Genomic DNA, 271,180 nt, shown 5'->3' on the forward strand with positions numbered 1-271,180 from the left:
AGTCCCTATCTTCACCATAGAATTGGTTCACCAAGAGCTGGAGAAAGCTCTGGGAGTCACACCTGGGTCCAGGTGTGGGAAGAGCCTTCTCTCCTGGGTCTGCTGCCCTGGAAGGAGCTGGTGCCCCGAGGCTGAGCTGAAATCCAGTGATTCTGGCAGGAGAATCACAGACCCAGAGAAGCAGAGGACCCCAAGCACACTCACCATAACTCCTGGGGAAATGTTGAAAAAACTTAGCCAATACTCTGGTGGATCCCATGTAACAGCACCCATACCCCTAAATGAACTGCATTGGCCTTGTGGACTCTGGATCGGTGCTCCCAACCCTGACTGCACACACATTAGGATAACCTGGGTTGGGGAAAATGACTTAGACAAAAAACCAACGGTCTGGGAGTGGTGGTTTACACCTATAATCCTAACACTCTGGGAGACCGAGGCAGGTGGATTGCTTGAGCTCACAAGTTCAAGACCAGCCTGAGCAAGAACAAGACCCCCATCTCTAAGAATAGCTGGGCGTTGTGGTGGGTGCTTATAGTCCCAGCTACTTGGGAGGCTGAGGAAAGAGGATGTTCTCCTGAGCCCAAGAGATTAAGGTTTCTATGAGCTATGATGCCTGGGTACTCTACCAAGCGTGACAAAGTGAGACTGTCTCAAAAAAAACCTACAGTGGGTTCTACCCCCAGTAATTTTGATTTAACAGGTTTGAGTGGAAGCTCAGCACCAGAATATTATTATTCTTTTTTGAGATCGAGTCTCACTTTGTCACCCTTGGTAGAGTGCTCTGGTGTCATAGCTCACAGCAACCTCAAACTCTTGGGTTCAAGCGATTCTCTCGCCTCAGCCTCTCAAGTAGCTGGGACTACAGCCACAACACTTGGCTACTTTTTTAGAGATGGGGTCTCGTTCTTGCTCAGGCTGATCTAGAACTCGTGTGCTCAAGCAATCCACCCACCTTGGTCTTGCAGAGGGTTAGGACTACAGATGTGAGCTACTGCACCCAGTCCTGCATTTTTTTTTTTTTAATCTGTCCAGACAAATTCAATGTTTAGCCAGAGTTGCAGATGGAATGTCTAGAGTAGATGCAGCAGCCTGCTGCCTGGGAGCTTGTTAGAAAAGAGAGTTTTCAGGCCCCTCCAGGTCCAGGTCTATTGACTCAGAAGCTTTAGGGCTAAGGCCAAGGCAGCTACATTTTTTTTTTTGAGACAGAGTCACACTTCGTCACCCTCAAAAGACTGCCATGGCATCACAGAGCTCATAGCAACCTCAAAATCTTGGGCTTAAGCTATTTTCTTGCTTCAGCCTCCCAAGTAGCTGGGACTATAGGCACTGGCCATAGCGCTTGGCTATTTTTAGAAATGAGGTCTCCACTCAGCGCCTATAGCACAGTAGTTACAGTGCCAGCCACGTACACCAAGGGTGGATGGTTCGAACCCAACATGGGCCAGCTAAACAATAATGACAACTGCAACAACAACAAAAAATAGCCGGTCATTGTGATGGGCACCTGTAGTCCCAGCTACTTGGGAGGCTGAGGCAAAAGAATCGCTTGAGCCCAAGAGTTTGAGGTTGCTGTGAGCTGTGACGTCATAGCACTCTACTAAGGGCGACATAGTGAGTGAGACTCTGTCTCAAAAAAAAAAAAAGAAAGAAAAGAAAAAAAAGAAACTAAGTCAAAAAAAAAAAAAGAAAGAAAGAAAAGAAAAGAAAAGAAACTAGGTCTTGCTCTGGTCCAGGCTGGTCTGGAACTTCTGAACTCAGGCAATTCACCCACCTCAGCCTCCCAGTATGCTGGGATTAAAAGCATGAAGCTGTCTGCTTTTCAAGAAGTCCTCTGGGTGATTCTGATACACATTGAAGTTTGAGAACCACAGAGCTAGAGTAACTTTAAGGCCCCTTCTAGCTCTAAGAGTCTAGGAACCTCTGGGAAACAAAAGTCCATAAACGCCTACTCTCTTAATCAAGGTTATGTTTATGGCTCAACCTGAGTACAGGACAAACCAGTCAAACCTGAGATCAGAGAATGGTTTCACTTCTTTATGATAGTGTCATATATCATTAAAAAGCCAAAAAAAAAAAAAAAAAAAAGACAAAGCTACCTGTCTTCAGACTTTTTCACTAAGGGTTCAGTCTGGCAGATCTTTGCATCAGGCTTACCCCTGCCCGTCTCAGAACATCTGCCACCTGGGCTTTGGGTTCTACTGTCTGGTTAAGGAGGTCCTCATCTGTGATGCCTTGATATCCCCTTGGTTTTCATCTCATCACCAAGAGCTGGGCTTCAACGCAAAGAAGGAAGGACCTGCCCAGAGGAGAATTGGCTTGGCTTAGCAAGGAAGAAAATAATGAGCAGTAAACTCCATCCTTGGGCTACTGTTTCATGCAGTGGCAAAAAGCCGATGTGTCAGCCATAATGGGATAGGAAAACCAAACCCCCATGTCACACAAAGCCCAAAGAGGGCTTATTTGGGAGGGAGGTAGTTTAGAATCTGGCCCTGGAGGCTCTGGCTGAGACTAGTAGGCTGTAAGGATCCCAGAGTTTCCAACCATGGATTCCAGCAAGAGACACAGGAGAGGAGTGACCGGGCTTCTCTTGAAGCTTTTCCTAGGCCTTTCTCTCAGCTTCAAAGCAATTAAAAAGCCCACGGAACTGGAAAAGAAACAGGATGTAGAGAGGAAGAGTGGAAAAACCTGAAATTTCTAAGGTAATACATTAAGATAAGAAGGAAGAGGAGGCTCAGCGCCTGTAGCTTAGTGGCTAGGGCACCAGCCACATACACCGAAGATGACGGGTTCGAACCCATCCTGGGCCTGCCAAACAACAGTGATAATCACAACAGAAAAATAGCCGGGTGTTGTAGCAGGCACCTATAGTCCCTGCTACTTGGGAGGCTGAGGCAAGAGAATCACTTAAGCCCAAGAGTTGGAGGTTGCTGTGAGCTGTGACACCATGGCACTCTACCAAGGGTGACATAGTGAGACTCTGTCTCAAAAACAAAGAAGGAAGAACAGCAGTCATTATGAAATCTCAACCTCATTGAGGGGAACAGCAGGAGGAGAAGGACACTGCCCAAGGACCCTGTCTAGGCACACTAGCCATCTTCTCTCTTCCATAACCCTCTTTGTAATTCCTTCCTAGACATTGTCATGAACATGTCCCAAAGACACTACTACCTATTATAACAGACACCTATTCTAAATTCTCTGAACCTTACTTTTTCCTCTAGCCAGTGCTGTAGTGATAGTTTCATACAGACTTGAACCAGCTTAGCACAGGTGTAACCTGACAGCGTCTCACCTTGGAATATACCCTAGGTACTCACCATGTGCTTTTTTCTTTTAGACAGGGTCTTGCTCTGTCTCCCAGACTAGAGTGCAATGGTGTCATCATAGCTCACTGCAGCTTGAGCAAACTCCTGGGCTTGAGCAATCTTCCTTCCTCAGCCCCCTAAGTAGCTGGGACTATAGGTATGTATCACCATGCCCCGCTAATTTTTCCTTTTTTTTTTTTTTTTAAATAGAGACAGTCTTGTTCTTACTCATGCTGGTCTCAAACTTCTGGCCTTAAGCAATCCTCCCAACTCAGCCTCCCAATGTGCTAGGATCACAGGCGTGAGCCACTGTGCCTGGCCTGCACTACGTACTTTCTTTTTTTTTTTGTAGAGACAGAGTCTCACTGTACCGCCCTCCGGTAGAGTGCCGTGACGTCACCTGGCTCACAGCAACCTCTAACTCTTGGGCTTACGCGATTCTCTTGCCTCAGCCTCCCGAGCAGCTGGGACTACAGGCGCCCGCCACAACGCCCGGCTATTTTTTTGTTGCAGTTTGGCTGGGGCTGGGTTTGAACCCGCCACCCTCGGTATATGGGGCCGGCACCCTACTCACTGAGCCACAGGCGCCGCCCCTGTCTTTTTTTCTTTTGAGACAGAGTCTCACTATGTCGCCCTGGGTGGAGTGCTGTAGTGTCACAGCTCACAGCAACCTCCAACTCTTGGGCTAAGCGATTCTCTTGCCTCAGCCTCCCAAGTAGGTGGGACTACAGGTGCCCGCCACAACGCCCGGCTATTTTTTGGTTGTTGTCATTGTTGTTTGGCAGGCCGGGGCTGGATTCGAATCCGAAAGCTCTGGTGGATGTGGCTGGTGCCCTAGCCACTGAGCTACAGGTGCTGAGCCTACACTATGTACTTTCTATCTCCTGCCTTGGGGCTTCTTTGCAAGAACCCACGAGGACTCACATGTACAACCTGGAAGCATGGAGGAGTTAATGATAGTGGGACCACTCTTACCCAGTGGGGGTCAGGAGCCAATGGATAAAATTTCCCCTGCTCGTTCCCTTTGCTTGGTGCTCCTAAGATGCATTTCATAAAGCTCCTGTGAAGGCCCTGTATGATGGTGTACCCAGTTACCGATGGTGGTGGCCAATTAAATGACACATCTTTATAGCATCTTTCCCTTATTTCCTATGCCTCGTCCCTTGTCTTTCTTGATCACATTCCCAAATAAACTAATGCATGCAAGTCTTTGACTCAGGCTTTGCTTTGGGGAGAATCTGAATAAAACTATTGCTTCCAGGGCGGCGACTGTGGCTCAGTGGGTAGGAAGCTGGCCCCATATACCGAGGGTGGTGGGTTCAAGCCCAGCCCCGGCCAAACTACAACAAAAAAATAGCCGGGTGTTGTGGCAGACGCCTGTAGTCCCAGCTACTCAGGAGGCTGAGGCAAGAGAATCGCCTAGGCCCAGGAGTTGGAGGTTGCTGTGAGCTGTGTGACGCCACAGCACTCTACCGAGGGCGATAAAGTAAGACTCTGCCTCTACAAAAAAACAAAACAAAACTATTGCTTCCAGACCTTCAGGATGGGATTTGGGTGCTGGATCACTATTTAGTCAGATGACAAAAAAGTATTCCATTGTTGATAATTCCTGGTATATCATAGCATCAAACAACTAAGATTCTTACCTGTAGTGGATTCGGATGAGGTAGAAGGTCATGTGTTGGGAATTATCATAGATATGACTCTTAAATGGCATGGGGGCAGTAGTAATTATAAGAATCTGCTGACTTTTGTTAATTGCTTTGGAAGCCTTGACAAAAAGAAAATTATGGTTCAGGTCAGCCAACTATCAACTCAAGGCATGCTGTGAAAACCAGAGAATCTCTATGGCAATGCTTAAAGAGATTCTTTAAGCAAGGCAGACTGCTCTGAATTTCAGATTGGTATCAGTTTGGTATCTAATTGATAGGTGGCAGAATTGCAAAGGAGACTGAAAGCACATTAACAGGTCTCCTATGTCAAGGTCAGGACCCTAACAGGAAGAGTGAGACCCAAAGACCTGTGGGGAGACATCTTGGGTCTCACACATCTGAGAATCTTCAGCCTCCAGGTTCATTTTAACCTTCCAAGTCAATAGAAGGGACTAGAGGAAAGTAGCATCCCCTTGCATGAAGACCCTGCAAAGACCTTCACATGAGAAAGATATCTCAAATATGTTACTGGTTTTTAATCAAGTACCACCCCTGCCATTCCAGGAAGATAACTAAAATCAGACCTCAACACAGCTCAAACAGATATACACAGTTGCAGGAGGAAATAGTTACATATCAAAAGAATTGCAAGGCCTGGCTAATATGAACCAGTTACAGCATGGAGTGAATCTGAAATGAGGGGGAAGCTGTAGAGATCATAATGATGGATGGAGGAGAATTTATTGACATGAAGAAGCACTAATGTGTATTTTGGGTTTCAGTGTGCTGGTGAGGATACCTGGAGCCATTACCAATCAGGGAGATGGTTCCTCGGAGCTTGGACTCAATGATAGACTCAGAGTAGGTGAAGTGGACATACCAGAACTATCTTGACATGGTGATGACAGGTTGAGAAAGCTCAAAAGGGTGGGAGTTTAATGATGGATTTATTATGTAAGACTCAGAGGACCCACCATCTGACTTTACTCCCCTAGAGGGCCCAGCATGCCCTTTACTAAGGCAATAAGAAATATGAAGGGCACCAGCGTCTCCGAGAAATTTCATGGTTACTGTCATATGTGTGCCAGTAGAAGATACTTAAATGGAACTGGAATTTCTAGTATTAGTTAGGATAATGGAATTCCAGAAGTCAGAGCCTAGATAAAGCCCTTAACCTTCAGAGACAAAATAAACAAGTGTCATAATGTACAGAAAAGCTAGGATAATGTACAGGGATCTCTGGTGATGGCTAAGAGGTAAATAAATTTAAAGGGGTTGGCCAGGAATAATGGCTCACACCTGTAATTCCAGCATTCTGTGAGGCTCGAGCTTAGGAGTTTGAGACCACCTGAGCAAGAGTGAGACCCCCATGTCTACCAAAAATAGAAAAATTAGACAGGTGTTGTGGCAGGCTTATAGTCCCAGCTACTCAAGAGGCTAAGGCAAGAGGATCGCTTGAGCCCAAGACTTTGAAGGTGCTCTGAGCTATGATGCCATGGCATTCTATCAAGGATGACAAAGTGAGATTTTGTCTCAAAAAAAAAAAAAAAAATCTGCCAGGGACATAAACTGGTATGAGAGAGATAAACCTAACAAAGGCTGAGGCAAGAGGATAGTAATACAGGTATTACTTGTAGAACCGAGGAAGAAAATGATAAGATGTAAACAAAAATCACCACAACGTAAAATCATAGTCCCTCACTTTATTAAGTTGTTTCACAGATCCAGAATTCTAGAGTTCATCAACTGAAGGGGAGACAAAGTTCCTCTGAGGAAAGACCTCCCCCCCAATCATCACAAGTATGACACAGTGACAAATTTTCCTTGATCCTTCTCCAAAGGAGCCTGAATCCATTTACAAGGATAACTGTGCACTAGAAAAAAGGGAATGCTCATTTTGAGCATTTTATTATATATGAGACTTGAGGTAGCACCAATACCCAAGAACCTGAAATTTTCTTCTCTGGTTGTCTGCTTACAATGAGAACTTATGGATTCCTAGTGGTAAGTGGAATTCTGGCCCAAGTCTGCCTTACAGCATGTCAAATGCATTCATGGATCCATCCTAGAGTAGCTGGAGTAAGACCCATTAAGGTAGGAAGAGCCAAGAAGAATTTCCAGAAATTGGCTTCGCCCATTCCTGGACAACATAATAAATCAAAAGCACTCGGTGCCCATAGCACAGTGGTTATGGCGTCAGCCACGTACACTGAGGGTGGCGAGTTCAAACCCAGCCCGGGCCAGCTAAACAATAACATCTGCAACAAAATATAGCTGGGCGTTGTGGCGGGCGCCTGTAGTCCCAGTTACTTTGGAGCCTGAGGCAAAGGAATCGCTTAAGCCCAAGAGTTTGAGGTTGCTGTGAGCTGTGACACCACAGCACTCTACGGAGGGCGACATAGTGAGACCCTGTCTCAAAAAAAAAACAACAAAAAAAACTCTAACAATTAAAAAAAGGCTTGGCACACGTAGCTCAGTGGTTAGTGCGCTGGCCACATACTCGGGAGCTGATGGGTTCGAGCCCAGCCAGGGCTTGCCAAACAACAATGACAACTACAACCAAAAAAATAGCTGAGCATTGTGGCAGGCACCTGTAGTCCCAGCTACTTGGGAGGCTGAGGCAAGACAATCACTTAAGCCCAAGAGTTGGAGGTTGCTGTGAGCTGTGATGCCACAGCACTCTACTAAGGGTGACATAGTGAGACTCTGTCTCAAAATAAATAAATAAATAAACTTACATCTAAAAGAAAAAGATCTATATATATAAAAACAAATTGGGGGTGGTGCCTGTGGCTCTATGAGTAGGGTGCCAGCCCCATATACCAAGGGTGGCAGGTTCACACCCAGCCCCAGCCAAACTGCAACAAAAAATAGCCAGGCATTGTGGCAGGCACCTGTGGTCCTAGCTATGCGGGAGGCTGAGGCAAGAGAATTGCCTAAGCCCAAGAGCTGGAGGTTGCTGTGAGCTGTGATGGCACAGCACTCTACAAAAGAAAAAAAGATTTGAAGAATCTCACTGGGAGCAGCAGCTCATACCTGTAATCCCAGCATGACCAGCCTGAACAAGAGCAAGACTCCATCTCTACTAAAAATGGAAAAACTAAGGGCGGCACCTGTGGCTCAGTCGGTAAGGTGCCGGCCCCATATACCAAGGGTGGTGGGTTCAAACCTGGCCCCAGCCAAACTGCAACAACAACAACAACAAAAAAAAAAAAAATAGCTGGGCGTTGTGGTGGGCGCCTATAGTCCCAGCTACTTGGGAGGCAAAAAAAAAAATGGAAAAACTAGCTGGGCAATGTGGCAGGTGCCTATAGTTCAGCCCTTCAGGAAGCTGAGGCAAGAGGACAGCTTAAGCCCAGGAGTTTGAGGTTGCTGTGAGCTATGATGACACCATGGCACTGTATCCAGGGTGACAGAGACCGTGTCAAAAAAGAAAGAAAGGAAGGAAGGGAGGGAGGAAGGGAGGGGAGGGAGGGAAACCAGGCTGCTGAAACACTTGAAGAAGTTTTTAGGGCTAATCTGTGGCATGCTCAAACACCCCCTCAAAGTAAAGGACAAATAGTTGCATTTTGTATACCCTATCACTAGAAAATGGATAGTGATTGGCAGACCTTTAAATTTTGGAGGCAGCATATCCCACATATGGGAATATAGCTCCAAACAATTTATTATGTGACCTGGAAGACTATCAGTTTTGGCTGGAGTTCAATGCAAGAAAAAGCTCTGCAGCAGGTCCAGGCTATGATTCAATGAATTTTGCAATGAAGTATTTGTCTTATCTGCCTCAGTAGACAGTAAATCCCCGAAAACTGTCCCTTCTATAATACTGTGTATGTAACCCTAAGTGCCTTGTACAATGCTTTGCACGCAATGAGCACTTATTATGAACTTGTAAACTAAATATGCAGAATATATATACCAAGATCCCAACAAAGGATCACTGGGAAGACAAGAGGGAAAAAACATACACCATAGGGTGGCGCCTATGGCTCAAGGAATAGGGCAACGGCCCCATATACGGGGGGTGGCAGGTTCAAGCCTGGCCCCGACCAAAACTGCAAAAAAAAAAAACCATACACCATAACTTTGTTCCACAATTCATTTACTGAATTGGGGCAGGTGATTTAACAACAGATCATGAGATAAGGCTGGGAGAGAAGAGTTCTTGCTTTCCCTCCCAGGAGCCAGTTGTGTCATGGATGCTTGCAAATTTTCCAAGATAGCCATCTGTTGTTGGGCGAGCTGAGTCTGAAGCTGGAGGTTGGCATACATACATTCTAGGAGTCCTAGGCATTCCTTGGGCTTCTGGGCAACTCCTGAAGGAAAAGCAAAGGCAATGCAAGGGGACAAATGAGAGAGACTTTATAGATGTACTGAGGGTGGGAGGGCTCTAATAAAATGACCTCTCTAATCTTTCCAGACACAACCAAATCCAGACCACCTTTGCTCACCTATCGCCTTCTCAGTAGGGCCTACCCAGCTATCTTATTTTAACTTGAAACCAATCATTGAAACTCATTATCTCTCTCCCTTGTTTTATTTTTCTCATAGTATTTATGATCACATGGCATATTTTGTCATTGCTTATTTTATTTTTGTCTTAGTCTTCCTTTTAGAATATAAGCTCCAGAAAGGCAAGGATTTTTGTTTGATTTGTTCACTGCTTGATCCTCTGCACCAAGAAGAGTGCCTGGTATATAAGTATTCAATAAATAGCTGGTGAAGGAATGAAATGGCCTGGGAGTGAGGCCTAACTTCCCTTTCAAGAGCTCAGGTGTTACCTTAGCCTCTTTCTCTTACCTGACATAGTGTCTCATTAGCAATGACTTGAAGTTCTTCCTGTTGTCTAACTTCAACCACTTCTGCTGGATTTTTTTTCTGATGTTCTCAACTACATTATACACAGCCATCTCTTAGTTAACCTTGGTGATTATATTATTTGCTGTACATACATTTATTGGTTTCACCTTCTTTGGTGGACTCTGAGGTCCTCAAAAACTGTCTAGTCTAGTGCCTAGCTGGGCTCCCTATAGGTAGTCTAAATACCCATCAACTTCCCCAAGGGAGGATGAATAATGGAAATTCAAAGAAACTGAGACTGAGCTAATAGTTATTCTTTCCTTCCTTGGCCACCTATTAGCTGACATTACTAGCAAACAGTAAGAGCTTCATTTCACTCCTACCTAGTCCAGCAAAGATACCAATAAACAAGGAAGCAACACAAACTAGTAGAACTGTGAAATCAACAGAACTGAACAATCAACAAGCTACCAATAGAAAATCTAGAGGTGGGGCGGTGCCTGTGGCTCAGTGAGTAGGGCGCCGGCCCCATATGCCGAGGGTGGCGGGTTCAAACCCAGCCCCGGCCAAACTGCAACAAAAAATAGCCGGGTTTTGTGGCGGATGCCTGTAGTCCCAGCTACTCGGGAGGCTGAGGCAGGAGAATCGCCTAAGCCCAAGAGTTAGAGGTTGCTGTGAGCCGTGTGACACCACGGCACTCTACCGAGGGCGGTACAGTGAGACTCTGTCTCTACAAAAAAAAAAAAAAAAAGAAAATCTAGAGGTGTTTTGACACAAACTTGGAGCTATGTCAACAGCAAAGAGCTCGTGCCACCTCCTCCATGCAACCCCTCCTTCTGTTGAGTCCCTCTGAGAAACACTCCCTATATCCTTACCTGAGGACAGCTTTGTTGTCTGGATATTCAGGAAAGAAGCTGGTAGGAAACTTGCTTGAAGATTAATATAGCTTGGGGAAGGTTTTGCTCTACAAAGAGGCACAGCATTACCTTCCTTTCTGGCTGGAACTAAATCAGAGGTAACTAAATCAGAGCTCATTCCAACAAGGATAGATCCTTGTACCTGGTCTATGAAAGCAGGTGCTGAGGCCCTGCCTTGAATATCTTATAAATCACGAAGATACGTAAGACACAAAGAAAGCATAGTGGGATTAAGAGAAAACAAACAGGAGTGCAATAAGTTAAAATCAAATTTGCTCATATTTGCAAATTCTTATTGGTATGCATTACATCTCACTGTTGGACTACATGCCAGACATGAGATGCTGAGACCTGCTTCTTAGTAGCTCATTATCCAGTGAGGGGGACAAGTCAGACACAAGTGAAACAGTGATGTAACAATACCAGGACATAAACAATGAGTCTAATAGTCTGGGGTAAAAATAAGGCCATTTATCTATTAGTTATACCAAGTATTTGATTAAGTGTAAATGAATGTTTTTGAAAAGGGAGAAGAGATCAATGAGTGCAATAGTCAGAGAAGGCCCTGTGCAAGTGGAGGATATTTATTGAATCTTGAAAACTTAGAATAAAGTTTTCATGAACTCAAAAGATATTTCACATGGAGTGGGGGAAAGGATAAAATAAGAAAAGGCAAAGAAGCAAGAATATGGGGCAGCGCCTGTGGCTCAGTGAGTAGGGCACCGGCCCCATATGCCGAGGGTGGCGGGTTCAAACCCAGTCCCGGCCAAACTGCAATAAAAAAAAATAGCCTGGTGTTGTGGCAGGCGCCTGTAGTCCCAGCTGCTCGGGAGGCTGAGGCAAGAGAATCGCGTAAGCCCAAGAGTTAGAGGTTGCTGTGAGCCGTGTGACGTCATGACACTCTACCCGAGGGCGGTACAGTGAGACTCTGTCTCTACAAAAAAAAAAAAAAAAAAAGAAGAAGCAAGAATATGGCTGGAATGGTGAGAAGCCCTGGAAAACTGGCCAGAATTAGGAGTGGGGAGCGGGGGAATGCAGGAAGACCTTTTACAATAGCAAATCAAAGATGTTTACGCTTTCTCTTGAAGAAAGTGAAGCCCCTAGAAAATATAAAGATGGTATTTTGATTAATCTGTAAATATTAAATACAATGGACTGGACATGGAAGAGATTCTTAAATGGATAAATAAATTGCTTCTGGCAAAAATTGTTAAGTGAGAAAGAAAAGTTAATCTGTAGGCAGCTCCTGTCATTTTTGTCTACTTAGCAACCCTTCCTCTGGGAAGCCATTATTTCCCTAGATTCTAGGACATACTGGTGAGATTGTAGCCAAGTTCCTCTCTCCAGCAAAGAACAGCCTGTGACTCAGTACAGGCCAATCACAGTGTCCTGTCCCTCTTGGCAACTGTGACTGATCCAAGGCGGTAAGCCCCTGAGGTAAGTTGGGCCAGAGTCATTCTTGAGATCAATATATGAATTCTGTGTCAAAGAAACTTTCTGTCTTTTGATTTTCTATGCTGGGAAAATGTGAAATTGGGCCCAATGAAAGCTACTGAATTTGGCCAGCATACCAGGAGAAGTGGATAAAAGCAAGGTATTAGACACAAGAAAGAGGGTAGGAGAGATAGATGGATAGACAGATACTAACAAGCACTTATGCCCCAATTCTGGTCTCTGAGATCCTGCTTTTTGCAACTCCTCTTCCTATTCTGTGAGCTCCCTCGGTGTCTCTCCCAACTGCACAGGCCCTTGAATTACTTGTACTCAACAGAATTTGAGTTGGGTTCTGTAATATTAACATAATCACATTTGAAGACACTGACTCTGAGTTAAGAGTAGGAAATCCAAATAGAAAGGCCTAGGAAAACAGGCAAAGAGATGGCCCTGAGCTCAGGTGAAAGTTCAGCTGCCAGGCCAGCCACAAAAGGGGACAAAGAAGCTACACAAATAAATTAGCTCGCCAAGGTAAAAAAAAAAAAAAAAAAAAAAGTGAGAGAAAATTGGACCTTTGAAGAACTCCTCCTCAGGAGTGTGGGAGATGAAAAGGAAGTGGCAAAGTAAATAGAAGAGCAGGGGCAGCACCTATGGCTCAAAGGAGTAAGGCGCCGGCTCCATATGCTAGAGGTGGCGGGTTCAAACCCAGCCCCAGCCAAAAACTGCAAAAAAAAAAGTAAATAGAAGAGCAATGGATGGAAAGTCTGACATCTGGGTTATGAAAGAATTAAAGGGCCTGAGACAGTAGGGAGGCAATAATTCAGTTATAATGAATGGATGTTTCATTCTTATACATAAGAGATAGCTAAAATAATAGATAGCCTATCATGTATTTTCACTGAGGATGCCACAGTGACATGTGATTGCTACTCTCCTGGAACTGACAGTCTTGCAGTGTTGGACAGTCATTAAGTGATCAGCATACATATTACTGCCCTCCTATAAGTGCTATGTAAGCACCTGACCTAGTCTGTGAAGCTGGGGAATGTGTCCTGAGGAAGTGATAGCTCAGCCGGGATCTCAAGGATAACGGTAAAGAGGAGGCCTCTTTATGACAAACAAGTCTGGGGGCAGAGATGTGACAAGTGGATTATATGAAAGAAGATGTGTTTTACTCAGAGTGCCATAGAAGGAATGGCCTGGAAAGAGGAAGAAGTGCTCATACGTGGGATCCAGAGTGAGGTGCTTTGGGTCTAGAAGGTTACTAAGCCTACAAAAATTGAAATCTGTTAAGGTCCCTTTGGTGAAGAAAATGGGATGGGTGTGTGGGGGGTGGTGGTGGTGTTTGTATTACTTTGTAGATTTTCCAAGCTCTGCTATAGGTCCTTCATCTTCTTCTCCCTTCTGCTCCAACAGTCATTTGATGGCTCACACAGAGTATGGTAAGGAGACAAAAGCTGAAACTCAGGTCTCAAGACTCTTTTGTCCTTTTTTTGAGTCAGAGTCTCACTTTTTTGTCCTCCGTAGAGTGCCCTGGTATCACAGCTCACACTAACCTCAAACTCTTGGACTTAAGCAACTCTCTTGCCTCAGCCTCCCAAGTAGCTAGGACTACAGGTGCCTGCCACAACGCCTGGCTATTTTTTAGAGTCTCGCTCTTGCTCCAGATCGGGTTGGTCTCATACCTGTGAGCTCAAGCATTCCACCCACCTCAGCCTCCCAGAGTGCCAGGATTACAGGCATGAGCCACTGGGCCCAGCTAAGATTCTTCTTACCATTTGAAAAATGTGTTAATTTCCATGCAAATGCACTTCTCGTTTCTAAATAATTTGAGCCCTTCCTGGACATATGAGGATGTATTTTCCACTGCATTATAAGGTTGTAAGAATACACACAATAGTGGGGTGGCGCCAGTGGCTCAAAGGAGTAGGTTGCCAGCCACATATGCCGGAGGCGGCAGGCTCAAACCAAGCCCCGGCCAAAAACTGCAAAAAAAAACCCACAAAAAACCATAATCTATACTAAAAGAACCACATTTCTGACTAAACAATGCGTAATAGAGCACAAGGTTGGGGAGCAGCAGAGGGAGGCAGAGAAAATAAAAGTTGCTTTAGATACATTCTCTTGGGCGGCGCCTGTGGCTCAAGGAGTAGGGCGCCGGTCCCATATGCCGGAGGTGGCGGGTTCAAACCCAGCCCTGGCCAAAAAACCAAAAAAAAAAAAAAAAAAAAGATACATTCTCTTACATATTTCTCGCAATGACCTTATGAAGTAGGTAGCTTTATCCACATTTTATGAGGAAACTTAAAACTAAGAAATTTGTTCAAGATTCCTCATTAGTATAGTGGTCAGTAAAAAAAAAAAAAGAAAAGAAAGAAATTTGTTCAAGATTCCACAATTACTTAACACGTGGCAATGCTGGAATTAAATTCAGACCCTCTAGACTCCAAAGTCATACTCTTTACCACTGTACCATGTACTCTATGAAAAACAGCTAATTAATTTATGTCCAAGCTATGATGTAGTAGATATCTCAGATAAAATAATCTACTCCATCTACAACTAAGTGTATAGGCTCTGGAGTTAGAAGGCCTCAGGCATTTCCCTGGCCACCAGTGGGACTGCCTCACTCAAACTGAGTATCTGTTCACTGTAGTTAACACCCTGTCTTCTTGTAAGTATTAAGAGGAGATACAAAGGAAGAATAAATTCATTCTACAAATATTATTGAGCATCTACTATTTAACATTTACATTTCTAGGCACTGGGAATACAGTAATGTTCCCATTTGTTAAGAATGTGCAACAATCGGGCGGCGCCTGTGGCTCAGTAGGTAGGGTGCCGGCCCCATATACCGAGGGTGCGGCCAAACTGCAACCAAAAAAATAGCCAGGCGTAGTGGCGGGCACCTGTAGTCCCAGCTACTCGGGAAGCTGAGGCAAGAGAATTGCCTAAGCCCAGGAGTTGGAGGTTGCTGTGAGTTGCGTGACGCCACAGCACTCTACCGAGGGCGATAAAGTGAGACTCTATCTCTAAAATAAATAAAGAAAGAAAAAATATGCAACAATCACAAATACTTCAAATTAACCAAGTAACCAAAAAACATATACGCACAATTAGAATAATTTTCCCAAGTGCTGAGCAATTATGGAGGTCTGGCTTTTAAGAAGAAAAAAGGGCCTCTGACACACACCTCTGTTAGTCGGATGGCTAGTGTCCTGCTCCATCTGAACACCAACAGGTGTGGTGCCTGGGGAAGAATCATAACATCACATGATCAACAATTTCCTAAGTTCTCCCCCGCAGATGTCAGGCTGTTCCAATGTGGGAAGAAAAAAAGAAAGGATATATTCTATTTCGTGGCCAAACATGAGTGACTATTCTTGAATTGTTTGTGCTCTCACGGACCCTTCATTAGTTTGGAAAAGTTCTGTTTATTATTATTGGTTCCTCATCTTCTGAACAAAACAGTAATTTAACCAAACCTAAACCTTTGCTTTGACAGGGAAATTACTGTTCGTGTTCCGTCTGTGCTTAATTTCTGTATCATCAGTCCTTTTCCGATCCTGTTTTGTAATTTTAAAACTGGCTTCCCGTCATCTCTAACGAACAGGCGAGAGAGGAGAGCGGGAGACGGATGGATGTGGGTAAAGACAATTTCAAAACACTACAGGTTATACTTTAAAAAATGCTTTAGGTAGGGATAACTTAGGGAAAAGCCCATCACCCTCTGGCACGGCTCACAGCTTCAGCAGAAAGTATTTGCCTAAGAAGGGAAAAGTCCACAGGCAGCAGCTGGTCCAGAGTAGATAAGCCGCAATCCCCAGCATGCCGCCGACCCGCGCGGCCAAGCAGGCCTACAGCTCCTCCTCCACCTTGCAGCTAGGCCTGCCCCCTACCGCCTGCTGAAGTCCCGCCCTTTATCCCTCCCCCTAGCTAAGGCACTGTCCCGCCTTCTTGACGCTCACAGTCCTATAGGAGCCGAGGAGCAACCATAGTTCGCCGTCCTCACCTACGGTGTTAATCAAAAGCCTCGACCCCCGCACCCACCCCTGTAGTTGGTACGCATGCGCGGTGGCGTCCCTGCCAACTGCCCGCGCCTCGGCGCTTGCGCTGACGTTCGCGTCGCACGAGGCCGGGCGCGGCCACCATATTGCCAAGCGCCTGTGCCTTCCCAAGGCCCCCATCGCGTTCTCTCTACCTAACTTGCCTTGCCTTTTTTTTGAAGGGGCGGGGCTAAAGTATCAATTGGTCTGTTTTCGTGCCGGTCAATGGCATGGGTGCTGTGATTGGCGGCAACTCGGCAAGTAGCGGGTTTAGTTGCAAGCCCTGAAGAGGTAGCGTTTCTTGGGCTTCTGTCTGGTTCTCTGTATCCAGAAGGTTCTGCCGGTTCTTCCAGCTTTCGGTACCCGGCTCTTCGTCGCGTCGCCATGATGGGCCATCGTCCCGTGCTCGTGCTTAGTGAGTTCTGGGGGAACCGGGGAAAAGACCCCCTTTTCGCCCTTCTTCCACACTTTCTAGTGCTGCTTGGCCCGGTCCCTCTCTGGTCTGGCTTCTGAGCCTTTCAGTCACTGTCCTCCTTTTGGAAGGCCCGCCTTCCGCCTTCCTCTTTTCCTTTGACCCAGTCATCTCCTTCACAAGCACAAACTGATTTTCGGCTCGTGAGCCTCGTCTCGCGTGCTGGTCCCGGCGGTGCTGCCCGTCTCGGGTTCCGTTTCTCGGCCCCGCCCTGCGCCCCGGCCGAGGTTACTTCCCGTGTGTCGCCGAGGGGTCGTACCGGTGCGGATTAGGCCTGGCCTTGTGTCCACGGCCCATCCATCAGTAGCAGTAATTGTTTCCTCGTGTGTTGCGAAGTTGATATTGTTTTCTCGTAGCCTGGTGAGGACTACATGAGATAAGTAGGTAAACTGCTCAAGTAGAACGTTTGACGAATAGCAGGTGCTATCCTTGGTCATTTTACGTTTCTTTTTTGCGACCGTAATTGAACAGCTTCTATTTCCGAAGTGACCGCGCTGCGCTGGTCTCAGGCACCGGTAGTCCTCTCCCTTGGCAGACGTCCCCACGTTGTTCACCAGTTGAGTTTTCCCTGATGTCTCGACTGTTATCTCTTCCCTTTGGGAACATCCTTTCCTTTTTTCCAGTGAGCGCCACCTCCATTGTTTTCCATTGGTGTGTTTTTGCCCGCTGTGTGACTCTGGCTTTATCCAGCAGGACCGCCCAGGACACCTGACCAGCCACTTCCCCTCCTTTACCGTCTCGCCTGCACTGAATGTTACTCCAGTTGCTACTCATTCTCTCTGTATCTGGGAAATAACTTTCAAAAGAAAAAAGATAGGCTTAACCCTGAAAAAAACAACCTATTCTGATAAATTGTAGGTCTGTGCAGATTTTTGGTTCCCACTGCCTGAGATAGAATTGAAATCCTAAGGGTTGTGGATAATAGAATTGTATGGACTGGGTCAAGAATTTACAGATTTAAATTGGAAGGGAGTGAAGAGGGAAAGGGAGAAGCGTGGTGTAGTGTTGGCTGGAACCTGGCTTGACTCCACTGGGACAGCGCTGGGGTGAGTGGTGCATCTGTAAAGCTTTTTTTGGGTCTGCATTAGTCTCAGGCCTTAGTGGCTATAACCAATTTCCAATCCCTATTGAAATATGCGGTCAGCTCTTACTGATGATGAGTGGGTTAGGGAGACAGTCTTGTTATGTGCAAGTATGGAGTGACCATATAATTTGTCTTCTAAACTTGAACGCTTGTGAGAAGGTGCGTTGTAATTCCACAGTAGGCTGTGGAAGCAGTATCAGTGATTATGCTGGGACTGTCAGAATGATTCTAATATCCAGGCAGGAAAATGTGAACCCCTAAACTCTTTCCTTGTTTTATATAAAGCAGTAATTGGTACTTTTTAGGGTCACATGATGTGAGAATCTGATAATGACTATGGAGCATCTTCCCAGGAAAAAAATTATATTATCTCATTTTCTCACATAATCTCATAGAGTTCACTGTTCCTTTGAAGCCCATCTGTGGATTTTATGAATCCCTGGTGCAAATACATGAATGTTCTGTTAGAGGGATAATATGAAACAAGATTCCAAAGTTAAACAATTATAGGTCATTTCTTTCTTTTTTTTTTTTAATTTTGAGACAGTCTGACTGTGTCTCCCTCAATAGAGTGCTATGGCATCACAGCTCACAGCAACCTCAAACTCTTGGGCTCAAGCAATTCTCTTGCCTCAGCCTCCCAAATAATAAAGAAGTAGATAGCCTTGGTGGCTCCTGTGGCTCAGTGAGTAGGGCGCCAACCCCATATACCAAGAGCAGCGGGTTCGAACCCAGCCGTGGCCAAATTGCGACAACAAAAAAATAGCCAGGCGTTGTGGCGGCTACTTGGGAGGCTGAGGCAAGAGAATCGCCTAAGACCAAGAGCTGGAGGTTGCTGTAAGCTGTGACACCACAGGTGAGACTGTCTCTAAAAAAAAAAAAAAAAAAAAAGAAGTAGTAGTAGATAGCCTTAAGTACATACTTTTTTTGAGACAGAGTCTCACTGTGGCATCACAGCTCACAGCAATCTCAAACTCTTGGGCTTAAGTGATTCTCTTGCCTCAGCCTCCCAAGTACCTGGGACTACAGGCACTTGCTTCAGTGTATGTGGCCAGCACCCTACTCACTGAGCTATGGGTGCAGAGCCTTTTTTTTTTTTTTTTTTTATTGTTGCAGTTTGGCCAGGGTTGGGTTCGAACTCACCACCCTCATTATATGGGGCCAGCACCCTACTCACTGAGCCACAGGCACTACCCTTTTTCTTTTCTTTTTTCTTTTCTTTCTTTTTTTTTTTTTTTTAATTAAATCATGGCTGTGTACATTTATGCGATCATGGGGCACTGTTTTTATACACTGGTTTTATAGACTGACATATTTTCATCCTGGTTAACATAGCCTTCCTGGCATTTTTTTCTTAGTTATTGTGTTAAGACATTTATATTCTACATTTACTAAGTTTCACATGTACCCTTGTAAGATGCACCGTAGGTGTAATCCCACCAATCACCCTCCCCCCCCCTTTTTTTTTTAAGGCAGTCTCACTCGCCCTGGGGTTGAATGCTATGGCATTATAGCTCACAGCAACCTCAAACTCTTGAGCTCAAGCAGTCCTCTTGGCTCAGCTTCGTGAGTAGCTGGAACTACAGGCACCTGCCACAACTCCAGGCTATTATTTAGAGATGGAGTCTTGCACTTGCTCAGGCTGGTACATACATTTCATAAACATTTATTTTGAGTTATAGTTTATATATATATAAAATAAGTGGCAAGGGTGTCCATAAAGTTCATGTGCAATTTACTATGGTAAACTATTTAAAATTGCACAGGAACTTTGTATCCACCTTGTATTTAAAGTGTACATACAGGGCGGCGCCTGTGGCTCAGTTGGTAAGGCGTGGACCCCATATGCCGAGGGTGGCGGGTTCAAACCCGGCCCCGGCCGAACTGCAACAAAAAAATAGCTGAAAATAGCTGGGCGTTGTGGCCGGCGCCTGTAGTCTCAGCTGCTCGGGAGGCTGAGGCAAGAGAATCGCTTAAGCCTAGGAGTTGGAGGTTGCTGTGAGCTGTGTGATGCCACGGCACTCTACCGAGGGCCACAAAGTGAGACTCTATCTCTACAAAAATAAAAAAAATAAATAAAGTGTACATACAATTTGATAAACTTTAATCTTTGTATATACCATGAAACCTGTGCTTTTTTTTTAATTTTCAAAGGCCAGGAAATAAATCGCTTGTATACAACAGGGCAGTCCTGGGCTGTGTTAACTTTTTTTTTTTTTTTATCTGTTTTAGGCCAGAACACAAAGCGTGAATCTGGAAGAAAAGTTCAGTCTGGAAACATCAATGCTGCTAAGGTATATCTTCTAAGCATTTATGTGGTTTGCCTCCAATTGTCTTCCCTTCTATATCTCTATTTGGTCATAGCTGTTCTTCACATGCATGTAGAATATATGTAACGTGAAATTAGGCAGAGGAAAAGTTGACTTTTATGACATTTCTGTGATGATGGTGATAGGAGGGAAGGAAACTCTTCCCCTTGGAGGATTAATAATCTCATATTAGCCTACACATAACTATTGCTATGTATTGATTTATAATATTCTGTTTGTGTTTGTCTCCTGTATTAGACTGAGTTACTTGAGAGGAACAACTGTATTAATTCTCTTTTGTATTCCTGGGGCCCACCATAGGTCCTGGATGGTACTTAGTAAATGTCTTTGGAATGAAATAGTGAAATACCCTCATACCTGATTTACAGTGGTGTGGAGGCTACTGAGGCCACTGTCATGGAAAGACTAAGATAAAGAGTTCTAATAATTTGGACTGCTGGGTAAACTGAAGCTCTGAGAGGGATGTCCCCTTTTTTCTTTTGAAAAGTCATTTCTTCATGTAGATATCCTGCAGTCTTTCTCAAGCTGGGCCAGGGAGTGGAGGGGAACAAAAACAGGAGCTAGCCACATGGTGTGCTGTATCCAGCCCTACTTTAGAGGTGTCATTGTTAAAGCACTGGCTCTGCAACCTCTTCACCTAACTCTCCAGCATTTTACCTTTTCTTTCCATTAGACTATTGCAGATATCATCCGAACATGTTTGGGACCCAAGTCCATGATGAAGGTAGGTTTATCTCTTATTAAAACTCTTAGACTGGGCAACATAATTTTACAATATTACTTAGAAGAGAACAGAATTAAAACTCTTAACACCATTTAAAAAAAAAAAAAAAACAACAAACTCTTAGACTGACTTGGCGCCTGTGGTTTAAGCGGCTAAAGTACCAGCCACATACACTTGAGCTGGCAGGTTCGAATTCAGCCCGGGCCCGCCAAACAACAATGACGGCTGCAACCAAAAAATAGCCGGATGTTGTGGCAGGCGCTTGTAGTCCCAGCTATTTGGGAGGCGGAGTCAGGAGAATCGTGAGCCCAGGAATTGGAGGTTGCTGTGAGCTGTGATGCCTTGGCACTCTACCCAGGGTGACAGCTTGAGGCTCTGTCTCAAAAAAATAAAAAAACCTCTTAGACTACAAATTTTCCTTTCTGTCATCTAAGTCATTCTAAGTACAATTTTTGCTTTTGTCATAGATGCTTTTGGACCCAATGGGAGGCATTGTGATGACCAATGATGGCAATGCCATTCTTCGAGAGGTGTGATTTTTTTTTTTTTTTTCCATTTGCTTTCTAACAATTTTATACATAAAAGACCTATTAAGGTGCATGTAAATGGTGATTAGTTTCTAAGCGTTACTGTAACAAATTACCACGAACTGATAGCTTAGAACAATAGAAGATGGGTGGCACCTGTGGCTCAGTGAGTAGGGCACCGGCCTCTCATGCCAAGGGTGGTGGGTTCCAACCTAGTTCCGGCCAAACTGCAACCAAAAAATAGCCAGGCATTGCGGCAGGTGCCTGGTAGTCCTAGCTACTCTGGAGGCTGAGACAAGAGAAGCGCCTAAGCCCAAGAGCTGGAGGTTGCTGTGAGCTGTGATGGCACGGCACTCTACCAAGGGCGACGAAGTGAGACTCTGTCTCTATTTTTAAAGAACAATAGAAGTTTACTGTCTGGGCGGCGCCTGTGGCTCAGTCAGTAGGGTGCCGGCCCCATATACCGAGGGTGGCAGATTCAAACCCAGCCCCGGCCAAACTGCAACCAAAAAAATAGCCGGGTGTTGTGGCGCACGCCTGTAGTCCCAGCTACTCGGGAGGCTGAGGCAAGAGAATCGCTTAAGCCCAGGAGTTGGAGGTTGCTGTGAGCTGTGTGAGGCCACGGCACTCTACCGAGGGCCATAAAGTGAGACTCTGTCTCTACAAAAAAAAAAAAAAAAGTTTACTGTCTGTTTTTTGTTTGTTTTGTTTGTTTTGGGTTTTTTTGTGGTTTTTGGCTGGGGCTAGGTTTGAACCACCACCTCCGGCATATGGGACAAGCGCCCTACCCCTTTGAGCCACAGGCACCACCCAGAAGTTTACTATCTTATAGAATGAAACTAGAAGTCTGAAATCAACATGTCAGTAGGGCCATGCTCCTTCTAAAGGCTGAGGGAAGAATCCTGCTTTGCCTTTTCTGGTTTCTGGTGGTTGCTGCCCATCCTTGGCATAAACTCAGTCTCTGCATCAGTCTTCATATGGCATTCTCATGGTGTGTCTCATACTATGAATGATTGAACTTAGGGGCGTGGTAATCCATCACAGCCTATCTTGACTTAATTGCATCTACAGAGATCTTATTGCCAAATAAGGTCAAATTCACAGGTTTGGGGGATTGGGACTTCATATCTTTTGGGAATGACAGTACAACCACAGTGGTGCCTCTAGTAAATAAAAGATACTGTTCTGTCTTCAAGAAGTTTTAGGCCAGGCTCAGAGGCTCACATCTATAATTCTAGCACTCTAGGAGGCCGAGGCATGTTGATTATCTGAGTTCAGGAGTTGGAGACTAGCCTGAGCCCAGAGCAAGACCTTGTCTCTAAAAATTGGCGGGCCCTTATACTCCCAGCTACTCAGGAGGTTGAGGCAAGAGAATTGTTTGAACCCAAGAGTTTGAGGTTGTTGTGAGCTATGATGCCATAGCACTCTACTGAGAGTGACAAAGTAAAACTATCTCAAAAAAAAAAAAAAAAAAAAGAGAGAAGAGAGAAATTTTAATCTTGTTTTTTGAGACGGGGGTCTCACTTCGTTGCCCTAGGCTAAAGTACCATCGTGTCACCCTGGCTCATAGCAGCCTCAAACTTCTGAGCTCAAGTAATCTTCCTGTTTACAGCCTCTGAGGACTGTAGACAGAGGCCATAACACCTGGATAATTTTTCTGTTTTTCGTAGAGACCATGTCTCCCTCTTGGCTCAGGCTGGTCTCTGACTTTTTAGCTCAAATGATCCTCTTGCTTCAGCTTCCCAAAGTATGGTAAAACAATAAAGGAAATGAAATGAGTATGGAAGCAAGAAGCTTGTGAGTTAGGTCCAAGCAGAATAAGTTAAGAGATCTTTGAATAGTGTTTATTCAGTGGTGATCTGCTTCCCTCTCCCCTCCAAGATTCAAGTCCAGCATCCAGCAGCCAAGTCCATGATTGAAATTAGCCGGACGCAAGATGAAGAAGTTGGAGATGGGACCACATCAGTAATTATTCTTGGTAAGAGGATAAAGAGGGAGGAAAAAATTTATATACTTTTCTCGCTTATTTTGGTAGAATATGAAGTACAAATTGTTTTTTTCTTTTTTTGGAGACAAAGTCTTACTTTGTCACCCTTCATGGAGAGCCCTGGTATCATAGCTCACAGCAGCATCAAACTCTTGGGCTTAAGTGATCCTCTTGACTCAGCTTCCCAAGTAGCTGGGACAGCATAGCACTCGGCTATTTTTATAGATGTGATCTCACTCTTGCTCAGGCTGACTTGAACTCTCTCTCCTAAGGATTCTTCTCGTGTAAGCATAGGGGTCTCGTGATATATAAGGGAGCCTGTTGGGAAACTGGATTCTCTTTCATGTCCTTGCTTCAAAGATGATAAAAGAAGGAACGCCTGGGTGGCGCCTGTGGCTCAGTCGGTAAGGCGCCGGCCCCATATACCATCAAGGGTGGCGGGTTCGAACCCAGCCCCAGCTGAACTGCAACAAAAAAATAGCTGGGCGTTGTGGCGGGCTACTCCGGAGGCTGAGGCAAGAGAATCACTTAAGCCCAGGAGTTGGAGGTTGCCGTGAGCTGTGTGATGCCATGGCAGTCTACCGAGGGCCATAAAGTGAGATTCTGTCTCTACAAGAAAAAGAAGGAACAATAGTCATGCTAAAAAGGGCCATGGCCATGTGCAACCTATTCGCTGCCCAAACTGATGCATGCCCAGAGACGAAGCTATAAAGAAGTTTGTCATTCAGAACATAGTGGAGGCCACAGCTGTCAGGGTTATTTCTAAAGCAAGTGTCTTTCACACCTATGTGCTTCCCAAGTGCTATGTGAAGGTACATAACTGTGTGAGTTATGCTGTTAACAGCAAGATAGTCAGGAACTGTTCTCTAGAAGCCCGCCAAGACCAAATACCTTTGCCCCCATTTAGACCTGCAGGTGCTACCCCATGACCTCCACCAAAGCCCATGTAAGGAGTTGAGTCCTTGAGTCCTAAAGAAAAATTACCCTTTCGGGGCTCGGCGCCTGTGGCTCAAGCGGCTAAGGTGCCAGCCACTTATACATGAGCTGACATGTTCGAATCTAGCCCGGGCCTGCCAAACAACAATGACGGCTGCAACCAAAAAATAGCCGGGCATTGTGGTGGGCGCCTATAGTCCCAGGTACTTGGGAGGCAGAGGCAGGAGAATTGCTTGAGCCCAGGAGTTGGAGGTTGTTGTGAGCTGTGATGCCACAGTACTCTACCCAGGGTGATAGCCTGGGGCTCTGTCTCAAAAGAAAAACAAAAAGAAAAATTATCCTTTTGGAAAAAATAAAATGGAAATTATACTTAAAAAAATATATGGCTTGGCTCCTGTGGCTCAAGCGGCTAAGGCGCCAGCCACATACACCAGAGCTGTCAGGTTCGAATCCTGGAACCTGCCAGGCAACAATGACAACTATAACCAAAAAATAGCCAGGCATTGTGGCAGGCACCTGTAGTCCCAGCTACTTGGGAGGCTGAGGCAAGAGAATCACTTAAGCCCAGGAGTTGGAGGTTGCTGTGAGTGGTGACACAATAGCACTCTACCCAGGGCAGGAGGCTCTGTCTCAAAAAAAAAAAAAAAGCTCAGGCAATCCACCTGCCTTGACCTCCTAGAATGGTAGGATTACAGGTAAAAGCCACTGTATCCAACCAGTACAAATTGCTTTTGAGCTTCATTTTTAGAATGGTGGGTTGGATGGAAATTTGGTTAAGAGTAACAATCAACCAATCACATCTTTAGATTCTGTTCGTTGTTTTGTTTTGGTTTTCTTTTTTTTTTTTTTTTTGAGACAAGAGTCTCAAGCTGTTGCCCTGGGTAAAGTGCTGTGTGGCATCACAGTTCACAGCAACCTCAAACTCTTGGGCTTAAGCAATTCTCTTGCCTCAGCCTTCCAAGTAGCTGGGACTACAGGTGCCCCCCACAATGCCTGGCTATTTTTTGGCAGGCACAGGCTGGATTCGAGCCCACCAGCTCCGTGTATGTGGCTGGCACCCAAGCTGCTGAGCTACAGGCGCTGAGCCAATACAGTTCTTCCTTTTTTTTAGCAGGCCCCAGGCCGGGTTCAAACCCAGCAGCTCCCAAGTATGTGGCCGGTACCCTAACCACTGAACTAGGTCCCCATAAATTCATTTCCTTTAAAGATTAAGAATTACAAAGTTGAGTGCAGTGGCTCATGCCTATAATGTTAACACTCTCAGCTCGGTGCCTGTGGCTCAAGCGGCTAAGGCACCAGCTACATACACCTGAGCTGGCGGGTTCTAATCCAGCCTGGGCCCACCAAACAACAATGACAGCTGCAACTGAAAAATAGCTAGGCGTTGTGACAGGTGCCTGTAGTCCCAGCTACTTGGGAGGTGGAGGCAGGAGAATCGCTTGAGTCCAGGAGTTGGAGGTTGTTGTGAGCTATGATGTCACAGCACGCTATCCAGGGTGACAGCTTGAGGCTCTGTCTCCAAAAAAAAAAAAAAAGTTAACACTCTCAGAGGCTGAGGTGGATGGATGGCCTGAGCCAGATCAAGACCTCATCTCTAAAAACCTAGCTGGATGTTGTGATGGGCATCTGTAGTCCCAGCTACTTGGGAGGCTGAGGTAAGAAAATCACTTAAGCCAAGGAGTTTGAGGTTTCTAGGAGCTATGATGTTACAGCACTCTATAGAGGGCGACAAAGTGAGACTCTCTCTCAATAAAACTAAACCCAAAGGCTGGGCACAGTGACTCATACCTGTAACCCAGCACACTGCGAGGCCAAGGCTGGTGGATTGATTGAGCTCACAAGTTTGAGATCAGCTGAGCAAAAGTGAGATACCCTGTCTCTACTAAAACAGAAAAACTAAGGCAAGAGGATCACTTGAGCCCAAGAGTTGGAGGTTGCTGTGAGCTGACGCCATGGCACTCCACCTAGGGCAACAGCTTGAGACTCTTTGTTTCAAAAAAAAAGACTGGTGGCGCCTGTAGCTCAAGTTGGTAGGGCACCAGCCATATATACACCATGGCTGGCAGGTTTGAACCCAGCCTGGGCCAGCGCTAAACCATGACAACTGCAACCAAAAAAACTAGCCGGGAGTTATGGGTGCCTGTAGTCCCAGTACTCGGGAGGCTGTGACAAGATCGCTTAAGCTAGTGGTTCACAACCTTCCTAATGCAGTGGCCCTTTAAAACTGTGCGTGTGGGTCACAAGAACCCACAGGAACCACTGGCTTAAGCCCAAATGTTTGAGGTTGCTCTGAGCTGTGACACCACGGCACTCAGGGCGACAGCTTTTGAGACTCTGTCTCAAAAAAAAAAAGACTAATCTTGGGCGGCGCCTATGGCTCAAGGAATAGGGTGCCGGTCCCATATGCCAGAGGTGGCGGGTTCAAACCCAGCCTCGGCCAAAAACCAAAAAAAAAAAAAGACTAATCCTCTAGAGGATAATTTTGTACATTTGGGAGGATATTCTTTCAGGTATCAGGTTTTATGTGTTTTTGTTTCTATGAGTTAGCTCAAAATAAATGTAAAACCTGGAATAGATAAGACAAATGGTATATCTTTTGGGGAAATCTGTTTCAGGAAAATAGGATATTTTTTAGAAGTGTAATGAAGTTCCCTTGTTATCTAGGTGCTTTTGAAAACATTACTGTGGTGTTTATTATCTCTTTTCAGCCGGGGAAATGTTATCTGTGGCTGAGCATTTCCTAGAACAGCAGATGCACCCAACAGTGGTGATCAGTGCTTACCACAAGGCATTGGATGATATGATCAACACTCTAAAGAAAATCAGGTATTGAGTGGGATCCGAAATGTGTAATATCAAATGTGAGAGGCCCAGAAAATTGATCTCTTCTTAGGTAGTAAAGGAACACCAGGCACACCTCTCTAACACACATGTGCACACACAGTAGCTTATACCCTAGTGTCATTTTGTGAAAAGGAGAAAAAGAAGTAAAAGTTTAGAAAATTGGCCAGGGGCCCAGGTGTGGTGGGCTCATGCCTATAATCCTGACACTCTGGGAGGTGGATTACTTGAGCTCATGGGTTTGAGATCAGCCCAAGCAAGAGTGAGACCCCATCTCTAAAAAATAACCGGACCAGGTGGTGCCTATAGTTCAGTGGGTAAGGTGCCAGTCACATAAACTGAGGCAGGCAGGTTTGAACCACACCCAGGCCTACTAAACAATAAGGCCAACTGCAACAAAAAAACAGCTGGCGTTGCGGGGGGTGTCTATAGTCCCAGTTACTTGGGAGGCTGAGGCAAGAAAATCACTTAAGCTGAAGAGTTTGAGGTTGCTGTGAGCTGTGATGCTACAGCACTCTACCGAGGGTGACATAGTGAAATTCTGTCTCCCCCCAAAAAAAGGGGTGGTGCCTGGGCGGCGCCTGTGGCTCAACGGGTAGGGCGCCGGTCCCATATGCCGGAGGTGGCGGGTTCAAGCCCAGCCCCGGCCAAAAAAAAAATATTTAAAAAAAAAAAAAAAGGGGTGGTGCCTGTGGCTCAGTGGGTAGGGTGCCCGCCCCATTTACTGAGGGTGGCGGGTTTGAACCCGGCCCCACCCAAACCGCAACAAAACTAGCCTGGTGTTGTGGGGGCACCTATGGTACCAGGTGCTAGGGAAGCTGAGGCAAGAGAATCGCTTAAGTCCAAGAGTTTGTGGTTGCTGTGAGTTATGATGCCATGGCTCTCTACTGAGGGTGACAAAGTGAGACTCTGTCTCAATAAAAAAAAAAAAAAAACTGACCAGAGTTATAAAAGGTGAATTTGTTTAGTTGAAGGTGTAGAAGTGTGATTTATTACTCCTGTAAAGAGGTATTAGACATGGGAACAGATTGCTTAGAGAATTAAGGCACTTTTCAAGGGATAGATTTGTTGTAATCTTGCTGAAAGCAAAAGGATGGGAAAAGATTACGGTATGTATACCTTATACTAAAGGTATACCTTTTAGCTTCCCACAAAAGAACAGATCCCCGGGCGGCGCCTGTGGCTCAGTGAGTAGGGCGCCAGCCCCATATGCCGAGGGTGGCGGGTTCAAACCCAGCCCCGGCCAAACTGCAACCAAAAAATAGCTGGGTGTTGTGGCGGGCGCCTGTAGTCCCAGCTGCTCGGGAGGCTGAGGCAAGAGAATCGTGTAAGCCCAAGAGTTAAGAGGTTGCTGTGAGCCATGTGACGCCACGGCACTCTACCTGAGGGCGGTACAGTGAGACTCTGTCTCTACAACAAAAAAAAAAAAAAAAAAAGAACAGATCCCCACATTCTACCTCTTGGCCATGGCTATGATACCAAGACATAGTGAGGAACTTCTTTATTCAATGTGCCTGCTTAGCGTATTATCTCATTTTGTCTTCTCTAGTACCCCCGTTGACATCAATAACCGTGATGTCATGCTAAACATCATCAACAGCTCTATTACTACCAAAGCCATCAGCCGGTGGTCCTCTTTGGCTTGCAACATTGCCCTGGATGCTGTCAAGACCGTACAGTATGAAGAGAATGGTCGGAAGGAGATTGACATCAAAAAATATGCAAGAGTGGAAAAGGTAAATGTTTCTAGTGTGTGCTTTGGAGACAAACTATTTCCTAGTGTGAATCATTTCACTTGAGGGGGAAATATTAATAGTTTTAAATCAGGCTTAGCGCCTGTGGCTCAAGCGCTAAAGCGCCAGCCACATACACCTGAGCTGGTAGGTTCGAATCCAGCTCAGCCAAACAATAATGATGGCTGCAACCCAAAAAAATAGCCGGGCGTTGTGGGCGCCTGTAGTCCCAGCTACTTGGGAGGCAGAGACAGGAGAATCGCTTGAGCCTAGGAGTTGGAGGTTGATGTGAGCTGTGATGCCACAGCACTCTGCTGAGGGTGACATAATGAGACTGTCAAAAAAAATAAATAGGGGCTTGGCACCTGTGGCTCAATCGGCTAAGGCGCCAGCCACATACACCTGAGCTGGCAGGTTCGAATCCAGTCTGGGTCTGCCAAACAACGATGGCTGCAACCAAAAAATAGCCGGGCTTTGTGGCAGGTACCTGTAGTCCCAGCTACTTGGGAGGTGGAGGCAGGAGAATCGCTTGAGCCCAGGAGTTGGAGGTTGCTTTGAGCTGTGATGCCACAGCACTCTACCCAGGGTGGCAGGTTGAGGCTCTGTCTCAAAAAATAAATTAATTAATTAAGTAAATAAGGCAGCTCCTGTGGCTCAGTGAGTAGGGCGCCAGCCCCATATACCGAGGGTGGCAGGTTCAAACCCAGCCCCGGCCAAACTGCAACAACAAAGAAATAAAATACAAAAAAAAGATATCATGGCTTGGCGCCTGTGGCTCAAGCAGCTAAGGTGCCAGCCACATACACCTGAGCTGGTGGGGTCTAATCCAGCCCGGGCCTGCCAAACAACAATGACGGCTACAACCAAAAATAGCTGGGCGTTGTGGTAGGCACCTATAGTCCCAGCTACTAGAGAGGCAGAAGCAGGAGAATCGCTTGAGCCCAGGAGTTGGAGGTTGCTGTGAGCTGTGGTGCCATAGCACTCTACCCAGGGTGACAGCTTGAGGCTCTGTCTTAAAAAAAAAAAAGTTTTCTAGAACTATACTTGATACCTGGAAAATAAAAACCTATATAAGCTCCCAAAGAGGAATTTTTGAAAGAATTTTGTGACCTTCACTGCTATCCCTACACAAAATTTGATGGCAAGGGAAGACTTATTGTAAGGCTTCTATCTCCACTTACTTTTTTTTGAAGGGGGTAGTCTCACTATGTTGCCCAGGCTGGTCTTGAGCTTCTTCTGGCCTCAAGTGATCTTCCAGCGTTGTCCTTTCAGAGTGCTAAGATTATAGGCGTGAGCTACCATACCCAGGCTCTGCTTAATTTTTTTTTTTTTTTAAGAGACTAGAGTCTCACTTTATCGCCCTTGGTAGAGTGCTGTGGCCTCACAGCAACTACCAGCTCCTGGGCTTAGGTGATTCTCTTGCCTCAGCCTCAGGAGTAGCTGGGATTTAAGATGTTAAAAGTAAATAGAAAAATTAGCTAGGCATTGTGGTGGGCTCTTGTAGTCCCAGCTAGTTGGGAGGCTGAAGCAAGAGGATTGTTTGAGCCCAGGAATTTCAGGTTGCTGTGAGCTATGACATCACAGCACTCTACCCAGGGTGACAGAGTGGGACTCTTATCTCAAGAAAAAGAGAAGAAAAAGGTAAAAGTAAGAAAATTAGCTGGGCGCAGTGGCACACACCTATAGTCCCAAGTGCTCTGGAGTCTGAAGTAGGCGGATCACTTGAGCCCTGGAGTTAGAAATAGTTTTGAGCTTATGATAATGCCACTGTGCTCTAGCTGGAACCTAACCCTGGTTCAAAAAAAAGTTAAAGCTTATGGCCAGTAGGTGGAACCCCAAGTCTAAAATTTTCTGCTTGATTATCTTTGAGGAAGTAAGAAAAGACCTAAGCCCTTCTAAATCTTTTGTCAAGACACTAAATTTCTGTGGATCTTATCTAACCTTCAAATTGGGTATCTTGATCCAAGATTGGTATGCCTCCCAAAGGAGAAAAAAAAGCAACCATATTTTGTTTTTGAGCTGAAACTTGAATAGTGGTCATTTGGGAAAGATGAACATCCCGGAGGGGAGTTGAGAAATTGTCTCCTCTTAGTTGTGAAATAAAGTGGATTGTCTATTGCTCAGATACCTGGGGGTATCATTGAAGACTCGTGTGTCTTACGTGGAGTGATGATTAACAAGGATGTGACCCATCCACGAATGCGGCGCTACATCAAGAACCCTCGGATTGTGTTGCTGGATTCTTCTCTGGAGTACAAGAAAGGGGAAAGCCAGGTAAGGCTCCTGGCTCTGTATCTTAAGATGGATGCTAGAATCTGACTGCTAGTATGGACAGGGGATATAAAAGTTACGTGTTTTGCATGCCTACTCTGCTGTTTACTGTCCTTTGACTCTCAAAACATTGCTTTAAATTGACTCCCATTTTGTGGATGAGGGATCTGAAGCTCAGAAAAGTTAAATTGAAACTCATAATTTCCATGTACCCAGGCAGGACGGAAGTAAATGCTGAGCTGGATGGGCAGAGACCTCAGAAAGGCCAAACTCACCAGTAATTGCTATGTTACTTTGAGTTCTAATTATCATTTGGTAATGAAGGAATTAAACTAGATGATAGTAAGTGGTAAACTGGCTTATAGAAGTGGGAGGTCACAGCTTTATCATCATTCTGACTCTTTTGGGATACATGAGAGGATTGTGTAGGAGGAATATAATGTGAAACTGAAGAGCCTAAGCAGTCCAGGGATTTTTTAAAATCAGAATGAACGTTTCTTTGCCCTACAGACTGACATTGAGATTACACGAGAGGAAGACTTTACCCGAATCCTCCAGATGGAAGAAGAGTATATCCAGCAGCTCTGTGAGGACATTATCCAGCTAAAGCCTGATGTGGTCATCACGGAAAAGGGCATCTCAGGTAAGTTTTCATTAATTTTTCCAGCCTACCTTTGAGAGATAATGTGAAAGTGGGTAATTTTTTTCTACTCATGTTAGTGTAGACTAATAAACTGTGTGGTAGTAAGAGTACTTTGAGGATTAAATCAGTTCAGAACCTACGGTGACACTTCTACTCTTGGATTTACAGATTTAGCTCAGCACTACCTCATGCGGGCCAATATCACAGCCATTCGTAGAGTCCGGAAGACAGATAATAATCGCATTGCTAGGTGAGTAGGCCAGGTAAAAGTAAGATACTTTCCCCTACCTCCTACCTGTGTTTCCTTTTGTAGCTATGTAATGTAGTTACCATTACCTGGAAAGGTGTAATATAGGATATAGTAACAGGTGAAAATAACCTGGGCTTGGCTGTCTGCCCTGTTCAGAAGTCCTCTAGTCCAGCAGTTACCTACTGCTTAGGTTTCTTCTGCGCTACTCCTAATCATTAGTGAGCAACTTGTACTTAGATGTCTATAATTGTTAACATTGGTAAGTGTCCATTACATTTCTAAATAACTATCAAAGAGTTGTTTCTTGTTATTATAATGATTGTTTGTCTCACTTGTGGCATCATAGCTTACAGCAACCTCGAACTCTTGGACTCAAGAAATTCTCTTACCTTAGACTCCCAAGTAGCTGGGACTACAGGACCCAGCCACAATGCCTGGCTGTTTTTAGAGACGGGGTATCACTCTAGCTCAGGCTGGTTTCCTTAGGCAATCCACCCACCTTGGCCTTTCAGAGTTCTAGGATTACAGACATGAGCCACTGTGCCCAGGCGCGTGATGATTTTGAATGAACATTTCCACTTTAGTCTGGAGACAGTCTCAGGCTGTTGCCCTGGGTAGAGTGCCATGGCATAATACCTCACAGCAACCTCTAACTCCTGGGCTCAAGCAAGCTTCTTGCCTCAGTTTTTCTATTGTTAGTAGAGATGAGGTCTCACTTTTGCTCAGGCTGGTCTCAAACTCGTGGGCTCAAGCCCAGAGTGCTAGGATTACAGGCGTGAACCAGTACGCCAAGCCTCTTTTGAGACAGCATCTCACTTGGTCACCCTTCGTACAGTGCCATGGCATCCTAGTTCACAGCAACCTCAAACTTTTGGATTCAAGTGATCTTCTTCCCTCAGCTTCCCGAGTAGCTGGGACTGCAGGTGCCCGCCACAACACCCAGATACTTTTTAGAGATAGGATCTTGCTCTGGCTCAGGCTGATCTCAAAACTGTAAGTTCAGGCAGTCCACCTGCCTCAGCCTCCCACTTGCTGGGATTACAGGCATAAGCCACCATGCCTGGCCAGTTCTTGAATTTCTTTTCTTTTTCTTTTTCTTTTTTTTTTTTTTTTTTTTTTTTTTTGAGGCAGTCTCACTGTTTCACCTTGGGTATAGTGCCGCGGCGTCACAGCTCACAGCAACCTCAAACTTTGGGCTTAAGGAATCCTCTTGCCTCAGCCTCTCAAGCAGCTAGGACTACAGGTGCCTGCTACAACGCCAGGCTATTTTTTGGTTGTAGTTGTCATTGTTTGGCAGGCCTGGGCTGGATTTGAAACTGCCAGCTTCTTGGGTGGCGCCTGTGGCTCAGTCGGTAAGGCGCCGGCCCCATATACCAAGGGTGACGGGTTCAAACCCAGCCCCGGCCAAACTGCAACCGAAAAATAGCCGGGTGTTGTGGCAGGCACCTGTAGTCCCAGCTACTCGGGAGGCTGAGGCAAGAGAATTGCTTAAGTCTGGGAGTTGGAGGTTGCTGTGAGCTGTGTGAGGCCACGGCACTCTACCGAGGGCCATAAAGTGAGACTCTGTCTCTACAAAAAAAAAAAAAAAGAAACTGCCAGCTTCAGGGTATATGGCTGGTGCCCTAGCTGCCGAGCTAGCTCTTGAATTTCTTAAAGATCATGACTTAAGACTCAGTGCCTGTAGCTCAAGCAGCTAAGGCGCCAGCCACGTACCAGAGCTGGCAGGTTCAAATACAGCCTGGGACTGCCAAACAACAATGACAATTACAACCAAAAAATAGCTGGGCATTGTGGTGGGTGCCTGTAGTCCCAGCTACTTGGGAGGCTGAGGCAAGAGAATCGCTTAAGTCCAGGAGTTGGAGGTTGCTGTGAGCTGTGACGCCAAGGCACTCTACCCAGGGCAACAGCTCGAGGCTCTGTCTCAAAAAAATAAATAAATAAAGATCGTGACTTGAAACTGTTTACCTCACTCTCTCCACCCATTTCCCCATATCCATAATCTCTTCCATGATTCTCTTGATTGGTTCTGCTATAAACCCTGTGAAGTCATATACAATATCTTGACAGTTCTGCAGGCATTTGTTTTGGTGTTGGTGGCTTTCACAGGTTTTTTTACAATGATGGCATCTCTAGCAGTACAATTTTTTGGTACTCTTTTGATGTTGCATTAGGGTTCTCTTTCACATTGTTGAAAAGCCTTACAGGTCCTTCTGACCCCCTGATCTAGATGCTGAATTACAGGTACTATGTTTAGGGACAAATAGACCATTTTGACACTTAGAATGTTTAACTCCTGGGGCTTGGTTTGGCCAAGGGCATGGTCCAGTATCAAAAGAACTTAAAAGACAATCCCTTTTTGATGGGTACCTTTGTGACTTCAGTGACAAAGCATCAATGTGGAACCAATTCAGAAAAAGTGTTCTCATCCAGGGCTCCTTGTACAACCAGAAGACTGGCAGCTAGTACTTACCTTCCCCTTCAGGACTCCTTTCAACTGAGCAATTTTCTTTTTTTTTTTTTTTGAGAGAGAGCCTCAAGCTGTCACCCTGGATAGAGTGCTGTGGCGTCACAGCTCACAGCAACCTCCAACTCCTGGGCTCAAGCGAGTCTCCTGCCTCCACCTCCCAAGTAGCTGGGACTACAGGCGCCCGCCACAACGCCCAGCTATTTTTTGGTTGTACCAGTCGTTGTTTGGCGGGCCCAGGCTGGATTTGAACCTGCCAGCTCAGGTGTACGTGGCTGGCGCCTTAGCCGCTTGAGCCACAGGCGCCAAGCCACAACTGAGCAATTTTCTTTTTTTTTTTTTTTTTTTTTTGGCCAGGGCTGGGTTTGAACCCGCCACCTCCGGCATATGGGACCGGCGCCCTACTCCTTGAGCCACAGGCGCCGCCTGAGCAATTTTCTTAGTGGTGTCTGGGAACTCATCTGCTGCCTCTTGGTCAGAAAAGGACGTTTCTCTTGTTATGTTGACATTCTTTAAGGTAGATCTCTCTCTGGCTCGGTGCCGGTAGCTCAGCGGCTAGGGCGCTGGCCATATACACCAGACCTGGCAAGTTCAGACTGCCTGGGTCTGCCAAACAACAGTGACAACAACAAAAAAAATAGCGAGTGTTGTGGCGGGCACCTGTAGCCCCAGCTGCTTGGGAGGCTGAGGCAACAGAATCGCTTAAGCCCAAGCGTTGGAGGTTGCTGTGAGCTGTGATGCCATAGCACTCTATCAAGGGCGACATAATGAGACTCTGTCTCAAAAAAAAAAAAGACCACTATTTATAATTATCAAACCATCTTTTGCTGGCACTGAGTTTTCCAGCTTTATATCCTTCACCTTTTGCTTTACATGATGATTTCAGTTTTTCTTGACTCATATTCAAAGCATGCTTTTCTTACGGTGATCGTGTACTTACATAAAAGCTACAGTTTCAGTATAAGAAAAAGGCGCCTTGCAAAAAGTGCAAGGTTTTTGGATCTGCTGGGATAGCTACAATGACAGTTTCACATATTTCTTTTTAAAACAGTGGTCCTTATTCTAGATTCATTTATCTTAAATGGCAGGTACCTGTGGTTGCAAATCCCAATGTACAGTATATGTACAGCAATTCATTTTTTCTTCATAGTATCACCACTTTTGCTTCTTGGGAGCCCTTCCCATCATCACGAGTGGCACTTGGTATGAGTCTCAAGTTGTACAGTGTTGCACTAGGCACAATGAAAAATAGATGAGGACCACAAAAAATGACTTTTTGTTGCCATATTATGCAGTTCACTGGGAAAGGAACTACTTGGAGATGACTAACATCTCCTTTTAAACAGATTCTGGCAACACTTGAGCTCACCATAATAGCAGTAGGAAATAACTATGAAATTATAGTAGTACAGAACATGTAGTACAGTTATACAGTTTTGATTTAATACTGCATCATATTTTATGCATTCATGACAAATGATGTTTCTTCTTTTTTAGACAGTCTCATTTTGTCACCCTTAGTAGAGTGCTATGGTGTCAGCTCACAGAAACCTCCAGCTCTTGGGCTAAGGCGATTCTCTTGCCTCAGCCTCCTGAATAGCAGGGACTACAGGCTCCCGCCACAACACCTGGCTATTTTTCTTTGTTGCAGTTTGGCCAAGTCCAGGTTCGAACCTACCACCCTTGGTATATGGGGCCAGCGCTCTACTCACTGAGCCACAGGCTCCACCCTATAAATGATGTTTCTAGCAATCTGCTTTTGCCTTTATCCCTAGCTGTAGACCCTAGAAACTAGGGAGATGCATAAGTATCTGAAATTAACTGCTTCACCCCATCCCTTCCTCCCAACAGAGCCTGTGGTGCCCGGATAGTTAGCCGACCAGAGGAACTGAGAGAGGATGATGTTGGAACAGGAGCAGGCCTGTTGGAAATCAAGAAAATTGGAGATGAGTACTTTACATTCATCACCGAGTGCAAAGACCCCAAGGCCTGCACCATTCTCCTTCGGGGGGCCAGCAAAGAGATTCTTTCAGTGAGTCAGCCTTGGAAGTATGATCATATGGAAGTAGATCATTTCATGTTAGTGTTTCCCAGAGGGCCTAAAATCATCATGTTGCCAATTTAAACTGGGACTCTTGAGCTCAAGAGCTGGAGGTTGCTGTGAACTATGACACCAGGGTCAACAAAGTAAGACTGTGTCTGAAAAGTCCCCGCCCCACCTCCATTTTCACCTCCCTGGCAGTTACTATTTGTTATGTTGAAATTATAAATGTTACTTTTTTTTTTCCCCCTCATTGAGGCTAGGGAACTTTCCCAGAGGCACCTAGCTAGTAAGTAGGACAGAGTTTCCATGATACCATGCAGCCTCCTAAAGTAAACAGGGACAGAATAGGCTTATAGCTCTGTTCATCACAATAGACAAGACACCCCCCCATCCTTTTGCAGTTAAATAGCATCTGCCCTGTATAATGGGTTCCAAGGAAATTTCCTTTTTTTTTTTTTTTTTTTGAGACAGTCACCCTTGGTTGAATACAGCTCATAGCAACCTCAAACTCTTGGGCTTAAGCGATTCTCTTGCCTCAGCCTCCCATATAGCTGGGACTACAGGTGCCCGCACAACACCCAGCTATTTTTTTGTCGTCGTCATTGTTGTTTAGCAGTCCCGGGCTGGGTTAAAACCCACCAGCCCCAGTGCATGTGACCAGCACCTCAACCACTGAGCTATGGGCACCAAGCCCCAAAGACCTTTCCTAGTTGCCCTCCTTAGTGGTAACTAGTAAAGGTTGGCAGTCAGGAAGTCCTTTGATGCCTCATATTTTTCCATGGGTTATCGAGCTTCGGCTTCATAAAGTGTGTTTGATTCTCCAAGGAAGTAGAACGCAACCTCCAGGATGCCATGCAAGTGTGTCGCAACGTTCTCCTGGACCCTCAGCTGGTGCCAGGGGGTGGAGCCTCTGAGATGGCTGTGGCCCATGCCTTGACAGAGAAATCTAAGGCCATGACTGGTGTGGAACAGTGGCCATATAGAGCTGTTGCACAGGCGCTAGAGGTCATCCCCCGTACCCTGATCCAGAACTGTGGAGCTAGCACCATCCGTCTACTTACCTCCCTTCGGGTAAGTTCCTCCCAATCATTACCTTGATGGAGGTAGGGAAAGCTATATTGGATGGTTTGCATCTAAGTTCTCCCTATAGTTTGTTCCCTTAAAATCTTTTCCTTTTGATCTTTGACTTAAAGTCATTGCCATTTTCCCTTATCCCTTCCCTATCCTGTACTTTTGATGTAGTTTTGTACCTAATGTTCCTGTATTTTCCCCTTTCATTTACTTCTGCCTCTTGCAATTACAGGCCAAGCATACCCAGGAGAACTGTGAGACTTGGGGCGTAAATGGTGAGACTGGAACTTTGGTGGACATGAAAGAATTGGGCATATGGGAGCCATTGGCCGTGAAGCTGCAGACATATAAGACAGCAGTAGAGGTGAGGCACCTTAAGATGCTTGCATGCTATTTTCAGAATAACCAGAAAGTAGTGTGGGTGTAGAAGGCAGAGTATTCTACAAAGGTCTCCTAAGGAATTCTACCCCCGTGCTTATCTTTAACTCATACAGAAAGTGAGGTAACATAGCATAAGCCACATCTGTGCTTAGGGAGAACTGGGAATTGCATTTACATTCAAGGATGATGGCTTGGTGCCTGTAGAACAGTGGTTATGGCACCAGGCACATACACTGAGGCTGGCAGGTTCAAACCTGGCCCAGGCCAGCTAAACAACGACAACTGCAACAAAAAATAGCTAGGCATTTTGACAAGCACCTGTAGTCCCAGATACTCTGAAGGCTGAGGCAAAAGAATCACTTAAGCCCAAGAGTTGGAGGTTGCTGTGAGCTATGACCCTACGGCACTCAGGCGACATAATAAGACTATGTCTCAACAACAACAACAACAAAAGACTCTGAGGAGGTAGATTTAAGATAAAATAGTAATCCTATGGGAGGAGCTAGGTGATAAGTCTAAAAGAAAACACTATCTTTCCCTTCTCTGCTGACCTCTTTGATTGAGTCTGTTGTCTTTCTCCTAGACGGCAGTTCTGCTACTACGGATTGATGACATCGTCTCAGGCCACAAAAAGAAGGGTGATGACCAGAGCCGGCAAGGCGGGGCTCCTGATGCTGGCCAGGAGTGAGTGCTGGGCAAAGTGACTTCAACGCACAAAACCAGCAAAGTCTCCCCCTTTCCTGAGCCAGAGTGCCAGAAACACTGTGGACATCTTTGTTTGGAAGGGATCAAATTGAGGGGCAGTCCCCAGTCCCTTTCTGTCCCAGCTCAGTTTGCAAAAAGCACTGACATGTAATTCTTCTCTATTGTAAGGTTTCCATTTAGTTTGCTTCCGATGATTAAATCTTAAGTCATTTGAGAGAGTTGTGTGTTTTTTAACTTGGGGTCATATCTCTACCTCCTGACGAAGAGAAAACCATACTAGGGAAAAAGGGAGACAAGAATGAGCTCATTTAGTCTCTTTGGCCTTCTTGAAGAGTATTCATCTGACTTCTTGGTAGATCTTGGGTGGGAAGACCCTTTTGGAGTTCTCAGGATGATAACCGTGAAGTTTATGAAGTTCCCCATCTGTAGTGGGAGGTAGAACAACATTCAATATGTGCTAAGCTCTGGGGTTTGTCCTGAAGGACATAAAGCATCTTTGTTATATAATTTTCAGACTTTCCCTACTTTACCTGAAGTTCTTTTTCTTTGTCCTCTCCCAACGTTCTTTCTGATTCCAGGCTATATTTGGGCCTGCTGAAGTTCTCATGCCAGAATTGTGTCGCAGACCTCTGCCTTCCATGATGGCATAAAATATTCAGATCTCATTGTATGCTTTGTTTTTATGGGATGGGTCTGAGTTATTGGCCCTGGGTTGGTAGAACAAGGTGGGGCTGGCCTCTGACCTCTTGATTATCCTCCCTCTTGTCATGTGGCCTTCCACCTCCCCTTTGTGCTTGTGACTCATAAATTCCGCATTGTTTTTCTCTTCCCTGACCACAGGACCAAGGTCATAGTAAGTTGGGTATGTAGTACAGTGACAGTACCATCTAACAGATGTTCCCTAGTCATTTTGCATGTTAAGTGATTATCACAACTGCCTTGTAAAGTAGGTTGTGATATCCCCCCTTTTGTGATGAGGAATCTAAAGCATAAAGTAACTTGTTTGAGGGTCTCAAAGTTGGCAAGTGGCAGACCTAGAGTTCATACTGGGTAGTTTGGCTCTGGAAGCCACCCTGGCTGAACTCAATGGGAGGAGAGGGCCCCCGAGGGAGACCCCTTTGCTCTGTTCCATGGAACAAGGGTTCAAGCTTCCTGGTTACCTCAGTCTAACCCTAAACCCTCAGCTTTTACTCTTGTACAAGAAGGGGCTCAGGATTAAGCCTGCCTGCTTTTTGATGAAATCCCTGCAATGTGAATTGCTTCAGAGCTTTAACTCCTTATTGGTGAAGGGTTAATTCTCAAATTAGTGAACAAGATCTTGAGCAAAGTATTGCTTGTGAGACCTGAGGTCCAGAGGAAGCTAGTCACCTTTTTCTTTTTTGAGACAGAGTCTCAACTATGTCGCCCTCGGTAGGGTCAAGTGCTGTGGCATCACAGCTCACAGCAACCTCAAACTCTTGGGCTTAAGTGATTCTCTTGCCTCAGCCTCCCAAGTAGCTGGGACAACAGGCGCCTGCCACAACACCTGGCTATTGTTTTTGTTTAGCTGTCCCAGGATGGGTTGGAACCCGCCAACCTTGGTGCATGTGGCTGGCACTGTAACCACTGGGTAGGAGTGCCAAATCGTTTTTTTTTTTTTTTTTTGAGACAGTCTCAGTCACCCTGGGGTTGAGTGGCATGATGTCATAGCTCACAGCAACCTCAAACTCTTGGGCTCAAGCGATGCTCTTACTCAGCCTCCTGGATACCTATGACTACAGGTGCCCACTACAACACCCGGCTAGTTTTTCTATTTTTAGTAGAGAAGGGGTCTCTTGCCCAGGTTGGTCTCAAAACTGAATTTGAATCCATGCCTATAGCACAATGGTTACAGCGCCAGCCACATACACTGAGGCTGGTGGGTTTGAACCTGGCCTGGGCCAGCTAAACAACAATGACAACTGCAACAAAAAATACCTGGGCATTGTGGCGGGCGCCTGTAGTCCCAGCTACTTGGGAGGCTGAGGCAAGAGAATCCTTTTAAGCCAGAGAGTTTGACTTTGCTGTGAGCTGTGACACCAGGCACTCTACCCTACCAAAGGTGACATAGTGAGACTCTGTCTCACAAAAAAAACTGAGCTCAAGTTATCCACCTGCCTGAGCTTCCCAGGGTGCTAGATTACAGACCACTGCACCCAGCCCAAGAGATGATTTAAAGTATATGGGATGAGGCCAAGCGATGTGGCTCATGCCTGTAGTCCCAGCTACTCTGGAGGCTGGGGTAGGAGTATTGCTTGAGCCCAGGAGTCTGAGGTTGCAGTGATCTTTAATGCCATTGCACTGTACCCAGGGCAACAAAGTGGAACTCTTAAAAAAAAAGATGGGGGGTGGGGGGGGATCAGCACTTGTGGCTCAGTGAGTAGGGTGCCGGCCCCATATATTGAGGGTGGCAGGTTCAAAAACCCGGCCCCGGCCAAACTGCAACAAAAAAAAAAGTAGCCAGGCGTTGTGGTGGGTGCCTGTAGTCCCAGCTACTTGGGAAGCTGAGGCAAGAGAATCGCTTAAGCCCCAGGAGTTGGAGGTTGCTGTGAGCTGCGACTTCACAGCACTCTACCAAGAGTGACAAAACAAAGTGAAACTCAAAAAAAAGGGGGGGCGGGACCAGCCACTACAGGCAGTGGCTCATGCCTGTAATCCTAGCACTCTGGGAGGCCAAGTAGGGTGGATTGCCTAAGCTCACAGGTTTGAGACCAGCCTGAGCCAGAGCAAGATCTCGTCTCTAAAAATAGCCAGGTGGGTGGATTACCTGAGCTCAGGAGTTCAAGACCAACCTGAGCAATAACGACACCCTGTCTCTAAAAAAATAGCCGGGCAATGCAGTGGGTGCCTGTAGTCCCAGGTACTCAGGAGGCTAAGGCAAGAGTATCAACTTGAGCCCAAGAATTTGAGGTTGCTGTGAGCTATGATGCCATTGTGCTCTACTGAGGATGAGAAAGTAAGACTGTCTCAAAAAAAATAAATAAATAAAAGACCTTTTGGCTCAGTGCCTATAGCTCAGCGGCTAGGGCACCAGCCACATACACCAGAGCTGGCGAGTTCAAATTCAGTCCCGGCCTGCTAAACAACAATGAGAACTAGAACCAAAAAATAGCTGGCGTTATGGCAGGCGCCTGTAGTCCCTGCTCCTTGGAAGGCTGAAACGAGGAATCTCTTCAGCCTAATAGTTTGAGGTTGCTGTGAGCTGTGACACTATAGCACTCTACCCACTGCGACATAGTGAGGCCTAGTCTCAAAAAAAAAAAAAAAGAAAAGAAAAGGAAAAAAAATGACCTTTTGAGGAAGATTTTGAGAGTTAATTGCTAGAGTAGCCATTTGGGAGAAGAAGATGAAATTGGATCCCTATGTCTTTTTTTAAGAGACACAGTAAAGAGATACAGTCTCACTGAATTGCCCAGACTGATGTTGAACTCCAGGCCTTGAGTGATCCTCCTCAGCCTCCCAAAGTGCTGGCATTACAGGTGTGAGCCATCAGACGAGGCTAGATTCCTACTTGATTACAGCAAAATTCCAGGCAGCTGAAAAGTGTAAGAAAATGAAACCATGAGTACTCAAAAATAGGATTTAAATAGCTGGGCATTGTGGCGGGTGCCTGTACTCCTAGTGACTTGGAAGGCTGAGGCAAGATAATCGCTTAAGCTCAAGAGTTGGAAGTTGCTGTGACCTGTGACCCCACGGGACGCTACCCAGGGTGACATAGTGAGACTCTGTCTCCAAATATATATATATATGATTTAAAATATGTCGGGAGGGGGGATGAGAGCTACATAAAAAAATTAGTTGGCAAAAAATGGGAAGGAGGATGTTAGCAACAACACAAGAGTTAATTTTCTTAACTTTTAGACTAGAACTTAGCTAGAAGAGAAGGCCTATAGGAAAACAGGCAACGGGTATAAATAGTAATAGTAATAGTAATAGTAAATAGTTCTAGATAAATGACAATGACTAAAACATAAAGATACACTTAACCTTGCTCATAGGGAAATATAAGTGAAGTTTGGTAAATACTTGCAGTGGATCCTCAAGCATATTGTTTGGATGCCAATTGGTAAACCTCATATAAAGGGCAATTTGATCTGGTGATTCCACTCCTGGATACTTACCCTACAGAACTGGTTACAAATATATGAAGTGCTAGGATTTTTGCATTTCTCCTTGGTCACAACTGGCATTGTGGGCAGCACCTGTGGCTCAGTGAGTAAGGCACTGGCCCCATATACTGAAGGTGGCAGGTTCAACCCGGCCCCAGCCAAACTGCAACAACAAAAAAATAGCTGGGTGTTGTGGTGGGCGCCTGTAGTCCCAGCTACTCAGGAGGCTGAGGCAAGAGAATCACCTAAGCTCAAGAGCTGGAGGGTGCTCTGTACTGAAGCTGCAGGTGATGCCACAACACTCTACTGAGGGTGACAAAGTGAGACTCTGTCAAAAAAAAAAAAAAGACCATACCAGTACTGTTTGCTACAGCAAAATACATACTTTATGAACAGAATTCTGGTTAAAGAGCCATGAAAGCTGGGTGGCGCCTGTGGCTCAGTGAGTAGGGCACCAGCCCCATTTACTAAGGGTGGTGGATTCAAACCCAGCCCCCGCCAAACTGAAACAAAAAAATAGCCGGGCATTGTGGCGGGTGCCTGTAGGTCCCAGCTACTTGGGAGGCTGAGGCAAGAGAATCGCTTAAACCCAGGAGTTGCTGGGAGCTGTGATGCCACGGCACTCTACCAAGGGTGATAAAGTGAGACTCTGTCTCTAAAATAAATAAAAAAGCCATGAAAGCTCAAGGTAACCATGGCCTATGATGAAAAAGCAAGTGAGTCTCACTCTGTCACTACCTGGGCTTCATGGCAGTGGCACCAGAAGCCATTGTGTAGTATTACATACAGTATTTTTTTTTTTTTTGGAGACAGAGTCTCATTTTGTCACTCTTGGTAGAGTGCTATGATGTCATAGCTCACAGCAACCTCACACTCCTGGGTTCAAGGATCCTCCTGCCTCAGCCTCCAAGTAGCTGGCATCTGCCACCACTCCTGGCTAGTTGTTCTATTTCATTTTTAGTAGAGATAGGGGTCTCACTTTACCAAGGCTGGTCTTAAACTCCTGAGCTCAAGGGATCCTCCTATCTTGGCTAGCCAGAGTGCTAGGATTACAGGTGTGAGCCACCACACGTGGTCTTATGTACCATATTCCCGAATAGAATATCTCTAGAGCAGCAGTTCTCAACCTGTGGGTCGCGACCCCTTTGGACTGTATTAAAGGTTCGCGGCATTAGGAAGGTTGAGAACCACTGCTCTAGAGGGATACATAAGTGCTGGGTGTGGTGGCTTGTGGCTACAGTAATCTCAGTACTTTGGGAGGCTGAGGCTAGAGAATTGCCTGAGACCACAAGTTTGAAACCAGATTGGGCAACATAGTGAAGATCCCTGTCTCTACAGACTATTTTATTTTATTATTATTTTTTTTTTAGAGACAGTCTCACTTTGTCACCCTTGGTAGAGTGCCATGGTGTCACAGCTCACAGCAACCTCCAGCTCTTGGGCTTAGGCAATTCTCTTGCCTCAGGCTCCTGAGTAGCTGGGACTACAGGTGCCTGCCACAACACCTGGCTATTTTTTTGTTGCAGTTTGGCCAGGGTTGGGTTTGACCCTCGGTATATGGGGCCGGCGCCCTACTCACTGAGCCACAGGCGCCGCCCCCTATTTTATTTTATTATTTATTTATTATTTACTTATTTTTTGCAGTTTTTGGCCAGGGCTGGGTTTGAACCCGCCACCTCCAGCATATGGGGCCAGCACCCTACTCCTTTGAGCCATAGGCACCACCTCTTTATCATTATTATTATGTTATTATTATTTTGAGACAGAGTCTCAAGCTGTTGCCCTGGGTAGAGTGCCACGGCGTCATAACTCACAGCAACCTCCAACTCAGGCTCAAGCCATCCTCTTGCCCCAGTATTTTTAGTAGAGTTGGGGGTCTCGCTTTTTGCTCAGGCTGGTCTCAAACCCATGTGCTCAAGCTTTGACTGCCTTGACCTCACAGAGTGTTATGATTACAGGCGTGAGCCACCACGCTTGGACTCTATAGAGTATTTTAGATGCTGGGCAGGGCCAGGTGTGGTGGCTCATGCCTATAACCTCAGCACTCTGGGAAGCTGAGGCAGGCAGATTGAGTTCAGGAGTTCAAGACCAGCCTGAGCAAGAGTGATACCCCACTCTTTAAAAAAACTAGCCAGATGTTGTGGTGGGCGCCTGTAGTCCCGGCTACTTGGGAGGCCAAAGCCAGAGGATCTCTTGAGCCCAAGAGTTTTAAGTTGCTGTGAGCTGTGACGCCATAGCACTCTACCGAGGGCGATAAAGTAAGACTCTGTGTCAAAAAAAAAAAAAAAAAAAGAAAAGAAAAAAAAGGATACATAAGGAACTGGTAATGGTGTTTGTCTCAGGGAGGAACCAGTTTTCTAGGGACTATGGGTAATACCCTTTGGTACCTTTTGAATTTTGTACATATGCATTTATTACTAAAAACAATTTAAGCAAAAGTAAAATGTGCACTCAATCAGACTTGACTTCTTTTTCTTTTTTTTTTTTTTGAGATAGTCTCAAGCTGTCACTCTGGGTAGAGTAGTATGGTATCATAGCTCACAGTTACCTCAAACTCTTGGGCCTAAGCGATTCTCTTACCTCAGCCTCCTAAATAGCTGGGACTACAGGCACCCACCACAATGCCCAGCTATTTTGTTGTTGTTGTTTTTTGAGACAGAGCCTCAAGCTGCCATCCTGGGTAGAGTGCTATGGCATCACAGCTCACAGCAACCTCCAACTCCTAGACTCAAGCGAGTCCCTGCCTCTGCCTTCCAAGTAGCTGGGACTACAGGCGCCTGCCACAACGCCCGGCTATTTTTTGGTTGCAGCTATCATTGTTGTTTGGCGGGCCAGGCTGGATTCGAGCCCTACAGCTCAGGTGTATGTGGCCAGCGCCTTAGCCACTTGAGCCACAGGCGCTGAGCCTGTTGTTGTTGTTACAGTTGTCATTGTTGTTTCAGCCAGCCGGGTTCAAACCCACCAGCCTCACTGTAAGTGGCCAGTGCCCTACCCTCTGAGCTACAGGCACTGCCTTGACTTCCTTCTTTGACAAATATTTAAATTTTTCTCATACCCTATTTTCTGAGGTATCTTTTCTCCACAATGTGAAGTCTTCCGGGTCCAGAACATGCATACCTAGGTGTTCAATAAATATTAGATTGACAAAAAGAACTTTCAGGTGCACTATCAAGGAATTCCTTCAGATTCCCTGGACCTTCCCACTACAGTTGCATGATTGGGACCGCATTTGGATCTTGCTCACTGTAACTGCTCAGAGGCACCGGTGGGTATGAGAGGCTGAGCGTGTCCTCATTCGGTCTGTGTGTCTTGCCAGCTCAGTGAGGGACAGTACACTCCCAGCCTTTCTGACTCTGTCTTGACTCAGCTGGTATTTGGGTTAAGGGAGGCGGTCCCTTTAAAAACTGTCTTGGCCACCCCGCCCTTGACGGGAATCAGCTGAATCAGAGTCATGTGACTTTCTGAGTCCTTTCCGCCTGCTGAAGTTGGGGCCGCATGTGTGGCTGTGGCCAGCAATGCTGGAGCTGGGGACACAGCCCTATGTTCCTCTTGAGTCTGCTTCTGTCTACAGCCCCGTTTGCTCTGCGGGGGGAGGACACCCGCCAGGTGAGGGCAATAGAGGCTTCCGGAAATGACACTTGGCGGGGTGGTTAGAAAGTGGGCCTCCAAAGGGTGGCAGTGAAGGGTGACTGCCTAGAGGAGGGCCCTTGAACCTGGGAGAATGTGGGACAATCATGCATTATGGGATGGGGTTGTGGAGTAGGGCCGATGTGAGGGTAAATTGTGGACCTTGACACAGCCTTGGGTGACCCAGGTCTGGGCAAGTGTTGGACTTTTTCTTCTTCTCAGCCCTGTGCCCTGACCTCCTCCCTATCAGGGTCAGGGCTGTCTTGGCTCTACACCTGCCTCTGTGGGCCATCCTTCCCTCAATCCTCCACTGCTCTTCACATTCCAGGTGTCTCTACAGGTCATCCCTAGCTGGCCAGATGCCCCCCAGAACCTGCTTCATGTCCGGGCAGTGGGCACCAACTCCACACTGCACTATGTGTGGGGCACCTTAGGGCCCCCGGCTGTGGTGCTGGTGGCCACCAACACCCCCCACAGCACCCTGAGCGTCAACTGGAGCCACCTGCTATCCCCTGAGCCTGAAGGGGGCCTGATGGTGCTCCCCAAGGACAGCATCCAGTTTTCTTCTGCCCTTGTCTTTACCAGGGTGAGGAGGCTGGGGGAGGATCAAGGAGAGAGCACAGAGGAGGGCATTTATCCCAATCAGGGGAGGAATTGAAGACAGGGGTGGGGGAGTGAAACAGATATGAGAGCCTGGGGATGGGGGAGATGAGTGAGTGGGAGGGTGACCCAGGAGAAACCTAGATCAAGGTGAACCCAGTTCCACCCTCCCCCATCTTCTAGCTACTTGAGTTTGACAGCACCAATGTGTCCGACACGGCAGCAAAGGCCCCAGGAAAGCCATATTCTCCCTACTCCTTGGCCAAGTTTTCTTGGAACAACATCACTGACTCATTGGATCCTACCACCCTGACTGCCACATTTCAAGGCCACCCGATGAATGATGCCACCGGGGCTTTTGTTAATGGCAGCCTGTCCTTCAGGGTAAGGGGTGGGGAATTAGAAAGAACTTGAAGGGCTCATTTATAAGGATGGGATAGCCCTAAAACAGAGGCATCCAGCTGTTCCCCACATCCCCTGTGTTTCCTTCCTAGGTCCAGGCCTTTTCCAGATCCGGCCGACCAGCCCAATCCCCTCGCCTTCTGCACACGGCAGATACTTGCCAGCTAGAGGTGACCCTGGTTGGGGCATCTCCCCGGGGAAACCGCTCCTTGTTTGGGCTGGAAGTAGCCACCTTGGGTGGGGGCCCTGACTGCCCCTTGGTGCAGGAGCAGCATTCTATCGATGATGAATACGCACCTGCTGTCTTCCAGGTCAGGCTTCCAGGAGAGATGGGGAGCGGTGGGTGGGTGGGGAGCGTAGGTAGCACTTCATTAGGACCTCAGAGACTCATTCAGCCATTCACTCTCTACTAGTCCTTTAAGTATGTGCACTGTGCTGATGAACTTAACAGAGTCTCTGCCCTCAGTAGAGACAGGAAGCAGTTCAGTGTGACTCATGCTCTGGCAGGTGGGGATCTACAAGTTCTGGGGGCCCTGAAAAGGAGCTAAGCACAAACTTGCAGGTCTGGAGAAGCACCAACCGCCCATTCAGTCCTGCCTTGGACTCAGTACTCTGCCCTCAGAACACTGCCTATCACCAACACTGACTGATGGGGCTGGGAGTGGTAGGGAAGGGCAGCTGGGCACAGGTTGGTCCTCCTCAACCCGTCTTTGCCTTTCTCCCCAGCTGGACCAGCTGCTCTGGGGCTCCCTCCCAACAGGCTTCGTGCAGTGGCGGCCAGTGGCGTACTCCCAGCAGCTGGGGGGCCGAGAGTCAGCTCTTCCCTGCCATGCTTCCCCTCTCCACCCCACCTTGGCATATTCTCTCCCCCAGTCACCCATTGTCCGAGCCTTCTTTGGGCCCCAGAACAACTTCTGTGCCTTCAATATGACGTTTGGAACTTCAACAGGCCCTGGCTACTGGGACCAACGCTACCTCAGCTGGTAAGAGCCAGGGCCCCAGCAAGCACTTTGGGAGCTAAGATGGAGGCTGAGCCTCCATCTTCCCGCCCAAGCGTGCTCATTTCTCTCTCCCTCTGCTTGCTCTAGGTCAATGCTTGTTGGGGTGGGCTCCCCTCCAGCGGATGCCTTGTCTCCATTAGTCCTAGGCATCATGGCAGTGGCACTGGGTGCCCCAGGGCTCATACTGCTGGGGGGAGGCCTGGTTCTGCTACTGCGCCACAAGCGGTCCTCGGAGTACGAGTCCATCAACTAAGGCCACTCTGTGGACGGAAGGACATCACTGGACCTGCCAGATCTCTGAAGGTGGGAAGGACAGTGGTCAGCCTGCCCTTCCTGTCTCCCACATTGCTTTTCTGTGGAGCCTCGGAGACTGGCCACTTCCTGGGGACCTCCAGATGGGGCTTCCCTTATACTTTGGGGGGCCAGGGACAGGGTTATTGCTAAAGGATGGAAGGAAAGGCCCTTCTCGGTAGTGCTTCCCTGCATAGCGCACTGCCCTACTTCCCTTGGATAGGGTTTGCAGGCCTAATGGGAGGCCTTCCGGCTGGCTGGCTATCCTGGAGGGCATGAAATAGACACTTTTTCCACTCCAGTCTGTTAACATGTGGATGTTGTTGGGCTGGTTTGGAGCTGGTTCCATGGAATACATGAGCTAAGGGATGGGCTCAGAGGCAGGTTCTTTCTGTTGGAGGCCTCATTTCCTCACCAGGCCCTGTTGGCTCCCTTGTCACAGAGCCAAACCTCCTGCCAGCCCCCAGCACATGGAGCTGGGGGGCTTCTGTGGTTGCAACATGATCAAACAAGGAGGGGACACTCGATGTCAGAGGACAAAGTGGGAGAAAGAGCCAACAAAGTCTGTGGTACTGATTTATTGTCTCACACACTTATGCTGGGCTGACAGCCCTACTCACAGGCACCCACCCATCTTGGAAGTAGATTGCCCAATCTGCCCTCTCCCTGCAGGAGGGGCAGATTCTGGGAGTTATAGGGAGAGATTATAGGCAGGAGGCAGCGGGCCAGGACAGGAGGCCTTGGTAGTGCTGACTGATGCTAAAGGTACTTCACTGCCTATCATGAATGTCCTATACCCAGGCCCCCGAAGGAGGGAGAGGACCAAACATGAAAGTTTATCCTCTGGTCTAAACACTGGGCAGTGTTTCTAGTTTCCTTGAGGTCCTCTGGTTAGACAGCTGACAGAGAAATGTCAGAGCTTCAACTGTAGCCCTGCCCCGTAAAAAGCTGGGTTGGGCAGCATCCAGCTTTAGTGACCCCCATGGCAGCAATGGGAAGCAGCTCAGGAAGGAAACATGCCTCTGCCCTGGCCCTGGCCCCTTCCCTCAGCATCCTTAAGGGACATAGCTGTCCACCTCTTTCCCTACAAGAAAACTAAGCCCATTTGTCCTTTATGACTGTCCAGGGGCCCCAGAAGTGAAGGGCAGTGCCGGCTAAGGGACAGCCCTGTTGGGTCAGAAGCAGGGTACCCTGCACCGAGATCCTAGCATTGGGGGCAAAGTCCAGATCTGTAGGCAGGTTCAGAGAAGTGTTCTAAGCCCACCCAGGTGCTGGAAACCAAGAGGGCAAAGCAGCTCAGCCCCAGGGTCGCAGCCTGTGGTCTGCAGCTGAGCGAGCATGGTCAGGGTAGTCCAGGCGGCTCTCGGCAGTGAGCATGCGCTCAGGTTCCAGCACAAACATGTAGTAGAGGTTCCAGGCCAGCATGCACAGTAGCGGCAGGAATGTCAGGCCATAGCCAAAGCCTCGGAAGGAGCGGCCCACAGCGAAGGTCAGCCAGTAGATCAGCCTGCAGAGGCAAGAAAAGGGTCTGGCTACTCCAAAGGGCAGCAGTCAGCTGACTGGCAGTAGGCTGCCAGTGGGGACATGGAGGCAACTGGGAGCAGGTGGGCATGACTGCTTCCAAAAACAAAGTTTATGCATGTAATATGCACTGGTCACAGTGCTAATTTTTGACTTGCCCACATCTTCAGGAGATTGAGTATGCTATTCTCTCATTTATTTTCAAATTTTACTTAGAAAATCTTGAATGGGCACTATACATTCACATGGTTCAATGTGAGTAAAATATTCTCCCTTTACTGATTCCCACCCTGTTTTACCCCACCCTCCAGGCGTACTGTATAATGGCTTCTTGTGCATTGGGTGATTTTTTTTTGCATATATGAGCAAAAAGTTTTTTTTTTTTGGTTTTTTTGGCCGGGGCTGGGTTTGAACCCGCCACCTCCGGCATATGGGACCAGCGCCCTACTCCTTGAGCCACAGGCGCCGCCCGAGCAAAAAGTTTTTTTGTTGTTTTTTTTTTTAATGGCTTTAGTCCCTGTCCTTTCTGGTTTTTATTTATTATTATTATTTATTATTATTTTTTTTTTTTGTAGAGACAGAGTCTCACTTTATGGCCCTCGGTAGAGTGCCGTGGCCTCACACAGTTCACAGCAAGCTCCAACTCCTGGGCTTAAGCGATTCTCTTTCCTCAGCCTCCCGAGTAGCTGGGACTACAGGCGCCTGCCACAACGCCCGGCTATTTTTGGTTGCAGTTTGGCCGGGGCCAGGTTTGAACCCGCCACCCTCGGTATATGGGGCCGGCGCCTTACTGACTAAGCCACAGGCGCCGCCCTATTATTATTTTTTTTTTTTGCAGTTTTTGGCTGGGGCCGGGTTTAAATCCACCACCTCTGGTATATGGGGCTGGCGCCCCACTCCTTGAGCCACAGGCACCGCCCTGAGCAAAAAGTTTTGTTCTCTTTCCTTTTTATTGAGGTATGATAGTATACAATATAGAGCGTTCTGCATGTTGATTTTTTTTCTCCCATTTGCTATATCTTAGAGATCATTTTATATTGGTATATAAACAGTTTTCTCACTATTTTACAGTTGCATTGTCTTCCATTATATTTATTTGCTGTTTTGCAGATGAGAAACTAAGATTCCAAAGGGATTGAGTAAGACTAGCCCAAGGTCACATATTGAGAAATAGCAAAACTGATTTGAACCCAAGCCTGTTCATCACTCCCTCTTTGGAGAGAGAAGAGGAAAGAAGGCAGCTTTAAAAGGGCTTGAAGTCTAGAGGGATGGGTCAACCACAATCAAATTTCCCCACTTTGAAGATCCACTCAAGCCTGTAGTCCCAGCTACTTGGGAGGCTGAGGCAAGAGAATCACTCAAGCCCAAGAGTTTGAGGTTGCTGTGAGCTATAAGGCCATGGCACTCTACCAAGGGTGGCATAGTGAGAATCTGTCTCAAAAAAAAAAAAAAATGAAGATCCACTCAAAATACACACCCCTCAAACCAGATACAGTGGGTTGAGTCTGTAGTCCCACTGAGGCAGGGAGATCAGTTAAGTCAAGAGTTCTAGGCTCTTTAGCTATTATCAGGCTACTACACTCAAGCCTGGGCTTTAGGGTGAGATTATGTCTCTAAAAATAAAAAAAATACACATCCCACAATGAAAGGAGGGGGGAGCAACTTTCTCTTAAAAAACGAAAGACCGGACTCGGCCTGAGCTGGCAGGTTTGAATCTAGCCCAGGCCTGCCAAACAACAATCACGGCTGCAACCAAAAAATAGCCAGGCGTTGTGGCAGGCGCCTATAGTCCCAGCTACTTGGGAGGCAGAGGCAGGAGACTTGCTTGAGCCCAGGAGTTGAAGGTTGCTGTGAGCTGTGATGCCATGGCACTCTACCCAGGGAGACAGCTTGAGGCTCTGTCTCAAAAAAATAAATAAATAAATAAATAAAAAATGACCATGAAAGACCGGGCTTGGGGCCCATAGCTCAGTGAGTAGGGTGCTGGCCACATACACCAAGGCTGGTGGGTTCATACCTGGCCTGAGCCACCTAAACAATGACAACTGCAACAAAAAATAGCTGGGCACTGTGGCAGGCACCTATAGTTCCAGCTTCTTGGGAGGCTGAGGCAAGAGAATCAATTAAGCTCAGAAGCTTGAGGAAAAAAGAAGAAAGAAAGAAAGACTGTTTACTACATATTGCCATGCCGCTACTCTACCTGTGAAAGGGAAGAGGGAAGCTACATAGTGTAATAAGGGAGAACTCTTACCAAGGCCAGGTTGTTCTAAGCACTCTACATGAATTAACTCATTTAATCCTCACAACAGCTCCGTTTTACTGAGATGAAATTGATGGTGATCAAACTGAGGCACAAACTGCTTGAGAAACTTATTCTCAGTAGACTAGAAGGGACCATGGAAGAAGCAAGGCATGGATTTCATTCCTACCACTTGTTGCTGACTAACCTGAGTAGCTCTTCTTCCTCAATCTGTCTGATTTCCTCTCTCTAAAATGGGAAGTCTTGGCTCGGCGTCTGTAGCACAGTGGTTACAGCACCAGTCACATACACCAAGGCTGGCAGGTTCCAACCCAGCCCGGACCAGCTAAACAAAGACAAGTGCAACAAAAAAATAGCTGGGCATTGTGGCGGGCACCTGTAGTCCCAGCTACTTGGGAGGCTGAGGCAAGAGAATTGCTTAAACCCAAGAGTTTGAGGTTGCTGTAAGCTATAATGCCATGGTACTCTACCAAGGGTGACATGGTGAGAATCTGTCTCAAAAAATAAAATGAAATGAAATCAGAAATCTAGCACAGTAGGGCAGCTCCTGTGGCTCAAGGAGTAGGGTGCTGGCCCCATATACCGGAGATGTTCAAACCCAGCCCCGGCAAAAAAAAAAAAAAAGGAAATCTAGCACAGTAATTGTAGCATTTTGGGAGGCCAAGGTGGGAGGATCACTTGAAACCCGACTGGTGATAACGAGACCCCCATCTGTACTAAAAATTAAAAAATTAGCCAGGCATGGTGGTGTGCACCTGTAGTCCCAGCTAGTCCAGAGGCTTAGGCAGGAGGATCACTTGAGCCCAGGAGTTTGAGGTCACAGTGAGCTATGATGATGCCACTACACTCTAGCCTGGACAGACAAGTGAGACTTTTTCTCAAAAAATAAATAAGACCGGGTGCGGTGGCTCACGTCTGTAATCCTAGCACTTTGGGAGGCCGAGGCGGGTGGATCACCTGAGCTCACAGGTTTGAGACCAGCCTGAGCAAGTGTGAGACCCTGTCTCTAGAAATATCTGGGCACTGTGGCAGGTGCCTGTAGTCCCAGCTACTTGGGAGGCTGAGGCAAGAGAATCGCTTGAGCCCAGGAGTTTGAGGTTGCTGTGATCTGTGATGCTGTGGCACTCTACCAAGGGTGACAAAGTGAGACTATGTCTCAAAGTAAATAAATAGGCCAGGCATGGTGGCTGATGCCTGTAATCCTAGTACTCTGGGAGGCCGAGGCAGGTGGATTGCCTGAGCTCAGGAGTTTGAGACCATCCTGAGCAAGAATGAGACCTGGTCTCTAAAACTAGCTGAATGTTGTGGTGGGCACTTATAATCCCAGCTACTTGGGAGGCTGTGGCAAGAGGATCACTAAAGCCCAAGATTTTAAGGTTGCTGTGGGTTGTGATGCCACGGCACTCTACCCCAGGTGACAAAGTAAGACTCTGTCTCAAAAAATAAGTAAAATAAAAATAAATAAATAAATAAAATGGAAAGTCTGAGTTAATCACTGAGTCTTCCTTTAGCCCCCTGAGCCTTCTCTCTCTCTCTCTCTTTTCTTTTCTTTTTTTTTTTTGAGAAAATCTCACTATTCACCCTTGGTAGAATGCTGTGGCCTCACAGCTCACAGCAACCTCAAACTTTTGGGCTTAAGCTATTCTCTTGTGTCAGCCTCCCAAATAGCTGGGACTACAGGCACCTGCCACAACGCTCGGCTATTGTTTTTTTGGTTGCATTTGTCATTGTTGTTTAGGTGGCCTGGGCCGGGTTTGAACCTGCCAGACCCAGTGTATGTAGCTGGTGACCTACTCACTGAGCACAGGCGCCACCCATTTTTTTTTTGAGACAGTCTCACTGTGTCGCCCTCGGTAGAGTGCTGTGCTGTCACAGCTTGCAGCAACCTCAAACTCTTGGGCTTAAGTGATTCTCTTGCCTCAGCCTCCCAAGTAGCTGGGACTATAGATGCCCGCCACAAGGTCAGCTATTTTTTGTTGTAGTTATCATTGTTTGGAAGGCCTGGGCTGGGTTCGAACCCACCAGCTCCCGTGTATGTGGCTGGTGCCCCAACTGCTGAGCTACAGGCGCTGAGCCATTTTTTTTTGAGACCCAGAGTCTTGTTGTATTGCCCAGGCTAGAACACTGTGTGACCTCAGCCTAGTTCATAGCAACCTCAAACTCCTGAGCAAAAGCACCTCAGCTGCCCAGAGTGCTGGGATTAATGCTTGGCCTAGCTCCCTGATGCTTCTCACTGCTTAAGCTAACTTCTTTTTTTTTTTTTTTTGAGACAGAGCCTCAAGCTGTCGCCCTGGGTAGAGTGCTGTGGCCTCACAGCAACCTCCAACTCCTGGGCTTAAGTGATTTTCCTGCCTCCGGGGACCACAGGCGCCTGCTACAATGCCCGGCCATTTTTTGATTGCAGCCATCATTGTTGTTTGCTGGACCCGGGCTGGATTCGAACCCGCCAGCTCAGTTGTATGTGGCTGGCGCCTTAGCTGCTTGAGCCACAGGCGCCGAGCCTTAAGCTAACTTCTATTTGAGACCAGGATTCCCCAAGAGTCAGAGATGAGAGGCTGAGTTACCTGAGCAGGAACATATTTATCTTGGGAAAATCTACCAGAAGAAAATACAAGGCTGCCTGATGGTCAGGAGGTTGGTGGGATAGCTGGCTACTAGACTGCAATCAGAAGTGACAGGAACACTAAGTTTATCTCACTAGGAAGGATTTTTAGCAATTAAAGCAACATGGAATCATGTATAAAAAGTAAGAAGAGAAAATGTATTAGGGAAAAATGGAAGACCTACATTTGGGTTCAGAAATTCAAAGGTGCCTTCTGGGTTAATAGTGATTCACGGTCGGCGCCTGTGGCTCAAGCGGCTAAGGCGCCAGCCACATACACCTGAGCTGGCGGGTTCGAATCCAGCACGGGCCTGCCAAACAACAATTTCGGCTGCAACCAAAAAAAAAACATAGCTGGGTGTTGTGGCGAGCTCCTGTAGTCCCAGCTACTTGGGAGGTGGAGGCAGGACAATCGCTTGAGCCCAAGAGTTGGAGGTTGCTGTGAGCTGTGAAGCCATGGCACTCTACCCAGGGTGACAGCTTGAGACTCTGTCTCAAAAAAAATAGTGATTCACGTGTGAAAACACCCCTAAGGGCTGGGCAAGGTGGCTCAAGCCTGTAATCCTAGCACTCTGGGAGGCCAAGAGAGGTAGATTGCTTGAGCTCAGGAGTTTGAGACCAGCCTGAGCAAGATCCAGACTTCATCTCTACTAAAAGTAGAAAAACTAGCTGAGTGTTGTGGCAGACACTTGGGAGGCTGAGGCAGGAGGATCACTTGAGAATAAGAGTTTAAGATTATAGGTGGCGCCTGTGGCTCAGTGGGTAGGGTGCCAGACCCATATACTGAGAACGGTGGGTTCGAACCAGCCCTGGCCAAACTGCAACCAAAAAATAGCTGGGTGTTATGGCAGGCACCTGTAGTCCCAGCTACTCGGGAGGCTGAGGCCAGAGAATCACCTAAACCCAGGAGTTGGAGGTTGCTATGAGCTGTGACGCCAAAGCACTCTACCAAGGGTGATAAAGTCTGTCTCTTAAAAAAAAAAAAAAAAAAAAAAGAGTTTAAGGTTGCTGTGAGTTAGGCTGAGGCCACAGCACTCTAGCCCAGGGTAACAGAGTGAGACTCCATCTCAACAAACAACAGGCTCAGCGCCTGTGGCTCAAGTGGCTAGGGCGTCAGCCACATATACTTGAGCTGGCAGGTTCGAATCCAGCCCAGGCCTGCCAAACAACAATGACGGCTGCAACCAAGAAATAGCTGGGCGTTGTGGCAGGTGCCTGTAGTCCCAGCCACTTGGGAGGCAGAGACAGGAGAATCACTTGAGCCCAGGAGTTGGAGGTTGCTGTGAGCTGTGATGTCACGACACTCTATCCAGGGTGACAGCTTGAGGCTCTGTCTCAAAAAACAAAACAAAAAACCACAAACAAACAACAACAATAAAAAACACCCCTGTAGATTTTAGATGACAGCAAACTCTGAATGAAAGGCAAGCATGGAGACTGCCATGAGAGTTAATATGGCCTCAGTTTGTATGGAAAAAAAAGGACGGTACCCTTGGACTAGGGCCTTCCTATCAACAAGACGAAGAGAAATGCTGTACCCTCAACCAGCCCCTTTCCACTGTCCAGCAGAAAAATTTTCTGCCCAGAGGGAAGAAGCCAGGACTATTAAGGGAGCAAGTCCATTTACAAAGTAGAGACTAGGGGAGTGAGGTGTTATGGTGGGAGGAATTGAGAACTGTTGTCAAATATCTGAATTTGTTCTAGGGAATTCTGGAGTTCAGAGTCAGGGCAGAAGCATGCTATAAAGAACTTTCTAAAAAGTAAGACATTTAGAAACTGAAACAGGGGCTGGGCATCGTGGCTCATGTCTATAATCCTAGCACTCTGGGAGGTGGAGGTGAGTGGATTGCCTGAGCTCCCACGGTCGAGACCAGCCTGAGCAAGAATGAGACCCCATCTCTAAAAACAGCCATGCATTGTGGTAGAGGTGCCTGTAATCCCAGCTACTCAGGAGGCTGAGACAAAAGAATGGCTTGAGACCAAGAGTTTGAGGTTGCTGTGATCTGTGACACCACCATACTCTAACAAGGGCAACAAAGTGAGACTCTGTCTCAAGAAAAAAAAATAAAGAAAGAAACTGAAACAGACTGCTTCATATAAAGAACTGAGTGTTTGGTCACAGGAGGCATTCAGCTAGAGGCCAACAGAGCTACCTGAGGAAGAGTGCCACGGAGGAGTGGCCACAGTGGTGCACTGATCTACACAACACCTGCAGCCTTCCAGCTAGACGGTAGTGCATGTCTCTGAGATCAGCTTCCCGTGGGAAGACACAGAGCTGACCCCAATTACCACGTGAGGTTAAGTGCCAGAGAAAAAGTGGAACATCTCTCCAGGGTGCACATTTGGACCAGGGTGGGATCCAGAAAAGTCCTGGCCCTGGCTCTCCAGACATTCAGATGCCCAGGTGCTCTGGTGCTAACACCTCTCCTGTTCCCCACCCCTAGCCCCAACTCACCGGGAGATGGCAAAGAGACCAGTGAGCAGAGGGAGCAGCTTGAGGGTATCCTGGGGCAGGTAGGTGGAAAGCACGGCCAAGTTGAAGAAGTAGAGAATGAAGAGCTGGACTGACTGTGCCACGTACTGTCGGTGGATCTCCACCTCCCGCCGTGGCTCCCCAAAGGGCCGAAGGGCAGAGAAGCATAACAGGCTCAGCCCATACACCAGGAGCCCTGTGTGGGTTTGGGGAGGGGGATACATAGGGTCAGAACAGGTAGGAGGGTGCAAGAGGATGTAAGCAGGGGTTTGTGGTGAATGGTGCACAAGCATGGGCTGTCTACACTGGGCAGAGTGGTCCTGGGAGGAGATGGGTGTGTAGAGCAGTAGAGTGCAGGATACCCTGAAGGGAAGGAAAGCCCTCCTACCTCCCAAACCCACTTCCCAGATGCTCCCTTTCTTCTCACGGGACCCAGGCTCACCCAAGACGATGGGGAAAGTAGCAAAGACTCCACAGCGCAGCGTGTAGACCAGGCGGGAGCTCATGGTGGGCAACCGTGGGGCATCAAAGGGCAGGAAGGCATAGGCCCCGTACAGCAGGCAGGGGAAGAGGATGAGCGCAGCTCCCACAGAGGCCACGGCCCTCAGCCCCTCACGGCCTCCACAGCTCCCGCAGCCTCTGCAGGAATGGCCAGGTGGCCTCACCACTGCCTCAGCCCACTTGCACTCAGGAGGCTCAGGGTGGGTGGCCCGGGTGGGCAGGAAGGTCCGGCGCTCACCCTCGCTTGCCTCACAGTGCACGATGAGGTCTTCTTGGGGCCGCCGTTCAATGCACTGAAGGTCAATGGGCACAAAGGCGCGAGCCGCCTTTTCAGGCAGGAGGTTGGCATCATCATCAGGCAGCTCCTCTAGCTTTGCAGGGGGTTCTGATTCAAGGGGCTCTGGCTCAGTGTCCCGCCAGCCAGGGGGATCTGGGAACGGAGCACTGGGCTGGGGTCCAGTTCCCCAGGGCAAGGTGGCAGCTTCACTTACTGTGCTGTCTAGACCATGCTCAGCCCCCTCAGTGGCTGTGGGAGACCCAGCTGAAGATTCCATTCTGAGAGACTCAGCACCGGGGGATTCGCCCCCACCTTCCCCTTCTGGCTGCAGCCCATTAGGGACCAAGACCTGGGGTGGGCTCTTCTCCAGGGCCTCAGAACCCTTCACTTCCAGCAGGGCTAGGCTCTCAGGTTCTGTCATCCTGGGGCCTCAGTTTCGGAGTCTACCACAAGGTCATGTCATCCTGGAGAGAAGGGAGGAAGCTGCTAGAGACCCCTGTCTCCTGACCCTTAGGATGAGTTAACAGACCTGAAACTCTCTAGGGCAACTAATCTCATGGGTTTTAGTTCCTTCTGGAATCCTAGGGAGAACAAAGCAGACGAAGGTATTGAAACAGAGGGAGGTGGGAGGGAAGCGAGCAGTGAAATAGAGGCCCTTTCAACATCAAATGCCATCCAAAGGAGGTGAGTCAGGGGGCACAGGTCCTGGCAGCTGTGGCCTTAGTCAGTCTCCACCTACACATTTTACCCCCTCCACCAAAACCCCTGTGGTCATGGCCACTCTAATACAGGAATGGGAAGGACAGGAGGTATCTAGAACTTTGCCAAGAGTTTCTTTCCCACAAAAGATCTTCCTGTGGACGGAGAAGCTATGCCTCCACCACCCCATTTCCCCTTCTCTCTTCAGATCCCCAACTAGAACACTCCTGGCAACTAATACCAGTGATCTACCAGCAAATCTGTCCCATGGAGCTGGCAGTTGCAGTGTACCTTGTCCTTTGATCTGTACTTGGTCACTGTCCAAACTCCTCACTAGCCCACCTCATCTATCCCCGCAGGGCCCGGGGCTGTTCATTCTGACTTTTAGGTCTAATCATGTCTGTTTCCCATGCCTTCTCTCCTGTTTTTCTCCCCTCCCTGCTGCCCTCCATCTCATGGTTTCTGGATGGGGCTGATTTCCCCTTGTCTCCTCAAAGACCCTCCTACCCTTGCCATTTGGAACCAGGACACCCTCTTACTTTTCATCTGGAGAAAGATGAAGGGTCCCCAGTGTCCAGGAAGCAGCTACCCAGCTCCCTGCTAACTCTGCAAGTATTTCTATCTGTCCCCTCCCTTTACTTGTGTCTCCAAACCTGTCTGACCAGAGCAGGTGGGGCCCAGATTAAAGGGGCAGGTCCTGCCTTGCTGAATCTGCCGACAGAAAAAGCACTTAGAGAAGGACATCATCCTTACCCCCACTTTCTTTCTTTCTTTTTAGAGACAGAATCTCACTTTATCGCCCTCAGTAGAGTGCTATGGGGTCACAGCTCACAGCAACCTCCAACTCCTAGGCTTAGGCAATTCTCTTGCCTCAGCCTCCCGAGTAACTGGGACTACGCCACAATGCCTGGCTAATTTTTGTTGCAGTTTGGCCGGGGCCGGGTTCAAGCCCACCACCCTTGGTATATGGGGCCAGCTCCCTACCCACTAAGCCACAGGAACCGCCCACCCCCCTTTTTATTTTTCATATACCCTCTTGCTAAATGAATCTTTTTGAAAGTGGGGGTGCAGTTGGGCATAAATGTTAAGTTCATATTCTAGGCACCTGGAATTCATAAGAACTCCCAGCTAAGGAAAGCAGAGAGGGAACAGGTTGGGAGACCCAGAAAGGAGATAAACTTTTTTACTTATTCACTCACTAAATATTTATTGAACTCCGGTTATTAGTTAGGCACTATGCTAAACACAGACCCAGAAGGGAACAAGATGACAGCTAAAGTCTCTGTCTCAAGAAGTTTATACTCTGTGGGGGTAACATAATAAAGAAGCTGAGCAATTAAATCATTTAGTTTCAGCAGGGAAGTCCTCTTTGATAAGATATTTGAGCTGATATTTGAAGGGAAATCAGGATTATGAGTGTTTTAGGCAAAGAAACAGCAAGTGAAGGACCAACGGGTGGGAAAGATTTAAGCTGTTTCAGAGACAGAAAGAAGGTGGATGGCTGGAGCCTAGAGCACAGTGGTAGAAGGGGAATTTATGTTCCTATTACGATGTGTGCAAAGGCACAAAACCCCCTCGTTTTTTTAGCTTAGGTTTAAGGTTAAAAGAGCAATAGGAATCCAAGTTAAATAGGATGTGATCTTTCCGATGTTAGGATCAAGGGTCAGAAAGGCGAAGGAGTGGCTTCTCATTCCTGAGACCTTTTCCCTAAAGTCATTCGAGCTTTGTGAAGGCAGGGACGGTGTCTAGCTTTATCATTTCAGTGTCCCCAGAATCCAGCACTACGATTAGAAGACAGCAGGACTCCAATTAAGTGTTTGCTGGGCTGGCAAGAGATGGACATATCAGCTGGAAATTTTTGGGAGGAGGAGCTGAAGAGCAGAGGCGCTTCTACAAATGGTGTCTTCCAAGCCCTTAGTCCTACGTGATGCTCGAACCTTTCCAAGGGAACTTTCACATGCACTTTTCTGGTTTGTTTACATTACAGGGAAAAGGGAGAATTGTAGTCATTCTCCCAGTAATCTTTGAGATTAACCAGTAATCCCAAAGAGGCTTGCCTAAAAGGGGGAGGCGGTGAAGGAGCGGGCAGAATGGACCAGACCAACGTCATAGTCCTCGCTGTGCATCCACATGTCTGGGTACACTTAGCTTCCGCCGCCTCACTGGGTCCACTGTCAGTTTTTTGACAGTTTTGCCAATAAAGTTTTGCGGAAGGGTTTGGAGAAGCCGGAAAAGAGGCCAATCAGCCCAGAGTTAGTTCTGGCAACTTCCCGGGAGGGAAAACTAATTTCGCGAGATTTGGTAGCAGCAGGCCACTGGCCTGCAACTGTGCGGCCGCTATCGCGAGACTTCGCAGGCGGAGGAGGAGCTGTCGCGGACAGCCGCCTCACAGCGATGGCGGCCGAGCAGGGCCGGCGGCGGTGGCGGCTGCGGCACTGGCCGGGGACAGCAGTGGTGGCGGTAGTGGCGGGCGGCGGGGGCTTGTGACCGGGAGCCGCCCCCGGACCCGGGCATCATGAGCCAAGGCCCCCCCCCAGGGGAGAGCGGCGAGCCCGAAGCAAAGGTCCTCCACACCAAGCGGCTTTACCGGTGAGAGGGGCCGGGGCGTGAGTGCGGCTGCCGGGAGCAGCTGGGGGCCGGGAGGGGCGGGGCCTCCAGGCGGGCGGGTGAGGGAGGAGGGTGCAAGTTCGGAGTAGGGCGCAGTCTTCGGGATGCAGCTGAAAGGAGGGTTAGGTGGGTGGAGGTTTGGGGAGAAGCACGTGGGGAGTCTCCTCCGCGGTGAGCTCGGCCAGCGGAAGGCTTTGCGGAGTCGGGGTAATGATGTGGGGCTAGGGCCAGAAAGAATGGGAGGGTGAGGGTGGGGTCACAGATGAAGATACACCCGGAAAGGAACGGTGCTTAGAACTCTGTAGGACTCACTGGGAGTGTCCTGTATTGAAGTCCAGAAAACCGGGTTTTGGGTCCTTGCTTTGCCACTCTTTTACTGGATGACCTTGGGCCTCATTTTCCTTATCCTTAAAAGGAGAGATTCGGATTGAATGTTCTCTGATGTCCCATATGGCTCTAATTTGGGGGAGTCTGAATGAGAAGAAAGGAGCTAGAAGACTAGTTCTGTTGGCCTGCAAGGGCCATGCGGGATTTTGGGTCCAGAATGAACCCATTCGGGGTACCTGGGGACTCCTGAGTCCTGCCGTCCTCCCAGCCTCATGACTACGGTCTCTTGCCAGGCAACTTCCATTCCTGGTTTCTGCTTTCTGTAGTGCCGCCCACACTCCTTAAGTCACATCTTCAGTCCTTCAGCCCTCTGCTGGGAACAGGCCAGTAGGAGCTCCTCCTACCCTGGGAGGAGGTTGTTTGTATAGGTCAGCTAGAACATGGGCTCCAAAACTGGATCAAAATACAGTGAAACAGAGATTAAGTTGAATTTTCTGACTACAAGTAGGGAGCAGAGTTTGGGGTTTTCATTTCACTCAGTCTCTATGGAACAGGGGTGTTCACATGAGAAGACCACCCTCAGCCTTGGACACCATTTTGGCAGTGAAAGAGTCAGGAGCGTGTTGTCTTTTCCCCCATGAGTAGACGTCCTGCTTGCTCTGGCTTTGTAAGCTAGAAGGCAGAAGGGAATATAGACTTCTCCAGAAATAGAAAAGTGATCCAATCTGACAGTCCCAGAGTTCCCACAGTGGACTGCCCCAAGCAGTTGGCTGGGGGTGGCATGAGCACCTCCATCATGCTACCGGATGTCAGGGCTGCCTGTGAGAGCGCGTGGGCAGCATCTGCAATGTTCCTTACTTGTTTCCAGCTTTGGGGGGTGGCTTTGGTCATCTTTTTAATTGTCCTAATTGTCCTCAAATATGGTTCCTTCTCAAACCAGTACATTCACAGAACTGACTGAACCAAGCTGATGTGTTTACATGAGTGGTTCACCTGTGTGAACATGGGTGTCTGCCTGTAATTGTGTGTTGTTGGCTTTGAGCGGGGTAGAAATTTGAGGCAGTCAGTCTCTATTTTTATTATTTATTATTGTGGTGGTGATTGGTGGAAGGAACTGGAAGGAAGGTCTGATTTCTCTCACCAAGATAATTGCATTATTAGACTATAAACTTGTCACTGTGAGTTTCAAAAATTTGGGAAACTCCCACAGCTTGCTTTTTTCTCATACAAGATTCTGAAATCTTTTAAACCAGTCAGAGGAAAACACGGCAGGAGAAGGGATGCTGGAAGGGACACAAGCACCAATTAGTTAATTAGGCCAATTAATTAGTTATTTTTTTTGTTTTGTTTTTTGAGACAGAGCCTCAAGCTGTTGCCCTGGGTAGAGTGCTGTGGCATCACAGCTTACAGCAACCTCCAACTCCTGAGCTCAAGTGATTCTTCTGCCTCCGCCTCCCAAGTAGTTGGGACTACAGGCACCCACCACAATGCCCGGCTATTTTTTGGTTGCAGCCATCATTGTTGTTTGGTGGGCCTGGACTGGATTCGAACCTGCCAGCTCAGGTGTATGTGGCTGGCGCCTTAGCTGCTTGAGCCACAGGCGCTGAGCCTAGTTATTTTTTATTTTATTTTATTTTTTTTTGAGACAGAGCCTGGGTAGAGTGCCATGGTATCACAGCTCACAGCAACCTCCAACTCCTGGGCTTAAGTGATTCCCTTGCCTCAGCCTCCCAAGTAGCTGGGACTACAGGTACCCACCACAATGCCCAGCTATCTTTTTGTTGCAGTTCAGCTGGGGCCAGGTTTGAACCCACTACTCTCGGTATATGGGGTTTGAACCCACTACTCTCACTACTCAACTGAGCCACAGGCGCCGCCCAAGCCTAGTTATTTTTTATTTTATTTATTTATTTTTTTTGTAGAGACAGAGTCTCACTTTATCGCCCTCGGTAGAGTGCTGTGGCATCATACAGCTCACAGCAACCTCTAACTCCTGGGCTTAGGCGATTCTCTTGCCGCAGCCTCCTGAGTGGCTGGGACTACAGGCACCTGCCACAATACCCAGCTATTTTTTGTTGTAGTTTGGCCCTCAATATATGGGGCTGGCGCCCCTAGTTATTTGTTTTTAAAAACAGTTTTCTTTATTAACACTGTGCTAGGCCTAGAATTACAATAGTGAATGAAACACAAGACTAGTTTTTGGGGTGGTGCCTGTGGCTCAGTGGGTAGGGTGCCAGCCCCAGGTACTGAGGATGGGAGGTTCCAACCTGCCCCCAGCCAAACTGCAACAAAAAAAATAGCCGGGCTTTGTGGCGGGCACCAGTTGTTCCAGCTACTCGGGAGGCTGAGGCAAGAGAATCGCCTAAGCCCAGGAGTTGGAGGTTGCTGTGAGGGTGACTCCATGGCACTCGGCACTCTACTGAGGGCAATAAAATGAGACACTATCTCAAAAAAAAAAAAAAAAAAAAAAAAAGACATTTTTGTAGTTTTAGTGGAGGAACTTACAGTCTGATGGGAAATGGACAAAAAAGTACTGAGCCCTTTCAGATTTAAGCATTTGCAATTAGAACTTCCTAGAGTAGTGGTTGTTAACCTTTTTTTTTTTATTGAGAATATAAGGAGGACTTTGGAGCATGTCTAAAACACATATACATACTTCCATAGCACTAAAATAAAAAGCTCTGCTCTGGGGACTAAGCTGGCATAGAATAAATCACCGATGACCCCCTTGGCCTGGAGGGCCAGCCTGGTTAAAAGGGCTTGGCTCCCATTTCTGGGCTGCCCAGAAGGTATTTGAAAAAGTGCTGACCCCTCCCTAGATTGCCTACTCAGTTGGATGCTGGCAGTCACTTTGCCTTGTTCAGAACAGCTTTTAGTTATGAGCCTCTACCGGTGAAGGGTATCAACTAGCTGGGGCTCACAGTTCCCGGGAGCACATCTTGGTTTGTTCTGGAAATCATCACTCCCTGTCTTTTCTTGCTTTTGTGTCTACAGCTGTGCCTGATGCACTTGTTCTTATAGCTGCTGCCTAATATCCTCTGGGTTTTACCCTGTCAGATATGATTCTTGCTTCTGGGACTCCTTGGCCATTCATTGTAAAGTTCCTATGGTTTTGCTTGCTCTAAAGACAAGCTTACTTCTTAGTGTCTAGAGCAGCAGTTCTCAACCTGTGGGTTGTGGCCCACAGGAACTATATTAAAGGGCCGTGGCATTAGGAAGGTTTAGAACTATTAGTCTAGAGTCTCTCCTCAGCTCTTTTATTTATTTATTTATTTTTTTTTTTGTAGAGACAGAGTCTCACTTTATGGCCCTCGTGGCCTCACACAGCTCACAGCAACCTCCAACTTCTGGCTTAAGCGATTCTCTTGCCTCAGCCTCCTGAGTAGCTGGGACTACAGGCACCGGCCACAACACCCGGCTATTTTTTTTTTTTTTTTTTTTTTGTAGAGACAGAGTCTCACTTTATGGCCCTCGGTAGAGTGCCATGGCCTCACACAGCTCACAGCAACCTCCAACTCCTGGGCTTAAGCGATTCTCTTGCCTCAGCCTCCCAAGCAGCTGGGCTACAGGCGCCCGCCACAACGCCCGGCTATTTTTTGGTTGCAGTTTGGCCAGGGCCGTGTTTGAACCCGCCACCCTCGGTATATGGGGCCGGCGCCTTACCCATTGAGCCACAGGCGCCGCCCCCGGCTATTTTTTTTGGTTGCAGTTTGGCCGGGGCCGGATTTGAACCCGCCACTCTCGGTATATGGGGTCGGCGCCTTACCGACTGAGCCACAGGCGCCGCCCTCTCCTCAGCTCTTTAACAAGAAAGATGGTTTAACATTTGTGGAATGCCTACTGTGTACCACGTGTTGTCTTAGGTGCTTAATGTATTAGCTAATTTAGTCCTCATAAAGTAATGATAATATTCCCATTTTGGGTGAACTGATGCATAAGGGAGTGAAATATTTTGCCCAGGATCACATAGCTGGTAAGTAGAGCTAGGATCTGAACCCAAGCAGTGTAGTTCCAAATCTACATTCTTTTTTTTCTTTTGAGACAGAGTCTCAAGCTGTCACCCTGGTTTGAATGCTGTGACGTCATAGCTCACAACAACCTCCAACTTGCTCACAGCAACCTCCAACTCCTGGGCTTAGGCGATTCTCTTGTCTCAGCCTCCTGAGTAGCTGGGACTATAGGTGCCCGCCACAACGCCTGGCTAATTTATTTTTGGTTGTTGCAGTTTGGCTGGGGCTGGGTTTGAACCTGCCACCCTTGGTATATGGGGCCAGTGCCCTATTCACTGAGCCACAGGCGCTGCCCTAGTTTTTCTGTTCTACTTTTTTTTTTTTTTGTAGAGACAGAGTCTCACTGTACCGCCCTCGGTAGAGTGCCGTGGCGTCACACAGCTCACAGCAACCTCCAGCTCCTGGGCTTACGCGATTCTCTTGCCTCAGCCTCCCGAGCAGCGGGGACTACAGGCGCCCGCCACAAAGCCCGGCTATTTTTTGTTGCAGTTTGGCCGGGGCTGGGTTTGAACCCGCCACCCTCGGCATATGGGGCCGGCGCCCTACTCACTGAGCCACAGGCGCCGCCCTTTCTGTTCTACTTTTAGCCGAGATGGGGTCTCGCTTTTGCTTGGGCTGGTCTTGAACTAATGAGCTCAAGTAATCCACCCATGTCAGCCTCCCATAGTGCTAGGATTACAGGCATGAGCTACTGTGCCTGGCCTCAAATCTACATTTTTTTTTTTTTTTTTAGAGACAGATTCTCACTTTAATGCCCTTGGTAGAGTGCTGTGGCATCATAGCTCACAGCAACCTCCAACTCCTGGGCTTAGGTGATTCTCTTGCCTCAGCCTCCTGAGTAGCTGGGACTACAGGCGGCTGCCACACGCCTGGCTATTTTTTTGTTGTAGTTTGGCCGGATCTGGGTTTGAACCTGCCATCCTTGGCGCCCTACTCACTGAGCCACAGGTGCCTCCCCACCTCCTTTTTTTTTGTTGCAGTTGTCATTGTTGCTTCAGCTGGCCCGGGCCATGTTCGACCTCTCCAGCCCCAGTTTATATGGCCAGCGGCCTACCCACTGAGCTATGGGCGCTACCCTATTATCACCATTTTTATTATGTGGTAGCCAAGGCTTTAAAATGTTAGATATTTTGCCCAAAGTCACAGAGTTAATAAGACAGAGCCAGTGTTCAAACCCTAGATTTCTGCCTGGCATCATAGCTAGCACTCTTCCCATCAGGAGAGCCATCCTCCTATATTATAGAGTTTCTCTGCCTTGACTGTTAACATTTGGGGTAGGGACATTTCTTTGTTGTAGCAGGCCATTGTGTATTACAGGATGGTTAGCAGTGTCTACTAAATGCCAGTAGCAATCCACCTCCCCCCAACTTTGACAACCACAAGTGTGTCCATTATTGCCAGATGTCCCCTGGTAGAGGGAGGGTGCCGTATCAGGATGGAGACTGTGTTCATATTGCTTTGTGCAGAGCTCAGCTTGCAGCCTTTTCTTTATTTCCTCACCTCTAGTGCTTGAGCATTCTCTCTAGAATCAGTGTGCCAGCATCCTGGTGGATCTGCACATGGCTTAGGGATTGAGTTGTTTGCTTGTTTTTCCCTGCAGGGCTGTGGTGGAGGCTGTGCATCGACTTGACCTCATCCTTTGCAACAAAACCGCCTATCAAGAAGTGTTCAAACCAGAGAACATTAGCCTGAGAAACAAGTAAGCTGGAGACTCTAAATCACAGATCCTTACTGTTTACCCACTTGTGTACCCTGGAAACCTTGTCAGATACATAAATACATGCTCTCTCTCTATGCATGGTGCCCCAATGGACTATAATAAACTCTCTGGCCTTTGTAAGAGAGGAGATGGGGATCCCTCATTCCATCAGCAACTTCTACCTTACACAGACTGGTGGCATGAGAGTGTGTTTGACTTGAGAGAGGTGACCATACTGCAAAATGAAGGGAAAGAAGAAGGGAATAAAGGGTTCAGGAAAAAAAATTAAGATTCCACGTATTGAAAACATTGTTTTTTTTTGTTTTTAAGAGACAGAGTCTCACTTTATCACCGTCAGAGTACTGTGACATCACAGCTCACAGCAGCTTCCAACTCTTGGGCTTAGGTGATTCTCTTGCCTCAGCCTCCCAAGTAGCTGGGACTACAGGCACCTGCCCCATTGCTCAGCTATTTTTTTGTTGCAGTTTGGCTGGGGCCAAGTTTGAACCTGCCACCCTCAGTATATGGGGCTAGTGCCCTACCCGCTGAACCACAGGCGCCACTACGTATTAAAAACATTGTTACTGGATGCCAGCCACGTATACCGGAGCTGGTGCATTCGAACCCACCTGTGGCCTGTTAAACAACAATGACTACTACAACAACAACAAAAAATAGCTGGACGTTGTGCCGGGCGCCTGTAGTCCCACCTACTTGGGAGAATGAGGCAAGACAATTGCTTAAGCCCAAGAGTTTGAGGTGGCTGTGAGCTATGATGCCACAGCACCTCACTGAGGAAGACATAGTAGGACCGTGTCTCAAAAAAAAAAAAATAACAAAAAAACGAAACAAAACATTGTTACTGGGGCCAGGTGTGGTGGCTCACCGCTGTAATCTTAGCACTCTGGTAGGCTGAGTTGGTGGATTGCTTGAGCTCACAGGTTTGAAACCAGCCTGAAAAAGAGTGAGACCCCCATCCTTAAAAATAGCCGGAAAAAGGGTGGCGCCTGTGGCTCAATGAGTAGGGCCGGCCCCATATACCGAGGGTGGTGGGTTCAAACCCAGCCCTAGCTGAACTAACCAAAAAATAGCCAGGCATTGTGGCAGGCGCCTGTAGTCCTGGCTACTCGGGAGGCTGAGGCAGGAGAATCGCTGAAGCCCAAGAGCTAGAGGTTGCTGTGAGTCCTGTGACATCATGGCACTCTACTGAAGGCAGTAAAGTGAGACTCTGTCTCTACAAAAAATAAATAAATAAATAAATTAATAGATAAAGAAAAAAATAGCCGGAAATAGCCGGGAGTTGTGGTGGGCGCCTGTAGTCCCAGCTACTTCAGAGGCTGAGGCAAGAGAATCACTAAGCCCAAGAGCTTGAGGTTGCTGTGAGCTGTGATAGCATGGTACTCTACTGAAGGTAACATAGTGAGACTCTGTCTCAAAAAAGAAAAAATAAATAAGATAAAAAAAAATAAAAATAGCCGGGCATTGTGGCGGGCGCCTGTAATCCCAGTTACTTGGGAGGCTGAGGGAAGAGAATCGCTTGAGCCCAAGAGTTTAAGGTTGCTGTGAGCTAGGATGCCACTGCACTCTACCAAGGGTGACTAAGTGAGACTGTGTCTCAAGAAAGTAAAAAAAAAAATTGTTACTGCTTCTGTCTTTTTTTTGAGACAGAGCCTCAAGCTGTGGCCCTGGATAGAGTGCTGTGGCATCACAGCTCACAGCAGCCTCCAACTCCTGGGCTCAAGTGATTCTCCTACCTTCACCTCCCAAGTAGTTGGGACTACAGGCTCCTGCCACAAAGCCCGGCTATTTTTTTTTTTTTGTGGTTTTTGGCCAGGGCTGGGTTTGAACCCGCCACCTCCGGCATATGGGACCGGCGCCCTACTCACTGAGCCACAGGCGCCGCCCAAGCCCGGCTATTTTTGATTGCAACTGTCGTTGTTTGGCGGGCCCGGTCGGGATTCGAACCTGCCAGCTCAGGCGTATGTGACTGGTTCCTTAGCTGCTTGAGCAATAGGTGCCGAGCCTCTGCTTCTGTCTTTTGGGGCTCCCATTGCCTTTTTAGACTGCTTTTGTGGATGTCTGACCCAGGACGTCTCTTGGGAGGCACAGAGCTCTGTTGGTGGGCACATGAATCCTTGCCTCCTTGCCCTTAATTTTGTGTCCCTTAACCAAGGGATGGGTGGTTTGTCTCATGTTCCCCTACATCCTCCCAGGTTGCGTGAGCTCTGTGTCAAGCTTATGTTTCTGCACCCGGTGGACTATGGGAGGAAGGCTGAGGAGCTACTATGGAGAAAGGTATACTATGAAGTTATCCAGCTTATCAAGACGAACAAAAAGGTAAGGGAAGGTTCTAGAACTTGGGAAGAAACATGTCTAAGGGGAAGCCAGAGAAGTAAGAGATAGCTAGGAAAGTAGGCTCAGAGTGCATGTGGAGGTAGGGATCAAGGAAGACACAGCAGAAAGGAGGGAGGGAGGTGTAATTAGGGTTGGAGAAAGAGAGCAGCCTTGTCCCTGGTCCCAGACCCGAGAGGTGGGGCTGAGAGTGTCGGGTAACTTGTGAGTGAGAGGAGATGAAGAGGAAGTTCCAGAGCTAAGAACGTATGTGTGAGGGGAAAGGACCCTTGAGCTTTTGCTTAGTTCCCCTCTTTCCCTTCCTACTCTGCAGCACGTCCACAGCCGGAGCACTCTGGAGTGTGCCTACAGGACACACTTGGTTGCTGGCATTGGCTTCTACCAGCATCTCCTTCTGTACATCCAATCCCACTACCAGCTTGAACTGCAATGCTGCATTGACTGGACCCACGTCACCGACCCCCTCATAGGTCAGTGAGACCTGAGAGGAGGATGTGAGCAGGTTCTTACGTCTCCACTTCTGGCCTTTTTATCCCTCAGGGCTCATGTATCATGTGGCAGAGAGACTTCCAGCAAGACCTACAGATGGTTTGCGAAGTTGAGATTTATCCAAACAACCGTATGAGTTAGGATAAAGATTTTAAGGAAAGAGAAACGCCTGGGATTGTGGACTGATGCAGAGGCAGGGGGAAGACAGAAGGGTCTAGAGTAGGTCTGGCACTGGAAGAGGGTGTTCATAATATTTCTTTTCTTCTCCCAGTTGAATTTGGCCAGCACTGTTTCTTTTGACTTTAGGGATTGTTTTTCCGTATTTGATAAAAGTGTGGAAATCTTTAGAAACATTTGGAAAATTGTGGACAATCTTTCAAGATAGTGCACATCTCTTTTCAGTAAACCGAGGCACTCCCAGCTATGGTTTTACCTCCTTTTTTAGTTTTCTCTTCAGAGCAGCCACCCTTTAGAGCTCCTTCCCCAGCTCTCCTTGCTCTCTGTGTCTCCTTCATTCCCATATATTCACGTCCCTGTCCCTTACCAGGGCATGTGCACCACAAGGTAGCATTCTCCAGTCAGAGGCAGAGGATCTGTGTTTTATATATTTTATTTTTATTATTATTGTTGGGTTTTTTTAGAGGCAGAGTCTCACTCTGTCACCCTGGGGGTATACTGCTGCGGTGTCAACCTAGCTGACAGCAATCTCTAACTCTTGGATTCAGGCTATACGCCTGCTTTAGCCTCCCAAATAGCTGGGACTACAGGTACCTATCATACCCGGCTAGTTTTTATCTTATTAGTAGATACCGGGTCTTGCTCTTGCTCAGAGTGGTCTCGAACTCCTGTGCTAAAGGATCTTCCTACCTTGGTCTCAAAGAGTGCTAGGATGGCCAGGCATGGAGGCTGAGGCAGGTGGATTGCCTGGGCTCATGGGTTTGAGACCAGCCTGAGCAAGAGTGAGATCCCATCTCTAAAAAATAGCTGGGTGTTATGGCGAGTGCCTATAGTCCCAGCAACTCGCAAGGCTGAGGCAAGAGAATCGCTTAAGCCTAAGAGTTTGAGGTTGCTGTGAGCTGTGATGCTACAGTACTCTACCAAGGGTGACAAACTAAGACTCTGTCTCAAAAAAAAAAAAGTGCTAGGATTATAGGCATAAACCACTGCACCCAGCTGTTTTATTCATTTTAAAATACTTCCCAGGGCGGCGCCTGTGGCTCAGTGAGTAGGGCACTGGCCCCATATACCGAGGGTGGCGGGTTCAAACCCAGCCCCAGCCAAATTGCAACAAAAAAATAGCTGGGCGTTCTGGTGGGCGCCTGTAGTCCCAGCTGCTCGGGAGGCTGAGGCAAGAGAATCGCGTAAGCCCAAGAGCTGGAGGTTGCTGTGAGTCCTGTGACGAGGGCGTTAAAGTGAGACTCTGTCTCCGCAAAAAAAAAAAAAAAAAAAAAAAACACTTTCCAAAACAAAACAACCTTTATTCTTTTCTTTTTTTTTTTATTGTTGGGGATTCATTGAGGGTACAATAAGCCAGGTTACACTGATTGCAATTGTTAGGTAAAGTCCCTCTTGCAATCATGTCTTGCCCCCATAAAGTGTGACACACACCAAGGCCCCACCCCTCTCCCTCCGTCCCTCTTTCTGCTTCCCCCCCCATAACCTTAATTGTCATTAATTGTCCTCATATCAAAATTGAGTACATAGGATTCATGCTTCTCCATTCTTGAAAACAACCTTATTCTAAGACAGCGTCTACAGGCTTTACCAGATAGCCAAAGCTCAAAACAAACAAACAAAAAAGATTACTTCAGGCTCGGTGCCTGAAGCTCAGTGAGTAGGGCGCCAGCCACATACACCAAGGCTGGCGAGTTTGAGCTTGGCCTAGGCCTGCTAAACAATGACAACTGCAATGAAAAAGTAGTCAGACATTATGGCAGGTGTCTGTAGTCCCAGCTACTCAGGAGGCTGAGGCAAGAGAATGGCTTAAGCCCAAGAGTTAGGTTGCTGTGAGCTGTGACTTCACAGCACTGTACCGAGGGCGACATAGTGAGACTGTGTCTCAGAAGGAAAAAAAAAAAGATTACTTTGAAGGATTAATTCCCCAAACCATTTTAGTTTTCTCTTCATCGATGTTTTCTTCATTCAGTTAACTGTGAAGAATCTGTAGAAAAGAAACATCAGGGGCGGCGCCTGTGGCTCAAGGAGTAGGGCACTAGTCCCATATGCCGGAGGTGGCGGGTTCAAACCCAGCCCTGGCCAAAAACCACAAAAAAAAAAAAAAAGAAACATCAGGAAGAGTTTTTCAGAGTGGGAGGTACATACCTTGGAGGGAGGCTTAGGTGGCTGATCTGAAGCCTCCCGAATCTTGGCTCTGCCACTTACCAGCTGTGTGACTTTGATTTGCTCAACTGTAAAACAGGAGTAGTAAGAGTAACCTCAGAGGGTTGAGGATTTTTTTTTTTTTGTAGAGACAGCGTCTCACTTTATGGCCCTCGGTAGAGTGCCGTGGCATCACACAGCTCACAGCAACCTCCAACTCCTGGGCTTAAGCGATTCTCTTGCCTCAGCCTCCCGAGTAGCTGGGACTACAGGTGCCCGCCACAATGCCCAGCTATTTCTTGGTTGCAGTTCAGCCAGGGCTGGGTTTGAACCCGCCACCCTCAGTATACGGGGCCGGCGCCTTACCGACTGAGCCACAGGTGCTGCCCAAGGGTTGAGGATTAACTGAGTTAATACTGTAGAACTCTTTTTTTTTTTGCAGTTTTTGGCCAGGGTCGCGTTTGAACCTGCCACCTCTGGTATATGGAGCTAGCGCCCTACTCTTTGAGCCACAGGTGCCGCCCCAATACTGTAGAACTCTTAGACCAGTACCTGGTATGTGGGAAAACTGCCTCCCAAAGAGCTCACACTCTCTAACTGGAATTTATAAGCTGGCTTGAGTGAAGGGCCAGATGAGAGCTGAGATATCTCTGGCTTTGGCTGTCACTAGTCCTCAAACTTGGTTTTCTCCTTATGGGCAGACTCTCCAATAGGTCACCTTCTCTGTGGACCTCCTCCTCTAGGCAGAAGCAAAGCAGATGCCCTGGCATCATTCTTATTCTATTCTTCTTGGGCAAGCCAGTTTCCCATCCCACCTCAAGCCTTTTGCCTTTGTGTTAGTATCTTCTATACAAGGCACCTTCTTGACACTCGAGCTTCATCTCTTTGTACTTGTTTTTAGCTTTCTGATGATGGCCTCCTCCAGTGCCATCCTGTTTTGAGGGCCCTACTCTTCTTTCAGTTCTTGTTTTTTGTTTTTTTTTTTGAGACAGAGCCTCAAGCTGTTGTCCTGGGTAGAGTACCGTGGCATCACAGCTCACAGCAACCTCCAACTCCTGGGCTCAGGCGATTCTCCTGCCTCCACCTCCCGAGTAGCTGGGAGTACAGGCACCTGCCACAACGCCCAGCTATTTTTTGGTTGCAGCCGTCATTGTTGTTTGGTGGGCCCGGGCTGGATTCAAACCCGCCGGCTCAGGTGTATGTGGTTGGTGCCTTAGCCACTTGAGCCACAGGCGCTGAGCTGTCTTCTTTCAGTTCTTTCTTGTCCTGTGAGTGAATCCTACCTGTGAATCTCTGTGTCCCTATCTATGTCAACCTGTGGTCCTCTGTGTCTCTCCCTATGTCCTGGATGAATATTTTCTCTGCCTCAGAGAGGCAGAAAGAGAGAGTTCCAAAACTGACCCTGGATTCTTGATCTCCTTTCTATGCACAGAAAGGGTATTTCCCTGTAGGTTGGGGGCAGAGGAATGGTCTCATAAATCTTTCTTTTTTTCTCAGGTTGCAAGAAGCCTGTGTCTGCCTCAGGGAAGGAGATGGATTGGGCACAGATGGCATGCCACCGATGTCTAGTGTACCTGGGGGATTTGTGTAAGAATTTGCACTTTTGGTTTTCTGTTTGGGGCTATAGTACATGATCAGAGAGCAGGAAGAGTACTTTGGCATCTGGTAACTTTTTCCTCCAGTCTGCCTCAGTGGTCCCTTCTTTTCACTGTCCTGTGAGTCAGAGATGATCAGTGAAATCAGAAAAAGTTAAATCTCTCAGAGCTTTAAGAAAGTCAGGATGGGGCAGCGCCTGTGGCTCAGTCGGTAAGGCGCCAGCCCCATATACCGAGGGTGGAGGGTTCAAGCCCAGTCCCAGCCAAACTGCAACCACAAAATAGCCGGGCGTTGTGGCGGGCGCCTGTAGTCCCAGCTACTCGGGAGGCTGAGGCAAGAGAATCACTTAAGCCCAGGAGTTGGAGGTTGCTGTGAGCTGTGTGATGCCATGGCACTCTACCGAGGGCCATAAAGTGAGACTCTGTCTCTACAAAAAAAAAAAAAAATTCAGGATGATAATCTCTATTTAAGTAATGGGGTAGGAAGATTTTAATTTGATATTGCTCTTCTTTGAGGGTTTCTTTTAACTTTATGGACTCCTAGATGAATAGGAACTTCAACAGGATAGAAATTGAAGTAAGACCTCAGGAAGGATTTAGCTGCCTGACAAATGTTGCTAAGGATGAAAAAGTACTGCCTTGCTATGGCCCCTAATAGTCCTGATAGGCAGTGGTTCCTCATTAGACTGCTACTGTGTGGCTGCTGGGTACATTATCTTTTATTGTCTTAAGAATCCTATTTCTGCCCCCAGCCCACTCCTGGACCCTTCACAGGCAATTTTTGCAGAGAGTAAGCTGTTTCCTGTTAGACCAGTGCGTCATCAGTAATGTCTTCTCTCTAGAATTGAGCAGTTATATTCCAGAACCACTTACCAGCGGTCTCTTCAAACAGTTATATATGCTGCAGCTTCCCTTTTGTGGGGAGAGGTAATCAAGAGAGTGTTTACTTTACAAACAGTAAATATTCTTATATTCTTTACATTTTGAATCTACCAGCAAAGAAGAAAGTGTTGAACAATTTGCCCATAGTCATGCAGATTTGGGGCTATGCCAGAGACCCCATCAACCTGCTTCCTGGCTCACGTGCTTTCCTCTCAGGCTCCTGATTCAGCTACTCAGAGTGGACTCCCAGATGGCGGGATGAGGGTTTTCTGGAACATGGAATCATGGCATTTTTCTTCTTTCTCTCCTGCAGCACGATACCAGAATGAATTAGCTGGTGTAGACACTGAGCTGCTAGCTGAGAGATTTTACTACCAGGCCCTGTCAGTAGCTCCCCAGATTGGTGAGTTGACCCATTCTGGGGCCTCCTAACCCAGTAGGATTTTCTAAAAGGAAGACAAGGTTGTTTAGATGGTGGGTAGGTCATGTTCATGGCCCCAGCTCCTCCTTACCCTCGCTCTCTTATATACTTCACCTTGATTTCACATTCTTCCTGTGTAACACACTTAGAAGGGGGTAGAAGGGGAAGAGAAGTGGGAAAGTTTTGAACTAAGAGGGATGGAAGCAGAAGAGAAGGAAGAGAGAAAGTGGCTTCCTCTCCTTGAACCCTCTGTAGGAAGAGGAGCTTTCATACTTTAGTTGAAAGGAGGTGAATACAGAAAAAGTTGAGAAGGGGTAAGACTCCTTTACGGGGGCTCAATGCCTGTAGCTCAGCAGTTAGGGCGCCAGCCACATACACCAGAGCTGGTGGGTTCGAATCTAGCCTGGGCCTGCCAAACAACAGTGACAACTCCAGACAAAAAATAGTGGGGCATTGTGGCGGGTACCTGTAGTCCCAGCTACTTGGGAGGCTGAGGCAAGAGAATTGCTTAAGCTTAAGAGTTTAAGGTTGCTGTGAGCTGTGACACCACGGCATTGTACTGAGGGTGACAAAATGAGACTGTTGGCTCCGTGCCTGTAGCTCAAGCGGCTAAGGCACTAGCCACATACACCAGAGCTGGCCAGGCCTGCCAAACAACAATGACAACTACAACCAAAAAATAGCTGAGCGTTGTGGCAGGTGCCTGTAGTTCCAACTACTTGAGAGGGTGAGGCAAGAGAATCGCTTAAGCCCAGGAGTTGGAGGTTGCTGTGAGCTGTGATGTCACGGCACTCCACCCAGGGCAACAGCTTGAGACTCTATCGCAATAAAAAAAAAAAACAACCTCCTTGTTGTTTTGGGGGGAGTGGTAGTGGTGGGATTGGATGTTGAAGAAGGAACCCTCAGAGATAGGAGACTGAGTGGGATGGAAGAGAAGGCGCCACATAGTTCTTTGAACCTTGGAAGAGCCACAAGGGTGGCACCCCATCCATGTAGGAAACCCCTGGTAGACCAAGCAGGCACAAGCTGATGGGAAGTAAGAAGCATTTGCCAGCAAATGTTCTTAAATACTATAAAGACCTCTAAAGCAGTGGTTCTCAACCTTCCTAATGTCCTGGCCCTTTAATACAGTTCCTATGGGTTGTGACCCACAGGTTGAGAACTACTGTTCTAAAGGAACAAGACTAAACAGCTCATTGCCTGAGATGCCAGTGTCACCTGCAGACCCAGTGTTCTCCCCACAAGTTTCCTGATCTTAGCATTGATTATGCCTGGCAGCTTTCAATGAGTGTTGTGGCTTCAGACTGGGTTCTCTTTCTCTCTAGGAATGCCCTTCAACCAGCTGGGCACCCTGGCAGGCAGCAAGTACTATAATGTGGAAGCCATGTATTGCTATCTGCGCTGGTGAGTATTTGCCTGCTCTTTCCCCAGGCCTGGTTTTGTGCCCATATCATTCCTATTTTTCTTTTCTTGTCTTTTCTTTTGTCCTTCTCCAGCTCTTGGCTGAAATTGATAGGAGAATGCTAAGACTAAGGGTTCCCTCCATTCGGGTACCTTGGCACAGTTTGCTGCTTTTCAAAATAGCCACTTGGGTTTGTAAGCACTTGGGCAGCTAAAATAGCTACTCGGTATCTTATGCAATATATAGATTTCTGTCTTCCTGAAGAAGGAAATAAATATGATATAGTTGGTAAAATGTTACCAAACTGGCCCTCTGACAAGGACTTCAGAATTCTAAGCTAAGGACTTTAGAATTCTAAGCTTTGTTGTTGTTGTTGTTTTTGAGGCAGAGTCTCACTATGTCATCCTCAGTAGAGTTTCATGGCATCACAGCTCACAGCAACCTGAAACTCTTGGGCTTAAGTGATTCTCTTGCCTTACCCTCTCACGTAGCTGGGACTATAGGAACCCATCACAACACCCAGCTATTTTTGGAGACAGGGTTTCCCTCTGGCTCAGGCTGGTCTTTTTTTTTTTTTTTTGGAGAGTCTTGAGCTGTTGCCCTGGGTGGAGTACCGTGGTGTCACAGCTCACAGGAACTTTAAACTCTTGAGCTCAGGTGATTCTCTTGCCTCAGCTTCCCAAGTAGCTGGTACTACAGGCACCCACCACATCGCCCAGCTATTTTATTTATTTATTTATTTTTGGTTGTAGTTGTCATTGTTTGGTAGGCCTCGGCAGGATTTGAACCCACCAGCTCTGGTGTATGTGGCTGGCGCCCTAGCCGCTGAGCTACAGGCGCCAAGCCTCAGCAAATGTTCCTTTTTTTTTGAGATAGTCTCACTGTGTCAACCTGGGTAGAGTGCCATGGTGTCACAGCTCCCAGCAACCTCCAACTCTTGGGCTTAAGCGATTCTCTTTCCTCAGCCTCCCAAGTAGCTGGGACTACAGGTGCCCACCACAATGCCTGGCTATTTTTTTTGTTTTGTTTGTTTTTGCTTGTAGTTGTCACTGTTGTTTTGGCAGGCCCAGGCTGGATTTGAACCCGCTAGCTCCGGTGCATGTGGCTGGCACCCTAGCCACTGAGCTATAGGCTCTGAGCCAGCAAATGTTCTTTTTTTTTTTTTTTTTTTTGTAGAGACAGAGTCTCACCGTACCGCCCTCAGGTAGAGTGTCGTGGCATCACACGGCTCACAGCAACCTCTAACTGTTGGGCTTACGCGATTCTCTTGCCTCGGCCTCCCGAGCAGCTGGGACTACAGGCGCCTGCCACAACACCCGGCTATTTTTTTGTTGCAGTTTGGCAGGGGCTGGGTTTGAACACGCCACCCTCGGGATGTGGGGTACTCACTGAACCACAGGTGCCGCCCTAGCAAATGTTCTTAAATACTATTATATACTGCTCTGTGCTTAAAGAAAGATGGATAATGAAGTTAAGGTTCTAATATAAAGTGGAATTGATTATCTCCTTTTTAGATAGAGGAGAGAAGGTATCTTTACTCTGACTAATCTGAAAGTTGTGTGTGTATTTTATCAGGAAAGAATGCTCAGGAGTCTTTGACCCTGAATGTACATATGAAAGGTGAGGTGGGGGCGGCCTGTGGTTACTTCACTAGTAACATGTTCTTAAAGCCTCCACAGAGGGACATTTCCTGTCTCCCCCTCTCTCCTTGCCAAGACTCAATAGCTCACCTCTGTGTCTCCTTCAGCATCCAGTCAGAAGTGTCCTTTGAGGGGGCCTATGGGAACCTCAAGCGCCTGTATGACAAGGCAGCCAAAATGTACCATCAGCTAAAGAAGTGTGAGACTCGGAAACTCTCTCCCAGCAAAAAGCGGTGAGTGGGGCCTGTGGGTGGGAGGGGGCATCTTTCTCAGCTGGCACAGTAAGACCATAGGGCTCCTTTTATTTCAGATGTAAAGACATTAAAAGGTTGCTGGTGAATTTTATGTATCTGCAAAGCCTCCTGCAGCCCAAAAGCAGGTGAGTGGAAGCCTACAGGCATGGTCTCTGAACCCCAGCCATGATGGCCCCTTTGCTACCTTGAAGGGAGTGGACTACTGAGTTCTGTGTCATTTTGAAATTCTCCAGCCAGTTGCTGGAGAACTTCAGTGGCATCCCCTAGGTCTACCCATGGTTCTCGGCCCATCCGCCTCTAGCAGAACAAAGTGGGTGCTTAGGTGGCACCCATAGCTTGGTGGGTAGGGCACCAGTCACATACGCTGAGGTTGGCAGGTTTCAAACTGGCCCAGGCCAGCTAAAACAACAAGGACAACTGCAACAACAATAAAAAAAAATAGCCGGGCATTGTGGCAGGTGCCTGTAGTCCCAGCTACTTGGGAGGCTGAGGCAAGAGAATCGCTTAAGCCCAAGAGTTTGAGGTTGCTGTTAGCTGTGATGCTACGGCACTCTACTGAGGGTGACATAGTGAGACTCTGTCTCAAAAAAAAAAAAAAGAAAAAGTAGTTGCTTAAGAGATGTGGAAGAGGAGGTGCCTGGGCAACCTCCCCACATGTTTCCCTGTTTTATCTGCGGTGGGGTCAGTCCCACTCTGCCCTCCCTTGCTGCTCTCTGAGGATCCCTGCAGGATCCCATAGTTCTTTCTCCAATCCTGTGTCTCCACCCCCTCAAGCCCCCACCACTGACCTTCCCTGTACTCTTGCCCCTCCACAGCTCTGTGGACTCAGAGCTCACCGCTCTTTGCCAGTCAGTCCTGGAGGACTTCAACCTCTGTCTCTTCTACCTGCCCTCCTCACCCAGCCTCAGCCTGGCCAGTGAGGAGGAGGAGGAGTGTGAGAGTGGCTATGCTTTCCTCCCGGACCTTCTCATCTTCCAGATGGTCATCATCTGCCTTATGGGTGTGCACAGCTTGAAGAGAGCAGGTACCTCCCCCACACCCCTCTCTTTTTCACTGGTTCTGGGAACCTCACTGCCCTTCTCTAAGGCTCTGTATTGATAAACTTCCTCCTCCAGACAGTCCCTTCACTCCTTGTGTCATTGCTTGGCTCTGGGAGTAAGGGCCAGGGACCCTGCCTTAGAGTGCTCCTGGTGAAGGGGCACTAGCCACAGTGTATTCCACTCCCCTTCCTCCTTCACCTTGCCTACAAACTTGCATACCTCCAGCCAGGACCCAGGCAGAGAGCAGAGGCAGGATACTTAGCCACGATCCAGACAATTCAGACCTTGCTGTTGGGAGCACTTAGGCTGTTCTGGAAACGTTTCTGGCTTCAGGGTATGAGGAGCAAGACTGGAAGGGAGGGAGGTAGGAGCAGGGCTGGTGTGAAGACACAAGTGTGGGAAGGAGCCTCAAAGCAGGGAGACTCAGACGGGACAAAAGGATCTGCTCACAGGAGGGAGCACATGTGAGTTGGTATGTTTATTTTTGTTTTGTTTTTGAGACAGTCTCACTTGGTCACCCCTGGTAGAGTGCCGTGGCATCTTAGCTCACAGCAACTTCAAACTTTGGGAATTAAGTGATCCTCTTGCCTCAGCCTCCCAAGTAGCTGGGGCTACAGGTGCCTGCCACAACACCCGGCTATTTTTTAGAGATGGGGTTTTACTCTGGCTCAGGCTGGTCTCGAGCCCGTGAGCTCAGACAATCTACCCACCTCTGCCTCCCAAGTGCTGGGATTACAGGCCTGAACTACTGCACCCAGCCATGTTGTAGCTTACAGGAGGAATAACAGAGCAGAGACCTAGGACATTTACTAGTAATTTTTACTTTAGAAGAAGCTTTGAGGGGTAGTCTGATCCCTAGAAGAATTGCGAACAGGTGAGCTGGGTTGGACTTGATGGCACCCACTTATCTTCTGGCCCTGGGCCCTAATGTCTGGCTTCCCTGGCTTCAGGGTCCAAGCAGTACAGTGCAGCCATTGCTTTTACCCTGGCCCTCTTCTCTCACCTCGTCAATCATGTCAACATCCGGCTGCAGGCTGAACTGGAAGAGGGGGAGAATGCTGTCCCTGCATTCCAGAGTGATGGCACAGGTGGGAGAATGGGGAGGTTATGACTGGGAAGGTTGGTGTGGGGCACGGGAAACAATGAGGGGAACACAGATGTGGGGGAGATGGTGTTGGAGAGCTTGTTTCAGCCTTGAGGTCCCTAACCTTCTTTCCATAGATGAACCAGAGCCCAAAGAACCTCTGGAGAAAGAGGAGGAGCCAGACTCCGAGCCTCCTCCCGTAGCACCCCAGGCAAGCGAGGGCAGAAAGAGCCGCAAGTTCTCCCGTCTCTCCTGCCTCCGCCGCCGCCGACACCCACCCAAAGCTGGTGATGACAGTGACCTGAGTGAAGGTTTTGAGTCAGACTCTAGCCATGACTCAGCCCGGGCCAGTGAGGGCTCAGACAGTGGCTCTGATAAGAGTCTTGAAGGTGGGGGAACAGCCTTTGATGCTGAGACAGACTCAGAAATGAACAGCCAGGAGTCTCGATCAGATCTGGAAGATATGGAGGAAGAGGAGGGGACACGGTCCCCAGCTCTGGACCCCCCTCGGGCCAGAGCAGAGGCTCCCGATTCCCTCAATGGCCCACTGGGCTCTAGTGAGGCTAGCATTGCCAGCAACCTACAAGCCATGTCCACCCAGATGTTCCAGACCAAGCGCTGTTTTCGACTGGCCCCCACCTTCAGCAACCTGCTCCTCCAGCCCACCACTGAAGCTCACACCCTGGTTGGCCGGAGGCCCTGTGTCAATGGGGATATAGACAAGCCTTCAGAGCCAGGTATTTGGACCTTTTCGTCATCTTGCTCTGCCCACACCTCCATGCTGTGGACGCTTACCTGAGAGGTAGCCTTTCTCCCCATGTGAGTGGCCTCTCTTCACGGCCCTTGCTACCCTGCTGGACCCTCTGCTGTAGTGTAGCTCATGAGTTTTTTTCCTGGTGATCCTCTCTCCTCACTTCCTTATGCCCAGCTCCCAGTGCATTTCTTGATTTTATTCCTTTCCCACTCCACCCTGCCTTGTGGGTTTGAGGCTTTCCTCCCTACACAATTGCAGCTGTAGGTTTCTCCCCTGGTGCCACCCTAGATCCCTCCAGGGTTCCTAGAAGCTAGAACAACCATCACTTACCAAGGCTGGCGAGTGAGATTTCTCCCCTCCTCCCTGCAAAGGAAGGGCCTTCAGCATCAGTAACCATTTGTCCAGCCTACTCTTTGCTAAGTACAAGTCTATGTTATTCTAAGTATTATTTAACTTTTGTGGCAACCTTATGGTACAAGAGTTATTATATATTACTTTAAATGCTGATTTTTACCTCTAATTTTTTTTTGTTGTTGTTTGTTGTTTTTGGTGAGACAGAGTCTTGCTCTGTTGCCCGGGCTGGAGTGCAGTGGTACTGTTACAGATCAATGCAGCCTCCAATGCCCAGGCTCCAGCGGTCCTCCTGCTTCAGCCTCTTCACTTATTGAGACTACATGCATGTGCCACCATGCCTGGCTAATTTTTAATTTTTTTGTAGAGACTGGTCTTGCTGTGCTGCCCAGTTTGGTCTCAAACTCCTGGGTTCAAGTGATCTACCACCTCAGTTTCCTGGAATGCTGGGATTGCAGGCATGAGCCGTGTACCCAGCCCCTCCAGACTTGTGCGTGGTCAGCCTGTCTGGAACATAGTTTTCCTCCCTCACCCCAAGCCTGTCACTCAGCTAATTCTTACTTGCTCCCTAGACTTTACCTTAAATACTAACTTGGTCTAGGACCCCTTCAAAGCGAGGTTAGGCTTGGTTCCTGTGGGCTCTTGTGGCCCTCTGCAGCCTCTAGCCTTTCCCAATAAACTCTCAAGAGGTTTATTGCTTGATCTGTCTCTCCAGCTAGCCTGGGATCTTCCTGAGGGCAGGATAGAATGTGCTGTATCCCCAGTACCTGACCGAGTGCCTGGATTAGAAAGTAGAAGAGGTGGTTTTCTCCCTTTCCTTATAGCTCCTTCAGCCCTGCCTTCCATGCAGAGTAGGCATTTCAGGAATATTAGACTCACTTAGCTTGAGTCTGAAAACCGTATTTAGCAAGGCACTGGGCTCTTGGTTTAAAGGAAACCAGTTTGTGGGCCTGGAAAAGCTGAAAAAGGGTCTGTAAGTGATTTCCACCTCTTGCATATCAGAATTCCCCCCAGAATCCAAGTGAGGCAGGGGCACGATCCTCCCGCAGAGTGGAGGCCTATTGCACATGCCTGCCTGTGGTTTACCCCAGTAATTTCCTCTGCTCCCCTACCCAGCATCTGAGGAGGGCTCTGAGTCGGAAGGGAGCGAGTGCAGCACGCGCTCCTGTCGGAATGAGCGCAGTGTCCAGGAGAAGCTGCAGGTCCTGGCCGCCGAAGGCCTGCTTCCTGCTGTGAAAGTCTTCCTGGACTGGCTGCGGACCAACCCCGACCTCATCATTGTGTGTGCACAGGTGTGTTAGTCCCCTGTGGCCCTGTCAGGCCCCTGGGTGTTGGAGGAGGGGGTGCACTGGGGTGGGCCTGGGAGCCCCCTCAGGTGGTCTAATCAAGGCAAGAACTGTTGCCAGGCACCTGTCTGTGCTGGGTCCTTAAGGATTTCTCAGGAAGGGTTAGGCATGATCTTTGTCGTCAGAGAACCTGTGGCTAGGGACAGTGAGATAGCTGTTTATTCTGTTGTGTAGTCTCAGCGCAAGGCACAATACCTGCTATTATGAGTATTGCCAATGAAAGTGTGTGGTCAGGGCTCAACCTGGTAGGTAAATGCCAAGAAATTCAGAGAAGGGAGAGAGGATTGAGTAGAGGATGGTAACAGAGAGATGGGAACTTCTGACAAGGGGTAGGAAGGTGCTTTGGGCAGGGAGAGTCCTCCAACAGGACTGAGAGGTGTCAAGGCTGCCATGGAGGCTGGGAGGGGCCATGGAGCTTCCTCTCCACCCTCATGTCCAGAGTCGCAATCTTTAGCTTCTCGCTTCGGAAGTGTCTGTTCAGAGTTTTGGTGTCCAGTGCACACCTGCCCTGCTGCAGAAGACCCTCTTGCCTCTAGGTTGCCCTGTCCCTGGAGGCTGGGTGTGTGTTCTTTCTGATGATAGTAGCTCCCCAGGCCTCAGTCCCTGAGGTGTGGTCCAGGTGGACGTGCTGGGACAGGTCCCCAGAGAGGAGCGCAGTATGGGGATGGGGTGGGGCTGAAAGGAGAGGTTTCTGCTAGACACAGAGAAGCCACCTCCACCAGCACTCCAGCTTCCCCACTGCACGTCCCAGAAACCTTCCCTGTGGTCTCACTGCCCTCTCCTTCTGTGAAGCATTCAGTGTGCAGTTCAGCCGGCCTCTTTGGTCCCCATGTTCTTCCTCATGGGACCAGCCTTCCATTTTCTAGGTTTTCCATGACTTCTTTGTCCTCTTCTGTTAATTTTTTTTGTGAAATCCCTCCAGGACTCTGAATATAGCCCCAGCCCTCCTAGAGTGGTGCTTCTTTGCCCACTGACATCCTCTCACTGTCTGTGGCTAAAGACCTCTCCCCTCTCTCCCCAGAGCTCTCAAAGTCTGTGGAACCGCCTGTCTGTGTTGCTGAATCTGTTGCCAGCTGCGGGTGAACTCCAGGAGTCTGGTGAGTGGCCCTTGGCACTGCCCTCCCATTCTTGTCCCCAGCGGCCCCACTAAGCCCCACTAAGCTCACCTCCTTCCTGGTAACCTGGCCCTTGGGGTAAGGAGGTTAATGGGACTTGCTGCTCACCTTCCCAGCACACACAGGCATTGTGTGGGGTAGGCAGCCTGGTCTGCGAAGGAGTAGGTTCCCTGGGGAAAGTAGCATGAGAGGTGTCCAGGCCTGCACTACTGTTGCACTGATGCTTATGGTCACTGAGAATTGACTTTGATTTCCTGACCGCCTCCATCTGGCTCCTCCTTTCTGACCACCTTCCAGATAGAACCTGTTCTTGCCTCTTGAGACTCATGAAGGACTGTTTGCCCCCCCACCCCCTTGTTTCTAGCCCAGTGTTATTGTTCCTGTTAGGGAGCCCTGCCATTCTGAGCTACCTGTGTTCTTCCACCTGCTGCCCCATCCTAGAGCTCCTCCTCACTGGCTGTTCTTTTTTTTCTTTGAGACAGTGTCTAAGCTGTCACCCTCGGTAGAGTGCTGTGGCGTCACAGCTCACGTAACCTCAAACTCTTGGGCTTAAGCGATTCTTTTGCCTCAGCCTTCCAAGTAGCTGGGCCTATAGGCGCCCGGCTATTTGTTGTTGTTGTTGTCGTCGTTTTAGCTGGCCCAGGTTGGGTTCGAACCCGCCAGCCTTGGTATATGTGGCTGGCGCCCTACCTACTGAGCTACAAGAGCCCTCACTGGCTCTTCTGTATCTGTCTCTCGCTTCTTCCTTCCCTCTATCTATCCCTTATTTCTGTCTCCTTAGCCTGGTAATTTCCAGAGAGAAGGGCTGTGTGCCTTTGACTGGGACCTCCCACAGGGTAGATGATCTGATGTGTCCTTTTTCTGCCTAGGCCTGACACTGTGTCCTGAAGTCCAGGGTCTTCTTGAAGGCTGTGAACTGCCTGATCCCCCCTCGAGCCTGCTGCTCCCAGAGGACACTGCGCTTCGTAACCTGCCCCCACTCCGAGCTGCTCACCAACAGTTCAACTTTGATGTGGATCGGCCTCTGCTCAGTGCGCTGGAGGAGGTGAGGTGTCATTTCTCATGCCATGGCTCTGTTGGTTAGAAAAGCAGGGGCCCTGGGCTCGGGAGGGAGGAGTGAGGTGCCCCCTTCACCAGACAGTAATGTGTCCTTGGGGCTGCAGGCCTGCATCCCTCTTTATTCAAGGAGCCATTTTAGCTTGCCTTCCTTGCCTTGGCAGAATGTCCTTCCAAAGGTCTGTTTGGGTAGTTTCTGCTCAGTAGAGGACAGAGCAAGTTAGCTATTAAGGTTTTGGGGCCTCTACCAGTCTCTTTCCTAACTCTGGGTCCAGCCTCATCTGAGGTGAATATCAAACAGTCAGGAAGTTTGTGGGAGTGCTGCCTGCTTGGTCCAGCAGCTTTACCCTTGAATCCATGTCACCACGTTGGGTCCCTTGGGGCAGCAGGAAGACACCAAGTTGGCTGCCCAGTCCCTTCCCCAGACACATGCCCTGCTGTTCCCTCTCCTGCCAGAATAGCTTAGCTAGAGTCTGTCTTATAATTTAGGGTTCTAGATAATATTTTTATTTGAGGGGAAAGAATGGTTTTGCTGACCGCAAAAAATACATTGGGAAGTGTCAGTCTAGTTTAGTCTCCTTTTTTACACAAGAGGAGTTGAGACTTAGAGGAGAGAGCTAGTAGTTAGAGCCTTGGTCCCTGCACTTCTAGCCTGATGCCCTTTCCCCTTCTTCTTAGTTGGACACCTGATTCTGGGGCTCAGGGGTCCTCTTTCCCACCCACAGACACTTCTCAAGGAGCTTTTATTGCCAAGGTGGCTGGGCCAGCATGGAGAAGGGAGGAGGGAGTCCATCCTGGGGGCAGTCTGGGCCAAGAGGTCCCTGCTCAGCCAGGCGGGCTCCTGTCTCCCGCAGTCAGTGGTGCGCGTCTGCTGCATTCGCAGCTCTGGTCACTTTGTCGCCCGCCTACAAGGCAGCATCCTGCAGTTCAACGCAGAAGTCGGCATCTTCGTCAGCATTGCCCAGGCTGAGCAGGAGGGCCTGCTGCAGCAGGCCCAGGCACAGTTCCGCATGGTGAGTCCAGCCGTCCTCGCTGTCATGTCTGCTCCCACTAAGGACCCAGGGGAACAGGCTCGGCACATTGGTGGTCATTACCTGAAGAATGCAGTGACGGGTTAAGGAAACTGAGGCAGGGCTTCCTGAAAGGGGGCTGAGGGATAGAGCTGACAGCCAGGGAGTGAGAGATTCTGGAGTGCCTGTGTGACCTGTATCCAGACTGACTTGGGGTTGATGGCCCTCTATGTCACCTCCTCCTCTGTGAACTGAGTAGGTCACTTACTTAACCTTACTCAGCCAGTTTCCTTATTGGTTATATGGGGGAAAAATAGAATCAGCCTCATAGGGTTTTGTGAAGGTGAAAAGGCAGTGCACATAAAGTACCTGCATGTTGTCTAGGGAGCGTGTGTGTATATACGTGTGGCAGACTCCCTCTCCCTCCCTTTGGATACAGGCTGGAGCCTGGGAGGGAGAGGGGGGCCCTGGGCATCAGGCACTGTGTGGGAACCACCCAACCCAGACATGACCCCTTCCTACAGGGACCCAAATAGTAGGAAGTGCCCTGTGTCACCTCTTCCACTCAGTTCTTTCCACATGTTACCGAGAACCTGCTTTGTGCCAGACACATCAGTATTCTCCAGGCTGCAGCAGTGAACAAGGTGTCCTCTCCTGTGGGGCTAGTACATTGTGAGCAGCAGTCTGGTTTCCACAGTGGGGCGTTGTGCTCTCTGAGCTCAGTGGCACCAGTACATGTGGAGTGTTAGTGTCTGGCACGGACCTCAGCAAGCACAGAGCTGCTGCTTCATCCTAAGTCGACCCTTTCCCCAGCCCCAGGTGCCCACCACAAATAGCTGGGCATTGTGGTGGGCACCTGTAGTCCCAGCTACTTGGGAGGCTGAGGCAAGAAAATTGCTTGAGCCCCAGGTTGGCTGCCTCCCTGCCTCCCAAGTCCCCTTTTCAGCAGACATTCTGCTGACCTGGGAAGGGACATAGGATTTGCAGAAACTGCTTTTCTTATTATCTTAAAAACAAGCACATTTTATTAAAAACAAACCTTTTGTGTTAAAGCTTTATTGCTGTTCCACAGTGGAACCACAGGGAGATACAGGAATAACGGCAGGAAGTTGCACAGTTTCAAAACTGTTAAAGAGTTTTCACAGGTGCTTCCTGTGTCCTTGAAGCTCCTGATGACCCCCCCCCTCCAACCCCCTACCCCCGAGCAGCTGCAAGCCTTTTAGGTGGTGGACACAGGCTGTATGTCCCACAGATTACACCCCACCAAGGGCTTACCCCCAGCAACAGGAGCACTGTTTTTACACCTTCCCCTGTCTTTTACAAGAGCTTTCTGCGTGCAAAGCCTGTTTTACATGTGACATGTCATTTAGCCCTTGAAGCAGGCTTTAAGGTAGATGATTGCACCTGATTTTATGGATGAGAAGATGTGGAAAGACAAAGGTATGTAACCAAGGTCAGAAAGGTATAGTCAATGGTGCAGCCAGGGCTCTGGGGGTAGATGGGCCTGAGTTTTTGTCCTGGCCATCCTGTGCAGCTGAGGAGGCACAGCTTCTCTGAGGCCAGGTAGGCGCCCACAGCCGCAGACCACATTCCTGAGGCTCCGTGTCTCTGGCTTCCTGATAGGACCTCTGAGGAGCATGTGTGTGAACAGTTGGACTGGTTCTGGAGGGGACTTACTCAAGTGCCTCCAGACTCCTTACTCAGACATTGGCTTCGCAGTTACAATTTTAGCGTAAAAGTAAGACTCAGATGAGAAAACCGCTTTTGTTTGGGCTCTGGTCTACTTCCATTCCTCTCTTCCTCTGCTGATACTGCTCAAAGAGACACTACTGCCATTTTAGGCAAGACAACTCTTTGTTTCAAGACTGCAGGGATGAGGTTGCATATCTGTGGTGTAATTATCAAAACTAAGAAATTAGGCTTGGGTACAATACTATTAACTTTTTTTTTTTTTTTTTTTTGAGACAGAGTCTCACTGTTGTGTCAGGTAGATTACCGTGGTGTCATCATACCTCACAGCAACCTCAAACTCTTGGGCTTAACTGATTCTCTTTTTGTTTTTGTTTTTTTTCTTCCAGTTTTTGGCTGGAGCCAGGTTTGAACCCACCACCTCTGGTATATGGGGCCGGCACCCTACTCCTTGAGCCACAGGCACTGCCCTTAACTGATTCTCTTGCCTCAGCCTCCCAAGTAGCTGGGGCTACAGGCACCGCCACAACGCCCAGCTATGTTTTTGTTGCAGTTGTCGTTATTTAGCAGACCTGGGCTGGACTCAAACCCGCCAGCCTCGGTGTATGTGGCTGGTGCCCTACTTGCCCTACTCACTGAGCTACGGGTGCCGAGACTGCAGTTGTCATTGTTTAGCAGGCCTGGGCTGGGTTTGAACCTGTTAGCCAAGGTATATGTGACTGATGCTGTAACACTGTGCTACAGACGCCAAGCCAGTTTTTCTATTTTTAGTAGAGACAGGGTCTTGCTCTTGGCTGGTCTTAAACTCCTGAGGTCAGCCGGGCGCGGTGGCTTGCACCTATAATCTTAGCATTCTGGGAGGCCAAGATGGGTAGATTGCCTGAGCTCACAGGTGTGAGACCAGCCTGTCAGTACAAGACTTCGTCTCTAAAAATAGCTGGGCATTGTGGTGGGCACCTGTAGTCCCAGCTACTTGGGAGGCTGAGGCAAGAAAATTGCTTGAGCCCAAGAATTTGAAGTTGCTGTGAGTTATGATGCTATGGCACTCTACCAAGGGTGGCAAAGATAGACTCTGTCTCAAAAAAAGAAAAAAACTCCTGAGCTCAATTGATCGATCTACCCACCTCGGGCTCCCATAGTGCTAGGATTACAGGTATAAGCTACCACACTCAGCCACTGTTTATTCAGTATTGACTTTATTAACATTTTACTAGTTTTCCCACTAATGTCTTTTGTGATCTTACCCAGGAAGCCACATTACATTTGGTTTATTGGGTTTTTTAATTTTCTTTCTTTTGAGACATAGTCTCATTTTGTTGCCCTGGGTAGAGTCCTGTGGTGGCATAACTCAGAGCAACCTCAAGCTTCTGGGCTCAAAAGATCCTCCTGCCTCAGCCTCCCAAGTAGCTGCGACTACAGTTTCCCACCACAATGCCTGGCTGTTTTGTTAGAGATGGGGTCTTGCCCTTGCTCAGGCTGGTCTCAAATTCATGAACTCAAGCAATCTACCCATCTCAGCCTCCCAGAATGCTAGGATTACAGGCATGAGCCACCTTGCTGGACCTTTTTTTTTTTTTTTTCTAAGAGACAGGGTCTTACTCTTGCTCTTGGTCAGACTGGTTTGGAACTCCTGAGCAATCTTGACTTGCCTTAGCCTCCCACAGTACTAGGTTTTGTGTTTTTTGTTTTTTTTTTTTTTTTTGAGACAAACTCTCATTCTATCCCCCTGGGTAGAGTGCCCTGGTGTCATAGCTCACAGGAACCTCAAACTCCTAGGCTCAAATGATCTTCCTGCCTCAGCCTCCCAAGTAACTGGGCCTTCAGGCACCCCCAGCACGGCTAATTTTTCTGTTTTTAGTAGAGAAGAGTCTTGCTCTTACTCAGGCTGGTCTCAAATTCCTGAGCTTCAGCAGTCTTCAGCCCCCCAGAGTGCTGGGATTACAGGCATCTTGCCCAGTCTACATTTGATTGTTAGGTGTTCTTAGTCTCCTCCCATCTTGGATAGTTCCTGGTTTTCCTGGTCTTTCATGACCTTGACACTTGTGGAGAATGCTCCTTAGTCCTTTTGTAGTTCTCTCCATTTGGGGCTGTCTGATATCATCTCATGATTAGAATAAGATTAGTATTTTTAAAGCACTACTCTGATGATGTCACTTTGTTCATCAAAGAGCTTTCAGTGGCTTCTCATATCTTAAAGGATAAAGACCCCATCCTTAACCTTTCAGACTATATTAAGAAATTTGGATTTCATCTAGAACACAGCAAAACAGTGAAAGGACTTTGTGGCAGGGTTATGATGGACATCAGGTGGTTTCTGAAAGATTGCCTTGGTTGTAGGAGAAGTGACACTGAGTTAGAGGCAGAGATAGGAGGAGGTTGTTGCAGTGGTCACGGAGGGGTGTGGGCGTGGACAGGTTTTGCAGTGGAGGTGGAAGGGAGTGAAGGGTTCACGTGCTACATGAAGGGCACTACTGACAGGACTGGGAAGCTGATCACTTCTGGGACAGAGAGAGAGGAAGGACTCAAAGCCAACCCTGAGCTTTCTTTTTCTTTTTCTTTTCTTTTTTTTTTTTTTTTGAGACAAAGTCTCAAGCTGTCACCCTGGGTAGAATGCCGTGGCATCATAGCTCACAGCAACCTCCCTCCTACTTGGGCTAAAGTGATCCTCTTCCCTCTGTTCTTTTGTGTGTGTGTGATATAAAAGCATTTTAAAACTTTATTATTAATACTCAGAACATTAGGAGTTTCCAGATTTTTTTCAGTAGCATTTGTAGTTTTTTTTTTTTTTAAAGAGACGAGTTTCACTTTGTTACCCTCTATAGAGTGCTGTTGCATCACAGCTCACAGCAACCTCTAGCTCTTGGGCTTAGGCAGTTCTCCTGCCTCAACCTCCTGAGTAGCTGGGACTACAGGTGCCCACCACAACACCTGGCTATTTTTTGTTGCAGTTTGTCCGGGGCTGGGTTTGAACCCACCACCCTTGGTATATGGGGCTGGCGTCCTACTCCCTGAGCCACAGGTGCTGCCCTTGCCTCAGTTTTTCTATTTTAAGTAGAGATGGGGGTCTTGCTTTTGCTCAGGCTGGTCTTGAACTCGTAAGCTCAAACAATCCACCCGCCTCAGCCTCTCATGGTGCTATGATTATAGGCGTGAGCCACCAAGCCAGCTCACCCATCCACCCCTCCCGTTTTTTTGTTTGTTTTTTTGCAGTTTTTGGCTGGGGCTGGGTTTGAACCCACCACTTTCTGCATATGGGGCCAGCACCCCACTCCTTTGAGCCACAGATGCCGCCCTTTTTTTTTTTCTTTTTTTTGAGACAGAGTCTCAGGCTATCCCTGGGAAGAGCCATGGCATCATAGCTGACAGCAACTTCAAACTCTTGGGTTCAAACAATCCTCTTGGTTCAGTTTTTCTATTTTTTGTTCTTTTTTTTTTTTTTTTTTTTTTTTTAGTAGAGATGGGTGGTCTTGCTTTTGTTCAGGTTGGTCTTGAACTCATGAGCTCAGGCAATCTATCCACCTCCAGAGTGCATGCCCTGCCCAACCCTGAGCTTTCTGATCAGTGCAGAGGGACTTACTTACTAAGCTAGGGAATGCTGTGGGAGGAGAAGTAGGTTCTGAGCAGATGATGCTGCTGAGTGGGTAGCTATATGGGTCTGGACTTGGTGGCCAGGTCTGGCTGGATCTGCAGATTTGGACGATGGTGGCAAGTAGGTGAGGGGAACAGGCAAGGGGGTGTCTGGGAGCTGCTGGGAAGGGCCAGCAGATGGGGAGGAGCAGGGCAGACAGCCTCAAGGCACAGCCAGCTGCTGCTTCCTCCTTCAGTGCCTAGAGCGGTGTGGCCTATAGTAGGCTGGTGACAGGCGTGGTTTAGAGCACAGCAGAGGGCATCTCTTCTGTCCTCTCTTCCCCCTTTTTAGCATGAGTCATAGAGAGTTGACTTTACACAAGGCCACATGTGTTTCAGACCCCAGGAGTTCCTCTTGGTCTTTTGACCCCTGGAGAGGGGATTGTACTCTCAGCACCTCACAAGCTGTGTTTTCTGTCACAGGCACAGGAGGAAGCTCGTCGGAACCGCCTAATGAGAGACATGGCCCAGTTACGACTTCAGGTAGAAAGGCAGGGCTAGCTTCTCTCCCTGCTCTTGGTCTAGTTCAAGGGTAGAGAACCTATAGCCTCGGGGCCACACAAGCCTTCTGGATACTTGAGTTTGGCTTTTTTACTAAATCCAGATTTCACAAACCCTTTTGATGAGCGGGACTCTAGCATTGCTTAAACCCCACTGGCAGCTCTTCCTGCCTCAGCTGCGGGCACCTGCTCTGTGCCCCTGTGCCTCTTGGCTTCTCCCAGGTCCTGCCCAGTTTACTTGTTCTTCCCTGAGCCATTTGTCCCCTTTGTGCCTTCACTTCTCTTTCTCTTTCCTTTTCTCTTTCCCTTAACCTTTATTTGTCTATTTTTCCCTCAAGACCACTGGCAGAAAGGGTTCCCTGTCCCCCTTAGCAATAGGAAGGGCCACATGAGCACCCCTCTGCCCCCACCCAGGCTGCAGGCCCCACACAGTCCCACCTCTGCCTTCTCTCCTTAGCTGGAGGTCTCTCAGCTGGAGGGCAGCCTGCAGCAGCCCAAGGCCCAGTCAGCTATGTCTCCCTACCTCGTCCCCGACACCCAGGCCCTCTGCTACCACCTCCCTGTCATCCGCCAGCTGGCCACTAGTGGACGTTTCATTGTCATCATCCCAAGGACAGGTAAGCATGTTGGGAGGGGAAGGGAGACAGAAAAAGTGTGACTAAAAGAGCCTCTGGGCTTGGGATTAAGAGACCCTCATTTGAGGTCCAGTTTATATGCAGAGACCTTAGTCAGAACCCACTACCTCTCTGAAGCTGCCCTCCTGCTGTTCAGAGGGTGTAGCAGTCTGGTGTGCCTCACAAGACAGTGGGGACATAGCTGAGAATGTTAAGTGTCGGCTTAGTGCCCGTTGCTCAGTGGTTAGGGCTCCAGCCACATAAACTGGGACTGCTAAACAACAATTACAAACTACAACAAAAAAATAGCCAGGCGCTGTGGTGGGCACCTGTAGTCTCAGCTACTTGGGAGGCTGAGGCAAGAGAATGGCTTAAGCCCAAGAATTTGAGGTTGTTAAGAGCTGTGACACCACAGCACTCTACCAAGGGCAACGTAAAAAAGTTTAAGCGTCAGCACTTGGTGAGTAAGCCTCTAAGTGTATATCTGGCAGGCCCGTTTACAGAGAACTTGAGGAACTGTGCACAGAGCCACAGTCTGGGTTCTTCCTGCAATGTGTTCTAGGGTGAGTCAGAAGTTTCCTGTGGAGCCCCACGTTACAGTAGTCTGTTTTATCCTTCCCTGCCCCCAGTGATTGATGGCCTGGATTTACTGAAGAAGGAACACCCAGGGGCCCGGGATGGGATCCGGTACCTGGAGACTGAGTTTAAAAAAGGAAACAGGTGAGAGTGGCTCAGCTAGACCTGTGCTGAGGCCTTTTGGACAACATAGGCCTGTGAGTCCCTTGCTCCCTGTGGGCAGGACACAGTCCTCAGCCCCTGCTTGTGGTTTGCTGCTGCCTTGGGAGTCTGCTGCAGACATAGGTGGCTGTCAGGGCCCAAGGTGCTGACCTCAAGTGTCCTGGGGACATACCTGCGATCAGCACCCATTGAGAAGCGAGAAGACCCCTCTCCCCACCTTCAGGTTGTGGGCTCCTTTGTTGGAGGAGTATCTCCTGCTTTAGGATTGGGACAGGTGGTCAGTTTGTAGGGTAGAAGAACCTTCCTCAGGGCTGCCCAGGAGCCTCCCACCTCCCCGCTGAGGCAGTGCTGAGACTGGGGCAGCCAGAGGTGAGCAGGTGGGCACCATGGACAAGTGCTCAGCCCGGTGCAGGGATGTCCCGTGGCCAGTGGGGCTGGATGAGAGCTAGGCAGGGAGAGTGGGCAGAGGGAGAAAGCATCCCCTCTCCCTGCCAGCTGGCTCGCTCTCTCCTCTGCATCTGCCCTGATTGGACAAGAAGCTGCACAAAGCCTACTTGTTTGGACCTTGTCTCCAGAAGTCCTGACTTTAAAAGCATTTGTTGCTTCTCTCTGCCCAGTTTCTCCTCAGGGAGGAATCAGAGAATTGATGTTATCAGGAGGAAAAGTGAGCTGGGCCCAGTGGCCAGGAAGTCCCTTCGAAAGTCCCAGACATAAGAGACGTGTCCTCACCCCCCTGCAAAACAGGCTGCCCAGCACAAGAGCCTGATTTGTGCAAGATGCCCCCCTCATCCTCAGACCTCCTTCTCCTGTCTCTTTCACAGGTACATTCGCTGCCAGAAGGAAGCAGGAAAGAGCTTCGAGCGGCATAAGCTGAAGAGGCAGGATGCAGACGCTTGGTAACATTTCATCTCTGCCCTAGAACCTCAGTCAGCACCTGCCTGCACCTCTGTGGGCACTCCTGAGGTGGGTGGGGCAGGGCCAGGGGGTTCTGAAGCTATTCTGTTCAGAGGGAGCCCTCCCAGCCCCTGGCTTCCCCTATCCCCTGGAGATCCTGGTGTTTGGGTGGTGCTAATGCTAGGTTTGGGCCCATCTCCCTCCCCCGTCACCCCTGCCCTGCCAGGACTCTCTATAAGATCTTAGACAGCTGCAAACAGCTGACGCTGGCCCAGGGTGCAGGCGAGGAGGACCCAAGCGGCATGGTGACCATCATCACAGGCCTTCCACTGGACAACCCCAGTGTGCTTTCAGGCCCTATGCAGGTGGGTCATGGGTGAGATTGGAATGGGATGGGAAAGAAGTACCAGAGCAAACACCATCCTCAGACCCCTCACATAGTTGCCCTTCCCTCTTCTGTCACTCCCTCCTCAAACCCTCCATCACTTGTCCCTTAGTTCAGGAGGTCAAGCCTGCCCCATTTTTCCTCCCCACATTTCACAGGCAGCCCTGCAGGCCGCTACCCATGCCAGCGTGGACATCAAGAATGTTATGGACTTCTACAAGCAGTGGAAAGAGATTGGTTGAGACTGACCTCCAGGCCCTGAGTGGGGCTGACTCCAGATCTCTCCTGCCCTCCCTGGCAGCCAGGATACCACCTGTAGCCACCCCACCACCACTCAGACACACACACTCGCACACAGGAAGGAGGCATAGCTGTGCAGAGGCTACAGGGAGGGCCCGGGAGCCAGCTGGGAGGGTGGAGTCCCCCTGTTGCCAAGATGACATTAGGAAAGGAGGACAGTGCTTGGAGCAGGAGAGTCCTGTGGTCCCCTAGCCAGCCTTCCTGCCTTGACTCCCCTGCTGTCCTAAAGGGCAGGTGGCAGGTGTGGGTGTCTGCATTTCATTGGAGCAGATCCTGGACGCTTGAGCAGAAGGAATAGTGGAAGGGGCCCTTCTTCCTCATCCAAGATGCAGGGTGGTTGGGGCCAGGAGTTTGGACCCTTAAGGTCCTGGGGGAAGAGTTGGGTAATACCAGATATCTGGCTGGTTCTCTACAGACCCTTCCCCCTCAGGGACCATCCTCCTCATCTCCCTTTGCAGGGGCTGAGCAGCTCTGGGGGCTCTCACAGGAGCATGGCCTGGAGTGGCCTGCACCAGGTAGCAGGTCTGGGGCTCGCACACGTCTTCTGCCAGCACCCAGTCACTGCACTTTTGCTCTTCTCCCTGTGTCTGGCTGCCAGGGTGGGGAGTAGGCCCCATCTAGGGCTGTGGGCAATGTGGCCTGCTTGCATGCAGTGCCTGTGTGCACTGCTCACAGGCACTACACTCTGCTGCTGTGCTTGGACAGAGCGGGATGCCAGTGAGAAAAAGGGGTGCCGCCTGAGGCCACCCCTTACTGAGACAGGGGTTGGCCATTGCTGGGCAACAGAAGGAGAGGCCCCTTGAAGCTGCTTCGTCAGGGGTCCTCTGTCCTGGAAGGGCCGTGTGTGGGGCTGGCTGTGGGGCGTCAGGTGCACATGTTGGGGCAGAGATCATGAATAGCTCAGGGCAGTGAACGGCGTGCCAAGAGCAGGGCTACTTGAGGGAGGCTTTGGCCAGAGCTGCCTTGCTCCTCTCCCTCAGGCTGGGGTGTAGCTGGGGGCTGGTGGAATTCAGCTCTGCTTCCCCACCTAACCCCAGTGCTGGCCCAGCTCCCAGCTGCGCTTTGAGGAAACTGGCTTCTGCTTCATCCTCTGAGACAGCAAGTCTGAGAAAACCCAGGGGAGTGGTGGTCCTCCAGTTCCCGGCAGAGACTGAGACTGAAGCATCACTTTTAATAAAGACCCCTGCCCAAGCCCTCATGTCTCCCTGTGTATCTGTGCAGAAGTCTCATTGGGAGGAGTGGGACCCGGAAGCTGGTCTGCTGGAGTGCATTTGGGGAGGGCTTCTTTGAAGTAGATGGGACAGAACTAGACGTAGGCAGTTAGGTTGCCCTGCAGGGTAGCTCCATGATAGATGTCCAGTCCAGGGGCTCTGGGAACTGATGTGCCTTTACAAAGGTTTACCAGCAACAGTGCTGTGGGGATGAGTTTGCTATCTTCAGCAGCATCCTCAGGGAGGTGAGGAGAGTCTTTAGCCTGAGTTCTCAGATGTGTGTCCTGTAAGGACTGGCCCCTCAGATTATGTCACTGGGGCAGTAAGCTTGGCAGATCCCTGAAAAGCACAGAGTCTTCTGAAACCTAGCTAAAATTTGGGGATTTAGATTCCTCTGTCTGACATACATAGGGCAGAGCTGTCCTTGACTTGGGAGAACCTAGAGCCAGGGTGCACTGCTCTGAGGTGGGGGATGACTCCACAGCACTAGGGCCACGTTCTGGCTTGTGCCTCTAGCCTGTCCTGTCAGCACAGGGACATCGGGTCATGCTGGAGAGGCTGGCTGTTTGCAGGAGGCCGAGTGAGCTGCCTGCTAATGGGGCTGGGCCACCCCGTGCAGCTCCTTAGAGACTGGACAAGGCTGGGATTGTTCCTGGCTCGCTTTGTCTTCCCCACTCCCCGCCCAGGCCTGGCCATTCTCCCACCATCAGCCCAGCTGGCAGGAGCTGGGACTCCGCCCGTGGAGCCCCCCAGCCTGCTGACCCACCAGCTTGGAAGCACCTGCCAGCTCTGGGTAAGGAAGCCCACCTGTGGCTCTGATACACTTGGGGAAAGAGAAGTACAGTGCCTGCTCCAGCCCCCCGTTTGCCCTGCAGCTGCACACACCTCACTCTGCTCAGAGATCCAAACCCATTTAAGGGAAGGATGCTGAGGGGACACAGAGCCCAGCATCTCCATTGTACCCCCTCAGAGAGATAGGCAGCTCCACTCCTGGAAGGGGGCAGCAGAGTCCCTAGGAGGTCCTCATCTTTAAGGGATAAGGGGCCAAGTTTGCCTTGTGCCCAGCAGGGTTCTCAGCACCCAGCCTCAGGGCCAGAGGGCCCCCAAGCTTGAAGGACAGGGGTGTAGTGTGTGTGGCAAAAACAGGCAGTGGGACAGTAAAGCTGAGCTGGTGGCGGGACGGGGGCAGGCTGCAGAGTAACTGGAAGTTTGGCTGGGATTCTGCCTTGAGTTCTTACTTGGGGGCCGCCCGGCCTTCCCACTGGTCCAGCCCCTCCGCTTGTGCCAAAGAATGTGCTGGGAGCGGTGGCTTGGAGAGGCGGATGGGGCAGCAGAGCCGGCCACCCGGAGGCAGCACACAGGTCTGGGGCTGAGGGGCACAGGGCTTAGTAGGGGCAGAGATCCCAAATGCTACTCAGGCACAAGTGTAGTCCTCAGAGAAGAGCCAAGCATCCCTGAATTCCTTGCGCCTTCTTTTTTTTTTGTTTGTTTTTTTTTTTTTGTAGGGACAGAGTCTCACTGTACCGCCCTCGGGTAGAGTGCCGTGGCGTCACACGGCTCACAGCAACCTCTTAACTCTTGGGCTTACGCGATTCTCTTGCCTCAGCCTCCCGAGCAGCTGGGACTACAGGCGCCCGCCACAACGCCCGGCTATTTTTTGGTTGCAGTTTGGCCGGGGCTGGGTTTGAACCCGCCACCCTCAGCACATGGGGCCGGCGCCCTACTCACTGAGCCACAGGCGCCGCCCTCCTTGCGCCTTCTGATGGTATCAGGCTTGTCAGGAATTCTGGAGACCCAGGAGTTTTCTGTTGCTTGGCTGGGCACTATAATCTCCAGTGCTTTCTGGTGGGGTGGGAGGCCTGGGCTCTGCTGGCCTTCTGGGGGTGGGTGGACTCAGGGTACTAACTGGGGAACCATCCATTCACCCGGGGCTGCAGGCCCCTGTTAGTGGGGGACTGAATGCCCCCAGGTTAAGATGGGGTGGGGGTGACATGATGTGACTGGGGAGGCCTGAAGGAAGGGGCCCCAGGGCTCAGTGGACTGGCAGCCTAAGGGGCCTGTGGCTGGGGCAGAGATCTGATCCCCCCACACCCATCTTTAGGTCAACGTGGAGATTCCGGGCCACCATGCTCAGTCTCAAGCTGCCCAAGCTCCTTCGAGTCCACCAGGTCCCCAGGGTGAGACCCAGGTTCTTCTCCCTTAGCCACTGAGCAGCCCTCCAGCCAGCTCTTCTCTCTCTACTCTAAGGACTGGCACATGGCCCCTTCCTAGAGCTGAGAGCCCTTCCACTCAGTCCCTTCCCGAGTGTCCTGTGTCCCCCAGTCCTGTCTGTCCTTATTCTGCCTCTTGTTTCTTGCTGCTCTGTGGGTATTGGGACCTGTGGTAAGACGGGGTCGCATTCAGATTGGCTTTGGGGCCACAAAGATGGCGTGGAGGGGAGGGTCCCGCGCAGTGACTTCCCTGCTCCCCTCCCACCACTGCCCCAGGTATTCTGGGAAGATGGCATCGTGTCTGGGTACCGCCGCCCCACCAGCTCAGCCCTGGACTGTGTCCTCAGCTCTTTCCAGATGACCAACGAGACGGTCAACATCTGGACGCACTTCCTGCCTACCTGGTGAGGGGAGGTCTTCCAGGGCCACACCCGGCACCCAGAGGGGGCCCCGGAGAGCAGCCCGGGAACCTGAACGCGTGCCCGCCACAGGTATTTCCTGTGGCGCCTGCTGGGCCTGTCGCGGGGCGCGGAGCCCTTTCAGAGGCCGCTGCTCATCTTCCTGCTGCCCGCCTGCCTCTACCCCTTTGCTTCGTGCTGCGCGCACACCTTCAGCGCCATGTCGCCGCGCGCACGCCACATTTGCTTTTTCCTGGACTACGGCGCACTCAGCCTCTACAGCTTGGGTGAGCCGGGGCACTCAGCCTCTACAGCTTGGATGAGCCAGCAGACCGCGGGGCGGGGTGGGGCGTGGAGCCCACTCAGCTCCCGTCTGCCCTCCCGCAGGCTGCGCCTTCCCTTACGCCGCCTACTCCATGCCAGCCTCCTGGCTGCACGGCCGCCTGCACCAGCTCTTCGTGCCCGCCGCCGCACTGAACTCCCTCCTGTGCACCGGCCTCTCCTGCTACTCCCGGTGCGTCCTCAGGGGCCGGAGCCGGGAGTCCAGGAGGGGACACGACTCGCTCTCTAGAACAAGTTAGCGACAGCTGGGCCGGATATGGCGGGCTCACCGCCTAACCCTGGGCGCCAGCACCGTCCCTGCTGTCTCTATCCCGCGTACACATGCGGCCATTCAGAGGGGCCGTGTGCCTGAGGGATCTTAGCTAAGTTGCACTGACACTTCCTCCTGGTCCCAGGTCCCCTCGCCCTTCTCTGGCCCCTACTCGAGAGCAGGGATGGTGACCAGTCTTTCTCTCCCGCCTCCCAGCTTCCCAGAGCTGGAAAGCCCCGGGTTCAGTAAGGTCCTGCGAACTGCAGCCTTTGTCTACCCCTTCCTGTTCGACAACTTGCCGCTCTTCTACCGCGTAAGGCCGCCCCGCCCTCACCCCGGTCTGGCCGCGCCCCCTCCACAGCCCGGCCAGGTCCCTGACCTTCCTCGGCTGCCCTCCCGAGTCCTCCCCCAAGCCCGCTTGTCCTTTGCCAGCTCCGGCTGTGCTGGGGCAGGAGCCACAGCTGTGGCCAGGAGGCACTGAGCAGCAGCCATGGCTACCACCTCTTCTGCGCGCTGCTCACCGGCTTCTTCTTCGCTTCCCACCTGCCGGAGCGAATAGCACCAGGACGCTTTGACTACATTGGTGAGAGCAGTGACTTGGCTCGTAGGGCGGGAGACACAGATTTTTTTTTTTTTTTTGTAGAGACAGTCTCACTTTATTGCCCTCAGTAGAGTGCCGTGGCGTCACACAGCTCACAGCAACCTCCAACTCATGGGCTTAGGCGATTCTCTTGCCTCAGCCTCCCAAGTAGCTGGGACTACAGGCTATTTTTTGGTTGCAGTTTGGCGGGGGCCTGCGCCCTATCCACTAAGCCACAGGCTCCGCCTGGGAGACAAAGCTTTCCAGCGCAGTGAGCTGAGTAATGAGGGTGGAAGCAAAGGACGGAAGGCTACCCTGGTTTGCAATAACTAGAAAGCATGGCTGGAAGGGTCCAGGCCCAACAGCCACCGTTCTTGTAGCATGTATGCTGGGGCTTCAAGCACACCCACCAGACTGGTTCCTACCAGTAACCCTGGGAGCCAGGGTTCCCCTTACTACCAATTTACAGGAGTAGCAGGCCCAGAGGATGGGGTAGAACATGCCCTGACCTGCCTTCCTCCCCACAGGCCATAGCCACCAGCTGTTTCACATCTGTGCAGTGCTGGGCACCCACTTTCAGCTGGAAGCTGTGCTGGCTGACATGGGGTCTCGTCAAGCCTGGCTGGCGGAACAAGAACCCCCGCTGGACCTGGCAGGCACAGTGGCCACACTGAGCTTGGCAGTGGCTGGAAACCTGCTCATCATTGCTGCTTTCACAGCCTCCCTGCTGCAGGCCCCTGGTACATGCCCTCTGCTGCAGGGCAGCCCACTGGAGGGGGGCCCCCAAGCCAAACAACAGTGAGGACCTATCTCTGACCCTGTCCTGGAGGAAGGCAGAGGCCAGGCCCCTGTGCTGGGGGGAGCCCAGACCTGGGCCTGAGAGATGGAGTCACATCTCAGCCTGGAACTAGAAGTGGCCAAGGACAGACAGAGGGCAGTGGAGAAATGGGTGTTGGGGGCTTGGTGTGGGGGGGACTAACAGAGAGTGAGAGGGACCAGGAGGGGCTCTTGTTGGGAATGGGGAAGTGTTGAGGGCCTGAGAGGGTAGGTGTGTGCCCAGGCTGGGGCTGTGCCCAGGCCCTGTCAGAGTCTGGGGTGGGCAAACGTTGGGACCTCTCATCTGGCCCATGTCTGGTGCTCCTGAAGTCTCTCCTCAAGCTCAGAGAAGCACTAATATGACTAACCCAGGCCCATGCTTAGTGCAGTTAACCCCCAAACAGGTAGTACCCAGTTGTCCACAGCTATTTGTCATAGAGGTGAGTCTGTCTGTCCTGGTTATGACTGTGTACTTGAGGTGTCCAGGCATTTGGGCACTGGGGCCATCTAGGTGTGTCATTGATAGCACAGTAGATGAGGTAGGATGAGAATGCTAGGCTTGCTGGGGGGACCACACTTAAGCCTTATGAAGCTACCTTCTATGCCTGCTGGAATAAGGCAGGCACAAATAAATAACAGCCTTTGGGAAACACTTTCTGGGACTAAATGTAAAACTTTACACCCTCATCCTTCCAACATATCCCTCCTACTCTCCCCAGGCAGGACAGATAATGGGCCACCAATTCCTCTTCTGGAGTTTTATTCTGGAGCAGCTGGGATGATGGGGACCCCACAACTTGTAGGGCAGGGAGGTCAGGGCAAAGGGAGAGGATGGAGACTGGAGAGGAGGCAAAGCTGGGGTTGCCAGCTGGGCCAGCAGGCTGGGTGGCCTAGGCTGTGCCATAGAAGCGCCTGTAGGCCTCCTGGAAGCCAATATGGTCAGCCAGCTCGTCACAGTCCGGGTTGAGCTCACACACTTCTCTCTGGGGCTCCAGGGGATCCGGGTAGGGCACTGAAGCTCTGAGATACCCAACAAAATGGCATCAGCCCCTATGCAAAATGTTCCCCTCCCCTGCCACACATATGGGGCTTCAGGGTCCCAACCAGTGAGGATTGTCTGTACCCCTGCACCCTAGCCAATAGAGGCCACTCCTTGCTGTGACTCTTCCCAGCCTGTCCTGGAGATGCAGGGCGCTGGCCAGCACCTCCCTTGCTCTCACCCCAGCCAGTGATGCAGGTAGCGCTTGGGTCTCCTCATCACCTCACTGCCTTCCCGCTTGGACATGAAAGCTGTGGAGCAGAGGGGCAGCGGTCAGGTGAGGGGCAGGACCACCTTCCAACAGCAGATAGGAGGTGCCAGGAGTAGGGAAAGGGGACTGACCGGGACCAGGGTGAGAGAGTTGGGGCTGAGAGCCCCCCAGGCCAATGCTCATACCTGCACCTTTATCAGACTCTGCACTGCTTGGCTTCCCATCTGCAAAGGAAAGGGAGCTGGTTTACTTCTGCTCAGGCCAGAGGTAGGGCCCTCATCCTCCCTTCCCTGCCTCTCTGGCAGCTTGCTTTTCCCTCCTCTCCAGGGATGGAGCTGGGGGCAAATAGACTGAGCCTGCTGGAAGGGACTGCCAGCAGGAGGAAGAGGTGGGGCCATGGCACTTTCCCCTAACAGCCCCTAGTGAGAGACACCTAGTAGAGGGGACACTCACCTGCCTGTCCAGTGAGGCAAAGCATGGCCAGGGCCAGCAGGGTGAGGAGGGTGAGGGACCTCATGGTTTGTCTGTCAGTGGCTGCGTCAGGCTGCTGCTGCTCAGGACTGCTGTCTGCCCCTCCAGCCTCCAGCCTGTTTATACCCTCTGGGCTGTGCCTAGAAGTGGGGGTGGGGATGGGGCACTGGACCATCTTGCGGGTGGGTCCCGGGAATCTGCCAGGGCTATTTGGGGGTCATCCGCCACAGCTCTGTAGGCCAAACCCCAGAGGATGTTGTGGTCGAGAGCTGCGGCTGCCTGGGTAGGGGCCCTGAGATAGGCCCCTGTTGGACACAGCCCAGCTCTCAACATTGCCCCAGGGCCTCCCCACCCTGACTCACTCTTTCTTGGAGACCCCCAGCCTGGCTGTATACTAGTGGGCTCTAGGGGAAGTCTATAGAGAAAAGGGCACTCAAGAGTCTAAAATAGATTTGAGCAGAACTTGGCTCCAGTTCTCTCCCAGACGACGATTTCTGCTGTCAGCCCCATGGGCAGGAGCCACGGACCAGGGAGGGTGCATCTGGCAGTGCCCTCATTCACCCAGCCAGATACCAGAGGCAGCCAGTATGGGGGCAGCTGACTGCTCAGGCCCTGTACATCAAGACAGTGAAAGGGTCAAAGCAGCACAGGGTCATGAGGCAAAAGATGGGACTAGGGGTGAGATAAGGACAGTGTTTCCAACTCTGGGGCAGGCCAGGTGGCTGGCCTGGTATGCAGGGCACAGACCAGGGAGCACAGCACTGGGGAAGAGAGGCAAGGCCTGTGAGGGCAGGAGGGTGGAGCAGACCTTTAGGATCCTGACCCTCAGGACCCCTTGTCCTTGTAGTAACCTGTCCTCCCCTAGTGGCCCCATGACAGAAAGGCCTGTAATTTATGTGACAGAACATCCCAGACTGAAAAACCATGCCTCACACCTAAGAGCCAACAATACCTCAGGTCAGTCTGGAGAAGGAAGGGAGGTTTCCCTGTCTGACTTGTGTCCTCACATAGCCACCTTCCCACCAGGGCTCAAGACTGTGGACCCCCCTGACAAATACACAAAGCACTCAAGGGGCTGGGCACAAGGGCAGCATCGGGATGCCTGAGCTTTGCAGCTCATAATGAAGAGGCAGACAGACAGAGCCTGCACTCAAGTTTGTGAGGAGAGGATGGCAAACGGGTCACCAATGTCTTCCTGTCTGTCCCCAGTGCCTCAGTCAGAACCAACCAAACCGCTCCCCAAGGACTTAGGGGGAGGCCCTCACCATGGAAAAGTTTTGCCCCATCTGTCCCCAGCTCCTTTTCCTCTCTGGTCTGGGAAGCACCCATCCTGCCTTTGGCATGTCCTGGCTAGAGAATAGTGAGGCAGAAGCATCAAGAGGACAAAGTGGCAGCTCTTCTCAAAGGCTACCCTTGCCATGTACAAACAGCAAGTGAGGCCCACCATGGGTACTTTCTCAGAAACATGTCAAACAGGCACAGCAGTGTGGATAGGACACCACCTTAGCAGCTCATCCTGGCCACAAGGAACTCGGAGGTCCTGTTTCTGTACTGGGGGTTCTGCTGCCCTCTGCACATGATGGTCAAACACAGCCCCTGCCCACCCCATCCCCTACCACCTGGAGGCCCTGACTGAAGCCACAGTTTTGAAGCTTGGCAGCGGGTCTTGGCCCCAGAATGGCCCAGGAGCGGAAGTGTTGGGCCTTCTCGCGTGGGCAAGGCCTACTTGAGGCCTAGAGGAACTCCCTAAGCCTGAGCCAAGTTGGTGCTGTCGGCGTACTTCCGCATAGGAGTGACTCAGCAAAACCCGACCTGAAACAGCCTCTGCCTGGATACAGGTGACAGGGTTAGATTTTATTGGCTTGAAGCCTGTCACCTCATTTTATGTAACCCCTTCTTCCTGCTTCTGCCCTTTGCCCCCTAGCCGAAGTGTATAAATATTGCAGCATGTTACAATAAAGGTGAAATCCTGCTTCGACAGCCTCCTGGCTCCGTGTGGTTTTCTTCGAGCTGCCGACACTCGCCATCCCGCTCAGCCCCTGGGACGAGGTTGGGCTGGCCCTGATCTTCCCTCAACTGCGACTGCAGGAGGACCCGGCAGACTGGTGCCTCGTGTGAGGAACTCGGCTCCCCACACAAAGATCGCTGATGGGCCAATCGGTCTGTGGGTGAGTGTACTCCCATAAATTATGGGGAAGTCTTACTCTAAACTTGACCCCGCTTTAGAGTCCCTTTGAGTTTTGCTCAAGAGTCGAGGGCTTGACCTCTCAGATAGTCAGGCCTCCCAGGCCTGAGTGTGCCGATCGCGCCCTGGCTTCCAGAAGAGCAACCTCTTCGACTGGGACACTTGGGAAAGATAGGGTTGAAAGGTTGTTTCGGAGAGCTCATATAGAAAAAGGAGAAATACCCCCTATCGGAGCTCTCCCCACAGTGTCTGCCCTGAAAGGTTGTTTCCCTCCCCTCCGCCCAAGGAGGCAGACAAAGCTCTTCTCCCTCAAGGAGCAGAGAACAAAAGCCCCGACACGAGTTGGGACTCAGATCAGAGTCCCAAACCTGTAAGCCCCACTCCCCCACCAAATCAGCCTCCCTCTCTTTATCCTTCTCTTGATCCATTCGGGAGTGCCCCTTGGCCCCATAAAGAGCCGCACCCTCCGATCACCCCGACAACCCCTTTCGGGCAAAGTAAGGTTGGGGACAGAAAGACCGGCCTCTTTCTGGTCAATGTCAATCCTGGAGGCAATCGCCCTGCGGCCTGGTATCCCTGGGAGCCTCAAGATCTTAAAGACCTGAAAAAAGCAGTCACAGAGGATGGTCCTGATTTACCTTGGGCAGAAACTATCTTAGAAGGGCTAGCCCATCGGGCTTGTGTTGCCCGCAACTGGAAGGAGCTTGCCAAAGCTGTGCTCCCTGGTCCTTCCTTCCTTAAATGGATGGCTTTCTTTCAAGAAGAATGTCGCGTATATGGGGAACGTAACCAAGACGCCCGACCCCGTATACCTATCACCTATGGCATGCTTTGTGGCACGGCGGCGGTTCAATTTTTCCACCGGCCTCCAACAAGCTACCATCCCCCACCCCCTATCAAGACCAGGTCAGGGCCTGTGGGTTAGCTGCTTGGAAAAAACTCGATGAGGGCCCAATGGAGTCCCCCATATCAGGAATTATTCAGAAGGGCACTGAGGACCTCTCCATGTTCATTGACAGGGTCCAGAAAAGTTTAAAAAACAAGTTCCCTGCCAGCAAAATGCGCAATCGTTTCATTCGCTTCCTAGTTTGGGACGGCATGACCAACGAGTGCAAGCTTGCTTGTGCCAGGCTTAGAAACCAGTCCATAGAGATATGGATTATTGCTACCTGAGACGTTGGTACTGTGTCTCACCACACAACGGCGATGGTCTCCGCATTACAGGCTAACCGCCAGGAAGAGCTTCAAACGCTCATTAACACCTTGCAGTTAGCCCCCACATTGGGCAAGCGGACGTGCTTTGGGTGTGGCAGAGAAGGACACTTCCAGCGAGAATGCCCTAGCCAGCCTAAAGCCCCTTCCGCCTCCACGGGTGGAGACAGACCCTGGACCCCATACCCCTGTTGTAAAAAGGGTTTTCATTGGGCCCGCGACTGTAAGTCTAAATTTAATATCAAAGGTGAGCCTTTAAACTCCCAACAGGGCCAGCCCCAGACCCGTTAAATAAGGGGAGCCGACCTGTCCAAGCTCACTGGACCATCCCTCTCATTGCCGGCCTGAGACCGAAAATGACTGTTTCGATAGGGGACAAATCCTTTAAATTCCTCATCGATACTGGAGTGGATCGCACAGTCATTAGAAAGGAAGAAGTGCCCACATCCTGGAAGCTAATTCCTGGACCGCCCCTCGTAGGGGTGGGTGGCCAATCTACATCATGGGAAACTGCCAACTGGCTCCTCTGGGTAGACCCTAGTGGAAACAGTGGAGCAATCTGCCCGCTCGTAGTCCCTGGCTTAACCGCCAACCTTCTGGGTCAAGATATTTTAGGCAAAGTTGAAGCATGTATTACCAGTGACCACAAGGTTCTTTTTTTTTTTGGCAGTTTTTGGCCGGGGCTGGGTTTGAACCCGCCACCTCTGGCATATGGGGCCGGTGCCTTACTCCTTTGAGCCACAGGCGCCACCCTGACCACGAAGTTCTTTATGACAACCTTTCAAACCATGACAGAATCAAGCAGCCGCCTCAACAACAACATAAAAGCCATCCCAATCTAACACATAATTTGCTCCCTGAACCAATTACACGATTTTTCCCGGGGTTCACTCCCCAACCCTAAGGGCCACTGCTCGTCCCTCGGTATTCCAAATACAGTGGATACCCGGAGACCCTGTGTGGGTAGAGCAGTGGCCTCTTCCTACGAATAAACTCCAACAACTGCTTGTGTTAATCAAACAGCAAATAGATCAAGGACACCTAAAACCTTCTACTAGTCCTTGGAATTCCCGTTTTCGTTATTAAGAAGCCCAATGGTTCCTGGAGGTTTTTACAAGACTTAGAAAAATAAATGATAGAATGATCCCTTTTGGAACCCCCCAGAGGGGCCTTCCCTGGATCCTGGCAATTCCCTCAACTTACCACCCAACCATCATCGATATTAAAGACTGCTTCTTTTCTATCCCCCTTCACCCTAACGACACTGAAAAATTTGCTTTTTCCGTACCCTCAACTAATTTTCAGAAGCCAGATTTAAGGTTTGAGTGGACAGTGTTACCCCAAGGGATAGCTAACAGCCCCCCATTTGCCAATCTATTTAACACATATTTTTACCCCATTAATAGAACACCCAGATGTATTATTCTATATTTATATGGATGATATGATCCTAGGAAATCCTACTCCACATGGCCTCCAGGAATTTACCGCTAAATGTCTCAACATTCTCCAACAAAATAACTTCCAAGTCGCGCTCGAAAAAATACAAACTGTCCCCCCTTTCAAAATCTTAGGATCTGGGCGGCGCCTGTGGCTCAGTCGGTAAGGCGCCGGCCCCATATACCGAGGGTGACGGGTTATATATAACCCGGCCCTGGCCAAACTGCAACCAAAAAATAGCCAGGCATTGTGGCGGGCGCCTGTAGTCCCAGCTACTCGGGAGGCTGAGGCAAGAGAATCGCTTAAGCCCAGGAGTTGGAGGTTGCCGTGAGCTGTGTGAGGCCACGGCACTCTACTGAGGGCCACAAAGTGAGACCCTGTCACTACAAAAAAATAAAATAAAATCTTAGGATCTATCCTTTCTTTAGATTCTATTTCCCCCATTAAGCCCCAGCTAGTCTTTCAAAACATTTATACCTTGGGCAGCACCTGGGGCTCAGTCAGTAAGGCGCCGGCCCCATATACCAAGGGTGACGGGTTCAAACCCAGCCCTGCCAAACTGCAACCAAAAAATAGCCGGGCGTTGTGGCAGGTACCTGTAGTCCCAGCTACTCAGGAGGCTGAGGCAAGAGAATCGCTTAAGCCCTGGAGTTGGAGGTTACTGTGAGCTGTGTGAGGCCACGGCACTCTACCGAGGGCCATAAAGTGAGACTCTGTCTCTACAAAAAAAAAAACATTTATACCTTACCCCAACTCCAGAGGTTATTGGGGGAGATTAATTGGCTCCGACCTTGGATTCCCATTTCTACGGAAGAGTTAATTCCCCTATTCAATCTCCTTAGAGGCTGTGATTTGGCCTCTCAAATTACAGTCCCACCCCACCGTTTATCTATCCTCACAAAAATCCAACAATCCATAGATAAAGCCTCCCTCGAGAGATTTGATCCCCACGTCCCTCTTACTCTTTATCTTTTCCCAGGGGAAACTTTATGCACTGCCCCTCTGGCCCAAGAAGGGGAGCCTATCCACTGGATCCATCTTTCAGTGGGAGGGGTCCCCAGCGTGTATTCCATGATCAATCAAATTGCTGACTGCATCATTAAGGGAAGAGACACAGCAGTCAGGTTATTCGGTATTGAACCCCATTTCATCATTACCCCATATAGGGCCACTGACTTTTCCTGGCTCCACAGGAATAACAACAGAATTGCATTGGCACTTGAAGGATTCCTTGGCCAAATTGACTGTCACTATGGACCCTATAAGTAGATGAACTCTTTCTCCCAATTAACTTGGAAGCCTCCCCAATTATTCCTTGCTCACCCTAACCCTAATTTCCTCACTATTTTCACGGACGGGGGGAGCCTGGGAGCTTCTGTAATTATTTATCCACCCCTGCTCCAAGCACAAGAGCCCACACCTTCGAAGTCCCTTTTACAAGAACTTGAAGGATCCGCTCAGTTCAAAGAACTCTTTGCAGTAGTTATGGCATTGAACGCCGTCACCGAACCTTTCAACTTATTTTCAGATAGCCTCTATGTTGTGAACCTTCTACCCCAATTAGTAGAAGCTCATATTAGATTAGACTCCAACCCCATTTCTCAATGATCCAAGCTAGAACTTTACTCAAAGATCTAATCCTATCTATATACAACATCTCCGAGGACATGAGAGTCTACCAGGATTCTTAACAACCAGCAATAAATTAGCTGATCAATTAGCTTCTCAACCCCAATGTAATACAGTTATAGAAGCCACTCATTTCCATCAACTCACTCATACCAACTGGAGAGGACTAAAACATAAATACCCCCAGGTTCCCACCAAAGACTTAAAAAAGATCGTTCGCACCTGTCAATCTTGCCAACCTTTTCTTCAAGTTCCCCCACTTCAACCCGCAGGGACCAACCCACGGGGCCTCCGGCCTAACCACCTCTGGCAAATAGATGTCACTCATTATGCCCCTTTTGGAAAATTAAAATATATTTTTGTTCCTATCAACACTTTTTCCCATGCCTGCTGGGCATCGGCACATGCAGGAGAAAAAACTAAACATGCTATAAGCCACATGCTCCAATGTTTTGCCACATTAGGCCTCCCCAACCAAATCAAAACCACTAATGGTCCCTGCTTCACAAGTAAACCTTTTACTACTTTTCTCCAAACTTGGAAAATTTCTCACTCCACTGGTATACCCTATAACCCCCAAGGACAAGCAATCGTAGAAAGATTCAACCAAACCCTTAAGAGCTAATTACAAAAACAAAAGGGGGAGTCAATACCCCCAATGATCAACTCAAGAAGGCATTATTCACATCAAATATTTTGAATTTTTCCAGAGATGACTCACATCTCTCTCCATTTCAAAAGCACTGGTCTTCTGCAGTCACCTACAGCTCCATTTGGGTCAGATGGCGGGACCCGCTCATGGGAGCATGGAGAGGCCCGGACCCCCTGCTTACAGCAGGGAGAGGATTTGGATGTGTTTTCCCGCAAACTGAAAGCAGACCTATTTGGATTCCGGCACGCGATCTCAAATATTTGCCCCAGCTAGAACACACTGATCACCCTTTGTCCAGGGAGTCTGACACCCCTGAGACCCCCCCTCCTATTTTTTCCCCAGATACTGCTCACAATGAGGATGTGGATGCTGACATCTTTGTTCCTTTCCCTATTGATGATGTTCATCCACCCCAGCGAGGAGGGGCTTGATACCGCTGCCGCCAAAGCACTCCTGCAGAGGACGTACAGTAATCCTTGTGGCTGTTCCGCAGGAACACAGTTTCTGCCCTCCCAGCTGGATTGGTAGGATTAGGCCAGACACTCTCCACAGTTGACTGTGGAGACAAGTTAGCATATCACCACCTCGTAGCACAACCTACAGGTGCTACCGCCGGCTGGTACTGTGTGCCTAAACCGAAGATTATACCCTCAGTGGGAGGGAAGCCAGGTCCTTGCCCGTCCGAATGCACTGTATTCCACTTGACTATGCATGCTGCCTGTTATGATCAGGCCCAGCAGTGCACCTCTAACAACCAAACCTATTGGACAACCGTCAGAAAACAAGCAGGGGACCCTAGTTCATCCACAGGGACAGGCAACTTAGCTACTGCTTCCTGTCCTGGGAATGCTGGACAAACTGTATGCTGGAATTTAGGGGCGCCCATCGGGTACATGGACGGGAGAGGGTACAGGACGACATCCGGAAAGCTAGAGTCCAAAAGATGATAGAACAGGATCTTAGGTCCAGATACCCTAAACTCAGTTATCATCCATTAGTTTTACCCGAGAGGTGAGGCAATTTGGCCCTTGACCCCCTTACTGAGGATGTCCTTAGTCTCACCTTTTCCCTTTTAAATAGTACAGCTCCCACCCTCGCTGAAGACTGTTGGTTGTGTTTACACGCTGGCCCCCCTTGACCCACAGCTATAATCACTAATTCATCCATTGGCAACTATTCTAGTGCAGCTTTCAATTGTACATTGGTACCCCCTATTCAAATACAAGCTTACCCCTCGTTTCCAGGAACATGTGTTTGGGCCAGCCCTTACCCAAATGTGTCCAGAGTCGATCGTGAACAAATCCCCCTTTCGTACTGTTTTTCAAATTCTACTCCAGAAGGTGATGGCCTGTTTTGCCCCCTGTTGGGCATGGTTTCTGTTTGCAGGTGAGGATTAGCTTATAGTTTTTTGCCTGTCAATTGGACAGGTTTGTGTGCTTATGCCCTGTTAACACCTGATGTAGATATCATTCCTGGAACCGAGCCCCTCCCCATCCCGGCGTTTGACCACATTGGGGGGAAGGCCAAGAGAGCAATTCACATGATCCCTCTCCTTGTTGGGTTAGGGATCACCGCAGGAGTGGCTACGGGAGCCACAGGACTGGGCCTTACTGTCCAATTCCATCAAAAACTCTCTCTTCAATTAATCAATGACGTTCAGCTCCCATCAGGTACCATTCTTGATCTACAACAACAGCTTGATTCACTAGATGAAGTAGTGTTACAAAATAGACGGGGGTTAGATTTATTAACTGCCGAAAAGGGAGGTATTTGTTTATTTTTTACAGGAGAAATGCTGTTTTTACGCTAATAAATCTGGAATTGTCCAAAACAAAATTAGAGCCCTGCAAGAAAACTTAGAAAGGAGGAGGAACTCCTCGAAAATCCTCTATGGACTGGTCTACATGGCTTGTTACCCTGTTTCCTCCCCTTACTTGGCCCCCTTGTATCACTCATGTTACTTCTTGTTTTTGGACCTTGCATTATTAATAAAATCACCTGGTTCATCCAAAGTAGAATAGAGGCAATACATTTAAATCAGGTCGAGGTCCACTACCACCGAATCATTAACCGAGAGGCTGACTCTTACCAATGACCCCTTCCCTCCGTGTTTCCCATGATGGGTAAGATCCCAGACAAACTGGGACAACCTAAGACAGGACATGGAGAGGTTCCCCCATAAACTGATGTCATAGTGCCAATGACGGGTAAATTCCCTCTGCTATCAGTCCACCTAAGACAGGGACCAAACCTCAGATGTTTGCATCCCAATGACAGGTAAGACTGAGAGTGTGAGAGTGGACAACCTAAGACAGGGACTATGTATAGCCAGTAACTGTAGTATTGTACAAAAACAAAAGGGGGAGTTGTTGGGCCTTCTCGCGTGGGCAAGGCCTACTTGAGGCCTAGAGGAACTTCCTAAGCCTGAGTCGAGTTGGTGCTGTCCGCGCACTTCCGCATAGGAGTGACTCAGCAAGACCCGACCTGAAACAGCCTCTGCCTGGATACAGGTGACGGGGTTAGATTTTATTGGCTTGAAGCCTGTCACCTCATTTTACGTACCCCCTCCTTCCTGCTTCCACCCTTTACCCCCTAGCTGAAGCAGCGTGTTACAATAAAGGTGAGATCCTGCTTCGACAGCCTCCCGGCTCCATGTGGTTTTCTTCGAGTCGCCGACACTCGCCATCCCGCTGGGCAAGGTCAGGCTAGCCCCATCTTCCCTCAGCTGCGACTGCCGGAGGACCCAGCACGGAAGTACCTCACAGATTACAGTGTATAGGAGGAAGTTTATTTATGGATGTGGGGAGAATATGGTACCAGCCCTTGGGCTGGCCAGCAAGGGGGCAATCAGTGCAGATTGAAAACAGATTCTCCAAGCCCATCACTGGGAGGACTCAGGAACCAGCAGGAAGGGGTGGCAGAACCGACCCAAACCAAGAGGAAAGAAAGCAGAGCGCTCAACTCCCAGGGTGGGAGCTGGGCCAAGAATCCTACAGTTATTAAAATCCGAGGGAATCAGGAGGTGGGAGTGAGACCAACCCCCAGGGAGCCCCAAAGGCACAGTGGCAGTGGGGCTTGCTGCAGCCTGGTTCTCTGCAAAATTCTATCACTGCTTAACAACTGGGCACCATTTCAGCTATCCTCAGAGGCTGCTTGCCCAGGCTCAGCGTGCTGGACCACAGGCCTTGTCCTCAACCTTAACTGCCCTCTGCTTCTGGGCCCAGCCATCTCCTCACTCAGGCTCTCTCAGCACAGCCAGCAGCTCCCTCTGTTCTCTGTGTAAAGCCTGAAACCAACAGGAGAGAACAGACAAGTCAGGATGTGAGAAAACCCAAATCCTTTGCCTCCATTGTCTTTGACTCTAGGCCTATGTTTCCTCCAGGACGATATGGATGGGGTCTGTGGCTCACTCATTGGTCCTGCAGGGCTCATTAGGATGAAGGCACATTAGAAAGTTCCCATCATTAGGGCAGAGCATGTGGCTCACTGGGCCCATATACTGGGGGTGGCAGGTTCAAACCCAGCCCTGGCCAAACTGCAAAAAAAGAAAAAAAAAAAAAAAAAGCTGGGGGTTGTGGCGGGCACCTGTAGTCCCAGCTACTCAGGAGGCTGAGGCAAGAGAATCACCTAAGCCCAGGAGCTGGAGGTTGCTGTGAGCTGTGATGCCACAGCACTGTACCGAGGGCAACAGAGTGAGACTCTGTCTCTGATAAAAAAAAAAAAAAAAAAAATGTTCCCACCATTAAGCAGGTGTTTGTGGCAGGCTGGGTTCTATGACCACCTGGGCTAAGCCTCCCTTAAGCTGGGCACATCTTCAATAATGGCCTTCTTTGCAGCTGCCACACAGGGCTCAGCACTAGACACTCAACCCAGCAGACCCACTTCTGGCAATGTGGGGACCCACAGCCAGAATGGATGAGGTATGGCTATAAGAGCAGGCAGCTTGGGCAGCGCCTGTGGCTCAGTTGGTAAGGCGCCAGCCCCATATACCGAGGGTAGCGAGTTCAAACCTGGCCCCGGGCAAACTGCAACCAAAAAATAGCAGGGCGTTGTGGCGGGCGCCTGTGATCCCAGCTACTCGGGAGGCTGAGGCAAGAGAATCGCTTGAGCCCAAGAGTTGGAGGTTGCTGTGAGCTGTGTGAGGCCACGGCACTCTACTGAGGGCCATATGGTGAGAATCTGTGTCTTCAAAAAAAAAAAAAAAAGAGCAGGCAGCTTTATTCCCCCTCTTAAAATAGAAGCACTGAGTGTCACAAATTGTGCCCCTTGGCAATTGTTATTTGACCATTTGGAAGGCAGGGACCAATAACAGAAGTGATTGGGGCCTGTGATGAAATTGAAATTGCAACATGAAGCAATGGCGTTGCCTGCAGACTTGGCAGGGTGGCCCCAGGAGTGCCTTAGACTTAACTCTGACAGGACAGCACCAGGTGAAGGGTCTTGGTCACTCCCACCCTCATACCTGCTGTCTAGTCCCCCAGACTAATCTGACCTGGGAAGGGTAGCGCCTGTGGCTCAGTGGGTAGGGTACCAGCCCCACATACTGAGGGTGGTGGGTTCAAACCTGTCCCCGGCCAAACTGCAACAACAACAAAAAAAGTCTGACCTCGGGAGACTGGAGGGAGTGGGGACAAGAGGGAGCAGAACAGGTTGTCAGCCTTCCACTTGCTGCTGCCATCCCAGGGTTTCAGGCCTTTGTGGAGGTGGGCAAGGCCTTTTCAGGCTACAGATAACTGGCCTTGGGAAGAGAAGACCGGGAGGGTCTAGGAACCACAGATTTTTGGCCCTGCCCAGCTCAAGAACATGAGGTTCTACCCCAGGGCTGTCAAGTGGCTCTACGTAGCTACAAGCTGGACATCTAATGCTAGATAAAGGCTGGGCACAGTGGCTCAAATCTGTAATCCCAGCACTTGGGAGGCTGAGGCGGGTGGATGGCCTGAGCTCACAGATTTGAGACCAGCCTAAGTGAGAGTGAGACCTTGTTTCTAAAAATAGTAGAGGTAGGCACCTGCAGTCCCAGCTACTCAGGAGGTTGAGGCAAGAAAATTGCTTGAGGCTTGGTGCCCATAGCACAGTGGTTATGGTGCCAGCCACATACATCAAGGCTAGCGGGTTCAAACCTGGCCTGGGCCAGCTAAACAACAATGACAACTGCAACAAAAAATAGCCGGGCGTTGTGGCAGGCACCTGTAGTACCAGGTACTTGGGAGGCTCAGGCAAGAGAATCGCTTAAGCCCAAGAGTTTGAGATTGCTGTGAGCTGTGACTCCACAGCACTCTACCAAGGGTGACATACTGAGACACTGTCTTCAAAAAAAAAAAAAAAAAAAAAAGTAAATGCTAGATAGAACCCAATAGATTCTCTTTAGGCCTACTAAAAACCTCTTGGAACCACACCTCAAATCCTTCTTAAGGCCAGATGCAGTGGCTCATGCCTGTACTCGTAGCACTTTGGGAGGCCAAGACAGATAGATTGCCTGAACTCAGGAGTTTGAGACCAGCCTGAGCAAGAGCAACACCCTGTCTCTAAAAAAATAGCTGGGCATTGTGGAGGGCACCTGTAGTCACAGCTACTTGGGAGGCTGAGCCCAAGAGTTTGAGGTTGCTGTGAGCTATGACACCATGGCACTCTACCAAGGGCAACAAAGACTCTGTCTCAAAAAAAGAAAAAAATCCTTTGCTAGGTGTGGTAGCTAATACCTCTAATCCTAGCATTCTCAGAAGCCAAGACAGGTTGGACTACTTGAAGTCAGGAGCTCCAGACCAGCCTGAGCAAGAGCAAGACCCCCATCTCTACTTTAAAAAAGAAAAAAAAAAAAAAAAATAGAAAAACTAACTGGGCGTGGTGGCAGGTGCCTGTAGCCCCAGCTGCTTGGGAGGCTGAGGCAAAAGAATTGCTCAAGCCCAAGAGTTTGAGGTTGCTGTGAGCTATGACACCACAGCACTCTACCCAGAATGACAGAGTGAGACTCTGTCTCAAATAAAGAAAAAAAAGGGCTCAGTGCCTGTAGCTCAGTGGCTAGGGTGGCCGGCCATATACACCAAGGCTGGTGGGTTCAAACCTGGCTTGGGCCTGATAAACAACAATGACAACTACGACAACAACAACAACAACAAAAAAAGCTGGGCGCTGTGGTGGGCGCCTGTAGTCCCACCTACTTGAGAGGCTGAGGCAAGAGAATAGTTTAAGCCCAAGAGCTCAAGAGCTTGAGGTCGCCATGATCTGTGATGCCACATCACTCTACTGAGGGCAACATAGACTCTGCCCCCCCCCACCGCCCAAAAAAAAAAGAAAATCCTTCTTGTCACTTTGCAGCCATACCTGCTTCCTGTGTCATTCAGCTTGATCAACCTCTTCACTAGTCATGAGTAACTTTGGGCCACTTTTAAAGGGCTGTATTGCCCAGGCTATATACTTGAACTCTTGGTCTCAAGCAATCTCTCAAGTAGCTTGGACTATAGGTATGGGTCTAAACATCTTCAAATTATAGTATTTCAAAAAGAAGTTATTCTTTTTGTTTTAAATTCCAAGAAGGATGGTTTTTGTAGTTCTTTTCTTATATCTTAGTCTAAGTTTTAAGCATTGTGGTGCATTAAAAAATCCTAATCAATGATTAAAATTTTAACAACATGAATCCATTTTGGATTCTGTACTTAAGAGGTCACATCAGTATCTCACCCTTGGGGATCTTGGCTTTAAATATGAGAAGCATGTTATAAATATTCATCTGTGGATGAAACTAATAGGCAAAGCAAACCCTCTTTTAAAAAAATTTCCACCTGTGTGGAATAAACTTGGTAAAAAGTAAGTAAGATTAACATGCAGAAATAATTTAACCCTTATAAAAGGTTTTAAAAAGTGGGAAATGCGGGCGGTGCCTGTGGCTCAGTGAGTAGGGCGCCAGCCCCATATACTGAGGGTGGTGGGTTCAAACTGCAACAACAACAAAAAAAATAGCTGGGCGTTGTGGGGGGTGCCTGTAGTCCCAGCTGCTTGGGAGGCTGAGGCAAGAGAATCACCTAAGCCCAAGAGCTGGAAGTTGCTGTGAGCTGTGTGACGCCACAGCACTCTACAGAGGGCAGTAAAGTGAGACTCTGTCTCTACAAAAAAAAAAAAAAAAAAGTGGGAAATGCTGTGCTTTTTAGAAAAAGAATTCAGAGGAGGAAGAAAACCACCTCAAGTATGTTACTTTTCATCCTGTACTTCTCACTGGGACTGTTAAGGCCATATAGTAAATTTTAAATGGGCCACATATTTTGTTTTCAGCAAGTTACTATGTAAAATGCTATAAATTATGTCTATGTTGAGAGTATTTTAACAAGAGATCTATATCCAAAGTTGTTTTTGTGTGTAATATATATATATATTTTTTGAGACAGAGCCTCAAGCTGTCACCCTGGGTAGAGTGCTGTGGCATCACAGCTCACAGCAACCACCAACTCTTGGGCTTAAGCAATTCTCATGTCTCAGCCTCCCAAATAGCTGGGACTACAGGTGCCTGCCACAATGCCCCGCTATTTTTTGGTTGTACTTATCATTGTTTTTTGGCAGGCCAGGGCTGGATTCGAATCTGCCAACTCTGGTGTATGTGGCTGGCGCCTTAGCCGCTTGACTTACAGGCACTGAGCCTATTTTTTTTTTTTTGTTTTTTTAGAGACAGAGTCTCACTTTGTTGCCCTTGGTAGAGTGCCATGGCATCACAGCTCCCAGCAACCTCCAGCTCTTGGGCTTAGGCGATTCTCTTACTTCAGCCTCCCTAGTAGCTGGGACAACAGGCGCCTGCCACAACACCCGGCTATTTTTTTGTTGCAGTTCGGCCAGGGATGGGTTTGAATTCACCACCCTCAGTATATGGGGCCGGCACCCTCCTCACTGAGGCCACAGGCGCTGCCCTGTTTTTGTATATTTAAATGCTTAGATTTATTTTTTTGTTAAGTGCAGCATACTCTCATATTTGCATATAATTATATTGATCAGATGTTTAAAATTATTTCAAATCATTAAAATAATTATTTTATTACAAGAAAAAAAAAAGACTCTTGAGACAGAGTCTTACTCTTTGGCCCTAGGTAGAGTATCATGGCGTCATCATAGCTCATAGCAACCTCAAACTCTTGGGCTTAAGTGATCCTCTTGTCTTAATTTTTCTTTCTTTTTTTTTTCTTTTGTAGAGACAGAGTCTCACTGTACCGCCCTCGGGTAGAGTGCCGTGGAGTCACTTGGCTCACAGCAACCTCTAACTCTTGGGCTTACACGATTCTCTTGTCTCAGCCTCCCGAGCAGCTGGGACTACAGGTGCCCGCCACAACGCCCGGCTATTTTTTTGTTGCAGTTTGGCCCGGGCTGGGTTTGAACCCTCCACCCTCGGCATATGGGACCGGCGCCCTCCTCACTGAGGCCACAGGCACTACCCTGTTTTTGTATATTTAAATGCTTAGATTTATTTTTTTGTTAAGTTCAGCATACTCTCATATTTGCATATAATTATATTGATCAGATGTTTAAAATTATTTCAAATACTTCATTAAAATAATTATTTTATTACAAGAAAAATAAAAAGACTCTTAAGACAGAGTCTTACTCTTTGGCCCTAGGTAGAGTATCATGGCGTCATCATAGCTCATAGCAACCTCAAACTCTTGGGCTTAAGTGATCCTCTTGTCTTAATTTTTCTATTTTTAGTAGCGATGGGGTCTTACTCTTGCTCAGGCTGGCTTCAAACTCCTGAGCCCAAGCAATCTGTCCTCCTTTGCCTTCCAGAGTGGTGGGATAATAGGTGTAAGCCACTGCACTTGTCCCACTTATAAAGATTAAGTTCACACTTAAAACATATCCTCCTTTGAGGGACACACATTTATTGCACGGAGGATATGTTTTAGATGTGGTGAAGGCTCTAGAAGTCATTCTAATGTACACATTTTTTTTTTTTTTGTAGAGACAGAGTCTCACTTTATGGCCCTCGGTAGAGTGCCGTGGCATCACACAGCTCACAGCAACCTCCAACTCCTGGGCTTAAGCAATTCTCTTGCCTCAGCCTCCCGAATAGCTGGGACTATAGGCGCCTGCTTCAATGCCCGGCTATTTTTTGGTTGTAGTTTGGCTGGGGCCGGGTTTGAACTCGCCACCCTCAGTATATGGGGCTGGTGCCTTACCGACTGAGCCACAGGCGCCGCCCAATGTACACATTCTAAATAATATATTGGGCAACAGTTACATGAAATAGTAGAATGGCTACTGGATGCAGAGGGTCTAGCTCCAACTCTGGTGTGGAGGAGCTGTTACCTTGGGCAAGTCACTGCCTTCTCTAGGCCTGTGTTATCGTCACCTGCTGCCTCAAAGGAATGCAAGCCTTTGGACTTTAGGAAGAGCAGACGTGCCCAGGGTGAGGAGAGGATGTAGGGAAGCCCGTCTGCTGAAGTCAGCAAAGAGACTACTGCACACATCCAAAGAGAGGTAATGAGCGGCTGTTCTACAGCAGCAGACTCTCCAACTCCTTACTGGGATCCTTATGTTGGATTGGAGGAAGCTACCAATTTGGGGGTCTCAGAAGGCCTATTAGGGAAAGAAGAGAAAGCAGGTACGTAGAACTAGTACATTTACCTGCCAGGCCTCCTGCCGGGCCTGGATCTGGCGCTGCAGCTCCTCCACTTGCTTGCGCCCAGCCAGAATGGCATCTGCAAGCTGCCGGTTCTCAGCCTCCTGTTTCTGCACACACCGCTGCAGGGTATCCCGTTGCTGCAAGAAATAGGGTGCAATGGTGCTATGCAGGTCCTTCTCCGGAATCCCGCTGGGGCGCCTAGAGAGCCACACAGAACACAAAGGGTGGGGGGTAAGATATGTGGGAGAGGATTCTATTTCCCAGCCCAATTGTGACATTCTCACCTCCAGTCCCAAGTTGGGCTGCCTTCTAAGGCTTCTCCTGCAGTCCCTCTCATCTCCCAAGAACTTGTTTCTGATGGAATGCTCACCTCCTGTCCCTCAGCTTCAGTGCCAAGGGGTACATCTCTCCCCCTTCTGACTTCAGCTCCTATCTTAGCCTTTCTGACTGGACCCCATATTCTCCTCATCTAGAACACTCTAGAGGTGACTGTTAAGCCCCTGCCTCTGTCCTTGTGACTGTGTGCCTTGCTGGTGCATCCACTCCATCAGACTGTGAGCTGGAAAGATCAGGGGTAGCTGGAGGGCTCTGGTAAGTGTTGGCTAATGTGGGAATATAAAGAAAGACAGGGCCAAAGAAATAAGATTACTAGGGGGTGGGGTGTTAAAAGCCATGGTAGGTTCTTTTAAAAATTCTTTTTCAGCTATAAAACTTAATTCTTTTTTTTTTTTTTTTTTTGAGACAAAGTCACCCCTGGTAGAGTGCTGTGGCATCAGAGCTCACCGCAACCTTAGACTCCTGGGCTCAAGCGATTCTCTTGCCTCAGCCTCCCAAGTAGCTGGGATTACAGGTGCCAGCCACAACACCCAGCTATTTTTTGTTTTTGAGACAGAGTCTCATTATGTCGCCCTCGGTAGAGTGCTGTGGCATTACAGCTCACAGCAACCTCCAACTCCTAGGCTTAGGCGATTTTCTTGCCTCAGCCTCCCAAGTAGCTGGGACTACAGGTGCCCACCCCAATGCCCGGCTATTTTTTGTTGCAGTTTGGTCGGGGCTGAGTTTGAACCCGCCACCCTTGGTATATGGGGCCAGCACCCTACCCATTGAGCCACAGGCGCTGCCCAACACCTGGCTATTTTTATAGGTGGGGGTCTCACTCTAGTTTAGGCTGGTTTCGAACCCGTGAGCTCAGGTAATCCACCTGCCTCAGTCTCCCAGAGTGGTGGGATTACAGGCATGAGCCACCATGACCAGCCAAAACTTAATTCTCTTAAGTATTAAAGTCACAAGCCATAAAAAAAAATGGAGGTTGGCTCGGCACTTGTGGCTCAAGCGGCTAAGGTGCCAACCACAAACACCTGAGCTGATGGGTTCGAATCCAGCCCTGGCCCTCCAAACAATAATGACAGCTGCAACCAAAAAATAGCCAGGCGTTATATGCCTGTAGTCCCAGCTACTTGGGAGGTGGAGGCAGGAGAATCGCTTGAACCCAAGAGTTGGAGGTTGCTATGAGCTGGGATGCCACAGCACTCTATCCAGGACAGCTTGAGGCTCTGTCTCAAAAAAAAAATAAAAATAAATGGAGATACAGGCTCAGTGTCTGTAGCTCAGTGAGTAGAGCGCCAGCCACATGCACCAAGGATGGTGAGTTCGAGCCCAGCCCAGGCCTGCTAAACAGCAATGACAGTTGCAATCAAAACAATAGCTGGGCGTTATGGTGGGTACCTGTAGTCCCAGCTACTTGGGAGGCTGAGGCAGGAGAATCGCTTGAGCCCAGGAGTTTGAGGTTGCTGTGACCTATGACACCACGATACTTTACCCAGGGTGACAGCTTGAGACCCTGTCTCAAAAAAAAAAAAAAAAAAAAATTGGAGGTACAAAAAAATACCTACTCCATGTGGCCTAGGATTCCACTGAGGGTGAGAGGGTTGTGGGAGGCAGGGGCTCAGGCCGCTGTGGTCTGAATGCCCTCCATTCTCCCCAGGCCCCGCTTCTCTATTTGCACTTGACACACTAGGCAGCCAGGCTGCCCACTAGAATGTCAGCTCCAGGAGAGTAGATGCCATTATCTATATGTTCATTCTGAGTCTCTGGTATCTAAAATAGTATCAAGCATAACTCCCTAAACATCTGTTGAATAAACAAATGATCCTAATCTACACAATTCCAACCATGGCAGTTCTATCCCTTCCCACTCCCTGCAGCCTTTCCTCTCTCTTACAGGCCCAACAGGTCCATGTGAGCTCCCCTAGGACTTCTCAGTCTGCTCTCAAACCACTCCCCTCCCTGAACCTGTGGACAATATGTGCTCACCCTGGGGCTCTCCTCCCCCAGACAGAACCCTGTGTTTCAACTGTTCTTGGTTACTATTCAGTATCTGTCCTCTCTACTTATCCCTGTCAAAGGGTCCTCTCAGGGGCCATGAGCCCTGAGTCTCATGGATATAAATCAGTCTTAAAGTCTCCTTCAAGAAGCTGAATTGCTGCTACTTTCCTATGCACCTCCCACCACGCTTTCACCTCCCCACCCCCACACTCACCAGGCTGGTTCCTTTCGGGCTTTGCCTTCTTCCACAATTTTATCCAAGGCATTCAAGACAGCTTCCAGGTTCCCTTCCTCTTTGATTTCTGAGACTTCCTCCTGAAGAGAAAGGAGGAAAGAGTTGTGATATACTAGACAAACCCATAGTGAAAATACATTAAAATGCTAACAGCACCTAGTAGGATTTTGGCTAATTTCTATTTTGTATCTTTGTACTTTCCCAAACATTCCAACTTTCCTACAACATATGGCTTTCATAATTAAGAAGATAAAATACAAAATGGGAGACATTTTTTTTTTTTGGAGACAGAGCCTCAAGCTTTAGCCCTAGATAGAGTGCTGTGCCGTCACAGCTCACAGCAACCTCCAACTCCTGGGCTTAAGTGATTCTCTTGTCTCAGCCTCCCAAGTAGCTGGGACTACAACACCCAGCTATTTTTTAGTTGTAGTTGTCATTGTTGTTTGGCAGGCCTGGGCCGAATTCGAACCCGCCAGCTGTGGTGTATGTGGCTGGTGCCTTAGCCGCTTAAGCTACAGGTGCCACTGAAAATGGGAGACATTTAAAGAGCCTGCAGCAAGCCTCTCCCCTCCCTTGCCATCTGTGAATGCTGCAACCCTGCTGCTACTCGACTTCCAGAGCCTTTGCTGACACTGTACATGCTGATGCTCCATGGGACCATCCTGGGGTGTAGAAGCATGGAAGTTTACCTCTATAGAGATATTACAGTCACTTAAAGATAAGAATAGAAGTGTATACTTTTTAATATTCCCAGTAGCATTCAGTTCCACTGATCAAACAATTCATTAAATGCCTTCCCTGTACCAGGTGTCACACCAAGAGCTGGAGGTACAAAGATGAGTAAAACCCCATCCTGCCCTCACTGAGTCCACAGTCTATTGTGGCAGACATGTATAGACGTGTAATTATGATACTGGACAATAAAGAGGAGGGGGAGGGATGACTAATGCTGTAGCCTGCTGGGCATCAAGAAATTTTAGGGGCTGAGGATATGGGGCAGAGGGTAGGGTCACTGCCCTCAGGGGACTGACTAGAGACAAAACCAAAATCAGCAGTACCTGCTGGGCTTCCTGCTACTCACCCGAATAGATGTCTGCAACTGAGTTATAAACTTGTCATAGATTCGCTGTGTCATCTCAGGCTGCAACTGGTAGAAGTGCTTGTAACAGTCAGTGAATCTCTGGTAGCTAGCAGGAAAGAGACAGTAGAAGTGGAAGAGTCAAGCAGCGCATAGGCAATCAGCAGGCTGCCTGGCGACTTCTTCTCATCACAGGACTCTAAGCTTTATCCCCTTCCTGACCCTGGTTAAAGGCAGTGGATGGAAATCTCTCATTTACAGCAATGGCTCAACTCCACCAGTGCCCCATCAGTGTCCTCAATTCTTTCAGGAAAGCCCCAAGTTAAGTTCAACTATTTATCCCCTAAAGATCACTTCTAAGAAGCTTCCAGATGAGGCTGATAGTGCTGGTCTGGAGGCTCATTTTGAGTTTCCAATTAGGATAGGGCTTGTGGCCTGAGAAAGATTGCCCTTCTCCTAAAGAGCTGTATAGGAGGCAACTAACGCCCTTTTTGTAGGACATTACCATATGCAAGTGGCACCTCCAGCTACCCACAACTATGGGGGCCCTGTTCTGAGGGTAGGGCTTATACTAACCTGCAGCCACCCTACTTTGGGGCTTCTTGTTACATGAGATAATAGATTTATTGTTCAAAGCTGGTTTTTGTTTTTTCTTTTTGGAGACAGTCTGACTCTGTCAATTTGAGTAGAGTGTCATGGCCTCAGCCTAGCTCATAGCAACCTCAAACTTTTGGGCTTAAGTGATTCCTCCCTCCCCAACCTCAGCTTCCTGAGTAGCTAGGACCATGCCTAACTAATTTTTCTATTTTTTGTAGAGATGGGCTTTGCTATTATCTAGGCTGGTCTTGAACTCCTGGCCTCAGGCAATCCTCCCACCTCAGCCTCCTAATGTACTAGAATTACAGGCATAAACCACCACGCCCAGCTCCAAGCCTTTTCTTTTCTTTTCCTTTTTTTTTACAACAGAGTTTCACTTTGTCATCCTCAGTAGAATGCCATGGCATCATAGCTCACAGCAACCTCAAACTCTTGGGCTCAAGTGATTCTCTTGCCTCAGCCTCCCAAATAGCTGGGACTACAGGTGCCAGCCACAAGGCCCAGCTATTTTTAGAGACGAGGTCTCTGGCTCAGGCTGGCCTCGAACCTGTGAGCTAAGGGAATCCACCCACCTCGGCCTCCCTAGTGCTGGGATAACAGGTATGAGCCACTGCGCCCGGCCCCCAAGCCTGATTTTCAATCAGTTCTCTGACACTAACAGCTGAGAGCCCTTCATTGCTATATTCCCTGGTAGCTGGAAGATCAAGAGACTCAGTCCATTCTAATGGCTTACTCCTCGTCAATTAAAAAAACTCAAGTTAAATGAAATCTCATGGTGGTTTCTTCTCCCTCCCCTTGTTTCCCCATGTCTCTGCTCTCTCAGGCCCTTCCCCTTCAACAAATATTCACTGACTGCCATATACCAACTGCCCACCAGGAACTGCGTATTCAGGGGTAAGTGAGACTGACACGGCCCTCTGGAACTTCTAAGAGAGAAGGAAAGATGGCAGCAAACGCAGAGACCCACATGAATGTGGCCATCACCACTGTGGGAAATGTTCTGAAAGAAAAGGGCAGGGTTTGGAAGCTGAAGAGTGATCATCTTTAAGGTTCCGGGGGCGGGGCAGTGCCTGTGGCTCAAAGGAGTAGGGCACTGGCCCCACATACCGGAGGTGGTAGGTTCAAACCCAGCCCTGGCCAAAAACTGCAAAAAAAAAAAAAAAAAAGGTTCCGGGTGCAGAGTGGGGAAAGGGGCTAGTGTCAGATGAAGCAACATTCAAGTGACCTGTGGACAATGTTTGAGCTCTAGAACAGTCCTCAAAGACAAAAGCTCACATCTATCCACTAGTATGGGTCAGGCTGGTGGACCACTGGATAAACAGGTCAGTAAACACCACAGCCCAGTACAGAGCCCCAGCCAGGAGTCACTGCTGGTTCCTCCCTTTCTCATGGCAATTTAGCCTCACACCGACTCCTCCCCTCACACAACGTTTTTGGAAACAGGTGCAGACTAATAGCAGTGATGTGGGGGAGCCAGCTCATAGTGTCTTGCAAGACAGGACTGCCACATGTTAAACACAGACACTACTAAAAATTAAATTATATAGGGCTGGGCATGGTGGTTTATATCTGTAATCCCAGCACTCTGGGAGGCTGAGGCAAGAGGATCCCTTGAGCTCAGGAGTTCAAGACCAGCCTGAGCAAGAGTGAGACCCCCCCCATCTCTACTAGAACTAAAAATATTACTAGTAGCCGGGTGTTGTGAGGGCACCTGTAGTCCCAGCTACTTGGGAGGTGGAGACAAGAGAATTGCTTAAGCCCAAGAGTTTGAGATTGCTATGAGCTGTGACACCAAGGCACTCTACCAGGGGCAACAAAGTGAGACTCTTGTCTCAAAAAAAAAAAAAAAAACAACAAAAACAACATCAAAAAAAAGGGAGGCAAGGAAGGGAGGGGGGGAAGGGAGGGAAAAATTACTGGGCATGGTGGCGAGCGCCTGTAGTCCCAGCTACTCAGGAGGCAGAGGCACGAAGAACACTTAAGCTCAAGAATTTGGAGTTACTGTGAGCTAGGCTGACATCATGGCACTCTAGCCTGGGCAACAGAGGGAGACTCTATCTCAAAAACAAAATTATAAACTTACAATAAATTATACTAAAAAAACAAATGCAGGGCAGTGCCTGTGGCTCAAGGAGTAGGGAGCCGGCCCCATATACCGGAGGTGGTGGGTTCAACCCAACCCTGGCCAAAAAAACCCCCAAATGCACCAACTACTGCAAACATAGCACTGCCTAGTCACTCTGCCACATATTACTCTCACAAGGTAGTTCGTATCTCCCTCTGCCTGATGGAAACTCCATATGAAGTGTGCTTTTGCCTACTCGGGTCAACTGTGTTTAGTAGTGCTATGTAGGTAGTTTAGGAGTATTTATACTTTGGGAATGGACAAATGCTACAGACCAGGGCTCTATTTTCAGAGTCTGTGGTGAGCAACTATCAGCATACTACTGGGTCAGGTGACAGTCTCCCACCTTGTTAATGTATATACTCCATAGAAGCACACCTCAAAGGCTAAAACCTAGGAGGACAATACTGTACAGAGAACAGATGGTAAGTGTCCTTTCAGCCTTCAGCAGAGTCCTGGACATCTTGTTTGGCTGCTGGCCTCGCCAGCCACACAGCCTGTGGCCAGTAGGAGGAACTTGGAGGGACACACAATGCCTACCCAAGCAAGGTTGGAATCAAGACTGGGTAATTGTGGCTTGAGATAGGCTTGGCTTGGACACAGGAGACCCTGTTCCTCCTCCCAGCCCCCTCAGCAGACTGAAGGTCTAAGCAAGTTACATCTCTCGTCAGGTCAGCTGATTGCCCACCAGGCTCAGGGCAGCAGTGAGGAAAACTGACCACTAGTGCTTTTCACCAAATCTTCTGGGGGTCTCCTTTATGGTTTGAGGATACAGTGGAAGTGAATCACCCTAGAAACACACATTCACACAAATGCACAAGACAGGAACATGTGCTGACCAAGACAATGCACATGACCTATGCAATGCAATGAATTAGCCACAGAGGGAAGGCAGCCAGATCGGCCCAGGTCAGTGAGTACAAGAGGAAAAGAGATTCCTCTTGAGAGCTAAATGCAGACTATAAAATAGTTTGAATGTCCTAGTGGACTTCCTGACATATATATTCAGGGTGAGGCAGGAAAACAATTACTTGAGAAAACACTTGAGAGGACATCATCTGTCCCCCAAGTGTCAAATTTTATCTTCTCATGCAAACTGCAATATCCTGGTGGACAGATGTCCTCTGCAATGTTGCTGGGATCTCCAGGGTGCCCAGAATAGTGTTAGTACTAAGCAGCAAACAAGACACTCCATAGGTGACAGGGGCAAAGGTGAGGCCTGGGCTGCTCTGACCCTGGACTCAATGGTCCCGGTGCCTAAACTGCTTGGGTGGAGGACTCCTCCACCCCCAGAAACCTCCCCATGGCCTCTCTGCCAATGCCCCCTTCGCCCTATAAGGAATGATCTCTTGGACTTGGCCTTCCAAGGTTACCAACAGGTCACCCAGGTATACATACAGGTATACATGCTGGGTGTAAGTGTACTACTCTGGACAGACTGCCTGTCCTGTTGCCTGAATTCAAATCCTACCTCTACTACTCATCACCTGAGTGACCTCCAACAACTTCTTTACCTCCGTAAGCCTCAGTTTCCTCCTTCGTCAAATGGGGATAATAACTAGCTACACCTGACATAATTACTGTGAGGATGAAATATGGTTATATATATACAGTACTCAGTACAGCATCCAGCCCACCAAAATGCTCCATGTCAGCTGCAATTATTCAGTCCTCCTGCCCCCTCAGAGGTGTAGAACAGTCAGTAACTTGGCTCCCCAGACCTCTTCCCTCATGAAAGACAGGTGCTGGTAAACATGGCTTGTGTATAAATGCATACAGAAACAAACCCAACAATGGGAAGAACCATCCATCAAGATTTGTCCCCACTACTAAGAAAAGGCTAAATTGTATAAAAAAATAAGGGGGGGGCTAAGTTTATCATCAATGAAAATAACTTTAAAAAATCACATTTATAGTCTGGGTACCGTGGCACATGCCTATAATTCCAACACTCTGGGAGACCGAGACAGGAGGATCACTGGAAGGGAGGAGTTCAAGACCAACCTGAGCATGACTGAAATGACTGAGACCCCATCTCTACTAAAAAAGAAAAATGAGGCTCAGCACCCATAGCTCAGTGGACAGGGCACCAGCCACATACACCAAGGCTGGCAGGTTTGAACCCAGCCCAGGCCTGCTAAACAATGACAGCTACAACAACAACAAAAAATAGCCAGGCATTGTGGTGGGCGCCTGTAGTCTCATCTACTTGGGAGTCTAAGAGAATTGCTTAAGCCCAAGAGTTGGAGATTGCTGTGAGCTGTGACGCTATGGGACTCTACCGAGAGCGGCATAGTAAGACATAGTTAAGATTCTGTCTCAAAAAAACAAAAACAAGAACAGACGTTTACTTTGTTTCAAAGCTGAGATGACTATATTAACTGATTTTAACCTGTTATTTTTTTCTTAAACACTTATTATGAAACAATCACTGTTCTTGAAACAGTGAAACAATCTGTGAAACAATCACTGTTCTTGAACTTAATGAAGAAGCATTTCATTTACTGCATTAAAAACTCATTGCGGGGTGGCACCTGTGGCTCAGTGAGTAGGGCGCCGGCCCCATGTACCGAGGGTGGCGGGTTCAAACCCAGCCCTGGCTGAACTGCAACCAAAAAATAGCTGGGCGTTGTGGCAGGCGCCTGTAATCCCAGCTGCTCAGGAGGCTGAGGCAGGAGAATCGCGGAAGCCCAAGAGCTAGAGGTTGCTGTGAGTCCTGTGACATCATGGCACTCTACTGAAGGCGGTAAAGTAAGACTCTGTCTCTACAAAAAAAAAAAAAAAACTCATTGCGGCTCAGCGCCTGTAGCTCAAGCGGCTAAGGCGCCAGCCATATACACCAGAGCTGGCAGGTTTAAATCCAGCCTGGGCCTGCCAAACAACAATGACAACTACAACCAAAAAATAGCTGGGTGTTGTGGTGGGCGCCTGTAGTCCCAGCTACTTGGGAAGCTGAGGCAAGAGAATTGCTTAAGCCCAGGAGTTGGAGGTTGCTGTGAGCTGTGATGCCAGAGCACTCTACCCAGGGTGTGTGTGTATATATATATATATGCTCGGCACCTATAGCTCAGCAGCTAGGGCGCCAGCCATATACACTGGAGCTGGCGGTTCAAACCCAGACCGGGCCTGCCAAACAACAATGACAACTACAACCAAAAAATAGCTGGGCATTGTGACAGGAGCCTATAGTCCCAGCTACTTGGGAGGCTGAGGCAAGAGAATCGCTTAAGCCAGACAGTTTGAGGTTGCTGTGAGCTGTGACACCATGGCACTCTACCAAGGGCTACATAGTGAGACTCTGTCTCAAAAAAAAAAAAAAAAAATATATATATATATATACACACACACACACACATATATATAAATAAAAAAATAAGTAAACAAAACAAAATATTTAAGCACAGAATCAAGCTCTGGCGGTTTGGTAATCTTTTGGTTTATATGTACATATAAATTATGCAAGACACTATGGAAACATAAAAGAGGTACAGACAAGACAAAATCACAAGTGCACTGAATGCTAAGGGAACCAGAAGGGAGGTCGGCCTGCCTTCTTCCTCTGTGGGGAGTTGCATGTTGCCCAGGCTGTCCAGCAGAGGGCAGGCAGGGCCTGGTGCATCCATCACTGTTAAGGCCAGGGCTGGGAGGCTAAGAACACGACAAATGCTGCATTAATAGAAGCCGGCGTTGAACTGACAGAAATTCATGTTCTTCATCCCACATCCACCAACTATGCGGGTGCCCAGTTCATTAAGAAATATTTTTCTGGCTCAGCGCCTATAGCTCAGCGGCTAGGGCGCCAGCCACATACACCAGAGCTGGCTCATGACTGTAATCCTAGCATTCAGGGAGGCTGAGGCGGGAGGATCATATGTGCTCAGGGGTTCTAAAAATAAAAAAATTAGCTGAGTGTGGTGGCACGTGCCTATAGTCCCAGCTACTCAGAGACCAAGGCAAGAGGACTGCTTGAGCCCAAGAGTTTGAGGTCGCAGTGAGCTATGATGATATCATGGGACTCTACCCAGGAAACAGAGCAAGACTCTGTTTCAAAAAATAAAAATAAAATAAAATAAATAAACATTTAATTATTTTTCTTTTTTCATAGATGGGATATTGCTGTGTCACCCAGGCTGGAGTGTAGTAGCACAATCATAGCTCACTGCAGCCTCCAACCCCTGGGCTCAAGAGATCCTCCCAACTTACCCTCCCACTGGAGTCACAGGTATGACCTGCTGTATTCAGCTACATTTTATTTTTTTTAATTTTATTTATTTACTTGTTTATTTATTTATTTATTTGAGATAGAGTCTCAATTTGTAGCCCTTGGTAGAGTGCTGTGTTCGCCTCATAGCAATCTCAAACTCTTGGGTTCAAATGATCCTTTTGACCCAGGTTTTCCATTTTTAGTAGAGATGGATTCTCACTTTCAGGCTGGTCTTGAACTCATGAGCTCAAGCAATCCACCCACCTTGACCTCCCAGAATGCTAGGATTACATGCATGAGTTTAGCCCCAGGAACATTTTTAAAATAAACTTAATTATGTGTTTAGGTTATTTGGTCTCTTAGGCTAATTTAAACTTTTAACAGTTTAGGTTCTTCATTTCAAAACTGCTGGAAAACTTAAAGTAAGAATCTAAATACTTACTTTGAATATTTTTTCTCAAAAAAGAAATTGAAAAACTTCTGATTTGGGGTGGTGCCTGTGGTTCAGTGAGTAGGGTGCCAGCCTGATATAGCTAGGATGGCGGGTTCGAGCCCGGCCCCGGCCAAACCACAACAAAAAAATAGCCAGGCGTTCTGGCAGGCACCTATAGTCCCAGCTATTCGGGAGGCTGAGGCAAGAGAATTGCCTAAGCCCAAGAGCTGGAGGTTGCTGTGAACTGTGATGCCACGGCACTCTATCGAGGGTGATAAGGTGAGACTCTATCTCTAAAAAGAAAAAAAAAATTCTGATTTGATAAATATTAGTATAAATATAAAAAATACTATCAGGAGGCTAGGCACAGTGGTGCACACTTGTAATCCTAGCACTTTGGGAGGATGAGGCAGGAGGATTGCTTGAGGTCGGGAGTTTGATATCCTGAGCAAGAACGAGACCCCATTGCTACAAAAAGTAGAAAAATTAAGTCAACATTGTGGTACACACCTACAGTACCAGCTGCTTAGGAAGACTGAGGCAGGAGGATCACTAGAGCCCAGGAACTTGAGGTTATACTGAGCTATGATGATGCCACTATACTCTAACCTGGGTGACAGAGAAAGACCCTTTTTCAAAAAAAAAAAAAAAGTAAGATAATTATATTCATTTGATAAACACTTGCTGAGCATTAACCATGTACCAGGCCCAGTTCAGTGGTACAGACTCAAAGATGATATATGATGTCTGCTCTCAAAGGGGTTATAGATCAGTGCTAAGGAAAATGAATATGGGACAGCATGTGGCCCTGACAGGGGCTCAGGGAAGGCTTCCTGGAGGAAGTAATGTCTGAAAGAGGAGCAGGAGCTGGCCAGAGGACAGAGGAAGCATAGCAGAAGGGTGGTGTGTGTGCATAAGTGTATTTGTATGTGCACATAGGTGCATGTGTGTGAAGATGCAATAATAGGAAAGTTTACTGAGGACTGATGAGTACTAAGCCCTATTCTAAACAATCTATATGGTGTAAGTCATTGAACTCTCATTACAATCCTATCAGGTAGGTTCTATTATCTTCACCCCCATTTTTCAGATGAAGAAGTTGATGGATTGGCGGCGCCCGTAGCTCAGTGGGTAGGGCGCCAGCACATACACCAAGGCTGGCGGGTTCAAACCCAGCCCGGGCCAACTAAACAATGACAACTGCAACAAAAAAATAGCCGGGTGTAGGGTGGCGCCTGTGGCTCAGTGAGTAGGGCACTGGCCCCATATACTGAGGGTGGCCCCAGCCAAACTGCAACAAAAAAATAGCCAGACGTGGCAGACACCTGTAGTTCCAGCTACTTGGAAGGCTGAGACAGAGAATCGCTTAGGCCCAAGAGTTTGAGGTTGCTGTGAGCTGTGACTCCACAGCACTCTACCAAGGGTGACATAGTAAAACTCTTGTCTCAAAAAAAAACAAAAAAAAAGAAGCTGATGGAGACAGCTGGGATTCAACCCAGGCCATTTGCTCATTTTGGCTTGGACAACATAGGGCCTGCCAGCAGGGGGAGCTAGATACATACAGAGTCTGGACTGTATCAAGATCCGAATAGCTAGTAAAGGGTTTGAAACAGGGATGTGACATGATTAAGTCTGCACTCTAGTATGTTCACTCAGCTGCTGTGTGAGGGTAGACATGGAAGGCACAGTTGACATGACAGCATCCTTGAGCAAGGCAGAATAAACAGTGGGTACAGGAAGAAGTGGATGGTCTAGGGCCAGGGGTCCTCAAACTATAGCGCATGGGCCACATGCGGCGGTGTGATTGTATTTGTTCCCTTTTTTTTCTTTTTACTTCAAAATAAGATATGTGCAGTGTGCATAGGAATTTGTTCATAGTTGTTTTTTTTTTAACTATAGTCTGGCCCTCCAACGGTCTGAAGGACAGTGAACTGGCCCCCTGTTTAAAAAGTTTGAGGACCTAGCCGGGCGTTGTGGCGGGCGCCTGTAGTCCCAGCTACTCGGGAGGCTGAGGCAAGAGAATCCCTTAAGCCCAGGAGTTGGAGATTGCTGTGAGCTGTGTGAGGCCACGGCACTCTACCGAGGGCCATAAAGTGAGACAGAGTCTCACTACAAAAAAAAAAAAAAAAAAAGTTTGAGGACCCCTGGTAGGCATATGACAGAGACAGCATCAGCATGCCAGGCCTAAAGCCACATGCCAGTCTGTCAAGTCACCCCCACACTGCAGAAATGAATCACCACAAACGGTACTCATCATCTGTACATTCACAGAGGGTGGGGTATTTCCAAGGCATTTATAGTCAGAGCAGTTTATGTATGAAACCACTCTCCTTCCTGGGAAGAGTTATTTTCTATGAACAATAATCTTTGCCACTAATTTAAAACTACCAATTCAGGCTGGGGGTAGTGGCTCACGCCTGTAATCCTAGCACTCTGGGAGGCCAAGGTGGGTGGATAGCTTGAGCTCACGAGTTTGAGAGCAGCGTGAGCAAAATCAAGATCCTGTCTCTATTAAAAATAGAAAAACTGAGGCAAGAGGATCAGTTGAGCCAAAGAGTTGGAGGTTGCTGTGAGCTGACGCCACAGCACCCTATCCAGGGTGACAGCTTGAGACTCTGCCTCAAAAAAAAAAAAAAAAAAACATGGCCGGCCCCACATGCTGGAAGTGGCGGGTTCAAACCCAGCCCCGGCCAAAAAAAACTGCAAAAAACCGAAAAAACAAAAAACAACCAATTAGTTTACAAATGCAATTACCTCTCCTTCCTTGGTCACTGTCAGATGAGGCTTTGAGCCACTTTACATATAAATCTTACCCTCCACAGCATATCCCAGGCCAGAACACTGGACCAAAAGAACATCTAAGAACTTAAAAACTGACAGTCACCTCTTGCTCCTTCAGTCCTCATGGGACCACTACCACACGTGGCACATCTGCCAGGGTATTGTGGGTACTTGTGACAAACCTAGCTTTTCTCTGACTAGTACTAACTGGTCTTCAAGCTGGGCCCCACTACCAAAATCTAACTGACTCTCTTGGCAGGTCCCCAATACAGCTAGAGAGCACCCTTGTCAGCTCAGCAGGAAAATGACTTTCAGATCATTTCAGAGTATTCAGGAGGCCACGGCAGCAGAAAAGAGCACTTCATTTTCTTTTTTTGAGACCGAGTTTCACTTTGTCGCCTTTGCTGGAGTGCCACAGCATCATAGCTCATAGCAACCTCAAACTCCTGGGCTCAAGTGATGCTCTTGCTTCAGCCTCCCAAGGAGCTGGGGCTACAGGCACCCGCCACAATGCCCAGCTATTTTTAGAGACGGGGTCTTGCTCTGGTTCAGGCTAGTCTCAAACTCACTCTGGTTCAGGATGGTCTCGAACCCGTGAGCTCAGGCAATCCACCAACCTCAGCCTCCCAGAGGGCTAGGATTACAGGAGTGAGCCACCACGCCCAGCCAGAATGCTTCATTTTCAGGGAACAAGGCTGAGGTTGCAATGGTAGCCTCCAAAGGGCCAAGTTTCTCCCAAAGCCTTGGAGAGGACAGATTTGGGAGTCTTTGCCACAGTCCAGGCAGTCAAAGGAAGAAGACTTAACTCACGATAGTGGAGTGTGGATCCCTCAAATCTAAGAGCCCAGCACAGCAGATAATCTTCCAGTCACTCTAAGGTTTATTACATAATTTTATGTCCTGCTCAAGCTGACATGTACACTGAAAATATGCTGAGTTATGGGGAAAAAATCAATCTGGGATTTAAAATGTCCCTCTGGATAAATGACAAATAAATAAACCAGCATTTACTATGTATAGACTCCTGTCCCAAGTATTTACACACATTTTTAATTTACAGACTTGGGGCTGGGTCAAGTATCTGCATACACCTTAATAGTCAGTATTCACACATTTATAGAGTCCTTACTATATGGAAAACCAGCTGTAAGTGCCAATTTAACCAAATGTGGGAAGGATGTTCTACTGAGGAGAATCAGCAAATGGAAAGACAAGGTGACAGGGGCAGCCCTTGACACAGAAGAGCCTATGTTCATGTGTGCATCAAGACTATCTAGCTAGTGTGCACATGCTGCACCCCTAGAACCCTGACTTGAGGCTGGAGAGATGGGGAAGGACTAAAGAGGGAAACTCTTTGTATGCTGAGCTAAGGAGCTTGCATTTGATCTTGGAAGCAACCATGAGCCAATTAAACACTGTAAGCAGGAGAAGCACATGATCAGATCTGAGCTGTAGACTAGAGAGCCAGTTTAGTTTAGAAGCTGGTACCTCAGTCTAGTGAGAGACAGGGAGGCCTGAACTCAGGCAGTGGTGGCAAGGGTGAAAGGAAGGGACCAAGGAGAGAGAGGAAGAGCCAAGAGGACTGGGTAGTCGACCAAAAGTGAGAGGGAAGGAGGAGTCAATGAGGCCTCCACAGCTCCGGCCTAGAGAATGATACAGTGCTTCCTTCCACCAAGTTAGGGACCATAGGAAGAGAAGAGGAAGAGGAGAAATGCTGTTTCTTTTTTCATTTATTTTTTAGAGACAGAGTTTCACTTTTCACCCTCGGTAGAGTACCGTAGCATCGCAGCTCACAGCAGCCTCCAACTCCTGGGCTTAGGCGATTCTCTTGCCTCAGCCTCCCGAGTGGCTGGGGACTACAGGCGCCTGCCACAACGCACAGCTATTTTTTGTTGCAGTTTGTCCAGGGCCGGGTTCAAACCTGCCACTCTTGGTATATGAGGCCGGCGCCCTACCCACTGAGCCACAGGGATCGCCAGAAATGCTGTTTCTTTCTTTTTTATTTTTGTTGCAGTTTTTGGCTGGGGCTGGGTTTGAACCCGCCACCCCCCAGCATATGGGGCCAATGCCCTATTCCTTGAGCCACAGGCACCGCCCATGCTGTTTCTATAGTGCTGAGTTTAACAGTTCTATGGGACACCAAGGAGATTTATTTTCTTTCCTTTTTTTTTTTTTTTTTTTTGGGATAGAGTCTCACTATGTTGCCCTTTGTAGAGTGCTGTGGTGTCACAGCTCACAGCGACCTCAAACTCTTGGGCTTAAGCGATTCTCTTGTCTCAGTCTCCCAGGTAGGTGAGACTACAGATGTCCACCACAAAGCCCAGCTATTTTTTGTTCTTCTTGTTGTCACTGTTGTTTAGCAGGCCTGGGCTGGGTTTGAACCCACCAGCCCCGGTGCATGTGGCCAGGGCCCTCACAAGTGAGCTACAGGTGCTGAGCCAGAGAGATTTCTTGTAGTAGATAGACTGTTGGGATAGAGGTCTAAAATTCAGGAGAGATGTGGCTTAAGAATCCCCGTTTATGGGCGGCGCCTGTGGCTCAAAGGGGTAGGGCGCCAGTCCCATATGCCGGAGGTGGCAGGTTCAAACCCAGCCCAGGTCAAAAACTGCAAAAAAAAAAACAACAAAAAAACAACAACAACAAAAAAAGAATCCCCGTTTATGGTGGCGTCCATAGCTCAGTGGGTAGGGCACTGGCCTCATACACCCAGGCAGACAGGTTCAAATCCAGCCCAGGCCAGCTAAACAACGATGACAACTGCAACAACAAAAAAATAGCCAGGAGCTGTGGCAGGCGCCTGTTATTCCAGCTACTTGGGAGGCTGAGGCAAGAGAATTGCTTAAGCCTGAGAGTTTGAGGTTGCTATGAGCTATGACACCACAGCACTCTACCAAGGGCGACGTAGTGAAACTCTGTCTCAAAAAAAAAAATCCCCATTTATGTGGGCTAGGCACAGAGGATCACACCTGTAATCCCAGCCTTCTGAAAGGCCAAAGTGGGTGGATCGCTTGAGCTCAGGAGTTTGAAACCAGCCTGGGCAAGAGCGAGACCCTTCTCTATTAAAAATAGAAAAAACAGGGCGGCGGGCGGCGCCTGTGGCTCAAGGAGTAGGGCGTCGGTCCCATATGCCGGAGGTGGCGGGTTCAAACCTAGCCCCGGCCAAAAACTGCAAAACAAGCAAACAAACTAAATAAATAAAGATAGAAAAAAACGAGCCAGGTGCTGTGGTAGGTGCCTGTAGTTCCAGCTACTTGGCAGGCTGAGGCAGGAAGATCACTAAAGCCTAAGAGTTTTAAGGTTGCTTTGATCCCACGGCACTCTACCCAGGGGTACAGAGTCAGACTCTGTCTCAAAAAAAAAAGAGAGAGAGAATCCCCATTTATCTCCAAACTGTTTATTGAGTATCTCCTGTGCACCAGGCACTGTGATAAGCAATGAGTAGAGAGCGATTAATAAGACAGTCAAGATCCTGCCTCTAAGACCTTACATTTTATGCAGGGAAGACAGACCACAAATAAGTAACGAAGCAGACAACAGAATTGCAGACTGTGATAAGGGCTATGAAGGAATAAATAACAATGGGATAGTATGACAAACAACCAGAGAGGCAGCTTTAGGTAGGGCCATGGAAGAGATGGAGGAAGATGATTCCTGGCAAAGCAAATAAGTGCAGACACCTAATGCAGGAAAGCATGTGATATACTAGGCCAGAAGGAGGTCAGTATGACTGAGTGTGGTTCGGAGGGTGCAGAAGACGTAGACAGGGGCTGGAGTAGGCAGGGGCTAGAGCAGGCAGGCCCTGGAAAGAACAATGACAGCTTCTGAAGGACTCTAGCAGCCGGGAGACATCACATGGGATGTGATCATTCACATGTGGAGGTTGAAGTAAGGACAGAACATTTAGGGTGGCACCTATGGCTCAGTGAGTAGGGTGCTGGCCCCATATACTGAGGGTGGCGGGTTCAAACTTGGCCCCGGCCAAACTGCAACAAAAATGAGCGTTTGGAGGACGCCTGTAGTCTCAGCTACTCGGGAGGCTGAGGCAAGAGAATTGCCTAAGCCCAAGAGCTGGAAGTTGCTGTGAGCTGTGATGCCACAACACTCTACCGAGGGCGACAAAGTAAGACTCTGTCTCTGAAAAAAAAAAAAAAAGAACATTTAAAGAGGGTAGGGGGTGGGTGCAGTGGCTCAACCTGTAAAACCCAGCACTCTGGAGGCTGAGGCGGGCAGATTGCTTGGCCTCAGGAGTTCAAGACCCAGCCTGAGCAAAAGTGGCTGGTGCCTGTAGTCCCAGCTACTTGGGAGGCTGAGGCAAGAGAATCACTTAAGCCTAAGAGTTTGAGGTTGCTGTGAGCTATGACGCCGATAGCACTCAACCCCAGGGCGACTGAGTGAGACTCTGTCTCAATAAATAAATAAATAAATAAAAATACATAAATAAATAAAAGACAGGACGGGGAAGAGTAGTCTAAGAAAGAGCAGCTAGTGAGGCAAAGGGTCAGAGAATGGTATCCGAAGCCAAGGGAAAAATCCCAAGAACAGAGATGTAGTTAACAGTGTCAAATGTATACCGAGAAAAAGTAGGTTAAATACAAAATATATCCACAGGGCAGCGCCTGTGGCTCAGTTGGTAGGGCTCCGGCCCCATATACCGAGGGTGGCGGGTTCAAATCTGGCCCCAGCCAAACTGCAACCAAAAAATAGCCGGGTGTTGTGGCGGGCGCCTGTAGTCCCAGCTACTCGGGAGGCTGAGGCAAGAGAATCGCTTAAGCCCAGGAGTTGGAGGTTGCTGTGAGCTGTGTGAGGCCACAGCACTCTACTGAGGGCCATAAAGTGAGACTCCGTCTCTACAAAAAAAAAAAAAAATACAACAATCAACAAAATATATCCACAGTATTTAGCAACAAAGAGGTTATTAATGACTTTGAAAACAACAGTTTTAAGGGAATGGTGGCAGATTTTCCTGTGCTGAGGAAAGCACTAGAGATGAAGAACTAGAACCTGAAGCTACAGCCTTGGATGTAAAGGGAAGGAACTTGACAGGGAGGTAGCTAGGAGGACACAACACTGGCCATCTCTCAGCCAAATTTATAAATGAGGCAACTCCTCCTACCTGATTGCCTTAAATTTTTTATAAACCCCCAATGTGGAGGTCATTTTCACCAAGAGGGTACAGGGGACAGGTAAAGGGCCCAACCAACATAATGAAGATTGAAAATAGCTGCTGTGGAGAAAGGGCAGAGCGTTAGCTGGGGGCATGATGAACAAAGGTTGAGTACTAACCCTAAAGTCCAAGACCATGACATTGTGGAGGCATCACTGTCCACCACGGGTGAGACTATAGAACTGCTTAGTAGGCTGGGTATAGGGATGGAGGAGGACAGAAGGATGGGGGCATAAAGGAGCTGAGAAATAGGAGTGTGGCTGCCATCATCTCCAACTGAACCCTCCAAAGACTTGTCTTGCTTTCCACCCCAGACCAGTTTCTCTCTCCCAACTCTCACCTGTTTTTCCCCACCTTTCTAGGTGGTAACACCCTCTACCCAGCCACAGTCAAGAAGGGTCAACATCCTCTTGGTGTTCCACTTTCCCTCATCTTCCCTTCCAATCCATTCTACCCCTAATCAGCTCAAATCTACCCATGTTCTCATGTGCAGTTTTTTTCCTGGACCATGGTGACGGCCCTCTTTGCTTCTGCTACAGCTCAAACTATGAAGTTGGCTCCCCAAGCACAGTGCTTGGACTGACAAGCTTTTCAGGAATATACAGAATACTTTAAACTTCAAAAAAATAGAATGGCTTCAAACATAAAAGCTCAAAATTGAACTACTAATGGTTATCATAAATGAATATACAATGTAACATTATATCAACTAGTCAACTGAAATTTTAATATAATTAGATAAAAATATATTTAATGTGGAATGTGGTGCTTCCCCCTGAATTTGAGGTTTTGGGCGTTTTTTGAGACAGAATCTCACTCTGTCCCCCAGGCTAGAGTGTCATGGCATCAGCCTAGCTCACAGCAACCTCAAACTCCTGGGCTCAAGTGATCCTCTTTAGCCTCCTGAGTAGCTGGGACTACAGGCACCTATCACTGTGCACGGCTAATTTTTCTATCTTTTTAGTAGAGACGGGGTTTTGCTCTTACTCAGGCTGGTCTCAAACTCCTAAGCTCAAGGTATCCTCCTGCCTCAGCCTCCCAGAGCACTAGTATAGGCATGAGCCACTGTGCCTAGCCCATACATGAGTTTTTAATTTGTCATTACAACAGATCATTGCCCCATGATTTAGTATTATCCAAAATTTAATTTTAAATACCCATATATTTATTAGAGTTATCATACTTACATAACCATCATTCTTCAAATGTTGGATGCCTTAGGTGGTTTTCAATTATTTTCAACTAAACACTGTGCTATATACATAGGTTTTTGACCATTTTATTTTATTTTGTTTATTTATTATTTTGAGACAGAGTCTCACTCTGCTGCCCTGGGTAGAGTGCTGTGGCATCATCATAGCTCACAGCAACTTCAAAATCCTGGGCTCAAGGGATCCTCCCAGGTAGTTGGGACCACAGGTACCCACCACAGGGCCTGGCTAGTTTTTCTATTTTTAGTGCATGAGTCCTTTGTCAAAGAATTTTGAAACTCTACTAAAAGATATAAAAGACAATCTAACTACATGGAGAGATTATATCATATTTGTAGTTGGATGATATTACTGTAGACATGCCAATTCTCCCCCAAATTGATCTAGAATTCAGTATAATCTCAATCAATATTGCAAATGAATGTTTTACAGAACCAGAAAAATTCAAGAAAAAAATCAAGGTAGGTCTTCAAATAGCTGGCCCAATTTTAAAAAGTAGAGAAAGAGGTGGGGTGCAGTGGCTCATACTTGTAACCTTAGCACTCTGGGAGGCCAAGACAGTTGGATTGCTTGAGCTCAGGAGTTCCAAGACCAGCCTGCAAGAGCAACCCTATCTCTACTAAAAATAGAAATATTAGCTGGGCATTTTGGTGAGTGCCTGTAGTCCCAGCTACTCAGGAGGCTGAAGCAAGAGGATGGCTTGACCCCAGTAGTTTGACGCTGCTGTGAGCTATGACGCCACAGTAGGGCATTTTGGTGAGTGCCTGTAGTCCCAGCTACTCAGGAGGCTGAAGCAAGAGGATGGCTTGACCCCAGTAGTTTGACACTGCTGTGAGCTATGATGCCACAGTCTCACCAGAGTGAGACTCTGTTTCAGAAAAAAATAAAAGTTAGGATTTAAAAAAATAGGTTAACTAGGTAACACCTAGCATTTGATTAGGTAATATCTATAATTTTATTATGGCTCTTAGTGTTAGTATAAACTAGGATAAGAAAATGAAAGTCATGCAGATCCAGCTTGTGAGGGACCTTGGAGATGACTGCATTTTTCTTCTGGTTCATCCTCTTAGGATAAACAATTAAATCTATGTTGCTTGCTAGTTAGTTACTCCTTTATTTTCGAGGCAGGGTTTTGCTCTGTCGCTCACGCTGGAGTGCAGTGGCATAATAGCAGCTCACTGCAGCCATCATCCCTTGGGCTCAAAAGACCTTCCCGTCTCAGCCTCCCAAGTAGCTAGAACTACAGGTACACAACCCTACCCTACCTAATTTACAAAATTTGCTTGTGGGCAGTGCCTGTAGCTCAGTGAGTGGGGCGCTGACCCCATATACCGAGGGTGGTGGGTTTGAACCCGGCCCTGGACAAACTGCAACAAAAAGAGTGGGCACTGTGGTGGGCACCTGTAGTCCCAGCTACACGGGAGGCTGAAGCAAGAGAATCGCCTAAGTCCAGGAGTTGGAGGTTGCTGTGAGCTGTGATGCAACAGCACTCTACTGAGGACAATAAAGTGAGACTTTGTCTCTAAAAAAAAAAAAAAAAATCTGTGTAGAAGCAGAGATTCAAGTGATTCTCTTATCTCAGCCTCTCAAAGTACCAAGGATTACAGCACCTGGTTGCTTTTTATTTAATTAAAGATTTCTGGGCCGGGGGAGGTGGCTCACACCTGTAATCCTAGCACTCTGGGAGGCCAATGTGGGTGGACTGCCTGAGCTCACAGATTTGAGACCAGCCTGAGCCAGAGTAAGACCTATCTCTAAAAATAGCCAGGCGTTGTGGGGGGTGCCTGTAGTCCTAGCTACTCAAGGAGGCTGAGGCAAGAAGATCGCTTGAACCCAAGAGTTTGAGGTTGCTGTGAGCTATGATGTTATAGCACTCTACTGAGGGCCACAAAGTGAGGCTCTGCCAAAAAAAAACCAAACAAAAAAAATTTCTGTTCCCCAAAGGATACTATGGATAAAGTTAACATATGATAGAAAGATATTTGGTGGGGTGGGCAGCACTTGTAGCTCAGTGAATAGGGCACCGGCCCCATATACAGAGGGTGGCAGGTTCAAACCTGGCCCCAGCCAAACTGCAACAACAACAACAACAACAAAAAGTTTTTTTTCTAGACTGGAAACTCAGCAAATCAACAAGATAAAAACTCCTATTTTTTTTCTACCGAGATGATGTCACCCTCTGTAATGCTATAGTGTCACAGCTCACAGCAACCTCTAACTCTTGGGCTTAAGAGATTCTCTTGCCTCAGCCTCCCAGGTAGCTGGGACTACAGGTGCCCACACAATGCTCGGCTATTTTGTTGTTGTTGCAGTTGTCATTGCTGTTTAGCTGACCTGGGCCAGGTTCAAACCTGTCAGTGTATGTGGCCGGTGCCCTACTACTGAGCTAGGGGTGCTGCCTCCTATTTTTTTTTAAGTGGGTCTGAGGAAAATGGTGAAATGAGCTGGCAATTCACAGAAGAGAAAGCCCAAATGACTAACAAGTACATAAGGAAATGCTCAAACATAGCATGAATTACGGACATAAAATTGAAACAATGAGATACCCCTTTCAGACTTGTCCAGAATAGCAAATATGAGAATGGTAAATACCCAGTGACAGTGAGGATGTAGGGACAGAAACACCTTTTCAGGAAAGCAATCTGACAGGACATAAGTAGGTGTAAATCTTGGAATCCAGTGATCCCTCTCCTAGTTATCTGCCTCAGAAAAATTCTAGGGCTAGCCCATAGGGAATGTAAATGGATATTCACCCTGGAATAACTTGTGGAAGAGGGAGCTGGAGCAACCAGGAGTTCATAATGGGAAATGGGTAAGAGTTGGAAGCTTATCATGGAGCGACAAGCAGCACTGAGAAGTTATGAATCATAGGCACTGAGAGGACATGGTTAATCTTTAAAACAATGTGTTGAGGGCAGCGCCTGTGGCTCAGTGGGTAGGGCGCTGGCCCTATATTCCGAGGGTGGTCAGTTCCAACCCAGTCCGGGTCAAATTGCAACAAAAAAATAGCTGGGCGTTGTGGCAGGCACCTGTAGTCCCAGCTGCTTGGGAGGCTGAGGTAAGAGAATTGCCTAAGCCCAGGAGTTGGAGATTGCTGTGAGCTGTGGTGTCATGGCACTCTGCCCAAGACGATAGCTTGAGGCTCTGTCTCAAAAAAAACAAAAACAAAAACAAAAAAACAATGTGTTGAATAAAAAAAGATACACAGAACCTTATCATTTATATACAATTAAAAAAGACACACACCTTTAGGGGGCAAGACATGATTGCAATAGGACTTTACCTAACAACTGCAATCAGTGTAACCTGGCTTATTGTACCCTCAATGAATCCCCAACAATAAAAAAAAAAAAAAATACACACACCAAAAAAAAAAAATACACACAAAAGGACAATGTATTTTACAAAGATACAAACATGTTCGTTCAAATGTCACTTCCTCACCCTAACCTGTCCCTACTGCTCTTTATTCCTTTACCCTGATTTTTGTTATTGTTGTTGTTGCAGCTTTTGGCCACCTCCAGGACCGGTGCCCTACTCCTTGAGCCACAGGGGCAGCCCCTACCCTGATTTTTTTTTTAATGGCACCAGAATGTCTATTTCATGAGGAAAGGGATCTTATCTGTCTTGGTCACTACAGTATCTCCAGCAACTAGAAACGAGTCTGGGACATTGTTGTTGGCCAGTATGTTACCCATATTCATATTATGGATAAATGGAACACACACAGCAGAAGTGGGGCCTGGGGAGAGGACAGGGTGAGAATGAGCAGGGAAAAATAAGACCAGGGAATGGCTCACTTTGTAGTTCTAGCACTCTGGGAGGCCGAGGTGGGTGGATCCCTGGAGCTCAGGAGTTTGAGACCAGCCTGAGCACGAGCGAGACCCTGTCCCTACTAAAATAGAAAAACTTGACGCTGTGGTGGCGAGCTGTAGTCCCTCTACTTGGGAGGCTGAGGCAGGAGGATCGCTTGAGCCAAGGAGGTGGAGGCTGTTGTGGGATGTGATCATGCCTGAGGGACAGAGTAAGACCCTATGCCTCAACAACAAGCGAACAAACAAAAACAATACATACGCGTCACACAGAATAAAGGTCAAGGCAGGACCAGCGTTTCCAGTCCACAGGACAGTGGCCACCCGCGTCTGCTGTCTGAACCCTGCCCCGAGATAGGACCGCCTCACCAATAAGGTTCCGTCGCCCCTGCAACCGTGGCAGGTCTCAAGGCACACACGAGGAGCGCGTCGCCGGGCCTGCGACCGGTGTAGTGTCGGGAACGTCCCCCGGCCTCTTTGGGAGGGACCGGCCAGGCTGCCGCAGCCAGCATCCCGCCCCGCCTCACCCGCGCCAGGCTCGGACTTTGGCGGGACTGAACTTTCATCACCCCTCTTCCTCTCACTGTCCACCTTACCTCCCGGCGGCGACTAGCTTCTGGAGAAAAGTGTCTACCATGGTGTCGAGAAGCTTCACCCTCGAAATGGTAGCTCCAAGTGGCACAGGTTCAGAAAGCGACCCCTCAGGCCCGCTCTCCTCATAGAAACCGCCCGCAGCTAGGTTACTCGCCTCGGCCATCTTGAAGTTGAACCGCCAAATCTAACCGGCCCGCCCAGCCCGCCCGCGGCAGCTCCCGATTGGCCGCGCCATGGGCGCCTCCGATTGGCTCACAGGAATGCCTATCACCGAGCGACGGTGGGAGTGCGGCCGAGGCTGACAGCCCGGGGAGGTCAGCGTGGGGTATCTCGGCCGCCCTGAGAGAAGCGAACAAGCCGTGGTCCAGGGGCTCAATGAAAACTTTTAATTACATGTTGGAGACTGCACACAGCGTGACAGTGCTCACTGCTATATTCACAGGAGTCCATTTTATCAAAATGCATATTCAGTCCCCTGCCCTTCAATAGTCTTATCAGATTTCTTGTCTTCCCCAGTGTTCCAGAAGTTTCTTCCGGCTTTGGTTGCGACCCATACATCTGACATTCCGGCTGCTTTGGCTTCCAGTTTGGGGAGAACGTAAGCCCAGTGTCCCATTCCCAGCAAGGCATGTTTTAATCAAACCCAATCCCAGTTTCTAAACTAGTAGGCAGGAAAGTAGGAGCCAAGAGTCTTTAATTATACTCTGGTCATAATTTAAAACTGCATCCACTCTGTTGGAAGGGGCCAAATAAAATAAAAATAAAAATAAATAAAACTGTGTATGAGAGAGAAACATAAAGGTGAAAGGCTGTGAAATACTGTGGAAGATAATAAAGCCGAAGAGTAAGTCTTAAGAACAGAGAGGCAGGATACTGCCTCCTCTGAGATGGTCACCCGCTTGGTCACAGCTGGGTGGGGAGAAGACCAGTTTCTCAGGAGAGGAAGGTATGGAGCTGACAACATAAACATCCAAGGTCTCTAGAAGGCAAGAGGAAGGTTTGCGCTACCATAGATGGGTGCAAGGGGCAGAAAGATTCAGATGATCTATAAGTCTAACCCGTTGAATATAACCATCTGTGGACAGAAATTGGAGGACTCTCTTGACAAAGTGCAGGGAGGGACAAACAAAAATAAACATTAACAAAAGTAAAAGGTGGCTCGGCACCCATAGCACAGTGGTTATGGTGCCAGCCACGTACATGGAGGCTAGTGGGTTCAAACGCGGCCTGAGCCAGCTAAACGATGACAACCATAACAACAACAACAAAAATAGCTGGGTGTTGTGGCAGGAGCCTATAGTCCCAGCTACTTGGGAGGCTGGGGCAAGAGAATCACTTAAGCCCAAGAGTTTGAGGCTGCTGTGCGCTGTGACGTTACAGCACTCTACCCAGGGCAACATAATGAGACTGTCAAAAAAAAAAAAAAGTAAAAGGGGCTCAGTGGCTATGCTTAGTGAGTAGGGCACCAGCTACATACATAGAAGTTAGCGGGTACATTGAAGTTAGCGGGTTCGAGCCTGGCCTGGGCCTGCTAAAACAATGCCTACTGCAACCAAAAAATAGCCGGGCGTTATAGTGGGTGCCTGTAGTTCCAGCTGCTTGGGAGGCTGAGGCAAGAGAATCACCTAAGCCCAAAAGCTGGAGGTTGCTGTGAGCTGTGACACCACAGTACTCTACCGAGGATGATAAAGTGAGACTGTCTCTAAAAAAAAAAAAAGGATTTCAGAATCTGTTCTGGCCAGGATGGAAGAATGTGTAGCAGCTATGAGAAATACCAAGGCTTCAGGTAGCTAGCACCTTTCAGATTGGCACCGTGGTCTCTCCCAGGGTGTGGGATCAATAAGTGAGGGTCAGGTGGTGCCTGTGGCTCAGTGAGTAGGGCGCCAGCCCCATATACTGAAAACCTGGCCCCGCCAAACTGCAACAAAATAATAGCCAGGCGTTGTGGCAGGTTCCTGTAGTCCCAGCTACTCGAGAGACTGAGGCAAGAGAATCACCTAAGCCCAAGAGCTGGAGGTTGCTGTGAGCTGTGATACCAAGCACTCTACAGAGGGCAACAAAGTGAAACTGTCTCCAAAAAAAAAAAAGGGGGTCGGGTGGGGGAAGGGACATCCAGGCCAAATGTCCTAGGAAGGAATGCAGGGTTTAAGGAGCCTTCTCTTGCAATTTACTGCACCTGTCCACCTGTAGCACAGGCTGGGTCGGGGGCAGGGTAGGGAAGGAGAGCTTCAGCAGATAATCTTGGCAGTATCAGGCTGGTAAATGCAGTGTTCCTGGTATTGGGTGACTTCCTGAACTGCTCTTTATTCTCTCTCCAGTATAGCCTCAGTATCACGACTGGGATGTCTTCACAGCCACAGAGAAGAAAAACACAGTTCCATATCTCAGAGATTCCCTTGGTGAGATAACACTTGCTGCCATGAGTCTGAGTGACTGAGTATATACATGACGTCTGGGGCTGAGAACCTCCACTTCCTGCTCATAGGCTTGGCTCAGCTGGCCTGGAGAACACGTACCCTCCTGTCACCTTTCAAATCACGTACTTTCTCAGTCTGACTTTTCAGGGTAATGCTCCAAGTCCAGTACACCTCAGACAGTCAGATCTGCTTAGGACTGTGCCCACCACTGTAGTTTCTGCACCAGGGGAAGCCCATAGCTTATATTGTCTGAGGGCTGCTGGGACTGAAGGGAAACTGAAAGGAAAGGGAAGTGGGACTGGGGAAAAAGCTAGACTACATTTTCCTACCAGCCTGAGAACAAGGTAGGCTCTGACAGCAGGATCAGTGCTTCAGCAGGACTAAACCACTAGCCAGGCTGGTTCATAGACATTTTTTAAAAAATACACAAAATAAAGTACCCACATTTCTCCTCAATCTATTAATTCCTTCCAAGAGAAGACAAGTGCTCTGGAAAACCAGAATTTTTGCTGCTCCTGCTCCCTATGCAAAAATACCTGGCACCTTATCCCCATGTGACAGGGCAAAGCAGAGTGGTCTGGTGGGCAGCTCAGTCCCAAAATAATAAGCAAACCTAAGAGATGAAGAGGGAGGGGGCTTACAGCAGCTGCTTGGAGCCTAGGCTCAAAGCCCAAGTGAAGAACCAGTGGTGGAAGCAGGTTGTATGTACAGCTCTTCTCAGACTCTCAGGGACACAGATGGAACAAGTAAACCAGAAAAAGGGTTAACAGGGTAGGGTCCTTAGGGCAGGATGGAAAACAGGGACTGAGTGAAGGTACCCAGCTCAGCAGGAGAATTAAAAATAGTGGGGGCAAGGAATCCAGGCATGGATCCTCTTCAGCAAGAGCAGTACAAAGTTTCCATTGCTGTCCCAGATAGGCCACCAGATCCAGGGCAGGGCTCAATATGCAGTGGGGGCACATGGAGAAGGTACAATCCTCCCCCTTCTGCCTCCAACCCAGAGTAGTGTGGAGAAGAACAGGCTTCTCTCCCCATCGCTGGTTACCAGTGTCTTGAGTCCACTAGCTCAGGTCGGAGGCTGAGTTTCTTGAGGCTCTCGTAGCCCACAACAATGACAATGGTGGAAGGTGTGGCTGAGATGATTCTAGCCGAGAGGCCCTTCATGAGGCCCCAAGGCCCTTCTTCTGCTATCAGTTGTCTGAAGGTCAGGATGATAGAGTTCTTGCCCTCAACCTGGAAAAGTCAACACAATGGAGGGCCATTGTTGATAGGCAAAGCCCTCCAGATTAATCTCCCTCTGTGTTAGGCTAAAGTGGGAAAAACTAGACTCTGAAGTCTGAAAGGGGGAACTCTGCCTCTGAAGGACAGTACAACAAAGTAGTTTAGCATGACCTCTGGTACGAGACTGCCTGGGTTTGAATTCTGTTCCCCAACTTACTAACAGTATAGCCTAGAATAATTTACTTAATTTAACTCTATGTGTAACTTTCCTCAAATGTAAAACAGTGATAATAGTATTAACACTATGAGGTTGTTATAAAAAAGAAAATAATACAAATGATAACAAAAGTGGCGGCAGGCCAGTGAGGTGTTTCACACCTGTAATCCTAGCATTCTGGGAGGCTAAGGCGGGCAGATCACTTGAGCTCACAGATTCAAGGGTTCAAGACCAGCCTAAGCAAGAGTGAGACCCCATTTCTAAAAAAAATAAAAAATAAAATTGCTGGGTGTTGTGGTGGGCACCTATAGTCCCAGCTACTTGGGAGGGTGAGGCAAGAGGATTGCTTGAGCCTAAAAGTTTGAGGTTGCTGTGAGCTATGATGCCAAGGCACTCAACCGTGGGGCAACTGTGTTGGACTCTCAAAAAGAAAGAAAAAGCCCAGCTGGGCTCAAGCGGCTAAGGCGCCAGCCACATACACCTGAGATGGCGGGTTCGAATCGGGGGAATAAATAAAAGAAAAAGAAAAAGAAAAGAAAGGGTGGCGCATGTGGCTCAAAGGAGTAGGGCGCCAGCCCCATATGAAAGAGGTGGTGGATTCAAACCCAGCCCAGGCCAAAAACTGCGCCCCTCCCAAAAAAAAAAAAAAAAGAAAAGAAAAAGAAAAAAAAGTCTCCTCTAGAGTTCACTGCAGCTCTGCCAGTCCATGATTTTGATTCTGGTCTTCCTATTCCCTCTGATGCCCCAGGGCTAGAACTGTCCTCTCCATCACTGTCATCACTCATGCTGTTCAGGAATGATACAGGCATTTCCCCTACCACACTGGAAGCCTGGCCAAGGCAGGAATTTTTCCCTCTTCTTTCCTCAACAGTCCTACCCCTAAACTACATTTTTTTTTTTTTTTTGGTGCCACTCTAGATAAAGTGCTGTGGTGTTAATAGTTCACAGCAACCTCAAACTCTGGGCTCAAAAGATCCTCTTGTCTCAGCCTCCTGAGTACCTGGGACTACAGGTGCCTGCCACAATGCCTGGCTATTTTTAGAGAGGGTTTTGCTCTTGCTCAGGCTGGTCTCAGACTCCTGAGCTCAGGCAATCTGCCTGCCTTGTCCCCCCAGAGTGTTAGGATTACAGTAGTCTCTAAAAGTGTAGTTTAGGCGCCTGACCCTAAACTACACTTTTAGAGACTATCCCATGCAGCCCATGGTTTTCATTCATGGAGGATTCCTGTGAAGGATGGAAGAAACCAGTAAGATTTCTGGAGGCATGGGCATGTAATGGAGTAGGAGAGGAACGCAAGCTGACAGACAAAGTGAAAGAAGCAATTCCAGGTGCTTCCAAGGGTTCAGATAATTTCTGCAGAGGTAAGCTCAAGGATAACCAGAAGGCTGACTGCACTACAGGGCCATGACAAAGAGATCACGGGAATGCTGCAGGGCCTGGACACCATACTTTTAATGGTTTAGCCAGGAGGGTGGAGAAGAGAAGGAGGCCAGTCTTACCTGCACACGGGTTCGGATGACATCCATGGGATTGGTGAGGATAGAGGCAGTGGCTGCAGCTAGAGGACCCGAGATAGCTTGAAAGACAATGTGAGGGCACTCCTTTGGACACAGGTAGGAGAGCTGCTCTAGAATCCAGGGAAAGACAAAGCCTCAAGACATGAAGTATCACCCAGCTGCCCCTCACTATGTTTGTTGCTTCTACAAGTTGGCCTCTCTCTAATGACAAAGCCTCCATCCTTTGCCACTGTGAACTATAATTCCTGTCTTTTCTTTTTCCTGCTTCCACTTGCACTCCCCAAAAATTATACTATAAATATCAGGCCCCTTCTAGAAGTCAGCTTTGTGGCATCACCCATTTATTTTATTCATTCATTCATTTATTTATTTATTTTGGAGACAAGAGCCTCAAGCTCTTTCCCTGGGTAGAGTGCCGTGGCATCACAGCTCACAGCAACCTTCAACCTGCCTCCTGGGCATAAGCGATTGATTCTCTTGCCTCAACCTCCTAAGTAGCTGGGACTACAGGTGCCCGCCATAATGCCCAGCCATCTTTTAGTTGTAGTTGTCATTGTTTGGCAGGCCCAGGCTGGATTTGAACCTGCCAGCTCTGGTGTATGTGGCTGGCACCTTAGCCACTTGAGCTACAGGTGCCAAGCCAACATCACCCATTTAAACAAGACAAGTTTCCTCTGAAAGAGGATTGTAAGCTTCTTTGCTGGCTCTTTTACCTGCTGGATAGAAAACCCTTTTTGGCTGGGCGAGGTGGCTCATACCTGTAATTCTAGTACTCTGGGGGGGCTGAGGCAAGTAGATTGCCTGAGCTCACATGTTCAAGACCAGCCTGAGGGGTGGCACCCATAGTTCAGTGGGTAGGGCGCCAGCCACATACACCAAGACTGGAGAGTTCGAACCCAGCCAGGCCAGCTAAAAACAATGACAACTGCAACAAAAAAAAATAGCCAGGTATTGTAGCGGGCAACTTGTAGTTCCAGCTACTTGGGAGGCTGAGGCAAGAGAATCGCTTCCAAGAGTTTGAGGTTGCTGTGACGCCACGGCACTCTACCCAGGGTGACAGCTTGAGACTCTTGTCTCAAAAAAACAAAAAGACCAGCCTGAGCTACAGCAAGACCCCATCTCTACTAAAAATAGAAAAACTAGCTGGGTGTAGTGGTGTACAACTGTGGTCCCAGCTACTTGGGAGGCTGAGGAAGGAAGATCACTAGAACCCAAGAGTTTGAAGTTACTGTGAGCTATGATGACATAGCACTCTACCAAGGGTAACAGGATAAGACTGTTTCAAAAAAAAAATGAGAAAGAAAATCCTTCCTACGGGCCAGGCACAGAGGATCACCCCTATAATCCGGGTGTTGTGGGTGGATTGCCTGAGCTCACAAGTTCAACACCAGCCTGAGCCAGAGCGAGACCTTGTCTCTAAAAAAATAGCAGGGAGGATGACACCTGTGGCTAAATGAGTAGGGCGCCAGCCCCAAATACCGAGGGTGGTGGGTTCAAACCCAGCCCCGGCCAGCTAAAATAGCAGTGGCAACTGCAACAAAAAATAGCCGGGCATTGTGGTGGGCACCTGTAGTCCCAGCTACTCGGGAAGCTGAGCCAAGAGAATCGCCTAAGCCCAGGAGTTAGAGGTTGCTGTGAGCTATGATGCCATGGGACTCTACCCAGGGTGACAAAGTTAGACTCTGTCTCAAAAAAAAAAACAGCAGGGCACTGTGGCGGACAGCTATAGTCTCAGCTACTCGGGAGGATGGGGCAAGAGAATCTCTTGAGCCTGTGAGTCAGAGGTTGCTGTGAGCTATGACACCACAGTACTCTACCCAAGCGGACAAAGTGAGACTCTGTCTCAAAGAAAAAATAAAAACCCTGGGCAGAGCCTGTGGGTCAGTGGGTAGGGCAATGGCCCCATATACTGAAGGTGGGGGGCTCAAACCCAGTCCCAGCCAAACTGCAACAAAAAATATCCAGGTGTTGTAGCAGGCACCCGTAGTCCTAGCTACTTGGGAGGCTGAGGCAAGAGAATTGCCTAAGCCCAGGAGTTGGAGGTTGCTGTGAGCTGTGATGCCATAGCACTCTACCGAGGGTGACAGCTTGAGGCTCTGTCTCAAAAAAAAAAAAAAAAAAAGACTAGTACCCAGATTTGCCGATTCTCAGTAATACTGGGAAGTCTACTTGCAATTGCATTTTTGCTTTACCCTCTGTGGAAGTGAAAGATAAGAGTTCATTCTCGTTTGTTTTATTTTGAGACAGAGCCTCAAGATTCTATTTTGAGATAGAATCTCAAGCTATCACCCTGGGTAGGGTGCCGTGGCGTCACAACTCACAGCAACCTCAAACTCTTGGGCTCAAGCGATTCTCTTGCCTCAGCCTCCCAAGTAGCTGGGATTACAGGCACCTGCCACAATGCCCAGCTATTTTTTTTTTTTTTTTGCAGTTTTTGGCTCGGGCTGGGTTTGAACCCGCCACCTCTGGCATATGGGGCCTACTCCTTTGAGCCACAGGCGTCACCTGCCCAGCTATTTTTTGGTTGTAGTTATCATTGCTGTTTGGCAGTCCTGGACTGGATTCGAATCCGCCAGTTCCAGTGTATGTGGCTGGTGCCTTAGCTGCTTGAGCTACAGGCACCAAGCCGATAGAGTTCATTCATTTATTCAATAAAGATTTATTGAGTGACTAACATTAGCTGATCACCCTGGGACCTAAGGCATTTAAAAGTGAATAAAAGAGTCCCACATTCTTGCTCTCAGGAAATGTATATTCTAGTGGGGAGAAGACAGACAAAAAAAAAAAAGCAAAATACACAGCTATGTCAAAAGGTACCTGCTATAGACAAAAATAAAGCAGGAAAGGGAGGGAATCCCAACGGCAGAGGGTAAAGGAATTCCCATTTTAAACAAAGTAGTTATGGAAGTCCACTCCAAGAAGGTGAAGACTGAATAAAGGCCTGAAGGAGAAGGCGATGGTGCAAGCGACATGCGTGTATGGAAAGCGCTTTCCCAGGAGGGGATGATATCTAATGCAAAAGCCCAGAGGCAGGTGCACCCAGGAAATATTTGAGGGACAGCAAGTCCAGTAGCCTAGAGCAGAATAGGCAAGGGAAAGAACAGTAGATAAAATCCTAATAGTAAAAGTAAGTTTTCTTTTCTAAAGTTCAGCTGCTACCTTTAAGGACTTTTTTCTCATGTTCCTAGTTTTGATAGTTTGGTAGTCTGCCAGGCAGAAGTAGGAAGGTGGAGGTTGGCAGAGCTGAAGTAAAGGCTTCTCAGTACCACTAGCACAGACGGGTTCCTCAAGCCCCCCATACCCAAGCTTCTCACAACTTTCTTCCCCCAGAATTAGCATAGACAGAAACAAAGTGAACTGTGCTTCATCTCATGGGTGTCTGGTTTCTCCTGAGGAGGCATTTTGCAATTATTAGAATGTAACACGGGACTGAGACTGCATGCCTCCTTGGGCCTGTCTGCACTGACCTCAGGCCTGCAAGCTGTAGCTGGATCCAGATTCCAATTCTAATCATGCACATATGCCATTTTCCGGGGTCTAAGGGGGGAGGATGAAAACACAAAGGCAAGAAGGTAGGGGAAAGAACCCTATGTCTTTCCTTCTACTCCATTATTCATTCAACAAACATTTATTTTAAGAACCTCTTATCTATAAAGCAGAAGATAAACTCAGACTTGGTTTGATCCCTCCAGGATTAATCAGTTTGGACAATATAAATGAATATTTATTTAATACTTATTAGAGGCCAGACACTGTGATAAGCACTAGACATAAAACAGAGAAATGGATCCCCAACAATAAAAAAATAAATAAATAAAATAAAAAAAAATAATAATAAGGTTTTAAAAAGCAAAAAAAAAAAAAAAAAAAAAACAAAACAGAAAAATGGGCAGGGCCCAGTGCTTTACACCTGTAATGCCAATACATTGGGAAGCCAAGGCAGGAGGATCATTTGAGGTGAGGAGATTGAGACCAACTTGGACAACACATTGAGACCACATTCTCTACGAAAAATTAGCCAGTTTTGGGCAGCGCCTGTGGCTCAAAGGAGTAGGGCGCCAGCCCCATATGCCGGAGGTGGAGGGTTCAAACCCAGCCCTGGCCAAAAACTGCAAAAAAAAGAAAGAAAAATTAGCCAGTTTGATGGCACATGCCTGAAGTCCTAGCTACTTGAGATGGGAGACTAAGGCTGAGGCAGGAGGATCACTTCAGCCCAGGAGTTCGAGGCTACAGTGAACTATGATTACACCACTACACTCCAGTCTGGGAGACAGAGCAAGACCCTGTCCCGAACAAAAACAAAGAAAGAAAACCTAAAGAAATGGACAGGGAAATGCCTTCATAATTCGGAGGTACATTTGAGCTCAGCAGTTTAAGACTAGCCTGATCCGCTCGGTGTCTGTAGCACAGTGGTTATGGCACCAACCACATGCATTGAGGTTGGCAGGTTCAAGCCCAGCCCGGGCCAGCTAAAACAATGAAAATTGCAACAGTACATGGCTGAGGCAAGAGAATCACCTAAGCCCAGGAGTTGGAGGTTGCTGTGAACTGTGTGAGGCCACGGCACTCTACCGAGGGCCATAAAGTGAGATTCTGTCTCTACAAAAAATAAAAAAAAAAAAAAAGAAAAAGAAAATTGCAACAGTAACAACAACAAAAATAGCTGGGCATTGTGGCAGGCACCTGTAGTCCCACCTACTTGGGAGGCTGAGGCAAGAGAATCACTTAAGCCCAAGAGTTTGAGGTTGCTATGAACTGTGACGCCATAGTACTCTACTGATCAGGAGTGACATAATGAGACTATTTAAAAAATAAATAAATAAAGTGTAGCCTGATCAAGAGGGAGACCCTGTCTCTACCAAAAAGAGAAAAACTAGCCAGGCATGTGGTAGGGCCTATAGTTCCAGTTACTGGGGAGGCTAAGGCAGGAGCCCAGGAGTTTGAGGTTTCTGTGAGCTTTAACACTACAGCACTCCAGCCTGAGCAACAGAATGAGACTCTGTCTCAAAAAAATCCCCCAAAACAAACAAACTGGAAATTGGAGTAAAATAATTGCAAATTATGACAAGTGCTAAGACAGAACCAAGGTACTGAAATATAAAACAAAAAAAGCCCTTTTACCAACAGGGTAAAGAAGTCCTCTTTGCAAAGGTGACACATAAGATGATGCTTGAAGCATGAGAAGATGCCAGACACATAAGGAACAGGGGAAAGGGTGTCTCAGGCAGAAAGAACATTATTTGCAAAGGCCTTGAGGCAAGAACAGAGCTTAAAATGTATGAGGAACTGACAGAAGAGTAGCAAAGATGGACCTGAGTGAGGAAGGGAAACGTGGAAGGAGATAGGGATGGAGAAGCCAACAGGGACCAGATCAACACAGCAGAGTAGCCCATAGGAAGGAAACTAGATTTTATTCTCAATACCCATAAGGCACCATCAGCCAGTTTTAAGCAAAAGGGTACCACAAAAGCCAATATACTCATTCAACAAGTATTTACTGAGCACTTACGATTCACCAGACCCTGAGCCAGGTGTTGGGAGGTCCAATCGTAAACAAACATGGCCTCTGTGCCTACAGAACACCTACATCGGAGTTGTAAATAAGATTGGAATTTAGGAGGCAGCGTCTGTGGCTCAGTAAGGACTCCGGCCCCATATACCAAGGGTGGTGGGTCTGAACCCAGCCCTGGCCAAACTGCAACAAAAAAATAGCCAGGCAGGGCGGCGCCTGTGGCTCAGTCGGTAGGGCGCCGGCCCCATGTACTGAGGGTGGCGGGTTCAAACCCGGCCCCGGCCAAACTGCAACCAAAAAATAGCTGGGCGTTGTGGCAGGCGCCTGTAGTCCCAGCTACTCGGGAGGCTGAGGCAAGAGAATCGCTTAAGCCCAGGAGTTGGAGGTTGCTGTGAGTTGTGTGAGGCCACGGCACTCTACCGAGGGCCATAAAGTAAGACTCTGTCTCTACAAAAAAAAAAAAAAATAGCCAGGCATTGTGGCGAGCGCCTATAATCCCAGCCACTTGGGAGGCTGAGGCAAGAGAATTGCCTAAGCACAAGAGCTGGAGGTTGCTGTGAGCTGTGATGCCACAGCACTCTACTGAAGGCAACAAAGTGAGACTCTTGTCTCTAAAAAAAAAAAAAAAGATTGGAATTACCAGATACATGAGCTCTCACACAGAGCCTAGCACACAGTGCACATCCAATAAATGTTAGTTTCTCCTTCAGAGAACCTTCCCATGTAGTAGAACTGATAGGACAAATAATATCAAGGCAAATGTTATATTTGCATTAAGAAAGATTCAATCAGGGCTGGGCTCAGTGACTCACACCTATAATCCCAGCATTATGGGAGGCCAAGGCATGAGGGTTTCTTGAGCTCAGTAGTTCAGGACTAGCCTAAGCAAGAGTAAGACCCAGTCTCCACTAAAAATAGAAAAACTAGCCAGATGTCATGTGAACCTATATTCCCAGCTACTCAGGAAGGTAAAGCAGGAGAATCTCTTGAACCCAGGAGTTTGAGGTTTCTGTGAGCTAGGCTGATAACAGGGTGCTCTAGCTGGAGTGACAGGGTAGGACTCTGTCTCAAAAAAGAAGGAAGGAAGGGAGAGAGAGAGAAAGTTAAGATGCAAGCAACATCATGAGGTTGAAAAAAGGAAGGAATGCTTTTGGATTAAGGGTTATATGGAGAGGAGGTAATTAGGAATACAAGGGAAGCCATGCACTTTGGGAGGCAGAAGCAAGAGGACTACTTGAGCCCAAGAGTTGAGACCAGCCTGGTCAATGTAGCAAGACCCTGTTTCTACAAAAAATATAAATAACCAGCCAGGCATGGTGATGCATGCCTATAATCCAGCTACTAGGGAGACTGAGGCAGGAGGATGGCTTATGCCAGGAGCATGAGGTTGCAGTGAACTGCACTCTAGTCTGGGTGACAGAACAAGACTCTGTCTTGAAAAAAATAAAAACAGGCTCGACACCCCTCGCTCAGTGCTAGGGCGCCAGCCACATACACCAGAGCAGGCAGATTCGAATCCAGCCTGGGCCTGCCAAACAACAATGACAACTACAACCAAAAAATAGCTGGGCATTGTGCTGGGCACCTGCAGTCCCAGCTACATGGGAGGCTGAGGCAAGAGAATCACTTAAACCCAAAAGTTTGAGGTTGCTGTGAGCTGTGATGCCATGGCACTCTGTCCAGGGCAACAGCTTGAGACGCTATTTAAAAAATAAATAAATAAATAAATAAAAAGATAAATAAATTAATAATAATAAAAATAATTACTCATTGAGGAATCAAACCCCACTCTCCCACGTGACATCAGAGCTTTCTTTTTTTTTTGAGACAGAATCTCACTATGTCGCCCTCAGTAGAATGCCGTAGCTTCATAGCAACCTCAAGCTCTTGGGCTTAAGCAATTGTCTTGCCTCAGCCTCCCAAGTAGCCGGGACTACAGGTGCCCACCACAATGCCCAGCTATTTTTGTTGCAGTTGTTGTTGTTTAGCAGGCCCGGGCCAAGCTCGAACTGCCAGCCTTGGTATATGTGGCCAGCGTCCTACTCACTGAGCTGTGGGTGCTGAACCCAGCTTATTTTTTTAAAACATTATGTTCAGATTGTATATGAAACCAGCACATTGTACCCCTTGATTGCGCTAATGTACACAGCTATGATTTAACAATAAAAAATATAAAATATAAAATAATAATTAAAAAAATTAAAATAAAAAAATAAAACATTATGACTACCAACATCCATTCCCATAGGGTCAGGTGGGAGTCCAGGAATCTGACTTATACCAAATACTTCCGATGAAAGATAATGTGAAACAGAGGTAGCAAAAAAAGGAGGTATAATCAGAAAAACAGAAGGAGCAACAGAAAAGTACAGCACCACAGAACACAATGATTACAGGTTAGGAAGTCATTATAAAAGTTGGACAGAAGGCAGGGTGCAGTGGCTCACACCTCTAATCCTAGCACTTTGGGAGGCTGAGGCAGGTGGATTGCCTGAACTCACAGGTTCTAGACCAGCCTGAGCCAGAGGGAGACCTCGTCTCTAAAAATAGCCAGGTGTTGTGGTGGGTACCTGTAGTCCCAACTACTTGGGAGGCTGAGGAAAGAATTGCTTGAGCCCAAGAGTTTGAGGTTGCTGTGAGCCATGATGCCTTGTCTACCAAGGACAACAAAGTGAAACTATGTCTCCAAAAAAAAAAAAAAAGTTGGACAGAAAAGTTCCAAATGGGTACTGTCAGCTCAGATGTGCTAAATGTAAGAAAAAAAGGAAAGAGAAAAATTTCAGATAGGACAGGACATAATGCCCACTACCAAGGGATAAGTGCCAGCAGCAAGGATTAGGAGGTTGAAAGCATCACCTCCCTAATGGGACTCAAAAGCTGTGGATGGGGCGGCGCCTGTGGCTCAGCAAGTAGGGCGCCGGCCCCACATGCCGAGGGTGGTGGGTTCAAACCCAGCCCCGGTCAAACTGCAACAAAAAAAAAAAAAAAAAAAAAAAATAGCCGGGCGTTGTGGCGGGCGCCTGTAGTCCCAGCTACTAGGGAGGCTGAGGCAAGAGAATCGCGGAAGCCCAGGAGTTAGAGGTTGCTGTGAGCCGTGTGACGCCACGGCACTCTACCCGAGGACGGTACAGTGAGACTCTGTCTCTACAAAAAAAAAAAAAAAAAAAAAAAAAAAAAAAGCTGTGGATGGATGTTCCAGGGTAGCAGGTGTACACAAGTCCTGCTCTTCACAATGTGCTCTGCCTTTCAGTAGGCAAGTGGCACTGCCTCTATGGAAGCCTGCAAAAATATTCTCTTTTCACCTAGTAATCCCATTCTCAGAAATACTGTGAACAGGCTGGGCACGTGGCTCACATTACCTCATGTAATCCTAGCACTCTGGGAGGCCACGGTGGATGGATTGCTTCAATTGCTTTATCATCTACTTCACTTGTCCACTGTGTTTTATAAGATCTTTGAAGGCAAGAACCAATCTTACTCATCTTTGAATCCTTTTTGATTCAAATATTTGCTGAATGAATGACCCATTCCCCCCCTCCCAAGTCTTACCTCCATTCTAACATGTACAGAGCAACAGTGTCTCAGCCTCATTAGTAACCCCATCCTCTCTCCCATTTTCCTGGCCCTGCTTACCTGCGTAAAAGTGATAGAAGGGCCACCAGACAGCACTGTTTGGGATATAGGTAAGCAGTGAAGCTACATAACCTCGGTAGAAGCCGCGAAGCCCATCAGCCCGCAGGATCTGTTTGATGATGTCCTTGGTTTGGCCAAAGGCAACTACCCCTTGTCCTTCTGGGTCCCCCCGCACGTGGAAGCGGCCCATTTTTTCACCCTTGCGCTGCATCATCAGGTGCTGAGACACAACATCAATGGGCACTGTAATGCTCTGGGCCACGAGGGAAGCTGAGCCACCGGCCACCAGAGATTTGACTGTGTTGCTTTGGCTGTAGTCAGCTACAAACTTCCGGGTTAGTTCATACGTGGTGACATAGCACTGGCCAGAGATGAGAGTGAAGGTGTTGACCAGGAACCCCCGGTAGAGGCCAGTCACACCGTCTGCTCGCAGGATCTTGATAAAGGCGTCAAAGGTCCCTTGGTAGAGGCTTTTGCCCTTCTGAACCTGCAGCCGTGTGCGGATGAGAGTGAACGGATAGACACTGACCCGGATCATCATTGTCATTGCCACACCCAGCACGTAGAACTTTTTCTTGTCCAGGTGTTCCCATTCTATGATCTGGATGTTGCGTTTGTCCTCCATTGTAACTACAGACCTGAGATTTGAACAGATTAAAGGAATTTGAGGAAGGAGGTCAGAAGTTTGCACTTTCCCCTACTGACTAAGTTCTGAAGTCATATTCTGGGCTTTACCGGGACATTCACTTCCCCAAAGCTCACATTTCACCCAACTTGGCCCTGCCAGTGCCCACCTGAGTCTTCCTTCACAGATCAGGTATTGCCCTCTTCTCTGTCCATGACTAGGCCTTCCCAACCCAAGTCCCCTCCTCCAGAATCACTATTCGCCAGTGATTCCCCTGGCCCCCCTCAGCTCCTTACCCCCAGCTTAAAGGATGTTCTAGCTTGACTCTTGGTCTCTACCTGGGCTTGGGTCCTGGTGTCACCATCCTGGCCAGGGACCATTCTCCTTGTTTGCCTCACCCAGGCAGAGCTCAGGATGCTGTGGGTAAACCAAACCCCTGGCAGGATGCAGGGTCTTTTAAGTAGGCTATTGATATGTAAGATTTAGAAGGTTTCCAGAAGCTGAAAAGGAGTGCTCCATCTTTGATGGTCCTGGGCCCACGGAGGAGGTATCACCTTTCCCTTTCATTCTCAGCAGGATGCTTCTTATCACCATTTACCAGCTGACTCATCTCACTTCTAGGTTCCCTGCTAAACCCTCTGAGCTCCCCTGGCCAGCATTCGCTCCACTTCTATAGTATTTTCTCCAGTCTGCTTTTAAAAGAAAGTGTGAGGAAGAGTGCAATGGGGTTTTCACACCACAGGGCACTCCTTACCACCTCTAATTTCCCCAGTGAAAGGAGTTAAAAAGTCAAGAACAGCCCAAAGGTCAGAGTCTTCTTTGGTTACTGGATAACTCACTCTGAGAAAGACAGAAAAGAACTACCTGAGAACTAACTAGTTTCCCTAAAATCTGGAGAAAAACAAGGTAGAGAACACAGCTGACCCCATGTTTTCAACCCTAAGAGTATAAACTACAACCTCAGCCCTAGACAATGAAGGGAGAGAAGTGAGAGACAAGATAGACTCCCAGGAAACTCAGTCTGTTCAAGGGGACACAGCATCACTCTGGGAATGGACATAAAATACAGAGGGAGGGCGGCACCTGTGGCTCAAAAGAGTAAGGCGACGGCCCCATATGCCAGCGGTGGTGGGTTCAAACCCAGCCCCAGCCACAAACTGCAAAAAAAAAAAAAAAAATACAGAGGGAAAGAAATGAGGGCAAGTTGACATCCATGTGGCCCTCATGTTAAGTGTATCCAGTGCCTAGGATTAAAAAAAAAAAAAAAAAACAGCCGCTCGGGAGGCTGAGGCAAGAGAATAGTGTAAGCCCAAGAGTTAGAGGCTGCTGTGAGCCGTGTGACGCCACGGCACTCTACCGAGGGCGGTACAGTGAGACTCTGTCTCTACAAAAAAAAAAGCCGGGCGCGGTGGCTCATGCCTGTAATCCCTGAGGAGGCTGAGGAGGGAGAATCGCTTGAGCTCAGGAGTTTGTGACTCGCCTGAGCGACAGTGAGACCCCGACTCGTGAAAAAAATGGAAAAACCCAGCCGGCCAGCGCCAGTAATCCCAGCGGCTTCCGGAGGTTGAGGCAGCGGGGTGCCCACAGCCCACGAGTCTGAGGTTGTGGTGAGCTACCGCGCCCACTGCACTCTGCTCAGGGGCATAGGGTGGGACCCTGTCTCAACAACAACAACAAAAAAGCTTACTAATGTAAAAGCTGTACAGAATGCCTATAATCCTAGCACTCTGGGAGGCCGAAGCAGATGAATTGTCTGAGCTCATGAGTTCAAGACCAGCCTGAGCAAGAGCAAGACCCTGTCTCTAAAAGTAGCCAGGTGTTGTGGTGGGTGCCTGTAGTCCCAGTTACTTGGGAGGCTGAGGCAAGAGAACGACTTAAGCCCAAGATTGGAAGTTGCTGTGAGCTGTGATGCCACAGCACTCTACTGAGGGGCGACAAAATAAGACTCGGTCTCAAAAAAAATAAAATAAAATAAAAATTTTATAAAATCAGAATCAGGAGCTCACCTTTAGGAAATGTCATATATTACACATATATTTACTGGGAATGTAATGTGCTCCATGGCAGAGCCTGTGGCTCAGTGGGTAGGGGGCAGGCCCCATATACCAAGGGTATCGAGTTCAAACCCAGCCCTGGCCAAACTACAACAAAAAATAGCCGGGCGTTGTGGCGGGCACCTGTAGTCCCAGCTACTCAGGAGGCTGAGGCAAGAGAATTGCCTAAGCCCAGGAGTTGGAGGTTGCTGTGAGCTGTGACGCCACAGCACAGGATGATAGTGAGACTCTATCTCTAAAAAAAAAAAAGGTAATGTGCTCCAATGTATCCCACTCCTGTTCTATTCTGTACTGAAAAGTTTTGTTGAGAAAAGGAGAGTAGGATGATCAATTCCAGGAAGTGAGAAACATGGGCTCCCCAGAGTTTAAGAAAAATCCCTAAAAGCAGAGAAAGGAGGTGGCCACATCACAGGAACAACTCTAGAGGGCTGAAACATTCTAAACAAGCGGTTCCAGTGGCAAAACTCATGCCAAATGCCTAATCAGAGTTCATCCTCAACCAGCTTCCACAACCAAAGGTCCCAACTCTGGTTTCAGATAGCTTTCATCCTATGGGAACTGCTCTTGGTTCACCAGGGAAGTCAGTGGAGAAGCAAAGTCGGCATTTTGGGCCTCCCTGAGCTAGACTTCCATTAAAGTATAAACTACCTACAATGCAAACTGAGTACTTGAGATCTGAGAGAAAAACTTCAGCTTCAAGGTGAGGAATAGACAGCCTGGGCAACAAAGCAAGACCCCATCCCTACCACTGTTTTTTTTTTAATTAGCCAGGCATGGTGGTGTGTACGTATAGCCCTAGCTACTCAGGTGGCTGAGCTAAGACGATAGCTTGAGTGCAGGAGTTCAAGGTTACAGTGAGCTATGAATGTACCACTGTACTACCACCTGGGCAACAGATCAAGACTCTCTTTGGAAAAAAAAGGCCAGGCATGGTGGCTCACACCTATAATCCTAGCACTCTGGAAAGCTGAGGCAGGTAGATTGCCTGAGCTCAGGAGTTCAAGACCAGCCTGAGTTAGAATAAGACCCCATCTCTAAAAATAAGCCTGGTGCTGTGACAGGTGCCTATGGTCCCAGCTACTTGGGAGGCTGAGGCAAGAGAATCACTTAAGCCCAAGAGTTGGAGGTTGCTGTGAGCTGTGACACCACGGCAATCTACCAAGAGCGACAAAGTAGAACTCTGTCTCAAAAAAAAAAAAGCTGGGCATGGTGGCTCATGCCTGTAATCCTAGCACTCTGGGAGATTGGGGCGGTGGATTGCTTGATCTCAGGAGTTCAAAACCAGCCTGAGTAAGAGTGAAACTCCTATCTCTACTAAAAAAATAATAAAAATTAAAATTAAAAAAAAAAAGGTGAGAAAGGGTTAGGTGCACATAACTGGGTCAGACTATCTGCAGAACAAAGAAATTTGTATGAAAGAGTAATATGGGCTCGGCACCTGTGGCTCAAGTGGCTAAGGCGCCAGCCACATACACCTGAGCTGCTGGGTTCCAATCCAGCCTGGGCCCGCTAAACGACAATGACGGATGCAACCAAAAAATAGCCGGGCGTTGTGGCGGGTGCCTGTAGTCCCAGCTGCTTGGGAGACTGAGGCAGGAGAATTGCTTTAGCCCAGGAGTTGGAGGTTGCTGTGAGCTGTGATGCCACAGCACTCTACTCAGGGTGACAGCCTGAGGCTCTGTCTAAAAAAAAAAAAAAACAGAGGAATATGTAGGGTGGCACCTGTAGTTCAGTGGGTATGGCACCAGCCCCATATCCCCAGGGTGGCAGGTTTGAACCTGGCCCCGGCCAAACTGCAAAAAAAAAAATAGCCGGGTATTGTGGTCACCTGAAGTCCCAACTACTCAGGAGGCTGAGGCAACATAATCACCTAAGCCCACAAGTTGGAGGTTGCTGTGAGCTGTGGCGCCACATCACTCTACCAAGGGCGATAAAGTGAGACTGTCTCTAAAAAAAAAAAAAAAGAGCAATATGTAGGGCGACGCCTGTGGCTCAGTAAGTAGAGCACCAGTCCCATATACCGAGGGTGGCAGGTTCAAACCCAGCCCTGGCCAAACTGCAACAAAAAATAGCCAGGAGTTGTGGTGGGCACCTGTAGTCTCAGCTACTTGGAAGGCTGAGGCAAAAGAATCGCCTAAGCCCAAGAGATGGAGGTTGCTGTGAGCTGTGACGCCACAGCAGTCTACCAAAGGTGACAAAGTGAGACTGTATCTCTAAAAAAAAAAAAAGAAGAAGAAGAATATGTATAGATAATTTAAGTGAGAGAACAATGCCTTAGAAATGAAAGACAGAGGCCAGGCGCGGTGGCTCATGCCTGTAATCCCAGCACTGTGGGAGGCTGAGGAGGGAGAATCGCTTGAGCTCAGGAGTTCGAGACTCGCCTGAGCGACAGTGAGACCCCGACTCGTGAAAAAAATGGAAAAACCCAGCCGGGCGCCGTGGCGAGCGCCTGTAATCCCAGCGGCTTCCGGAGGCTGAGGCAGCGGGGTGCCCGCAGCTCGAGTCTGAGGTTGTGGTAAGCTACCACGCCCACTGCACTCTGCTCAGGGGCATAGGGTGGGACCCTGTCTCAACAAAAAAAAAAAAAAAGAAATGAAAGACAGAGGTCAACGAGGGTGGCCAGAATAGAAAGTCTAGGCTGTGTGTGGAGAATGAGCTAGAGGTGGGGTTCTGCAGTTGGAAGAGCCCCTGAAACAGTTATGCGCCACCTGCTATAGGTGAAGGGGCCTTCATCCCCAGCCTCAGCCAGGGACACCCACCAAGTCCAGTGAGGCAGTCTTCTCCTCTGAGCCCTTCAAAAGAAAGTAATCACTGTTTCCTTTGCCCCAGGGTAAATGTCATCCATGTCCCAAGATGATGTTTCCAACACCACTGAGCTGAGAACATACAGAGAAAGAAACATTTGGATTTACAAAATATCTACTCCCTCATGTAATCTTTACAACTTAACCTGGGTACAGTTAGAGACCTCTGATAAATTAGGAAATCAAGGGTTAGATAGGTTAAAAGTAATAGTCTAAAGGTCATAGAGCTGGTCAAGGTTACAGGCAGGAGATGAGCCAAGATTTCTTCTCTACACCACCTACCTTCTAACCCATGGGGCTTGAAGAATTCTAACACAAGACACTGTTTAAAGCCAAGTGACTCCCACTCCTGGAAGGCAGAATTAATGTTCTCGTGAATGCAGGTCACCCCAGGGTTAAGCATAAACTCCTGGCCATACAGATGCTCAGGGACTTCTCTCAGTTTTGTTACAGAGAAACCAAGAGCTGCCTCTGCTTTCCCAGTGTGTTTGTGAAGTGACTGAACTTAGTGGCTGAGCAGTCACACTGTCAACACAGGACAAATACAGCAGGGCTCAAGTAGAAGGGCCTCCTGGCCGGCACATGCAAACTGCGTGTTCTACAGGGCAGAGGGTCAGAGCAACTGAAAGACAAAGAAGCAAATTTCTCTTCTGTGGATTCTCTTCCAGGAACTGGTTTCATGACATCATCTCAAAGTGTCAAGTTTAATCACCAATTACCACCCTCTCCTGATGAGAGATCCTACAGCAGGACCATCACCCCATTTCCCCCTCACCTCCATTTTGCACATATGCCAGTCAATCTTAAATTCCCAGGAGAATGTGGGGACTCTCTGAGGCAGTTATAACTCCCATACCGTATGGTAACAAGAGAAACCACTAAAGTTCACAGCTCAAAGAGCTAAGCCACTTCAGTAGGAGAGGAGAGGACACCACCTATTCCCCGAACCCCCTCAGAAGGGGGAGGCTGCTACTACAAGGTGAGATCTCAACCTGTAGGTTGTACATAACTTCCAAACTTCCTGCTGAAATAACAAAACCAGTTCCTCTTGTTTTACTCTCTGAAAACTCCTCTCTGCAGTTACCTGTAAACAAAGTTTATTCAGCCTGGGGTGCCGCCCATAGCTCAGTGGGTAGGGCACTAGCCACATACACCAAGGCTGGTTCGAATCCAGCCTGGGCCAGCTAAAAAAATAACAATGTCAACTGGAACAACAAAAATAGCTGGGCATTGTGGCGGGTTCCTGTAATCCTGGCTGCTTGGGAGGTTGAGGCAAGAGAATCGCTTAAGCCCAAGAGTTTGAGGTTGCTGTGAACAGTGCCGCTACCCAGGACTACAGCTTGAGACTGTCTCAAAACAAACAAAAAAAAGTTCCTTCAGCCTTCTTGTCTCCCAACTCAGTCAGCCCGACTTGTTTATGGCTCTTTCCCAGACCCTTATTTGTGTACATGGCTCCAATTCCAGATTTTCTCCCACCTTTTAATACTGCTTAGATGCAAATGTTAAAGCGCTTCCCATAGGTGACCCAGGATTAGTAAGCACTTTGTCCTCAAGTCATCAAGTGAAATGTTACAGATGGAGCTCCCTAGTGACCCTGCCAACGGAAGGGACAAATAAATTGGCCCAGCTACGTACACCTCCTTTCCACTTCCACACTTCTCATATCAGAAAATTCGCACAGAACAATTTGCTGGGTTCTGAAATAGGATTCTGGCTCAGGAGAAGGCAGTGTCATTTGGAAGGCAAGGTCATATATTGGAAAGAACATCAGCAGTCAGGAGATCTATAATTGAGTCTCACTTCCATTACTTATTGGTGTATGATGGGAACCTTGTCATTACACTGAAATTCGGTTTCCTCAGCTGTTAAATGAGCTAATAAAGCCTACCAAGGGTATATAATATAACAGTTGTGGTGCAATTCATATGAGCCAACAATTATGAAAATATTTTGTTAACAGTAAGCATTTCTATCATTGCAGTAAGTTCTATTGAACAGTAATGCTAAGTCCTTGCCCTCAGGTGGTCCACAGACCAGCTGCATGGGCATCACCTGAGAGCTTGTTAAAAATACAGAACTTCCTGGGCGGCGCCTGTGGCTCAGTGAGTAGGGCGCCGGCCCCACATGCCGAGGGTGGTGGGTTCAAACCCAGCCCCGGCCAAACTGCAACAAAGAAAATAGCCGGGCGTTGTGGCGGGCGCCTGTAGTCCCAGCTGCTCTGGAGGCTGAGGCAGGAAAATCGCATAAGCCCAATAGTTAGAGGTTGCTGTGAGCCGTGTGATGCCACTGCACTCTACCCGAGGGCGGTACAGTGAGACTCTGTCTCTACAAAAAAAAAAAAAAAATATATATATATATATAGAGAGAGAGAGAGAGAGAGAGAGAGAGAGAGAAAACTTCCGGCTTGGCGCCTGTGGCTCAAGCAGCTAAGGGGCCAGCCACATACACCTAAGCTGACAGGTTTGAATCCAGCCCAGGCCCGCCAAACAACAATGACGGCTGCAACCAGGTGTTGTGGCAGGTGCCTGTAGTCCCAGCTACTTGGGAGGTGGAGGCAGGAGAATTGCTTGAGCCCAGGAGTTGGAGGTTGCTGTGAGCTGTGATGCCACCGCACTCTACCCAGGGCGACAGGTTGAGGTTCTGTCTAAAAAAAAAAAAAACAATGGGTGGCACCTGTGGCTCAAAGGAGTAGGGCGCTGGCCCCATATACTGGAGGTGGTGGGTTCAAACCTGGCCCTGACCAAAAAATATATATATATACAGAACTTCCAAGGCTGGGTGTAGTGGCTCATGCCTGTAATCCTAGCACTCTGGAAGGCCACTCTGGTGGACTGCCTGAGCTCACAGGTTTGAGACCAGCTCAAGCAGGAGCAAGACCCCGTGTCTAAAAAAAAATAGCCAGGCCGGGCGCGGTGGCTCACGCCTGTAATCCCAGCACTGTGGGAGGCTGAGGAGGGAGAATTGCTTGAGCTCAGGAGTTCGAGACTCGCCTGAGCGACAGTGAGACCCTGACTCATGAAACAAATGGAAAAACCCAGCCGGACGCCAATCCCAGCGGCTTCCAGAGGCTGAGGCAGCAGGGTGCCCGCAGCGCGAGTCTGAGGTTGCAGTGACCTACCTCGCCTACTGCACTCTGCTCAGGGGCATAGGGTGGGACCCTGCCTCAACAACAACAACAACAACAAAAATAGCCAGGCTGAGGCAAGAGAATTGCCTAAGCCAAGGAGTTGGAGGTTGCTGTGAGCTGTGATGCCACAGCACTCTACTGAGGGCGGTAAAGTGAGACTCTGTCTCTACCAAAAAAAAAAAAAAAAAAAGGAAAAAAAATAGATTGTGGTGGGCACCTGTATTTTCAGCTACTCGAAAGGCTGAGGCAAGAGAATTACTTGAGCCCAAAAGTTTGAGGTTACTGTGAGCTATGACACTACAGCACTCTACCAAGGGTGACAAAATGAGACTGTCTCAAAAAAAAAAAAAAATAGAACTTCAGGTTGCACTCCAGACCTGGGTGCACACCCAGATTTCTGGGAGACTTACAGGCATATCAAAGTTGAAGAAGCATTGTTTTAGACATTAAGGATTATTAGTGTTACAAAATTATAACAATTCTGGAAGTCCAAGACCATTATGACTAGGTTAGGAACTCTCTAACTCCATCCTGACTTGTGACTAGAACTGAGCGCGAGGATGACCACCTCTTCCATTCTGGTCTTTTCAGTCCATTGCTCCCACCAAATCAAAGCACCTTGTTACAAGTCCTGACAAGACACCCACGGGTTCCCACTTCTCAGGTGGAAACACGGAAAGTAGAGACTAGCATCTCCTACTCCTGTCCTACTGCATCTGCGTTAAGGCTCTGCATCTACCACACGAACAGGAACACATTCGCAGGCTTGCCCACCAGGCCTACAGAACATACTATTGTCCTTATGTGAGTTCTCCAGCCATACCTCCAACTCCTCCGTTAAGACTATCTCCTCCCTCCCTCAGACAAGAGGAGATTCCCACCCAGCCTTCCTTGGTCTCCCACAGGTTCCCACGCGGACCCTCGTCACAGACACCACATGACAATCTTCTCCACATATTCCACGTGACACCCCCTTTATGCAGACTCTGCCCTGGTCCCCGCACAGCTGAGTCTGGGTTCTAGAGCGCCCCTCGCGGTGCTTCTTTCGTTGTCTGCATATCTCACGCCAGGAAGAGATTCCTCGCGGGAGCTGTCCTTCACTCCCCAAACTGCACACACTGCAGCTGGCAACGCAGCTATCCTTCACCTCCTTGACAAGTGCAGGCCGTCAGAGACCTTAGTCCTCAGCCACCCAAGCCGGCGGTTTCTTACCTGTTCAGACCCCGGGGGCTCCACCGCGTCTGAGGCGAACTCCAAGCCCAGACTTCTAGGCTGCATGCCCCACGCTCTCCTCCATTCCCAGGGACTGCCGGCCTCCGGTTGCATCTTCCTCCATCTCGAATCAGCTTTCGGTACTGCCGGAACCGGAAATTGGGACGCTGTCATTACCGCCCCCCCCTCCAGGGGGCGGGGGTGAGCAGTGGACAATTCCGCCAATGGCTTTTGAGCCTTTGCGCCTACCTCAGGAGCAAGGACTGGCGGTCCGGGCGGCCATCTTGGATTCCGGATTAGACACGCCCCCGCGGCTTCGCCTCGCCCCGCCCTCAGCCCCGGAGCGCGCGCGCGGTCGCTTGTAGAGCTCAGTCGCGGCAGTTGAGTTACCCGGCGCTTCTAGAAGATCCAGTCGTAAAGGGGTCACCTTGTGTTTGGAGATCTGTTGAAATCTTTTTTTTTTAATTTTTTTTGTTTTTTAGGAACAGAGTCTCACTTTACCGCCCTCGGTAGAGTGCCATGACGTCACAGGACTCACAGCAACCTCCAGCTCTTGGGCTTCCGCGATTCTCCTGCCTCAGCCTCCCGAGCAACTGGGACTACAGGCGCCCGCCACAACGCCCGGCTATTTTTTTGTTGCAGTTTGGCCGGGGCTGGGTTTGAACCCGCCATCCTCGGTATATGGGGCCAGCGCCCTACTCACTGAGCTACAGGCGCCACCCTGATTTTTTTTTTTTTTTTGTATGAAAGGTTTTTATTGGCGAGGGAGGGATGCTGCAGAGCAGCACCAAGAAGGAGAGAAAAGAAGAGAGAGAGGGGAAAGGAGAAAAGGAGAGGGGGAGAGAGGAGAGACTGAGAGAAACAGAGAAAGAAAGGAGAGGAGGGGAGAGAGAGAGCACACGTGGGAGAGAGAGAGCTATATAGGTTAGGGGAAGTCTTAGAATGGTGATGGGATGGTAGAATATCCAATAAGGAGTTACTGCTCTGGCCGGAGCCGTTAGGGGCAGACCATAAGTTTGAAATTTTCAGTGGGTAGCTGTAACTTTAACAGTGAGACAGCTAATCTTGGTCTGTAGAAAGCAGGAGGAACTTTCTCTGGGGCAATTACCTAACATTCCTCCCTTCTTGATATGTTAAAAATAGGGGTTGGCCTTGGGATAGGGGACACAGAGTTCTCTCTTCTGTAGTTTCTTTCTGCTGAGAGGGGCTCATAGTTTTTTGTTTGTTTGTTTGTTTTTTTGGTTTTTGGCCGGGGCTAGGTTTGAACCTGCTACCTCCGGCATATGGGACCGGCGCCCTACTCCTTGAGCCACAGGCGCCGCCGGGGGCTCATAGTTTTAATTGGCCAACTAGAGGACGATTATGATCTTTTTCTTTGGGAGGATGTGTAAGTTTTTGCTTTCAGACTGTACTTTTAGCGGTGGTTGTTTAGAAGTGGTGTTCAGGAAAGTCTTGTGGTCCAGAGTAGAGTGTAGTTCATTCACAAAGAACAGGTTTTTTTTGTTGTTGTTGCTGTTGTTGTAGGTGTGGAGTACCAACTGAGTAGTTACCAAGTCTGGATGAGGCCGGTGTTGAGTGTTGGTTAGAGCGCTTTGGTGGATGGACACAAGTCGATGCGGTGGTGAGCACCAGGAGTGCGAGAAGAGGATAGGGAGCTCCCAGGAGTTAAAATCCTGTGGAAGAGGTGGATTGGGAGCGTTCCCTAATTACATTCCACTTCAGACACCAGATGAAAGGGGGGCACTCGACCGCCAGAGATCTCACAGACCATCAAGGCTTGTAAGAAAGGTTTATATTGGCAAGGGAGGGATGCTGCAGAGCAGCACCAAGAAGGGGAGAAGAGAGAGAGGAAAGGGATAAGGGGAGAGAGGGAGAGAGGCGAGACCAAGAGATACAGAGAGAGAGAGGGGAGAGAGAGAGCCTGATTTTTTTTTTTAAGAGACTCACTTTGTCGCCCTTGGTAGAGTGCTATGGCGTCACAGCTCACAGCAACCTCCGACTCCTGGACTTAAGCGATTCTCTTGCCTCAGCCTCCCAAGGACATGGGACTACAGGCACCCTCCACAACGCCTGGCTAGTTTTTGGTTGTAGTTGTTATTGTTGTTTGGCAGGCCAGGGCTGGATTCGAACCTACCAGCTCTGGTGTATGTAGGTGGCGCCTTAGCTGCTTGAGCTACAGGCCCTGAGCAAAAAAAAAAAAATTATTTTAAATGAGCAAAGGACTTAAATAGACATTTCTCCAAAGAAGATGTACAAGTGGCCAATAAACACATGAAATTATACACATTTTTAGTCATTAGGGAAATGCAAACCAAAGCCAAGTGGATGAGATACCACTTCACACACACTAGGGTAGCTAAAATGAAATCAACTACAGAAAATAATGAGCATTGGCCTAGGTGCAATGGCAGTGGCCCATGCCTATAATCCCAGCATCCATTTATAATCCCAGCACCCTGGGAGGCCAAGGCTGGGGAATCCCATGAGCTCAGGAGTTTGAGACCAGGCTGAGCAAGAGTAAGACACCACAGCTCACCCCCACCCCTCTCCACCCCCGCCCCATACTAAAAATAGAAAAATTACCTGCTGTTGTAGGGGAGGCCTGCAGTCCCAGCTACTTTGGAGGCTGAGGCAGGAGGATCATTTCCAGGAGTTTGAGGTTGCTGTGGGCTATGATGATGCCACAGCATTCTAAAAAAAAAGACAATAGAAATGTTGGTAAGAATGTGGAGAAACTGGAGCCCTCAGACATTGCTGCTGCTGGTGGGGAAGTAAAATAATGCAGCTGCAGTGGAAACGTTTGGCACATCTTCAATAAACTAAGCATGAAGTTAGCATATCACCAAGCATTTCACCCCTGAGTACACATGCAAAAGAATTGAAAACAAACATTCAAACAATGACTTGGCGCCCCTAGCTCAGTGGTTAGTGTGCCAGCCACATACACCAAGGCAGGTGGGTTTGAAACTGGCCTGGGCCTGCTAAACAACAATGACAACTGTAACAAAAAAATAGCTAGGTGTTGTGGCAATGTATCATCAAATACCATTGGCTTTATTTTAAAAATATGTCCAGGGAGGCTGAGGCAAGAGAATTGCCTAAGCCCAGGAGTTGGAGGTTGCTGTGAGCTGTGTGATGCCACGGGGCCCTACCAAGGGTGATAAAGTGACTCTGTCTCTACAAAAGAAAAAGAAATGTCCAAAGTTGGCTGGGCACAGTAGCTCACACCTGTAATCCTAGCACTCTGGGAGGCTAAGGTGGGTGGATTACCTTAGCTCAGGAATTCGAGATCAGTGTGAGCAAGAGCAAGACCCCGTCTCTAAAAAATAGCCAGGTGTCGGAGAGGAGACGCAGCGCCGGGCCGGGCCGGGCCCTGGAGATGGTCCCCGGCGCCACGGGCTGGTATTGTCTCGTGCTTTGGCTTCCCGCTTGCGTCGCAGCCCACGGCTTCCACATCCATGATTATTTATACTTTGAAGTGCTGAGTCCTGGGGACATTCGCTACATCTTCACAGCTACACCTGCCAAGGACTTCGGTGGTATCTTTCATACAAGGTATGAGCAGATTCACCTTGTCCCTGCTGAACCTCCAGAGGCCTGCAGGGAACTCAGCAACGGCTTCTTCATCCAGGACCAGATCGCTCTGGTGGAGAGGGGAAGCTGCTCTTTCCTCTCCAAGACCCGGGTGGTACAAGAGCACGGTGGGCGAGCAGTGATCATCTCTGACAATGCGGTTGACAATGACAGCTTCTATGTGAAGATGATCCAGGATAGTGCCCAGCGTACAGCTGACATCCCTGCCCTTTTCCTGCTCGGCCGAGATGGATGAGGGCTCCTTGTCTCTGTGTCAGCACCAGCTACATGATCCGCCGCTCCCTGGAACAGCATGGGCTGCCATGGGCCATCATTTCCATCCCAGTCAATGTCACCAGCATCCCCACCTTTGAGCTGCTGCAACCACCCTGGACCTTCTGGTAGAAGAGTTGGTCCCACATTCCAGCCATAAGTGACTCTGGGCTGAGAAGAACCCAGGAATTTTGCTATTTGGAATTTGAGGATAGTTTTTAGGGACAAGTGGAGCCAGGTGCAAAAAAGGGTCTCCGCCTTGGCTAGGCTGAGGGAGGGAAGCCATACTAGTGGCCTTCCCTTCCTCAGGGCCCCCCAAAAGAGGCAAGAGCCAAGCCCCAGAAGTTCTGGCTAGAATCTGAAACAAAAGAAACTAAAAGCAGGCAACCTGAGAGCCATCTATTACCTACCAATCCCAACTGGCTCCAGCAACCCCTACCCGAGGTCTCCTCACAGTGACCTTCACAGCAGTTGTTGGAGTGGTTTAAGGAACTGGGATTTTGGGATTCAATAAACCTTACTGTAGCAATAAAAAAAAAAACAAAAAATAGCCAGGTGTTGTGGTGAGTGCCTGTAGTCCCAGCTACTTGGGAGGCTGAGGCAAGAGAATCACTTGAGCCCAAGAGTTTGAGGTTGCTGTGAGCTGGACGCCATAGAACTCTACTGAAGGTGACAAAGTGAAACTCTGTCTAAAAACAAACGAACGAGGGCGGCGCCTGTGGCTCAGCCGGTGGGGCGCCGGCCCCATATACCGAGGGTGACGGGTTCAGACCCGGCCCCAGCCAAACTGCAACCAAAAAATGGCCGGGCGTTGTGGTGGGCGCCTGTAGTCCCAGCTGCTTGGGAGGCTGAGGCAAGAGAATCGCTTAAGCCCAGGAGTTGGAGGTTGCTGTGAGCTGTGTGAGGCCACGGCACTCTACCGAGGGCCATAAAGTGAGACTCTGTCTCTACAAAAAAAAAACAAACAAAAAATCCCCCAAGTCTTAACACTCTGGGAGGCCAAGGTGGGAGGATTGCTTGAGCTCAGGAGTTCCAGATCAGACTAAGCACGAATGAGACCCCCTCTTTACTAAAAATAGAAAAATTAGCCGGGCTCTTCCCCTAAGTAGCCTGAGGTGATCTGTGAAAATGTTTCACTATTCATGTGACCCAGAAAACCCCACGAAGTCATGCAAATTAAGAGATTGAGATATCCCCGGCGGCCGCGTCTGAAATGCCGCTGTTCGTAGAGGGGTGGCGAGTGCGGCTGCCGCAGTCCGCCGGGGACCTGGTCTGAGCTCACCCGTCTCTGGAGGTAATGGGGCAACCTGCCTGACACATTGTGATGGAAGCAACACCAAAGCTGAGGTCCCCTTGATCATGAACTCCATAAAATCCTTTTCCGACCACACTCAATGTGGAAGGCTGGAATTGCACCTTGTGAGAGGCTTCAGTGATGATAGGCAATTGTCACAAAAACTTACCCATCAGCTTCTCAGTGAATTTGACAGTCAAGAAGTTGATACTCACTTAGTGACATTACGTGTGATGGAGTTAAATGACCGTGAAGAAAATGAAAACCACTTCCCAGTCATTTATGGCATTGCTGTTAACGTTAAAACTGCAGAGATTTACAGAGCCTCTTTTCAAGATCGGGGTCCAGAAGAGCTACATGCTGCGCGGGCCTTAATGGGGGACCAATGATTAGCATTTACGATGCAAAGACAGAACAACTTCAGATAGGACCGTATTCCTGGATGCCATTTCCACATGTGGATTTCTGGTTGCAGCAAGATGATAAACAAATACTAGAGAACTTTTCCACTTCATCTTTGGCTGAGCCACCCCACTTTGTTGAACATATTAAATCTACCTTGATGTTTTTAAAAAAACACCCATCTCCAACTAACAAGCTGTTTCCTGGAAATAAAGCTCTACTCTACAAAAAAAATGAAGATGGCGGCTTATGGGTAAAGATCTCTTCTCCAGGAAGCTAAACATAGGATATTACCAAAGAAAGCAACTTTTTGGCATGACAAAGACTGTTGATGGGGCTAGAAAGAATATGGATTTGAAACCTATGTCCATTGAGCTCCTTTACTTGGCATCTTTCAAATGACTTTCAAAATAAAATCAAAATCTTATTTTGGCAAAAAAAAAAAGAGAGAGATTGAGATATTCATGTTCATTTTAAGAACACAGGTGAAAGTACCCAAGTCATTGAGGGTATGCATATATGAAAGGACACCAAGTATCTGGAAGGTGTCACTTTAAAGAAACAGTGTGTACCATTCCGACATTACAATGGTGGAGTTGGTAGGTGTGGTCAGGCCAGACAGTGGACACAGGGTCAGTGGCCCAAAATGAGTGCTAAATTTTTGCAACACAGGCTTAAAAATGCAGACAGTATTGCTGAACTTGAGGGTTTAGGTATAAATTCTCTGGTGATTCAGCTTGGCGCCTATAGCTCAGCAGCTAGGGTGCCAGCCACTGGAGCTGGTGGGTTGGAACCCCAGCTGGGCCTGCCAAACAACAAAGACAACTACAACCAAACAATAGCCGATGTTGTGGCAAGAGCCTGTAGTCCCAGCTACTTGGAAGGTTGACGCAAGAAAATCACTTGAGCCCAAGTGTTTGAGGTTGCTGTGAGCTGTGATGCAACAGCACTCTACACTCTACTGAGGGCGACATATGAGACTCTGTCTCAAAAAGAAAAAAGAATTCTCTGGTGACTCAACATTTCCAGGTGAAGAAGTCACCCAAGATGCATCCCCAAACAGAGCTCATGGTTGCATTAACCCATATGTGATTTCACAGCAAGGTGATCCTTACTGAAAAGGAATAAAGTGTTCTAAAACCAGAAGCGGACATTGCACAGAAGAAAAAGATATCCCAGGGCGGCGCCTGTGGCTCAGTCGGTAAGGCGCCAGCCCCATATACCGAGGGTGGTGGGTTCAAACCCGGCCCCGGCCAAACTGCAGCCAAAAAATAGCCGGGCATTGTGGCAGGCGCCTGTAGTCCCAGCTACTCGGGAGGCTGAGGCAAGACAATCGCTTAAGCCCAGGAGTTGGAGGTTGCTGTGAGCTGTGTGAGGCCACGGCACTCTACCAAGGGCCATAAAGTGAGACTCTGTCTCTACAAAAAAAAAAAAAAAAAAGATATCCCAGTAGAAACTGAAGAAACAGAACCTTATAGCCTAGAAATATCTATTGAAATATGGGTTAAGTATTCTTAGTCTATAATGCTCCAGTGAATGACCTGTCTGTGCTCAAAGTCCAGACTTTGGCGCTTTTGGAATTAGCAGTGCTTAGTCTGTTTTATTTTATAAATCGATGAACTGAAGGGTTTCTTTTTGTTTTGGTTTTTACTATTACAAACGAAAACAAAAGCTTGGCTCGGCACCTGTAGCTCAGCGGCTAGGGCACCAGCCACATACACCAAAGGTGGCAGGTTCAAACCCAGGCCGGGCCTGCCAAACAACAACACCTACAACAACAACAAAAAAATAGCCAGGTATTGTGGCGGTGCCTGTAGTCCCAGCTACTTGGGAAGCTGAGGCAAATAGAATCGCTTAAAGCCCAAGAGTTGGAGGTCGCTGTGAGCTGTGACACCATGGCAATCTACCAAGGGCAACATAGTGAGACTCTGTCTAAAAAAAAAAAAAAAAAAAAAAAGGCTCAGTGCCTGTAGCTCAAGTGGCTAAGGAGCCAGACACATACACCAGAGCTGGCAGGTTCAAATCCAGCCCGGGCCTGACAAACAACAATGAACAATGACAACTACAACCAAAAAATAGCCGGGTGTTGTGGCAGGCGCCTGTAATCCCAGCCACTTGGGAGGCTGAGGCAAGAGAATTGCTTAAGCCCAAGAGTTGGAGGTTGCTGTGAGCTGTGACGCCACAGCACTCTACCCAGGGTGACAGTTTGAGACTCTGTCTCAAAAAGCAAAACCCCCCCCAAAAAAAAAAAGCAGCACTATGTGAAAAGGGTGAGACATGAGAAAGGAACCCACAGAGAAGAGAATGTGCTAGTAGAAGCAGACAGCATGCCTTAAAGGATGCTTACTGTTAGTTCCCTAAGGCAGTGTGTCTATTCATCTCTGCCACAGCCTGGGACAGTGCTAGGAATTCAAAAAAGGTTTCCCTGAAATTGCATAGAGGGTTTGAGTACTACCAAGTGATACCCAGGCAAGTATGGAGGAGCTGGAGGCAAGGTGCACTGTTCCAAGGAGTTTTCACTTTTTATTCTGAATTTAATAAAAACTCCTTTGGACTTTTAGGCAGAATTTCTTTTTAGGTTCCCTTGACTGTGTTGGGAGAGTGGAGAATGGATGAGAGAAGGTAGCAGGAACTGGTTAGGGGTCTGCTCCTGTTGTCCTGGTGAGGTGGTGTGAGCAGGGTAAGCTGCAGAGGTGCTGAGCAATTCCAAGAGGGAGGAAGAAGAGGATGTGAGATTGATGGCCCTCTAGATAGGGAGGGGGTGAGAGAGAGGAAGTATGGGATGGGTCCCAAGGCTCTACCCTGCAGTGTGATTAACTAGCCTTGGGGAATGGGGAGGAGGAGCTTGGAGAAGATGATAATTCCATCTGGGGCGTTACAGTTAGAGAGGTCTGTGGTGTATCTAGTAGCTAGAGGGGAGGTGAGAAGCCTAGCAATCCACACTTACCCAGCAATATCTCCTCCCCTGCCTCACCTTCAGCTCTGATTGCAGCTGGATTGTAAGCTTGGTGAAAGCAGGAAGCAGGTCTGATTCATGTGCCCCCAACTGTCCAGGCCAGATTCTGAGCCAAGCAGATCCTACAGTGTATGCTAGGGGTGAAGGAATGGGAGTGGGAAGAGTTGGGAATGAAAGTGAAACTGCCCTTACAAATTGATGAAGGGGTGCAAAGTGAGAACTGGAGTAAGGGCCCCCAGAAGTCTGGAAGGAGCATGCCTCCCTAAAATAATAGCTGGCATGCTTGAATATAATTGCTATTCCCTCTGTTGGCTTCCTTTTTTTTTTTTTTCTGAGACAGCCTTGGTAGAGTGCTGTGGCGTTACAGCTCACAGTAACCTCAGACTCTTGGGCTTAAGCGATTCTCTTGCCTCAGCCTCCCAAATAGCTGGGACTACAGGGGCCCGCCACAACACCCAGCTATTTTTTGTTGCAGCTGGCCCAGGCCGGGTTCGAACTTGCCACCCTTGGTGTATGTGGCGCTGTAACCACTGTGCTACAGGCACCGAGCCATCTGTTGGCTTCTATACCTGCAGTCACAAACAGTTGTCCATATAAGAACATCATCTGTTTGGAACCCAGATGATGTGATTACCTTTCAGGTCCTGCATGCTAGTGACAGAACCACCCACACAGAGGAACTGACTCAAGTGCTCTTGGACCCTCCACCAAGGTCCTGCATTCTTGTACCTAAGCCACGCAGACAGTGTCCCACATCAGAGGACTGATGGCTCCACCCTGAAACCAACCAATCAGTAGCAATCTACCCTGACTGTCTAGTCTTTTGCCCACCAAATTGTTTTTAAAATTTCTGTCCCCCAATTCTTGGGGAGGCAGATTTGAGAGAATTCTCCTGCCTACCCACTTAGCACTCTGTGGAATAAGCCCTCACTCTGTTGTAAGCCCTGCTGTCTCTGGACATTGGCTTTCTCTTGGGCAGATGAACCTGGCTGGGTGGCAACAGAAGCAATAACCAAGGAAGGCATTGTCCAACGGGACTTTTTTTTTTTAAGAGACAGAGTTTCACTTTGTCACCCTCGGTAGAGTGCCATGGCATCACACAGCTCACAGCAACCTCCAGCTTCTGGGCTTAGGCAATTCTCTTGCCTCAGCCTCCCAAGTAGCTGAGACTACAGGCGCCTGCCACAACGCCCGGCTCTTTTTTTGTTGCAGTTTGGCTGGGATGAGGTTTGAACCTGCCACCCTTAGTACATGGGGCCAGTGCCCTACTCACTGACCCACAGGCACCTCCCATCCAAATGGACTTTTAAAGGGCGCTAAGAGAAAGAGGAATGGTTGAAGGAAACAGAATCAGTGGCCAGAGAATTCTCTCAGAGAGAAGATTCTTTTTTTTTTTTTTGAGACAGAGTCTTACTATGTCACCCTCAGTAGAGTGTCAGGGTATCACAGCTCACAGAAACCTCAAACTCTTGAGCTTAAGCAATTCTCTTGCCTCAGCCTCCCAAGTAGCTGGGACTATAGGTGCCTGTCACAACACCCACTAGAGAGAGAGGATTTTTTTTTTTTTTTGGCCGGGACTGGGTTTGAACCCGCCACCTCCAGCATATGGGACTGGCGCCCTACTCCTTGAGCCACAGGCGCCGCCCGAGAGAGGATTCTTAAAACTCAGCAACAGAAAAGAACCTGACTCAAAAGTAGACACTGTACTTGAATAGATATCTCTTTAAGAAGATATACAAGTGGCTAAAAAAGGCTGGGTTGCGGTGGGTCATGCCTGTAATCCCAGCACTCTGGGAGGCCAAGGCAGGAAGATCCCTTGAGCTCAGGAGTTCAGAGACCAGCCTGAGCAAGAGCAAGACCTGTCTCTACTTAATAGAGTCTACTAAGAATAGAAAAAAAAAAAAAAAAGGCAAAAAACAACTAGCCCATTGTGGCAAATGCCTGTAGTCCCAGCTACTCAGGAGGCTGAGGCAAGAGGATCAGTTGTGCCCAGGAGTTTAAGGTTACTGTGAGTTATGAGTCACAGCACTCTACCCAGAGGACAGAGGGAGACGCTTTTTTTTTTTTAATCAATTTTATTTTTGTTGTTGTTGCAGTTTTTGGCCAGGTCTGAGCTCGAACCCGCCCCCCTTGGCATATCAGGCCGGCGCCCTACTCCTTGAGCCACAGGCACTGCCCTACGCTGTCTTCAAAAAAAAAAAAAAAAACTTTAGTGGCTAATAATAACATGAAAAGAGGGCAGCACCTTTGGCACAGTGAGTAGGGTGCCGGCCCCATATACCCAGGGTGTTGGGTTCAAACCCAGCCCCAGCCAAACTGCAACAACAACAGAAAAATAGCCAGGCATTGTGGCGGGTGCCTACAGTCCCAGCTACTTGGGAGGCTGAGGCAAGAGAATCGCCTAAGCCCAAGAGCTAGAGGTTGCAGCGAGCTGTGACGCTCTACCAACGGTGATAAAGTGAGACTCTGTCTCTACAAAAAAAATACATATAGAAACACTAGTTGGGCATTGTTGCAGGCACCTGTAGTCCCAGCTACTCAGGAAGCTGAGGCAGGAGGATCATTTGAACCTATTAGTTTGAGATTGCTGTGAGCTAGGCTGAGGCCAGAGCACTGTAGTCAGGACAACAGAGTGAAACTCTGTCTTCAAAAAAAAGAGAGAGAGCAAGTGAGCTAGGGCAACTCTGGAGGGGTGTAGAGAGAGCTAGTGTGACTCTGCAGGAGCTTAGAGGAATCCAGAATGGCCCCTATTTGGTGTTTGGTGGTAACAGGAAAGAGACCAAGTAGGCACGGGGTGAACAGGCAGAGCTGCAGGAAGGGTTGTTGTTTAGTCTTTTCTTATAGAGAACACCCGGGCACACCTGTAGGCAGGAGAGGGGAGAGTAACGATGAGGGAGGAGGGTAAAGTGAGGGAGGGGATGCTGAGGGCAGATAACTTATAGAACAAATCCTAGCAGTGATACAGAGGAAGAGGGATGGGGCAAATGCACTGATTAGCCTCTGCTGGAAGGGGGACATGTGTCTGTGTGACAGGGGAGACAAGAGGGGTGGTGATAGGTGTGGACAGGGTGTTGTTTGTCAGATATTGGAAAGGATGTGTCCAGGATGGGGGTGGCTGCATGGTCTTTCTATAAATTCATCTACCAAGAGTTGAAGCCAACTGCTGCAGTGGGGAAGGGGGCTGAGCTGGAGTCACGAGAAGAGTGGGAGAGCTGGGGACAGCAGCTGTGGGGCTGTAGCAGGGGAGTTAGCGATGCCTGAGGTGTTGCTGTCTGGCAGGCATGACTGAGGCTGGCCAAGCCCATCCTATTCATGACCCAGTGGAGGAAATTCAAGGCAACCTCCAGCAATGCTCAGCTGAGGACAGAGGTGTGGGGCTGGTTGGTGGGAGGGCGGTAGCTCTCAGGGTAGGGGAGCTGGTCTGGATTTGGGGAGAGCCATCACCCACAAACCAAATGCTCTTCCCTACTGATGTTCTCAAGCTGCTTACTCCTTCACATCCTGTCAGAGTGCTCCAGCCAAAACAGCACCAGTCATAAGTTTCGTCTTTTTAATAAAAAATAATCTGTGACAAGCAGTTTTCTGAATCCCCAAATAAAGGGAAAAGGAGAGGGGCCAAGAGGTCATCCAGGGTAAATGAGTGAATGAGGCTCAGAGTACCCCTGCTGTTCTAGCCAGAGCAGAAAGGTTCATAATCTGCCCTGGCTAAAGCAAGAAGGAAGGTGGTCAGACTTCAGGAAAGATTTCCTGGGAGTTTGCAATGCATGATTGGTGAGGGGAATAGGAGGGAGCTGATCCCTGAAGAACCTTAGAGACCCCTGGGAGTGGGGAGTGCCCAAGGTGGCAACTTCCAAGTTGAGTGTCCGGGTGTGGCACATTAGCTTGTGGTTGTTTAGATGTTCCGTGTCTATTACCATAGGGTTCTGGGACAGTGAGTTTTTTAGGGTATTCTGGAACAGTATGTTTTTTGAGGGTCCCTGGAATGGCCAGAACTAAAGGATTCTCCCCAGGCCCTCCTACCACAGAGCAAGCGCAATCCTGGGGTAGCTTCCTGTTATAGAGCTTGGTAGAAGGGAGTCCTGCAAGGAGGCAGGCTGCTGTGTGTGATCCTGTCAAGCGCCACTGTGGTGCAGAGTGGCAGGAAAGCCCCTCTCACAGGAGGAAGGTGGTCTTTTGTGCTGCTCCCACCTTGGTCAGGGCTGCACTGCTCTGAGGGCCCTTGGCCAGCATGGCTAGGTGACTGCCCTGCTCTGCAGCCCCAGCCTGGTGCTCAGAGTTTAAGCCACCTCAGTACCCGGGCAGTTGTCAGTGTCCACATCACTGGCAGAGATCCTGTGTTCTTTGGGCAGCTGGAGGTGCTGCTCCTGGCTCAACGGGGACTTCTCCCTGGGGGGCAGGGTCCCACAGCCCTGGACCTTGCCCCGAGCCCGGAGAGCCCCCCGTGGGGAGGCCAAGAGGAGAATGAGGGCCCCGGAAAGCACTAACACAAGGAGGACAGTGACGGTGAGGAAGTGGGGCCAGTAGGAACGCTGGGCCGCCAGAGCAGCTCCACTGCTGACCCTGGTGAGAGGCACCTCCACGTGCTCCCGGGGAATGCCTGCCAGTTCAGGATCCAGGGCCAGGGGCTGGTCCTGGCTGTCCACCCAGTAGGAAACCACAGGGTATGAGAAGCCATTCTCAGTGGCCCAGCACTGGTAGAGACCCCCAACTCCATCCTGCAGAATCAGCAAGAGGGAGCCATTGTGGACCGTGGAGGAGACTTCTGGGGCTGGGGCTGGGGCGGTGCCGCGTGTCCAGTGGTAAGAGGCCAGGGATGATGGGTGGGGACAGGGGAGCTCCAGGATGGAGCTGGGGACAGCCAGGACTTCTTTAACTGTAGGCAAAGGAAAGGGGCAAAAGAGTTAATTAAGGCAGGGGAAGAAAACAGGAGAGGGTCTCTAATTTGCCTTTGAACCCCATCTCTAGGCTCCAGCTTCCATTTCAACTCCCTAGCTCAACTTTCACCCCTCTCCATTTCCAGCCTTGACCACCATTTACCCCTAGTCCATCTGACTTCAACTCTGACACCAAAATCACCCGCAGCCTCAAACCTGAATACCAGCTTGGCCCCCAGCTCAGAATTCCTCTTTTTTCTCCCCACAACCAGGACTCAAACCCATCCCAATTCTAGAGTTCATATCTCAAGCCAGGCAGGTGCTGGGTAAGGAAACCAAAGCAGGGGTGCCCACCCCAGCCCAGAAGTCTTGCAGAACCTGTGTGCCCATACTCACTGATTCGTGGGCGGCTCTGAGGCCGGAGACTCCTGCCCAAGGGGCCATTGGTACATGCCCACCCCGGGTTCCCTTGCTCCATGTCCTGCTTCCAGAAGTTCCTAAGAGGGTGGGGAGAGCAAAGATCATCCCTTGAATCAGCCTAAAGTGGGAAGAAGAAGGAGAAAAGGAGGAAAGTGCAGTGACAAAGAGGATGGTGGAGTAGACCAGGAAGAAGAGAGGAGAGGGAAGAGGAACCCAGGATGGCTGGAGCAACTTTAAACTCCCTAGCAAAACCCTACCCCAGAGGGCCCAGCAGGGGACAGGTGGACTCTATCAGTAGCCCCCAGAGAGAGAACAGTAGCAGGAGCTGAGTGATAAGGGTCTTTCCTGGCTGGGCATCTTCAGCCACCATAAAGGGACTGGCACTCACAGGTTGTGGGAAGATAGGAGGCCACAGATTTGGGACTTAGGATCCCAGGCACAGTGGGGGTCCCGGGCAAGGATGCAGTCCACACAGCTCTCATAGACACTACAGTTGGCTCGGGGCACCCTCAAGACACCTCCTGAGAAGCCTACGAACACTGCACCCTGGAAGAGAATTGGAGCATGACAGGGAGCCCCAGCCACACTTAGGAGAGTCCTGGCCCAGGGAGCCAGCCCAGCCTGCCCCAAAGCTGGCCCCCCCAGAAGCCCGTTTGATGGCTGAGTCCCTTCCCACCTGGGCGGGGGCCAACAGCAGATTGCGGACAGGCTCAGGGTCAGGGAACAGCTGGATCTCTTCCACCAGATGGGCACTGCTCTCCCCACTCACCACAGCCTTGTGGAGGGACCCCGTGGCTATAGCAGATGGAGAGAGCTGAAGTCATCTCACCTCATCCAGAGGTGGCCTCCCCAGCTGTCAGAGGCCTCTGAAGTGCCATGTACAGTGGGCACAGAGCAGCCAGACCGGTCATTCATAGCCTTTGTTCCATCAAGACAGGGCTCTCTTGCAGATGGCTCAACCCCTGCCTTACCCCTGCATCCCTGAAGAAACCCAACTGTCCACTTTCCCCCACATGGGGCAGTGGGCAGAGGAGCGCTTCCGTAGAGAGGTATAGCCCCAGCCTCCCTTACTTCTGTCAAGGTCTCTACACGAAGGCATTTCAGTAAGCCTTTTAAAAATCATGACCTCGCCAATGGCTTCCTGATTCCCAACACACTGCCCCACCGGCCTCCCAAATCTCACAACCTGCTGTGTTTGCTTATGCAGTGTGTGCACTGTCTTCACCCATTCCACAAGGACTGCTACTTTTATGTGTTCTTCTCCACTGTACGTACACCCAATATATGCATGGCTGATTCAATACCTAGTGATACACCTGAAGGAGTGTATGAATTTGGTCACTAGAGATAGGGGGAGGGAAAAAAGAATGAATGAACTTGTTAGGTTTCTTCCACTAAAGCTCAAGGTCATCCACCTCAGCCAGACTCTCAATATGCTTGGCACTTACCACGTTCCCTGCTGACTCTCTCTTCCTCTTTCCAAAATGACTATTTGAATCTATCCCTCTCTCCTCATACCTCCCACCTTTCCTGCCCTCTCATTCCTAGCTCATGACCTCCTGTGCTCCCACTTTATAGAGAAAGAAAGAGACTTCAGGGAAGAGCCCCCTTAGCTTCCTGCCACAAGTCCACAAACTCACCAGCCCATCTTTTTCTTTTTTTGTAGAGACAGAGTCTTACTGTACTGCCCTCGGTAGAGTGCCGTGGCCTCACACGGCTCACAGCAACCTCTACTCTTGGGCTTAGAACGATTCTCTTGCCTCAGCCTCCCAAGCAGCTGGGACTACAGGCGCCCACCACAACGCCCGGCTATTTTTTTGTTGCAGTTTGGCCGGGGCTGGGTTTGAACCCGCCACCCTCGGCATATGGGGCCGGCGCCCTACTCACTGAGCCACAGGCGCTGCCCTCACCAGCCCATCTAAGGTTCTCTGCTGCCCCTGCTAATTGTTCCTCCTGTGTCTTGGTCTCTAGCATCCTGCTCCCTCTACCTGTGAATTATCCCCCTTCCTGCCCATCTCTTCACCATCTCCTTGTCTGCTGGGTCCTCACAATCTTTCCCATCTATGAAGCAAGAATCCTGGCCAGGCCCACACCCTCCTCCAGTCACCCCAGTCCCCTCTCCCCCTTCATAGCCAAGCTTCCTGAAGGAATGATCTTTGTCCTCACCGTTTCTGGCTGCCCCTCTACCCACTCACCCTTCACCCCTCTAACAGGGCTCCCCCATAACATCCGCAGCTCTTGTTAAGGTCACCAAAGACTTCCTGTCTGCCTCCCCCACTGGACAAAGCTCAGAAAGGGGAAGGACTGAACTGTTTTGCTCCCCTGCTGTATTTTCAGAGCCTAGCAGAGTGCTGGCACCAATAAACATTTGTTGAATGAATGAATGAACTCTAGGGTTTCCCCTTCAACCGGAGCACAGCCCCTGTCATGCCCTCTGAAGACATCCTGGAGCCCTTTACTCACTGGTGCCCAGGTACATGACCAGATAGCTGCGTCCATCGAGGCCCTGGGTTATCTCCACTGCAAGTTGTGTGTACTCCACGCCAGACTTCACAAGCAGGGGCATCCCCATCACCTGCTCATCCATCAAGAAATGGTCCTTCATGAAGGTCAAAGCTTTATCAGAGGAGGGGCCCACTGAGCACTGGAGGAGTAAGGGGGCAGATCAGAGTGGCTGTTCCCTTCCCCTGCTCCCTCCCCCTCTTTTGCTGTCCTCCATTGCTCCCCTTCTTGTGGCAGTGCTCCTCTCAGGGTAGCGGCGAAAGCTCAGACTCTGGAGCTGACTGGCTTTGAATTCCAGCCTCTGCATGCCTGGGGGTCCTCCCCTGTGAAGGGGGCATATTACCAATACCTACCTCATAGGCTAATACATGAAAAATAACTAGGACAGTGCTTGGCATCACAGTACTTAGCATAAGTGCTCAATAAACATTAACTATTATTGCTGCCCTCCTCCTGAGCACCTTCATCAAGGACACCTAGCAGCCAGCAGGAAGCAGGGAGAAGGCTCCTGGCAGGAAAGGACCTACTTTTACTCATGTCTGTGGTCCCAGAAGTAATCTCCATACTTTCTGTTTCCAGCTCACCCATTAGCCACTTACTCTTCACTCCTCTAACAAGGCTCCCCCATAATATAAACAGTTCTTGCTAGGGCCACCAAAGACCTCCCTATCTGCCTCCCCTACCAGACAAAGCTCAGAAAGGGGAGGGACTAGTCTGTTTTGCTTCCCTGCTATATTTTCAGAGCCTAGCAGAAGTGCTGGGCATACAGTAGGTGCTCAATAAATGCATAGCACAGGATCTGACACACAGTTGGTGCTCAGTAAATTTTTGCTTAATCAATGATTGGATGAATGTCACAGAGAGAGTGATGCAGCCATGAGTATTTCCTATCACGGCCTGTGTGAGATCACTGTGCAACTCTAGGAATGCCCTTTCTCCAAATAAACCTGTGATTTCCCACTAAAACATGTGGGAGTGGGACCAGATGCTCACTACAGGCCCAGTTCTGGGACCCCTGTGTCCTGATCTGTGGCAAGGATCCTTGTCTTCTTCTTCTTTTTTTTTTGAGACAGAGTTTCACTTTGTTGCCCTTGGTAGAGTGCTGTGGCGTCACAACTCACCGCAACCTCCAACTCCTGGGCTTAGCCGATTATCTTGCCTCAGCCTCCTGAGTAGCTGGGACTACAGGCACCTGCCACAACCCCCAGCTATTTTCTGTTTCAGTTTGGCCAGGGCTGGGTTTGAACCCACCACCCTCAGTATATGGGGCCAGGGCCCTATCCACTGAGCCACAGGCGCCACCTGGATCCTTGTCTTCTATGCCCAAGAGCACTGCCTTAGGGCCAGTCCAACTCTGTCAACCTCAAGCTGTGCTCTTAGACAAGTTATTTCACCTCTCTGAGCTTCAACTTCTTCATCTAAAAAGTGAGGTAATAACATCTGCATCTAATTTTGATCCCAGAATAACATCTGCATCTAATTTTGATCCCAAAATCTAATGCACCACATGCATCAATTCTCATGTCCTCCAAAAGGGATTTTTCTTTTGTAGAGACAGAGTCTCACTTTATCGCCCTTGGTAGGGTGCTGTGGCGTCACACAGCTCACAGCAACCTCCAACTCATGGGCAAAATGGATTTATTTTTATTATTTTTTTTTTTTTTGCAGTTTTTGGCCAGGGCTGGGTTTTGAACCTGCCACCTCCGGCATATGGGGCCAGCGCCCTACTCCTTTGAGCCACAGGTGCCGCCCAGGGATTTATTTTTTAAGAGTCTCACTCTGTTGCCCAGACTAGAGTGCCATGGGTCACAGCTAACAGCACCTTCAAACTCATAGGTTCAAGTGATCGTCCTGCCTCAGTCTCCCAAGTAGCTGGGACTACAGGCACCCGCCACAACACCTAGCTAACTTTTCTCTCTCTCTTTTTTTTTTTTTGTAGAGACAGAGTTTCACTTTATGGCCCTCGGTAGAGTGCCGTGGCCTGACACAGCTCACAGCAACCTTCAACTCCTGGGCTTAAGCGATTCTCTTGCCTCAGCCTCCCGAGTAGCTGGGACTACAGGCGCTCGCCACAATGCCCAGCTATTTTTTGGTTGCAGTTTGGCCGGGGCCGGGTTTGAACCCGCCACCCTCGGTATATGGGGCCCGGCGCCTTACCGACTGAGCCACAGGCGCCGCCCAACTTTTCTCTTTTTACTAGACAGGATTTTGCTCTTGGTTAGGCTGGCCTTTTTTTTTTTTTTTTAGAGACAGATTCTCACTTTGTCACTCTCAGTAGAGTGCTGTGGCGTCACAGCTCACAGCAACCTCCAACTCCTGGGCATAGGCAATTCTCTTGCCTCAGCCTCCCAAGTAGTTGGCACTACAGGTGCCCACCACAACGCCTGGCTATTTTTTTGTTGCAGTTTGGCTGGGACTGGGTTTGAACCCGCCACTCTCGGGGCCAACGCCCTACTCACTGAGCCACAGGCGCCACCCATTAGGCTGGTCTTGAACTCCTGAGGTCAAGGGATCCTCCCTCCTCAACCTCCCAGAGTGCTAAGATTACAGGAGCCAGCCACCTCAACTGGCCCCAAAGGAACTTTTTTTTTTTGGTGCCCTGACTCAGATACAAACCGCCAAAGGAACTTTTTAAAGACATAAACCAGGGAGCAGTGCCTGTGGCTCAGTGAGTAGGGCACCGGCCCCACACACCAAAGGTAGCGGGTTCGAACCCAGCCCTGGCCAAACTGCAACAAAAAAATAGCCGGGCATTGTGGCAGGCGCCTTGAAGTCCCAGCTACTAGGGAGGCTGAGGCAAGAGAATCACCTAAGCCCAAGAGCTGGAGGTTGCTGTGAGCTGTGCAGCCACAGCACTATGTCTCTAAAAGAAAAAAAAAAAAAAAAGACATAAACCAGGGCGGCACCTGTGGCTCAAGGAGTAGGGCACCGGTCCCATATGCTGGAGGTGGCAGGTTCAAACCTAGCCCCGGCCAAAACACCACACACACACAAAAAAGACATAAACCAGGGATGGGAATAAGACACAAGTGCAAAAGCATCCACATTTTGGAAAAGCAAATGAACAGTAAATGACTAGAGAGAGGTAAGAGTCTTCTTGAGCCAGGCCTGAAGGAAGCCTCAAACCATCTGATTTATAAGGGAGATTCCTAAAGTTCATGAATTAGTGGCCCCCGTTACCTTTGGAAGTGAAGCTAAATATGGAGAATTATTTTAAAAGCTGTTTAAGGGCTCAGTGTGGTGGCTCGCACCTGTAATCCTAGCACTCTGGGAGGCCAAGATGGTGGATTGCCTGAGCTCATGGGTTCAAGACCAGCCCGAGCAAGAGTGAGACCCCATCTTTAAAAAATAGCTGGGCATTGTGGTGGGTACCTATTGTCTCAGCTATTTGGGAGGCTGAGGCAAGAAAATCGCTTGAGCCCAAGAGTTTGAGGTTGTTGTGAGCTATGATGCCATCGCACTCTACCAAGGGAAACAAAGTGAGACTCTGTCTCAAAAAAAAAAAAAAAATCTGTTTAAGGAGCAGGCAGATCTCTTCCAAGCTCTACATATCTAGTGATTGCCCCTTCAATATCCTGGTCCAAGGTTTATCCTCTGGAGAGGGTACAACAGGATTTCTGAATGGAGAACAGCAGGCAGAGTTGGGGGGCCATCCTAAGCATAGGGGGTTAAGTACCAGATACAAGGAACCAGACCATCAGCCTCCAGGTGAAACATGAGCAGCACCTGCTTTGGGCAAGCTGACTAGAAGTCCATGATGAAAGCCCTAAAGACCCTGACATTGACAACCCCAACAAAACATCCCAGCCAGGCTGTTCTCAGTGGCAACATAATGGAACCCAGATTGCTGAACCTTCCTCATGGGCACAGAACTTTCAAACAGCACCAGCATCCCTCATTCCTAAATATGAGCAGGTAGCCAAGGACTAGCATGTATGCGGGTAGAACCACTAATATGGAAGAAAGAAACCAGAACAAACAAATAGAAAAAGCAAACAGAAACGTAAGAGTAGGTTGGGTGCAGCGGCTCACGCCTATAATCCCAGCACCGTGGAAGGCCGAGGCAGGAGGATCCTTTGAGTTCAGGATTTCAAAATAGCCTGAGCAAGAGTGAGACCCTGTCTCTACAAAAATTAGGAAAAAACCCCAGCCAGATAGCTGGATGTTGTGGCGGGTGCCTGTAGTCCCAGCTACTCTAGTAACTGAGGCAAGAGGTTTGGTTGAGCCCAGGAGTTTGAGGTTGCTGTGAGCAATGACACCACAGTACTCTACTGAAGGCGACAAAGTGAGACTCTGTCTCAAAAGAATAAAATAAAATAAAACAAGACAATGCATTTTCTATCTGTCAATAAAAACCCAAAACTCAAACCTAGCCTGCCTGTAGTCCCAGCTACTCTAGAAGCTGAGGCAGGAAGATCACTTGAGCTTCAAGTTGCTGTGAGCTATGATAATGCCACAGCACTCTAGCCTGGGTGACAGAGTGAGCTCCTGTCTCAAAAAACAAACCAAAGGCCGGGCACAGTGGCTCACACCTGTAATCCTAGTACTCTGGGAGGCCGAGACAAGTGGATTGCCTAAGTTCACAGGTTCAAGACCAGCCTGAGCAAGAGCAAGACCCTGTCTCTGAAAAAATAGCCAGAGCTCGGCGCCTGTGGCTCAAGCGGCTAAGGTGCCAGCCACGTATACCTGAGCTGGCAGGTTCAAATCTAGCCTGGGCCCGCCAAACAATGACAGCTGCAACCAAAAAATAGCCGGGTGTTGTGGCAGGCGCCTGTAGTCCCAGCTTTTTGGGAAGCGGAGGCAGGAGAATCACTTGAGCCTAACAGTTGGAGGTTGCTGTGAGCTGTGACGCGACGGTACTCTACTCAGGGTGACAGCTTGAGGCTCTGTCTCAAAAAAAAAAAAAAAACAATTTATGTAACCAAATGAAACAAGTTTGATTAGCTATAAGTTGAAGCACACCAATGAGTATAAGAAAGTCACTACACTATTCTGTCCACCTTTCATATGTTTGAAATTATCTATAATGAAATGTTTTTATAAAAAGGATATTCAAAGTTCAAAAGGAATTAAACATTTCAGCAGAAATGAAATATCTGACAGAAAGATTGGAAGATTCAAGTTGACTGATGAGTAACAATATATAAATATAAAAAAAAAAAAAAAGAAAGAAAAGGGAGGCGCCTGTGGCTCAGTGAGTAGGGCGCCGGCCCCATATGCCGAGGGTGGCGGGTTCAAACCCAGCCCCGGCCAAACTGCAACAAAAAGATAGCCGGGCGTTGTGGCGGGCGCCTGTAGTCCCAGCTGCTTGGGAGGCTGATGCAAAAGAATCGTGTAAGCCCAGGAGCTGGAGGTTGCTGTGAGCCGTGTGACGCCACGGCACTCTACCTGAGGGCGGTACAGTGAGACTCTGTCTCTACAAAAAAAAAAGAAAGAAAGAAAAGAAGGAACAGAAGATATAGTTGACATACTCTTCCCAAAAGTAGAACAAAATCAAAGATTTAGAATATAGAAAAGGTTTAAAACTGTTAGAGGACCAGTCTAGGAGGTCCGGAAAGAAGTGAGAAAACACTCCATTAAAATGTTAGCTCCACAAGAAAAGGACTTCAGTTTGTTTTGCTCACTGCTATGCTATTAAAAGATACTGGGGTTACATGTCCTCAATAAATATTTGTTGAGGCTCAGTGCCCGTAGCACAGTGGTTACAGCGCCAGCCACATATACCAAGCCTGGTGGGTTTGAACCCGACCCGACCTAGGCCAGCTAAGCAACAATGACAACTGCAACAAAAAATAGCTGGGGCCTCGTGGGGGGCACCTGTAGTTCCAGCTACTCAGGAGGCTGAAACAAGAGAATTGCTTAAGCCCAAGAGTTTGAGGTTGCTGTGAGCTGTGATGCCACATCACTCTACTGAGGGTGACATAGTGAGACTTTGTCTAAATAAATAAATAAATATTTGCTGAATGAGCTATGGCAGCCAGCTAATATTTGTTGAATGAAAAGGAAATAGGAAGAAATAGTTCAAGGAAACTTTGCAAAACTTAAGGAACTAAATTTCCATGCTGAAGTGGCCCACTGAGTGCCCAGCACAATAAATGAACAGAGTTCCATGGAAGCACAACACCATGAAATTTCAAAACACCAGGGACAAACAAATAAAAGGTGCTGTAAGAGTCCAATGAGGAAAAAAGACAGGTTACATTCAGTGGGTCAGGGATTAGAATAGCTTTGAACTTCTCAACAGCAGCTCTGAAAGCTAAAAGCAAGGCCTTTAAAGTTTGAAGAAAAAAAAATTTTTTTTGAGACAGAGCCTCAAGCTGTCACCCTGGGTAGAGTGCTGTGGCGTCACAGCCCACAGCAACCTTCAACTTTTAGGCTCAAGCTATTCTCCTGTCTCCGCCTCCCAAGTAGCTGGGACTACAGGTGCCTGCCACACGCTTGCTATTTTTTGGTTGCAGCCATCATTGTTGTTTGGAGGGCCCAGGCTGGATTTGAACCCACCAGCTTAGGTGTATGTGGTTGGTGTCTTAGCCGCTTGAGCCACAGGTGCCACACCTGAAGAAAAATTATTTCTATTCATTTATATTTGAGACAGAGTCTCACTTTATCACCCTCGGTAGAGTGCCGTGGCGTTACAGCTCACAGCAACCTCCAACTCTTGGGCTCAGGCAATTCTCTTGCCTCAGCCTACCAAGAAGCTGGGACTTACAGGTGCCTGCCAGAAAACCTGGCTGTTTTTCTGTTGCAGTTTAGCCAGGGCTGGGTTTGAACCTGCCACCCTAGGTATATGGGGCCGGCACCTTACCCACTGAGCTACAGGCGCTGCCTGAAAAATTATTTCTATTCGGGCGGCACCTGTGGCTCAGTGAGCAGGGCGCCGGCCCCATACACCGAGGGTGGCGGGTTCAAACCCAGCCCCAGCCAAACTGCAACAAAGAAATAGCCGGGCGTTGTGGCGGGCGCCTGTAGTCCCAGCTGCTCGGGAGGCTGAGGCAGGAGAATCGCCTAAGCCCAGGAGTTGGAGGTTGCTGTGAGCTGTGTGACGCCACGGCACTCTACTGAGGGCAATGAAGTGAAACTCTGTCTCTACAAAAAAAAAAAAAAATTATTTCTATTCTAGAATCACATATACCAGCCAAGCTATCGTTCGAGGTCTCAAAATATTTTAGCTGCATGTATCTTTTTCCAGGAATCTGTGGAGGATAACCTCCACTAGAATGAGATAGTTAAAAAAAAAAAAAAGAGGAAGCCACAGGATGCAAGAAATATGAGATCTGTAGCAGGAAAAGAGGCAAAGGAAATCCCCAGGATGATGAGGATGACAACTGTGCTCCAGATATAGAGGGCCCTCAGTCAAGACTGGAGTAGATACATATGCATGGTCTCCAGTAGATGAAACTGTAAAAATAGCTAACAGGTGCTAGGCACAGTGGGTCACACTTGTAATCCCAGCTACTTAGAAAGCTGAGGCAGGAGGATTGCTTGAGGCCAGTTCAAGACCCTCTTGGACAAAACAGCAAGATTCCACCTCAAAAAAAAAAAGGAGAAAGAATAGCTAATACGTCTGTCTTTTTGTTTGTTTGTTTGTTTTGGAGACAGAATCTCACTCAGTTGCCCTGTGGTTGAGTGCCATGGCGTCATAGCTCACAGCAACCTCAAATTCTTGGGCTTAAGTGATTCTCTTGCCTCAGCCTCCCAAGTAGATGGGACTACAGGCGCTCACCACAACACCCGGATAGTTTTTTAGAGACGAGGACTCGCTCCGGCTCAGGCTGGTTTTGAACTCCTGAGCTCAAGCGATCTTCCCGCCTAGGCCTCCTGGAGTGCTAGGATTATAGGTGTGAGCCACTGTGCCTGACCCTAATAGATAGGTCTGTCTTGAAAATATATTCAGATAATTCAAGAAGAGTTTGGGGCTGAATTAAAGATAAGGGCTTATATCGCCTAAGCCTAGGAGTTGGAGGTTACTGTGAGCTGTGTGATGCCACGGCACTCTACTGAGGGCAATAAAGTGAAACTCTGTCTCTACAAAAAAAAAAAAAAAAAGATAAGGGCTTAGGAAACAAAACAAGCAAAGAAATCAAGATAATTACTAACCTTGGGGGCAGCACCTGTGGCTCAGCGAGTAGGGCACCGGCCCCATATACCGAGGGTGGCGGGTTCAGGCCCGGCCCCGGCCAAACTGCAACAACAACAACAAAAAAATAGCCGGGCGTTGTGGCGGGCGCCTATAATCTCAGCTGCTCAGGAGGCTGAGGCAAGAGAATCACATAAGCCCAAGAGCTGGAGGTTGCTGTGAGCCATGTGATGCCACGGCACTCTATGGAGGGCAGTAAAGTGAGACTCTGCCTCTACAAAAAAAAAAAAAAAAAAAAATTACTAACCTTGGCCAAGTGCAATGGCTCATTCCTATAATCTTAGCACACTGGGAGGCCAAGGCAGGTGGAATGCGTGAGCTCAGGAGTTTGAGACCAGCCTGAGCAAGAGTAAGACCCAATTTCTACTAAAAATAGAAAAACTGAGGCAAGAGGATCGCTTGAGGCCAAGAGTTTGAGGTTGCTATGATCTATGATAATGCCATGGCACTCTACCCAGGACCACAGAGTGAGACTCTGTCTCCAAAAAATAAAATAAAAAGATAATTACTAAAAAAAAAATAATAATAAATAATTAAAGATAATTACTAAACTTAGGAAAGCCAAAAATTATGCAAAAAGGAAAAATAATCATAACTCACTACCTGGTTCAGCTGTGAATGATAAGATTAGTCATACTGTAAATGTTGATCTAACTGAAATTACTGCTAAGCCATGCTATAGGTCGGGAGTGGGTGCAGTCGCTGTATGCTAGTCAGCTAGTTTGGAGGTGAGGGGCATGGAAATCCTGACTTTTAGTGTTTGTTGATTTCTGCAGTATATACTTTCACCATGGTGAATTTCAATCTACCAATGTAATGTCACTAAACGTGAATTTGGAAAGAGATGTATAAAAACAGTTCCTGCTAGTTGCTGCAAGCCAGCTCCAGCACACCATTGAATGGGGGTGGTGTGGGTGGGGTAGCACCTTCTAGAAGGAGAATCCAATACATATTGTCTGAAACTAAAATATCAAGAAGCAGCAATAACAGCATAGTATTAGAAATTTTGAGACAAATACAAAAGGATCAGCTAAAAGTGCTAAAGGAGGGGAAAGTGGAGGTTAGGGAATAGGGTTGTTTTCTTTGTAACCTACAGAACTACTTGATTCTTTAAATCATGCATATATATAACTGATTTTTTTAAATAAGGCGGTGGCTCACGCCTATAATCCTAGCACTCTGGGAGGCAGAGGTAGGTAGATTGCTTGAGCTCACGAGTTCGAGATCAGCCTGAGCAAAAGTGAGAACCTGACTCTACTAAAATAGAAAAGCTGAGGCAAGAAGATCGCTTGAGCCCAAGAGCTGGAGGTTGCTGTGAACTGTGACGCCACGATACTCTCTCTACCCATGGCAACAGCTTGAGTGAGACTCTGTCTCAAAAAAAAAAAAAAAAGAAAGAAAGAAATGCAGGTGGAGATGACCAAGACTGCCCTGGGCAGATGGCTCACATGCCCTAGTTTCCTCAGTGATATACCCAAATAATAGTGAGTACACAGCCTTGCAGGGTTATACCCAAAATCACCTTGCAGTGATATACCCAAATAATAGTGAGTACACAGCTGGCTCTGACAGCTGCTCTGTGTATAGGACGCTGTTGGCCACCTGTGGAACGTGGGTGGCTGTTTCAGGGGTAAGTTAGTAGACAGGACGGATGGGGTAGGAGCACTGACACTTATTGGATGTTTACTATGCCATGCATGATAGGAGCGTCTATGCGCATGTGACATGTGTGTCTGTATGTATGGATCTTTGCTCAGTGGAGGGACTGGGGGGTATAAGTACTCACACTGCCTGGCCGGGGGTTGGTCTCAGGGCCCCTATAAGTAGTCCAGCGTGAAGTTTCTTTATTCAACTCTTTGTACTTCCCCTTGAAGACACGCTCAATGTCGGTGAGAGAGAAGGCACAAACTGCAGAGCTCTTGGTCCCACCAACCTGCCTGGAAATAGCCAGAGGGGACGTTGCCTATGGTCTTCTCTGCTATACCAGGCAGCTCCCCCTCTGGCCTATCCTCAGTAAGAAACCCGGGGAGGTTACGCTTCTCCTTGCTGTCCTAGCAAGGCCTAGGAGAGCCCTGTGGAGTTCTCTGACTCTGGCTCTTGGCCTATCATAGGATCTGAAGTATGATTATCCTTAATGGGAATTAATTGGGGCTAAGCCCCTGGGGTGGCTCCTGTCTGTCCTGCGTAGGCTGGACTTCGCCCATAGGAGGGGGAATGTAACCTCTTCCAGATTGGCTCTACATGAAGCCCTCCTCCTTTGGGTCCCTTAGATTCCTGGTCCTCAGAAAACTGACCAGAGCCTGTCTATCGGACTATTTTTATTTCTTCAGCCTCTGTTTGTGAAGACAGAAGGTCTGTCTGTCTGCTTTGAACTCTGTGGGTTCAAGTGATCTTCCTGCCTTAGCCTCCTGAGTAGCTGAGACTACAGCCACCCACCACCATGCCCAGATAATATTTCCCTTTTTAGTACAGATGTGGTCTCGCTCTTGCTCAGGCTGATCTGGAACTCCTGAACTCAAGCTATCCTCCCACCTCAGGCTCCTGGAGGGCTAGGTTTATAGGTGTGAACTACCATGCCCAGCCCTTATGTCGAGCATTTGTAATGTGCTGGCCCTATCCTTGGCTTTTCCTATCCTCTCTTTATTCCTCTTTTATTTTATTTTACTTACATATATAAATGTATATATATATATATGTATTTTTTTTTTTGAGACAGAGCCTCAAGCTGTCACCCTGGGTAGAGTGCTATGGCATCACAGCTCACAGCAACCTCCAACTCCTGGAATTAAGTCTCAGTCTTGTCTCAGTCTCCTGAGTTGCTGGGACTACAGGAGCCCACCACATGCCCGGCTAGTTTTTTGGTTGTAGTTGTCATTGTTTGGCAGGCCCAGGCTGGATTCAAACCTGCCAGCTCCCTGGTGTACATGGCTGGTGCCTCAGTCGCTTGAGCTACAGGTCCTAAGCCATTACTTATTTATGTTTTTTGAGGCAGTCTTACTCTGTTGCCCAGGCTAGAGTGCTGTGGCGTCAGCCCAGCTCACAGTAACCTTAGACTCCTAAGCTCAAGCGATCCTCTTGTCTCAGCCTCCCAAGTACTTATCTGTTTTGATGATTTTAATGTCTGACTTTTGTAAACTACTTGCCATCTTTTTTGGAACCAGGCAGAATATTAACTAGTTAGAACCTCCCTGAGTTTTATTTTACACAGCTATATAAAGGGCACAAATCAAATTCCTGGGAGGGGTGACAATCTGATGCCTTTCTTTTTTTTTTTTTTTTTTTTTTTTGGTAGAGACAGAGTCTCACTTTATGGCCCTCAGTAGAGTGCCATGGCATCACACAGCTCACAGCAACCTCCAACTCCTGGGCTTAAGCGATTCTCCTGCCTCAGCCTCCCGAGTAGCTGGGACTACAGGCGCCCGCCACAACGCCCGGCTATTTTTTGGTTGCAGTTTGGCCGGGGCCGGGTTTGAACCCGCCACCCTCGGTATATGGGGCCGGCGCCTTACTGACTGAGCCACAGGAGCCGCCCAATCTGATGCCTTTCTATATAAAGGGCAGAGTTGGAGCTCACTCATGCCGATTCCTGACCCCTTCACCATCCGGGGCCACACTGGACTCAGACCCACATCAGTACCCGCCCTGCTGCTCACCACTGGGAGGTGAAGACTGCGTAGATGTGGGGAGCTGTAGAAGAGTTGGAGGGTAGCAGGACCGCATGGCGGATGACGTTGAAGGGCAATTGCCCTGGCTGGGTGCAGAGCAGCTGGGCCTTCAGGAAAGTTGTCCACTTCTTTTGGAGCAGTTTCTCGCCACCTACGTCATTCTGTGGGCAAGAGAGAGTCAGTCCCGCCCCACCACGCTCTCATTGGGCCTCCAAGCACTCTGTCCCGCCTCTCCCCACTCTCATTGGGGCTCCGAGCACTCGGCCCCGCCTCCCTCGCAGGCTACAGACCTTGCAGACTTGAGCCACCCGGGACGTGTGGAGTTTCTCGAAGAAGTCAAGCTCGCTGGCGGTCTCCTCGAAGAAGAAATAGACTACCTGCGTCGAAGGGATGGCTGCCACGAAGGAGGCGTCCGCTGCGGGGCAGGACAGAGGGACTGAGCACCTTCATGTCCTTGGGTTCCCCTTGGACAAGGGACAGGCTGCCTCTCATTCTATAGCCTGTCCAGGGCTGGTGATGGAGTGGGATGATGGTACTTCTTTAATGTATTTATATAAGGTGAAAGCTTCTTGAGGACAAGAAGCTTTGTCTTCTTCCCTACTTGACGCCCTAGAACCTAACAGTAATGCACATAGTGTGCCCTCAACTAGTGAGAGTTGAGTGAATTAACAGCAATTCCCTGTCCCAGGTCTGGGGAAAGGGGGCCAGACGCTGGCTGGGGGTCAGGTCCTTACGATGCAGCCAGCGGAGAAAAGTGTCAGTCTTGAGGATAGGCTGTGATCCCAGAGTGCGCATCAGGATGGGCTCACTGCCCAGGAAGTTGTTCATGGTGCCAGAGTAGAGCATCCCGTCTGCGGGGGTGGAGAGGCAGGGGAGGAGAACTTACCAGGTGGAAGACTGACTGCCCCGCCCTCCACAGACCTGCCTCTGAAGTCGCCCTCAGGGTCAGTCTCTGGGCCATGCTTCATTTCTGTGCCTTCCTGAGGAGCCCCAAAGCCTGGCTCCTCACCACTACCACTGAGCACCCTCCTATGACCCCTCTCTCCCCAGGAAACGGCCAGCCCGTGTGGCCTCTGTGTCTGGCTACTTTCCAGACTTTCTTTGGCTACTCCCTTTCACACCTAGCTGAAACACCTGCCAAGAAGACTGTCTGATTTCAGAAAGTGACACCTTGGGCCCTACCTTTCTTTTCCTGGAATGCCTTTTTTGCGCATCTATCCACCTATCTTGCAAGGTCCTGCTCAAAAGTCAAAGGCCACCTCTTGCAGGACGTCAAGGTGGAAGTTTATAGTGGTTGGGATGAAGTCCCCAGGGCCATGACTTCTTTGTAACTCCTTCAGGAGTTCACACAGTTCAATTTGTTAAACAAATGACTGAATCTCAGGTCTCTTCTTTACCTGATACTTCCCCAGGCCCTGGGGACAGGGAAACCCTGTACTCACCCACCAAGACAGCTGTGTGCTTGTGGGCAGGGTCAAAGGGGCTCTGTCCTTTCCCTTCCATGACCTCCGAGATGGACAACAGGGAAGAGTCTTGGAGTTCCTAGAAGGGGGGAGAGGCTGGGGGCCAGAACGCCAGGGTCTCACATCTGGGAAATGAGGGGTGTGAGGGAGGAAGGGAGGGAGACACAGAGGGAAACAGGTCGGGGGCCAGGAAGCTCATGAGGGACCTGAGTGTGGAAGACCACAGTTTCCCAGAGCTACAGAGGAAAGCCTGGGATGGATGTGAGAAGGGACACTCCAGAGAGAGCCAGGTACCAGATAACTCACAATGAAGGTACAAGCTGGGCTGAAGGCAAAGGTGCCGCAGGCGTACAGATGGGTGGCATTGAAAGAAACCAGTACGCGAATGAAGTTGAAACACTGTGTCTAGGAGAAACAGAGAATTCAGGCCTCTAGGCCACTCATCTCAAACTCCTGAGCCCCCAGAGGCTGCCCCCTCACTTCTTAGTGGGGAGAAGGGCTGGCCAATGGTGGGGCAATCCCCGTACATCTTTACAAAACATAATCCAGGTGATGATCATGCAAACAAGTGTTCACCACTGCCTGCCCAACCTGAGGTCATCCAGTGACAGTGTAGGGACTCCAGGGCTCTCTACCCAGAGCCCCCACACCTCCACCTCCACTTACCTCATTGCTCTTCTTCTTGAAGGTACATTCACTCTTTTTTTTGTCACTGGCTGGCCAGGGTATCTGAAAATGGGGAGTTGGAGGCAGAAGATGAAAAGAGATGAGGTCTTCAGCTTTGTGACCTTCAATCCCCTCCTCAGCTCTGGCATGAAATCACCAGCAGGCACAGGGGTTAGTGACATGGTGATAGGTAGTAATGACATCAATTTGTGACCACAGCTATAACACTGACAATACTGATACTCATTAGACACAGATCCATGGTGGAACATGGCCTAAGGAATCAGGCAGGCTGAGTTTGAATGTAGGTTCAACCCCTCACTGAGTGATCCTGGTCAATTTTGTAGGCGGTTGGTGGGCATGATCAGGTGGCATAGTAAAACATCTAATGCATGCATGGCACACACACCAGCAGCTGTCAAACTGCACAATTCCTAGGGAAATTGTTAAAAATGTTGGTTCCTGGGTCACACCTTGGAGAATCTAAGTTTTTACCCATACTGTATGTGTGCAGGCGGCCACAGACAACATGTTGAGCAGCACAAAGGAAGGAGGTGGTCAGTATCCCCCACACTGCTCCATTAGTAGGGGAACTATAGCATAGGAAACTCAGGGATTTCTACCTAGTAGGTAGATATCAAATTATTGCTATAATCAGCCATTTTAGCAGTTTACATATATATATATATATATTTTTTTTTTTTTTTTGAGACAGAGCCTCAAGCTGTCGCCCTGGGTAGAGTGCCATGGTGTCACAGCTCACAGCAACCTCCAACTCCTGGGCTTAAGTGATTCTCTTGCCTCAGCCTCCCAAGTAGCTGGGACTACAGGCACCCGCCACAGTGCCTGGCTATTTTTTGGTTGTAGTTGTTATCATTGTTTGGCAGGCCCGGGCTGGGTTCAAAACTACCAGCTCTGGTGTATGTAGCTGGTGCCTTAGCCACTTGAGCTACAGGTGCCAAGCCTTTAGCAGTTAATATTATTCAACCAGTACTCATGATTCCAATGAATATTATAGACACACTATAATATTTTGTATCTGTTATATTTTCAAGATATAGGCTTGGAGCTGACGGCTCAGTGATTAGGGCGCCAGCCACATACACCAAGGCAGGCAATTTCTTTTTTTTTTGTAGAGACAGAGTCTCACTTTATGGCCCTCGGTAGAGTGCCGTGGCCTCACACAGCTCACAGCAACCTCCAACTCCTGGGCCCAAGCGATTCTCTTGCCTCAGCCTCCCGAGTAGCTGGGACTACAGGCGCCCGCCACAACGCCCGGCTATTTTTTGGTTGCAGTTTGGCCGGGGCCGGGTTTGAACCCGCCACCCTCGGTACATGGGGCCGGCGCCTTACCGACTGAGCCACAGGTGCCGCCCAAGGCAGGCAATTTCAAACCCAGCCCGGGCCTGCTAAACAACAATGACAATAACAACAACAAAAAAAAATAGTGGGGCATTGTGGCAGGCACCTGTGGTCTCAGCTACTTGGGAGGCTGAGGCAAGAGGATCACTTAAGCCCAAGAGTTAGAGATTGCTGTGAGCTGTGATGCCAAAGCACTCTACCAAGGGTGACATAATGAGACTCTGTCTAAAAAAAAAAAAAGATATATATTACAGGAATTGCTAATTATGGCTGATTATAGATACTAGCAATTGGCCTGTTATTTATGCTTATACAGCCCAATTGCAGGGGAGCTACGGGCCCACTCCTCACTCCCAGATATCATATCTTTTATCCCTGTCCTCCTCACCATGTTCTTCAGCCTTGGGACCCCTGGATCCTGGATATTCAAGGCCAGAATGGCCTCTCGAGCCCCCACATAGAGAGTGTTTCTATCACCACTCAGGAGCAGACTGTCAAAATCCTGGAGCCCCTTCTGGTGGAAGAAGCCAAGTGCCCTGCGTCCATCTCCTGTCGGAGGTGTGAGAAAGAGAGAATGATGAGGCCTTGGCAGCTGGACCTGCCCTTCTCCACCTGCACCTTTCCTGCTTATCCCACCCACTAGCAGCCAGAGAAGAAGAAGGTTTACATGTTGAGCCCAGAGTAGGGAGAAGAGGCAGGCAGAGACAGGGCAATGACAGCCTGGGGATGGGGGAGAGCAGCCTGTACCTGTGACAAAGGGATGGAAAATAAAGAGAGAGATAATGGATGCTCTTTCTGGCCCAGGAGTGCTGCAGGAGGGAGGACACGTTGGTCCCCATTGGGAGGGCGGACAGCAGGCAAACCCACTGATAGGAATTTTTTTTGTTTTGTTCTTTTTTTGCAGTTTTTGGCCGGGGCCGAGTTTGAACCTGCCACCTCTGGTGTATGGGGCCGGCACCCTACTCCTCTGAGCCACAGGCGCTGCCCCACTGATAGGAAGTTGTTAGCAACCACAAGCAGGAAAGCCAGATGTAGATGAGACAAGACTGTGTCAGAGGGTCCCCTCGCCACCTCACCACCACCCCCGCTTCTTTCCCCTCCTGTAACAGGAAATTTCCACTGCTAGAATCACTGCAAACAGAAAAGAAGCATTGTTCTTCAAAGGTCCATGTAGGCATGCCACATGGGCAGGGGATGTGAGCCTGGTACTCTCCATTACCTTGGTGCAGTGGTGTGCGTGTGTGTATGTGTGTGTGCTTGTGAGTGTGTGTTCCTGTCCCACTGGCACATCAGCAAGGGAAGGAAAGGTGCTCCTCAAACCCTCTCTCATTAGCACATTGGTACTTCTGCAGGAGTTAGAGCTGGTGAATTCTCACCTTTGCAGGCTCAGGGAGTCTTAGGACCAAGAGGTAGAGTAGGGGAGTAAAGTGTGGCAAAGTGCTAGAAGGACTAGCCTGGTGGTGGGGGTGTCTCCTGGAGGTCAGCCCTTGCCCAGAGCTTTCTCAACCCCTCAGTTACAGAATCAATCACCCTGTAGTGTGACTGACTGAAGGACTGATCATCTATCATTGCTTGAGACTGTGACCATTTAAGGACAGAGACTGAGTCTTGTTCGTGTTTGTGTTCCCAGCATCCAACACAGAGGAAGCCTCTCCATCAATGGACAACATAAGGGCCAGGCATGGTGTCTCATCCCGATAATCCTAGCACTTTGGGAGGCCAAGTTAATGGATCACCTGAGCTCACAATTTCAAGATCAGCCTGAGCAAGAGCAAGACCTTGTCTCTGAAAAAAAAAAAAAAAAGTAGCTGGGCATGGTAGTGGGTGCCTGTAGTCCCAGCTACTTAGAAGGCTGGGGCAAGAAGATTGCTTAAGTCCAGGAGTCTGAGGTTGCTGTGAGCTATGATACCACAGCATTCTAGTGCGGGCAAGAAAGTGAGACTGTATCAAAGAAATGGGCAATATACATTTCCTTTACTGGGTTGCCCTAGAAAGATGCTAAAGACACAAGTCCAGAGACCCTGCCCCTACAACTCCTACAGGGTCTGTGTCCTTGCCCGGAACCCTCTGAGGGGAGAGGGCCAGCAGCCCCCACAGCCTCAGTAAGAAGCCAGTCAAGTTGTGCTTGTGTGAGGGTCCCAGGGCCCATATCCCAGCCACACTATCCCACAGTACTGGGTATATCATGATCAGCATGATCCACAGATGGTCTTCCAGCATGGTTCTTAAATTTGGGGTATTTGGAAGTATGACATCAGTTAAGGGTTAGAGGTGCCCAGGCTGGTGACAATGACATTTAAAGAGAAAAAGAAAAATCACCAACTTTGGAGAATTAGAAGGAGCAGTGCCCCTGGACCCCAGGCCTCTCTCTTCCCTTTTTTCAATCTGTGCCTTAAGTGGGTTTCCTCTCAGTTTGAACTTCTATTTCTGTCTGTCTGTCTGTCTCTCTCAGGCCCTGTCTCTCCCGGCATCTCTCTGTGTGTCTCCATTTCTCCATGTTCATCCTCCTCCACCCAGTTTCCTCCCTCTCCTTCCTCCACCCTCCTCGATGCTGCCACCCCACACTTCCTGGCCACCAGACACTTACCTGCATAGTATTTGACCCTGGGCATGGATCCCTGCCCACCTCCTTCTGCTGTCGTTGGCAGGAGCAGCTGGAGAAGTTGGAAGAGGAAAAGGCCCAGGAGACTCCAGGGGTCCAGGCCTAGGGCTGGGAGGGCCATGCTCAGCCACAGGCTGTCACCAGATGGCTCTGGGGAAATAGGCACCAGGCACTTTCTGGGTGAGTAGTCCTTACCACATCCCCCTGGGGACCAATCAGTAAGCCCCAGGCAGCAGAAGTTGGGGGGAGGAGTGGTTCCCTATGTGGAGGTGCCTCAGAGTCTATTCTATTTTTTTTTTTTGAGACAGAGCCTCAAGCTGTCACCCTGGGTAGAGTGCCGTGGCATCAAAGCTCACAGCAATCTTCAACTCCTGGGCTCAAGCGATTCTTCTGCCTCTGCCTCCCAAATAGCTGGGATTACAGGCACCCACCACGACGCCCGGCTATTTTTTGGTTGCAGCTGTCATTGATGTTTGGCGGGCCCAGGCTGGATTTGAACCCGCCAGCTCAGGTGTACGTGGCTAGTGCCTTAGCTGTTTGAGTCACAGGCACCGAGCCCTCAGAGTCTATTCTATTACCCTCACAGGCCTCAGCCTGCTGCGTCCTGTCCCCTCCGGGTGGAAGCCCAGGTATTCTCTATCCTGCCTCTTCTGCTCTCTTCTCATCAGCAGCTCTGCTCAGCCTGCTTTCACCTCACCCTCAGTGAAGTCCTTTGTGCCTTTCCTCCTTTGCCTTCTCTATTCCTGAAGCCCACAGTCAAAACAACAGCCTGGCCCTGAGCAGGGGACCTTCTGGGGAGTAGGTTCCTGTGCTCAAGGTATAAATTTCTCAGACCTTTCTCTTCTGCCACTTTCAGAACTGTTGGCACTTTTGTGCCTCATACTTCCCATCCCCCCATCCAGGCCAAAAGACCAGGTCTGAGCCAGCCTATTCTAACCCCTCCCCCAGCCCAGTTGGGCTCAGGATCTTTGACACTCAGGCTCAGGCCCACCTGACCTGCTTCTTTCAGAGAGGCAATGAGAGTCCATCCCACCAGGTCGGCTCTCAGCATTTCCTGGGAAGTGGCGGCAGGGCTGGCTCCTGGCTCCCAGCCCCAACTCCCCTCTTTCCTTGTCTTTGCTCCTGCTGTTTGCCTCCTTGGGCCTCTGCACAATTTTCCCCAAGTCTACCAAAGCCAACAATCTCACCTCACATAACCTCGAACCAGCCACAGTGGGAAATCCCAGCGTTCCGACTCTGGGGCAGGGGTGCCATCCAAGACAAAGAAGGAGGGGGTTTCCAGGTCCCAGAGGTAAAGGACAGAAGGCTCAGCCTGGCTGGAACGGCAGCGTGGCCCTCCAGGTGCCCATCATGCCAAAGCCAGCACTGGAAGCTCTGGGCCAGGGAAACCAGAATTTCCACCTCTCGAGTTGTGACAGATCCTGACTTGGGCGGAAGTTGGTGAATTGGGAGGGAATAAAAAGAGGCTCACCGACATCTCAGAAGGCATACCTCTCTTTCTGGCTCCTCTTGCCTCGGTCCATCCAGAAGGTTTAAAAGGACTTCTAGGTCATTCCAACAAGTCCTCTGCCTTTTCACCATGTCACACCCAGTCTAACCAGCCCAGCAATGGTTTCTCCTGTTGCATAAGGCTCCCCAGATACAGGACATAACAGTATCTTTCATATTCCTCTTTTCACTTACCCACAAGGTGGGGGTCTCTCCACTCCTACCTACTGGGAAATCCCTGCAGCACTCTAGCCTTCAAACCTCCCACTCTCATCTGAGCCATAATCTTTAAAAAATAAAACAATTATATTCGCCTCTTATCCCTGATTTTGCTGAGGAGGTCCCTCCTGGAGTTTAATCTCCATCACTCTTAGGGTGGCATCAGGCCAATAGGAGCTCCAGAAAACTTCCCATCTGAGGTCATGCTTAATGGAACACACTTCTGAGGCACCCAACCTCCAGTGGTAGCTGTTCACCCCTCCCCAAAGGCTCTAGGGAACCTCATAATGCAGGGTTAATGAGGCATCTGGCGCCAAGAACTCTGTGACCTATAAAGTGGGTAGGTTGCTGCCCACTCAGCCAGTTCAGCTGACTGCAGGTTAAAAGAGCACAGACATCCAAGGACTAATCCAAGTCTAATAAACAATCCACCTCCATCTTAAACACACATTCCTCAGCTCCAGGAAGTCCTTCCTGTAGTGTAACTTCCATCCTTCTTGCTGTAGCACCAGCCAACACAGGTGATGTCGCCCAGGTTACTCTTTAGCATTCCTTGTATGAGTCCCCAGCCTTGTTCCATGTCTCTCAATTTCCCCAGGAATTGGTCTCAGGCATATCCCTCCTGACAACTGTTTCTGTCAAGACTTGCATAACACTCCCCAGACTCTCCCGAAGGCTAGTGCCAGGTCCCTTCCAGGTTCTTAGAATCAAGGGAAAGTCCCATGTACCCAGACCCCACCTTCTGTGTTTCCCCAACCCTCAGCTCAGATCTGGGAAGCCAGGCTGCCCCTGGGCCTCTCTGCTTAGACAGATTGGCTTATCTGGGTCACCGGGAGGAGTTTTGATGGGGGAAATGGGGGCAGTTCTAGCCCCACCCTCCCTGCCCAACAGCCTATTCCTGCCTCTCTGGAAGAGTAGACTTCATGGGCTGCCCCCAGCTCCTCCTCCAGGACTCAGAGTCCTCCAGCCCCCACCCCTTCCTCCCCAGCCCCTCTAGGCAATATGAATAGTTTATACTGTCAGGCTTTAATCCTCCCAGCAATTTTGGTGGACTAGTATCACCATAATCCATTCACAGGTGAGGAAGGGAGGTTACACAGCTATAAGCCAAGTTAAATTCAGATCTGCCTCATCCCAAAGCAAATCCCTCAGTTACGCAGTCTCTGCAGAGTGCTGCCCGCTCAGTCTTGCCTCTGCCCAGTGTAGGAAATTCGGTTCTGAGCCACCTGGATGGAGGAAGCCAATGTGAGGGTGGGAGAGCAGCGAGCTGCCTCCTCTCGGCTGAGAAACATCTCAGGGATGATTATTGACTCAGATGTAACAGAAACCACCCTGAAGAAAGGCCATCAGGTGACCCCCTGCCGCCTCCACAAGGGCCTCCTGGTGAAGAAGCACTGAGTAGGGAGGAAGGGTGCCCTGCCCTGGCACCTGCCTCAGCACTAGAGCCTCCCTGGCACCTGCCTCAGCACTAGAGCCTCCAGGGTCAGATCCAAAGTCTCACTCACAGCTAGGCTATGCTCAGGAGGGCCAACGCTCATTGTGATACCCTGCAGTTGCCCTCTTAAACTCTTGCAAGTCTTAATAACTTTTAAACAAGGGGCACCACACTCTCATTCTCCCTTGGGTCCCCCAGGTTAGGTAGCAACTCTTGCCCACAGCATAGAGGAAGCTCTGAGCTGATAGAGCTCCAGGACCCAACATGTGAATGAGGAAATGGAGGCCAAGGAGGGGAAGTATCTTAGCTGGGGTTGGAGTCAGACAACAGGTTAGGTGGGGTTTGGGAGGGGAGCGGTCAGATGTTCAAGGACCAGGTCACAGGAGTCGTGCCATCTTCATAGCCACTATCTGGAGGTTCCTCCAACCCACCTCTCCACATGCCCTGGAGCCCAGCCTGGGGAACTCCTGTGACAATAAGACTGAGTTCAACCTCTCCCTGCTAAGTCTAGCTCTTCTCAAGACACAGACCCCTCTCCATGTCCCTTAGACTACAGGGCACAGTGGCCCCTTCTTGCCAGGCTTATCCCAGGTAGAGGTCCAGACATGAGAAAACATGGAAGGAATATGGGGGTTGCTTCTCATCATATGTACTGAGCGTCCACCATGTGTAGGCACCAGAGATGTCCCTAGGCCTCTATATCCTCAAATCCCCCACCCCTTCCTATTCCCGCTGTCCCAACTCCCCAGGGACTCAGCTTCCTCGGAACCCTGCAGAGCATGGGTGCCTCACTGAAGGAGGAGGTCCCAGAGCCAGGAGAGAGGCCACTCCTGGCTTCACCACCAGTGACCTGGCCAGTCCAGTGTCCCTCACCTCCTTCTCCCACTCAGCCTCGGGTGCAGCTGTCAGAGGAGCACAGCCCTACCTGCCCTCCCCTCATCTGCTCTCTTTTTATGATCACAAGCAAGTCAAGTCAATTCATATGTACTAAGTGTCTGCTATATGTAGACATCAGGGATGTCCCAAGCCTCTACTCCCCCAGTGCCCCCACCCCTTCCCATTCCTACTGGCCCCCAGCCTCTTGTTACTTGGCGAGCCCAATCACTCCTAAGCCCTTCCCCAGGGCCTCCCAGGTTCCCTCCTCCAGTCTGACTAGCCCTGGAAGGCTGTGCTGAGCATCCCACACAATGGCCCGAACCTTCTGTCTGCCCCCTCCTCGGGGCAGAGCCAGTGCCAGACAATTCCCACCCCCTCCTTTCAGAACCTTCTGTCAGTTCTCCTGCTCCCTTACCTGGAGCCTGGGGGTGCCACCACGTTTCCTTCCCGCTGGAATGCCTGGCGCACTGGTGGTTTCACAGTGCCTCAGTCCCTGCCACACCCCCACCCCCTTCCCAACCCCATCCCGCCTCACTGGTCCTCAGTCACCATGGCAACCACATCTCTAAGTGGGAGGGACTAGAATCTCCCCATATTCTTCCTCCTCCTACCCGAGTCCCACTGTGCCCCACCTTCTGTGGCTCCTGGATCCACATGTGTGGAGAGGAAGGGCCCCAGATGTGGGGGAAAGTGAGGAGGGGGTCCACTGACAACCAAGTCCTTTGTTTAGATCCCTTGCCCACCTTCAGGCAAGCCCGCCGTGTTGTAGATATCCCCAGCTGAGTTCAGAAGGTCCGGTGAGGCCAGTTCCCCTGTATGGTCAGTTTTTCTGTTTCCCTCTTCCCTGAGAACTGTGCATGTACAAGGGAGACACACCTGGATGCCAGCCCAGTACTATGCAAATTGAGTTAGCCAATGAGAGTGAAAATGGTCACATAAATAACTATGTAAATAAACCAAGGGACAAAGTCCCTGTCAAGAAGCCCTACATTTTTTTTTTTTTTTGAGACAGAGTCTCTGTTACTTGTCACTCTGGCTAGAGTACTGTGGCATCATAGCTCACAGCAACCTCAAACTCCTGGGCTCAAGCAATCTTCCTGCTTCAGCCTTCCGAATAGCTGGACTACTGGTGCCTGCCATGATGACCAGATAGGTTTTCTTTTTTTTTTTTTGTAGAGACAGAGTCTCACTTTATGGCCCTTGGTAGAGGGCCGTGGCCTCACACAGCTCACAGCAACCTCCAACTCCTGGGCTTAAGCAATTCTCTTGCCTCAGCCTCCCGAGTAGCTGGGACTACAGGCACCCGCCACAACGCCTGGCTATTTTTTGGTTGCAGTTTGGCCGAGGCTGGGTTTGAACCCGCCACCCTCGGTATTTGGGGCCGGCACCTTACCGACTGAGCCACAGGCGCTGCCCCAGATAGGTTTTCTATTTTTAGTAGAGATGAGGTCTCGATTTTGCTTAGGCTGGTCTGAACAACTAAGCTCAAAGGATCCACCTACCTCAGCCTCCAAGAGTGCTAAGATTATAGGCCAAAAGAAGCCCTCTTCTACTATTATTATCCTGACTTTTAAGGGAGGGGTCCACTGCCAGGTTCAGGTTCTGCAATTTCTTCCCAGGTCACCATTCTGAAGGTGACTCCTCCAGAAGCCTTCTTTAGCTAACACCCCCGAGACCTCAGGAGGGAAAGGTCTGTGCTGTAGGAAGAGGGGTGAAGGACAGACTTCAGAAAGGACTTCACAAAGGTCTAGACTAGATTGAATGAAGACTGAGCTGGACTTTTCCTCTTCCATCTGGGAAGGAGCAGAGGTGGGTAGGGGTTTGGGTGAAATCTGGGAGCTGAGCCTCATTTCTTCATCCAGCCCTGATCCCAAGCAACCCCATTCCTGGAACTCCCTCCTGTCCCTGCTGGGCCTCAACTTCTGCACTTGTAAGCTGAGGTGTTGGAAAACCCCTTACAGACTGGCCTTCTCTGCTTGCAGGGAGACTGAAAAGGGCTTCCTGAAGTTGAGAGTAAGAGTCCTGGCCCCAGGCCCATTGCCTGTGATTTACTCTGGGACCCTGGGCAGAGTACTTGCCCTCTCTAGCCCACGCAGGTAAAATGATGGCTTTTCAGCCTACCTGGGAGCAGCTTGGCTCCTCTGCAGACTTAGTAGTATTTTTTAGAAAAAGGAAATGAGTGTTCCGGTAATGGCCTGGCGCAGAGGGTTTCACAGGCCAAGACTGGTTCCCTTGTTTGGAATAGTGGTTAAGCATTGCCTTCTAGGGTGGAGCAAGGGGGAAGGGGGGTACGACGTGCCCCGAAAGCAGAAGTAGACCCCGGACAGAACTCTACCATGGCCCCCACTGCTTCCGGGCACTCCATCCTTAGAGAAATTGCAGAACCTTGAGAGTGCAGAGAGTGCCTATTTGGCAAGATGTCTCTCCCCCAAGACTGAGACATAGAGATTATTTGGGGTTAAGATGGCAGGAACTGGCTCGGCGCCTGTGGCTCAAGTGGCTAAGGCACCAGCCACATACACCTGAGCTGGTGGGTTCGAATCCAGCCCCGGCCCGCCAAACAACAATGACGGCTGCAACCAAAAAATAGCCGGGCGTTGTGGCAGGTGCCTGTAGTCCCAACTGCTTGGGAGGCTGAGGCAGGAGAATCACTTGACCCCAGGAGTTGGAGGTTGCTGTGAGCTGTTATGCCATGGCACTCTACCCAGGGCGATAGCTTGAGGCTCTGTCTCAAAAAAAAAAAAAAGATGGCAGGAACTGTAGCAGGAAGGACAGATTAAACTGTACTACGTAAAGAGACTTCACACACCCCCAGTGGATACTAGGTCCCAGCCCCCATTTTCTTCCCTAAGGGGAACTGGGCCCAATCCCTGTGGCAGAATTGGAAGAGGCTACATTTCTGAAATAACCGAGGGAATGGGGGAGCCTGCAGATCTCCCTCAGCTCCACTTCATTCCAGGTTACCTAGCTGGATTTCGGGGGCCTCTCTTGGCCTTGGCATATGAAAGTCAAAGTTCCCAGAAAGGATCTAAGTTGTCCTGATGAGAGAGCAAGGACTTGGGCCCTGGTGATAGCCATAGCCACAGTTAGAAACCTGCTGGAGTGAAGTGGACACCCAGATCTCCTGTTTCCAGTTCTCTGGGGAGAGAAGAAGAGAGCGAGCCTTTTCGTGGCTAATCTCCATTTCTCTTGTTGCACTTTGCACACTTCCATATCCTCTGGTTTACTTAGCCTCAATTTTCCTACCTATGGGAAGACAGGATCAGGGCTCTGTGTCTCTGACCTCAGGAGGGCAGAGAGAGGCTAATGGAATCTAGCAAAGAAGGTTCCCTGAGAAAGTGGGCTGTGGGCATGGGAGGCCAGGAGACCAGGACAGCCTGCTCTGTAGCAATTGCCCCTTGAGATCCCTGAGCTGCCCTTCCCCTAGCCTGAGGCCAGAGGACCACACCTACATTGTCCACTGAAGCCCATATACCAGGACTCTGGCACCCTGCCCCTACATCCCACCCCAGATACCACGATCCCCCTTCCCCACACTTTCAAGCCTTACCCCCAGCCCAGCAGTGGAGACCCTAACCCAGGCGTCCAAGACTTCAAGCAGAGTCTGTACAGGACAGGGGCGGAGCAGGGGCTGGCATGGCAGGGAGGGGTTGGGTGCTGCCAGCCCCCTCCTGTGCCCCAGTTCCCAGGCAGCTCTTAAAGGGGACAAGAAGAATTAGCCAGGGGCAGCTTAAGGGGTGAGTGTGGAGGAAAGAAGGTTGGGGGGGGGAGGACTAGATTTGCCAGGGGCAGGAGAGCCAGAATAGGGGCCAGCACCTCCCCCCTCCCCAGGCACCTCCCCTACTGCCCACCTCTGCCTAGCCTTCCCCTCATCCCATGAGATCCCATGTGGCCACCCAGCTTCTGACTGCCACCACCTTCAGATCCTGCCACTACTCTCCTTGGGTCCCTGCCCACTTCCTCCCCTCCCCATATTCGTGCCACCTCAGTCTCCGGTGAGAGATGCCAGCTGGCACTGATTGGTACCAGGCACAGAGAATCAGCCCAAGAGGGGTAAGGACTGAAGCCTGGCCCTGGAGTGGCAGACACCTCCCTTCCAGCTGCCTCCCAAGTGGGGCTTCCTCGCCCCTCTGGGAGAAAGACAAAGGGAGGCTGAGAGACAGAGGATCCTGCCTCATCCCCCCTCTCTCCTTACTGTCAAGGTTATAATGTGGAAAAGGAAAATGACAGTTACAAGCCATGGAGGGGACAGGGCAGCTGAGAGAAACACATAGCAGAGGTGAGGGACAAGGAAATGGAAAAGGAAAGATAGCAGACAGACAGCCAACAGAAAGCTTCAATTTTCATATTATTTTTCTGCTCCAAATTCTCCTTGGCTTCCCAATACCTGTGGAATTGATTTGAAACTCCCTGGCCCCCCCCCCACCATATCCCAGTCAACTGGGACTCCACCTTCCTCCAATTTTTTGCTTGTATTTTATCTCCCACCTGGAATGATTTATTTCTTCTCATTTGTACTTGATAGAATGCTTCCTGTCCTTTCACACCCATCCCAGATAACCCCTTCCTCTGTAAAGCCTTCTTGAATCCTCCCTTGGTAAATTTTGGAGAACCCGGAGTCCCAAGCGCCAGGGGAAGGAACCCTCTTCTCCTCCTGGGTCTCAGCTGCCTCACTTACCGGGAGATAGTGATGACCTGTCCTCTAGTGGTGAAAGTGTAAACTGGTTCTGTCTTTTCTACAATCTGTGCAATTTGGCAACCGGTTTCAGCTTCTGAGAAAGTGCTCACAGAGCCAGATATAGTGGCACGTGCCTGTAGTCTCAGCTACTTGGGACACTGCCAGGAGTTCGAGGCTGTAGTGAGCTATGATCCAGTCCGTGTATAGCCACTGCTACCCAACAACATAGCAAGACTCCATCTCAAAAATAAAAGAGAAAGTGCTCACATTGACAGATTCCACTTCTGGGCCGATGCATTTGCTTTGAATACTTGTTAAGTACCTGTAGTTAGGCACTGCACTAGGTACTAAGGATTCAGCATGAATAAAACAGATGAAAATACCTGCCCTCAGTTGTATGTATTTTGGTGGAAATCACAAAATACACAAGTGAGATATGTCCCATGTTGTTAAATACCCTGGAGAAAGACAAAGCAAGGAGGGTGGTTCAGAAGCAGTAAAATTTGGGATGGTGGCTCGGTGCCTGTGGCTCAAGCGGTTAAAGCGCCAGCCATATACATCAGAGCTGGCAGGTTCTTTTCTTTTTTGCAGTTTTTGGCCAGGGCAGGGTTTGAACCCACCACCTCTGGTATATCAGGCCGGTGCTCTACTCCTTGAGCCACAGGCACCACCCCAGAGCTGGCAGGTTCAAATTCAGCCCCGGCCTGCCAAACAACAATGACAACTACAACCAAAAAATAGCCAGGTGTGTGGTGGGCTCCTGTAGTCCCAGCTACTTGAGAGGCTGAGACAAGAGAATTGCTCAAGCCCAAGAGTTTGAGGTTGCTGTGAGCTGTGATGCCATGGACCCAGGGCGACAGCTTGAGGCTCTGTCTCAAAAAAAAAGATTTGAGATGGTGAGAATGCTGCTTTTTTTTTTTTTTTTGCAGTTTCTGGCTGGGGCTGGGTTTGAAACCGCCACCTCTGGCATGTGGGGCCGGCGCCCTACTCCTCTGAGCCACAGGCACTGCCCCTTTTTTTTTTTTTTTTTTTTGAGACAGAGTCTCATTATGTTGCTCTCGGTAGCATGCTATGGTATCACAGCTCACAGCAACCTCAAACACTTGGACTTAAGTGATTCTCTTGCTTCAGTCTCCCAAGTAGCAGGAACTACAGGTGCCTGCTACAAAGCCTGGCTATTTTTTGGTTACAGTTGTCATTGTCATTTAGCTGGCCTAGGCCAGGTTCAGACCCACCAGCCTGGGTGGGTGTATGTGTCCAGCGCCCTACCCACTGAGCTATGGACACTACCAGGATGCTGCTTTTTTTTTTTTTTTTTGAAGGTTTTGGCTGGGGCTGGGTTTGAACCCACCACCTCTGGCATATGGGGCCGGCGCCCTACTCCTTTGAGCCACATGCGCCACCAGGATGCTACTATTTTAAAAATTTGTCCAGAGAAGGCTTTACTGGATGGTGACATTTGAATAGAGACTAAGAAAGAGTGGAAGCAAGATATGTTGATATTTGATAGGAAAAGTGTTCTGGGCAAATGGAGGTACTGCAAATGTCCCAAGGCAGGTGTGTACTTGCTGTGCCCTGGGAATACCCAGCAGTCTCTCTGGCTTGAGCAGGGTGAGGTGGGAGGGTTATTGTGTCTGGTGTCGCATGCCATTGCGCAGACTTTGAATGCTGAGTGCTGTGGAAAGAGTTCTGAGCAGAGGAGTAGCCACACTGTTTTTTTTGTTTGTTTGTTTTTGAGACAGAGTCTCACTTCATTGCCCTTGGTAGAGTGTTGTGGTGTCACACAGCTCACAGCAACCTCCAACTCCTGGGCTTAGGCAATTCTCTTGCCTTAGCTTCCGGAGTAGCTGGGACTACAAGTGCTCACCACAATGCCCAGCTGTGTTTTTGTTGTTGTTGCAGTTTGGCCAGGGCTAGGTTTGAACCTGCCACCCTCAATATATGGGGCCGGTGCCTTACCCACTGAGCCAGAGGCGCCGTTCCAGCCTCAAACTCTTGGGCTCAAGCTATCCTCTTGCCTCAGCTTCCTAGTGCACTGCAACATTGAACTCTCGGGGAGCAGTAGGGTGGCAGGACAAGTGTCCCAGGCTGGAGAAGGAGATGCCCTTGGGTACTGTGGTCTATTCCTGCTGATGACCTGCCTGCCTGGCCCCATCCTGCTGCAGACGATGGCTCATCTGTGACCCCTACCTGCCTGCCCCACTTTGCCCACCTGTGCCTGCCTGACCCTGACCTCAGCCAGACTGGGTCCTCCATTGTTCTTACCCAAGGAGCTCACCCCTGAGTGCCCTGACTCCCATTAACCTCTCACCAGGCTGTGTCTCAATGGCCTTCAACAGAGGCAATGTTAACACCCCTCAGATGCTCACCTGCTGCTTGTCTGTTTATTTCCTTCAAAAGGGTAATTTATACCAAATGAGAAAAAATATTTTGTTCCTTAAATAACAGATCTTGGCCTAGCAAGTTGGCTAATGCCTGTAATCCTAACACTCTGGGAGCTCAAGGTGGGAGGATCACTTGAGAGTAGGAGTTCGAGACCAGCCTGAGCAAGAGTGAGACCCCCTCACACACACACCCCCACCCCGTCTCTACTAAAAATAGAAAAACTACCTGGGTGTGGTGGTGGGTGCCTGTAGTCCCAGCTACTCAGGAGGCTGAGGCAGGAGGATCACTTGAACCCAGGTTAAAGTTACTGTGAGCGAGGCTGATGCCACAGCTCTCTAGCCTGGGCAACTCTGTCTCAAAAAATAATAAAAATTGGGCAGCACCTGTAGCTCCGTGGCTGGGACGCCGGTCACATACACCAAGGCTGGTGAGTTCAAACCCAGCCCAGGCCAGCTAACAACAATGACAATTGCAACAAGAAAATAGCTGGGCGTTGTGGCGGGTGCCTACAGCCCCAGCTACTTGGGAGGCTGAGGCAAGAGAATCACTTAGGCCCAAAATTTTGAGGTTGCTGTGAGCTGTGATGCCACTCTGTCAAGGGTGACATAATGAGACTCTATCTCAAAAATAAAATAAAGTAAAGTAAAATAAAATAAAATAAAACTTATGCTGTGGAGGGGACTGGAAGATGTTGGCTAAAAGGTAGAAAGTTTCAGTTAGGGTGAGTTCTGGAGTATAGCATGTATACTATATAGTACAGAACGGACTATGATTAATAACAATGTATTATATACCAAAAAATGGTTAAGAGAGTAGATCTTAAATGTTCTTACCCAAAAAAGGGTCTTTGAGGTGATAGATATTTTAATTAGTTGATTTAATGATTTTACAATATACACAAATGTTAGATATCAGTTCCCCTTGTTCTCAGGTTCTTGGTCCCCAGTACCAAAGAATGGTTACTTGGCTTGGCACCTCTGGCTCAAGTGGCTAAGGCGCCAGCCACATACACCTGAGCTGGCAGGTTCAAATCCAGCCCAGGCCCGCTAAACAATAATGATGGCTGCAACCAAAAAATAGCCTGGCATTGTGGCAGATGTCAGTAATCCCAGCTACTTGGGAGGCAGAGGCAGGAGAATCGCTTGAGCTCAGGAGTTGGGGGGGGTTGTGAGCTGTAATGCCCCGGCACTCTACCCAGAACGACAGCTTGAGGCTCTGTCTCAAAAAAACATAAATAAATAAAAATAAAGAATGGTTACTGGGCGGCGCCTGTGGCTCAGTCGGTAGGGCACAGGCCCCATATACCGAGGGTGACGGGTTCAAACCCGGCCCCGGCCAAACTGCAACCAAAAATAGCCGGGCGTTGTGGCGGGTGCCTGTAGTCCCAGCTACTCGGGAGGCTGAGGCAAGAGAATCGCTTAAGCCCAGGAGTTGGAGGTTGCTGTGAGCTGTGTGAGGCCACGGCACTCTACTGAGGGCCACAAAGTGAGACTCTGTCTCTACAAAAAAAAAAAGATTGGTTACTGATACTAAGTCAATGGCATAAATTACCAGAGCAAGCAGGTGCAAGAAGGCAAATTCCCAGATGGTGCCTGTGGCTCAGTGGGTAGGGCACCAGCCCCATATACCAAGGGTGGTGGGTTCAAACCTAGGCCCCAGCCAAACTGCAACAAAAAGATAGCGAGGCGTTGTGGCAGGTGCCTGTAGTCTCAGCTACTCGGGAGGCTGAGGCAAGAGAATCGCCTAAGCCCAGGAGTTGGAGGTTGCTGTGAACTGTGTGAGGCCACGGCACTCTACCGAGGGCATTAAAGTGAGACTCTGTCTCTGCAAAAAAACAACAAAAAAAAAGAAGGCAAAGTCCCAACATTTTTGTGTTTTTTGTTTGTTTGTTTTTGTTGTTGCAGTTTGGTCAGGGCTGGGTTCGATCCCGCCACCCTCAGTGTATGGGGCTGGCACCCTACTCACTGAGCCACAGGCGCTGCCCTTTTTTTTTCTTTTTTGAGACAGAGCCTCAAGCTGTTGCCCTGGGTAGCATGCCATGGCATCACAGCTCACAGCAACCTCCAACTCCTGGGCTCAAGCCATTCTCCTGTCTCCTGTACTCTGCAAGTACTGGTCAAGGACCACAGGTACTTGCCACAACGCCCGCCTATTTTTTGGTTGCAGCTGTCATTATTGTTCAGTGGGCCTGGGCTGGATTTGAACCCACCAGCTCAGGTGTATGTGGCTGGTGCCCTTAGCCACTTGAGCCACAGGCGCTGAGCCTTTTTTTTTTTCAAGAAGGAGTCCCAGCTACTTGGGAGGCTGAGGAAAGAGCCCAAGAGTTTGAGTTGCTGTGAGCTGTGATGTCACAGCACTCTACCCAGGGTGACAGCTTGAGACCCAGTCTCATAAAAAAAAAGCAGGCAGCACCTATGGCTCAGTGGGTAGGGTGCCAGCCCCATATACTGAGGGTGGTGGGCCCCAGGCAAACTGCAACAAAAAAATAGCCAGGCTTTGTGGCGAGTGCCTATAGTCCCAGCTACTCAGGAGGCCGAGGCAAGAGAATCGCCTAAGCCCAGGAGTTAGAGGTAGCTGTGAGCTGTGTGATGCCGTGGTACTCTACCCAGAAAAAAAAAAAAAAAAAGCAAAACACATTCCAGAAAAGGAACAGGTCAGTCCCTGTGATTATAGGAGACCCTGAGTTTCTTTTGTTTGTTTGTTTGTGACAGAATCTCACTCTGCCACCCTGGGTAAAATACAGTGGTGTCATAGCTCACAGCAACCTCCAACTCTTGGGCTCAAGCAATCCTCTTGCCTCAGCCTCTCAAGTAGCTGGATCTACAGGTGCCTGCCAAGATGCCCAGCTAGTTTTTCTACTTTTAGTAGACAGGTCTTGCTCTTGCTCAGGCTGGTGTACAAATTTTGAGCTTAGGATATCTACCTGCCTCAGCCTCCCAGAGTGCTAGGATTATAGGGGGAAGACCTTGAGTTTAACAAGATTTTTTCCTTTTGTGCTGATTTCCTAATATTACGTTAAGTGGGGGTGGCATATTCATGGTTTTTCTTACAAAAGGTAGAAAATTCTTGGAATTAGGAACCCTCTCCTTTTCTATCTTTGTAAGGCAATTTCCAAGGGTTGTCATGGTATTTGTACACTGTCATGGTAGGTATGATTTTTACTACATTAATGAGGGTAGGTCATTTAGGGACACTGTTACCTAAACTGTGTCCATGCCCCAGAGACCCTCTATCCATGCCTGATCCTATCTCCACTTTGTGGTTTCTCTGTCTCTTTTTGGTTGGTCAGTCCTTACAATAGAAGCCCCTCTATTGTGATCAAACATCTGGTCAGGGCCAGGTACGGTGGCTCATGCCAATTATTCTAGTGCTCTGGGAGACCGAGGCGGGCAGATTGCTTAAACTCATGAGTTTGAGACCAGCCTGAGTAAGAGCAAGACTCCTGTCTTTACTAAAAATGAAAAAAACCTGAGATAAGAGGATTGCTTGAGCCCAAGAGTTTGAGTTTGCTGTGAGCTATGATGCCACAGCTCTCCACGCAGGCTGACAGAGTGAAACCCTGTCAAAAAAAAAAAAAGCAAACATCTGGTCAGTCCTTGGGGACATCCTTGACATGTCATCTGTTCTTTATTGGGAGCCCCCCCACCCCATCAATGTGTTCTTCCTAGTAGAAAAAACATCTCCTAGAGTCATCTGTTTCTCAATAGACAGACACCCTTAGACAAAGCATCTGTTCCTCCTTCCCCTTATCCCTACCTAGCACATATATCAAAATATCACATGATACACCATAAATATGTATAATTTTTGTCAATTATACCTTCCTAAAGCTGGGGGGAAGAAGTATGTTTATGTAATAAACATCCTTTATAAAATACTTGCAAAACATATGGCTTAATAGCTATAGATAGATAAAATCTGGAGGGAAAGCTTTGTCTGTTTTTTTTGTTTGTTTGTTTTGTTTTTTAAGACTGAGTCTTGCTCTGTTGCCTAGCCTAGAGTGCTGTGGTGTCGGCCCAGCTTACAGCAACCTCAACTCTTGGGCTCAAGTGATCCTCCTGCCTCAGGCTCCCAAGTAGCTGGGACTACAGGCACTGACTATAATGCCCAGCTAATTTTTTTATTTTTAGTAGAGATGGGGTCTTGCTCTTGCTGAGGTGGTTTGTCTCTTAATCTTAAGAACCAATATGAAGCCGGGCACAGTGGCTCATGCCTGTAATCCTAGCACTCTGGAAGGCTGAGGCATATGGATTGCCTGAGCTCACAGGTTCAAGACCAGCCTAAGCCAGAGTGAGACCTCATCTCTAAAAATAGTCGGGCTTTGTGGCAGGTGTCTATAGTCCCAGCTACTTGGAAGCCTGAGGCAAGCGAATTGTTTAAGCCTACGCGTCTGAGGTTGCTGTGAGCTAAGTGGCCACAGCACTCTACCAAATGTGACCAAGTGAGACTGTCGCAAAAAATAAAACAGTTAAAAATTACAAAAATTTTGGTGTTGGGAGGAGTTTGGGGGAAAGTGTGCCCCCTTTCAGGTGAGAACAATAAGGGACCAGCTTCTCTGGTGAACCTATTATCATAGCAATATTATCAACAGCCTTTATCTTATTTATTTATTTATTTACTTATTTATTTTTGTGTAGAAACAGAGTCTCACTGTACCGACCTCTGGTAGAGTGTCGTGGCGTCACATGGCTCACAGCAACCTCTAACTCTTGGGCTTACGCGATTCTCTTGCCTCAGCCTCCCGAGCAGCTGGGACTACAGGCGCCCGCCACAACACCTGGCTATTTTTTTTGTTGTTGTTGCAGTTTGGCCGGGGCTGGGTTTGAACCCGCCACCCTCTGCATATGGGGCTGGCGCCCTACTCACTGAGCCACAAGCGCTGCCCTATTTATTTTTTAATTGGGCATCCTATATATTTTTTCTCTTTCTTTCTTTCTTTTTTTTTTTTTTTTTTTTTTTGCAGTTTTGGCCAGGGATGGGTTTGAACCCACCACCTCCGGCATATGGGGCCAGAGCCCTACCCCTGAGCCACAGGCACCGGCCCTCAACAGCCTTTATAATGCATGTAACTTTAAGGGAGGTATTTCTTTCCTTTCCTTTCCTTTCTTTTTTTGACAGAGTCTCAAGCTGTCGCCCTGGGTAGAGTGCCATGGCATCATAGCTCACAGCAACCTCCAACTCTTGGGCTCAAGTGATCCTCTTGCCTCATTTTTTTTCTATTTTTAGTAGAGACAGGGTCTCGCTTTTTGCTCAGGCTGGTCTTGAATCCGTGAACTCAGGCAATCCACTGGCTTCAGCCTCTCAGAGTGCTAGGATTACAGGCATGAGCCTCTCTTGGGAACACGCAGAGATGTGTGCAAAGATATGTATTGCAGGAAGTATTATTCGTAACAGCCAGCAAAAAAATTGTATGTGTTTGATTATATACCATATTTGATACATATAAAACTCTGAAAAGGGGCGGCACCTGTGGCTCAAGTAGTAGGGCGCCGGTCCCATATGCCAGAGGTGGCGGGTTCAAACCTAGCCCTGGCCAAAAAAAAAAAATCACACACACACACACAAAACTCTGAAAGGTCTCCCATGATTATGGTATTAGTGGTTATTGCCCAGTTAAAATTTTTCTTTCTCTTTTTCCACCCTCTCTGTAATGGCCAAGCATTAATTACATGAACAGATAGAAAAGAATCACTGCTATTCAAACATTGTTTGTATCAAATTAATGATGTCTAGCTTTTAAAAGTGTTTGTAGGGCTCAGTAGGTAGGGCGCCGGCCCCATATACCAAGGATGGTGGGTTCGAACCAGATCCCAGCCAAACTGCAACAAAAAATAGCCGGGCATTGTGGCGGGTGCCTGTAGTCCCAGAGACTCAGGAGGCTGAGGCAAGATAATCGCCTAAGCCCATGAGTTGGAGGTTGCTGTGAGCTGTGATGCTACAGCACTCTACCAAGGTCGATAAAGTGAGACTTTGCCTCTACAAAAAAAAAAAAGTGTTTGTAAACTTGAGAATGACATTGGAAAGTCCTTATACATATTAAGTGAGAAAAGCAGAATCAAAATTTAAACCACAATGAGATCTTTTTTAAAATTTTAAAATTTGTTTAAATTTTATATTTATTTATGATTTCAGGTTAATTTGAGGGTACAAAGATATAGGTTACAATATTTACATTTCTTAGGTAGAGTCCCTCTTATAATTGTGTCCCGTTGCCAAGAGGAATGCCATACACCCTAACATTGTGCACCCATTAACTGGGAGCACATCCACTCCCCCTCCCACCTCCTCTTGCCACCTGCCACCTACCCCTCCCCCCACCTTGAATTGATCTGTGTTTTTCTCTTGTGTGGGAGTGTATTAGATCCTTTACTGGCTTCCTATTGGTATGAAATACATTGGATACTTGCTTCTCCATTCTTGTGATACTTTACTAAGAAGAATGTGTTTCAACTCCATCTAGGTTAATACAAAAAATGTTAAGTCTCCATCTTGTTTATGGCCACATAACAGTTTGTTAATCCATTCCTGGGTTGGTAGGTATTTAGGTTGTTTCCACATTTGGAGGATTGTAAATTGAGCTGCAATAAACAATCTAGTGCAAATGTCCTTATGATAAAATGGTTTTTTTTTCTTCTGGGTAGATGCCCAGTAATCGGATTGCAGGATCAAATGGGAGGTCCAATTTGAGTTCTTTGAGGATTCTCATACTTCTTTCCAAAGAGATTGTATTAGTTTGCAACCCCACCAACAGTGTAAAAGTGTTCTTTTCTCTCCACCACAGTGAGATCTTAATTCTGTAAAATATATACTTAGGCAAAATATCTGGAAGGAAATCAATCAGTGGTTGCCCGTGATTGAAAAAAGGATTTTTCTTCTTTTTTCTTTTTCACCATATTTCATTCCATTTTTTTACTTGTATATACCTGTGTTTTCAGTTTTGGGGTTTGTTTTTTTTTTTGAGACAGAGTCTCACTAGGTTGCCCTGACTGGGTAGAGTGCCACGGCATCATAGTTCACAGCAACCTCAAACTCTTGGGCTTAAGCGATTCTCTTGCCTCAGCCTCTCAAGTAGCTGGGACTACAGGCGCCACAACGCCCGGCTGTTTTTTGGTTGTAGTTGTTGAGCTGGCCCGGGTCCGGTTCTAACCCACCACCCTCAGTGTATGTGGCTGGCATGGTAACCACTGTGCTATGGGCACCGAGCCGTGTTTTCAGTTTTATTACAAAGAATGTATCACATTCTTTTTTTTTTTTTTTGTAGAGACAGAGTCTCACTGTACCGCCCTCGGGTAGAGTGCCGTGGTGTCACACGGCTCACAACCTCTAACTCTTGGGCTTAAGCGATTCTCTTGCCTCAGCCTCCCAAGCAGCTGGGCCTACAGGCGCCCGCCACAACGCCCGGCTATTTTTTTGTTGCAGTTTGGCCGGGGCTGGGTTTGAACTCGCCACCCTCAGCATATGGGGCCGGCGCCCTACTCACTGAGCCACAGGCGCCGCCCAAGAATGTATCACATTCTTAAAATGTTTATATATATATATATTTTTTTTTTTTGAGACAGTCTCACTTTGTCACCCTGCGTAGGGTGCCATGACGTCATAGCTCACAGCAACCTCAAACTCTTGGGCTCAAGCCATTCTCTTGCCTCAGCCTCCCAAGTAGCTGGGACTACAGGCGCCCGCCACAACGCCCGGCTATTTTTCTGTTGTAGTTGTCATTGCTGTTTAGCTGGCCTGGGCTGGGTTCAAACCCACCAGCCCCGGAGTATGTGGCCAGCGCCCTAACCACTGAGCTACAGGCGCCCCCAAATGTTTATATTTTAAAGACAGAGCCTAAATCATCGCCAGGCTGACCCAGCTCCCCGCTACCCTGAACCGCGGAACCCCGCGCCCTCCCGCCCTGCCTCCTGAGTCGCCGCACTGCAGGGGGTCCCTGTGCGCAGCCCCTCACCCGGTGTCGGTATTGTTCTTTAACAAAACTGCCTTTCTGCGCAATCATTTGCGGCCTGCTGAGCACCCGGCCGGGAGCGTCATGGGAGGTAATCACGCGCGCAGACACGCCTCCAGTCGGCCTCAGCGTTTCGCCCTGGCATTGTCCGCTCTGCCCACCTCCTCACACGCCTGGGCCGCCCACCCGGCACAGAGCACGGGTGCGGCTGAGTTACTGGGAACCTGCGCCCGGCCGCGCTCTGCCGCCCCCTGGTGCTCACCTGGGGAAGTACAAGTAGACATTGCTGCTTTTTGGGAATCCTTGAAGGACACCTGAGACCCCCAACTTGCGGGGACTCAAGAGTCTTAGCTGAGGGTCAGGACAAGAAGGGTTCCTTCTTTGAAGCTGTCCAGCCCAGGCAGGGTCCCCTTCCCTATAGCCACCACTAGTCTCAGCCCACGGAGGAATCAGCAATTTCCAGCATGACTTAGGGGCCTTTCTCCTCTCAGTACCGCACTTTTTCCAACTTGTTTTTCCCATAATCCCAAACTTGCCCTTTTCTTTTTTTTTTTTTTGTAGAGACAGAGTCTCACTTTATGGCCCTCAGTAGAGTGCCATGGCCTCACACAGCTCACAGCAACCTCCAACTCCTGGGCTTAAGCGATTCTCTTGCCTCAGCCTCCCGAGTAGCTGGGACTACAGGCGCCCGCCACAACGCCCGGCTATTTTTTGGTTGCAGTTTGGCCGGGGCCGGGTTTGAACCCGCCACCCTCGGTATATGGGGCCGGCGCCTTACCGACTGAGCCACAGGCGCCGCCCAAACTTGCCCTTTTCTTCACTGACTTTTTACTCCAAGCTTCAACTCCTCTGCCCAGGGAACATCAACTTCCAAAATCTTGGGATTTCTGCCACCTGCTAGCTGTGTGGCCTTGGGCACATTAATTGAATCTCCCTTTCCAAGAGAAAAGGGGACAATAACCACCTCTCAAGACAGTATGAGGGGAGAATGAAGTAGTGCAGAAAAGGAAACTCCTTTCAGAAGATCCACAGAAAGGTTAGTTGCTAAAGCTCATGATCCCTTGGGGCCCTTTCCCTCAGCCTAGGTTCCTCCCACCTCCAGGCTATTAGCCTTCTCCCTTCAGAAGTTCCTGCTCTGCCGAACATGTCCTTCTGTCTGCAGCAGTCTTCTTTTCTGACTTCCAATGGGCTGTAATTTCCCTGAGGATACTGAATGTGTTTTCTTGTTCATGTCCCTGTCCCATCAGCTAAACACAAGGTGGCACAAAGGGATGTTAATTGCTCCTTTGCAGCAAACCCTGCTCCTCCTTCCGACCCTGTGTGAGATGTCACTACCTCAGAGAGAGCCTGTATCATGTCTCCATATTGGTGCTTGGCTCAGGGTCCCAGAGAAGGCACTTGGAAGGGTACATGTGATGATGGGATGAAAGAAGTTAGGAAGGAAATGCCCTTTTTCAGTCTCTCCTTCTCTGAAGGACAAACACGGGGAGAGAACCACATGGTGGGGTAAGTGACACTCAGGACAACACTGCTCCCCCTCAGCCACCACTGAGTGCCCTGTTATGTGCCTGAAGTGCTGGGAGGGCTTCCCCACTCTGGTCTCCCTAGGGCGGGGCGACTGGCAGGAGGGGCAGTGTCCATGCAGCGCCTGTGTCAGTGAGTCAGCCCTCAGAGCACACACAATGCCCACCAACAAAGACACCACAGCAGCCAGGGTAGAAATAGCTAGTGTATTGATTTGGAGAGAGAGAAGGGGTGCAGATGGGAAATGGGGAGGCCAGGGGATTCTTAGTGTTTGCCCAAACTGCTGCCTCACTGCTCTGTGCCCCCTCCCCTTCCTGCTCTGGGGGAGGGGGTGGGCCCAGCAGGCGCTGGCCCTTTTTGACGGCCTCTCTCTCCCTCCTTCCTACACCCCACTTGACTCGGTCCCTCAAGCGACTGTGAAGAGCTGAGGAAGGCAGCTCAAACTCACCTTCTTCCCCCTCCTGCCTCATTTCCATCTGTTGTCTAAGGAAAATACAGAGAAAGCAAGTGCAGCAGGTACCTGGGAGAAGGAACTCACCCCGGGGCAGGGGCAGAGTAGGGTAGAGATGGGGCAGGCAGAGGCATCTCAGCCAGGGGTAGTGGGACCAAGAGTCCCCTCTCCTCCTCTCAGAGGCTGGCCTGGCCATGGACCTGCTGTCCAGAGGCGGCTGGCAGAGAAGCCTCATGCTTGCCTCTTAGGCACCATGTCATGGGGCCCCGGGGGTTGGGGAGGGGGTAGGTGGGGCAGCCAGGGACAAAAGCAGAAAACTAGGCTTGTAAAAGCACCCCGTCCCTTGGCTCCCAGAGGAAGTCTTCTTTGGTTTTAAGGCATATTTGGAATTTCCTGGAAGCAGGGAAAAGGCAGGCAGGAGAAATTAGGATTGAAATAGATGCATTTTTTTTTTTTTGCTTGTGTTTTTCCTTCAGTATAAAACCACTGTAGAAAATAACTTCTCTTAGAAAAAAAAAATACAGAAGAAAAAAACCAAAGGGGTATTTTTCTTTTTCTTTGGCTTCAAGCCCCTGCCTGCGAAGGCGAAGTGCAGGGGAGGGGCTGGACAGGAGGTGAGGAAGAAACAGGAGTCCTCCGCTCTACCCCTGCCTGGTAGGTCCCAGATTACATGATGCTGCAGTTCTGGGGGCTCTGAGAGAGAAGAGAGAGGGAAGTATGAGCGGCAGCACCTGGCCCAGACCCTCCCTCCCTGACCCCCAGAGGGAGATGGTGTCTCCCCTACCTCTCACACCCCAACCCTGCCCTGCCCTCCAGTCTGGGGCTCAGACGAGAGAGGCAGGGAGCAGGAGGGGACTTTCTAGGACTCCTCAAGAGGAAGAGGCTCCTACTCCCCCGGGCTGCGGAAGAGAAGGCCTTTCCCCCACAGAGGACTGCCTGTCCTAACCCTTAGTGGCCAGGGTCCTACCTGCAGGGTGTGGAGACAAGGGGCAACTCACCTGGGTTCGGGGCCTGGCGTTGCCCAGGAGGTAAGAGCGGGTAACCAGGTTGTCTCCGAAGCTGCTACCCCCACTGCCCCCCACACTGCGGTAGCTGCGAGTGACCGTGACGCTGGAGGCAGAAGAGCCAGAGGAGATGGATCCGCCCACCTGGGCTCCTGAGCTGCTGGCAGATGCCTTGTCGGCAGGCTGCCCACAGGTCCCGCACACCACAGTGCGTGAGCGCAGGTTGTACTCAGCGGGGTCCCCCGAGCTGCTGCAGTGGGAGCCCTGAGGAGGGAGACAAGGCTCAGGCGGGACGGCGAGTCTGGGACTGCTCAGGCCCCAGCCCAGTCTCTGGCTCCTGCGGGCTCCTGGCCTCTAGGCAGGAAGGTAGGTCCTGTGCCCAGGGAGCCAGAGGACACAGGGGCCTGGGAGGTAGAAGGGAGGACATGAAGGAGGAGAAGGGTCAGGAAGACTTGGGAACAGAAAATAGGAGTTGTGCCTTTGACTCTGGGTTGCTACTTGAAGTCTAAGAGGAAAAGAAGCAAGAGAAGAAACAAGCTTATAGGGCAGCAGGCATTAATTAGAGGAGGCAGGAAGGAGAGAGAACATTCTCTCAGGAAAAATGAGGGGAATGAGAGGACACGCATGCAACAGGGATGGATAAAGGATGAGAAAAGAGCTACATGCAACAGAGATGGGGGAGAGAGGCAGGGCCAGGGTGCCCCACGTCTGTCCTCCTGCCCCCTTCCCATGAGACAAATCCAGAACCTGTCCACTGCTCCCATGGGAATATTCCATGGCATCAGAGAGTTCCCACTCCCTTCCTTACCAGAGTAGGGCACCCAGACACCTGGGTTCCCTGTTCAAGGTATAGGAGGAGAGAGAAGAAAGGCCAGGGCAGCGAATGAAGTTCCAAACATTCTTTAATGAAAAGATTTTTGGCACGGGGAGGCTGGGGAGAGGCTGGCCCCAGGCCTGGCAGGGTTGCCCCAGTGCGGGCTCGACCTCAGCGGCGGCTGCCACTCACGTGGTGGTGATGGAGTAGGTCATCTCCATCCTCATCCTCGTCATCCTCAACCATAGTCACTGAGCGCACCAGTTTGCGCATGGCCACCTCCTGCCGAGGACAAGGGATCAAGCCCAAGGGTCAGGGGCTTAGGACTAGGGGAGGGGCATACAGCATATTTACCCACAGTGACCTTCTGGAACCTTCTGGTGGCCTGCCCTTGTCCAGCCTGCTGCCTACTCTGTCCTGTGTGGTGCTGGAGCTAGAGAGCTCATTCCCCCCCCCTCCCCAAGAGGGATGCCATCCAGTTCTCTGGGTTGGGCGTGGCTCTGCTTGAGCAGCCCTAGCTGTCTGCCTTCCATCCCTCTTGCTGCTAGGGAGGCATTTTTTGGTCTGCCCACTAGGGGAGTGGAGTTGTAGCAGAGGTCCAGAATTGGGTCCTTGTGTTGAGGACAGATGGTTCTGACTTTGGCCACCAGGGGGAGGCTTGCCCAGTAAGAGGCCTGTGGGGGCACACTCACCTCTCCAGTGGAGTTGATGAGCGCAGTGCGCAGGCTGTTCCCACAGCCCCAGCTGTTCTGCGCCTTCCACACCAAGTCCGTTGGGGGGCTGTGCGTGGCCCCCGCTCCTGCAGCCCAGATCTGGAAAAGAGGGATTAGAGAAGGACACTCACTCCACGCTCCCTTTCCCATCCAGCCACTATAGAGAGTACCCCAAGCTCCCTGCCACTCACCGTCACTGCCTGCCCAGCCTTCAGGGTGAACTTTGGTGGGAAGCGGTAAGTCACCAAGGGGTCATCTCCATTCTGGCGCTTGATCTGCCAGTTGCCCATGGACTGGTCCTGCCAGGAAGATAAAGAAGAGGAAGGTGGGGGTGGCTCATCCAGGCTCTTGGGTTTATCTTGCTCAAGGGCTTCCCCCTCCATCCTTCCCCTACCTCTCACCTGCCCACCCATCACTGCCTTTACCCTCAAGGATAAGAACTATGGTCTGTAAGTACTAATGCTGTGCCAGGCATATGGACACTGTCTTTCCTCTTCCCAGAACTCAAAGAGTTACAGGCTGTTAATCATCCCATTTCATAGATGAGGTAACTGACATTCTGAGAGGTTAAATGACTTACAGCCAATGAGTCCAGGAGGCAGGACTCCAACTAGAGTGTGCAGGAGACCCACACAGTAGTCCAGGGTCCCTCTGAGAGGTGGAGCCTCCTCTCCTCAACGTTCAGCCCCGCTTCCTGCTGCCTCTCTCCAGCCCTCAGACCCTGACTGGGACCTACCTCATTAGACTTGTTGCGCAGCCGCACGAACTTGCCCTCCTCATCCACCTCCTCTACTGCCACGCGCCCGCTGGTGCGTGCATGCTGGGAGAAGCTGCTGCGGCTCTCAGAGGACTCCAGCTTGCGCTTTTTGGTGACACTGCCCCCACCCTGTGTCTGGGACGAGTGGGAAGAGGCACGGCCACGACTGCGCTGTGAACTGGGGCTGGGAGACAGGCGTAGCCTGGGGAGGGGGAGACCAAGTGCCTTGTCAAGGCCAGGCACAGGCCAGAGGCCACCACTGCCACCTCCCTGGCTCCTCCCCAGCCCACCTCTCCTCCTCGCCCTCCAGGAGCTTGCGGTAGGCATGGATCTCCATATCCAGGGCCAGCTTGATGTCCAGCAGCTCCTGGTACTCGTCCAGCTGCTGCTGCATCCTTGCCCGCATTTCGGCCATCTCTCGCTCCTTATCTGCCAGCAGCCGCCGGCTGGTGTCCCGCTCCCGGGCCAGTGAGTCCTCCAGGTCCCGAAGTTTCGCCTCCTTGGCTGCCAGCTGGGGCAGAGGAAGTGGCGGTTTGGTGAGCTCTCAAGGGCCCAAGTATGGAGAAAGAGAAATGTGGTTGGGTGCAGGGGATGCCCAGCTACCCTCTCCAGGATCTTGATGCCTTCATCAGGGCTCCTCAGAGGCTCTGAACATGGCCTTGGCTAGTGACTGGGAAGTCTTTCCAATATCTAACTGAAATCTTTTCTTTTTTTGAGACAGAGTCTTACTTTGTCACCCTTGGTAGAGTCCTGTGGCATCATAGCTCACACTACCTTCAAACTAGGCTTAAGTGATTCTCTTGCCTCAGCCTCCCAAGTAGCTGGGACTATAGGCACCCGCCAAAACACCTGGCTATTCTTAGAGATGGGGGTCTTTTTTTTTTCTTTTTTTTAAGACAGTCTCACTTTCATGCCCTTGGTAGAGTGCTGTGGTGTTACAGCTCACAGCAACCTCAAACTCTTGGGCTCAAGTGATTCTCTTGCCTGAGCTTCCCAAGTAGCTGGGACGATAGGTGCCTGCCACAGTACCCAGCTATTTTTTTTTTTTTGAGACAGAGCCTCAAGCTGTCACCTTGGGTAGAGTGCCATGGTATCACAGCTCACAGCAACCTCCAACTCCTGGGCTCAAGCAATTCTCCTGCCTCCGCCTCCCAAGTAGTTGGGACCATAGGCGCCCACCACAACGCCTGGCTATTTTTTGGTTGCTGCCGTCATTGTTGTTTGGCGGCCAAGGCTGGATTCGAACCCGCCAGCTCAGGTGTATGTGGCTGGTGCCTTAGCCACTGGAGCCACAGGCACCGAGCCCCAGCTATTTTTAGAGATGAGGTCTTGCTCTGGCTCAGGCTGGTCTCGAATTCCTGAGCTCAAGTAATCTGCTTGCCTTGGCCTCCCAGAATGCTGGGATTACAAGCATGAGCCACCATGCCTGGCCTTAACTGAAATCTTTTGTTCTGAGGCTGGACCCTACTTCCTGACCACAAATAGCATAGCCAGCTAGAATACCACTGATGCTTTTAACACTCACACATAGAGTATTAAGACAAATCTGTGAGTTAGGGAGAATAAGAAAAATCCATTTTCAAATGGGAAAACCAAAGCTCTGAGAAGCAAAGGTGACATAGGAGGGAATACTGGATAGCAGACAGGACTTCTGATGTCAAGTCCTGGGTCCCTTTTCTTCATGTGTGGTCCTGAGGGACAGACCCCCTCCCCCCCCCGGCTTCTGGCCCACATCCCTGCCCAGATCCTTTGGCCCTGGGAGAAGAGGGAGGGCATCACCTGCTTCTGGAGCTGGCTGAGCTGCGCTGAGAGGCTATCGATGCGGATGCGGGTCTGCTGCAACTCCTCATGGGCGGCGCCTGCCAGGTTGCTGTTCCTTTCAGCAGACTGCCTAGCATTGTCCAGCTGGAGAAGGGGACAGGGTTAGGACTGCAGGGATCCAGAGGGACATAGGGAGGGGCCTGAGGAAGACATCGCTGCTACGATTTCAGGTCTTGAGCCACCCTGAGGTCCCCGCCACCATCCACCTTGTCCCCCCAGGAATGTCCCAGTGTGGGCAGAGGCAGTGAGGGAATAGGGGAGAGCAGGCACCTTGGCAGAATAGGTCTTCTCCAGCTCCTTCTTGTACTGTTCCACCTGGTCCTCATGCTGGGCCCGCAGTTCCTGTAGGGCATCTGCCAGCCGGCTCTCAAACTCGCGCTGCTTCCCATTATCAATCTCCACCAGCCGAGTCTCATGGCGGCGCTTAGTCTCACGCAGCTCCTAGAAGCGTTGGATCAAGGACATGGAAACCAAAATCAGAACTAGTTCCTTAGAGGCCACAGCTCACAGTCGAGCTCCCTGCCCAGCCTCACCCCATTGGCTGCTGTCGGCCCCACTCCAACCTGGGACCAGGTGCTGGCCCCACACCCTGTCAACTAGGGCAAGGGACTCAGATGGGTAAGCCCTCCACTCAGTTGACCCCCAACCTAAGACCAGTGTCTGTCACCACCACCAGTGTCTGGCATGCACACAGTCCCCACCTCACTATAGATGTTCTTCTGGAAGTCCAGCTCCTCCTTCAGGGTCTGCAGCCTGTTCTCGGCATCCACCCGCCGCAGCATCTCATCCTGGAGCTGCTTCTTAGCCTCACCCAGGGCTGCCTCAAGCTGAAAGGAAGCAGACAGAGGTTGGGTGAGGGTCACAGTACATGTGAGCTGGGAGAAGGCTGAGAGGGGAGCTGTTCCCAGTATGTTCCTTTATATGTATGGAAACAAATCTGGGGGAGGAAGGGCCTTGGATGTTCACAGAGGTGTGGACATCCACTTCCTCACAAAAATGACTCCAGGTGGGAGATAATTCTTCTCCAACAACATAACAGTTGCTATAAAGGAGTTATGTACAAAGTATGGAGGTATAAGAGAGAAGGAACGAGTGCGCCTGGACTGGGGGGTAGGAGTGGGTGTGGGAAGGCCTCCAAGAGGCTGAGATAGAAGGGACAGGCTGCTGGAGACTAGAGGGGGCACTGTTGTAACTATAGGGCAGAGACAAGCATGTGCAAAGGCTTGGAGGTATGAAGGCATGTGTGTATCCAGGGGTCTTCTGGGAGATCAGTGCTGCTGAAGCCTAAAGTATGGGTGGGGAGAAGTAATGGGAGAGGGGGCAGGGCTAGTAGGCAGGGGCTGGCTCATGAAGACATGCCGTTATCTGCCACAAAAAGGACCTCTGAAGAAGTTTGAGGAGGGAATGGCTGGGACAGTGGCTCATGCCTGTAATCCTAGCACCTTGGGAGGCTGAAATGGCAGGATCACTTAAGGCCAGGTGTTCAAGACCAGCCTAGATAATACAGTGAGACCCCATCTCTACAAAAAATAAGAAACATTAGCCAGGTATGGAATATAGATGCCTACAGTCCTAGCTACTCCAGAGGCTGAGGCAGGCGGAGGATCGCTTGAACCTAGGAGTTTGAGGCTGCAGTGACCTATGATTACATTCCAGCCTAGGCAACAGAGGAAGACCCTGTCTCTAAAATAAAATAAAATTTAGGGCAGCGCCTGTGGCTCAGTGAGTAGGGCATCAGCCCTATATACTGAAGGTGGCGGGTTCAAACCCAGCCCCAGTCAAACTGCAACAACAACAACAAAAAATAGCCGGGCGTTGTGGCAGGTGCCTGTAGTCCCAGTTACTCGGGAGGCTAAGGCAAGAGAATCACCTAAGCCCAAGAGCTGGCGGTTGCTGTGAGCTGTGACATGATAGCACTCTACTGAGGGCAACAAAGTGACACTCTGTTTTTTTAAAAAAAAATTAAAAATAAATAAAAATAAAATGAAATTTAAAGGAAGGAAATGAAAGGAAAGAAAAGAACAGGTTGGTCAGTGCAGCTGGGAAGGACTGGAAGAAGGGTGGAGCTAGAGGTAGACCTGGGGAAGAATGGCTCAGCCTTGGTTTGTAGAACCTGCTGACTTCTCCTAGTCCTCCCCTGGTATGGATGTTGCAGGACCTAGAAAGGAGAGCCCAGGATCGAAGTTTGGCCACTCATTTTATTCCTGGCCCTGCTGTGAGAAGATGAGGCAGTGAAATTGGAAATAAACCAGCTTCTTTGGTTCCATGCCCTGGCTTTTAGCACGAGAAACTGGAGCAAAGTATTTTGAAAGTAAAGGCCACCACACATACAAAGCACTGTTAACACATGTCCCATATGTGATTAGCCATTAGCTTTCAATTATGGCCTCAATAGATGACGAAAAGAAAGGAAAAAAAAGAAAAGAAAGGGAGCAAATTAAAACCACCCTGAGATATCATCTAACCTCAGCGAGAATGGCCTATATCACAAAATCTCAAAACTGCAGATGCTGGCATGGATGTGGAGAGAAAGGAACACTTTTACACTGCTAGTGGGACTGCAAACTAATACAACCTTTTTGGAAGGAAGTATGGAGAAACCTCAAAGAACTCAACCTAGACCTCCCGTTTGATCCTGCTGTTTGATTACTGGGCATCTATCCAGAAGGAAAAAAAAACCCTTTTATTATAAAGATACTTGTAGTAGACTATTTATTGCAGCTCAATTTACAATCGCTAAATGTGGAAACAGCCTAAATGCCCTTCAACCCAGGAATGGATTGGCAAGCTGTGGTATGTGTATGCTATGGAATACTCTTCAGCCATTAAAAAAAATGGAGAATTTGCAGCATTTGTATTAACCTGGATGGAGGTGGAACACATTATTCTTAATGATGCATCACAGGAATGGAGAAGTATGAATCCTATGTATTCAACTTTGATATGAGGACAATTAATGACAATGACACGATGGGGCATGGGGGAAGGGGAGAGCAGACAGAGAAGGAGAGAGGGTGAGGGAAAGGAAAAGAAAAAAAAAAAGAAAAGAGAATGGTGACTAATTCTCACATAAACTGGATTTAATTTTGACCAAAGTACATTACTTAAACATTAATTTTTTTTTTGCAGTTTTTGGCCAGGGCTGGGTTTGAACCCACCACCTCTGGTATATGGGGCCAGCACCCTACTCCTTGAGTCACAGGTACAAATTAAAACATCAATTTTTTTTTTTTTTTTTTTTTAGTAGAGACAGAGTCTCACTTTTATGGCCCTTGGTAGAGTGCCGTGGCCTCACACAGCTCACAGCAACCTCCAACTCCTGGGCTTAAGTGATTCTCTTACCTCAGCCTCCCGAGTAGCTGGGACTACAGGCGCCCGCCACAATGCCCGGCTATTTTTTGGTTGCAGTTTGGCCGGGGCTGGGTTTGAACCCACCACCCTCGGTATATGGGGCCGGCGCCTTACCGACTGAGCCACAGGCACCGCCCAAAACATCAATTTTTAATTCAACTTGTTAATATGTTGTTTAGGATATTACATCCTCATTTATAGGTGAAATATGTTTGTAATTTCCCCTTTATAATAATATATTTTTTTCAATTTTAATATCAGGTGTATTCAGATGAAGTAGAATGATTTTGAAGTATTTCTTCTTTTTCTATTGTCTATAATATTTGGCATGATCTGTTTTTTTGAAATTATCTTTTATTTTTATTTATAAATATTAGTTGTCTATTTTTGAGACTTTGAAAAAAATAATAAGACATTAACTGGGTGACGCCTGTGGCTCAGTGAGTAGGGCGCTGGCTCCATGACAGGTTCAAACCCGGCCCTGGCCAAACTGTAACAAAAAAATAGCCAGGTGTTGTGGTGGGTGCCTATAGTCCCAGCTACTCGAGAGGCTGAGGCAAGAGAATCACCTAAGCCCAAGAGCTGGAGGTTGCTGTGAGCTATGACGCCACGGCACTCTACCGAGAGTGACAAAGTGAGACTCTATGTCTAAAAAAAAAAAGTTAACTGATGACTCCATACTGAACCTCAGAGTCAAAGCATTCTATCATAGACACACTCTTATTTGACAATGTGAATGTTACTTTTTTTGCATTATTATTATTATTGCTCAATAAAAAAAAAAAAAGAAAAGAAAAGAAAGGGAGGAAGGGAAGGAAGAGAGGAAGGGAGGGAGGAGAAAAGAAAAGAAAGAAAGGACCCTAGTCCTCTTTTCTGCCAGAGGAGTCATAAACTGGAGGCCAAACTGGGAGGATCTAGGATGTAGTCTATTGTGAAGTTAAACGAAAATGGCTCATAGATGATTTCAAATTCACTGTGCTAGATCCCAGGGATGGCCAAAGAAGGATGAGATATGGTCTGAATAGGTAAAATGATGCCAGGACAGGTGAATAGCTCTAAGATGAGACCAGGCCAGGACAGGTCAGACCAGGCCCCTCCCAGGGCGGGACAGGGTGGCAGAGTGAGTGAGCACATGTCAGGCAGGGCCACTGCTGGCAGACCCTGGAGGGTGGCCTCACCTTGGCCACCTGACCCCGCAGATCATGCAGCTCGCTCTCCAGTGTGCGCTTCTCACTGAGAGCGGTACTCAGTGCAGCCTCCTTGGAGTTGAGCAGAGCCTCCAGGTCCTTGAGCCGGGCCTGGGCAGCCATCAAGTCACCTTCCTTCTTGGTATTACTAAAAATGAGAAAGAAGAGTGGGTTTAAGAGAAGAAGTCAGCATCCCTAGAGGGCCAATTCCATTGGGCCAACTCTGCTGTCCCCAGCTACCAGGAGAGGCATCCTTGCTTTAAGTCTGTTTGCATCTGCTTGTCTCTGGGGCTGGGCTCCCATCTCCCCAAGGGCCCCCAAAACCTAATTCTTGCTTCTCCACCCTTCCCATGACTCAGGGCTCAGGAACGTGCCTGGGGCAAAGGGCAAAGCTTGATCCCATGACATGAATGCTTTTCCCTCTTCCCCTCCCATTCTTTCCCAGTTAGACAGGGCACCTTTGTCTACTGCCCCTTCCCACACAGGGCCTTAATTTCTCCTCCCTGGACTCCACCCACCTTCCTTTCAACCAAGTTTCTCTCCCTCCAGGGAGAAGGACAAGGGAGCTCCTAGCCTGGGGCTCCACATGTCCCTAAGTCTTCTTAGTTTGAGTCCCAAAGGTGTTGGTCACCCCTTCTCATCCCTTTTCCACACATGGGACTGTGCAACTATGGGGAAGGAGAGTCCAGCTAGAGTGCAGGGAGACCTAGTATAAGGATAACCAGGCATGGTCCGATCCTTTCCTTTCTCAGAACTCAGTCTGGGTCCCCTGATCTGGGTAGAGCAGAGGGATCCCAACCTCCCTTCCTCTGGCTCCATCAGAGCCCTGAGAGAATGCTAAGCCCTGCGCATTGGCCACAAGCAGCATCTGGCTTCAGACGTGGTTCCCAGGCCTTCAGGTCCCTCTGGGCTCTAGTTTCATTTATTTACTGAGACAGAGTCTCACTCCATTGCCCCAGGCTAGAGTGCTGTGATATTGTAGCTCACAGCAACCTCAAACTCCTGGGTTCAAGTGATCCTTAAGTTTTTTTGTTTTTTAGTAAAAACATGGTCTCACTCTTGCTCAGGCTGGTCTCGAACTCCTGAGCTCAGGTGATCCACTCGCCTCGGCCTCCCAGAATACTAGGATTATAAGCATGAGCCACTGGGCCTGGTTATGCGCTCCAGTTTTTTGGGTTTTTTTTTTTTTTTTTGCAGTTTTTTGGCCGAGGCTGGGTTATGAAGCCACCTCCAGCATATGGGGCCGGCACCCTACTCCTTTGAGCCACAGGCACCGCCCATGAGCTCCAGTTTTAAGCCTCCCTACTCTTCAAACTAGGTAAAGCTTTGGCTAAAACCAGCCAAAAAGGGCTGCCTCTGCCACGTCCTTGACTTTTCTGGGCCCCTAACTATTTTTGCTAGTGAACTGGAGAAATACAAGGGTCCTATTTTCTTTCTTTCTTTCGTGTGTTTGTTTGTTTTTTGAGACAGATGCTGAGTGGGCTTGGCACCTATAGCTCAGTGGCTAGGGCACCAGGCACATACACGGGAGCTGGCGGGTTTGAATCCAGCCTGGGCCTGTCAAAACAACAATGACAAGTACAACCAAAAAATAGGAGGGGGCGGCGCCTGTGGCTCAGTGGGTAGGGTGCTGGCCCCATATACCAAAGGTGGTGGGTTCGAACCCGGCCCCAGCCAAACTGCAACAAAAAATAGCTGGGCATTGTGGCGGGCGCCTATAGTCCCAGCTACTTGGGAGGCTGAGGCAAGAAAATCACTTAAGCCCAGGAGTTGGAGGTTGCTGTGAGCTGTGTGATGCCACGGCGTGCTACTGAGGGTGATAAAGTGATACTCTGTCTCAAAAAAAAAAAAAAAAAAAAGTAGCCAGGCATTGTGGCAGGCACCTGTAGTCCCAGCTACTTGGGAGGCTGAAGCAAGAGAATTGCTTAAGCCCAAGAGTTACAGGTTACTGTGAGTTATAACACCATGGCACTCTACCCAGGGTGACATAGTGAGACTCTGTCTCAAAAAAAAAAACCTCCAGGAAACCCAAGAACTTTCTAAATGTTACAATCCTTCCACAAATACAGGGTGGGAGAAAGTAGCCAGGGAGTGGAGGAAAAGAGCCAAGGGGCCTGGACTCAGCTGCCATCTGTAACTCATCTGTCCTTGAGCACAGCCCACCCAGCAGATGGAAAAAGGGAAAACCAAACATAGGCCGGGGTCTATTCTAGAGAGGAGAAAAGTGCCAACATTTTTCATTTGCCACAAAAGCCCTGAGCTCCAAGAGGCCCCATGATTCACACTGAAGTAGGCCAGAGAAGGCTAGACTTGCAGACGCTCTGGAGTGACAGGATGAGACCCAGGCAGTATTCTCCTGTCACTGGCTTAGGGGTTATCTAAAAAAGGAGTGACTCCCCCTAACTGGGCTCTACTGGACTGGGAAAGGGATACAGTGACAGCCAGAGGGGCAAGGGCAGGGCAGGAGGACCTAGAGGGAGCTCCCCTAGCCTGCATGCCAGCTGAGTCTGGGCTTAGGGCCACACCTTAGAGCAAGGTATGAAACATGTCTGTCTCCTGCAAAAGGAGGCCCTTCCAGAACTGGAGGATGCCTCCCCTCCTCCATCTCAGTCAGAAAAGCTAAAAATAAAGTCAAAACCCAGCTCAGGTTTTGGCTGCCATCCGGCCCAGCCCCTGGCTGGGAGCACAGCCCCAACTTTCCATGACTTCAGAACTTTTCCGAAGCTGAAGCAGCTGCAGGGGGAGGAGAGAGAATGAAGAAAAACCACTGGTAAAATGAAGCGACCCAGCAGCAGACATAGATTCCGAGCTCCTTGGTCCACCTCCTAGGCTGGCAAGGGCTTCCCTGAAGAGGCCTCTCTGCCCTGCAGGCCAACGGCTACAGCTGGCTATGCTGGGAGGCTCTCAGAATTTAGAGAACTGAACGGAACTTAGAGTCAGTTTAACCCTCTCCTTTTACAGATGAGGAAACCAAGGAGCAGAGGAGAAAGGTGAATGGCCCAAAGTCAAGCATTGTGGGCCAGGAGCAGGGACGATGTTCCAGTCAATTCTGGCTACTGATCTAGGACTCCTCCTCTTGTCCTCCCTCCTCCCTAACCAACAAGGTCCAGAGAAAACAGAGGAGCTGGAAGGAGGAAGAGGGTAGCCACCACAGTACAAGGTGGTCCCCAACCCAGCCAGCCTGAGCTGAGGAAGCAGGACAGAAAGATGGGGGACTTTCAGAAGACACCCTAGTCCTGCCCTCCACATCTCCTGGTGCCAGAGGAGGGGCTCTAGTGCTCCCTTTTAGTGTTCCCTTTGGCAACACCCTTTCCTTGCCCATGTCTGGTAGATGGTAGCCAAGGACAGAGGTGTGTGGTTTTTACTTCCTCCTGCTGGCAAAGCTGGGGTGGCAGTGGTGTGATAATGGCAGGAACACTTACATAGAGCTTATTGTGTACCAGCCATCGAGTATGATCATGTTAACTCAAATAATCACAGCTACCCTGAGACTGGTGCTGTTACTATGTCATTGAGGAAACTGAGCCACAGATAACTATGTCCAGCGTTCTGCAGCAAGTGGGGTACAGAGCTGGAATCAGTGCCCCACTGCACAGGGCTCTTGCCCTTTCCCTCCTAGAGTTCTGGACTACGGCTGCAAAGAGAAGCAATACAAGGACTAAGACACTCTACAGAGGAGAAAAACCACAAACAGAGAGGTGGGTGAGGAAGTGCCTTTGCGGTTTTCTTAGGCATGGGGAGCTCCCATATGTGGGGAAGAAGCCACTGTCACCCATGGGCTCATGACTCAGACCTCAGGAGCTCTGCGGCTGCAGAGCCACATGCACACCCCAAGAGAGGGCCGGGGTAGAACAGAGCCCAGAGCCTCTTCTTGCTCCTCCTTAATCCTGCCTGCCCACCACCGAATGCCATTTTCTTCCTAGGAAGGGTCCTCAGACTCTGCCCAAGCACTTAGCCCCAAGATGGCACTGCCTGCACCCCAGTCCCCTGGAGTATGGCAAGGAAAACCTGGCAGATGCCCCATGCTGGCCTGGCAGGGATGAAAGGGTGTGGCAGGCTGGAGGAGCTGGGAAGGGTGGGAACCTCAGGTGATTCATGCTTGGGCAGACAATACCCGGGTACTGGTGGGAAATCCTCTAGTACTTGCAGGGGAGCCTCTGGCCTTGCCAATGTCCTGCCAGTGGGGGCTGGCTCTTTCCCCTGCACCCTCCTTGCTTCCCAAGCACAGATATGGCTGCATCCCAGCGCAGAACAGAGAAGGGCTGGGCATCCTGTTTCTAATTCTTCCCAGAACTGGCAGAAAAGAGTTCAGAAAGAGGGATGAGAGGGTCAGGCACGGAGAGGAAGAGAATAAGGTAGAAATGGGGTACGGGCTACTTTAGGGAAGAACGGTGGCAGCACCGCCAAGGGGCTGGTGGGCACTGGGCCAGACGCTGACCCGCCCGCTGAGTCACCGTCCTCAGCCCGGCTCTGATGCCAGATATGGAAGCCAGCCGCCAGCATGTTTGGGCCTGGTTGCTGGAGCAACGTGCAGGCTGGAGGGAGAGGCCACCATTTCCTCCCGGCCTGGGAGGGAGGCGAGAGAGACTGCGCTGGGCTGGGGCTAAAAATAAGACGTGGGAGGGGACAGGGACAGAGACGCACAGGGGCTCCCACTGCAGGGCTCGGTTAGATACCCCCTCCGCCCTCGCCACGCGCCAGGCCCTGCCTCACCGGCCCTCGGAGTTCCCCATGGCTGGCGCCACCTGGAGGAGGTAGAGGGCAAAGGCCCAAGCGCCCGCAGCCCTGAGGGAAGGCGCCCCCTGCGGCGGGGGAGGGGGATAGCAGGGCCCTGCTCTCCAGGCAGCTGCTCCCCTGTGTCCCCTGGGCACCCAGACCTCTGCCCAGCCGAATTCCTGCCACATGGGGGGTGTCTCCTGCCGCCACGCAAGTCTGTCTGCACGTTCCTACATCGCTCCTCTTGTTCCAGCCACTTCCCTCCATTTTCCCAAACACCCCACACCCACCTGGGGCCCACCTCTGCCCTGGCCTGCTGCTTTCAGCCAGTGTTTTACCCATGGGGTCTTAGGGTTTTTCCTGTATTTTCCCCAAATGCCCTGAGACCAGGCAGTTCATATGCCATGGGACCTCCTCCTGGACCAACCCCTGTACTTTTACATAAGGGGAAACCAAGGCCTGGAGGAGGAGAGGCTTGGGCACTAAAAACATGCCCACCAGGTCACCTGAGGACACTCACAGTAGACTAGGACAGAACACAGAAAATGGCACAATGTGCACAGTCGGCACCACACTAGGGCTGCTGGGAGATGTATTGGCCTCTGCCCTGTATACTGGGCCTCATGAGACTGCCACTCCGACTCCACACTCAAATTATCTCACACATCCTCACACCTGTGTGTGCAGCTAGCCATGAGGCTTGAGGGTCTCCCACTCCCCAAAGTAACCATTCTTTGCCTTTGGCTAATCTGTGGGTCTGTAACCACTTAGAGGTAAGGGCGGGATGTGGGCAGACTGGGACACCTGGCTTCCCTCCCTGGCATTCAAGGCACCATCCCTCTCTAGAAAGGAGAACTCATAAGAAGAAAGGTAAGGGGACAGGTGTTCCAGGGACTTAGAAGCCTCCCAAGCCCCACCCTGTTAAGTTCTAAATGGTAGTTCCCAGGAGGGACCACCCCAGCCTGCCCACACAAGCACATGCACCCACATAGGCATGGCTCTGCTTCCGCACGCCTCCCTTGGGCGTGACGCCTGCCAAACATGCCTGGGGTCTGAGGCCCCTCAGATCCCCTTCCAGAGCCACCAGGCTCCCAGCTGTCCTCCCCCAAGACAAAGACAGGTCTTAATTCCGGGCAGAGGGAAGGGCTGATGTGGGGGCAGTGGTGCTGAGAGGGGGATAGGAGGCCTGTTGACATGTTCAGACGCAAATCCAGCAGAAGCTGGGCCTGGCCTCCTGCCAGGCCTGAGTCACAGCTGCTGGGTGCATCAACGTGGCATTGTACAGAGGCAGGAGGAGCCTGGGGCCAGGGGCCAGGGGCCAGAAGCCAGAGCACTGAGGTCCCAGACAGTAGGTAACTGGCTTCCTCACCAATGGCCCCCTGTAAGGTCCCCTGCCAACTGTTTTCCTTCTTCCAGGCTTATCTTTCTAAAAGTCATTCCTGTGTAATCACAAAAATGCAGGGGTGGGGCCTGGGGACAGACCAAAAGAAGTAGGGGAGGGGAGAGATGACCTAAGAAGAAGGTAGAGTATCCTGAGCGGGGAAGGGAAGGAGGTCACTGGGCAAAGGAAAGGACATTTAGGGGATCCCCACAAGAAGCCAAATCAGCAGTGCCTTAACCCTCCATCTGGTGTCCTATAGTAATTAACCTTGACAACACCCCAGAGAGAGTGGAAGCCACACCCCAAGGACCGGAAAGGAAGTGGGGGAAGACCTAGGAGTTCTGGTCCCTCTGCATTCCAACTCTAGCCTCAGTGCCACCAGTCCCAGCCAGCAGGGGGTGGCAGCCTTAGAGCTTTGGGAAGAAGAGGGCTCTTGGCAGTCCCACACGGCTCTCTCTCAACTGCCCAGCAACTGGACCCATTGAAATGATGAGTCTCTAGCTCTCCTGAGCTAGCCCTGAAGGGACTTATATGTCCTGTTCTATAAGTCCTGTTCTCCTTTCCATTTGTCTGCCACTCAATTCAGACTACTGTCCCTCATGCTGCAACTTTAACGCAGTTCTCAAGAAAAGGCCACTTAAAGCTGGGCACAGTGGCTCATGCCTGCAATCCCAGCACTCTGGGAGGCCAAGATGGGTGGATCCCTTGAGCTCAGAAGTTCAGAGACCAGCCTGAGCAAGAGTGAGATGCTATGGTCACATCAGAAAAACTGATGGCGCCCATAGTTCAGTGAGTAGGGTGCCGGCCACATACACCGGCAGGTTAGAACATAGCCCGGGCCAGCTTAACAACATTGACAACAACGACAAGAAAAAATTAGCTGGGCATTGTGGTGGGTGCCTGTAGTCTCAGCTACAATGGGAGGCTGAGGCAAGAGAATCGCTTAAGCCCAAGAGTTTGAGGTTGCTGTGAGCTGTGATGCCACAGCACTCTACCGAGGATGACACGAAACGAAACTGTCTCAAAAAAAGAAAAGAAAAGAAAACTAGCTGATATTGTGCCAGGCACCTGTAGTCCTAGCTACTCAGGAGGCTGAGGCGGGAGGATTGTTTAAGCCCAGGAGTTTGAGGTTGATGCGAGCTAGGCTGCTGCCATGGCACTCTAGCCAGGTTAACAGAGTGAGACTCTATCTGCAGAAAAAAAAAAAAAAAAAAGAAAGAAAGAAAGGGCTACTTGTCAGCCTCTTCTTGTCTAACTGGACAAGCATAGGGTCTCCTGTCCATTCTACCCACTACAGTGACTCAGCTCCCCTGCAGGGCCTGGGATCCCAGCCAGAATTATTACTGGCTTCAGAAGGCGGGATTCCGGCTTCCTCTCTCACAACTGGGTAGAAGTTGGGGGGGAGGGGATCAGGGAGACCTCCCCTTCTCAAACTCTGTTACCTTCCTTAAGGGATTGGTAAAGGCAATTTAGCAATTGCAAGACCTCCTCTAGCCCAAGCTGAAGTTGGGGGAACCACTATGAATGCAAGGACAGCAGAAGGTGGGCAGTTCAAGGTCACTGTCCATCTCCTCCTGGCTCCAGGCAGTGCTGTCTAATCCTGTCCAACTCTCAGGTAACAGTCCCTCCCTTCCTAGCCCCAACACAGGTCATGGGAGTCATTCCTGTGCTGCCTCTTCCTTTCCTACCACAAGATGCAGCCTTTCCATTGTCCTGGGAGAGGCCCCGAAAACAAAGTGTCCTTTTCTACTAGCAATGAAAACAAAGCACATGCTGGGAGAGTAATGTAATAATCAACCATTTCTAACGAACTTTCTTTGAGAACTAGAGAAGTGCGTTAGTATTTTTAATTTCACAGCTTGTGGGAAATATTTCTATTGAGATAGCATTGGCTATTAACTATAGTCACATTAATTATATTTGATTTTACTATTATTAGCTTGATATTTTAGAGGATTGTTTTCTCACTTTGAGGGTTATTGTACTACTTTGGAACCTAAGGGATTTCTGAAGATTCTCTGCACTGACCCTTTCTTTTATTGGTAGGGACATCCAGACTACTTGAATGGTGATTTGCTCAAGGTCACCAAACAATTTAGTGTCAGGATCAAGCCTAGAACTAAGAACACCAATGACCAGGGCTATTTCTACTTCCTCACACTACCTGTCACTTTTTTTGGTGGACCAACTTGCCTCTCATAGGGGATAAGAGACCTACCACCTCCCCAGAGGTCTCCAACCTCTGCCAGTGTCACTCTCAGAACACTGGGGCCAAAGAGGTGAGAGTGAGATGCACCCTGCCCTCGTCTCAGCTCTCTGAACAAGACCTGGGCTTGGCTGCTGTGGCTGCTAGAAGTGGTGAGGGTCTGGAGAAGAGGGAGGCAAGGGGGGCAAGAGTGGGGGCACAGTTGTCAGGTGAAGGCATCTCCTACCAGTTGTCCCCCCAGCTGTCCTGGCTTCAGTTCTGACACTGAGCCACTGTACACTGGCAGTAGGATTGGGAGTGGGGGCCAGGGGAAGTGCCGACCAAGGCACCAATAGTGGAAAGGCAAAAGGGTCTCCTAGTGAGGAATTATTCTTTGTTTTTCTTGGGCCCCTGAAATACTTCTCAGCCCCTGGGGTTAGCTGCATTTTTATCTTTCCCTTTGATTCAGAATGTGGTTAGAGAGATAACACCAGGGAAGGGTTAGGGCCCAGGCATCCTCAAAGACCCCCACCCCCATTCACCTGAGGGCTATGTCAAAGGCCACAGCCTCGTCTCAATCCAGGTAGACAACTTCCAAGAGAACTCTTTTTTTTTTGAGACAGAGTCTCAAGCTGTTGCCTTTGGTAGAGTGCTGTGGTGTCATAGCTCACAGCAACCTCCAACTCTTGGTCTCAAGCAGTCCTCTTGCCTCAGTTTTTCTGTTTTTAGTAGAGATGGGGTCTTGCTTTTGCTCAGGTGGTCTCAAATTTGTGAGCTCAAATGATCTACCGGCCTTGGTGTCCCAGAGTTGCTAGTATTATAGGTGTGAGTCACCGTGCCCAGCCTTCCATGAGAACTCTTAGGACACAAATCAGCATTCTCCCTGAGCTTCAATCATCTCATGATCTATGGCCTGGCAGGGTCCTGGGCCTTTCCAGGTACAGGAGTAAGGCTGTGGGTTGTATGTTTACAGGTCCCACCTAGCAAGGCAGCAGAGCCTTAATGCATCGCTGGCCGGAAAGCAGACCGTCTGGGCTGCAGAAGTGTGCCTCAGCTCCTCCATGTCACCTCACCCTCAGCGGTTCTCAACCTCCTTTGTAACAATGAAAATACATCCCGGCATTAGGAAGGTTGAGAACCACTGCTCTAGATCCTCCAACCTGTCCGCTAAGCTAAAGGACTGAGGTGTCATGTTGAGAGCACCCACCTCAAGTCAGAAGTCCTATGCTAAAGTGCTTACATATCTTCCCCTTTCCTGTTCTTGCCCTGATCAGAGCCTGCATCTCCCTGCCTGTCCACACTGCATAAGGCGGGCAATCCAGGAAGTTGTCAAGCTCCAGGGCCTCCTTGGGTGGAAGAAACACTTCTGCTTTGTGGGCCCAGGATCTCCCCACTTCTGACTCAGTCTTCCTCGATCAGTTTCGCATGGGAAGGCAGACTCCTGGAGCCCCAGTCCCTAACTCTGGACTCAACTCTGATTTTGATTCTTTTTCTTTCTTTTTTTGTTACCCTTGGTAGAGTGCTGTTGTGTCACAGCTCACCAAACTCTTGGGCTTAAGTGATTCTCTTGCCTCAGCCTCCCAAGTAGCTGGACTATAGGCACCCACCACAACACCTGGCTTTTTTGTTGTAGTTGTCATTGTTGTTCGGCAGGCCCGGGCTGGGTTTGAACCCACCAGCCTTGGTGTATGTGGCTGCTGGTGCCCTAACTGCTGAGCTAGGGGCACAGAGCTCTTTTTTTTTGGAGACAGTTTTGGCTTGTTGACATGGGTTGCTCACAGCAACCTCGAACTCTTGGGCTGAAGTGACCTGTAGCTGGGACTTCAGATGCCCACCCCGCAATGCCCAGCTACTTTTTTTTTTTTTTAGATTTTAGTATGGTTATCTTAGAGCATTTTTCTTTTTCTTTATTATTATTTTTTTTTTTTTGCAGTTTTTGGCCGGGGCTGGGTTTGAACCCACCACCTCTGGCATATGGGGCCGATGCCCTACTCCTTTGAGCCACAGGCACTGCCCACCAGCTACCTTTTCTATTGTCAGGCCATCCTCCCAAAGTGGTGAGGTTACAGCATGAGCCACCCCGGCCAGCCTCAACTCTGATTCTAACTATTTGTGCATATTGTTTGTCCAGGCCTGGCTCCAGACACTACCAGAGGTTCTAAGGAAGGAGGCAGGAAAGGGACCCCAAGATGTGGCAGGGAGAGGGGCAAAAGATACAGACATTCAGGCGCTCATCTCTCTCCTTAAGACAGCTGTCGTCTCTACCCTGTCTCCTGCTATCTCATGTAAAGCCACCAGAGCGGGAAGGAGGGGCAATATCTGAATCATCCACCCAGCTGTTATTCTGCCTGGGATGGGCTGACTCTTAACCTCGACCCAGGAGGGCCTTCTCTCCAGTGCTTTCAGCCTTCCTATTTTCTCTGAACTTAGGTATTTAAACCTCTTGGGCGAAAAGAGAGAGAAGTATGAGGTGAAGGAATGAGTTTCTTCTTGGAGCCTATAACCCAAGTCAAAAAGAGGGAGACTGATTGGGGTTGGGGTACTCAGGCTGGGCCAAGGATTGCCACAGGGTCTTATAGACAGCTCTGCATCACAACTCCAAGTATAGCCCTGAACTCTGAACACTAATTAAACATTAAACCAGACAACACCTCTTCAGGCTTTGATGGGAGGGGCTGGGACAATGCCTTTCTTTCTCTCCCAAACTTTTCTTTTTTTTTTTTTTTTTTGTGGCTTTTGGCCGGGGCTAGGTTTGAACCCGCCACCACCTCCGGCATATGGGACCGGCGCCCTACTCCTTGAGCCACAGGCACCGCCCTCTCCCAAACTTTTCATTCTACCCACTTCATTTCACCCTCACAGCAGACACAACTGGGAGCAACCTGTCTTGACTCATCCTACTGTGGACATAGAAGGGGAGATATGCCCCTGTCTGAGCCCCCTTTGTCTCCACCCTACCGCCCACCAGCCTGTGATCCAGGTGTACAAATCCACCCCCCTTTTCCGGAAGCCCAACCTCCCTAGCCAGGATCAGTGGGGGAGAATAGAGGCAAGTGGCTAAATATAACAAGTACATACACCACCCACCGCTGCCCCATGTGCGCACACACCCGCCTAGTGTCCAGGCCTGGACAGCTGCACCAAGAGACAGAAGAGACATATTGGTGTAGCTGGGATGGCAAGAGACTGGAGAACTCAGTCACTCTGTTCCCTGATCAGTGTTTTCACCAGATCTGCTAAGAATGAATGCTCTTGCCCTCTGCAACGGAGGCTTTGGTAGCTGAGTAGACTAGTTTAGAACACAATTAAATTCTCTGGGGCTTCCTTAGCTTACCTATTATCTGTCTTGCTAACTGAGTTATTCATATCACTAGTAGAAAAAGGAGAGGCATGATCCCTTCCAACAGAAATGAAAGTAGAGGCTCGGTTCCCATAGCACAGTGGTTACAGCCCCAGCCACATACAACGAGGGTGGCAGGTTCAAACCCAGCCCAGGCCAGCTAAACAACTGCATCAAAAAAATAGCCGGGCGTTGTGGTGGGGCGCCTGTAGTCCCAGCTACTTGGGAGGCTGAGGTAAGAGAATCGCTTAACCAACAGTTTGAGGTTGCTGTGAGCTGTGACGCCACAGCACTCTACCAAGGGTGCTGTAGTGAGACTCTGTCTCAAAAAAATAAAAAAAAAGAAAAAAGAAAAGAAATGAAAGTAGATCCTATCTCCCTAACTCCTAACTCCCATGGATTTTTCTTTTTCTTCTTTTTTGGAGAGACAGAGTTTCACTTTACTACCCTTGGTAGAGTGCCGTGGTGTCACACAGCTCACAGCAACCTCCAGCTCCTGGGCTTACATGATTCTCTTGCCTCAGCCTCTGGAGCAGCTGGGACTACAGGCGCCCGCCACAACACCCAGCTATTTTTTTGTTGCAGTTTGGCCGGGGCTAGGCTTGAACCCGCCACCCTCGGCATACGGGGCCGGCACCCTACTCACTGAGCCACAGGCGCCGCCCTCCCATGGATTTTTCATAAGGGTGATGGATGTGCCACACCTACCACACCAGGGCTGGGGTGGGGGCAGATGACAACCGTATACATAGAGGGGTCTGGAGAAGAACGTGTTTGGAGCAGATGATCAGAAAGAGAGGAGGGAAATCAAAACGGTGGCCCTCTAGGGCTCTTACAGCACCTTCAATGCTCTTTGGCTTGGGTCTTCATAGAGGAATGGTGGGCAGGGAAAAGAAAAATTCATTTTTCTTTTTTTTTTTTTTGAAACAAAGTCTCACTCTGTCACCCTGGCTAGAGTGCAGTGGCATCTTAGCTCACAGCAACCTCAAACTCCTGGGCTCAAGTGATCCGCCTGCTTCAGGCTCCTGAGTAGTTGGGACTACAGGCACGGACAGGACTCTGGGTAGTTTTTCTATTTTTAGTAGAGATGGGGTCTCACTCTTGCTCAGGCTGGTCTCTCACTCCTGAACTCAAGGGGTTCTCCTGCCTTGGCCTCCCAGGGTGATATGATTATAAGCCTGAGCCATCGCACCCCCCAGCCGAAAGCCAAATTCTTGGAGGGCTACAAGAAAAGAGCCTAAATTTCCAGGCTCCCAAAGGGTTAGAGAAGAGGGTGGAGCTAAACAGGGTGGGGTAGGGTGGGGCAGGGATGGGTGAAGTGGGAGTGGCCTGAAGCTTCCAACGGCTGGATTTCAAAAATGTCACTGTAGTCCAGCATTTTAATAAGGCTAAGATTAAAACGTCAGCAGCAGAGAGGATGGGCCTCTTTGCTCTGGCCTGGTTGGTGAATGAAAGTGGCTCACCCTGAGTGGTTAAGGAGAAGGGAAAGGCAGAGCCCTCAACCCTGGAAGACACTGGGTGGAAGGCCCAGAGAGGGGTGCTGCCAGACCTGGATGCAACACAACTTGCTGCACCAGGAGCCTCTGCCCTCGGTCTCCCTCCCTCCCTTGCATTCCAGGGCCAAGCAGGCCAAGGGCTGTGGGAGCTGCGGGGGAGCAGATCTCCTGGAGATGTCTTGGTGGGTCTGACAGAGTCCATGAAAGGTCCGAACACAGGGAGTGAGAGAGAGCTTCCCCGCTCTTAGAGAGAACTCAGGGAAAGGTCATGCTAAGGGGCCACCACCAGTGCCCCTGGAGGGGAGTCGCTCTGTGCCTTCTGACCTTTCTCCTGCACCACTGGACTGATGCCAACTCTGTAGTTCTGTCTTAGCGGGGATATGTTCGGAGCCAGTCTGGGCAAAGCTGGCACAGTGCCAAGCCTGCCCAAGACAGTCCTAACAGGACCCTTTTACCCACTGCCATGTGTCCTGCGTGCGCAGAGTTCTTAGACCTGGCAGGGCCAGTTCTGCTTAGCTCAAACCCCTCCCCCAGGCTCCAAATAGCCAGCAAATCTCACCCTGACCAACTTTGGCCCCGCAGCCAGCCCCAACTCGACTCTAGTGCCGCCACCATTCCTTACTTCCTCCCACCCAATATGTAGACCCTCCCCTCTGTGTCCTGTCTTGACAATTCCCCTTGGCACCACCAGTCGCCCGGCGCCGGGGGCAGTTCCGGGGAGGGAGGAGACTACATGGCAAAAGTTATCAGCCGTCCGGGGCTCTCCCGCTCCCTTCCTGCAGCCGGCCAGAGGGGCCGGTCCGCCGCCCTCCCCACTCCCACGCGGCCACCTGGGCGCACTCACCGCGCTTTGAGCTCCTTAAATTCCTCACGCACTTTGCTCAGCTCCAGCTGCAGGCGGGCACGTTCCTTGGCCACCGAGTCGAGGGTCTTGCGGGCATCTCCGAGCTCAGCCTCGTAGGCGGCCTTGATGCCGGACACCTCGCGGCTGACCACCTCTTCAGACTCGGTGATGCGAAGGCGTAGCCCTGCGTTCTCGGTCTCCAGCGAGCGCACACGGTCGATGTAGACCGCCAAGCGGTCGTTGAGCTCCTGCAGGTCCTCCTTCTCCTGCAGCCGGGTGATGCGAGTGGGTGACAGCGGGGTGGAACTGGCCTGCGCCCCGCTACGGGTAGCGCGCCGCTGGGACGGGGTCTCCATGGCCGGCAGGGTGGCAGCGCTGCCCGCGGGGCAGGGGTCCCAAAAAGGGCACGGGGTTCAGGCCGAAGGACAAAGGCTGCTCGAGGCTGGAGTGCGCCGGGCCAGCTGGCTCTTGGCTGGCTCCTGGCAGACGTGGGGATCTGGGCCCAGTGCTGTCAGACCTTGGGACCTGAACTGACCGCTGTAGACGCGGCGCTCCCGCGAACACTGAGTCACAGGAGCGGGGGCAAAGGCTCTAATAGGTCCTCCTCTAAGGAAGGCGGGGCTGCCATCTTAAAGGGGCCGTAGCTTGCCCACAGAGGCGAGGGCGGGAGCGAGGGGGAGGGGCTGGATGGCTGGCAGTGGCCGCAGCGGCCCCACCCTCCCCAGCGTACCCCAGTCTGCCCCGGGCTCTGCTGAAGCGTCCCCTGTCTTAATTCGCGCCTGCTCAGCGCTCTCAGATACAAGTTTGTCCCCACGGCCTCAGGGCTACTGCGTCAGGGTGCAGAGCCAAGGGCTGAGAGTGGGTGAGCGAAGGTGGGAGTAAGGGGGTAACTAGGTGTAAAGCAAGGGAGGGGGCCAGGCGCGCAGGGCTGGAGAGCCAGGATAGTGGGGGGAGGACTGAGCCTAGTGCCCATCCGTGTGACTCACTCTCCTTCTACCGCTGGCTCCCCCTCTCCTCCCAGTAGTAACAGTGAGTCACCCCTACCCCCCTCCACATGTGGGCAGCCCATTCAAAGCTTCATCTCAGTATGCCAAGGGTGGAGTGGAAAAGAAATGTCTGGGTTCCCTTGGGGGCAGTGAAGCTCTGGAACCTGAGTTCCTTTATGTCCCTAATTTTGGGCCAGGGATGGAGGTTTGGGGTCTTTTTTTTGCTATCTTCTGCCCCAATTTATCTCCCTTCAAAATCAAGAATTAGATCTTAGGCTCAGGGGCACAGTCTAGTGATTATGCTTCAGCCACATAAACCAAGGCTGGCAAGTTCAAAGCCAGCCCCAGCCAGCTAAGCAACAATGACAATTGCAACAGAAAAATAGCTGGGCGTTGTGCCGGGTGCCTGTAGTCCCAGCTACTTGGGAGGCTGAGGCAAGAGAATTGCCTAAGCCCAAGAGTTTGAGGTTGCTGTGAGCTGTGATATCACAGTACTCTACCAAGGGTGACATAGTGAGACTCTGTCTCAAAAAAAGAATTAGATCTTAGGCCCAAGCAACAAGCCATAGTTACCTGAAGAAGACTAAGAATAGGACCCAGGCACTATTTCCTCTCATCTCCTGCCCCTTCCCTTTAAATCCAAGCAGTGGGAAAAAAGAGACCGCCTAGGTTTCTCCTCCTTCAGTCCCTTTCTACTGCTTACCCACCCAGTCAACTTATTTTTTTTTTCCCAGAACTGTACTTATTTTAATGGATAATTTAAAACAGATACCAGAGCTGTGTGTGCATTCATCACGTTGCCAGGACACCAGGTCCTAGATTTTTGTGGTTCTCAGAAGAGTCTGAATGGGGGAGCAGGGCTAGGGGATGGATAGCCAATATTGGGTCTCTATCTGGTCTCAGCCAGAAAGGGAGTAAAAGGGGTCGAGAAAAGCAAAAACCCCAAAGCCTTGCTTGCTGCAAAGGTCAGCATCACAATTATCTCTACCTTCCTCTCTGGCTAGGTCTGCTTTGCAGCCACTCTGGGGATGGGCCAAGCTCTCTTATAAAACCAGATCACCCAAGTTCCCAGGCTTCTCTGCCCCAGGCTCTGGAGCCTATGTCCTCAGGCCTCACCAAGAACTCCTTTGATTGCCCCTCCCCCCTCCTCTAATCTTGATCGTAGCCCACCAGCCACTTTTCTGTTCTAAGAGATGACAGTGCTTCTGGGCTCCATCCACTTGCATATCCAACCCTAGCACTTCCCACAGCGCCTTCCTGATGGGGATCCAGGGAAATTAAATTATGTTGCTAACACTTACAGCTCCAGGATATTAGGGCTTCTCTTAAACACAAGGGAAGAAGGGTTGGCGAGTCCTCAGCTCTGGAGCTAGGCCTTGGAGTGGACAAAGGGCTGGAGTGGGACTAAGGCAGGAATTTTGGGTATTCAGGGAAGGAACTGGAGAGGGTCTCCCTTCTGTGAGGTTGACTGGACAGTGTGGTGACACCCAGGATATGACTTTTCTCTCTCAGGCATTGTACCCACCCTCAGCTTGCAGACAAAACAAAATGTCTGGGCTGGACACAGTGGTTCATGCCTGTAATCCTAGCATTCTGGGAAACCAAGGCAGGTAGATTGCTTGAGTTCAGGAGTTTGAGATGAGCCTTAGCAAGAGCAAGATCCTGTCTCTAAGAAAACAGAAAAAAATACTAGCCAGGCATTGTGATGCAAACCAGTAGTCCCAGCTACTTGGGAGGCTGAAGCAAGAGGATCGCTTGAACCCAGGAGTTTGAGGTTGCAGTTAGCCTTGATGCCACAGCACACTACCCAGGGTGGCAGAGTGAGACTCGGTCTCAAAAAAAAAAAATTCTTATTCTGCTTCTCCCCATTTTGTTCCCCAAACCAGAAGCAGAGGCAGGATGACTGAGCCAGAAACGTGAAGGATAGGGCTCGTGTTGTTCCAGCTGCCTCAGCCCTCTTCCTGGCATTGAGCACCCCCCTCTGCCCCACCCAGCTGCCTGGCCTGGCTTCCCCTCCAGGCTGGGGAAGCAAAACCACACTTAACTCTTCCTATTTTAGGCCTCTCAATCTTTGAGGAAAAGGTGCTGGAGAAGAGAGCTTTCATCCCAAATTTCACTCTGAGTCTTTCCAAAGCTCAGGATAGGGACCACTACCATCAAAAGGCCTCAATCCTAAATCTGAACTTCAAAGTTGGCTTTTATCCTGAATAGTCAATCCTCGGTCTGGCCCCAAAATGCCATAAGTCTGGTCTCCCTGTGCCCGGGCAATGATCACCAACCCCAGAAGAAACAGGAGAGAGTAGGGGAGGCCAGGTGCAGAGGAGATAGTCTTGCTGGGGATTGGGAAAGTTGTGACTTGGGGGTTCTTGGGGGTGACTAAGAGCAGTGATGGACTCTGAATAGGCTAATGGATCCCAGAAACCTAGGGGCTGGAACATTCATGAGTGAAATCAGAATATAGTGGTTGATTCCAAAGGATGGTTAGGGCACTTGTCTTGAAGACCAATGATCTTGATGTGGGAGTCTCCTCGGTGTTCTATGGCATCTTGGGCCTCCCTCTGTGACTTCTCCTGAAAGTTCTATTAAGGACAGGAGGGACCAAGTCTTGGTCATCTGTGTCCCTAAAACCTGGCCCAGTGTCTGGCATACAGACCCTCAGTGTTTCTCAGGTGAACAAATCCATCTAGCACTGCCACTTTTCAGGTGAGTGGCTCTGAGAAAGCTATTTCATTTCTTTCAGCCTCAGTTTCCTCATCTATAAAATAGGGATGCTGCAATAATTAATTAAGATACATTCATTTGAAGGAAGGCTTCTTGGCGAAGGTACATTTAGGCACTTTACAGAAATGCCTTATATATAGAAAATTCACTCATTCGGGCGGCCCTTATGGCTCAAGAAGTAGGGCACTGGCCCCATATGCTGGAGGTGGCAGGTTCAAATCTAGCCCCAGCCAAAAACTGCAAAAAAAAAAAAAAAAATTGAGTAGAAAATTCACTAATTCAACAAATATTTATTGAACACCTACTATGTGCCAGGAACTGTTCTAGACACGAATGATATAGGAGTGAATAAAACAGACAAAAGTTCCTACTCTCACAGAGCTGACATTACGAAAGGCAAAACTATAGTTTGTTAAATGCTGGTAAGTGCTATGAGAATTAAAATATAAAGCAGTACACTGCTCAAACAGTGAGTAACTTCCACTTTTATGAGCTTTATAGTTGGTATATGTTTTCACATACATTCTCATTTGGTTCACAAAACCACCTTATGGGGTGGAGATTATTTCCCTGCTTTTTAAGGTGAGGCTGACATTCACAAAATTAGACATCAAGTAACAAGCAGAGCTCAGAATTGGGACCAGGTAGCCTGGTCGAAATCCAGGACATGCTTCACTATCTCCTGCCACTTTGGCTGGATATGTAGGAGGTGCTGGTGCTGGGAGGAGGTCTGTGCAGAGATGCGGATGGGAAGAGCTGAATGTGTAGCTGGTCTGCTGAGGGGCAAGGTAGCCACTCGAGATGAGAGAGGAAAATGTGAGGGAGAAACAGGAGGGGAGAAATGGGAGGTGGAGGCAGGGACCTGGCCCTGGGATGGGGTGTGAAAGAGAGGCTTCTAGGGCATGAGGTCAAGGAGGGAAGGGAAGCATCAAGTCTAGCAAGGAAAGAGTCAGAGGCAATGGCCTTGGCAAGAACTAAGCCAAACTAGGTGGGCTGGGCTCAGCAGAAGGATGAAACCAGGAGGGATCCTAGAGGCATCCTAATAACAATTTGCGTAGGGAATATTTATGAAGTGCCAACTATTGCTAGGCACAAGGTATTTGCAGTAACATGTTGAACCTTTACAATAGCTCTACAGGGGTCCTCAAACTGCAGCCCGTGGGCCACATGAAGCGGTGTGATTATTTGTTCCCATTTTATTTTTTTACTTCAAAGTAAGATATGTGCAGTGTGCATAGGATTTGATCATAGTTTTTTTTTTTTTAAACTATAGTCCGGCCCTCCAACGGTCTGAGGGACAGTGAATTTGCCCCATTTAAAAAGTTTGAGGACACCTGCTCTACAAGGTAGATACTATTATTAGCCCTTTTACAGATGAGGAAACCAAAGAGCCCAGGTTAAATTATTCATTTAAGGCAAGGTTTCTCAATCTTAGCACTATTGCCATTTGGGGCAGATAATTGTTGTTGGAGAAAGTTCTATGCACTAGGAAATGGTCTACAGCATTCCTAGCCTCTACTAAACTCCAGTAGCACCACTATCCCTAGTTATAACAGTCAAAAATGTCTTTAGGCACTGACAAATGTCCCTTAGGGGTAAAAAAAATTGCCCCAGTTGAGAAACAATTGTCTAAAGTCATATGGTTAGCAGCAGAAGTGGAATTTTAATACAAGTTGGCCTGACTCTGAAGGCCCCTAGATCTTACCTCAGACTATAATCCCGAACAGGTGGGAGGCAGAGAGAGGTGTCATCAGATGGGATCCTAGGCCACTGGGGAGGCAGTTATGCTGCACCATGGGGTAGAAAGGTGTGACTCTTTGGAAGAGGATATGGGGAGATGAGGATGATTCTGAAATCCTAGGCCATGGTTTGGGAATCTCTTTATAGTGAGTTCTTCAGGGAGGATCCTTGTCTTATTCATCCTGTGATTACAGGGTCTGGTACTACATAGCTGTTGAACTGGTGAGTCATTCATGCACAGGTGATAGTTATAACCTTGACTGCCAAAGACCTTGCCCATTCTTTAAGTGGCTGCCATGTGCCAGGCACCAGGCTAGGGGCTATACGGAGGTGATTCCGTTTAATTTTCAACGCGACCTAATAAGGTAGGTGTTATTATCTGCATTTTATTTTATTTTTTTTTGTAGAGACAGAGTCTCACTTTATCACCCTCAGTAGAGTACTGTGCCATCACAGCTCACAGCAACCTCCAGCTCCTGGGCTTAAGGTGATTCTCCTGCCTCAGCCTCCCGAGTAGTTGGGACTACAGGCACCCGCCACAACGCCTTAAGTGACGCCTGTGGCTCAGTGGGTAGGGCGCCAGGTCCATATACTGAGGGTGGCGGGTTCAAACCCAGCCCCGGCCAAAATGCAACAACAAAAAAATAGCCGGGCATTGTGGCGGGCGCCTGTAATCCCAGCTACTTGGGAGGCTGAGGCAAGAGAATCGCCTAAGCCCAGGAGTTGGAAGTTGCCATGGCACACTACTGAGAGTGATAAAGTAAGACTCTGTCTCTACAAAAAAATAAAATAAAATAAACCTCACCCAATATACTATATGACAGAGGCAGAGCCTCTCTAGTTAGGGTAGTTGGGGTGATCCCTTCCCCATCCCAAGAGGCCTCCAGGGCTCTGAGGAATAAGACCCTCTCTTTATAAATGGGCTTCTGAGGCCAGAGGAAGAAAGATTTGCCCAAGGTCACACAGCCATGCAGGACCAGAACCTCCAAGATAGCACTCTGACCTCATGCCGTGCCACAACAGGAGACAGAGCAGCATTCTGGACAGATTTTAAGAAGCTAGTCCACCTCAAGGGACTGGCATGGCTTTTCCTATGATGTGGGGGAGGGGCTGCTGAGCTTCCTGCTCCAGCCAGGCCAGAAAGGCAGCTGGATAATGAGTAGAGAATCAACCCCTCACACCTGAGCAGGTCTCCCTGGTGACAACCCTTTCACAATCAAGATTACTATCTTAACCTTATATCTCTGAGGTGCACAAGCAAGCACCATTATCCCCATATTACAGATGAGGAGACTGAGTCTGGGAAAGGTTAACTGATTTGCTTAAGGCTACGAAGCTGTAATTGAACAGAAGCAGGCCCAAACCTCTGGGTCTCTACCACCAAGTTAACTATACCCTACCTCTGTTTGGCCCAGACCCCAAGGGGTTCCATCCAAGAGCAAAATCCTAGAGTGTGCCAGGAGCTCTGTTCTCCCCCCAACTGGTCCAGAAGAGCCACCCCATCTGTTTCAGGCTCCCTAGTCTGTCACAGTGCACACCAGACCAGAGCCACGGAGCTCAGGCAGTGAGCAGAAAGAAATTCGGCAGCGACATCTCCTTCCTCTCTGCTCTCCCACCCTCTGTTCCCAAGTTTTGGCTCTTCATCCGCCTCCTATGCGTTGGGGTGGAGGGGGCGGGGCTCCGTACGTGGGCGGGGCCATATGGAAAGCTGACGTCCTCCGCAGAGCCGCCGGGGCGGGTTCTCCCCCCGCGCCCGGGGCGGCCCTGGGGCCCGCAGCAGGTGCTGACGCAGGCGGGTGCGCGTGGGCGGCTGCGGGTTGTGTGTGTGTCTGTGTGCCCAGTTGCTGGGGCCTCCCCGCCTCCTAAATGGGGGTTTCCTTTCCCTGTTGCCAAGGAAACAAACAAGCGCCACAACTCCAGGGCTGCAGAGAAGGTCCCCTCTCCACACCTTTCCAGGAAGTGAGGCAGAAAAGGATTCCTACCGCACTCCCATCCCGGTGTATACCCAGTGTTTGCGGGGCCTGCAACGAGAGTGGCCAGTTGCCCTGATTTTCCAGGGACTGAGGAATTTCCTAGGACTAAGGACTTTCAGTGCTAAAATCAGGACGGTTGGTCATTCTACCCAAAGCGCATACAGTTTTGCGGAGAGGCCCTCTTTACAAATTATAAAAATATCTTTGGCAAATTTTATGGACGTATGACTGTGTGGAAACGTTGGCGGGCCCCTCTCAGGGCCTTTGCAACTGAAAGGCTCTGAAGCGTCCCCTCCTTTAGCTTTGAGGTAAATCTGCCCCTGTCCCCAACCCCTGCAGCCCCCACACGCCCCAGGATCCCTGTGAAGGCTCTCCCCTGCACTCAGGCCTGGCCAGGAGGTCGGGTGGGAACACGAGTTCTCAGCAAGGTTAGTGGTTGATCTATAGAAGACTTTCTGATGGGTGGGGCACTTTATGGGGAAACAGGAGGAGGACTGCAAAGTGAGGCAAGGAGATGTCAGGGTCTCTGCTCTGGTGGGACAGGGAAGGGACTGCGCTTGAGCCAGTGTTTCATCATTCACTGCCTAGAGCTAGAGCTGGGAGGAGTTTCAGGACAGCATGCAGCCCAACCCCCTCATTTCTAGACCCACATTTGTCAGACTCCCCAGGTCTGCTGCCCATTATCCCTAAGCCAACCTACAGGCTGGTCCCAGAGGACCACCCTACTTGATCTCTTGCCCAGTAAGTTCAAAGTTCACAGGACACTTGGAGAGCCCACCTCACTTTGGCCTTGACCCCTGAGGGACTCTCCATCAGTAACAGGTAATAGGGGAACCACTGGAAGAGGAGAGGGTGGTGAGGGCCTGGCAGGAGGGACAGGATGCACAGGCTAAGGCTGGCTTGCTATCAGGCCCTGGCCTGCTCAGGCTGCTCAGGGAGGGGCCAAAGGGGCATCTGTTTCCTCTTGGCCAGGGTATCCTCAGTCCCACCCAAGGAGATGAAAATGGTGCTGGTGTCCTGATGCCGAGCTTCCTGGCTTGGGAATGGAGGATGAGGTCCCCAAAACATTCCCACACACCTTCTCTTCTCTCTCTGCTGAGCTAAGGTTTAGAGGTGGGGGGCATATTTCCTGCGGGAGAGAAGAGGGACGTCCCAGGGCTCAGTGAGCAACAGTGATGTACAAAGAGCAAAGCCAGGCTGGGCTCCCAGTGGGATGTTGGGGCAGAGAAGCAGAGGACCTGTCTGGCATGGGGGTGGGGCCTCACTCAGGTCCCTTAGTGAATAGATGAAAGGGTAGAGGATGGACCAGAGTTGAACACAGAGGGTGAGTGGGAATGAAGAGGAGAAAGAAAGGAGGTTGGGGAGGAGGTCCAATCTTGAGGGAAGGGGTGGGGACTACATCTGGAATCCAGGCCAGGGGGCCTTAAGTGGGGAGCTGGACAGAGGAGAGGAGCAGCCCAGGAATTGAGGAGAGGGGCAACTACCCATTGAGGCCACTACTTCAGCCCCAGATCTTGGTAGGACAAATATTTACCCGGTGACAACGGTTGCTAAGCAGGGAGGAAGGAGAAGGGAGGCCAGTAGCCAGAGGCCCTTCCAGGCTCCTCCCCAACCCTCACAAAAGACAGCCTAGAGAGGCTGAGCCATACTGTCTCCCACCTCCACGGGGGAGGCTCAGCTATACCCCTCCATGCACACACTCCTTGGGGTCACTTCTATGCCCCCCCCAAGCCAAATCCAGCAACAAGCTAGAGGGTTAGACTAGGAGGAATTTAATTCCTGGGATGCCAGACCTTCCCCCAATCTGGGACAGCTTTGGAGATTCAGACTTTGCAAAATGCCCTTTCTCAATCTGTTGTTCAGTGTGTGTGTGGTGGTGGGGGCTGGGGGGGGAGCTGAGAAGGGGAGACCCAAAGAGTCAGGATATGGTGAGGAAGGGGCAGAGGGGGTGCTGAAGAAGGGAGCCAAGATGTCCAGAGGATGAAGAGAAAGGAGGGGCTCCATTAGAAGCTTCACAGAGGTGGGGAGAGGGGCTGGTGGAGCCAGCGGAGGGGCTCCTAAGGGGCATTGCCCATTCTGTTCTCTGGGCAGAGAAGGGCAAGGGATAGGGAGGGGGGGAGTGGGGTGTGCTCAAATGGAGCCAGATGTGGCCCATGTGATGTGGGCTGTTCCTGGCATGGGCACAGCGGGGGCAGGACGTGCTGCTGGAAAGGATTAGTCAGAAACTGGGAGGGGGCATTCCCCAGCGAGGGGGCAGGGGAGAGACAGTTCAGAACCCCCACCAAGCACATGGGGGAGGATGAAAGGGCTCAGGACCCACAAGGCAGGGTACAGGTTGTCCTCTCTGTCTCCTGCTCAAGGGAACCACCATCTGCCTGTAGTAAAAATCCCTACCCATTTTCCTGGCTAAGCCTCAGCTTCTGTATGCAACTGGAGATCCTGACACCCGTTTCCACCGCTGAGATGAGTCCTGGATACAGGATTTGCTGGGGGCCAGCTCAGGGACCAGCACATTCGGAGGACACACCATAGGTCTATCCTTGCCCACTTCCCCAGGCCTCTGCTCTGCAAGGATCTTTTTGGGCATCCATAGGTTTCCTCACCATAGGTCCTCTGGAAATGGGGACATGGAGATGGGAGAGAAGGACTGGTAGGGAGGTCACAAAGAGGAAGCTTCTGGGAACAAGAGGAGGTTCTCAAGGGCTGGAGTGTTGGCCAGAGTGGCTGTAGGGACAAAGTCCCTGACTCCATTGTAGCCTCCATAGATCCACCCTCAAGCAAAGGTAGAGGAAGGGCCATCGCTGTGGAGTAAAACTAGAAGGCCTGAAATGACACCATGGGTGGGGCTTCTCAGTACCCCAACAGCATTGTGCCTTCCATGTACAAAGGGAGGAGGGGATCTCAGGAAACAAAGCAGAGCTCAGGGGTGGGCCAGGGCACAGCAGTTACAGCAATACCTACAGAAGCAGAACATGGGGCCCTTGGAGAACCATTCCAAGCTGGCAATCAAAAGGCCGTTGTTTTCCAAACTCACATCGGAAAGTTTGAAAAAAAACACATGGAAACGTGACTCATTGCCCCCTCCCCATGGCCCCCCTTTCCTGGTTTCTGAGATTTTTCTCCCTAGAGTTAATTCAAGTCACATTCCCACAGAAACCAAAGCTTCATTAGGGAGGGCAAAGAGCGGGCTACAGGAGGCCAGAGGCGCCAGGGAGGGGCTGGAAATGAAGATGGGCTGGGCAGGGTGGAGTGGCCAGGCTGTGCTGGTGCGCCCACTGCGGACACCTCATGTTGGGGAGAACTCAACTTCCAAACACTTACACATTCAACTCACGGCTGCAGGCAAAAGGGCTCATTCACATCTCCACCACCTAAACCAAACAGCCCAGTATTAAGACAAGAAGAAAGCCGTGAGCTCAGAGTCTCCCAACCAGAGCTGACAGAATCAGGACTGAAACCTATGTGCCTGGCCTGATGAGTCTGCGATATGCCCCCTTCCCCCCTGCTGCCCTCTGTACCCAGGCCCAGAGAACTTGCTTTCTGGCCACTTCCTTGGTACCCACTCCCTGGGCCACAACTGAAGCGAGAGGCCCCAGAATGTGGGAGTGGGGAGCTTTCCTGCATTCATTTCTACTGTCACCCCCCACACCCCAACCCTCCTGTATCAGGGAACAAGCAGGCAGGTGTGTTCCTCTAGGTGGGCTGGGGAGGATCCAGGCAGGCCTGCACAGCAGGCTATCTCTCGACCAGGAATTCCCAGCCTGTCCAGAGAGGCCAGGGAAAGGGAGGGACTGGCACTAGGCCAAGGTAAAGTGACTTTCCATTCTTTAGAATTCTTGGAAGAGGACCCTAAGTATTCCCAGGCCAGTAGTGACCCCCAACCTTCCATGCTTGCCATCCCTCTTGGATGTCCCAGAAAGAGTTCTCCATTTCTCCCCAATAGCACCCTGGCCCCACTCTGCTTTTCCTTCCTCAGCTATACCCCTTTCTTCTCCTTTGGCCAATGAGCCCCCAAATCCGAAGGCCCCCACCTTCAGGGTTTCTCTGTCCTGTGCACACCTCCCGCACCCTGGCTTTGATCACTGTCAGTCTTCCTGCCACCACCCTTACCTCTGCCCCACGCCTTCTCCTCCATAAGCTGCAGCGATCTTTCCAAAATGAAAACCACATGGTGTTTCCACAAGACTTCAAACTAACAGTGGATCCCGACTGAATTTGGGGCAAAGTCCAAATTCCTTGACCTGTGAAGCCCCCTGTGACCTGGGCTGTGCCTGCATCTCTGTCTTCATCACTTGCCCTCTCAATACCAGCAATCCTTGTTTTGTTTTGTTTTTGTTTTTTCTTATCTAGGCTTTCCAGATCTGACACATACTTTGCCCCCTGATCAACTCTTGCTCATCCTCAACTCCTGATGAGCCTCTAGTAGCTGAGATGAAAGTGCCACTAAGTCTGGGTTGGGTGTCTTCACTGAGACTCCAATATCCCTTTGTACATGGTGGCTGTGACACTGTGTACACCTGTCTTCCCCCAGTATAGGTACACAGAAGGCACTCAATGCACATTCAGCTCACATTCAGCTGAGCATCCTCATCACACTTCCGTCATGAACCAGCACCCTGGAAGCACCATCTTCCCCCTCTACTCTTTCCACACACCCCACTCCTCAGCACCTCACTGGGCTCACCTTGTCCCACAGGCCCCACCTACACTGCCTCCCTTCATCTGAACTTCATGTGTGCACTACAACTAGGCCTCCCTCCACACCCAGCCTGGGGCCTGGTCACAATAACAGCAGTTAATAAGAGCTACTGTGTACAGAGCACTTGCTATGTGTCAGGGCCTGTTCTAGGTGCTTTATGTTCATTGGCTCATTTCTTACCTAGTAGGAGCTAAAGATAGGGAGGGGTTGGTCCAAAGGCCTAATTGGTCTGATGGCTGGGGACATGTTTCTTCAGGAGGTTATTAACTCCATATTCACTGCATGTAAAAGAGATGGGTATGTGCTAGGCCCTCAGTAAGTGTTTATGGAGGGAAGGAATGATGTAAATGCCTACCTTTATAGCAGGTCCTATCAGTAGTAAAACATTATCCCTAGGCAGCCCTGGGAGGTGAGCAATGCAAGGTCATTATTCTCATTTTATTGAGAAGGACTCTGTGAGTGGGGAAGGACCTGCTTCTGGCTGCACAGGTGGTAATGAGTTTCAATCTAAGTGCAGCACATCCTGGACTATGCAGAGGCCTCTTGGGTGGCAAGGGACCAGGAGGCACTGAGCTAGGCTCAGGCGAACACTTTGAGACCCTCCATCCAGTGACCTCAAACCTTGCTGGGCATCAGAATTTCTTAGGGGAGGGGGCTTTCAAAACTGCCTATTAGCCAAGCACAGTGGTTCATGCCTGTAATCCCAGCACTTTGGGAGGCCAAGGTGGGAGGATCACTTGAGACCAGAAGTTCAAGCACAGCCTAGGCAACATAGCAAGATCCCATCTCTAAAAAAAAAAAAAAAGAAAGAAAGAAAAACAATGGCTCAGTGCCTGTAGCTCAGCAGCTAGGGCACCAGCCACATACACCAGGGCTGGCAGGTTTGCACCTGGCCCCGGCCTGCCAAACAACGACAACAACAAAAATAGCCCGGTGCTGGCTTGGCGCCTGTAGCTGAGCGGCTAGGGCACCAGCCACATACACAGAAGTTGGCGGGTTTGAATCTAGCCAGGGCCTGCCAAACAACAATGACAACTACAACCGAAAAATAGCCAGGCATTGTAGCAGGCGTCTGTAGTCCCAGCTATTTGGGAAGCTGAGGCAAGAGAATCACTTAAGCCCAAGAGTTTGAGGTTGCTGTGAGCTGTGACGCCACGGCACTCTACCCAAGGTGACAGCTTGAGACTGCTCAAAAAATATATATACATTATAAAAAAAAAAAAATAGCCAGGTGTTGTGGTGGATGCCTGTAGTCCCAGCTACTTAGAAGGCTGAGGCAAAAAGAATCGCCCAAGAGTTTGAGGTTTCTGTGAGCTATGATGCTGTGATGCTGTCTCAAAAAATAAAAAATAAGGCTCCGGTTTGAATCCAGCCTGGGCCTGCCAAACAACAATGACAACTACAACCGAAAAATAGCTGGGCATCGTGGCAGGTGCCTATGGTCCCAGCTACTTGGTAGGCTGAGACAAGAGCATTGCTTAAGCCCAACAGTTTAAGGTTGCTGTGAGCTGTGACACCACAGCACTATACCGAAGGCCACAGCTTGAGATGGTCTCAAAAAAAATTTTTTTTTTTTAAATTAGCTGGGTATGGTGGTATGTGTCTGTAGTCCCAGCTACCCAGGAGCCTGAGGCAAAAGGATTTGGGGGGGTTTTTTTGTTGTTATTTTGCTTTTTTTTTGGAAATAGAGTCTCACTTTGTTGCCCTTGGTAGAGTGCCATGGTGTTATAGCTCAAGGCAACCTCAAACTCCTGGGTGGTGCAATCCTCTTGCTTCAGCCTCCCAAGTAGCTGGGACTACAGGCACCCACCACAACGCCCGGCTATATTCAGAGACAGGGTCTCACTGTGGCTCAGGCTGGTCTCACTGTGGCTCGAACCTGTGAGCTCAGGCAATCCCCTGCCTAAAGATTTTGATTTTTTTTTTTTTTTTTTTTAGACAGTCTTACTCTGTCACCCTGGATAGAATACCATGGTGTCATAGCTCAGAGCAACCTCAAACTCCTGGGTGGAGCAATCCTCTTGCCTCAGCCTCCCCAGTAGCTGGGACTACAGGTGCTGGCCACAACTCCTGGCTAGTTTTTTCTTTTTCTTTTTTTTTTTTTTGAGATAGTCTCACTATATCGCTCTCAGTAGAGTGCTGTGACATCACAGCTCACAGCAACCTGGGCTTAGGCGATTCTCTTGCCTCAGCCTCCCAAGCAGTTGGGACTACAGGCACCTGCCACAACATCTGGCTATTTTTTTGTTGCATTTTGGCCCGGGCCAGGTCCCAACCTGCCACCCTTGGTATATGGGGCCGGCGCTCTACTCACTGAGCCACAGGACCCTATTTGTTGTTGTTGTTGCAGTTGTTTAGCTGGCCTGGGCTGGGTTCAAACCAGCCACCTTCAGTGTATGTGGCTGGCTCTGTAACCACTGTGCTATGGGCACTGAGCTGACTAGTTTTTTCTACTGATTTAGTAGAGACAGGGTCTCACTCTTGCTCAGACTGGTCTGGAACTCCTGAGCTCAAGCAACCCACCCTTCTCCCAGAGTGCTGGGATTATAGGTGTGAGCAACTACGCCCAGCAGGCAGAAGGATTTTTGAGCCTGGGATTTGGAGGTTATAGTAAGCCATGATCATAATGCTGCACTCCAGCCCTGTCTCTAAAAAACTAACTAACTAAATAAATAAATAAACTTCCAATGACCAAGTCTTGGTTATTTTGATTCAGTACTTAATCTGGCATGAGACTAGGGCACTTTTCAGTAAAAATTTTCTGCCACTTTACAGATGAAGAAGCTGAGGTTTGGAGTAGGAGTGATAACAGCCAACACTTGCTGCTTATAGTGCCACTCTTCTAAATAGTGCATGTTCTTTTCTCTCTCTCTCTCTTTTTTTTTTTGCAGTTTTTGACTGGGGCCGGGCTTTAACTCCCCACCCCTAGTATATGGGGCTGGCGCCCTACTCCTTGAGCCACAGGTGCCACCCTCTGTCTCTATCTTTTTTTTTTTTCTTTTGAGACAGAGTTTCACTATGTCACCCTTGGTAGAGTGCTGTGGCAATCACAGCTCACAGCAACCTCAAACTCCTGGGCTTAAGTGATTCTCTTGCCTCATTTTTTTTTTTTTTTTTTGAGACAATCTTACTTTGTTGCTCTTGGTAGAGTGCCGTCATGTCACAGCTCACAACAACCTCTTGGGCTCAAGTGATCATTTTGCCTCAGCTTTCCAAGTAGCTGGGACTACAGGAGCCCACCAAAACACCTGGCTATTTTTAGAGATAGTCTCACTCTTCCTTAGGCTGGTCTTGAACTTGTGAGCTCAAGCTATCTGCCCACCTCAGCCTCCCCGAATGCTAGGATTACAGGAGTGAGCCACCACACCCAGCCCATAAATAGTGTATGTTCACCCAATCCGTGACCCTGCATGGCAGGAACTCTTGTTATCAGCTCCATTTTACAGGCAAGAAAACAAAGCACGAAAGGTCCAACGTCACACAACCAGTACAAGGGTGGTCTGAGATTCAGACTCTAGAAACTGGGCTACATTCTCAACCCACATTCTCAACCTAGACCCCACAGCTATCAGTCCTGACATTGCAAAGGAGACAGGCCCAGGCTCTGGGTCTCCTCTGGGCTGAAAAATCAGACAGCAGGTGAAAAAAAGTAAGTAAGCTCAGAGGAGCCACAGGTCAGGGGAAGACTCTATAGTCTCTGGGACTCCTCCCTCATGGGGGCTGGACAATGGGGCAGCCTCCCATTGGGGCCACCCTTCGCCTGCACCCTCCTCACAAAAGGAGACCCCTGACCAGCTCCTACAGAGCTGTCACCCTCCCTGTGCCAGTTAATGCAGCCTCCTAATTGCCCATCATGAGAAGGCAATTAAGCCCAATTAGAGAGCCAGAGCTAATTAGTGCTCAGATTCCCACAGCCTCTGGGCACCCCAGGGGTCCACAGGAACCTGCTGCCCACCTCTTCCCACCCCCAGGGAGGAGAACTGCTGCTTGTATCAAACATGTTGAAAAATTATATTCTTCTTTTGCTCTCCCAGGGATTAAGGATCCAACATCTTGGCTTATCCCTTACCTCTGCATTGCAGGGCAGCTGTCTCCTGGTCCCTCCAGCCATGACTTGCCTTCCCTGAAAACTGACAATATTCTTGGCACCCCATGGTTCCCAAGTACTTTCCTGTCATCCCTCCATGATCCCTGCAAACCTGGAGGTAGAACACCCTGCATTATCACTGGGGCTTAGAGAGGATAAGGAACCTGCCCAGGATCTTGTACCCCTGAAACACAAATGTGATAAGTCCTTCCAGTGCTCCCACCTCCACTATCCCTGATGTCATATAGCAGATTGGGGGGGGGGCATGCATTATGTACTTTCTTCTCACATGCTACTCAATGTGAGCTTATTCCATTTGATCTGCTTTCTCTCCATTTGCTCATCTACCCGACTCCATTCCCAAGAACCCAGTGCCAAATTCAAGATCGTTTCTGGTGGGCGGTGCCCATAGCTCAGTGGGTAAGATGCCAGCCACATATACCGAGGCTGGTGGGTTCAAACTCGGCCCAGGCCAGCTAAAACAATAACTGCAACAAAAAAACAGCCAGGCATTGTAGCAGCAGGCGCCTGTAGTCCCAGCTACTTAGGAGGCTAAGGCAAGAGAATCGCTTAAGCCCAAGAGTTTGAGGTAGCTGTGAGCTGTGACACCAGGGCACTCTACTAAGGGCAACAGAGTGAGACTCTGCCCCCCTCCCCCCAAAAAAGATCTTTTCTGGTCTCATAGAACTTGGAGTCTGAAGATAGGGAATCTAGTTCACTCTTCTATGAATATGCACTGTGGCCTTGGAAAAATTGCTTCTCTTCTATGGACCTCAGTTTCCTACACGTACAAAACAGGAGAACCTGACTGGAGAACTTCCAGGGTCCTCCCTATCTCTATCCCTTCTGCTGCAGGAGAAGAGATGAAGAGGGGCTGGACTTCCCCCTTGCATGCCATTAAGGCCTGGGGGTATAGGGTTACCCTCTTTGTACTGAAATTTTAAGGGCCCCAAAACTGAACAAGAATGAAACTTTACTGATAGGGACCAGAAGAGGTGGGAACTCCCTGGCATTAACAGGAGCTGGGAGGTATTGGGGGTATGCAGATATAATGATCACACACATACACGCACGTGCACACCCAAGTCTGCTCCCAGGCCCACAGCAGAAAATGGTGGAGGATGTTGGATGGAGCAGAACCGGGACCTGTACTCTTGGGTTTGGAGGAGAGATGAACTGAAGGCAGTTTCTGGCCCACATGAGGCCATGTGATTTGTCAGCTGCATCCCTGTCAGTGTTGGGCTCACACAGGTAGGGGACACTGGGGGGACCCATCTCCTCAGGGGTCTTAGTTATACTGACTCCCCGCCCTGTTCTTCCTTTTCTGCTTGGGTCTCCCCAAGCATGTTAGAGTCACTAGCCTTGGTTCCAATCCCAGCTCTTCCCCTGTCCCAGGAGGACAGCTTCCTCTCTCATGAAATGGGGCAACTAATTCCATAGGGCTGTCATAAGCAGGGAGACCAGTATGTGAAGCAGAGGGGGCTCCCCTCTTGGGGATCAGTTTCTCTCTCAGTCCTCTCCCAGTACCTGGCAGAGCAGAGGCCCTAAGGCATCCGGTCCCCAGCACCAGGTCTCTCTGCAGCCTTCCCTTTCCTGTGGTGAATCACTGTTCACCAGCCCTGGGGACCCGGAAGTCCCCAGCTTGCCACAAACATTACCATTGCCATGGAGACCAGGCCTCCCCTTCCTCTTTCACTGATTGATTCACCCACAGCGTCTGGTTCCTAGATCTCAGCTTCTGACTCATTCATCGACTTCACTGCCTCTCATTTCAAGTCCCCAAGGCAACATGGGCCCCATCAGGACACCGCGGTTCACATCTCCTCAGGCGGCCCCTTCCAGTCTGGTTAGGCTGGGCACCCCTAGTAAAAAGGAGGGGTGAAAGCCTCGCTTCGCTCTGGATCCCACTTCTCCCGCCTTCTTATGGCCCTGAGCGCCCACGTTAAGAGAGTGGGGCAGGAGAGGTGTCATGGGCGGGGACCCGGGAAGCGACCGGCGGGAGCGGGCGCCACCTGCCGGCCCGAGTACCCAGCCCGCCCCCTCCTGGGCGTACCCAGGAAAGTCCGGGCTCAGGCAGTATCCATATCATTCATTCATTCATTCGTTCATTCACAAATGTTTACTGAGTACCATCTGTGTGCCAAAAACGGCTCTCGTCATCGTGGAACAAGAAATTAAAGTGCTGGGAGTGCCCGAGAATGCCGGGGTGCAGAGACCAGGCACCTAACGCAGCCTGCAGCCGTCCGGGTGGCTTGCCTGAGGAAGGCATGATTACGCTGAGCCCTGAATGATAATAATCAACATTTATTAAGCACTTTGTGTGTACTAGACGCTATGTCAGTATTTTACATGCCTCTTTCCCACTAATTGCACAACAATTCCATGAGGTAATTGCTACTATTATCTTCATTTTATAGATGGGGAAAACAGGTTTGGAGGTGGTAAGTAATTTGCATGGGGCTCACAGGTAGTAGACAGTGCACTGACGCCCGCCGCAGGCTCCTGCTTGGATAACCATGCAGAGAGAAGGAAGTGTGTTCCAGGCAGAGGAAACTGCAGTGAGGAAGCCGCTGGCTGTGTAGTCAGTGTAGAATAGCTGGGCAGAGACCAAAAAGGAGCATGGAAGGAGACAGAAGAAATGCCAGGGAGGGAACAGAGAGTTTTGAGAGGAGGGAGGCAACCAAAGGGCCAGATGTCAGCAGTCCAGCGAGATGAAAACTGAGAATAGACACAGCCCTGTTCTCAGGGAACCCTGAGAGTGTGGGAAGGAGGGGCAGAAATATAGGGAGGGTAGACATCCCTCCATACAGGTCTGAACAGCAGGGCTTGAGCCAAGCAGTATTCCTGGAGAAGCCCATGAAGGCTGCCTGGTAGAGACATGTAAACTCACCACCTGGAAAGCCACAGAAGGGCCACTAGCCCATAGGCAGTAAGGGGTTCTAGGTGGCCTGGGCATAGCTCTGCATGTTCTGGGACTAGACATAAGAAATAACTGGAAGTCTGGAGAGGTGATAATAGTGGGAAATAGCCAGACCCATGACCTCCAGGTTCCTGGGAGAGCTGGGAGGAGGCCAAGTGCAAGGATATTGGAGCTAGAAGTATCTTGGAGTTAGATTTGCTTCATTTGACTCACAAAGGTCCTTTAACAATAAAACTATAAAAAAAAAAAAAAGAAGAAGTATCTTGGAGTTCTTCTGGCTGAAGCCACTCCGCTTGCAGTGGTGAACTGGAGGTGGCTTGCACCTGCTCGGGAGAGCCCATCATTCACATCAAAATCACCTCCAGTAAGAGAACTGACAGCATAGAAATCAGTGGTTGTCCCAAATCAGGACTTTCTCTACTTTGTTACTAAACATTCACCAGCATACTGTTCCACACTCTTCTGCTACCTCTTTCCAAAACAGGAAACTGAAACCCAAAGATTGGGAGTGACTCGTTTGGTAACACTTGGTCATTTTCTTCCATTTATTTGCTTATTCAACAAAATTTTCCTAACTGCCTCCTCTACGCCAGGCTTTGGACAGACATGTCTCCCTGTCCTGGGAAAGGTGTCAGATTGGTACAGCATGAAGAACTGTGGGCTAAGTACCAACCAAGGGGTAAATACTGGGTGTCACAGCAGACTTGGGGGTAGGATATACCTAATCCCATCAGCATGATCCTCTCAGAGGATGTGACTCCTAATCTCAGGTCTGAAGGATGAGTGAGAGATAGCCAAGATGAGAGACAGAGATCAAGGTGAAAGGAATAGGGTGTGTAGAGGCCTAAAGGGCAGAGAGGCCCTGGCAGGAGCAGGCCACCCACGTGTACTCTCTGTGCAAAACTCATTGTACTGGCAGTTACTGAGGGGAGGGCTTATATCCTTAGGGGTCCCTAGTGAGCCATCACCCAAAAGCCATGTCAGTGAATTAGCCCTATTATTGCATTCCAGCTCGGTGTGAGTCTCAGACTGGTGCAAGAGGGGAGAAACTCACTGATAGCATACACCAAGCCTCACGTAGGCAGCATACCCTGGAGATCAGATGTGGGTGGGTGGTGAGGGCCCTGTGTGGGAGTGGGGAAAAGAGGGGAGAGATATAGCGGGGAATGGGAGTCAAAGATATGGTAGAGAAGCAGAGAGAGAAGTTAAATATTTGGTAGGTGGGGTAAGGGAGAGGGTGTTCAGGAGGAAAGTATGGACGAACATGCATGGCTTCTAAATAGCAAGCATTTATTGAGCACCTACTTACACTGAGTGCTAGGAATACAGGAGTAGACTAGATCCTGTCCCTGTTCTCAGAGAGCTTCCGGTATACTGTGAAAGAGAAATGTAAATAGGCAGTCACAATATAGTGTAATGAATGGTAAAGGATGCCCAAAAGTAACCAGGGATAGGGCCAGGTGTGGTGGTTCATGCCTGTAATCCCAGCATTCTGGGAGGTGGAACACCTGAGCTCATGAGTTCGAGATCAGCCTCAGCTACAGCGAGACCCTGTCTCTAAAAAACAGCAGGGCTTTGTGGCAGGTGCCTATAGTCCCAGCTACTCAGGAGGTTGAGGCAAGATAATCACTTGAGCTTGAGTCTGAAGTTGCTGTGAGCTATGATGTCACAGCACTCTACAGGGAGTGGGGAGGCAACAAACTAAGTCACTGTCTCAAAAAAAAAAAGTAACCAGGGGAGATTTCCAGAAGAGAGCAACATTTAAGTTGAGTCCTACAAAACCAATGAAGGGTGAAGGCTGAGGGACTAGCAGGTGGAACAGCACAGACCAGAGCCCTGAAAGAAAGCAAGCCCTATGCTGGAGTGGAGAATGGGAGTGAGGGGCAGGACCAGCCGGAAGGCGGGACATTATAATCCAATGGTGATGGGGGGCTGTAACAGGGTTTCAGCAACGAGAGTTTTGTGATCACATTACCTGTGTGTGTATCTTTCTGGCCATTGTGTGGAGAATCATTTGAAAGGAGAAGGAGAAGCAAGAGTGAAAGGAGAGAGAACAGTTGAGGCTGCTATAGACAGAAGGTGACAATGGCTTCAATCAGGAAGGTAGCAGGAGTTAAGAAGTTGTTATATTTGAGAAATGTCTTGAGCCATAGTTGAGAGGACATGTTCATGAAGTGGATGGAAGTTAGGAGAAAGGGAGGAATCACAGATGGCTCCAGATTTCTGGCTTGGGCAACCAGATGGATAGTGATGTCATTTACTGGGAGATGGGGATGCTGGGGATGCAAGGGGAGGGCTCGTCTGTCTGGACTGTTGAGGGCAGAGCCAGAATTGAAAACTCTGGCTCCTGTTTTCCCTATGGGGGTGCTAGGAGAAGGCATGGAGAATTTGGGACAGAGGAAGGAGGAAGAATGGGCAGAAACAAAGGGAACAGACTAATAGAAAGAGCCAACACAACACCAGGCACCATGCCATGCACTTTAAGTATGTCTCACAACATGACTAGCCCTTCTAAACTAGCCACTTCAAACCTTTCCACCTCTACACCCCTACATTACTTTTCTTCTTAGACTATCACTACCAGAAGGTACATTTCCACTTGTTTGCTGTCTGCCTCCCATAGGGAGAATATGGGAACAGGGTGAGTAGCACTTGTCTTGTTCTCTGGTGTGTCCTCAGTGCCCAGGCCCAGAACAGTGCTTGTCACAACAGGTGCTTTATATGTATTTGTGGGATGAAAAGGGTTTTTTTGTTTTTGTTTTTTGAGACGGAGTCTCACTTTGTCACCCTTGGTAGAGTGCTGTAGCACCACAGCTCACAGCAACCTCAAACTCTTGGGCTTAAACGATCCTCTTGCCTCAGCCTCAAGGCACCTGCCAAAATGTCCAGCTTTGTTTTTAGAGACGAGGACTCGCTCTGTGTGAGGCTGCTATCGAACTCCTGAGCTCAGGGAAATCCACCCGCCTGAGCCTTCCAGAGTGCTAGGATTACAGGCGTGAGCCTCCGCGCCCAGCCTGGCATGAAAAGTTTTAAATCCTTGTGGTGGACATTATTGTTATTCCCCTTCAGACCCAGATCAGTCGGACTCAAAAGCCTGTCCCCCAACGGTGTCTCCCCTGGACTCAGCAGGGCGCTGAACACAGAGCCAGCCTTAAGTGGCCGGCAAGTGCTAAGGATGACCTAAGAACTTGGCAGGCCCACGGGGACCCCCAAGATCTCAGCCACTAGATTTTCGTCCTAGAATCAGGCCTTATCGTTCCCCACGTGAGGGTGCGCAGGGTCAGAAACCAAGTCGCAGCGGGAGCCGGGGGACGCAGCGCGGAGGCCCGGCTGGGCAGAGCGGCCGCCGGAGCGTGAGCCCTGCAGCGCCGACTGGTGGTCACTGCTTAAAGGCCCGTTTCTCTGAACCTGTACCGTATGCCGGAGGTCCCCGCAAGCCGGCCACCAGCCAATCGACAAGCCTCTCTGGGCATCTCGCACCAACCTCCGGACATCCTCCAATCCTCTCTCTTTGAATGAAGCTCACCCACCCTTCAGGGACTCCTTCAGATCTTCATCCCGGAAGCCTCCCCAAGTTGCTCCAGCCTCAGTACTCACTCTCTCCACTCCCTTTGTGGCCTCCAAGCATTCACTGGGTGCCACTATCTACCGCTGACATCTCTGCTTTTGAACACTGAAGTCTCCGCCAGCTGTGTGACTGCCTCACTCTGACTCAGGTGAGGCAGAGACCAGCAAGTCCAGCTTCTCTGAGTTGTGAAGCCAATTAAATATCAACTCTGAAAAGGCCTGGCACCAAACAGGTACTCAGGAAATGGAGAGTCCCTTCCCACTCCCCTCTCCCTCTCTTTCTGACTTCCTCTTCCCTTTCCTGAAGAAGGAAGCATGATGGAACAGAACACAGAAGGGAGTCATAAGATCTGGGTTCTTTAGGCCTCAGTCTCCTTCTCTGTAAAATAAGGCCATTAGATAATTAATGAACTATTCACTCACTCACTCACTCATTCAACTGCTATTCCAGCTCTGATGTTCTATTCAGTGTGTGCCAGACTGTGTCTCACACTTCAGATACCCCTCTTAGTACCTAGCACAATGCCTGGCACAGAGAGGGCAATGGAAAAATCCTCTTCAACAACCTATGAAGGGCATGTTTACCATTGCTCCGCCCGCCACCCACCCCTAGAGAGCACCTGGCCCTTGCTGGCACCAGATGCCCCTCCTCCTCCCTCTACCCAGTCCGAAACTAGAGCTGGCGCCACTGGGTGAGGAATCTAGGGACCAACTGTCACAGCTCCAGTATCACCCGTCTCCCGGATGGACACCTGGGTCCAGCCCTGAGTCCCAGAGGGGCCCTGTCAGCCAGCTGTCCTAGGGGGCCCAGGCTCTACCCCGACCCCTCTGAGCTGCTGTCCCTGGGGAAATCAGACAATGCAGGGGACCTGCTAAGGGGAATGGTGGGGTAGTCCCAGAGGAATAGCAGAGATGTTTGTCCAGGTCCAAACCTCAGGCTGGGCCTGCAAAACCCTTGCAGATCGGATGCACAACAAAAGGATCCATAGTGACCTATTCTCTCTTCCAATCTCTGTAGCCCTCCAAGTTCCGAAGACCATTTTGC

General features: G+C 49.4%; 12 protein-coding genes and 2 pseudogenes across 35 annotated transcripts; 7 read left to right on the top strand and 7 right to left on the bottom strand.

The window, feature by feature from the left end:
• Nucleotides 1-9,050: 9,050 nt before the first annotated feature.
• TSACC (TSSK6 activating cochaperone) lies at nt 9,051-16,047 on the bottom strand. 3 transcript variants are annotated; one of them, XM_053608301.1, is made up of 4 exons: nt 15,856-16,047; nt 15,305-15,361; nt 10,636-10,764; nt 9,051-9,276 (listed from the first exon to the last, which is right to left on the bottom strand). In XM_053608301.1, the coding sequence occupies exons 2-4, from the start codon at nt 15,336-15,338 to the stop codon at nt 9,059-9,061; spliced, it is 381 nt and encodes a 126-aa protein (XP_053464276.1). In that variant the 5' UTR covers nt 15,339-15,361; nt 15,856-16,047; the 3' UTR covers nt 9,051-9,058. The 3 variants fall into 3 exon arrangements, with proteins under 3 accessions (XP_053464276.1, XP_053464275.1, XP_053464277.1); XM_053608300.1 differs by having other exon boundaries at nt 15,839-16,047; XM_053608302.1 differs by lacking the exon at nt 10,636-10,764 and having other exon boundaries at nt 15,839-16,047.
• A 270-nt stretch (nt 16,048-16,317) lies between these two features.
• CCT3 (chaperonin containing TCP1 subunit 3) lies at nt 16,318-38,834 on the top strand. Its single transcript, XM_053608306.1, has 14 exons — nt 16,318-16,572; nt 19,946-20,007; nt 20,717-20,767; nt 21,235-21,297; nt 23,176-23,272; nt 26,926-27,043; nt 28,608-28,794; nt 30,916-31,065; nt 31,573-31,705; nt 31,874-31,955; nt 36,271-36,451; nt 37,289-37,534; nt 37,767-37,898; nt 38,499-38,834. Exons 1-14 carry the CDS (start codon nt 16,542-16,544, stop codon nt 38,601-38,603), a joined length of 1,638 nt encoding a protein of 545 aa, XP_053464281.1. The 5' UTR covers nt 16,318-16,541; the 3' UTR covers nt 38,604-38,834.
• On the top strand, nt 23,333-24,231 carry LOC128595618 (40S ribosomal protein S26-like; annotated as a pseudogene).
• Nucleotides 38,835-46,218: 7,384 nt separating the features above from the next.
• On the top strand, nt 46,219-48,784 carry GLMP (glycosylated lysosomal membrane protein). 2 transcript variants are annotated; one of them, XM_053608307.1, is made up of 6 exons: nt 46,219-46,353; nt 46,703-46,960; nt 47,158-47,358; nt 47,469-47,687; nt 48,103-48,359; nt 48,465-48,784. In XM_053608307.1, the coding sequence occupies exons 1-6, from the start codon at nt 46,243-46,245 to the stop codon at nt 48,628-48,630; spliced, it is 1,212 nt and encodes a 403-aa protein (XP_053464282.1). In that variant the 5' UTR covers nt 46,219-46,242; the 3' UTR covers nt 48,631-48,784. The 2 variants fall into 2 exon arrangements, with proteins under 2 accessions (XP_053464282.1, XP_053464283.1); XM_053608308.1 differs by lacking the exon at nt 47,158-47,358.
• Nucleotides 48,785-49,230: 446 nt separating this feature from the next.
• TMEM79 (transmembrane protein 79) lies at nt 49,231-59,628 on the bottom strand. The gene is made up of 4 exons (XM_053608309.1): nt 59,541-59,628; nt 57,967-58,766; nt 57,507-57,720; nt 49,231-50,175 (listed from the first exon to the last, which is right to left on the bottom strand). The coding sequence occupies exons 2-4, from the start codon at nt 58,721-58,723 to the stop codon at nt 49,965-49,967; spliced, it is 1,182 nt and encodes a 393-aa protein (XP_053464284.1). The 5' UTR covers nt 58,724-58,766; nt 59,541-59,628; the 3' UTR covers nt 49,231-49,964.
• Nucleotides 59,629-61,353: 1,725 nt separating this feature from the next.
• Nucleotides 61,354-96,693, top strand: SMG5 (SMG5 nonsense mediated mRNA decay factor). 3 transcript variants are annotated; one of them, XM_053608303.1, is made up of 22 exons: nt 61,354-61,590; nt 67,546-67,644; nt 69,858-69,981; nt 70,310-70,466; nt 74,302-74,391; nt 75,595-75,684; nt 77,028-77,106; nt 78,852-78,977; nt 79,055-79,123; nt 79,814-80,022; nt 80,989-81,126; nt 81,260-81,859; nt 83,344-83,519; nt 84,595-84,670; nt 85,558-85,733; nt 86,599-86,757; nt 92,494-92,553; nt 93,028-93,187; nt 93,814-93,904; nt 94,744-94,818; nt 95,043-95,181; nt 95,360-96,693. In XM_053608303.1, exons 1-22 carry the CDS (start codon nt 61,517-61,519, stop codon nt 95,441-95,443), a joined length of 3,051 nt encoding a protein of 1,016 aa, XP_053464278.1. In that variant the 5' UTR covers nt 61,354-61,516; the 3' UTR covers nt 95,444-96,693. The 3 variants fall into 3 exon arrangements, with proteins under 3 accessions (XP_053464278.1, XP_053464279.1, XP_053464280.1); XM_053608304.1 differs by having other exon boundaries at nt 61,363-61,590; nt 79,901-80,022; XM_053608305.1 differs by lacking the exon at nt 61,354-61,590 and adding an exon at nt 61,684-61,815.
• A 145-nt stretch (nt 96,694-96,838) lies between these two features.
• On the top strand, nt 96,839-110,622 carry PAQR6 (progestin and adipoQ receptor family member 6). Of its 6 annotated transcripts, none has more exons than XR_008383322.1 (10): nt 97,512-98,073; nt 98,814-98,889; nt 99,270-99,326; nt 99,414-99,607; nt 99,708-99,834; nt 100,129-100,225; nt 100,345-100,495; nt 101,020-101,232; nt 104,056-105,197; nt 110,490-110,622. XR_008383322.1 is itself a non-coding variant. In XM_053608310.1 (9 exons), the coding sequence occupies exons 1-9, from the start codon at nt 98,004-98,006 to the stop codon at nt 104,133-104,135; spliced, it is 1,065 nt and encodes a 354-aa protein (XP_053464285.1). In that variant the 5' UTR covers nt 97,512-98,003; the 3' UTR covers nt 104,136-107,342. The 6 variants fall into 6 exon arrangements, 3 of the variants coding, with proteins under 3 accessions (XP_053464285.1, XP_053464286.1, XP_053464287.1); XR_008383323.1 differs by lacking the exon at nt 110,490-110,622 and adding an exon at nt 102,445-102,624 and having other exon boundaries at nt 104,056-104,093; XM_053608310.1 differs by lacking the exon at nt 110,490-110,622 and having other exon boundaries at nt 104,056-107,342.
• BGLAP (bone gamma-carboxyglutamate protein) lies at nt 101,532-110,302 on the bottom strand. 2 transcript variants are annotated; one of them, XM_053608322.1, is made up of 5 exons: nt 110,217-110,302; nt 103,012-103,169; nt 102,744-102,782; nt 102,529-102,598; nt 101,532-102,328 (listed from the first exon to the last, which is right to left on the bottom strand). In XM_053608322.1, coding segments are annotated over exons 1-5 (399 nt in total). In that variant the 5' UTR covers nt 110,219-110,302; the 3' UTR covers nt 101,532-102,198. The 2 variants fall into 2 exon arrangements, with proteins under 2 accessions (XP_053464297.1, XP_053464296.1); XM_053608321.1 differs by lacking the exon at nt 110,217-110,302 and having other exon boundaries at nt 103,012-104,062.
• A 2,291-nt stretch (nt 110,623-112,913) lies between the features above and the next one.
• On the bottom strand, nt 112,914-144,489 carry PMF1 (polyamine modulated factor 1). Of its 2 annotated transcripts, none has more exons than XM_053608319.1 (5): nt 144,307-144,489; nt 123,387-123,492; nt 122,285-122,385; nt 119,748-119,943; nt 112,914-113,433 (listed from the first exon to the last, which is right to left on the bottom strand). In XM_053608319.1, the coding sequence occupies exons 1-5, from the start codon at nt 144,465-144,467 to the stop codon at nt 113,380-113,382; spliced, it is 618 nt and encodes a 205-aa protein (XP_053464294.1). In that variant the 5' UTR covers nt 144,468-144,489; the 3' UTR covers nt 112,914-113,379. The 2 variants fall into 2 exon arrangements, with proteins under 2 accessions (XP_053464294.1, XP_053464295.1); XM_053608320.1 differs by having other exon boundaries at nt 113,394-113,433; nt 119,748-119,882.
• Nucleotides 144,490-147,162: 2,673 nt separating this feature from the next.
• On the bottom strand, nt 147,163-168,900 carry SLC25A44 (solute carrier family 25 member 44). Of its 5 annotated transcripts, none has more exons than XM_053608314.1 (6): nt 168,644-168,900; nt 164,587-164,926; nt 159,785-159,882; nt 158,822-159,459; nt 149,659-149,786; nt 147,163-147,954 (listed from the first exon to the last, which is right to left on the bottom strand). In XM_053608314.1, exons 3-6 carry the CDS (start codon nt 159,808-159,810, stop codon nt 147,763-147,765), a joined length of 984 nt encoding a protein of 327 aa, XP_053464289.1. In that variant the 5' UTR covers nt 159,811-159,882; nt 164,587-164,926; nt 168,644-168,900; the 3' UTR covers nt 147,163-147,762. The 5 variants fall into 5 exon arrangements, with proteins under 5 accessions (XP_053464289.1, XP_053464288.1, XP_053464291.1 ...); XM_053608313.1 differs by having other exon boundaries at nt 159,785-160,135; XM_053608316.1 differs by having other exon boundaries at nt 159,743-160,135.
• A 2,634-nt stretch (nt 168,901-171,534) lies between these two features.
• On the top strand, nt 171,535-173,176 carry LOC128596970 (protease-associated domain-containing protein 1-like). The gene is made up of 2 exons (XM_053606871.1): nt 171,535-172,467; nt 172,500-173,176. Exons 1-2 carry the CDS (start codon nt 172,023-172,025, stop codon nt 172,619-172,621), a joined length of 567 nt encoding a protein of 188 aa, XP_053462846.1. The 5' UTR covers nt 171,535-172,022; the 3' UTR covers nt 172,622-173,176.
• A 330-nt stretch (nt 173,177-173,506) lies between these two features.
• LOC128596942 (protein N-terminal asparagine amidohydrolase-like) lies at nt 173,507-174,582 on the top strand (annotated as a pseudogene).
• Nucleotides 174,583-180,688: 6,106 nt separating this feature from the next.
• Nucleotides 180,689-210,488, bottom strand: SEMA4A (semaphorin 4A). Of its 8 annotated transcripts, none has more exons than XM_053604908.1 (15): nt 210,401-210,488; nt 202,818-202,982; nt 200,619-200,779; nt 198,869-198,931; nt 198,509-198,607; nt 198,182-198,281; nt 197,474-197,590; nt 197,030-197,154; nt 196,728-196,900; nt 194,861-195,011; nt 184,899-185,079; nt 183,112-183,230; nt 182,824-182,981; nt 182,412-182,512; nt 180,689-182,014 (listed from the first exon to the last, which is right to left on the bottom strand). In XM_053604908.1, the coding sequence occupies exons 2-15, from the start codon at nt 202,951-202,953 to the stop codon at nt 181,419-181,421; spliced, it is 2,280 nt and encodes a 759-aa protein (XP_053460883.1). In that variant the 5' UTR covers nt 202,954-202,982; nt 210,401-210,488; the 3' UTR covers nt 180,689-181,418. The 8 variants fall into 8 exon arrangements, with proteins under 8 accessions (XP_053460883.1, XP_053460885.1, XP_053460884.1 ...); XM_053604910.1 differs by lacking the exon at nt 210,401-210,488 and adding an exon at nt 207,594-207,710; XM_053604909.1 differs by lacking the exon at nt 210,401-210,488 and adding an exon at nt 207,483-207,700.
• A 13,081-nt stretch (nt 210,489-223,569) lies between these two features.
• LMNA (lamin A/C) lies at nt 223,570-248,483 on the bottom strand. Its single transcript, XM_053604914.1, has 12 exons — nt 247,443-248,483; nt 233,472-233,628; nt 229,644-229,769; nt 229,213-229,383; nt 228,901-229,026; nt 227,412-227,632; nt 227,101-227,323; nt 226,556-226,663; nt 226,344-226,463; nt 225,844-225,933; nt 224,832-225,101; nt 223,570-224,526 (listed from the first exon to the last, which is right to left on the bottom strand). The coding sequence occupies exons 1-12, from the start codon at nt 247,796-247,798 to the stop codon at nt 224,500-224,502; spliced, it is 1,995 nt and encodes a 664-aa protein (XP_053460889.1). The 5' UTR covers nt 247,799-248,483; the 3' UTR covers nt 223,570-224,499.
• Between the last annotated feature and the right edge of the window lie 22,697 nt (nt 248,484-271,180).

The sequence above is a fragment of the Nycticebus coucang genome, chromosome 10, assembly GCF_027406575.1.
Source record: "Nycticebus coucang isolate mNycCou1 chromosome 10, mNycCou1.pri, whole genome shotgun sequence".
Lineage (NCBI taxonomy): Eukaryota > Metazoa > Chordata > Mammalia > Primates > Lorisidae > Nycticebus > Nycticebus coucang.

What these genes read in the sequence shown, in the direction of transcription:
- TSACC (XM_053608301.1), bottom strand. Translation starts at nt 15,338, where the DNA reads ATGGAGCAGGACACTAGCCATCCGACTAACAGAG. An exon ending in TAGCCATCCGACTAACAGAG is followed by an intron (nt 10,765 to 15,304) that starts GTGTGTGTCAGA and finishes CCTCTGATTTAG; the next exon opens with TTCCAGCCAGAAAGGAAGGT. An exon ending in GACAACAAAGCTGTCCTCAG is followed by an intron (nt 9,277 to 10,635) that starts GTAAGGATATAG and finishes CTTTTCCTTCAG; the next exon opens with GAGTTGCCCAGAAGCCCAAG.
- CCT3 (XM_053608306.1), top strand. Translation starts at nt 16,542, where the DNA reads ATGATGGGCCATCGTCCCGTGCTCGTGCTTA. An exon ending in GACCCAAGTCCATGATGAAG is followed by an intron (nt 20,768 to 21,234) that starts GTAGGTTTATCT and finishes CTTTTGTCATAG; the next exon opens with ATGCTTTTGGACCCAATGGG. An exon ending in AACACTCTAAAGAAAATCAG is followed by an intron (nt 27,044 to 28,607) that starts GTATTGAGTGGG and finishes TGTCTTCTCTAG; the next exon opens with TACCCCCGTTGACATCAATA.
- GLMP (XM_053608307.1), top strand. Translation starts at nt 46,243, where the DNA reads ATGTGTGGCTGTGGCCAGCAATGCTGGAGCTGGGGACACAGCCCTATG. An exon ending in GGGGGGAGGACACCCGCCAG is followed by an intron (nt 46,354 to 46,702) that starts GTGAGGGCAATA and finishes TTCACATTCCAG; the next exon opens with GTGTCTCTACAGGTCATCCC. An exon ending in CTGCCCTTGTCTTTACCAGG is followed by an intron (nt 46,961 to 47,157) that starts GTGAGGAGGCTG and finishes CCCATCTTCTAG; the next exon opens with CTACTTGAGTTTGACAGCAC.
- TMEM79 (XM_053608309.1), bottom strand. Translation starts at nt 58,723, where the DNA reads ATGACAGAACCTGAGAGCCTAGCCCTGCTGGAAGTGAAGGGTTCTGAG. An exon ending in TACTTTCCCCATCGTCTTGG is followed by an intron (nt 57,721 to 57,966) that starts GTGAGCCTGGGT and finishes AAACCCACACAG; the next exon opens with GGCTCCTGGTGTATGGGCTG. An exon ending in GGTCTCTTTGCCATCTCCCG is followed by an intron (nt 50,176 to 57,506) that starts GTGAGTTGGGGC and finishes TTGCCTCTGCAG; the next exon opens with GCTGATCTACTGGCTGACCT.
- SMG5 (XM_053608303.1), top strand. Translation starts at nt 61,517, where the DNA reads ATGAGCCAAGGCCCCCCCCCAGGGGAGAGCGGCGAGCCCGAAGCAAAG. An exon ending in CACACCAAGCGGCTTTACCG is followed by an intron (nt 61,591 to 67,545) that starts GTGAGAGGGGCC and finishes TTTTCCCTGCAG; the next exon opens with GGCTGTGGTGGAGGCTGTGC. An exon ending in AGGCAGGATGCAGACGCTTG is followed by an intron (nt 94,819 to 95,042) that starts GTAACATTTCAT and finishes CTGCCCTGCCAG; the next exon opens with GACTCTCTATAAGATCTTAG.
- PAQR6 (XM_053608310.1), top strand. Translation starts at nt 98,004, where the DNA reads ATGTGCTGGGAGCGGTGGCTTGGAGAGGCGGATGGGGCAGCAGAGCCG. An exon ending in CACCCGGAGGCAGCACACAG is followed by an intron (nt 98,074 to 98,813) that starts GTCTGGGGCTGA and finishes ACCCATCTTTAG; the next exon opens with GTCAACGTGGAGATTCCGGG. An exon ending in GAGTCCACCAGGTCCCCAGG is followed by an intron (nt 98,890 to 99,269) that starts GTGAGACCCAGG and finishes CTGTGTCCTCAG; the next exon opens with CTCTTTCCAGATGACCAACG.
- BGLAP (XM_053608321.1), bottom strand. Translation starts at nt 103,204, where the DNA reads ATGGTCCAGTGCCCCATCCCCACCCCCACTTCTAGGCACAGCCCAGAG. An exon ending in TTGCCTCACTGGACAGGCAG is followed by an intron (nt 102,783 to 103,011) that starts GTGAGTGTCCCC and finishes TTTCCTTTGCAG; the next exon opens with ATGGGAAGCCAAGCAGTGCA. An exon ending in TACCTGCATCACTGGCTGGG is followed by an intron (nt 102,329 to 102,528) that starts GTGAGAGCAAGG and finishes TGGGTATCTCAG; the next exon opens with AGCTTCAGTGCCCTACCCGG.
- PMF1 (XM_053608319.1), bottom strand. Translation starts at nt 144,467, where the DNA reads ATGGCCGAGGCGAGTAACCTAGCTGCGGGCGGTTTCTATGAGGAGAGC. An exon ending in AAGCTAGTCGCCGCCGGGAG is followed by an intron (nt 123,493 to 144,306) that starts GTAAGGTGGACA and finishes CTTTCCTGCTAG; the next exon opens with CTACCAGAGATTCACTGACT. An exon ending in GCCCGAAAGGAACCAGCCTG is followed by an intron (nt 119,944 to 122,284) that starts GTGAGTGTGGGG and finishes GTGGCTCTCTAG; the next exon opens with GCGCCCCAGCGGGATTCCGG.
- SLC25A44 (XM_053608314.1), bottom strand. Translation starts at nt 159,810, where the DNA reads ATGGTGACACCAGGACCCAAGCCCAG. An exon ending in ACACCAGGACCCAAGCCCAG is followed by an intron (nt 159,460 to 159,784) that starts GTAGAGACCAAG and finishes TTCAAATCTCAG; the next exon opens with GTCTGTAGTTACAATGGAGG. An exon ending in TCATCCGAACCCGTGTGCAG is followed by an intron (nt 147,955 to 149,658) that starts GTAAGACTGGCC and finishes TGACTTTTCCAG; the next exon opens with GTTGAGGGCAAGAACTCTAT.
- LOC128596970 (XM_053606871.1), top strand. Translation starts at nt 172,023, where the DNA reads ATGGTCCCCGGCGCCACGGGCTGGTATTGTCTCGTGCTTTGGCTTCCC. An exon ending in TTTCCTGCTCGGCCGAGATG is followed by an intron (nt 172,468 to 172,499) that starts GATGAGGGCTCC and finishes GTGTCAGCACCA; the next exon opens with GCTACATGATCCGCCGCTCC.
- SEMA4A (XM_053604908.1), bottom strand. Translation starts at nt 202,953, where the DNA reads ATGGCCCTCCCAGCCCTAGGCCTGGACCCCTGGAGTCTCCTGGGCCTT. An exon ending in GCAGTCTTCACCTCCCAGTG is followed by an intron (nt 195,012 to 196,727) that starts GTGAGCAGCAGG and finishes GGCTATTTCCAG; the next exon opens with GCAGGTTGGTGGGACCAAGA. An exon ending in TCAGAGCCGCCCACGAATCA is followed by an intron (nt 182,015 to 182,411) that starts GTGAGTATGGGC and finishes CTTTGCCTACAG; the next exon opens with TTAAAGAAGTCCTGGCTGTC.
- LMNA (XM_053604914.1), bottom strand. Translation starts at nt 247,798, where the DNA reads ATGGAGACCCCGTCCCAGCGGCGCGCTACCCGTAGCGGGGCGCAGGCC. An exon ending in TCATCAACTCCACTGGAGAG is followed by an intron (nt 225,934 to 226,343) that starts GTGAGTGTGCCC and finishes TGTCCTCGGCAG; the next exon opens with GAGGTGGCCATGCGCAAACT. An exon ending in ACCTACTCCATCACCACCAC is followed by an intron (nt 225,102 to 225,843) that starts GTGAGTGGCAGC and finishes CTCCCTCCTCAG; the next exon opens with GGCTCCCACTGCAGCAGCTC.